This window comes from Xenopus tropicalis, chromosome 2 (genome assembly GCF_000004195.4).
Source record: "Xenopus tropicalis strain Nigerian chromosome 2, UCB_Xtro_10.0, whole genome shotgun sequence".
Lineage (NCBI taxonomy): Eukaryota > Metazoa > Chordata > Amphibia > Anura > Pipidae > Xenopus > Xenopus tropicalis.
This window is the reverse complement of record NC_030678.2, coordinates 35,356,736-35,615,621: the sequence shown is the minus strand read 5'-3', so window position 1 is coordinate 35,615,621 and position 258,886 is coordinate 35,356,736. Positions and strand designations below refer to the sequence as shown.

Sequence of the window (258,886 nt, the reverse complement as noted above, 5' to 3'; positions counted from 1 at the left end):
AGGTCACAAACATATGAAACATTGCTTTATTGGCTTTCTACCCAAATCTGTCCCTCACTTGCCTTTGGGCTGAGCTCCTACCCAAGACACTGGGCTACTGCAGGTAGGCAAAATTCTCAGTTTTTCAGCTACTGCTTTACTGGATTCACACAACTTATTCGGCCATATGCCTGTATAGATCCAGCTTTGTGAACAATCTAAAAAATTGAACTAAAACCACAAGCATGGAGCCGCTAACTAACCATCTAGTAATAGAAATAAAGAGGCTTACTTTGCTGCCATTAAATCTCTGAAAGACTATTCTAATGTGCATTATTGATGTGAAGCTCCCACCATAAATGATCCTCAGGGCTTTTTATCACCCACTTGCTGTGGGGCTTCTGGGAATCATAAACATTTCACCCCACCCCCACCTAGTCAACTGTAAGTCAAATAAGTACCTGCTTGGTGCATCGATTCACAGTCCTAAAATCACACATCTTCCATTCTATATTGCAGACCGTGTAGGTACGGCGTGGGACTGGAAGTTGTGTTCGCCTAGTTATGATCTTGTTATTATGGATTGGCAACATCCAGTTAAGTGAATTCAACTGGTTAAGAGAAAATCAAATAAGTTCAATAAAGGGAGATGGAGGATAATCCATATCTGAAAACCAATTTGTGAGACCCTATAAGTCCATTCAGGCCACTGTATAAATCGTTTTACATTGGACAATGATATAAAGGGACCTAAAGTGCAATGGGTGTACGAATAGTAGGAGTGACCCTTGAAATTTTAATGCGAAAGGGCAGGATGTGCCTCTATAGAATTCAATTTTCACAGTGGATGACTGTAATCAAGAAGCATTTTTTGGCAGCACTTGCCTTCGTGATACCCAGCATTACTTAAAGCCCCTATATATACAGCGATTTTGGGCGACAGTACAGTAAATATGAATGTAACCCTTTCTTGGCAGTAATACCTTATCCCAGCTGCTCTCCAGGCAGATGTTCTTTCTAAGTTGCATAACTCACAACTCTTATGAGTATATGTGCTAGGACAGAAATTGCAATCCTTGTGTTGCCCAGCATCTCTAATCTAATCTGTGCTGATTTATTTAGGGCAAATACACACTGGGCTACTGGTAGCAGCTACTTTTTAACAGCTATTAGGGCTCTGGCACACGGGGAGATTAGTCGCCCGAAACAAATCTCCCTGTTCGCGGGCGACTAATCTCCCCGGATTGCCATCCCACCGGCGAAAATGTCAATTGCCGGTGGGATGGCATTTGCGGCGGCGCGATTTCAGTGAAATCGCGGAAGTTTCCTCTCAGGGCAACGTATGCCCTAAATGCCCAAAAATGTAAATCGCCGGTGGGATGGCAATCCGGGGAGATTAGTCACCCGCGAACAGGGAGACTTGAAGCAGGCGACTAATCTCCCCGTGTGCCAGAGCCCTTAAACTCCAGAAAATACTCTGCCATAGAAAATACTGAGAACTGCCTCTGCTAAAACACACATAAATACTATTATCAGTAAATGATCCAAAATGTCTATTTTAATAGCCACAACAAGTAGCTGCTACTAATAGCTCCCTGTGTCTTCACCCTTAGGGTCAATGCTTGATACTGGTACCTTACACTACAGGCATCCAGCATATCCTCCTCTGGTACTATAGGAAGACCAAAGAGTTATGTGCTCCCTCCTATTATATAACCAATGGACAGGAACTAGGCACAAGATTCCTAGGCAAAATGGGGACATTTCCATCCCACAGAACATAGTAACATGGGCAGGAGGGCACATTAAGTTCTAAGGTTCCCTACATTATTATCTAATGTATATAAAGAAAGTCACTCATGTGACTGTAGGAGATGCCACTACTCATACCACAGAGAAGGAGAATGCAGACCTCCTGGGTGTGGGGGGGCCAAAAGCCTAGAGCCCAGATCCCAGAACCAATGCTGCTTTTATTTAGCTGTAAAATAATCCCCCCTCCCCGGCTGCTCTTCTACCTGAGAGTGAGCAATCAAGTGGGCAGGGGGGCTCAGCGGTAGGGGTTAAAGTGCACGCCAGACCAAAGTGGGGCTCAGTGCAATATACGTACACCACTGCCTCTGAGTGTACAAGGCACTCTGTTGGTTGCCATAAAAAGAGGCAAGAGTCGCACATGTGAGCTAACTGTGTGTCTTTGCCTTTACATTATATATCCAATGCAACTGGAGTATAGCCCTTATTAGACCACTAAACTCCAGTAGTGTAATAAATGTATATATTTTTTTAATTGTAATTGCTTAACGATATAAAACATTATTTGTAAGTTCAATCTAGCATGTTATCTGGCTACAAACAACCCACGTATGCTGCAAATCACTGACAGCATAGCTAAGTTGCTTAGGTTGAGACAGCACTTTAACAAACCGTGTATATCTCAAAAACTATAAGAAGAAAATTCATCAAATCTGCTTGTGAAAAAGAATTAATCATTTGCGTCATTTTGGATGCCTTTTTAGTGGAGTATTAGCTAAGTGCCAGGGGCTGGAAATCCCTGAGGGATTTATTTTAAAAAAAAAAGTCCAGTTATATCTTTGCCCTACCCTAAAACCCACCTTTCAGATGATGCATTGTCCCATTGTTTCAATAGGAAACCAGGATAAAAGCACATTGTGTGTTCACAGAGACCTGTCAGTGATGTGATAATACATGAGCTACAGGCATCCTCCAAAATATGTATTATTCCTGCAAGTTCCAAGGAGAAATGTACAAAACACCACTGGCCTCTTGCTGCCAAAGACTTAGCAGAGGATTGCTTTCTTAATCCATCCGTAGGATAGAGGCCTGCACATTTCCCTTTCTCTAATCTTAATCCACTATTTCTAAGGATTAACAGAGTGGAGACACTTAGTGGCACATACACATTACATAGGATTTGACATTAGGGAAGTACTTCTATGTGCTTGAAAAAATACTAATATAAATAAGCTCACACGAGCAGAGTTTTTGACTCGCTGTAACCACCCAAATAAGGCTACATCTCCCAGAATGCCTAGCTCTGTTTAGGGGCTTAGAGCTACACCACCCCTTGCACATATGTTTTGCCTAATAAACTGCATCAGTAGAAAAATATCATGTAGTAGGTTATCACATCATCCACAGTTACCTCTGAGGCACCCATGTCTACATTATAATAGTCACTGTACCCTTTATATTTCAATACTCCAGTTAGAGTTTATCACTGTACAGTAGCTCATTCTTGCCAATCTCTTGCCCTCCATATTTTGCTAAATTACAATAGATTTATGCTGATAGCCATAGTTTGTTAGGGAGGGGAGCTAAAGGAGGCAGCCCTTCCACATCTGGAGCCAAGCAGGTTGCCTCTCCCTTTGCAGCTTTGGCCTCCGTAGTAAATACATTGAGGTCTTTTACCATATTCCTTGGCAGACAAAAGACCGAGCAAGTGATGAGCAAGTGGGCCAGTCCAGCATCTTAAAGGAACAGTAACACCAAAAAATGAAAGAGCTTTAAAGTAATAAAAATATAATACACTGTTGCCCTGCACTGGTAAAACTGGTGTGTTTGCTACAGTAACCCTACTATAATTTATATAATAAGCTTCTGTGTAGCCACGGGGGCAGCCATTCAAGCTGGAAAAAAAGGAGAAAAGGCACAGGTTCATAGCAGATAACAGATTCTGTAGAATACAATAGTGTTTTATCTGTTATCTGCTATGTGCCTGTGCCTTTTCTCCTTTGAATGGCTGCCTCCATGGCTACATAGCAGCTTATTTATATAAATTATAGTAGACTTTCTAAAGTAAACCCACAACTTTTACCAGTGCAGGGCAGCAGCACATTATATTTTAGTTACTTTTATACACTTTCATTTTTTGGTGTTACGGTTCCTTTAACCCATGACCCTAAGTATCATGGGATATAGTTAGAAATAAATCACCCCTGTATGGAATTACCTGCTTTCAATATATGTTGGCTCACTCATTTAGCCCTCTTACTTACCATGATGCCATTGAGCTCCTGGACCAGTTCTAATTATTAAACACCATATTCTGCATCCTGAATTGAGTGCCACAGGTTTAGCTCAGCATTAGCACCAGTGGGCCTATCATCATGGCAAATCCCTTGACTGATTTTGCCTCTGCTCATGGGAACAATTCCTTAAGGTTAACTATGGCTGTTGGCTCCATAGACAATGATTTATTAGTGAGCAAAGGAATCTCCCCTAACACCACCCCCATTAATTGTTTTTGCTTTGAAAAGTAGAAGTTGTTACGACATTGCATTTTTTCACGCTTAGAGGTTACAAGCATTATTTATAATATCTTTTTTATCATGCAGTTATAGGGTTTACCTTACTGTATACACAGAATATTTCCTTTATACATTTCTTTTTAAAACTCCTGCTCTCCCTGCAGTCAGTCAGCACTACATTCACCTCTTACCCAGCAAGCCACAGGGCAAAAGCATTCTGAATCCAGGATCCCATACTAGTGTATGTATATGAGAGTGGCCATAATGCTTGCCTCAGCAAAGACATTCTGCCCCCTACCCCACCCCGGTGGCTATAAATTGACTGAATTGTTTAGAAAAATTTGACCCCAAAAACAAGCAATATGGCATCTCTCGTTTATATACTGTTTTTATACTTTCCCTTTCATGCAATACAGCAACAACACAGCGTTTTTCAGAAATCCAGATTCATTAGAACATTAGAAACAATGTAGCAATGCAGTTTGCAACAGCTGTGCTGCATTAAAGTGCTGGTATAGCCACTTTACAATGTAATGATCACCTCTAGGGCACGGGAGATGAAGCGGACTATCATTTTACAGAGTCTTTTTATGGTCTGACATTCCTGGACTTACACACCATTAGGAATGAGATTAAAACGTGCTGTAGCATCCTTTATATATATATATATATATATAAATATCTTGTGATGTACAACATTTTTTCTCTGAATAAATAGATGTCACACAAGCCCTTGCCCCCTGGAGGTGCTGAGTGGAATGGCGTTTGCATGGGGCTGGAGCCTCCCAATTCACCTTGTGTGTTTGTGCTGCAACATGGGCGAGCGCACATCCACTAACTTGCTCTATCCTCATTCCTGCCAAGGCCCTCTGGTCCTGCCGCCTGTGTGAGCGATCTGTTCTCTGATAAGCAAGCCCACAGTATGTGATGCCATTTATCACTGTTTTTGCCAAAGTGACCTCGTTAGAATGGTTAGGACATGAGATGCAGGGCCCTGTCTGGGAGGCTGGATGCTTGCCATGCTTGTTACTAATTGCTGGCAGTGAGAGCACTTCTTGCAGTCAGGGCTTGTGTTAAAGGCAAGGATGTTGCTTTCTCACAGCTCCTGTTAGTGTAACAGGTCCAGGGAGAAGGGGCTTCAGGTAAACAGTAGCTGAGGCATATGTCTATCAAATTCCATCTCCTGCTTGGATAACTGATTTTTGATTAATCTGCCCCTTGATGTATTTATGATTATAATCATGTGACCGAAACCCTCTGTGTTTCCAATATGTGTCTCCTCAGGCTCAGTGCACAAACAAGTACAAGAAAGATGATATTTTGCCCTATCAGTGTCTATGTACGTTGTACATTAGTGCAACCACCTTAGACAAACAAGTGTAAATGTTCTAAAGAAGAGCTAATGCTTAACAAAGAAGTAAGGTGAAAGTGCTGCACATTATGTTCTGTTCCAGTCCAAGGCAACCCAGACCTTTATTTAAATCTCCAAAGATGCCCCCAGTAGTACCCCATCTCATTTTCTACTGAACACATGCTGCCAGTTTATTTAAGTTTAGGAAGCAACTCACAATATACTATATTTATAGAATATAAATGTTATGATACAATGCTTAGTAATTCATTTAGATTTTCATTACATGACACCTCCAAAACCAGTACATTTAGCATCAGAATTGTATAATCAGTCCTGTAGCACAAACCTCATTTTCTGCTTGATGATTTCTGACTACCCCTAAGCTTCACAATAACTACCCTGAGCACACTGAGCATGTGCAGTGCCACTGACACTCCTAACAAAATCCAAGATGGCGAGTTCCTGTGGCAACTGTAAAGACATGGAGCATTATTGTAATAGAGTTGTTGAACTTTTAGGTTGTTGCAGTAGGTTCAGTATTTAAAATATGAAATTTCTAGCCATATTCTTTTTTTAGGTTTAAGTTCTCATCTAAGTGTATAAACTAGCCTTTTATTTGTATATTTGCCTAAATTCTCCTAGTTTCCAATCTAAGTGACCCACTTTCTTACCATGGCCCAGGTCTTGTGTTTTGTAACAGCATTGAGTGCTTTGGTGTGCAAGTTCCCCTGCTCCCTACAGAATGGTGCAACAAGGAGGGCTCAGTCTGTAGAATGGGGCTTAAGGTAAGGGGTCCTGTAACATGGCAGTGGCCTTGGCGTTTTATGCTCACAAAAAGATATTAAAGCCTTGATGATAAAAGTACATACAGTATTTACAGAAAACATGTTTTTAATGGCTATTGGAAAAAGGGTGCAGGCATGTACCCTGACAAAATATTTGTATTTATTTGCAACAAATAATCGTAGCATTACTATAGCATTTTTGCACTTCTCAGCTCCCATGCTTAAAATAAAGATTACCCTGTATATGTCCTGTTTATATACAGTGACTGCCAAGTAGCAGAGGAAAAGGGTTGCTCTGTGGGGGTAGGACGAGCACTGGGGTCTATGTGAGAACTAAACAAGTCACCCAAGTGATCTTGGAAGCTTTCAAGTTAATCCAATTTGGCAGCCAAGAAAGGCATCACCTTCGCTCTAGTCTTCTATAGATTTCAGTTAATCTTTGCGTTTTCTTATGATGATTTGCTTAAACCCAAGCAGAAAAGCCACAGGGTATGGCTGTCCCTAGCTTGACTGATTTTTAATGGGTCAGGCTTCTTATTAATCTTTCACACGTTCAAGCTGCTGGGCTGGCTAATTGCTGGGTAAGTCATCTTATCGGGCACCCAAGCATGTTACCCTCACTGAGACCTAACAGGTCAGGTGTCACTCACTCACGCCTCTGCCATTAATGAATGTGATATGTGTGAGTTTGTTGCTCTAGTGATGCTGCTGGTGTCACTTCGGCGCTTGTTAGCAACTAATAGGAACCACTGCTATGTTAAAGGGAAAATAAGTCCTTATAACAAGCAAGGTTTGTTTTGTTCGGCAGAAATGTTATACATATGTTTAGGGCTTCTGTACCAGCCCAAGGCAACCACAGCCCTTTAGCAGGGAAGATCTGTGCCCCCAAAGATGCCCCAGTAGCTCCCCATCTTCTTTTCTGCCGATTCCCAGTACATTCTCTGTGCTGCTGTCGCTTACTGAGCTTAGGGACCCACTCACAATATACTGTATAAATAGAATATAATGTAAATGTCACAATATAAGGCTTATTAGTAATTAATACAAATAATTACTACAAGGCAGTTAAGAATGTAATAATCAGCCCTTTAACATCAGTTTATATGACAGGCCAGCCTCACTTTCTAGTTTATAATTTGCAGTGATGCCTAAGCTTAGCTTCTTAATAGCTGTCTAGAGCGCACTGAGCATGTGTGTGTCACTGACACTTCTATCACAATCCAATATGGGGAGCTCCTGTGACAACTGTAATGATCTGAATTATTGCAGCTATTGAGATGCTGAAACTTTAGGCTGGTGCATTAAATTCAGTATATAAAATATGGCATTTTTAGCCATATTTGTTTTTAAGGTTTAGTTCTCTAAACTGACAATAAATAATAAGTACATGGCTAAATTCTTGAAAACACTACAATGATTATGAGGGTTGCATATTGATTGTCATAAAAAATGCAGGCTTTTGTTCATCCAATAACCAATACTGCAGCACCATGAGAGAAACTGCATTGTGCATGGGCAATAAGCAAGACATTCACACTTTGCAGGGTAATGAAAAAAAAACACAAAATTTTGCTTATAAATAGAATAAATTGTCCTTGTAAGAGATGCTTGTCAGTAGTAGGCCAAGCCCAGCATGGGATCTATTGTGATAGCTGGAAGCACTGCAGTAAATCTGAACATGCTGTGCTAATGCAATTAGTAGAATATCAGAAGTAAGGAATAGGGAGAAAGAGTGGCTCTGGAAGCAGCCCCCAGAAACACAGGGATACAAGCACTAAAATACCTATGTATGGGATGAATGTGCACTTTACCCCAATAGTACCTGACCCCTGGTATACTAGTGGGTACCTTCCCAGTTCTTCCCGTAACTCCCTACACCCTACACATAGTCAATCATCTCTACTCCTACACCTGTCACTTTCGCTACAACATCATTCTAGTAGAAGCATTGACCTAGAAGGAGCCATTGATCTGTGTACATTAAGACCTTCCATTGTCTGAATAACAAACGGCTCTAGAGGGATTGCCAAACATGCCAAGTCTGAATCTGGTGGTGTATTTGTAGACTCTTGCAAAGGTAGTATTCTTTAAAGAGACTCAAAACATTTCACTGTGACAGCTATGGCTTTTTCAGTGTACACGGTGCAACTTACTATGACATTTGCAACGATGAGGTATAATAGCCCTGGGCCATTTAAGATCATATGGATTATTTAAAGCAACAATAAACAGAAATGTCGTTTTAATGAGTTGCAGGGATGGGCATGTTTACTAAACTGTGGCATTGTGTTCCACTGACTTCAGAGCTATGCCTTTACTCATTTATCCTGGTCATTCTCCTCCAGTTAAAGTTACAGAGTTTCTACCGTTGCCTGGTACTTTGGGTTCAGTGAGGTTTCTGACAGATCATACAGATTACACTCCTACACTAATACATGGAAATGTCTCCAATAATGGCATGAGTGTTTATTGAAGGAAAAGCACGCTCTGTTTCCTCTGTATGCAGCTATGGTGCATATATTTATCTATGGCATTCACTGGTTAGGTACCCAAATTGCATGACAGACGGCTGTATAAATGAAAAGGGATAAATTGATCTCTAATCTCATTTGCACTGCCATCTGACATTTCCTGGGGGACAGGGACTGCAGGTATTAAGAAAAGGCTGCTTTAAGCCAGTTTATAAATGTGCCCAACTGTTGCCCAACACCAGCTGCCCTCTGTTCTTGCAGCAGTTATAGTTTTCATGGTACATCAGACTGTTTGGTCTTCCCATGGAGACAGGCAGATTAAATGGAGAGGGGGGGGGGAGAAGTTGCACATGCCCAGGGCATTCTCTTCCTCTTCCCTGCTTTGTAACCCTGGAGCACTGAGGTTCTATAGACCCTGTTCTTTTAACCCAACATGACAACCCAGAATGGTTGAACATGCTGAAAGAATAAAACGGATTCAGCAGGCCTGGGGAACTAAGACCTTATGCTTCATAGCAAGCTTAATAGTCTGTCCACACAGCTTCTAATCCGAAAATGTTTGCATTTTGCCACACAATTTATTGCAGCTTTCCTTTGAGGAGCACCTATGATAATGCTTCTGGTTAATGAAGTGAGATCCCACCTGCAAATAAAAAACTGAGCAGAATCAGAGGCTCCAGATAAAGCACTCAGAAGGTCTGCTTAATATTTCAAAGGCTTTTATAGGGCCTTGAGCCTTGACCAACTAAACATTTAAAATATCAATATTAACCACATACCCCATAAGCCGTCCGCAATTCTTACTGTATGGATGGCACATTAATAAGACTGAACCTAAAACATGAGATGTTGTTAACGTGTGACTCTAAGAGCAACTATCAGAGAGGCCATATCCCAAAGCCCAATGGCAAGACAAACCTTAGGTTCTCCTTATATACCAAAGTCACATCTACTCTCATCTCTTAGAGCAGTGTTTTTCAACCACTGCGAGATGTTGCCTGGTGTGCCGTAGGCAGGGCCGCAATTTTTACTTTAAAAAAAAAATCCGGGCCCTGTCATTGGTTGCGCCCCGTGTGTATGGGTGACGTCAGTACGCACGGGGCGCAACGTTATAAAAGGGCCTGTGTGCAGTCGCGTGTAGGCAGAAGTGCAGAGGCGGCGCGCGTGAGGGGAAGATGCTGCTGAAGCCGCCGAAGAGTAAAATGCTGCTGGGCACCAATGTATTTGGGGGGCCACGGGGCACACTGACTTATGGGGGCTCTGCTGCTGGGCACCAATGTACTAGGGGGGCTGGCTCTTGGCACCAATGTACTGGGGGGCCCTGCTGCTGGGCACCAATGTACTAGGGGGGCACTGCTGCTGGGCACCAATGTACTAGGGGGGCACTGCTCTTGGCACCAATGTACTAGGGGGCACTGCTGCTGGGCACCAATGTACTAGGGGGCACTGCTCTTGGCACCAATGTACTAGGGGGGCACTGCTGCTGGGCACCAGTGTACTAGGGGGCACTGCTCTTGGCACCAATGTACTAGGGGGCACTGCTGCTGGGCACCAATGTACTAGGGGGGCACTGCTCTTGGCACCAATGTACTGGGGGCACTGCTGCTGGGCACCAGTGTACTAGGGGGGCACTGCTCTTGGCACCAATGTACTAGGGGGGCACTGCATTTGGCACCAATGTACTAGGGGGGCACTGCTCTTGGCACCAATGTACTAGGGGGGCACTGCTGCTGGGCACCAATGTACTAGGGGGGCACTGCTCTTGGCACCAATGTACTAGGGGGGCACTGCTGCTGGGCACCAGTGTACTAGGGGGCACTGCTCTTGGCACCAATGTACTAGGGGGGCACTGCTGCTGGGCACCAATGTACTAGGGGGCACTGCTCTTGGCACCAATGTACTAGGGGGCACTGCTGCTGGCACCAGTGTACTAGGGGGGCACTGCTGCTGGGCACCAGTGTACTAGGGGGGCACTGCTCTTGGCACCAATGTACTAGGGGGGCACTGCTGCTGGGCACCAATGTACTAGGGGGCACTGCTGCTGGGCACCAATGTACTAGGGGGGCACTGCTCTTGGCACCAATGTACTAGGGGCACTGCTGCTGGGCACCAATGTACTAGGGGGCACTGCTCTTGGCACCAATGTACTAGGGGGCACTGCTGCTGGGCACCAGTGTACTAGGGGGGCACTGCTCTTGGCACCAATGTACTAGGGGGGCACTGCTGCTGGGCACCAATGTACTAGGGGGGCACTGCTCTTGGCACCAATGTACTGGGGGGCACTGCTGCTGGGCACCAGTGTACTAGGGGGGCACTGCTCTTGGCACCAATGTACTAGGGGGGCACTGCTCTTGGCACCAATGTACTAGGGGGCACTGCTCTTGGCACCAATGTACTAGGGGGGCACTGCTGCTGGGCACCAATGTACTAGGGGGGCACTGCTCTTGGCACCAATGTACTAGGGGGGCACTGCTGCTGGGCACCAGTGTACTAGGGGGCACTGCTCTTGGCACCAATGTACTAGGGGGGCACTGCTGCTGGGCACCAATGTACTAGGGGGGCACTGCTCTTGGCACCAATGTACTAGGGGGGCACTGCTGCTGGGCACCAGTGTACTAGGGGGGCACTGCTGCTGGGCACCAGTGTACTAGGGGGGCACTGCTCTTGGCACCAATGTACTAGGGGGGCACTGCTGCTGGGCACCAATGTACTAGGGGGGCACTGCTGCTGGGCACCAATGTACTAGGGGGGCACTGCTGCTGGGCACCAGTGTACTAGGGGGGCACTGCTCTTGGCACCAATGTACTAGGGGGGCACTGCTGCTGGGCACCAATGTACTAGGGGGGCTGGCTCTTGGCACCAATGTACTAGGGGGGCACTGCTGCTTTGCACCAATGTACTATGGGGGCACTGCTCTTGGCACCAATGTACTAGGGGGGCACTGCTGCTGGGCACCAGTGTACTAGGGGGGCACTGCTGCTGGGCACAGAGTTAAATTTTTTAACATTTTCTAATGGTGGTGTGCCTCGTGATTTTTTTCATGAAACAAGTGTGCCTTTGCCCAAAAAAGGTTGAAAAACACTGTCTTAGAGGCAATGGGCCATATTACCCCTATTGCAGTGGCTGCTGACACATTAAAATCAGCTATTCCTGAGTGTATCTTTTCTTTTGTTGCTCAGAACTAATGTTCATGATCAATGATTTTACTAGTACTGCCTTTGCATGGAGACTGTGGTTATTCTTTTACCTGTCCATTCATCATAGATTTAGCAGTATAAAATAGTATCTAACGGGGGGTTGACCTACTTTGTTTTGTGTCTAAATATCAGCTCTGAAAATAATATACCTGTAGATATGAGGAATATAATCAATCTAGTATAGTCTCAGTATTCGGGAACCACATTCAGTTTGGACTTAGTGCCTGGTAATCACTAGGAATAAAAGAGGGCCAGTCGCAGTGCATGTATATGTAATACAAGCCTCCAGGCACTCAAGACATATAACAAACAGATTCTTTAGTTGATGTTTGGAAGCATCATGGTCTCTTTTTCTCCAAGCACAAGTGCCTTACTGCAGTAAGGAGCAAGCAGCAGGGTATTTTTATAGCAATCACACAGTTTGGGATTGACTGGAGACAAATTAAATGGGTTGTTCACCTCTGAATTAACTTTAAGTATGATGTAGAGAGTAATATTCTGAGACAATTTACAATTTGCATTTTTTTTTTATTTCAATTTTTTGTTCTACAACTCTCCAGTTTGGAATTTCAGCACTTACCTGTTTGCTAGGGTTCAGAATACCTTAGCAACCGAGGAGTGGTTTAAGTGTGAGACTGATATATTTATAGGAGAGAACTGGAATAGAAAAATAAGTAATAAATAGTAACAATAACTATAAAATTGTATCCTCACAGAGCAATCGTTTTTTGGCTGCTGTGGTCATTGACCCCCATTTGAAAATTGGAAAGATTCAGAAGAAAAAGGCAAATAATCCAAAAATAATAATAAAGACCAGTTGAAAAGTTGCTTTGAATTAGGCATTCTATAACATATTAAAAGTTTACTTAAAGGTGAACCACCTACTGTATTTAATGGGACAAATATCACTGACATTCATTGTAGGCTCAAGGCAATAGGCTGCATGTAAAATACTCAGGTACCATTGCTCAGCCTGGTCATTCCCCAGTGCTGTTCTATGGCCAGCTATGGGAATAAGCAACTCGGGGTTTCCCCAGCAACATGTGGTTTCTGTGGGTTACTGGACTGGGCAAGCTCATAACTTTATTATTACATAACCCCCAATACAGGTATGGGACCCATTATCCAGAATACTCGGGACCTGGGGTTTTCCAGATAAGGGATCTTTCCGTGATTTGGATCTCCATACCCTAAGGGGCACATTTACTAATCCACGAATCCGAATCATGAATGGGAAAAAATCGTATTGGAAACGAAAATTTCGGAAGATCGCAAATATCACGAAAATGCTTACGAAAAAATCGTATTAGTCACGATAATATCGTATTGGCGATCCGAAAGTCACAAAATTTTCGTACCGAACAATAGTAATCAGCGGTAAAACATTTCCGATTTTTTCGTGCAAACGTCCGAAAAAGTCGTGCGCCGTACGAAAAAAACGGGCAAAAATACGCTCGGAGCGTTCGCATGAACGCTCGAACGTTCGTGCTTTTGTAAATGTGCCCCTAAGTCTGCTAAAAATCATTTAAATAATGAATAAACCCAATAGGGTTGTTTTGCCTCCAATAAGGATTAATTATATCTTAGCTGGGATCAAGTACAAGGTACTGTTTTATTATTAGAGAGAAAAAGGAAATCATTTTTAAAATTGTAAATTATTTGTTTATAATAGATTCTATGGGAGATGGTCTTTCTGTTATTCTGAACTTTCTGGATAATGTAACCTGTATTAACATTAGAACATAGGAATCAGTGCTTGGCCCCAATTCTCTCTCTCATTCTCATACAATGCTTAATCATGTTTCCTGGGAATAGACACTCCTGGGAATGCAGTAGGTATGCCCAGGAAGGTAAGGGCCATCATAAAATGAGCCCATAGCACAAGGTGCAGAAAAGTAAAATAAATAATCAATAAATGTAAGATAAATGAGCAATATGCACTATTTATAAAGTTTAGCTTTACTACCTTCCCCACAGTCATTCAGTAAATTGTAAAAGCACAGCTAATTCAGTATGTAAATCCTTATATACCTATATATTTCTGCTGAATGTGTCTGTCTGTGGGTGCTGCTATACTGGTTACCCAGGAGACAAACAACAAAATCCAATTTATAAAGGGCAAATGAAACCCTGGTCTCCATTGGCCAAAATGTAATGAAAACATTATGGAAGGCTCTCCTATCAATACCAGATATTCAGTCAGCAAGAAAAACTACGCAAATCATTCATCATTTTTCAAAATATACCTACATCCCGTTAAGGAAGTAAAAAATCATTAAGTAGGTATGTTGTTTTTTTTAGATTTTGCTGTCTCTTTAAGGATGGAGTTCAGCGCGGCAGGGACATGCAACGCATGGAAATATGACTGAATATTTCAGCTATATTGTGATCTATCCACCAGGCCATACAAATACATGGGTTCTGCATAAATGCAATATGTTGTGACATGGAATTCTCCTTAAATGAAATGTACATCTGTCAGTCAAGGATCTGGAGGGCTCATGTGTATTGTCATGAGCTCCCTGCCATGCTTGCAGCTTTTCCATTAGCAGGCTGTGTTATTAAACTGTGTGTCATGTCGCAGATGCTGTTTTCTGGCTCCGGGTTTGGAGCATGCTGCCATTTTGTTTGCTTCATTATACACAAGACGATCATGGAAAGTGTGGAATCCCTTTATGCCATGTAATAAGCAAATAAAATGTATTCACTGTGCCTTTCTATTGTCCCCATTGACACAATGACTCTGCTATTCTGTTTGCTTCTTGGCTGATTTCACAGGACCTTTTCTTTTGGCACGTTGCTTTTGATCTGCGAGGCTTTAATAAACAAGCAAATGTGGAAATAAAATAAATATATATGTATGGGAAAACTAGGCAGCAGAAAGCCTTATAATTGCCTTGCTTGCAGAGAGGATAGAGAGTCAGCGGATCAATCATTTCCATGTATAAACCTTGGCTGAAGCATGTAAAGTCCTGACTTGCCTGAGGGCATCTGGGATGCTCTGCATTATGCATCAAATGTATATATCTTCCCCTTTCCTCTCCACTGACACTGAAAGCTGGGTCTCTAATCTTGAGTTGGACTACAGTTCCCATTAACCTTTGCAATCCCTTTAATCAACCGTTCATCTAAAGCAGGCCTAAGGGTCGCGGGTTACACAAATCGACTTTGGGTTTTCCGCATCAATAACACATTTTATCCCTCAACGAAGTCATTAGGCATGGCATTAAACGGATGCTAATATGCATTTCTGTTTCATTTTATTGATATTTTCCATATTTTATTTGGTACTGCATCCTATCCTTTTGGTAACCTGGTCCACTTAAAGGAACAGTAACAGCAAAAAATGAAAGTGTATAAAAGTAATTACTATATAATGTAATGCTGCCCTGCACTGGTACAACTGGTGTGTTTGCCTCAGAAACACTAGGAGAAAAGGCACAGGTTACTTAGCAGATAACAGATAAAACCCCATTATATTCTACAGAGCTTATCTGTTATCTGCTATGTAACCTGTGCCTTTTCTCCTTGTTTCCAGCTTGAATGGCTGCCCCCATGGCTATACAGCAGCTTATTTATATAATCTAACGTAGCATTTCTGTAGCAAACACAGTTTTACCAGTGTAGGGCAACATTACATAACATTTTAATTACTTTAAAACATTTTCAGTTTTTGGTGTTACTGTTCCTTTAAAGGGGATGTTTACGTTTATTTTAGCTTTCAGTATGATGTAGAAAGTAATTATCTGAGACAAGTTGGAATTTTTGTAACTTGTGGTTTTTTAGTTATTTCATTTTTTGTTCAACTGCACGTCAGATTGGAGTTTCAGCAGCTATCTGGTTGCTAGGGTCCAAATTAACCAGGGAGTGGTTTGAATAAGAGACTGGTATATAAATAGGAATAAATAATGAAGGCAAGCTGAACAGTTGCTTAGAATAAATAAAAACATAAAAGTTAACTTAAAGGTGAAGTCTCCCTTTAAAACTTTTTCCCAGTGCACATATCCTCAGATTAAGGGACATTCAATTGCCTTTGAAGCGTTTAGCCAAGTGGTACGGTGTGCATATTTTTTAAAGCTGAATTTTCTGTCTTCATGTGGAATTGGGTTGTTTCCAGGATGTGATGTAATCACTGGACCTGAACCATAATGGAATGCACGCAATACATAATTTATATACATAATAAGGAACCTAGAAATGGCTATAGATGGCAACTGATGTAAATACAATATTGGAAAGCAGGAGTTTTGTGGGATCTGTTTGTACACTAGTGAAATTCAACCTGACTAGGACTTACAGTAAAGATCTTTAAACCTGGAGTAAGATGATTTGTTTTACAGAAATATCCTATAACTAAGGGAACCCCCATTTGCTGCCCCCCCCCCCCCCCCAGCAGTCATTATGTCTACTGTCTTCATTATGAGGCCCCAGGTTCAGCACACACTCTACAGCTGCCATGTAGCTCAAATTGCAATGTATTTATTCTTCCTTTCTTTATAGTGTTTACTCATACATTTTGCATGGCGATGTAGAGAACAAAGACAGGTGACATAAGGGGGAAAGATACTGGGTCAGTCCGTACAGCATTACGCTGACACAACACATTTGTTCTATGTACTCTGTACATCATAATAATATTCTATTTTCCCAATCCTCACAACATACCAACAGTCAAAGCTTTACGTATGGGGGTTTCTGTAAATCCCCCTAATATAGCCAAACAAACTATAAGTAGCCTGTGGGCTTGTAAGCACTTAGATGTAGCATGCCCACATAAATAAAAGATTTCCTTCTGGCCAAGGAACCCATGGGTGCAGGGAGTTGCAATGCACAAAGTTTTTATTCCAAACTTCATACACAAAGCCAGGGACATACAGATCACTATATTCCACACATTCACCATTTGTATCTACAGCTTTCACCACACTGGTCAGTAAACCACCCAAAATACATTTAGCCCCAAGTCATCACACACACGCTGTCCTTCTTTCTGTTCTTTCAGCCCTTTCCATCTTCAGCCTCCTGTACCTTTCCTTAGGGAGACTCAAACACTCCCTTTCACAGGGCTTAGCCCAATGGTACCAGCTTTGCCAGGTGCTTTCTTCTGGGTCTCTCTGAAAAACCAGTCGGGCATTGACTTTAAGTATACCGGGGTCCTCGTTATACCGTAAACCAGGGTCCCCAACCTTTTTTACCCATGAGCCACATTCAAATGTGAAAAGATTTGGAGAGCAACACAAGCATGCAAAATGTACCAAGAGGTACAGAAAAAGGGCTGTTATTGGCTATTTGGTAACACCTGGTTTTTATGCAACCAAAACTTGCCTCCAAGCCAAAAATTCAAAAACAACTTCTTTGAGACAACTGGGAGCAACATCCAAGGGGGTTGATGAGCAACACATTCCTCCCGAGCCACTGGTTGGGGACCATTGCCCTAGACTCTGCACTTGGGCCTTGACTTGTGGGGCAGCTGCTGAGATACTAACCCCTTCTTGGGTGGGGCACAGGCTGCCCTTACTAGCTGTTCCTCTGTGCCTCACATCCTAGGATGAGCTATTACAAAAGCTACGCCTGTCGTTGTGTGTTTTAAAGTGATGTGACTATAGGGATTCAGATTTGGTTGATTTGAACATTACAAACTCAGGAACCATATACTGGATTCAGTGCATCCTTACTTTGTTTGAGGGTAGATTATAATGAAATATGAAGAATGATTAGACCCCAGGATTAGAATTCTAGGGTCCATGAAAACAACTTGGTCCACAAGGTGACTTCCATGACCTACATAATTCCATATCCATTTCCTTTTTTTTAGCATCCCCTTCATTCATGGACTTCCTAAAGTCTGCAAAGTGCTTCTCGGCAACATGCTTGCTATTTGTTCTGTCATTGAAAGAACCCACTCACACCAATTGGCCTTCTCGCTAATTGGCCTTCTCACTAATTGCCCCATGACTTTTTAATGTATTAACAAATGCGTATTTGCAAATCTTTTTCCTCTTTCCCTTTAGAGCCCTAATAAATATGCACCTTTTCAGCAATGCACTTTAGCTGACCCTGTGCAGGAGCACTTATGCAATGTTTCACTTATGGAATGGTCGGTCTCCTAGCTAGTGCAGCATTGCTATGATCAGTATCAGAGAAATACAAGCCAGTAGTGGGCAGCATGCAAGATTTTTGTTACCTTGTATCTGGTCTCTGACTACTCAAAAGGTCCACATATTACACATTTGTGTATCTGTGCAGTACAAAGCCTTTTGACACAGGAACATATACTTCAGTTTACACCCTTTATTCCTGTATTCTCCTTTATTATCTTTTGTGCTGTCACAGTTATACAGTGCTGTCTGTGTACATTTTTTTCCCTGTGGGTGATGTATGAAGGGTATGGTGGATTTCCAGGAAGCTACTGCAGTGATCCCCAACCTTTTATACCCATGAGTCACATTTACATGGAAAACGTGTTGGGGAGCAATACAAGCGTGAAAATGGTTCCTGGGGGTGTCAATAAGAGCTATAATTGGCTACTTAATAGTCCCTATATGGACTAGCAGCCTACAAGAGGCTCTGTTTGGCATTATACTTGGTTTTTATGCAACCAAAACTTGCCTCCTTACCAGGAATTCAAAAATAACTACCTGCTTTGAGGCCACTGGGAGCAACATCCAAGGGGTTGGGGAGCAACATGTTACTCTTGAGCCACTGGTTGGGAACACTAAGCTACTGAATAAGGCATCATACTTACTTGCAAACAATATCACATTACTGTATTGAATTATGTTATTTGCATGCCTACACAGTTTTAGTAAAGACAACAGACCTAAGCAGTTGCTTAAATGGTTGCAAAGCACCATGTTTTTTGTACTTTGTGTATTGCTTCAGCTATTTGTGCCCCAAGAATAGAACACAAGCCCCCACATGTTATAAAAGGTAATAAGTTTCCCCAGGAGCAGTAACCCATAGCAACCAATACGATATTTGCTTTTAAACAGGTGACCAGTAAATGCTATCTGTTGATTGGTTATGGCTATTATCTGCTATCGGTTACAACACCTGGGCAAACTTAGTGCCTTTTATTACATAGCCCCCTATGTTTTTTGTCTAAATACTTTACCACCTTTAATTGGCAATGTAGTGTCCATTGGGGTAGGTGGGGGTTGACATGTCCCCTTCGATCAGGCTATGAAGATCCAGGGGCAGCAAGGCAGTGGAAAGCCCTTCATAGGGCAATACACATCTACCTCCAACCCAACAGTGCTGAGGTCTACATCTTGAGTTACATTCTGGTATAAGACTAGGAAGATTTTCATTCATCCAGGTCATGGTATATCTAGTATAAGCAAATCTAGAGCAACTGGACTTGTTAAGTAATCATTGAAGAGGTTTCACTACTCAGTCTTCTCAACTGAAGAAGCTGCTCAGATGAGTAGTGAAACGTCTCCAATAATTACCCAGCAAGTCCAATTGCTCTAGATTTACTTATAATAGATATGCTGATATAAGGTGCAGAGTGTAGCTATTGCCTTAAAGGCAAGTGATTTGTGCATGCGAACCAAGGGGTACACATTAGTGTTCTTGCACTTGTATCTATGGTAATAGTAAATAAGCCTAATGGGCTTCCTAATGGGTCTCCAAACATGAGAGCCAGAGCCTGCCGCTGAGCATAGACAGGTTGGGAATCTCTTCTGTGAGCTCTTTAGAGTGTAATTTATTTCATATTTATTTTTAAAACAAAGATAATTGATTATTGGTGGTTACATTTCTAAACTTGGCAAAAGTTTGCTTATGTTTGTACATAATAATCCTTTGAAATTAAATTCCCAGCATACGTTTCTCAAAGCTGCCAAATACTGAAGGAATATGCCACGAGTCCTGCTCTTTGTATTTGTTCAGCAGAATCACTGGGCAATGCTGCTACCCAGCAACAAAATGAAAGGCGCTACCTAGCAATTAAATTAAATGGCTGACATTCAGAATCAACCTATTTCTCAATGCATGTCAAAAAAGTTGTAATAAACAGAGCAGTCAATACTTCAGTTACTTTGACACTGTACAGGATTGAAAGCCATTAAACTGGAGGAGAAAAGTCTCTCTGACTGTCACCCACTGACCCACATAGTAGAATCTACTCCACTTCTGGAGGGGTGAGTATATTAAGTTAATGGAATATCAGTGTCTCAGTTCTGCTCTTTTACCTCTTAATCAGGGAAATAGAGATGAATAGCAAAGTTGGTTCTTCCTTTCACCCCACTCATGGTCCTATTGCTTTGATAAAGAGATAACCTTGTTGTCTCCATAAATATTCTGGCTTGATGGTTTATTATTGAGAAAATGATGCCAGGGCTTGCAACTCACAGGCAGTCCATATTAAGTTTGCAATGTATCAAAGACCTTATGAACTCAATGAAAACATAGAAACTGTTGCAAATCAATGGGGTTTAAGTGAGAAATAATGAGTTAAGCTACAAATCAAGAAAAATGTAAGAACCGATGATTAAATGTCACATGAAATTACAGGTATCCATTATGCAAAAAGCTCAGAATTACTGGAAGGCCATCTCTCATAGACTCCATTTTAATCAAATAATTAACATTTTTAATGTAATTACATTTTTCTATGTAATAATAAAATAGTGCCTTGTACTTTATCCCAACTAAGAAATAATTAATCCTTATTGGAGGCAAAACAACTCTTCTGGGTTTAATTAATGTTTAAATGATTTTGTAGTAGACTTAAAGGAAAACTATACCCCCAGAATGCATACTTACCTAACAGATAGTTTATATTATGTTAAGTGGCCTATCTTGAAATCAGTAAATATTGCCCTTCCACATCCTTTCCCTTCATCCACCATTTAATGATGGGCTGGTTGCTCCCTCAGATCACATGACCAGAAATAATGCAGCTCTAACTGTAACAGGAAGAGCAAAAGGAAGAACTCTGTCCATTAATTGGCTGATGGGGCCTAGCAGGTATGTGTGCCTTGGCTTGTTTGTATGCACTGTGAATCCTATGATCCCAGGAGGCGGCCCTTAATTCTTAAAATGACAGTTTTCTATTTAGGATTTCCCAATAGCACATACAGGTATAGGACCTGTTATCCAGAATGCTCAGGACCAAGGGTATTCCGGATAAGGGGTCTTTCCTTAATTTTGATCTTCATCCCTTATGTCTACTAAGAAATCAATAAAACATTAATTAAACCCAATAGGATTATTTTACATCCAATAAGGATTAATTATCTCTTAGTTGGGATAAAGTACAAGGTACTGTTTTATTTTTACAGAGAAAAAGGAAATCCGTTTTCAAAATCTGAATTATTTGATTAAAATGAAGTCTATGGGAGACAGGCTTTCCATAATTCGGAGCTTTCTGGATATCGGGTTTCCGGATAAGGGATCCCATACCTGTACTACTAAAAAGTATATTTTTATGAAAATGGTTTATTTAGATGAAGTGGAGTTTTACATACAAGTTTGTATTTATAGAGACCTACATTGTTAGGGGGTATAGTTTTCCTTTAAGGTATGGAGATCTAAAAGAAAGATACCAGAAAGACTCCTTGTTCAGAAAACCCCAGGTTCTAAGCATTCTGGATTAAGGTCCTATCACTGTAGGTGATAGCGAGGTCTCCAAAATGCTACTTTCACCCTTAAGACTTTCAGAGCTATCATTCGAAAAACAACAAGCTGGTCTGAGAGCAGACTAAAGTTGGTTTGAATGCAATGAGCAGTGATCCCACTGACTGGTCCTTACCATGTCCTAATAGGTGTCACCAGTCTAGTTGGTTCTTATTGCAAATATTTTAGAAGAGTTGGTGAGTGGTTCCATCTGCAAACCTAGAGCAGTCCTGAGCTCTTTGAGCTGAGGGCTGGCAGTCATGTACGGCCATATACACATATCCTTACCCTGCTAGTCAGTGGTGTAATTACAGAGGAAGCAGACCCTGTGGTTGCAGGAGGGCTCAGGGAGGCAGAGGGCCCAGTAAGACCCAAATTAATGAGCAATTTAAAAATATCTTAGCAGAACATGTCTACAAACCAATGTTTTGGGGCCCTAAATCGAATTTGCTATGGGCCCAGTAAACTCCAGCTACACCACTGCTGCTAAATGTCTCCTTTTACCTTAAAGTGATATTATGCATCTATGTTCTGCCACATTCATAGAGCTGCCCTGCTCTGCCCCATTCCCTGGGCCTGTGTAAGTTTAAAAGAGACAGGCCTTGAGAAGTGAATAATTTTATACATCACCTCTAACTGAAATATCTAAATAAATATGAGTCAATGCTAACTTCCTACATTCTCACAAAAATAGTACCCCATGTGTGCATCACAACATATGCACAGGCATCATACATTTTCTGCATCCTGAAAATAGCACAGACCCTACATCCCTGAAACAAAGAAATCCGAAAACTGTGTGAAGGTAGCGAGTGAGATCTTTGTCATATTGTGTGACGGTCCTACATTGTGCGTGGTTCTCATTCCCAAACACACTGGGAACCCATCCAAGACATGCTACAGCCTGCATGTGGTTTAATGTCTCAGCATCCCCCCGCAGGGTGTAGAAGAAAGGGAGGGGGGTTACGTCAGAGAAACAGAGAGAGATGCTAAATACTGGGAACAGGTCCCACACATGGACCTAGTGGGTTCTGGGGTGACGATTTCTCAAGGGATGAGTAAGTTGTGCCAAGGAAACAGATTTTGTGGGGTGCGCTGAGCATCTGTGTGTGGGGGATACAGTGACGCTCCTTTAATTAGCTGGCGATAAAATGTCACCGGAGAAAGGTCTGAATGCAAAGTGTGAGTGATAAAGATTAGAAATTCTAACACGCTTAATTCTGCTTTTTACAAACACGTGACTTAACTTTGGCTTCATTTAATTTGTCGTTTTCTGAGCTCAGGGGGAGAATCCAGAACATTTCTGCATGTGATTAAACATAGCAAGCAATGAAAATATACATGTTAATGGTTCCATAGCTTCAGCAAGTATAGAATATATTTTGATTCAAATATGGCTTTGCTAGGCTCTGGCACAAACACTATGTAAATATTTAGTCAGGAACTAGCCAATAGCTTAGAGCAAAAGCTTTCAAAGCTGTTTGGGTCGGGGCCACCCTTATCCCATTTGTGGCCTCCACTTATATGAAGAAACTTTATCGGCCATGTTAATATAGATCCTACAGTAACTCCTGACGTTAACCTTTAGCTGGGGCTTCCACTTTTGGCACTATCATCAGTCCTTGCCTCACACCTTCCCCAACTTCTCCTCCATAGCGCCCTCTACCTTTCCCTCACACAAACATGGTGATTGTGGTCAAAGAGTTCAATTCCTACCTCATCAGCCCCACAGCGCCAAACGGTCTCTGGCATGTCTAGATGCAGTTTTGCGTGCCTCGGATATTGCTGTTTGTGATGAGGTTGCAGGTAAGACTTCTGATTATTCTTTCATGCAGATCATGTGCAAGTAACACTGCAACATGGAATTATGCAACACCAACTGTGCAACACCACTGCTTTGCCTTCCTGGCCAGCATATAAGCAGTTCTGTCTGAAAGTTTTTGGTATTCCAACTCTTGCCTTGTCTTTCACAGTTCCCCTTAACTGTCTGTGAAAATTGCTAGCTGGAAGTGTTTTGCAATCTTTTTATAGCCTCCAACCTGCTTTGTAGGCATCAGTTCACTTTATTTGCAGATCAAGACTCAGTTTCTTAGAGAAGCCTATAATTGTCAAGTGACAGCCAAATATTTAGGGTATCAAAGATATTAGGAATTATTTACAATGCCACAATCAGCCATTAAGGGGACATTGTGCAAATGGTGACAGGCCTCTGTGTAGAGACCTACGGGCTGTAGTTTGAATCATATGTGGCCTGCATTAGGCAGTGCTCCATTAAAATTAGGTGAGCAGGTTGAGCTTTGTAGTCTCCCTACCATCCCAAGGCTGTTTCTCGCTAGGCATTGGACCGCTGCTGCGCCTCTTGGTGGAAGTAACGTCATTGTACAACATGCTGAGCGTGACATTGCATCACTTCCATGTGCATGATGTCACATCCATCTGCAGTGCCACAAGGTACCTACTGCCCACCTCTGCCACCAGATTTCATAAGAAAGGATCCAGTGGCAGTGGAAAGGAGGGCCAACCTTACTAATGCTGATGCCCTAGGCACAGGCCCTCGAGTGCCTATATTGTAAATACGGCCCTGCCAATCCTGCCCCCTAAATGTCCCTGCCATGTATGTCATTCTAAAGTGCAATGTAGGAGTGCAAGACCATATTGGGCTAGCTGTGTGTCAGACTGCAGTTATTGTCAGAGTGCCTTCCCAAATGAGCACTAAAGGATGCACTCTTGTGCCCATTAGTGTCAGGAACCTTGCAAATATAGTGTAAAGAATTTACCGGTGCGGCGGGGACGCCCGCCGCGCTGCCATCGGCGGGGCCGCCCGCCGCACCGCCCGTCTTGCCGGCCTGCTGCTAGTGCGCGCGCCGCGCGCCTTCTTTCTATTTAAAGGCGCAGGCGCGCTGACGCATGACGTCATGACGCATGACGTCAGCGCGCAATGGCGCCAAATTTGAATTATTTAAGGGCCTTTCTTTTGCTACTCATTGCCCGTGATAGGTTTTTACTCCTGGTGCCTGTTTTGTGCTTTATGCGTCCTGTTGCTCCTGTTTTGACCCTGCCTGGCTTTGACGACTCTGATTTCTGTATCCTGATCCGTGCCTGTCCCTGACTACTGTTTCTGCCTCATCCCTCTGTTTGATTATCCGGTTTGACCCATTGCCTGCCTGACGATCCTAGTTATCTGCCCGCCTCGACCCAGCCTGTCTGACCACGTATTTGCCTACTCCTATCTGTACCGTGACCATTGGCCTTTAGACTTTCTACCGTCGTGCCCCATTGCTAGCCAGAACTCCTGCTCTGCACCTCTCGTATAAGTCCAGGTGGCATCCGAGTAGCTGAGGGCTCCTCCCAAAGCCAAAGGCGGTCACGCTACTGGTGAAGCACGAGCCGAGACCAGGGTGTTTGGCACTTGTTCTGGTATTGGGTGCCGACCGTGACATATAGGGTTTATTACTGGACAAGTGGAAGGGTGGCCAACATTTGCACATGCTGAAATTACTATTTTCTTTCATCCTACATTTAGAGTTTATGAAAAAATTTAACCATGCATTAACATTGGTAAAAACATTGACTTTAACCCTACTTGCAGTAGTTGTTTTTTACTTTTAATTTAAAAAATTAACTAAATATGTAACTTTGGCATCCATATAAGATCTCATTCTCCATTGACTTTTCGCTGAAAATCTGTTTTTACTTTGCCTCTCTAGCACTATCCCTGACTCCTTATCCCATATATGTACCCATTTACAAGCTCCGTACTTCTTCCCTCCCCCTTCTGTACCATTGAAGTTCCTGCGCTTCCAACATTATTTCCCCCTCTGCTTTGCTCTTTTCCCTTTCTGCTCTCTTTCCTTTCTCCCTTTTTCCCTTCTCTCCAAGTCTCCCGTTCCCCCTCCCTAGCTCCACTTACTTTACATTACCAAATCCATACAATTTATACATTTTACTACAAAACATTGTACTGTTAGTCATTTTGCTATAGTTCCAAGAATATCCAGGACAGCAAATAAATGTTCACTCCAAATTACACCCTAATTGGCCTTTAAGTACAACTTCCAGGAATTTCTATTACAGCAAATAGAAATTCATCTATTCGCCAAATTAGGCTTCTGGCTTCTGGCTGCCCCCACCCCCTTTACTATGCTGAGTCCCCTTGGGGGGCAAACCACAGAGTTTGGGAATTTACACCTCATTTCCTTCCCTTGCCTCTTTTCTTGGTCTCGGCCTATTCCCTTTGTCTGTCCACCCCTGTTTCCTATACAAATTTTACAAAGTGTGGAATATAATAAGAATTTAGTGACAAATCAAAGCATATACAGGTCAAATGGAAAATTGTCTCTAATCTTTTCCTCTACATGAGGTAGCTTCTTCAAGAAGATCAGGATTATACTGCCTGCAGGCATTAAATTTCAAACTATGTACATTATCAAACCAGGAGACCACTTACTAAGACGGCATTGCTAAATACATGCTAACATTTTCTGTATGCTAATGCTAATAATGCACTTGCCCCTTTACATGCTGTAATCTGTCGGCCGCAGAAGTACAAAGACACACAATATACATGACACCAGCCTTTGCCTGGGTGGTAATTACAATGCTGCAGTATTCATTCAAGATGAAACAGAGCCAGAAGCTCACCCCCACTGATGTTTAGTAAATCCACAGGCAGAGGAGAAATATGTATGGCACATTACTTAGAGTTACTCCATTCCTCTGAATCACTTGGCATTTGGTATATACTGTATGTATAGTTTTATTTATATGCCACTATTTATGCATGCAGTTCTGTACAGGAGAACAATATATTAACAGAACATCCAGGGGTCAATACAATAATAAATAAATACATACACACATACAAAACACAGCTTTATTAAAGAATAAGTGATAAGTGTTAAAGACACAAGAGGAAAGAGCTCCCTGCCTTATAGAGCTTAAAAACTAAATAGATGGGTAACTTACAGACACAAATAGGAGGATAATAAATGTGGCATTTTACAGTGGTTGTCACTTTATCATACGTGTCTGTCAGAAGTTATGCAAGTGCTCCAATAGGTCTTTGAGTTTATTCGTTGAGACTGAGGTAAGATTTTCTCCAAGGAGCAGCAAGATAGAAAGGTTTCTGATAGGAAACAGCAGTGGATTAAGGTGATGTGACCAGATGGTGCAGGAGCGGAGAAGTTGGCCAATAGAGACACAAGAGAAAATGTACTGAGGTGCAGACTGCAATTTGAAATTGTTATGTGTGGATTGACCCAAAACATGCAGAACTGCGGGTCAGACAGGTTTGGGTTGAAATTTGGGAAACCTTTGTGGTTTAGGGTTGGGATATTGTGAGACTGGGGAAATTCACTCCTCCACTTATCCCCAGGATTCCCTGTCTGGGAGCCAGAGGCACGGACATAAGTAATGTACAGAGCGGGAAGACATGGGTATGGGTTGGGTATGGGTCCTAAAATGGCAACATTTGCAGGTTAGGGTTGGGTGTGGCTTGATGTTCTGTGGGTTAGGTGCAGGTTTCTCCTTACCCACACATAACTTATTTGAAAGCCATGCGAAAGAGTTTATAAATTAGTCTTTATTTCACTGGGAGCCATGATAAAGATTTTATTAGTGGAGAGGCACACTCACCTTAAATGAGAGAAGGAGGAGTCTAGCTGCAGAATTTAAATTTAGTGGGGAGGACTGTGATTTACAAAGGCCAGTTAGTAGCAAATTGCACCGGTCCAGGCAGGAAAAAGATGAGGCCATGGATTCAGCTGGCCATGCACGTGTAGATTTTTCAAAGATTTTTTGTTGTCCTACAACCAAGCTGAAAACAATCATTTAACAGTACAATTTGTACATCAACGAAAACGACCCTTTCAAACAATATCATCTAGTTGAAGTTAGGAAAACTGTGGGTAGCTGTCAGCTGGGTCCTGCAAACAATCGACAAATTTCATTGTTAACAACGAAAATTCTTAAACCTGGCCGTTATTGCGCTTTTAACTTGTATGAGGGAAAAATTGAAAAATTACAATTTGCGTAATTATGCAAAGTGTTTCCGCCAGCAACGTTTGGCACATTAACCTCACAAGTCCCATTTCAGACTTTAACTGAATAAATACAGAATGCCAAATTACAGCTGGCCAGTTGACATTGGCAGCGTTAGTCTAGGAGAAAAACTACACTTTAGTAAATATGCCCCATAGACAATATTTAGGGACACATTTACTAAAATGCGTTTTTTTCTCGGCTTGAAACTCAATATGGTATAAATTGAAATAACCACAATAATTTCTGTAGTTCTAAAATGTCTCGACAGTGCTTTTATCGTTCCTCTAAATTTCTCCATCACCCAATGGAACCCTCCCACAATTATTTACACAGGAATATGTCATGAGCAACAGATAGGCAAAGTAATTTATATTCTTTGTAATTTTACTGCAGGACTGTTGCATATGAAAACTATAGAACTGTGAAAATCGCAATGCATTAAAATCCTCCGTAGTGCCAGCAGCATGGTGCATTTTCCAACCCACAGAATGCCAACCACATAGGATTTGCACTGCAGTTTGATGCATACCAGCAGCTCAAAGGTGTGTTTAACAAGAACTGCCCCTTAATAATGTTTCCTTTTCTGCTCTGTGACTTTTTGACTGGTCACATTTCAGTATAGAATGAAGAACAATCGTACTAGCATATTTTGAGCAAGGCACACAAATGTTAACTCGCAGATGTCTATAAATATAAATAAGCATTGGACTGCACAGGGCAGACATTAACCTGAAACCTGCAGGGTCGCCAGTTCAATAAACTGAGCCCCAGACATGGATCTGGGCCGGTCAAGCTTCAAGCAGAGTCCATCCTTTAGTGCACCTTCATGTTAACTTTTGGAATGTTACAGAATTACCTATTCTTATTAACTTATTAACTGGTCTTCATTTTTTAATTATTTGCCTTCCTCTTCTGACTCTTTCCAGCTTTCAAATGGGGGTCACTGACCCCGGCAGCCAATAAACTATTGCTCTGTGAGGCAACAATTTTATTGTTACTTTTTATTACTTATTTTGCTGTTTAGGACCACCTCTATATATTCCCTGCCTGGTTGCTAAGTTAAACTGGACCCTAGAATAGCTGCCAAAATGCCAAACTTGAGAGCCACTAAACAAAAAGCTAAATCATTCAAAAAATACAAAATAAGGACCAATTGCAAACTGTTTCAGAATTGCACTCTTTACATCATAAAAGTTAATTTAATTGAAATAGACGTTTATTGATTTTTCAAAATAAAAGCATTGTAACAGCAATGCACACAAAAAATAAAACATCTTTTTTTCAATAACAAGTAATACAATAGGGGATGGGGGGGATGTAAGTATCATTTGAAATGTACTGAGTGAAAGGGGTCTAGTCAGGTTTGGGTAATCGTCTGAAAAGTTCGATGAACTGGGCTCTACGCCAAGCCATGCATAATGAGTTATTCTACTAAGGCTCATGCCGTACCATGCATATGGCGTATATTTTTGGCAAGACGAAAAATGCTTGCTGAAAATATGCGCCATACGCACCATACGCTCCTACCTGTGCCTGCACCCTAATGAATGGAATACGCTCAGGTGCAGGCACATGTAACCGAAATCCACATAAAAATGCAAGAGAATGTAAAGTCTGGCGTTTTTATGCGTATTTCAGCTACATGCGCCTGCACCCAAGCATATACCATTCATTCAGGTGCTGGCAGAGGTAGGAATGTATGGTGCATATTTTCGACAAATGTTTTTTGGCTTTTTCGTTTTTTTTCAAAAATATACGCCATACGCTAAGGGGCAGATTTATCAAAACACGAGTTCGAATCCCGAATGGCAAAAAATTTGGATTGGAAATGAAAATTTCTGATCGCAAATATCCCAAAAATGCTTACGAAAAATCGTATTAGTCATGATAATATCGTATTGGTGATCCAAAAGTCACTAAATTTTTGTACCGAACGATTGTAAACAGCAGCAAAACCGAATTTTTTCGCGCTAAAAATACAAAAAAATATGATTGAACCAATCGAACGAACGCTCGGAGCGTTCGTGGAAAAGTAAATGTGCCCCTAAGTGTCCGCCCATCTATCTATGATGCATCAGAGAGGATTTGGACCAGGTGCAGGGTATAAAACATAGCACTTAGGGTCAACTTGGGTGCTGATTAGTGATGTAGCGAACATCGCCGAAAATGTTCGCGAACCCGTTCGCGGACTTTCGCCAAAACTCGCGAATATTCGCGAACTTTGCGAACCCCATAGACTTCAATGGGAAGGCGAACTTTAAAACCTAGAAAAGCCACTTCTGGCCAGAAAACTGATTTTAAAGTTGTTTAAAGGGTGCCACGACCTGGACAGTGGCATGCAGGAGGGGGATCAAGGGCAAAAACTTCTCTGAGAAATACTTTGTAAAAAAAATGCCAAAAAAAAAGCGCAAGCTATTCCTATGTATATGCATAGGCGATAAAACGAAGCGAAAAAACGCGGCGGGAAAACCAAGGCGAAAAATCGCGGTGCCAAAAAAAACCGCGGCGAACCCAAAGTGGGGAACATCGCGCGGATTAGTTCGCCGGCGAACAGTTCGCTACATCTCTAGTGCTGATTAGGGTGCAGCAGGTTAGGCACTGTGGTGGGTTGAAAAATGTGTGATCTGCTCATCGCAAGTTCACAGTAATATTGTGCTTTCCTTCTCCTTTAAGGGAAAATAAAAGCACAAGGAACCATACTCATGAATAAAGCAGAATAATGGGCGAAACTGCTGGGAGGGCAAGGGGTGCAGCTGTATTAGGATCCACTCCCCCCCCCCATGGGACACTATCAGCACAGATGCAGTGCTGCAAGGAGACCTGCCAGTCAATCAGGGGAGGGAGGGGCAAGGTGGCACCTTGGGATGTGTAAGTTACTCCCATTTAACACAGCATATAGACTAGCTGTCACTGCTGTAGTAGGCAGAACAATGCTAATGGCTGATTAGTTACTGAGCTGCAAATAATTTGCACCATGTTAATATATAAGCCAATATATGCTGATTTGTATCAGTGCAATGGTAATAGAAGACACACACATACATATATATATATATATATATACTGTATATTTCTGAGTGCTGGAAATGAATTCTCGTGCATTTAAGGACCTGCATCAATAGAGCCTGTTATGATTTATTTATTGTCCCCCTTTTAAGGCCGTTGTCATGGTACGGCCCGGTGTCCAAGCTAACAAGAAGTTACACGGCTACGGAATGTGCAGTAAAAGAAAAAAACAGGCACTCGATTGTGTTTAATTTTGCAGAAGGGATACATGATTCTTGGCCAGAAAAGAAGGGTTTATTTCTGATGCCTGTGCTCAGAGCGCTGACGCTCACTCTTCCGTAACTATCTTTCAGCCTCTCCTCTAGAATCCGTGACCTAGTTTCCCGCTCAGAAGGTGCAGGCTCGGGATGCTGAGTTCACCTGGCACATCTGCTCTGTGCGTTTCCTTGAAGCTGCGCAGGGAGTGAGTGGATCAGAGCATCTCACATTATCACTCTCTCGGCCGCCCTGCCCCCTTCGCCGGGCCTTTGCCGTTTTATAGAGCGCCGAATCCTGGAAGTTTCCAATTAGAATGCAAAGAACAGGAGAAGAGGCAAATCACACCGGGTCTGAAACAGGGTCACACTGTGAAATATCCATGCAAGGTTCTGACAGCACATAAATCAGCACTCAAACATAATTTGAGACTAGGGATTATACTGACAATATCTGAGCGGTCACACAAAGCAAGGCATTTGTCATGATGTTCAGGGGACACCTTTGTCGCAGACACCTTGTGGCACAGTGTCACGGTGCGAGTGATAGGGCTAAAGCCAAGTAATAATTATCATTAGGTATTTATAAAGAACCATCATGTTCCTCAGAACTGTGCAAACATGGGGGGATATATAATATACCATCTAATGAGCATCTAACTTACAGGCATGCTGGATCAATGTCAACATCTTGTACAAAATAGGTCACCCTGACTCTAAAGGACCCTCAGCTATTTCAGGTTATGCAGAGTTAACCCATGAAGGATGTGAAAATCTTTAAAAATTCTATGGTGGTGCTCAGGCCACTGGGGAGCTCTGGGGAATACCCATTAAGTGTATGAAAGAGTTAGTTAGTGGCAGCAGTGTTGGACTGAGATGGCAGGGGCCCACCAGAAAACCCTCAACCATGGGCTCACTCTCAAAACTTTAATTCCTCCTCTCCTCCCTCAAACTATTATCCTAGTCTCTTTTCTCTACATACTATACTATGTTCTTCTATCTATCAAGCTTCCTTTTCCCATACAGAAATAGGGAATGACCATGAAATAGGCTAAATAGTTAGAAGCAAGAGGACACCTGGGCCCACTGGGAGTTTTCCTGGTATCCTGGTGGGCCAGACCAACACTGGGTAGCATGCAAGTGTCACCACTTGTAAAAAGGGAGGGGATCTCATACAGTAGTTATAACCAGAGTAGCTGCACTTTTGTTCTATTTTTTACTCCTGATGAACATTCCTTATTTGTTAAATGCATTTTGTATACTTATTTGCCATATTTGTGAGCATTAATACTATCTGAAAGTGCCATTTCTCTGGTTCTTTTTGTGAAAATGGAGTTGCTTTATGGGTCAGTGTCTTTGAATTAGCACCTCACACTTTTCATTTTTCTTTTTTTGTTTTCGGGTGAGCACTTTCTTCCATAAAATTATCTTTGGCTTCCAAATGAAGAAAGGTGGATGGTGTCTGGGAGGAGAGCTCATAAGAGGAAAAGGCTGGACCCTGAGGTATGGAGAACTCCTTGTTGAAAGTCAGGGAGAAGTAACCCATAAATGAGGACTTTTCGTTAATGAGAATTTAACATTACTAAAGCACACTCCAGGAGACAGGGTAGTTACTGACAGAAGTTCTCTCCCCCCCTGAGAAGAGGTAGTTTTCCCTGGAGACACCCCCAGACTGTAGAGACACAAGTGGTTAGGCAGGAGTGAATGCCTTTGAGCCAAGTCATTGTATGGTAGGGGCTGTGTGCCTGTGGAATGAGTTGCACCCAAGGCTGACTGAATGATGTGAAATAATGTCGATACAGGAAGTGAAGTTCCTTATCGGCTTTAAATACTTTGCTCCTGATTATGAACCACTGGCACAGAAAACATTGTTAAATGTAGTTGACACCCCTTTTTTTAAATTTTCCTATTAGAATCTAACTTAATGTTCTCTAAGATAATTACTAATCTAACATAATTTCTAATATGCAAACCATATGCAGAGGTACAAAAGAGTTACACCATCTCAATTACAGATATGGTTCTAATAAAAACACAAAGACTTGATTAAAGAGAGCCTAGGATAATGAAGATCACACATGCGCAGATTGTGGCTGGGGAGCTAACCCCATATATTATGCCAGTGAACCTACATAAGCTCAACATTTTCAGGGGCATTTCCTGCCTTTGTCAGGGAGTACCCTCCTGAAATGTTGAGATTATGTGGTTTATTGACAAAAAATGGGGAAAGCTCCCGAGTCATAATCTGTTTGTGTATAATCTCCATTTTCTATTCTATACTTTTTTTGAATGTGGCCATACGTCTAGGGCATCAAGCACCACAATATCATATACATGGGACTGCGCAGTTGAATACTTTGTTTGTAATTTTTGAAAGAAACAGAGGACATTCCCATTTTAAAAATGATCTGCTAAATCTTGAAAAATATATATGTAGGTGGAAGAGAAGTGTAGCTTCTACTCCTTTCCCCCCCCCCACTCTACTCACAGCAACACAGTGGGGTTGTGCCCATAGTTGGCACGGTGCTGAAGCACATGATAGTGTTTGCCAACGCTCACCCAAGATTTTATGGCTGCCCATCCCCATATACAAATCATTCAACTCAATAAGAGATGGATGACAATTCTCATAACTCCTCATTAGAAATCCTCCAGCTCTGTTTCTGTAAAGTTGGATGAAGGTCAAAAAAAGTCCCATATCAACTGAACTAGGTTTAGTTCATTTCCAACCACAAATACAGAGGGCAACTTGTACTTTGTACAATGGACACTTTTCTCCACAGCAATTTGCAAGTAAAACCACTCTCATAAAAGGCACTTATGTCAAAATGTGCTCTTCCATTCTGAATTGGCCGCTGCTGGGGAGCTACTGCCTGGTCTGGATTTGGCAGTAGCTCCCTGATTCCCACAGTTTAGTGTGTCAATTGCCAAAAGAATTAGGCACCAATGTCACCAATTGTACCAGGTGCAGCCCTATTGCATCGGATTTAAGGCCCTTTGCATCCGTAATGGTGCTGAAATTCTGAGAAAGAAAACACTGCATTGTGGGAAAATACCCATGGGGATTGCACTGGGAATTGCGCTTGAAATTGCAATTTGCTGACTGCACTTCTGCATCTAAATCAGCCCGAATAAGTTTCTTAATGAAGAAGCAAAATTGCAAAATAAAATAAAAAGAGTGCAAAATAAGCCTAAATTCATTGTTTCAGGTAAGGTTGTAGTTTGCCTTGGGGATAAGGTCAATATTACATCCTCACACAGGGTCGGACTGGGGGGTGCAGGGCCCACCGGGGCTCCCGCCCCAGAGGCCCTGCAGGTGCCCCAGCCAGCCATGTCCCCTACCCCCCCAGGGCCCCCCCTAACCCCCCACAGGGCCCCCACTCGACATCCTCCCCGAGCGTGTATAAATTGAACACGTCAGGGGAGGAACAGTCAGTAGGGGGAGTGCCGGCAAAGGTCGGACTGGGCCGCTGGGGCCCACCGGGATTTTTCCCGGTGTCCCGGCAGCCCAGTCCGACCCTGTCCTCACAGACAAAATCATTTTAGGGCCACCTAAAACTTTTTTAGGTCATCTGATTTTCACATTAAATTCTACATTAAATGCGTTTGCCAGTGGTGGCCCCACTGGGTCCTTTATGTCTGCTCCATATATAGAAGATGATCAATTAAATATGTATTCACTGTATGAGATGTATATAGGATAAGATGAATTCCTGTGAATAACACCATGAGTTTATGTGATTGCCCAACCTTTTAGTAATCCTTCATACCCCATATGGGAGATGGGCAGCACTTTTATTGTATAAGTCCCATCTTTACAACATTACAGAGGGAAAAGGGTATACAGGGAAGCCTTTAGCCTTATGTCCTGCACATGATATTGAGGTTCAGGGTTCCACCTACAAAAAGTACTATTTTACTGGTGTGACTTACGTTGATGGGTCAGAAAATGTTTTTTACGTGACGAAGCATCTAAAATATGTTTTACTAGATTCTCTGTTTATTATATTCATGTGATTCAAAGCTGTTCTCCTCCATTTACAGTTAATAATCTCAGAGCTTCATATTCAATACTTATGTATGGATTTTTTATATATATTATGCTACTTGTGTATGCAGTGCTGTATATTTTTTTCTAACACACTAATACAGGCAGAGGGAACAACAGCACAATGAATAAATAAAATATATTCCAATTCATAAAAGATTAAATGCAGAGTGCTGAGACACAGGAGGAAGGATATCCCTGCCCCATAGATCAATCTAACAATCTAAACTGTTGCTTCCAGAGGTAGGATTACATTTTAGCTTAAAAGAGTTGGGAAAAAGACCCATATGGGGAATTTTAGGGGTGGAAGAGAGAATGGTTTAAAGGCATATCTCTATATACTTGTATGCCCAGTTGTTATAGCACATGCCCCATATGTCTTGCCAAACTCACTTGTATGATTAAGAAGTTGGGTTGACGCCCTCATTCCTCTATGCAAGTACAGGTATGGGACCCGTTATCTAGAATGCTTGGGATCCGGGGTTTTCCAGATAAGTCTAATAAGTAATCTTTCCGTAATTCGGATATCCTACCTTAAGTCTACTAAAAAATTATTTAAACATTAATTAAACCCAATAGGATTGTTTTGGCTCCAATAAGGATTCATTATATCTTAGTTAGGGTCAAATACAAGGTACTGTTTTATTATTACAGAGAAAAAGGAAACTATTTAAAAAAAATGTGAATTATTTGATTACAATGGAGTCTATGGGAGATGGCCTTTCCGTTGCTTGGAACTTTCTGGATAATGGGTTTCCGGATAAGGGGTCCAATACCTGTACAACTTAGTGACTCTGGCCAAGATGGGGTGTCTGTACCACTAAGAATCAGGCATATTGAAAACAATGTCTTGTCCCATTGAAAATAGGGTCCTGAAGATGAATGAAATAGAAATGCTTTTGAAAAGTGTCAGTATGGAAGCAGCAGTGCAGGTAGTTGGTGTGAAAAGGTGGTGTCTCTCAAAGTTAAGAGATGAAGAGTTAAAAGAGATATTTCAGAAGTATTGCCCACTAATGGCTTTCCAAAATGAATTTACTGTGCATTTGCAAAAAGGTGGACAACATAAACATGCCTAGAGAATGTTGTTCTTCAACCCAAAAAACTGAAGTGTCTCCCTAGGCTCCTCTGCACTGTTTTAAAAGAAACCAATTAAAAGCCATTGTGTGCCACATGATACAGTATAACACACGTGTTACGCCCTCCATTTTGAGGCTTTTCATTTTCTTTTTCCCCAGAAATATCAATCCAGAGCTAGTGGCAATCCCTATGAAACCCCCAATCCCCCAGTTTGATGAATATGTGTTTATTTCTGTATTAACCTTCCTAAAATTGATGGTGGCCATCTTGTTTCAATGCGTAGTAAATACATTTTAGAAAGCCATTAGAGAAAATTGATCGGATCATTTGCCTTAGTGGGCAATTAGAGGTGGTACCTTATTTGCCCCACAGCATAGATTTCTCTCTAGTTCCACTATTAGTCAAAGCCATTTGATAATTTCAATGTTTACAGGTTAGTCCTTTTCACGTTGTCCTCTTTTTCTCATGAATTCTAACTGCAGGATACTATAAGGGGCCCATTTATTAATGTAGGATTGGTTACGAATAGAAAAAAATTGTATTTTTTCTAAAGTTTAGAACTGTGCGTATTTTTCGCAACTTTTTTGTTAATTTCCGCAACTTTTTCGTACTTTACAACAATTTGAGCAACAATTTTTTCTAACTTTTAGAACTGTGCGTATTTTTCGCAATTTTTTTGTTAATTTCCGCAACTTTTTCGTACTTTGCGCCAATTTGCGCAACAATTTGTGCGACAAAATCGTAATTACAAAAGTAATCGGAAATGATCAGATTTCATAAATCATATTAGTACCTTAGAGAATCGGCCCCTAAGTGTTCATATCAAAACGTACAGCCTTCACCCTATGTGATTCAATATTAGATACAGGTATGGGACCTGTTATCCATAAAGTTTACGACCTGTGGTTTTTTGGATAAGGGGTCTTTCCATAATTTGAATCTTCATACTTTTGTCTACTAAAAATCATTTAAACATTAATTAAACCCAATAGGATTGTTTTGCCTTCAAAAGGTATCCATTATATCTTAGGATCAAGTACAAGACACCATTCTATTATTACAGAGAAAAAGCAAATATGTCTTATGTATTTTTAATTTCTTTGATTAAAATGGAATCTATGGGAGATGACCTTCCTTTAATTTTTAGCTTTCTAGTTACCGGGTTTCCGGATAACAGATCCCATATCTGTACAAGATGCTCTAGCATTCACTTAGCTGACCGCTGAGTTTTCTCAATTGGTTAAAATGAATGACTGTCCAAGGCTTGTGTTCACTCCCAGCAAATAACAATATCAATTTAGCTAGGAGGTCCAAAGGATATTAGAATGAACAGCCTTGTGGATAGGTGGCCCCAGTCAACCTCCTCATACAGAGAAAGTGGCTCCCATTTCAGTAATGGCAGCAAATACTTTTAGAGGAACAGACACTTAATATCTTTCCCCACTCTATGTTAGCTGAATTACAATACATTCCATATGTTGTAACAACTTGGAGATAAGAGCATCTCAAATGCTTCTTGATTACAGGATACAAAGAAAAGCAAAATGCACAATGAAAACAGTTAGCACTGAAATATGCAACTGGTTCTTTGCAATATCTTTCCCTTAGGTGTTGCAGCTGTTCTAAAACCAAGCAAAGCAAATCGGGTTCTGACAGTAACTCAGTTGATGTTATGGAGAACATGTCTAAAGATGAACAGTTTAAAGGAGAGCTAAACCTATACTGGAACCCCTGTTTAGACTGGCCATCAAAAAGTTAAAATATTAGCCCTATCCCTAAGTGCAAATGCTTGTTCTCCTCCCTCCTTGGCACAACAGTGAGTTTTCCCAAAGACATGGACATTATAATTGTGAGCCTCCTATCGAACTATATAATTGTGTGTTCCCTTCATTGCAGTGGTTTCACTTGCTCATGCATACTGTGTATCCTACCAGTAAATGCCCACTTGAACTGTTTTGGGTGTAAGTGATGTCACCAAAGATGACCAGTCCAGGGCAAACATTCAGCAGTATGTATGTATATCTTTGTTTATTAAGTGCTACTTATGTACGCAGAGCTGTACAGTAGAATACATTAATACAAACGGGGTTATTAAGATAATAATAGTAAATACAAAGTATAACAATAAATACAAATAAATAAAATAAATAGTTGCAATAAGATAAGAGTCAAAGACACAAGAGCATGGAGGTCCCTGCCCCGTAGAGCTTACAATCTATATGGGAGGGTAAATTACAGAAACAAGTAGGCAAATATAAGGACTGTAGGTCACAGTGGGTGACACTACAATGTAAGTGCCAGTTCCCAGATCAGGTGCTGGGCGAGTGCTCCAAAAGGTAGTCTTTAAGCAGTAGATCTAAAAAGCCAGGCTTAGTTGGCATCAAGGGTTACTTGTTAGTTATGTCCCAAATGTAACTAGAATTGTCTTTTTTAGGTGGGAATTTTGCAGTATTTAAAGTGGCACAGTACACCTTTCTAATTAGTATGGGAAACCATTCTTGGTCCCTACCCACAGACTGTGTTATACCTCATGTTTTAGTTGTGGGCAGTTAGATTTGCACCACACATATTGCTTTTACGTAACATAACTTTATCCCAATGAAATTTCTACTTTTATCTCAAATGACCTAAAAACTTTTTCCAAAATGCAGAAGTGGGAAGATGAGATGAAGGTAGAACTTTTCTTTTTGGCCAAATATATGTATTTGCAACAATCTCGCCAATCCTCAAAAACTCAATAACTTATATTGGTGGTAGGTGTCAGTCTACTAACCTGTTCACCTCTCATTGGAACAATTATCCCAACACTTGGGAAAAGTGGCTCAATTCCCGATCTCAATCCAACTGAAATTCACATTACTATTTAAAAATACGGTACTTGTGTGTCAGCCAAAAACTTATAGGATAAAGGATTTTTTGCAATTTGTATATCACTATACCTTAAGTCTTTATGGTAAAAAAGGGACTAAATTGGCCAAGGAGCAATAACCCATAGTAACCAATCAGCAGGTAGAATTTATTGGTCACCTGTCTAAAAGCCATTATTACTGGTTGCTGTGGGTTACTGCTCCTGGGCAAACTTAGTGCCTTTTATTACATGTTTGATGGAATCGGTTTGATTGAAGCGAAAGGTCAAGCTGAATGAGGCTTTCAGGGATTTGATATCTCAGATACTCTCTTCCAAATTAGTTCTGAAATAGTGATGACTGTCCCAGCAATCTGGAAAAATAAAACACAGGGAAACAGAGATCACAGGTACAGGGGTGGGTGTCAGGAAATGCTGAGTGGTGATACATATCAGACCCATTCCATTAGATTAAGGCCAGTGACAAGGGACTAGTTCACTTACCAAAGCATATGTAACATGGGCAGCTTTCATTAGGAGTTACTTAAAGACTTGTGTTGAAATGATTAAATAATGTCAGTGCTGCTCAGTTCTATTGTGGTCATGGCTGAGTCATTAACCAGAGAATAAGAACTTCCCCAGTCTCCTTCCTTGCTACAGTACATGCCAGCGCAGTGACATTCAGGGTAGCCTATAGGGACAGCAAAGGGGACGACTTGCCAGTGGTTCTGCAGTTCTGACTTTTGTCAATATGGCTACCCACTAAATTAATGAGGGGTTTGTTTCTTTTCTATAAACTACTGTTCTGTACTGGCACACAAGAGAGGTCTGTGTTTTATTATTATTATTATATATATACAGAATAAAGTACAAGAGAAACAAAAAAAAACAGCTCTTAGCTTCATAGGAAGATAAGAAAGCTGCTGTTAATCTTCTAAATATCACTTCCCAAAATAGGATTTGTACCAAGCCTAGAGTACATACCATAATGTCATTCTATTTACTATCTACTTGTTTACATTCCCATATCAGACCTCTAGGGAAAATTTCGTAGCAAGGTGTAATTGTTCAACAGTGCACCAACTGTAACCAGTTAGACATTTGCTTTTTATTTGTCTCACCGCTCTAGAACAATCAAAACTGCTGGTTTCTATGGATCATTTTACCATGGCAAAACTTTGCTTGTTTTTTTAATTTACCTTAGGGCTCTGGCACACACAAATCTCCCTGTTCGCGTTCCTCTCAAGGCAACTTCTGCAATTTCACTAAAATCGCGCCGCGCGTATGCCATCCCACCGGCGATTTACATTTTCGCCGGTGGGATGGCATATCGGGGAGATTAGTCGCCCGCGAACAGGGAGATTTGTCGCGGGCGACTAATCTCCCCGTGTGCCAGAGCCCTTAGGGCTGTGACACATGGGGAGATTAGTCGCCGCACGACAAATTCCTACTTGTCGCGGGCGACTAATCTCCCCGAAATGCCATCCCACCGGCTAGAATGTAAATCACCGGTGGGATGGCATACGCGGCACCAAGATTTGCCGAAGTCGCGGAAGTTGCCTTTAGAGGAAACTTCCGCAACTTCGGCAAATCGCAGCACCGCATATGCGGTGAGATGAGATATGGATAATATTAATATGTTTGGACATTTCGCCAATATTTACTAAATGTACAGGTCTGTTCTTTTTGTATGTAACCAAAATAATTTGTTTTTCACGTTTATTTTTCACATTATTTTGGAGGCACCACTAAAAATAAATCAGTAAAATCTGTAAATAGGGTCAGACTGGGCCGCTGGGACACCAGGAAAAAACCCAGTGGGCTCCTGCGGTTCATACCCTACCCTTGCTGGTGGGCCACTGCGGGAGGGGGGGTTAGGGGGTGTGGGAGACGTGGCTGGCGGGGGCACCTGCAGGGCCCCTGGGGCTGCAAACCTGGTGAGCCCTGCACTCCCCAGTCAGACCCTGTCTGTAAAACATAAATTAGTATTAAAGATGGAGCTGTCTGGCAAGTCAAGTGATCTGTCTGTAGAGCTTAAATCCCCAGGTTCTGCCTTACAGTACTCTCCTACCATGCTTAGTGCTTATTAATAGTTGGGGGCAGATCTATTCATAACAAGGGTTGGCAAATTTAGAGGCCTAATTAATAACTTGTGCTTTTGTCTATATTCCATGGTTGTGTCATGGGGAGATAAGCAGATAAGGGTGGGGCATAATCTAGAATGACCTGCACCCCAGAATGTGCCCCTGATTTCCAGCAGCAGATACAATGCACATCATTTACTAACACTGCACTTCTCCCTTCCCTGAGCCCCCAAGTAAAAGTCTAAAATAGAATCTGCAGGATATAAATACCACACTGTCCCATTCAGTTGGCTTATCTCTGAGTATAAATCCATGTCATCACAGGGGAAAAACATAAATGCCAATGACATACATAAACATGGTAGTGTTCGGTATAAATAACACAGATTCAGAGGGATGCCTTGGTTATGCTACCTTTGCTTGAGAGGAGTGCAAGCAGTCTGTTGGGGGATGCTGGGAATTCAATTGGGGGGTATTTTGGCCGATAACAACCCTGCCTGTCACTGTTTATTTTAACCCTTTCCCTCCCACACAGTGCAAGGTGACAGCAGTACATGTTTTTGAGGCCTGGCTGTCAGTGATCATTAGAGCGAATATGTGAACACGGCAAGGAGGAGAGTAACAAGCATTAGAGTTTACAAGCAGCACGGCTGTGCATGTCTCCCTTCCATCTCAGCCGGTGTCTCCATGGCGTGAGATGCTGCCCTACTTTGCCTGTGACTGGAGGGGTGGTGTTACTGGTGACTGTAATTGGTGCTGGCACCTGTCTTATGTCTTGCTTTCTACATGGTGGCGCTCTGGTGGCAACACGCAATGATTAGGGCACGAGAGCAAAGGCATTTCTGCTCCACTCCTGTGTTAACCCCCCCTACACCTACCACTAACATCTCATTCAACCAGCTGATGTTATGGAACCACAGCTAAATATGTTAGGAAAATAGTGTTGTGGCATTATACAGGTATGGGACCTGTTATCCAGAATGCTGGGGACCTGAGGTTTTCCTAATAAAGGGCCTTTCCATAGTTTGGATCATTATACCTTAAGGCTACTAAAAAATCATTTAAACATTAATCAAACCCAACAGGATTGTTTTGCCTCCAATAAGGATTAATTATAACTTTGTTGGAATCAAGTACAAGGTACTGTTTTATTATTACAGAGAAAAAGGAAATCATTTCTAAAAATTGGAATTATTTGCTTATAATAGAGTCTATGGGAGATGGCCCATCACTTGGAACTTTCTGGATAACAGGTTCCAGATAATGGATCCCATACCTGTAATCAGAGACTCTGAAACTATGTTCCCTAATGATTCATGTGTAGCTTGCCTGAAACATTTCTGTTTTACATTAGTGTTTACTGGCTAAGGATAGATACGTGAATAAAGAAGTTGAGGAAAAACTAGTTTGGGGAGTTGGCCTAAGCTCTAAGTCATAGGAATCCTAGGTCCTACAAATCAACAGAGTAATTGATGCCCCCAAGAAAACATTGTCCTGCCATCCTGCAGCATCTGCTCTGTTATTGTGTCTGTTCTGTTGCAGCCACAATCCATTACCCCAGGCTGCTACCAGATGTGGCCCTCAGAGGACCCATCTCAGAAGCCATTAAAGCCACCTCTCTTTCCCTGTTTTGACAGAGGAATTCAGTTGGATGAAAGCTGGCTCCACATTTGTATCTGACATGCAGAAACCACCATCCTTTTTCCTTTAGCAGAAAGAAAATAACATGAACATTGTTTAGAAAAGATTATTCTGACTACATACTGCAAATAGGAGTATTTGATAAAAGTTGAAAGGGAAAGCTACAGAGGTCACTGGGAATCGTTTTTTATGTGCAAACAGCGGGCGACGAGACCCAGGCTAATCCCTTGTGTCGGCTTGCTGTGTTAAAGCCATTTGCAGACCAACATGGCAGAAATGCGATGTCTGCTCCAGTGCACACGGAAGTGTGAAGTTGTAAGGCAGAGGAATATGCATTCCATTAGCACGGAGCTGCACTGTGGCCACAAATTAATAGGAAGGGAAAGACTGCAGAAAAATGGTTTTCATCTTAGTCTGCTTAGTCTGGATATAAACTGAAGGCAAGAGCTCACTCATACAGCACCATGTGTGAATATACCAATGAAATAACTCTACTGCTTAGAATCCAATAGACCCAAGTGTTGGAACATACTGTATGTGTCTTGCTCACTAGATGGCAGAGAGGAGTTACCTTAGCAGTGAGGGCAAGTAAACAGGGTTTGGGGAAACAGGGGAGTGGCAATAGAGTTCTGCAACTTGTAACTGAAGGTGCAATAGAGAAAAATAATGTTCAACAATAATGAGTTGTGTGTTCTGTTGGGGGTAGTGTGGATTCAACTGGGGAAAGTTATCACTTAGGGATAATAGGCGTTATTATAAGGGATAAAAGAATTAGGGTCCAACATCGTATTTGTTTTAACGGCAACAGCTTTGTACATAATGCCTAACCCAATGATTTCAATAGAGAAGGATGTAAGACCAGCCATGGACTACATTCCAATGCATACTTAGTAGGCTTTACCCTGCACTTGGTATGCACTCATCAACAACTCCTGATACTGACCGAGTACTAAACCACTAGGAGTAGGAGAATACCCCCTGTATGCTCCAACAGCTAGCAGTAGCCTAGAGGGCCAAGGAGTCAAGTACAAGAAGGCAAACAGTCTGATATTTACAAAACAGCATTGATAGCAATTACTTACAGTACCAATCCTCGCCAATGTTTACGCTTATTCCTTTTCGGCTATGTGCGCAAAACAATTATTTTCAGGGGGCCCTTAACTAACAGTTGGATTTTATTTTTTCTTCTGATTTGAATTTTTTAGCGCTAAAAGTCAAGGAAAGAAAAGCCGCAGCTTTGAGGTTTACTATGCAAAAAAACAGCTAAAACTTGCTGAAATCCTGTAGAAGTCAATGGCAGATGTCCCTTCCCTTTCTTTGGAAGATCTTTCTTTGCTTCAAAACTTTAGAGGATTTCGGATTTTAAACACTAGTTTTTGTGCGACAATTGGAAAAAGTCTCAGTTTTCATTTGGCAAGTTAAAAAATTTGCGACTTTTACCGCATGTTTTTCATTTTTCATTTCAGATTTTTGGATACATTTCAAACATTTGTGAACATGAGTTTATTTGAATTTTTATAAATTGAAAAAATGAGAAAAGTTCAAATTTTAGTAAATCTGCCCCAAATTGTTTTCGTACAAAATTCTTTGTGTGCACCACAATTTGCGCTGGCCTCAAAATTTGTGCATGCACGTGCAAGCCCACAGCTTAGAAGGAACATTGCTCCTCCCCAGTTTTACAATATACAATATAATACAACAGTGGCACAGACTATGATTTATGCAGCATTATTTGTGTAAGGAGCCCCGGGTAACTGGCCCCTACCTGTATACGCACCGGTCCCCGGGCTCCTGCAGTTAGGTGCGCTCTTGCACTCCTAACTTCAAGCTTAAAAGGCGCTACTCTATTCATTTCAAGTTGCCCAGGCTAGTTCAGGCAATTACTTACAGTACCAATCCTCGCCAATGTTTACGCTTATTCCTTTTCGGCTATGTGCACAAAACAATTATTTTCAGGGGGCCCTTAACTAACAGTTGGATTTTATTTTTTCTTCTGATTTGAATTTTTTAGCGCTAAAAGTCAAGGAAAGAAAAGCCGCAGCTTTGAGGTTTACTATGCAAAAAAACAGCTAAAACTTGCTGAAATCCTGTAGAAGTCAATGGCAGATGTCCCTTCCCTTTCTTTGGAAGATCTTTCTTTGCTTCAAAACTTTAGAGGATTTCGGATTTTAAACACTAGTTTTTGTGCGACAATTGGAAAAAGTCTCCGTTTTCATTTGGCAAGTTAAAAAATTTGCGACTTTTACCGCATGTTCTTTTTCATTTCAGATTTTTGGATACATTTCAAACATTTGTGAACATGAGTTTATTTGAATTTTTATAAATTGAAAAAATGAGAAAAGTTCAAATTTTAGTAAATCTGCCCCAAATTGTTTTCGTACAAAATTCTTTGTGTGCACCACAATTTGCGCTGGCCTCAAAATTTGTGCATGCACGTGCAAGCCCACAGCTTAGAAGGAACATTGCTCCTCACCAGTTTTACAATATACAATATAATACAACAGTGGCACAGACTATGATTTATGCAGCATTATTTGTGTAAGGAGCCCCGGGTAACTGGCCCCTACCTGTATACGCACCGGTCCCCGGGCTCCTGCAGTTAGGCGTGCTCTTGCACTCCTAACTTCAAGCTTAAAAGGCGCTACTCTATTCATTTCAAGTTGCCCAGGCTAGTTCTGTGTTCCTAGATCCTCACTAAGCTTTGTATTTGATTACCTGGTTTTGACTCCTTGCCTGACTTTTTGACTATGATTCTTCGCTGCCTGCCACTGACCTTTGCCTGACTCTGACCTTGCTTCTGCCTGATCCCTTCTGTACCGCGCTTCTGGAATTAACCTTGGCCGTGAGTAGGATCCCTGTCAGTCCTCATAAAGAAAAATCTTCAGCACACCACTTACATACATGTTCTCAAAGGGTGCTTAACTTCCACAGCCGCTCCCAAGCCTTTTTTCCATGTATCTTTGCAAAGGGGAAGAAGCACTCCAGTGTGTAGGCAATGCCTTTAAATCATTTATTTGCAGAAATGAACAAACAGCACAAGCTTTCGGGGGTGACCCCTTCTTCAGGTGCAATGTCAGTCCTGCCACAGAAAGTCTGAGGCCCCAAAAGGGTGTGGGTGAATACCGGGGTTGGCAGAGCTCTCCTGTCTCACCAAAGAGGTTACTCCTGGCAGTTACGGGCTCCTATACACTACAGTCTGTAAAAATTCTGCAGTCAAAACTGCCAAAGTCTACAATGGCATGTCTTTCAAATAACAAAGCTCCTACCAATATCAGAGACCCCACCGAATTGAGCTGAAAGAGATTTAACCACAAATACAGTAATAAAAAAGAGACCTGTTCCACCTGCTCTCCCTGTATGCTTCCTCTCCTCTGGTTCATAAATGCTTTCTCCAGCCAATACACCTAAAGCTACTTTGCTCTGTACACTTCTCTCTCCTTTTTCCCTTTTATAAGGGATATTTAAAAAAAAGGCCAGAAGGTTTGCACCAGGTTTAGCAACCCGACCTATAACCAGGTAACTAAAATAGCTGAAAATTCTATAGTCTAATTTAGAAGAAAGTTAATATTTTCTGTAAAGCACAAGAGCAAAAAGGTATTCTGCACAGAAGGCTTTGGGTTAGTAGAATAATGCTACAAATCTACACAAAAGAGTGTAGCTTATTGTAAAAATAAACTATTTTCTTTAGATGGAAAAATAACTGTGTGAGGGGGTCAAATCCCTATTGTAGGAACATAAAGGACAGAGAGATGGGAGAAACAAATTGTGGTTATAGGCATTTGGGAGGGGCCTTATAACAAATTTTCTGTTTTCAACCCTGTATGTATCATTGCCATATGCATCAAAGGAATGGTTTGTCACACAATAAAACTGGCTATACATGATTCTACAGAAGAAGCTAAAGGACCAAAGGTTGAAGGGTCCAAGCAGGTCCTGCATTGTCTGCTTGCTCATGGCACCTCCACTGAGAATTTTTAAGTCTTTCATTTATTTGTTTGTATTTTTGAATTTCAGTTACACGTTAGATCTCAGCCAGCATCTCCCACTGTTCCATGTAGTTCTCCTGCGGTGGTCACGAACATCATGCCTGAAGGCACCTGCAGTGTTATTGTTTCAGATGTAATATTCATGATAGGGGGTACTGAAGAGGTGAAAGGCTTAATCCTTGGTAATAAGAAGCACCTCTCTCCAAACCATATGTGGATTGCATTTCATTTGCTCTGATATTGCCTTGTCATGTCAACACAATGTACAGGCCAATTTTTAGTTCACATTTAGCCTTTAGATATTAATAACCTGACATGATATCATTGTGGTAAGGCACATGACTTAATAAAACATTGTCCATCTAACATCTAACTAGTTTCCTGTGTTTGTCTGGGTTGATCTGCCCTCTTTTATTTGTTGGCTACATTGTGACATGGAGAAGAACAGAGCTTTTTATTCTATTCTGCTTCGTTAAATTTGTAGTTTTTTGGAAATTGAAAATACATGTTACATGAAAATATTATTATTATTTTCCTGTGCATTTATTCTTCTCCACACTGATACACTGAATTGAAGGGTAGTATGTTGCTTGATGCAACAAAGCCATTCCTCATATATAGGGATATCCTTAGTGGTGGCTGGGCATGGGGCACATTACCCTGTGTAGGGCTACATTAATAATGAAATCTGCAGCTCTCCAGCTGTTACTGAACTGTATTTTGGGAGCTATATATATTATGTATGATATAATGGTAACTGACACCATATACACACTCTCCTGCTCTCCTTCATGTGAAACCTCCTCCTTGAATGAAAGAAATAAATATATAAGGTGCAATGGAGTATCTTACTTTCCCAGTGCATAAAAACTGCTGCCCAGCAACTTGTACCCCACTGAAGATAGTTCTGCTCATAGAACTATCTGCCCCGTTGGCCATAACTATATGGACTGTTCCATGGTTGCTCATAAGCAAGTTCTAGCAGCTTTCAGCCTGTTAAAATCAGGATTAAATTCCTTGATGATCTGAATACATGAATGCATTAATGTGAATGGTGACATTTCTGTGGACTCAATTTTTGTACACTTCCCTTTAGATTTGCACTGAGTAGCAAATTCATTCAACATCTAGTTGTTCTGTATGTGTATGTTCATTCACTCTTTATGCAGAAATCAGAGTCAGATTTTGATTAACAGTCAGGCCTTGTACATTTTTGGTGGGCTTTAATTTTAGGGGGGCAGATGTATTAGAGCTAGATTAAAAAACCAACGCCAACTCAAACAATAAGCTAAGAAAATAACTGACTCCGGCACAAATCCTGCAGGTAAAGAGACAGTACTGTTGGTTATTTATCACCTACAAGCCCATAGGCAGTATCCAATGGGAACCAATCAAATTGTTGCTTTCATTGTTCTACCTGCAGCTGGCTAAAAAAGACTGCTAGTATAAACCTAGACCCCGGTCTTCCCAACGCCTTTTGGGGTCCCAAAACTTTCTGCTGTGAGGCACTATTTAACTTTAAATTTGGTGAGTATCTGCTAACATCACAGCATGGAGCAGAGCAGTGCCAACATTGATACGTATGTGTGTCCCAAAGGATACGAATCTGGGAGACTGGTGCGTCTGAAGGTAAGAGCGCGCCGGTCTCCCAGTGCTCGTAAAATACTGATTGTTTGCTACGGGTTACTTCCTATGGGCTAATTTGCTCAGTGTTGATGAATGAGCCCCATTATTTCTGTCACAGTCCATTATTTTAAAAGAGTGAGCTCTAGTACAGCTTCTAGGAAAATAGCACACCCGCCCATGTATGAGAATTTTAAATTGATTATTTTTAAAAGATTCTTATTACAGTGAGATGAAACTTATAAAAGGTTTAAATTTTCACAATAGTTTCCTTTTAAGAGGCAGGATAAGCAAGTCACAACCTTTACGGACTGGAAACGTGTATGCATGCTCAGTTAACTTCTATGTTTAACATGTGGGAGGTTCTAGGAGTTTACAACATTTCAGTTGGAGGGGGTGGCATGATCACATTTGCCAATTGGGCATCATACATCTGTCACAAGTGAAAATTCAGCATAAAGTACCCACATAGCAGCTTTGAAGTGGAAGGAGGAAAGGTCTGTACCCACATTTCCATAACAAAGTTAATCACAAATATTATTAGACAAGGTATATATTACTGCCACCCATCTTTGTCTTTTTATGTCTCTACCTTAAAATTCCCATCTCTCGTTATACGCTGGTGACCTTTCAGTGTTTATAAATAACGCACGCGGCATTCGATTCCACCAATTACGGAACCTGTCTCTCAATTCCAGTCCTGTGCAGGACATAAAATAAATTGGAGATGACGGAAATATATATTTTTTTTGGCTCTTAAAGCTGAGCTATAAATTTGGACACAGTAATGTCTTTGAAATTCTCACTGAGAGAGGTTTTATTTTTAGAAAGGAATATTCCTAGAAACAAGTGTATAATGTAGAAGACTAAATGGCTCATTTATTTAAACATTTCTACCCTCACAATGCAACTTGCTGCCCTATATTTTTATGTACCTTTATCAAGCACACATGTGCCACATTCTGAGGACACAAAGATGTGGACACAATAAACATGCAGAAGACATGTAAGGAAGAGCATGTTTTTTTTACATGCGTGTCCTTTTCTGGTGCCACATGGAGCATCTGTGTATGCAAGTAATGTCAGAAGCCCTGTCCTAACAATTGTCTCAAGGCATTCCAGATGCTGCAGTCCATATGCAGTGGTGTAACTACTCTGGGCTGGGCCCCCCACAATTAAGTTTTTGGAGAGGCCTGACGCAGAGTAGATAACCCTACTTTGCCGACATCCCCCTACCCACTTGCATATAAATCCACACTCCCTGTCGCTCTCATACATGAAGCAGACCCCTGCACTCCAGACCCCCCTGTCTCCCAGTCCTTCCCCAGCAACCACAGGGTCTGCTTTCTCTATTGTTACTTCACTGCCCATAACTCATGTTAAAAAAAAACCTTAGAACGGTGCATGCTTTACTTTAATTGTGCTGCAATTACAATCTGCATGTACTTGTCTAACCCTTTGATTAAATATACACTGTAGTAAGCTCTCTCTCTTTGTGCTGTAATTAAACTCCTGATCTGCTGAAGATTTTCCAGCTCCTGTGCTTTAAATAAATAATCATAGCAGATGAATACTAATGTTAGAATAAAACTTGGACACTGGTACAAAGCATGCCCTTTGCATTTGCAGTCTGCCAGGCGGATGTAAAAGCACAAAAATACAGTGGGGTTTGGGTGTGCCCCCTAAGCCTAATTAAAGTGTAATTAAACTGCTACTGCTATGTCCAGTTGACCAATGGACATTCCCTGGCCCTGTGTTTCATTAGTAATTCATTCTGTGCAAGTGCATACATTGTCAGAATGCCCATGTTAAGCTAACCTCATATAGAGACCCATACTTTTTACCTTGAGTCATATATTTATAGGTTGGCACCTACCTGCCTGATTGCATTACTTGCAAAATAAAATTGTCTCCTGACCAAAGCATTGGTCTCACAGGCTGATTCTCCACATTGTAGTGATTTATATGGGAGACGTCTCCAAGAACAGCACTTACTTTCAAAGACATAAGACCACTGTTAGTGGGATGGGTTGGGGGGTGCTGCAAACTGGCCAGGCTTTCTGCAGAACAATTCTGAAACTAAACTATTAAAATATAAGGGGGTTATGGAAGTACTTCTAGGCTAATTACAGATAGGGTTGTCACCCCCCCCTTTATACCGGCTACATTCTAAATCCTCACTATTGTATAGGCGCTCCTAGCGTCGTCACCCGGGCAGCAGCCGCTGGCCCCGGGAGGGGGTGCTGAGTCAGTCCTTCACTGCAGCCGCAGAGTAGGGAGGCACTGGAAAGCTGGTAGCGCAAGATGAAATTATTAAGGTGTTGGCAGCCGCTCAACACACACACATTTGGCTTAGAGTTCCCGGAGGTGCAGCACACGCGTCGCAACCCAAGATGGCCGCTGTGATGTCACTATATCGGGGAAAATGGCCGCCAAATCTCACAAACAACCCGCCTCTCGTGGGATTTCGTAGAAAAGAGCGCCAAACTGCAGGGGCGGGGATTGACAACTCCGCCGGCCAATGGGATTACACGGGGAGAATCCTCAAGCCCGAACCCACGGCCAATTAGTACTCTGCATTTACGATCAGGACTGCAGGCGCCTTTTGCCTATCGCGTCCGGCAGTGCCTGTCAGCAAAATTTAAAGTGACACACACACTTTTACTCAGCCCCTCAGGTAATGGCTCCGAAAATTTCAAAATGGATTTAACCCTTCGTGCCCCACGTTGGGCGCCAAATGTAACACCTATTTGGCCTAGTTAAGGACAAATCCAGGCTAGTAGTATAATGGAGAGCATGGGTTACATGCGACACTTAATACAAAGGAGTGAGCCTCCGCTATATGGGAGAATTAGGATGGAGCGAGGGTGTAGCAGAACTACAAATATCTGAGGTGTGTAGTGCAAATAGAGAATAATGGACGCCAGAGGATTCTTATTCTTACTATAGTACAAGTTTATTGGACAAGGCACAAGTTAAATAGTGCAGCAGGGATTATACTCACAGACACAGCAGTATAGGAATTGGTCACAATGGATATAGCAGATGTGACACTCAAGGAACAGAATACCCCACTTGGAGGATGCACAGAGGATTAGCTAATACCCGAGGTGAAGACCTTTCAGAAGGGAGTGTTCCGGCCGACTGTGGTCCAGGGGAGAGCTCCTAACACTGGTACCTGGCGACTAATAAACCGGTCCCTAAAGAACGACAACAGAGCCGGGGTAGGCTAAACCCTTTTACAACTCCTGGTTGGGGCTATTAACTGCCCTTGCTAAATAAGCTGACTATGCTCACCACTTCTAGAGGGTGCTATTAATAAAACTGACTGTGCTGGCTTGTTCTCATTCACGGGGCCCTGTCCCCGACTTATCACTAGGATATGAGCTCCCCTAGGGTACAAATGGCTTCTGGGCCTATGTTCTGGTCCAGGCTCAGTTGGGATCTGTCCAGAACACAGCATGCAGCCAAAAGAGGAAGACACTTCCTTGTGCAAGACACTATATAGTCTGCCAAAGGGAGTGGTCAACCTGGCTAAACATTTGGCAGCCATGCAGCATGCATGCACTGATTTGCTAATTAGCCATGGAGGATGTGGTTTCATTAAGTGGTCAGTATTAAATGGTGAGGTAGCAGCGCTAATTACAGGGTAACACAAGGGCTGGCGCATGAACGCAGCTGAAATTGTGGTTGCAGAATTGATGTCATTACTTCTATGTAAACATGCAGGATATAGAAACACAGTTCATATATAAGTAGGCTACAAGCACCTGTATCTGGGATATAGGCAACCAGTTGGATCAATAGTGATTACATGTAACAAGCAAATGTGCCTAAGGCCTTACTATGTAATGCATCACAACACCGTGTTACACATGCATTGTAGCACATAGAGTATTGTAAATGTTATAATTATTGCAAGATTATTAGCTTATTACATTGCACTATGTGGAGCTACTTAAAAAGGTAGTGTTTAAAGGATGCAAAACAGCCCTGCGTTCCAACATATTATAAGGGTTTTTACACACTGGCGTTTTTTCAATGCATTTGACGCAGGTTTGAGGAACAGGTTTGAGTCCACCTAAACGCATCCGCTAAATGATTCCATTATATTCTGCCTGGTTGTACAGAACTGCATACAAAAGAAGTGACAAATAACCTTCAGGTTATGCTGCCCTGCTTATCTCAACTCTTGTTTCTTGTTGCATCGAATATCAGGGATCTTATGACTTGGAACTGGAGGCCAGTTTAATGGGATTAATATAGTTTTGCTTTGGTATTGCTATCGTACAAATATTAAATCTGATATAATGGCAGCTCTATAAAAATCTATTACCAAGAGAAACTAAACAGTAAAATAAACCCTAAAGACGACTATTTGCTCTCTGCAATATATTTGCCATTCTGCAATGGCTGTCCCTGGTGAAGCCAGGGTTGCAACCTCCAGGGGCTCCCACACTCCCCCAGGGGCCCTTTAGGGAGGTGGAAAGCCTGCCCAAACCCCTCCCCCTGCACATACATTATATTTATCTTGGCCACGATTCTGGGAAATCAGCAGGGGAGCCCCAAGGGGGATCCGGTCTGGGTCCCCAGCCCAGTCTGACCCTGGCCATGTCACCCCTTTAATACTGGCCAAATATTGAATCCATATCCTGTGTGGTTAATTAGCAATTAATTAAAATGCATGCTGCAGACTGAACTGATTTATGTGCAGCCATGCAGTATGCATTTAAATTAATTGCTAACTAGTCATGCAGGATGTGGATTCAATATAGGGCCACTATTAAATGGGTGAGGTGACAACCCTAGATGTAGCTTAATATTGTCATCTTGGGCAGAGCTCCTCTCATCTTTATATGGAGCTACATTAGGCTTTTTTAGGTAATTTTTAGTGCAGAAATTTTAGAAGAAATAAAAAAAAAATGGCTGATCTAAATATATTTTTCAAACGTTTACAGTAATGATTCAGCCTCATTAGGACCTTTATCCTTGATAAAGGGTGTGCTGGTCCTGTGATCACTGAATGGATGTAGACCACATTTTGACCGTGCACCCCACCAAGTTATAAGGGTGCAGGCACTTATGAAGTCTCTCTCTCACTTTAGATATATAAACAACTATAGGAATTGTCATCTAAAATGCTCAGGGCCATGGGTCTTTCTGTAATTTGGATCTTCATACCTCAAGTCTATTGTTTTGCCTCCAATATGGGATCAAGTACAAGATAACAGATCCCATACCTGTGTGTGTGTGTGTGTATATATATATATATATATATATATATATATATAATTTATGTCTATTATACATTATATATATTATTGTGTAGCTAACGTATTGGCCCTTGGTTGTTCCCTTGTTTACCTTGTTCCCGCACGTCTGGTATCCTCTGATAATAAGCCAGGAGTTAATTACAGCTCATGTGTTGGTGCTCCCTTAAGTGGCATCAGGTGCACAAGTGAACAGTGAATAATAGGGAAAAGCACACATAGGATGCTATGGGATCCTGGGAGCAAATCAGAGCTAGTCCAGAGGCAAAGGTTACCCTTTGCACTGGGTTAATATGCAAGGCTACAAGATTACATGGAATCACCAATCATACAATGGCATGTTTTGAACTTGGGATAAAAGTGCAAGAAAATACATGCACTTGTTTATAATTTATTGAATAGTGGGAAACATGCCATATGGGCCCAGTGTTGCCCATGTTAATTGGTTTCTCTGCAAAATGTACATAAGCCATGCCCACTTTTGTAGCCACACTTACTCATTATATGTGTTGTACATGCTCTGTCAACTGTACAGCATAAAATGATACAGTAAGGAACAACAAATAGTACTGAGCCCCCACAAAATAAAGTGTCACCAATATAGAATAATAACCAGGTTAATCTCAGCAAATTTACAGGGCAGTGTGCTTGTTATTTATGATAAGAGGTAGCCAAATGAAATTGGTTAAACTGCCTGCAAAGGGTCCATCTGAACAAAAGGGCTTGAAGATCTTCATCTTACCCACTGTTAATACAACCCTGGTGTGAATCTCTATTCGCTGTTTCCAACAATTCCCATTCACTTTCCCAGAGGAAAAAGGTGTCAGGTAAAAGTGCAGCACGTGCCACTGCCAAAGGCACACTGTAATCACATCATTCATTTTTATACATACGTTTATAATCAAGCCTTCCTTTCCCTTTCTCTCTCTGTGTTAAGGTGGCCATACACGAGCAGATCCGCTCGCTTGGCGATGTCGCCAAGCGAGCGGATCTTCCCCCGATATCCCCACCTACGGGTGGGCGATATCGGGGACCATTTAGGTAAAAAAAATAATAATCCGATCGTTTGGCCCTGGGGCCAGACGATCGGATTATGTGGGCGGCAATGGGGCAGTCGGATCGGGGACCGCATCAACGAGCTGATGCGGTCCCCGATCCGACCAGATTTTCTAACCTGGCCGATCGAGATCTGGCCAATTTCAGGCCAGATATCGGTCGGCCAGGCCGCTCTGCTCTCCCCATACACGGGCCGATTAGCTGCCGAATCGGTCCAAGGGACCGATATCGGCAGCTATAGTCGGCCCGTGTATGGCCACCTTTACACTAGGAACAGAGTTTTCAATCCTGAGAGTAAATATATAGGGGCAATGCCATGTGCAAAATGCTATTCTGGGCGCAATGTGTAATGTTTTTTTCCCACAACTCCACTGTCATTGTAGCCAAATGGTGACTTACAACTAATTGTATCCAATTCATTGCAACAACCATAATTGCAAGTACGTGTCTTGACTTTTCAGACACAATTGTGTTCAAAGTTTGTCAAAGTGGGGATTGCAACATTTCTGCCTTGGTGACATGTGCACATGATTTACGAAGCACAAGCTGCTGCACAGACTGACACAGCCTGCATAGGAAACATTGAAATTATTGTTAGCCTGAAGGTGGCAGTAGCTCCTGGGTTCCCCTGCATCAATTGTGCACAATTTAAAAGAGGAGGCAACTTTGCTTGACTGCATTAATGAGCCCTATAGTGACCCTGCCAGGCCTAGACTGGGATTCATTATAGACCCTGGCATTTCAAGTACACAGAGGCCCAAACAGCACCCCACCAGCCCAATAAACAGTGACTGTCTGTGGCATCTTACAGCAGCCCCTCTGGCATTTTCCAGAATCCACAGATTGCCAGTCTGGACCTGGTCCCTTCCAAACAGCAAGAGTGGACTTTTGTTGTTGGCCACAAAGGAAAAAGAAATAGTCATGTGTATACCAGGAAATACATTGCTCCACTCAAGCACAAAAAGTACTTGCAACATTGGATGTTAAACTTACTCTGCAGTGTGCAGCTGTTGACGGCATAGAGTGTGAAGTTATCACAATAACTTGGTCTCAATATAGGCAGATTTTAACATCATGGGAATCATTATGATGAGGAAAATGTTTTTTGTTTTCCCCAAATGTCCTTGATTCTTTATGTCATTTAAAAATATGGTCATTATTTTATAACACAGTAATAGATACAGAGTCTTGGAAAAGTATTCTGACAATTGCCCTTTTGCCATTTTACTGAATACCAAACCCTAAACTAACATTTTGTTTTTATATTTACACACAAAAGAGATAATTCACTGTAGTTGCAGTCCCTGCAATTTCCCTGCAGTCAGTTTTATAAAAATCACTTTAATGAAAGGAAATTGTGTCAAAATGTACTCCTTGCACAGTCCTTCCTGCCTTCCTTTCTGAATTGAGCGCTGCTGCGCCTATTGACACAGGGGAACCTTTGAGCTGCCACCACATCCTGACCAGGTGGTGGCGCCAGGGTTCCCTTTGCACCCAGTGTCACTCAGTGCATGACACTTGTGCCATGAAAACTGTGCAAGTACAAGTCACTTGTATGACAAACACCAACAGACGGATATCCGCATAATTGCGTCCAATTTTTGCCAAAATGCGTGCACAGTTACAGTGATTTTGGCAAATTGTATGCTATTGCGGTAGGCGCAGCACCCTCGTCCCCTTGCCACTGCAATAGCACTGGAATTCTGGGAAAATGCTGCATTGTTTAAAAAAAAATCTGAACATGTAAACTATGTGAATAGCATGGGTGGTACTGATTTTCAGCATTGTGCCATCATAGCATGCCACCTACGCAAAAAGTCAGTTTGTTAGATTTCTGCCCTGCTAGAGCTGGCACGGTCAACTGTAAGTTAGGTGATTGTGCAGTGGAAATGTCTAGGAGTAACAAAAGCTCAGTCATAAAGTAGCAGGCCACCCAAACTCACACAGAATTAGTGCTGATGTATGTACAGTGTGAAAAGAACATGCTAATGCCAAGTCCCAAACTGGTTTTCAAAGCATCATTGTCACAAGGACTATTTATTAGCAGCCTAAGGATGATGTCCCACGGAACGGGACTGATGGCTCCGACAGAGTAGTTCTGTCGCCCGAGATAGATCTCTGCTATCACGGGCGACTAACCACTCCAAAATGCCTTTCCACCAGCAAAAATATGACTCTCTGGTGGAAAGCCCTTTGCATTGCTTCGGTATTCTGTAAGTCGCATAAACTTTCCTCCTGCAGGCAACTTTGCTTGACTTCAGAAAACTAAACCGATGCGAAGGGCTTTCCACTGGTGGAAAGGCATTTTGGAGCAGTTAGTCACCCACGATAGCAGAGATCTATTGCGGGCGACTGAACCACTCCGTCGGACATCAGCCTAACAAGTTTAGGTTTGAATGCTGCCTGCATGTCACCATGTAAAATGGGAGATCCATACATAATGGATTTGCTAATATAGGTGTGGAAGGAAATGACTGACCTGCATAGGGCCCTAACAGTAAGCCAGCTGAATAACTATGCGATGAACTGGAACCCTATGGAACATAAGTGCACAACCTCACTAATGCTTTTGGGGCTGAATGGAAGCAAATTCTACCTGCAATCTAGAGAAAAGACCAAAGCATGTTATTGCATGGATATTAATACCCCTTAGAATGAAATGTTAAACAGAAAGGTGCCCTGATACTTTTAGGGTACATGACCCATTCCTTCTTCTCACCCTCTTAGGTTTTTGATAAAGGCATTAGCACAGATTTGTGGCCTTTATTAATGAAAGGAACCTGGAGGATTTTAAACTTTCATTCTACTGGAAATTAATTAGAAAACAAACACGTTCTGTACAACAGCTGTTAATTATACATCAGATGTTCAATGTGACATTGGTATAAGAAAACTGTGGAGGAGGCTTTGCACCTGTATTAAAGCGATACGGACAACCAGGAAAATATAATCAGAACCCAGGATAAAGATATTTACCTTGCTTAATGGGCAACAATCTGCTATTTAGCCACAAGTGCTTTTGTTACAGTGATTTAACAAATTAAACAAAACACTATGAAAAGCCACTCAACAACCATTATGCAGGAAGATATTTTAAAAAGCCAATAAGTGGTTATAGTGAATTCTACCTCCTCCTAACTGCTTGGCTGCATTTTTACTCTTGTTGAGCAACAGCATCTTCATTTTCTAAATTGAATTCCTTTTAGAAAATAACTATTTGGTTCTACAACATTTATACACAGAGGGTAATGAAGGTTTATCTGAAAAAAATATGAACAGTGATTTCTGGCCACAACCCTATGATGTCCAGGCCACACCCTGTTCTGTCCAAACCATACCTGCTACTCTGCCCCTGCCATATAAATACAGAGTTGGGTTAAGAGAGAGAAACAGAGGAAGATGACTGGTCCAGATAGTTGTTTAAAGGGGGTCAAAAGGGGGTCACTGATCACGGCAGCCAAAAATTACTGCTCTGTGGGGCTACAATTTTATTGTTACTTTTATTACTTATTTTGCTATTTAATTTCCTACCTTTTTATATACAAGTTTCTCATTCAAATCACTCCCTGGTTGCTAAGGTAATTTGAACCCTAGCAACCAGATAATTGCAGACACTCCAAACTGGAGAGTTGCTGAACAAAAAGTGAAATTATTAAAAAAAATACAAATAAAAAATGAAGACCAACTGCAAACTGTCTTAGAATATTACTCTCTACATCATACTAAAAGTTAACTCAAAGAAGAACAACCATTCTAATAAGATAGCAACAACACATCTTAGCCTGCCCCAAATACCCCTGTATACTTAGTTTTAAAAAAAAAAAAAACATTTCTAGCCTATCTCAGCAGTGGCTGCAGTGGCCGTTAATGAGCAGACTTTAGGTACATAAGATATCCAACAAAACAAAATACACCCTTGGATCATGCAGGGGTTAATGCAGATCTGAGATACAGTTTAGTAGCATACTTCATGGGGTGCCCCTTAGTCAGCTGGAAATTAATTAAAAGACAGACACTCTCTGTGCAACAGCAGATAAAGGGCACATCACACGCTCAATGTGACATTGGTGCAAGATAGGAGAATCAGCCCCGCACGTGTACTAAAACATATCTAAATCCAAACCTGCTAGCATGGGCTGTGTAAGAGGCAAAAATAATGGAAACACTGCACTGTTGCCTATATGTTTGTTGTTAGTTTTTATTTAACATTGTTGGTGTCCATTCCTGCCGCAATTCTCTGTGGTTTTAGCTATGTTGTAGCCTTACTGAGGGTAATTTAAGAAAAGGAATTCTGGGCAATATTGTTTTAAATCTAGATTTACCTTGGGTAGGAAAGGCCTGCAGAAAGACGGAAGTTGCTTTTTTCTATTATTATTCATATTTATCTTACAGTAAGGTTACCAGATCATTTGAGTAATCAGTGATACTGATTATTGATATGCATTTTGATCTCATAGCCTTATTTTAGAATTTGAACTTCTATCCAATGGTCCTTATTAAGGCAGGGCAGGCCCAAACTGGTGATGCCCAAAGGGATGGGGTTTAGCAGCAAGTGGGCTGGGTTTTGAGATAAAGGGCATGGCTGAGTTAATAGGAAGGGGCGTGGCCTCTACTGTCCCAACTTTTGCACGTTGAGTGGTATGTTACCTGTGGGCTGGTTCAGCAGAAAGATTAATGATATTATTAGTAAAGTTACACCACATCAGGGAAAACAGGTGATGTGAATTTTGCCTGGGTCTTCATTTATATCAATATACACTTATACAATGTATTCCTTACATAGCAGCCTGCTATTATTATTGCACAATGAATATTTAAAACCAGATTAATATACAATCCAAATGTTGCATGGCTACGTAGAAAAGGATTTAGATGTGCACCTCAGACTGTACTGGTTTTTATGCAGCAGTGCAGTATATATCCAATAAATAACTGGCTTCTCCTCCTTTAATTACATCTGTTTATCAAATTTAACTAATACAAGCCAAGCTTTAAAAATTACAAGGTGCTGTTTTATTGTTACAGAGAAAATAAAAATTGGAATTATGGGACATGACCCCTACTGTAATTCAGAGCTTTCTGGAGAATGGGTTTCTGCATAAGAGATCCCATACCGGTATATCTATAAATGAGTCTTTCAACCAATCATTTTTCTCCTACTGAAAATAACTCACTCATTCTGTACGTCACTGACAGATTTCACCAGCTCTGATTCCAGCATGAGTTATCAGTTTACAATGTATTTTGGTCAAGAAGCATGACTGAATTGTTGGCAGTATAAGAAAAAAACATAGGTTGAGAAATCACATAAACAAGCCATTTGTATCCCAAAAACTACAATCTCTCTAGCCCCTAATTCTTTTATAACATATAGATGAGAACATCTGTACAAGTTCCTTTACCCTGGGTAATGGTGACTTCACAATTAGGGCCCGATTCACTAAAGTGCGAAATAACGTGCGCTAAAAATTTTAACGCTTCTTAATTTTGGCGACTTTTCGCACGATTCACTATTAGTACACTTGCGCTATTTTACACGCGGTATTTCATGCATTATTCTTGTCGCGATAAATAGCGTGCGCGGTATTTTCCGCATGCACGCTATTTATGGCATGCGCTAATTGTTGCGACATTACGCACGTGACAATCGGCAGCATAAAAATGGCGACATTTTGCCCTGGGAGAGCACAGAGTGCTAGAGAGTTGCTGTATAAATGTTTATTTGCAAAAAAAACCCCCCAAAAAACAATAAAAATATAAGTAAGAAAAAAAAAGAAGTGCTAGAGATAATAAAATAGGAGGGGGGGGCATTTAAGAATATTTAGCCAAATACTTAGGGGTCTGTTTGCTAAAGTGGCTTAAATTAAGTGGGAGATTTTAGACACAGAATAAATGGCAAATATGTTATGGGCACTTTATTAAACGGGGACAAATATAATATTGCAATTATTCTGGCAACAAAACATTGGATTGGCAGTACTAATTAACGCAAGTTTTACTATTCAGCAAAATGGGCTAAAGACAAAATTGTTGCCAGAATATTTGCAAACATTTAACCCATATAGCATATTGATGCTGTTACTGATAAATGTAAGAGTGTAGGGGAAACTACATGAAAGTATAGAATACCATATCAATGAAGTATAAATAATGACACATTACTCAGTTCAAAAGTAGAAAACTAAAAACTTTTACTTAATAAAAACTTTTACTTAAAATAAAAAAGGGGGGGGGGGAAACGTAGGGCTTGCTGCCCTTGAGTTCGGTGACATCCCTCCTCAGTTCAGCAACTTCCCCCCGGAGCTGGGCCAGCTCGGCCTTCATATTGTCCAGGTCCTCCTGCATGGACCGACGTGATCTTCCCTCGTCGGCAGGAGAACCTGGTGGCTGGCATCCGGGGGGCTGGGAGGGGAACTCAAGGGCCGGGGAAACTGGGGGCAAACTGGGGGAGGAGTAAAGGGGGGGGTCTGGGGCCTCCATGGCCTCCTCCGCCTCTGGGGCCTGGCTGGGTCCTGGGGCCGGTGGTGGGGCCGCTGGGGCCGCAGGTGGTCGGGCCGCTGGGGCTGGTAGTCGGGCCTGCTGGGCCAGTAGAGCCTGGAGGGCCTGGGGAGGAGGCGCCAGCTGAAGTTCTGTGAAATAGTATTGCAAGATGTTATTTTGTGTAATATATTATATATATATATATATACATTCATACACCATCATAAATAACGGGGCCCCTCACAACAACATTTTTTGGGCCTCCCACGCCCCCAATGGCCCCTCCCCCTGTGAACCCTCACATCAATACAAAGGACACACAGACATTGTTAGCCAGGGCCCCCTAAAACATTTGTGGCCCTTCCCCAAATGACTCACACTATGGGCCGCTCCCCCCCTGCTTTAAACTTATTTATGCATATGTATTTGAAAATAGATGTGTATATATATATATATATATATATATATATATATATATATATACAATACGAAGTGCTGGGAAGCTGCACACCATAAGGAACAATAACACCTGTGTGCCTGTGACAAAACAAAATCTAGACAGGCATGGGGTGACAGCACACACAGGATTTTGACAAGGAGTCACAAAGATGTGAAATGATATTCAGAGGTTTATTGTGACCAACGTTTCAGTTCCTCACTGGCATTATGGTTGAATGTGATGGACGTATGTCTTTTTTTCAAAGTATAATAATTACCTTCCGCAATTTCAGCAACCAGTTCTGGGCTCCTGCGCTTCAGGTCAGACCACAGCTGCTGGAGCTGGCGGGGGTCCACATCAATTCGGAAGCCCCCGCGCAACCCGGCTTGGAGATCGCGCAGGATGGCTCTCTTCCTTTCGTGGACCCCTAAGTCCCCCAGGGGTGGCTGGTCATATCCTGCACGCAGGAGCACGCTGATAATGTAGCGCCTCTCCCCTGGTAGCAAGTCAGAAACCCCAGGCTTGTCCTCTCAGTTTGGTGGCTGCAGGCCCCAAGTCCCACATGTCACGAGATTACAAAATCGCCACAAAATGTCCGCAAGTCGCGAGATTACAAAATCGCGATAAAAAAAAAATCGCCAAAATATACATAGTAATATATTTTGCGTGACAAAATATTCACCGCTACAGTACTGTACATTATCACGACAAAATATTCACCGCTATAGTACTGTATATTTTGGCGACAACATATTCACCGCTATAGTACTGTATATTAGTAGCGAAATTCCATACATGCCAAGACTTTAGTAAAATTGAGTAAAAACACACATACTTGAATAAATAACACTGTAAGTCCATATTTTATTGCCAAAAACTCATTTACTGTACTTTTCTATAATTTTTCGCCTGCCTGTAGTAGGAGTTAATTTTCGCATAGCCGAATGCGATATTTAGCACGCAAAAGTTATAGTGAAAATGGCGACTTATGGCATGCGGTAATGCTGTAGTGAATCGCGCGCTAATTTTCGCGCCTTATTTAACGCAAAAAACCGTGCAATAAATCTTATCGCACTTTAGTGAATCGGGCCCTTAGTGCCTTATTATAGATTCCATCTCTTAGCACAGCCACGCTCCTTCATTTAAATTGTCAAGTTCAACAGTTCACAGTAAGCCCTATGTATTATAAGGAATAACATATCCCCTATTGTACATTAAAAGGATATTAGAAGTCCCCTCTGAGTTCCATGTGCCATATATATATATATATATATATATATATATACAGATTTGTAGCAAAGTCTGTCTGACAGGTAAAAGGGAATTTGTAGAAATATGGGTCATTTCAAATCATATTCCATATTTCACTTATTACCTATTTTCCTCACATTCTCCCACTAGACAATGCTGCAGTCGCACAAGCACAATAAGATGTGTGCACATTCTTATACACATTAACTTTAATCAGTGTGAATGGGATTTGGTGGAAACACGGGTCGAGCTGAAGTACCCATGAACTGTTTGTGCCAGCCCCGAACTGACAATTCCAAGGAAACAGCTGTCACTGTGATGGCTCAGCGGAGCAACAGACTTAGGAAGGGTATAAGAATAAACTACATTCAGAATTAGTATTTTTCTATGAAATACATTTGGAGCCCTGTTTAACTGAATATTTAGATGCTATGTTATAGAGGCACACTGTATGCCTATTAACTCACTGTCTTCTCCCCACCAAAAAATATAGATTGTGTAGGATGGCATTTGCCTTTGCACTTTAAGCGGTATTGTTGCTTGCAAGTAAATGCTTTTGTAATATTACATAGACTCTATAACTGCACTACCAGAGACATAACAAGATTGGGCAGGGCCCCATGGCAGGAAATATCCAGGCCCCAAAATATGATCCATTTGGCCTCTAAAAAGGGTCCCAGTGCACCTGCACTTGTTGCACTTGTGCCTGTCCTTGTCCTCCATAACCTGCACTGGCCATAGCGTCCCCTTGGTGACCAGTAGGTTATTCTCAGGCAATGTTGCCTTCATTTTAGACTTCTAATGGTAGAAGGATTTATTGTATTTCAACCTTGCAGCCATGTTTTGAATGAATAAATCAAAGTCTGAATCCCCAGAGATCTGTAATTCTTTTCTCAAGGCATTATTTCTCAAGCCCCCTGACGAGTGGGGTCACGGGGAATCTGAGGAAGTCACAAATTTCTTGGCTAGCAAATAACAATATTCAGTATTTTTTTGCATCAGTGATTTGTGTCATTACTCCCTACAGCTACAAATATGAATGCATGTGCAGTGTGTATTTCCCATCCATATTTATTAAAATAAACAACTTTTTATTCCTTTCTGCATGGCTGATTCTTGCCAACCTGGTTCAGCTGCTTTTGCATCCCATATCTGTCAATATTCTCTAGGGAGTCACAGCTTAAAAGGACCAGTAACACTAAAGTGTTACTAAAGAAGTACTTTATATATATTTAAACATAAGGTATTCTTACACTATAATCTATTCTTACACTACCGAAGATGGAGATGCCAAACAGGGATCAATTCAGATCTCCAAAGCCAGCATCCCCTTGCAATCCTTGCTTTAGGCAGAACTTGTGCCAGTCCTTGCTCTGGCTGTGAAATCAGGTGTAGAAAGGTGTTTTGACCAGCGCAGCACTCCCTGACACCACTAGGCAGCAACACTGGGTCCTGTCGGGCTCTAGGGCCCCCTTTCCAGGACAGATAATGATGGGTTGAGCACTGATAAAGATTTTTATATCTAAAATACTCTAAAATACTAATTTTTATATCTAAAAATCCATAAATAAATATTTAATTTTCTGGTAATTTAAAATATTCCTTGCAATGCAATTTAACCATTTTAGTTACCCTCTGTATTTATGTAATGCTATATGAAGAATATATATTTTGGCATTTCTGTTGCTGGCCCTTCCTTTGCTTCTACCCTTTATTTCCTCTTTCCTTCATCATTACCATTTCTCCCCTAACCTTTTTTTCTGTTGTGCCCCCCAAGTTTAACTTTTTTTTACTTTCTCCTTTCTCATGTTCCTATCGTGTGTCTACTTAAATTCCCTTGTTCATTTATTTTTCCTTTTTCTACCCAGTATCCTCTCTTATGTCTCCTCCCATGCCTTTCTCCAGTTCTTCTTTATTATCTCCCAACCTTGGTCACACAGCCCCCCAGAAGTACAGTACGAGGGGTCAAAAGACGACCCAGGACGGGGTCTTGCTGCACTTAGCACCTCACACACAGACAGTGCTACATACCCAACCCCCAGCCATCCCTTTTGAGTAAAGCGCCACTGAACAGCGCCAGCATAGGGGAAGTTCAGGTCCTTCTGCTCCAAATGCGCAATAGCATTGCAGGTTTCAAAGTGTGAATACAGTGAGGTATGTGGCTATTTTTCTGCATGTTGCACCCTGCCTGCCCCCTTTCAGTTAATGACCCATCTTTTGCATAAATATTTTTGAAACGGGGCAGGAATTAGGCAGGTGAAGGGTGGCTGGTTTAACCAAATGGTTCATTTTTGCATGAGCCCAGTAGACATTCTCCTAATCTGAGGTTCACACCTAGAGACCTTTCACTAATGGTTTAATAAATATATTTCACAGATTTGCACTCTATTCTGCAGCATACTTTCTCTCTAACAAGAAAGATTTAACACAGACACATCTACAAATAATGACTCATATTACCATTAGTTGCTGTGTATAGTTGTTCAGGCTACCACTTAAGCATTATAAGATATAATGTACCCCCTGCTGAAAATTATAAGGATATTATAAGTCACAGAAGCACTCTGTGACTTGTATAAAGGCAATCAGTCAGGGGTATCTTGATTTTTATATGGTCATAGAGACCTTCTCTGAGACTCCTATTATCCTTCTAGTTTAAAGTGCAAAAGCTAGAAAGACAAAAGGAAAGAAATTCACACAGAGTTCACCACCATCTAACTTCATATGACTCCGCTCTCACTACATAGTTGTTTGCAGCACAAAAGAATTAACATAATGTCACTTGAAAGAACACTGATAGGGCTACACTGATACGGTGAAGAAATCTTTTCTTTACAGGGAGGAGATAACATTGACTGCATATTAATACTGTCTATTGGAACAGATGCATTTATCCTTAAAGAAGAAGGAAAGGCTAAGTCACTTGGGGGTGCCAAAATGTTAGGCACCCCCAAGTGACTAAGATCGCTTACCTTCTACCCCGGGCTGGTGCCCCTGTTCGGAGAGAACAGCACCAGCCCGGGGTAGCAGCGATCGCTTCCTCCTTCCTCTCTCGCTGCGCGCGCATGCGCAGTAGAGTGAAAAGCCGAACTTTAACAGAGAAGTCGGCTTTTTCACTCTATTGTGCATGCGCCGGACTCGGAGTCTAGGGGAAAGGAAGGCAGAAGGAGGAAGCGCATCGCCCCAGGCTGGTGCGGTTTTCTCCTAATAGGGGCACCAGCCCGGGGTACGAGGTAAGCGATTCAAGTCACTTGGGGGTGCTTAACATTTTAGCACCCCCAAGTGACTTAGCCTTTCCTTCAAAAAATACTTTAAGCTATACTTGTGCATTCAAACCATTTATTAGTTGGTGTTTTCTAAGGGCTCTATTACAGCAATGCTGTTGAAGGTTAGGCCCCATCAAGTCAGTCATATCCAGACTACAGTTGGGGTAAAGATAACTAGCAGGTTAGATTTCATCCAGGTTTGTTTTCAATGAGAACTAAAGCTGGCCATACACGCACCGATAATATCGTACAAAACCTCGTTTCATACGATATTCGGTGCGTGTATGGCAAGTCGGCGAGCCGACCGGTATCGCAGGAGGCTGCTGATATTGGTCGACTAGTCGATCGGCCAGGTCAAAAGATTTTGATCGGGCACCATAGAAGGCGCCTGACCAAAATCTGCCTTCAGCGCTGAATCAGCAGAAGGAGGTAGAAATCCTATTGTTTCTACCTCCTTATCTGCCGTTTCAGCCCTGAAGGTTAGTGGCGGGTCTGACGATCTTTCCGTTCCTCTAATCTAAAGGGGGGGCCTCTGGTGCGTTGATCGCTTTTATGGGAAAACTCAACAGCCCCTATCTGCCTATAATCCCCTCTAATGTACTTGTACAGAGTAATCATGTCCCCTTGTAAGCGCCTCTTTTCCAGAGAAAACAACCCCAACCTTGACAGTCTAACCTCAGACAACTTGTTATCTACAAAAACCCCTAGATCCTTCTCCATCAAGGATACCCCCAACAAACTACCATTTAGTAGATAGTTTGCGTTTATATTATTTCTACCAAAGTACATTACTTTGCACTTGTCCACATTGAACCTCATTTTCCAATTAGCTGCCCAGTTTTCCAATTTTGTCAAATCGCTCTGTAAAGTGGCAGCATCCTGCATGGAACTTATAGTTTTGCACAATTTAGTGCCGTCAGCAAAAATACAAACAGTACTGTCTATGCCCACCTCCAGGTCATTAATAAACAAGTTAAAAAGCAAAGGACCAAGTACTGACCCCTGCGGTACGCCACTAACCACACTGGTCCAATTAGAAAATGTTCCATTTACCACCACTCTTTGTAATCTATCCTTCAGCCAGTTCTCTATCCAATTACAAATATTATGTTCTAGGCCAATATTCCTCAATTTGATCATTAACCTTCTGTGAGGTACTGTATCATGTGTTATTCATTCAGCCTCAGCTCTGTCTGTCTGGGAGATTATTCATAAGCATACCAGTATACAGTGTGTCCAACAAGAATATAATATCAAATTAGGGATGCACCAAATGCAGGATTCGGTTTGGGATTTGGCAAGATTCTGCCTTTTACAGCATGATTCGGTCGAATCCATGGTCCTGGCCAAACCAAATCTGAATCCTTATAATCATGTGACTTTTCATAACAGAAACAAGGTAGTTGAAAATTTTTTGCCAGCACGTGGTTCTTTTTGACCCTTTGGTAGCTTGATTTGCATATGGTATTTGCCCAAATCTTTCAGTGCATCCCTACATGAAATAAATGATTAGATATTTCCATTTGTTTAGCAATTACATACACAGAGGTGCCAAATGAGGGGCTTCCTAATTCAGGGGATGTATACCCTTGCTTTCTTCTAGCTGTTGTTGGGCTTCAATTCCCAAAATCCAAGCTGTAAGTTGTAGTTCTGAAACATATTGAGGGAGACAATGGTATTTGTCACGCAAAATTGTTTAGGGAAAAAAACAGCAGGTTTTAAGTATGCATTACCATTTCCTATGCTTTTAAAATATAAGAATATTGAGGAAAATAATAGAAATTAAGAGAATTTTCTAAACAAAAACTATGGTTAGTGAGTCAGTATAGCATCCTGTAGGGCAAACTGAGATTATTCCCTATTACATTACATATTTATATATATTTATGCTCAATTCGAAAAGATTGTTAACAGGCATTTTGCAAGGTGTGGTGCAAGAAGGTGTAAATAATTTACACTGTACTCATAATGAATTATTCACTTTGCACCACATAAAATAATGGAAGTGCCAATGTTTACTATTTTTTTCAACAAGAATTAAATAATTCTGTAAATTAATGCAGGAAAATATGCAGGCAGATAGATATAGACACACTGATAATAGATAGATAAATAGATAGATTCAGCACCAGGAACAGCTCTCAAAGACGCAGTTGTATGCTGTCAATGCAATAGCTACTGAAGGTAGTCCATGGATTATGTTATGGTTTCCACTCCAGAATGGTTTAAAGGAGAATGGAAGTTAAAATCACTGAGGGGGTGGGCCAATTTGTTAAGTATCCCTTGCACCAATTGAAGCAGGTACGCATTACTACTACTATATCTTTGCCCTATGCATGGCAGCGGAAGTGATACAAGGGAGCAGTCAGACAAACTGGCACTATCTCAAGTGATTTTTGCACTTTTCCCTTTAAGCATTCCCCATAACAAAAATAGTCCCTAAAGAAAACCTGAAAGCCTAACACTACAAGCATGAAACCAGAATATTCACTCACCTTCCTCATTTGGAGAATGTGGCAGTTCCAAGAGGAATTCCAAATAACAGAAAAATGACAATTTTAGGCAAAGTGCCTGATGTCACTCTGTATAAATGATCTGCAATATGTGTCTCGTAGCCTTTAGCTCCATAATTTATCACTAGCCAGGAATAAATACTTAAACTTGCCATTGTGGTCTAGCCAATGGTTTTTACATAGAATTCTTTTCTAAAGCCCTTGAACAAAACCCCCATTTTATACAAACAATTTTAGCTATAATTACTTTTTCTGTAAGTATGGCTGGGGACAAGGTGCATGACCTTACATTTATAAATTATCATGAACCACTCGAACCACTTACAAAGTTTTGAGTTATAAGCCAGCATGAACACTCTAAATACTACAGTATCTAAACCATCATTCCATAATGGCCCACGGTTGTATTAATCAAAAGACAGAAAAGGACCAAAGCAAAGAATAATGACTGTGGGACATCAATTATAGTGGCCCCACTGGACTATTCTCCATTTAAAAAGCACTAATGTGAAAAATCTAAACATAACATCATATCAAAAGCATCTCATCCATTTCCTACATAGGTTCTCTTATCTCAGAACATTTACACATATCACTTTAAAAAACATTTTGTATTTTTGGAAACATTGCACATAATTCAAAGAATTGTTTAACTAGAGAATATGGATTTATTTAAAGCTTAGTAGCCCCATCAAGGCAAATACCTTTGGTAAGACTTCAGCAACTTGAGACTTTAGTTCTAGTAAGAAGTGGCAAAAAATGGTACAAACAAAACTTACTTCTTCACAAACAGTGGTGTAAGTTGCCTACAGAAGACCCTAGGAGGGGAGTCCAGACCTGCCTTTAAACAACCCTGCTTCTACACCCCATCTGCACTTGTGCAGTCTGGCCGTATCATCACCCCATGCCCCAGTGTAGTATAATGTATAAAAGAGGGGCTGGTGATGGCAGCAGGATAACATACCATGGAGATGGGGCCACCAATTTGTTTTAGTGAGGTCTCAGCTAGTTATACTCTGCATCTCTACAGGCCATCAAGTGAAGGATATCTGTGGAGCGTGAGGTTAGAGTGAACTTGCTTTTAGACTCTTTTAATCCCCTCAAACAAGCATCCCAAGCAGCAGCCTATCCCATCCCTGCCACACTTTCTCTAATTAGTAGATCTGTTATCTCATATTGTAATTTTGTAATCTAGCGGGGCTTCAGGTCTACCTTGAATTCACTATATACATTGTAACAAAAAGTCCAAATGCCCGGTCTAGTTGCTGGCCATAGTAGCTCAAATCATTACCAACTAATTTAATAGATGAGAATTATAGAGCTTCCTGGGGTTTAATACACTTTGTTTTTTCCCAGTTGTTTATTCTGCCCTAGAACAATGATTACTGGTGACTCTAAAGTCTAGTACCGTGTTAATGATACCTCTCCACTCTGTAATTTTACCGGATGTTTAATGACACTAACCAGATAAGGTCTACAGCTGTTTAATGATACTGAGTGGCTGTAATATATTGTACCAATGTATTCCCCATAATTGTACCACTGCAAACTATACTAATAAGGACCCAGAGCTCTGTAAAATTGGGTTGTTTATATAAAATTGCAATGATGTACAATGAGCAGTACAAAAAGTTACCAGAATAGAATAGTCCCTTGCTATTCTATGCACTCACTGTTTTGACTGTTGAAACCACGTAGAAAAAGTCAAGTTTCCTCCAGCTAAGACTGCAGTTAACACAATGCCTTACATACTGCTTCACCGGTCTGTTTATCAGATGGCTTCTGTTACCTTGTTTTAATAGTAAGAACCAGGATTACAGGAAATAGAATGGGAGAGACTGATACTGCTCTCAATAGTAGTTACTTTTACGACTAACTTCATTAAAAGACAGCAATAAATGTATATTGGAATGTTGTTGTTTGGTTCGTTAGACAAAATGTTATTTTTTTGGTTAACAATCACAGCATGTGCTATAACATGCAGTTTTGAATAGAAGTTCCAAAAAACTTACAGACTAAGGACAATTTGTAGATATCAAAATGATTGCCATATGGCTGTAAACTACTACAGCCAGCAACAAAGCACAACCTGCACTGAGAGGCCACAAGTGGCATTATATATGCATACACCCTATATACAAACCAGAAACACTGAAAAACCCTACAAAAGAAATGATTGGTTGATACTAAAAAAAAAATACAGTGATGTTGTTGCTGTGAGTTTGTCGGATGAAGCAGCTAAGGACATCTTAGCCAAATAGGTTGTAATAGATGTAGGGGATCCACAGAGTTAATACTACAGATGCCTTGTTAAATGTTGCAGGGTAAACTCAGTTTGGCTCCCCAGTGTGCCCAAATGTGCTGATGTGATTGATGGCCAAGGAGACAATACTCATATTATACTGTGGACCCACAGAGAACCATTGGGTGAGGATAACATCAACACTCTAGTCCTGGACAGATGGTATTTTAAAACCAACAAAAATCGGTATTTATAGAATCTTTAGCTAGGTATCAGTCAGTACTGAGGGCCTCAAACAACAAGGTGCTGACAAAGTCTGGAGAGGCTGGGTCAGCATTTTTTTCTTGGCCTATGTATTCCCAGCTTAAATTTGAACCACTGTGATAATGAAAATGTTATATAAGCTTCATTTTCAACTAAATATAATCATTTTACAATTCTGTAGTGTCTGGAATAATTCATTTACTATCCCCCTTTAAGCAATCTGTCTCCCTACATCAGTGTTCCCCAACCAGTGGCTTGTTAGCTCCCCACTCCCTTTGGTGTTGCTCCCAGTGGCCTCAAAGTAGGTGCCCATTTTTAAATTTCTGACTTGGAGACACGTTTTGAAAGCACAGAGACACAGTTTTACTCCAAGCAGAGCCTCCTGCAGGTCAGTCCACATGTGGCTACCAAATAGCCAATCCCAGTCCTTATTTGGCATCCTCATAAAAACTTTTTCCATGCTTGTGTTGCTCACCAACACTTTTTACATCTGAATGTGGCTCATGAGTAAAAGAGGTTGGGGATCCCTGCTCTACATGCATGAGTCGGACTCAGATTTTGCTAGACATCATTGGTGTGTGTTCTCTTTGCCAAGACAATGTATAAGAGCTAACTATCTTTCTTTTGTAACTTCATTTTTTATTAAACAGATATTTCAATGGTTTACATAAAAAGGAAAGCAAGGAGAGCTAACTATCTTTCTAGACAACTGATCTGACACCAAGCAGCATTTAGAGAGACAGATGGCTGAGAGTGGGATAGTGAAGTGTAACAATACATCATTCTTAACTGATTGTATATAAAAAGTATTTTTTCCATGAGATGAAGCGTATATTACATTTTCATTTTCACAATAGCTCCTCTCCTACAAAGAATAGATATATCCTGTTAGTGAAAAATGTTTGTTAAACAACAACAGTCATTGTTAAATTTGAAACAGTGTCCTGTAGTTTGGCCAAAACATGAAATTTCACACTGGATTCCTGTTGGTTTCATTGGAATGAACTACAAGTTTCAACATGGTTTCTGCTTGAGCCTCACTAAAGACAAAACCACATGACAAGGTTCAGCTGCCAGCTGGAGTTCGTTAATAGCTAGGGAGCCAATAGCTGGATATCTGTGTTTTGTGGAACTAAACATATTGCTGAGGTCTTCTATAGAGGTGGTAAGCTAAGGAGAAGCAGTACTTTTTCATATATATTTTTTAATAGTTGCCTATTGGTCATTCTGCTGGATTCAAGAACTTTGGCCATGTAAAAACAGACGCGTTCACTTCAATGAATACCCTCGTTTGTTAACCTGTGCTGGCTGCAAAAATAATTATAAAATGCAGATTTTTCCCAGAATGCCAGTGTTATTGTGCCCATCCTTTTTTCTAAATGGGTGTTAAATTTTAATCTAAATAGCACTCATTTAAAAACCTGTGCTACCTGCAAGAACATTTTTACTAGAATGCCAGTGCCCATTCTCAAATGAGCATTTCATTTGGACAGTAAATAGCACACAATTCATGCCCCTAAATTACATGATTTAATATGAAAAAGGAACCCTGTTAGTTTGGAACTGCAAATAAACACGATAAATGCATTTTTACATGCTCAGCATATCTGTTTAAAAGGGCAAAAAAAAAATAGCTGTATGTAAGAGCCCTTGGGGAGAAATTCACAAAAATTGAGTAAACTGATATTGGTGTAAGAAATATTACTGCAGAAAGTCTAATACACAACAGCCTTTATCCATTTTGTGAATACAGCATGTAAGTACAATTTAGAGTTAAACCAGGCCCGGACTGGCAATCAGTGGGTTCTGCCAAATGCCAGAGGGGCTGCTGTAACATGCCATAGACAGTCTATATTTGTTGGGTTGGGGCTGTTTGGGCCTTTGTGTACTTGAAATGCAAGGACCTATTTTGAATCTCACTCCAGGCCTGAGTTACACTGTTGTTTCAAAATGCCACTTTAGTAAATCTGGAGTGTCACAGTCCCACATACATATCTACAGTACAACTGAGGCCTGAAGTTGACATGAGTAACTTATTTAGTGTTATTAAAAACCTTCTTATTGGTGTTAATAATGTCAAATTCAGAAACATAGAGTAAAACTGGTGAAATTGCTCTACTCCAATTTTTTGAAGGGAGCAAAAACATTGTTGTGTAGTGCGTGAATTTATCTTTTGATGATTTTCTGGCGTAAAATAGCCCTCTGATCAGTAGCGTGCCCAAGGCAAACACACCCACACTGGAGGTGCTCTAAAATGGATACAATGGAGAGTGCATACAGACAGTGTTGGACTGGGACCCCAGGGGCCCACCAGAAAACCTTATACCATAGGCCCTCTCTCCAAACTATTTTTCCTCCTTTTCTCGCTCAACCTCTTTATTCTCCTAGTCTTTTTTATTTACTGTACATGCTAGCATCTATTCTTCCATCTATTTCTCCTCTTCATTTCCATTTAGAAATAGGTAATGACCATATAGCAGGCCATTTGGTAAAGGGCAGGAGGGCCCACTGACACCTGGGCCCACCGGGAGATTTCCTGGTATCCTGGTGGGCCAGTCTGGCACTGAGTAGGTCAGTAGAGGAGCATAACAAGCGGGTCGCTTGGTATCTAGAGATAAGTTCAGAGATGTAGGGTGGGGCAGAGTTATGAACTGCTTTGAATGTAAGAGTCATGAGTTTGAATTTTATCCTGGATGGTAGGGGAAGCTAGGGGAGAGCTTAGTCTCTAATTGCATCTATTGAATAGAGATGTATACTCCTGTACTGCTGCATTGCTTTTTGAATCTGTTTCTAAGTTCTGGCTTCAGAAAAGAAAATATGGATCCTAATACAGTGGCTTGCAAAAGTATTTGGCCCCCTTGAACTTTTCCACATTTTGTCACATTACAGCCACAAACATGAATCAATTTTATTGGAATTCCACGTGAAAGACCAATACAAAGTGGTGTACACGTGAGAAGTGGAACGAAAACCATACACGATTCCAAACATTTTTTTACAAATAAATAACTGCAAAGTGGGGTGTGCGTAATTATTCAGCCCCCTGAGTCAATACTTTGTAGAACCACCTTTTGCTGCAATTACAGCTGCCAGGCTTTTAGGGTATGTCTCTACCAGCTTTGCACATCTAGAGACTGAAATCCTTGCCCATTCTTCTTTGCAAAACAGCTCCAGCTCAGTCAGATTAGATGGACAGCGTTTGTGAACAGCAGTTTTCAGATCTTGCCACAGATTCTCGATTGGATTTAGATCTGGACTGTGACTGGGCCATTCTAACACGTGGATATGTTTTGTTTTAAACCATTCCATTGTTGCCCTGGCTTTATGTTTAGGGTCGTTGTCCTGCTGGAAGGTGAACCTCCGCCCCAGTCTCAAGTCTTTTGCAGACTCCAAGAGGTTTTCTTCCAAGATTGCCCTGTATTTGGCTCCATCCATCTTCCCATCAACTCTGACCAGCTTCCCTGTCCCTGCTGAAGAGAAGCACCCCCAGAGCATGATGCTGCCACCACCATATTTGACAGTGGGGATGGTGTGTTCAGAGTGATGTGCAGTGTTAGTTTTCCGCCACACATAGTGTTTTGCATTTTGGCCAAAAAGTTCCATTTTGGTCTCATCTGACCAGAGCACCTTCTTCCACATGTTTGCTGTGTCCCCCACATGGCTTGTGGCAAACTGCAAACGGGACTTCTTATGGTTTTCTGTTAACAATGGCTTTCTTCTTGCCACTCTTCCATAAATAGTTGTCCTATGGACAGATTCCGCCACCTGAGCTGTAGATCTCTGCAGCTCGTCCAGAGTCACCATGGGCCTCTTGGCTGCATTTCTGATCAGCGCTCTCCTTGTTTGGCCTGTGAGTTTAGGTGGACGGCCTTGTCTTGGTAGGGTTACAGTTGTGCCATACTCCTTCCATTTCTGAATGATCGGTGGAACAGTGCTCCGTGGGATGTTCAAGGCTTTGGAAATCTTTTTGTAGCCTAAGCCTGCTTTAAATTTCTCAATAACTTTATCCCTGACCTGTCTGGTGTGTTCTTTGGACTTCATGGTGTTGTTGCTCCCAATATTCTATTAGGCCGTCACAGAGCAGCTGTATTTGTACTGACATTAGATTACACACAGGTGCACTCTATTTAGTCATTAGCACTCATCAGGCAATGTCTATGGGCAACTGACTGTACTCAGACCAAAGGGGGCTGAATAATTATACATACCCCACTTTGCAGTTATTTATTTGTAAAAAATGTTTGGAATCATGTATGATTTTCGTTCCACTTCTCACGTGTACACCACTTTGTATTGGTCTTTCACGTGGAATTCCAATAAAATTGATTCATGTTTGTGGCTGTAATGTGACAAAATGTGGAAAAGTTCAAGGGGGCTGAATACTTTTGCAAGCCACTGTATCTCTCTTTCTCTCCCCAGTTTGATGGCCATGCTTTATGAATATCAACTGGCAAAGTCCACAAAAGTGTTTATCTGGTTACACACTAACCCACTGGCCAGTTCAACATGCTTAATATGCGTTTCAAAAAGCATCAGTTAATAGAGCTTCTCCTGCAGAATCCTGCATTGAAATTTGTGTGTTTTCCCATGCAAGATTCCTTTCTTATTAAATCCTCTACAATAAATCAACTAAGAACTTGCTATGCCACAAAGATTAGTAGTGTTTGCAAGGCAATGTTTCAGAGCAAATGCACCATGCAGCATGGATTAGAAGCTGAAGATGATTTTGATTTAGAGCATTAATAGACAGAACATTGGGGGCTATGTAAAAAAAAAAAAGTGACTATGTTTCCCCAGGAGCAATCACCCATAGCAACCAATCAGCATTTAGAATTGCTGGTCACCTATTTAAAAGCACATCTTAGTGGTTGCTATGGGTTACTGCTACTGGGCAAACAGTGATTTTTTTACATATGTGGCATCCTTCCATTTATTTTATATTGTACACAGATGTCCAGGGTATGATAAGTATTTAACATACATTGACCAGCCAATGAATAGATGGGCCAATGACTTCAAGAAGAAAAGTAAAAGTCATTTGCCAGATCTGTAGGGGGTAGAAAAGTGGTCAAAAAAAGTGCAAGAGTGCAGATAAGCGCAGAATGAAATATTTGCTTGTCGCAGGAAACACATCTGCTGGTTGTGGACAAATAAAAAAAAAAAAAAAACAAACTCCTCTTATTTAGTTTAATCGTAACTACAGCCCATCAGTTTGCCCAGATGCAGCCCCTTTCCACCTGCTCATGTGAACAGAACATATGTTGCCCATCTTAACTCGGCACAAGGTGACAATTAAAGAGATTTCATTCTTCCCTCCACCTTCATATCACTGGCAAACAGTCTCAGTGTTTTTAGTTATTATAGAGATCTGGGAATGGCTGAAACCCCTCTAACCTCAGTCTGACCCCCCAGGGATATTTGATCAAATAACTTTCACATTATAATAGCCTTTGATGAGACCCATCATGTCTGGCACTATCAGGTCTTAGGGGGCATCTTGCAAAGGACAAGACGCATTGGGACAGGAATCGTCATGTTTTTCCCCCCCATTGTATAATATAAGGTTGAAGGGAGTTGTTGCTGGCAGGAGGAGGGCCGTACCATAGTATCCAACAGCTAGTGCTTTAATGGAGACTGTTACACAGTAGAAGCTGCGTGGAAATAAAAGTGCTGGGAATGAGACAACTGCTGATATTGGGGCACAGTATAACCTTACAGTTTGGGGCAGCGCCACTAAACACACACTTGGGCTGCTGCTACTGCACAGTTCTGTTTGTCACTTACAGTTATGGCTGTTTCTTGTGGGAGAGGGAAAGGACTTGCCCAGCCCTCATTAAAACAGTAAAACACATTGTAAACCAATTGTATATTTGACATTATATAGTTAAAGGAAGGGGGAATATGATACTAGGAGAAAAGGCTGCATTTTGGGATAACCCCAGTGTTGCTCCATAGAACAAGTAGCCCTATCTGAAAGCTGCACTGATGACATCATGAGCTGTAAAAGACAAGATTACTATATGGGCAGTCAGTTAACTGGGCAGCACGGTGGCGCAGTGGGTAGCACTGTCGCCTTACAGATGCACTGGTTGCGAGTTCAATCCTGGCCAGGGCACTGTAAGGAGTTTAAGTGTATGTTCTCCCCGTGTCTGCGTGGGTTTCCTCCGGGTTCTCCGGTTTCCTCCCACACTCCAAAAACATACAGATAGGATCCCCCTACCCTTAGTGTGTGAATGTGTGAGTGAGTGATAAGCCAGTATGAATAATCTCCATGGTCGTGGAGGACTATACTGGCTTGAGTGAATGGGAGCCAGTATGAATAATCTCCATGGTCGTGGAGGACTATACTGGCTCGAGTGAATGTTTTGCAAAACATTTGTCAATGGGCCCTTTTTATCATATGGGTTGTTTTGCAATATGAAATTTCAACATGCAACAAAATTTACCTAATTTATCTATATTTTTGGAGTTCATATAATACATTTTCTGAAAAATTTACATTCATATTTTCATAAAGGACATGTCAACCCCAAAAATATTTTTTTGCCTCATAAAAGAAAACATAATTCAAAGCAACTTTCCAATATCAATTAGTTAAACATTATTAGAGCTTTAATAGTTATTGTGTTGGGCTGAAACCCCACAGACTGTTCTTCCACTTTGGCTTATTCTTCCGTTTCTTCTTCTTCTTAGCGCCCCCCATTTTCTAAACGCTACTCCTCCTACAGTTTTAGGGGTACAGTACCCAAACAGCCCACACATCTTCGCCCTATAGCGGAGCAGGTTGCTTGTGCTTTTCTAAGCGATCCCGCCCCCCCGTCTTTTTGTGGCGCCGCTCCGAACCCCCCAATTTTCCCATTGACTTTGACAGGGGAAGATTTTCAAACTGCTGCCACACTTACAGCTTTGAAGCTACAGCCCCCAAACTTGAATAACATAATCATGGGGTCACCCCGAATGAAGCAGCAACATTTGTTGGATGACCCAAAGTGGGAGGGGCCAACAACAGCCAATCAAATTTTAATCATTGACTTTAATGGGAAAATTGAAACTGCTGCCAATCTTACAGCTTTAAGGCTTCACTCCCCAAACTTGAATCGCACAGTCATGGGGACAGCCTGAATGAAAATAGGATGATTATTTGATGCCCAAAAGTGGGCGGAGCTGTGAACCGCCAATAAGATTTTACCTATTGATTTGAAGGAAATTCAACCTGCTGCCATTCTCACAGTAATAACACCGGGGTCCCCAAACTTTTTACACTTGGTCACTAGGGGACTGCAGTTTAAGTTTTGAAAAGTGGGCGGAGCCACAAACAGCCAATCAAATTTCACCTATTGATTTTTATTGGTTTGATGCCAGATTTTCCAAACTTTGCACAGTCAGTCATTGGGTGACTACACATTCAGGTTTTTAAAAAAAAAAACACAAAGTGGGAGGGGCCAACAGCAGCCAATCATATTGTACCCATTGACTTTTATGGGGAAATTGAAACTGCTGCCAAACTTACAGTTTTGAGGCTACACTCCCCAAACTTGAATCACACAGTCATGAATGAAAATATGATGATTGTTGGATGCCCAAAAGTGGCCTATTGACTTGGCAGAAATCCAACCTGCTGCCAGTCTCACAGTAATAACACCGGGGTCCCCAAACTTTGCAGTTAGGCACCAGGTAACTGTGTTTCAAGGTAAGAAAAAGTGGGCGGAGCCACCAACAGCCAATCAGAGTTTACCTATTGACTTTCAATGGGGAAATTCAACCTGCTGCCTTTCTCACAGTACTAACACCAGGGTCCCCAAACTTTTAACAGTTGGTCACTAGGGGACTGCAATTTTAGTTTTGAAAAGTGGGCGGAGCCACCAACAGCCAATCAGAGTTTACCTATTGACTTTCAATGGGGATATTCAACCTGCTGCCATTCTCACAGTACTAACACCAGGGTCCCCAAACTTTTAACAGTTGGTCACTAGGGGACTGCAGTTTTAGTTTTGAAAAGTGGGTGGGGCCACCAACAACCAATCAGATTTCACCTATTGATTTTTATTGGTTTGTTGCCAGGCTTCCCAAACTTTGCATAGTCAGACACTGGGTGACTACGCATTTAAGATTTTTTTTTTAAGTGGGTGGAGCCACCAACAGCCAATCAGATTTTACCTATTGACTCTAAATGGGGAAATTCAACCTGCTGCCATTCTGACAGTATTAACACCAGGGTCCCCAAACTTTTCACCGTTGGTCACTAGAGGACTACAGTTTTAGTTTTGAAAAAGTGGGCGGGGCCACCAACAGCCAATCAGATTTCACCTACTGAATTTTATTGGTTTGATGCCAGAGTTCGCAAACTTTGCACAGTCAGTCACTGGGTGACTATGCATTCAAGGTAAGAAAAAGTGGGCGGAGCCACCAACAGCCAATCGGAGTTTACCTATTGACTTTCAATGGGGAAATTCAATCTGCTGCCATTCTCACAGAATTAACACCAGGGTCCCCAAACTTTTCACAGTTGGTCACTAGGGGACTGCAATTTTAGTTTTAAAAAGTGGGCAGAGCCACCAACAGCCAATCAGATTTCACCTATTGAATTTTATTAGTTTGATGCCAGGGTTCGCAAACTTTGCACAGTCAGTCACTGCGTGACTTTGTACCCAAGGTTAGAAAAAGTGGGCAGGGCCGCTAAAAGCCAATCACATTTCTTTAATTGTTTTCAGTGGGAAAATTTTAACTGCTGCCATTCTCACATGTTTAATGCCAGGGTCCCCAAACTTTGCACAGTTTGTCACTAGGTGACTATGTTCCAAGTTTAGAAAAGTGGGTGGAGCCAACAACAACCAATTAGATTTCACCTATAGACTTCATATGTTTAAATTTAAACTGCGGCCATTTTTTAAATATTAATACTAAGGTCTCCAAACTTTGCAGAGCTAGTCACCTGGTAACTGCAGTTCAGAGTTAGAAAAAGTGGGTGGAGCCAACAACAGCCAATCAAATTTACCTATTGATTTTCAATGGGAAATTCAACCTGCTGCTATTCTCACAGTATTAACACCAGGGCCACTAGGCGACTGCATTTTTAGGTTTTAAAAAGTGGATGGAGCCACCAACAGCCAATCAGACTTCACCTATTGAATATTTTTTGTTTAAATTTAAAATGCTGCTTTTCTCACACTATTTATGCACAGTCAGTCACTGGATGACTACATATACAGGGTTAGAACAAGTGGGCGGAGCCACCAACAGCCAATCCATTTCCACCCATTAGATTTCATTGGTTTATATTTAAACTGATGCCATTATTTGAATATTAATTCCAGGGTTGTTACACTTTCCAGAGTTAGTCACTGGGTATTTGTCATTCAAAGTTAGAAAAAAAGTGGGCGGAGCCACCAACAGGCAATCACATTTCACCTATTTACTTTCAATGGTGAAGTGTAAAATGCTGTCAGTCTCACAATTTTTATGCCCGAGTCCCCAAAATTTGCAAAGTTGGTCACTGGGGGACTGCAGTTCAAAAATAGGAAAAGTGGGTTGGGCCACTAACAGCCAATCAGATTTCATCCATTGAATTTTATTGGTTTAAATTTAAAATTCTGTCATTCTCACGCTATTTAAGCCAGAGTGCCCACTGTTTGTCACTGGGTGACTTCGACTCAAGGTTAAAAAAAGGGGGCGGGGTCACAACCACCAATCACAATTCACCTATTGACTTTTATTGGTTTAAATTTTAACTGCTGCCGTTCTTTAACTATTAATCCTAGGGTCACTAAACTTTGCAGAGTTAGTCACTGGGTAACTGCAGTTCCAGGTTAGAAAAAGGGGGTGGAGCCACCAACCGCCAATCAGATGTAACTCGTTGGCTTTCAGTGGGGAAATTTAAATTGCTGCCATTCAGACACTATTAAAACCAGGGTCCCCAAACTTTGCACAGTGGTTTTTACTATATAACTGTGGCCCAAGGTTAGAGAAAGTGGGCAGAGCCCATTCAGTGACTTCATGTTTTTCAACCCAACATGAAGTTTGTTCTCAAACTTACTTTTCTAGTTTGTATATGTAATTGCTATTGAAAGCAGCATTTGCTGAACTCCTGGTTGTTACTTTTTAAAAAATGTTGCAAGTGCCAGGCTCCTCCAGCAAGTCAGGTCTGTCAGTCTGCTGCTTGTGTTACACTGTTTCAAACACCAGGACCCCCAGGGCAGAGTGATACTAATATTTACAGTTAGTATTAGTGGTTGTATATATGGTTTATGTATGTGAGTGGATAGATAGGTCAGTATGGGTCTGTATGTGAGTGGATAGATAGGTCAGTATGGGTCTGTATGTGAGTGGATAGATAGGTCAGTATGGGTCTGTATGTGAGTGGATAGATAGGTCAGTGTGGGTCTGTATGTGAGTGGATAGATAGGTCAGTGTGGGTCTGTATGTGAGTGGATAGATAGGTCAGTATGGGTCTGTATGTGAGTGTATAGATAGGTCAGTATGGGTCTGTATGTGAGTGGATAGATAGGTCAGTATGGGTCTGTATGTGAGTGGATAGATAGGTCAGTATGGGTCTGTATGTGAGTGGATAGATAGGTCAGTATGGGTCTGTATGTGAGTGGATAGATAGGTCAGTATGGGTCTGTATGTGAGTGGATAGATAGATCAGTATGGGTCTGTATGTGAGTGTATAGATAGGTCAGTATGGGTCTGTATGTGAGTGGATAGATAGGTCAGTATGGGTCTGTATGTGAGTGGATAGATAGATCAGTATGGGTCTGTATGTGAGTGTATAGATAGGTCAGTATGGGTCTATATGTGAGTGTATAGATAGGTCAGTATGGGTCTGTATGTGAGTGGATAGATAGATCAGTATGGGTCTGTATGTGAGTGTATAGATAGGTCAGTATGGGTCTGTATGTGAGTGTATAGATAGGTCAGTATGGGTCTGTATGTGAGTGTATAGATAGGTCAGTATGGGTCTGTATGTGAGTGGATAGATAGGTCAGTATGGGTCTGTATGTGAGTGGATAGATAGGTCAGTATGGGTCTGTATGTGAGTGGATAGATAGGTCAGTATGGGTCTGTATGTGAGTGGATAGATAGGTCAGTATGGGTCTGTATGTGAGTGGATAGATAGGTCAGTATGGGTCTGTATGTGAGTGGATAGATAGGTCAGTGTGGGTCTGTATGCGAGTGGATAGATAGGTCAGTATGGGTTTGTGTGTGCTGGGTTTACTTGGAAAGGTTGAACTTGATGGACTCTTTTTCCAACCCTATGTAACTATGGGTCAAGAGATTTCATTTCTTTTGGACTAACAGATACCCTAATTTAATTGAAAGTACATGAACCTTAATGTCTAATTCATAGGCAGAAATTTCCAGCTTTATCAGGATATATAGCAGGCTCATGTACATAATGTAGGCTTAATGGTAAATACAGTTATGTTTCGTTGAAACATTGACTTTGCAAACCACTTCTGATTTTCCCATTGCATTAATTAATGATAGCCAATGTATACTTGTCTTAACTTACTGTGATTTCCCCACTGGCTTAGGCTGCAGTTTTTAGTCTTGCCAAAACATTCATTATTGACAGGCTTGCCTCAGCCTTTCTTATCCCCCTATAAAGTGCTTTTGGGGTGTTGCACAAAGCAAGCATGGGAGTATGGCCTAAACTCTAAAATGTCATTGAAGCCACGGAGAGCCAAGTAAGGGTTGGAAAATTGTATTATCTGCAACACTGAAGGTGTATTGGATTAGTGGAGTAGCCTAGAGGTACATATGTATAATACTGTAACAGGCGGGCAAATGAGGACTGTGCAAATGTCACCGCCAGCCTGCAGATGGGCAGCCTTAGACAATCTGGAAACAGTAAGGCTGATACCATGTGACTTTGCAAGGGGAGATGGGAAAGAGGAAGGCAAGGCAATAAGGCAAGGAGAGAGCAGGCACAGATCTGGCAGCAGGGAGAGAGAGAGACTCCCTGGGATGCATGGTTGGAAAAAGTGCAGGAAAGGTTCCCCTTAGTGTGCCAGTAAGTGTCAGTCAGGGAAGGATTTTACTCTCCTTGCACCTTAGCAGCGTTGGACTGGGACCCCAGGGGCCCACCAGAAAACCTTATACCATAGGCCCCCTCTCCAAGCTATTTTTCCTCCTTTCCTCGCCCAACCTCTTTATTCTCCTAGTCTCTTTTATTTACTGTACATGCTAGCATCTATTCTTCCATCTATTTCTCCTCTTCATTTCCATTTAGAAATAGGTAATGACCATATAGCAGGCCATTTGGTAAAGGGCAGGAGGGCCCACTGACACCTGGGCCCACCGGGAGATTTCCTGGTATCCTGGTGGGCCAGTCCGGCACTGCATACAGATGAGTTCCTATGCAACCAATGCTGCATTATTGCACCTACTGATGCCAGGGTTCCCATAGTAAGTCTTGCACCTACTAAATTAGATGCAAACGCCACTTTGATGCTGTGCTGTAGAAGTAACACAACTGCCACTCTAAAATGCCACCTGCAACTTCTACCCGATTTGCATCAGAATGCAAGACGTGCAATTGCGACAGATGCATCTTTAAACATGCCCACCATTATGTTGGAATAACGGGGAAATACGGAATTATGGCTAAAAGACATTTTGTTCATAAATTGCACTAAACACACTTGCATTTGTAAAAATCCTTGTAAAGACAAAGGCTCCCTTGATCCTCTGCATTCTGTATCTTGGAAAGAGACTTGTTCACATTAGGGCTGCTATTGGTGCATTTGGCATTAAGTTAACAGTTCTAGACGCGTCAAAGTAGCGTTTTGATGCCTGGACAGTTATCGCATCTTGCGCTTAAATTGCGTTATAGTAAATGATCCCTAACGCCAGTTTACAAAACACAGGTGAATTGCTCTTTATATAAACTGTTTTCTTAGCAGCTACGAAGTTTCTCACCACCGCACAGCGTGAGCCGATCGATGTCTCTAGCGGTGATTGCTCAGCAGGAAGTGTTGGCAGGCTCAGGGATCGATTGGTGCTGCCTTTTTGTGACACACGTGGGTAAATATGTCAGAGATGGCGGAAGAGCCGGTTGGGTTGGAGACTGCGACTGGGACGGATCCTCAGCTGGGAATGATGGCTCCGGCGAGAAGCCAGTCAGTAGCACTGACACCTGCGGCTCCCAGTAATGCAGGTTAGCTCACAAACGTGTTCATATATCTCTTATTTCTGTCCAGAAGCTGTACCACACGTGTGCCCCTAGCAGATTCGCTATGCTGGGTATGGCTGGGTATGGCAGTGCTGGCATCCCTGTGTCTATCTAGGGGGTAAAACAAACCCTTCTTACCTGCTTGTTTGTTCATATGGTACAGTGTGTGTATTTATGCTCATTATGTACAGTACATTTGTGTAAGAAATACACAATCCTCTAGTCTTTCATTGAATTCACTGCTAGATGGTACTGGGACCCTCACCAAATTAATTTTAGGATCCCCATAATGTTGACCTGTTTTGCCAAGATATATTGTATTGTTTATTAGTTAGGGCCTCATAGGGCCCCTTATACCTCTTGGACCCCCCTCCTGCTTCCTCTGTAGTTTTGCCCCTGGCTTGGTTGGTTGGTTGGTTGTTGCTCTCTGTTGTTAGGGAGAGCCCAAATACAATGATAAGTAATAAGGTAACAACATTTGTACAATTGCATTTTCCCCAGAGCAGTAATATTATGGCAGCCATGGTCAGTATTTATTTTTGTCTAGCCATTTAATTACCAGCCAAGGCAGGCATATGAAATTTATAGGCTGTGTAATTTGTAATCCCTGGTCATTCCCTCTGATCCTCACCCCAGTTCTGTAACCCTGCCTGTTAACACAGTGCCCTTATATGCCCCTTTATATCACAACCCTTCCCCTTTATATGTCACATCTCTGCCCCTCCTGGCCCCTGCTACCTCCCTTACATCATCGCCCAGTCCTTTTTTCCTGCCAGCCAGAATTGCCTCCAGACAAAAAATGGCAACCCTAGATGTGACCCCCATTAAAGCCGCAAAGAAGCAAAAGAAGAAGGCATACAATTTAAGAGCTATAACAAATAATTATCAATTAAAGGTTGCTTAAAATAAGTAATCAAGTAACATACTAAAAGGTAACTTGGAGGCAAACAATCCCTTTAAAGTTACTATGGCAATGGCAGCAACTGTGTGATTGTTCATTTGAGTGGTTTAAGTGTTGTTCCTTGTATCAACATACTTTTATTTTTAAGTTTATAAGTTATAGGGCTAGTCTAATGTCAGCTGTCTTGTGTAATAGGTGGGCCACATCTTGTGCCCTGGGTTCAGCTAAATGTATATAGCTTGCCATTTTTTTACTACAGTACAGGTATGGGACCTGTTATCCAGAATGTTTGGGACCTGTGGTTTTCCGGATTAGGGGCCTTTCCATAATTTGGATCTCCTCCTACCTTAAGTCTGCTAATAAAATTATTTAAACATTAAACCCAATAGTATTGTTTTGGCTCTAGCAAGGATTCATTATATCTTAGTTAGGATCAAGTACAAGGTACTGTTTTATTATTAGAGAGAAAAAGGAAATCATTATTAAAAATCTGAGTAATTTGATTAAAATGGAGTCTATGGAAGATGGCCTTTCCATAATTCAGAACTTTCTGGATAATGGGTTTCAAGAAGGGGTTGGATGGATTTTTAGCAAGTGTGGAAATACAGGGTTATGGGCGATAGCGATAGCTCTTAGTAAAAGAGCTATCGCTATTGCCATCATAGGGTCTGGAAGGATTTTTTTCCCTCTCTATGGCAAATTAGAGAGGCTTTAGAAGGGTTTTTTCCTTCCTCTGGATAAACTAGCAGTTAGGCAGGGTATATATAGGCATTAAGGGTAAACTTGATGGACATATGCCTTTTTTCAACCTAAATTACTATATCACTCAATATACCTTTAACCCATTTTACAGTCGAAAGCATTTATATATATATATATATTATGAATGCTTTGGACTGTAAGGTGGTGATATTGGGAGAAGATCCGCTCCTCTGGCGACGTCGCCAAGCAACAGATCTTGCCGTGTATGGCCACCTTAAATCCTGATGGTACAGTGTGAATGTGATGGGGAAAATGTGTAAATATGAAGTTTCAGGGTGACAGTAAACAGACAAGAACTTTCAGTTATTAATTTCACATTAGAACAAATCCACACCATTTAACCTTACAATTTTCACCTCTTTCACCTCTTTCTCAAACTTCACAGTACAACATCACACAATATTTATTTCTTGCAAATGTAAATTATAAATTGCTGCACCCAGCCCAAGTATCAGTATACACACACTCTAATGTACTGCTACCACCAATATTGCTGTAACAGTACGCAGTCCATGGATTTACGTTATTAATGTAAAACCCTTCTCACTCTGTACAGGAGAAAACTCTTTTAACTAATATTGTTTAGCCTAAGGTATGGGCCCCGTGGGGTTTTATGAAGGAGTCAGAGGAAAGTCTCAAATTAAATGTCTGTCAATCAATATTGTCTAAGTAGTCACTAGATCACAACATTTCCTGCAAAAAGCAACTACAAAGAACCATGCTTTAGCCCCTCTCCACTAAGCCTTCATCTTCCGTCAGTCCTTATGGGGAATGCCATGTGTGTTGAATTGCCTGCCGTTAGTGCTTCTTGGTTTTCCCTTGAGACAAAACATAGAGAATTGTCATGGATCCCTTCTCAGAGTACTGCATGAAAATCAAGGACTCCAGCCTTCACTCTCTGTAATAAACAAATTTATTCTTAATCTTGAACATCAAACAGCCCCTTGTGTTTAGATATGAGAATGGTGGGCAAATCATAATAGTTTGATATTGTATGATTTACCGTGCACTGTATTTTAGTAGGGAATCTTAGAATAAAGAAAGGGAGAGGCTGTAAATCTAAAAATAGCATAATAACTTGTTGAGTAGCAAAATTATTCTTGTAACATTGTTTAATATCCAGAATTGTATTGTCCATGTTAAGGCAGGCAGGTGAATACCTGCTCTGATGTGTTCAAGAAATAATCCTGAATTGTGGAACCAAATGGCCAAGGGCTCTGTCATGGCTGATTGTTATTGTGTCCTTTATGGATTAGGGATGGTTTAAAGTGGAAATCATATGCTTGAGCACGCCTTAAAGGTCTGAAGCGTGGTGTACCTGTTTTGAGTGGTGAGCTTCTACTTGGCTTTAAGTACTGTTTTTTTTTTTTTTTTTTAAACTTTAGAATTGACCTAAAATGTAATTTGTGTTACACAGTTCTCAATAGATATAACGGAGGAAGGAAATATGTAGCTTTCCAGATATTGATCTACAACTCCTAGTACCCCTAAGTGGATGCTGGGATTCATAGCTCAAGATCATTTGGGGGCGATGCAGTTGTCCGTGTTTTAGAGGATAGCGTAAGGATACAAAAGAGAGAATGGAAGAGGGCTAAATAGAGGCAGACTGACAGAGGAGAACATTAAGCTGTACTTTCTAAAAAAAAAAAAAAAATTGTAGCTATAGGCCAATAATAAACGGTCATCTAGGAATCAATGACTTTATGATATAACTGGGATAAAGTATATCAGTAAATTATTCTGGAGAAAAGCTGCCATTGAGAACTTGCTATGTATGGTTTAGACAGCTGTCAGTGCAGTGCCGACTGAGGGATATTTCCAATAAAACCTTTTGGGTGCATTCGGCAATTTGCTATTTTAGCTCTCGGAGAAAGTAAGATGTGGTGAACTGTTGCGTCAGATGTGCCCATAGTTGGTGGTGAGTTCAATTGTAGTTACAATTTCAAGTATCAAATATGAACCAAATTCACTTAATGGTTTGCCATACGTGAACTGCAGTATAGCACAAAGGGGGTCGCACTGGTGACCTTGTTTGTGTGTGATATAAAGAGGCAATGCCAAGATCCACGTGAAAAGGTTTCTATATAGTGTATTTTGCCATTTTAATACATAACTTGTTTTACTGGTATTTTATCATTTGTGGGAACAATTTAAAAACATTAGTGAGCCCTTTTTTAAGTTCTTTATCTAAGTCTTGCCAAGTTAATAGGAGAACAGAGCCATTACAGCAGAGCACTTGAGTTCCATTATTGACAGAATGGCATGGCTACCTAGTTTATTAAAGATATTAATTGTGTACAGCTACCAAAAGATGCCCTTCCCTCTAAATAAAACAGGCATGGTTTGTCAATATATTGCAGTTTATTTAAGCTGGCCAACTACTTCATCCTTGGCCTGGCCATGCCTACAATCACTTTTATCTGGTGCATTAAGACCAACTTTCATTTAGGCATTTCTCTGTGGACTATGTTGTACCTGCAGATTGCTTTCTAAGATTAAAATTATTTTTTTTCACTGGACCCCAAAGGGATCACCTGACATAAGTTGGAATGATGGGAGCTACAACATGGACCTGATTGATTTAATTTAAAATTATTACTACCCATATCAATATATTAAGTACTTTAAGACATCTTGTGCTGATGTAGTTGACCAGCTTGACTACATTACAATATACTGAAAAACTAGCCCTGTTTTTTTTAATGGGGGGGGGACAATTTTTAGGAGCTTAATGCATGCAAATGTCTAAATGTCCTAAAATTATTGATGTGACTAAGGGCAGAGAATCTCTGTATATATACATAATATTATATGCCAGCAGTAAATTAAAGAGAATGAGGAACTAGTGTTTGTTAAAACCTTCTAGTGCCAATTCATCTCCTGTACTTCCCCTCTTCATCTAAAGTATTAGAACCTTTGGCAGACTAAATTACTAAGTGCTCTCAAGCCCTCGCTGATAATTAGTTAATAGGCTTTAGTTCTGAACTGTATGGTCTCAGAGATTTCTTTGCAATTTAGAGGAAAATGAAGCATGGTTTGGGTGCTTACCTTTGTTCCCATGCCGACCACAGCTGTAAAAGCCCTAAGGGAGGTGGCACTTCGGTGACTTTATTACAGTGTGAACACCCCTGCCACAAAGCAGGGCTGTGGAGTCGGAGTCGAGGAGTCTGAGTCGGAGGCAATTTTGGGTACCTGGAGTCGGAGTCGGCAAAAAATGAACCGACTCTGACTCCTACTAAATTTAAATGGGAATGAAAAAAAAAAAATAAAGCAAGTTTAAATGTCCCAATTCACAAACATATGTTTCTTCTCTGCTATAAGAATAAAGCCCAATGCACGCAGTGCATAAACGAACACGTTGAGTGACCATGAAGCATGCTTTTCATTGACTGTATGAATGTATAAAATACATTAGCATATTAAAAACAGAGGAGTCGAAGTCAGACGTATCAGAAACTGAGGAGTCGGAGAATTTATCTACCGACTCCACAGCCCTGCCACAAAGTGCTGTTTCTGCTGGTAGAGGTAATAACCATGATGCAATCGGAGGAAAGTTGCTGGAAAGTGTATATTGTAAATCTTCCTTACAGGTTCATAGTCTTATAGCAGCTGCAAGAAGGGCATGGAAATTATCACTGGAAGAGCATTCTGCTGTACAGCTTAATTATAGAATATCTTTACAGCAGTCTACTTATGTGGCAATGTACATGTGTCTTTAAATATGTATGACCCATGGCCACCTAATTCAGGCAGAAATGTCCAAATTGGATCACGTGTATCTTGCTTGGGATACCCTCCTACTTTACATTTTAAAAAGATGCATAAGGTGCATTTATCTCTTGCAGATTTGGAGATATAGGCTTGTTTTCACTTGTGAAAGGTGCATCTAAGATTAAAATACAGGGTTTGCATAATGGGAATCTGCCTTCCATTCTGGAATAATAAAACTAGGAGAAGGGCACAGGGGAATTACTTTGGATGTATTTACTAGGATCTGAATGAGCAGGAGAATTGTAAATCACATGCCACTTTGGCTGTTTTATCACCCAAAAATAAATTACTTAGATTTATGTGTGATAAAGCTGGAGTAATACACATGTCTAGTAGGATGTGTATATCCAATCCTTTATCATTAGTCAGAGATTAGCTTTATCAAAGGCCAATTTTAGAAGCTTCTGTTACGATTGCCACTGGAACATTTGCAGAAAGAATATCAGGGCAGTTATTTAAGGCAGTACATTAAGGGGCAGATTTATCAAAGTGTGAGATTAGAGCTCACCACAGAAAAATTCACCCTCTTCCAATTCATTCCTGTGGGATTTTTAGAAGCATATACTGTATATGAAATGGTAAACTCTAGCTTTCATCCATTTATGAATCTGAATGAATTGGAAGTTTGCGATTTTTTCTGTGGTGAGCTCTAATCTCACATTTTGATATATCTACCCCTTTGTTTGTGTCATTGCCTGTGTCTTTCTGATAGTTGTGGGTTGGAATATATTTTAGTAGTGTAAAACATGGTTGCAGAAAAATTTCAAGTACCCAGCTTCACCTCTTGAGCAAAAATTGTGTGCCAATTAAATAGCCATTAACATACAGATGGAGCGCTGGCTGTCCCAAATGATTTCTTGAGATATCCCGGATTAGACTTTCTAAGCAGGATTCCTGGCAGATAATTTGATTTTGATGGCTCTTATCCCAAAAGAGATCAACACATTTTGAGCTATTTAATCTGATTAACCCCTAGCAATTCAACTTAGAACATCTAAATGTCTGGGCTATCTCAAAAAATTAGTTGTCATTGCCAGGGCTGTATCTGTAAGTACAAGGTCATCCAAAACTTTGTGCAAATATAAGGTGATATTCGTTATTAAATACACACTTAGATCTGTTGAGATTTACACAGTTAATTTAGCAGAAAATTCTTGCAGGATAACGGCAACAGGTATTTCATTGGCTGCAGTAAGTTTTGGCTGCGTTTTAAGAAATGATTGCTGAGATAGATTTGCAAAAGCGAATGGTGTGATTTAAGATGCTTTTCCTGATTCCAGGGGTGCCCAACTGGTGTCTGCCCCAAGCTGTGGATAAATGTAAAATTTCGAAAATCTTTTAGATCAGTGGTCCCCAACCAGTGGTTCGTGAGTAACATGTTGCTCCCCAACCCCTTGGATGTTGCTCCCAGTGGCCTCAAAGCAGGTGCTTATTTTTGAATTCCAGGCTTTTGGGCAAGTTTTGGCTGCATAAAAACCAGATATACTGCCAAACAGAACATCCTGTAGGTTTCCAGTCCATATAGGGGCTAGCAAATAGCCAATAACAGTCCTTATTTGGCACCCACAACAACATGTATTGTGCCTGTGTTGCTCCCCAAGTCTTTTTACATTTGAATGTGGCTCACGGGTAAAAAAGGTTGGGGATCCCTGCTTTAGATTTATCAGTGGGGTGCTGAGAATTCTGATTCAGCAACAGGTGGTGGGATGCAGGTTGTACATTATAGTTCTGCTCTTTGGTAGATAGGGATTATATCACAATTCCATTCATCACTTCATAAGTTGCCATTGGTGTCAATAATGAATTTTTTAGTCGAGTCCTGGTTCCATTCAGATGTCACAATCATTGCTCCCTTTATAGCTTATTTGGCATAAGGGTATAATTTATTTGGAAATCCCAGGGGTAATTGTTTCAGACATATTGGTTGCCTTTCAGCATATTCAGTGTGTACAGTGCATTAAAAGGAAGCACACCATAGGTGTATTATGTAGCCTGTATGAGGCATGGGCATGACTATTTTACCATTGTATTCTCGTAGAGATATCTGGTCACAGCATAGAAAACAAGGAGCTGCTCTTTGCCAAACAGGTGGTTCTGTCTTCAAGGCCATGGTAGATGTAACCAAGGCTAGCTTGAGAACAGAATCCATCCTAGTCGGGGGTTTCTGTGTTTATTGCTGTGCTGTGGAGATGTACTCAGGAATGCACACTGATCAGTAAAGGGGTGCATGAATCTGCAGGTTAACCCTTGTTGTACTGATTCACCCATAACACTTACCTAGAATAATAGAAACACTGCAAGTGTGTATGGGTTGACAATAGCAAATACTTTAAATTTATTTTAAAGGATATGGTTCATCTTTAAAGGACAATGAAAGGTTAATATAAATTAAAAGTAAGTCTAAAGGCATTCTTTTTAAGTACTTAATGCATATCTAAATTCCCAGATCCCTGCTTGCTTCTCTGAGATATGGTGCTGGCAGCCTACAGCAGTGTGAAGACTACAGTGACATCACTGAAATCTCTCTCCCCTTCCTGTAGGTGCCAGCGGCAGCCTTCCTATTCTCTGAGCATGTGTGTAACTTGATCCTGTCTCCTGTTCTGAGCTACACATGCCCACCAGCCAATCAGAAGCGGATCTGGCAGAGGGGAGGGGGGGAGGGAATGAAACACATGTGCAGTATGAAGCAAGGAGGGAAAGGAAGGGAGAATACCTTTTTAGAGATGGCTGCCTGTTCTAGAAAATGTGAAGTAAGTGTGACTGAGTAGATATTTGATTAGGTGAGCCAAAAGTGTGGCGTTTTTACTAAACAATAGGAGGACTATTGGGCACTATGCTTTTTAAATTTTGACTTCAATTCTCCTTTAAGTCAACTCTAAGGGGCTGATTTACTAATCCACGAATCTGAATCCGAATGGGAAAAATTCGGATTGGAAACAAACATTTTGCGACTTTTTCGCATTATTTGCGATTTTTTCGTCGCCATTACGACTCATTTGTAAATTGTCGCAACTTTTTCGTAGCTGTTACGACTTGCGCGAAAAGTTGCGACTTTTTCGTAGGCGTTACGATTTGCTCGTATATTGTCGTAACTTGTTGTATATCGTAACTTTTTCGTATTGAGCGCTCGTAAACGGCAGGCAAACCTTTCAGACTTTGCATGATTTTGGAAGTCTCCCATAGGACTCAATGGCACTCTGCAGCTCCAACCCGGCCCAAGGAAAGTCTCCCATAGGACTCAATGGCACTCTGCAGCTCCAACCTGGCCCAAGGAAAGTCTCCCATAGGGCTCAATGGCACTCTGCAGCTCCAACCTGGCCCAAGGAAAGTCACAATACTGATGCTTGAATGAATCCGAAACTTTCGTACTCGGCGCGACGGCTACGAAAAAGTCGCGACAATTCGCGCAAGTCGTAATGCTACGAAAAAGTCGCAACAATTTAAGAAAAAATCGCAAAATACCAATCATTACGAAAAAAACGCATTCGGACGCTTTTCGGACGTTCGTGGATTAGTAAATGTGCCCCTAAGTATGTTTAAGAATGTCCTGTTCCTAGAAACTATGCAATTGGTCTTCATTTTTTTTTTTTTTAATTACTTTGTACATCTTTCCAGATTTCAAATGGGGGTCACTGACCCCAGCAGCCAAAAAGACTACTGCTCTGTGAGGCAACAATGTAATTGTTACTTTTTATAACTTATCGTTAAGCTATTAAAGCCCTCACCTATTCATATTTCAGTCTCACTCACTGCTTGGTTGCTAAGATAAACAAGACTGTAGCAACCAGATATCTGCTGAATTTTCAAACTGGAGAGCTGCTGAACAAAAAGCTAAATAACAAAAAAAACATTACAAATTAAAACCAGTTGCAAATTGTGTCAGAATATCATACTTACGTTTAAAGGTGAACTCTGCTTTAATAGCAGGATTTCATATTTGTGTGCTATTGTACTAATTACAGTAGTAGCACCATAATATGAGGAGCTGATGCCCTGATGTAGTATCAGGTGTAAGCTGGGAACCCTAGGCTCCAGACCTAATTACACTCCTTCCTCCTGTGCTGGATTTGCCCTGGAAGCATCTGGTGGTGGCTGGGGAAGGTTTTTATTTAAAAGAGATAAATAATTAATTATATGGGCAATATATACAGTGGTGTGAAAAACTATTTGCCCCCTTCCTGATTTCTTATTCTTTTGCATGTTTGTCACACTTAAATGTTTCTGCTCATCAAAAACCGTTAACTATTAGTCAAAGATAACATAATTGAACACAAAATGCAGTTTTTAAATGAAGGTTTACGTTATTAAGGGAGAAAAAAAACTCCAAATCTACATGGCCCTGTGTGAAAAAGTGATTGCCCCCCTTGTTAAAAAATAACTTAACTGTGGTTTATCAATTTCAATTTTCAATTTCAATATCAATTTCTGTAGTCACCCCCAGGCCTGATTGAAACTACACCTGTTTCAATCAAGAAATCACTTAAATAGGAGCTACCTGACACAGAGAAGTAGACCAAAAGCACCTCAAAAGCTAGACATCATGCCAAGATCCAAAGAAATTCAGGAACAAATGAGAACAAAAGTAATTGAGATCTATCAGTCTGGTAAAGGTTATAAAGCCATTTCTAAAGCTTTGGGACTCCAGCGAACCACAGTGAGAGCCATTATCCACAAATGGCAAAAACATGGAACAGCGGTGAACCTTCCCAGGAGTGGCCGGCCGACCAAAATTACCCCAAGAGCGCAGAGACAACTCATCCGAGAGGCCACAAAAGACCCCAGGACAACATCTAAAGAACTGCAGGCCTCACTTGCCTCAATTAAGGTCAGTGTTCACGACTCCACCATAAGAGAGAGACTGGGCAAAAACGGCCTGCATGGCAGATTTCCAAGGCGCAAACCACTTTTAAGCAAAAAGAACATTATGGCTCGTCTCAATTTTGCTAAAAAACATCTCAATGATTGCCAAGACTTTTGGGAAAATATCTTGTGGACCGACGAGACAAAAGTTGAACTTTTTGGAAGGTGCGTGTCCCGTTACATCTGGCGTAAAAGTAACACAGCATTTCAGAAAAAGAACATCATACCAACAGTAAAATATGGTGGTGGTAGTGTGATGGTCTGGGGTTGTTTTGCTGCTTCAGGAACTGGAAGGCTTGCTGTGATAGATGGAACCATGAATTCTACTGTCTACCAAAAAATCCTGAAGGAGAATGTCCGGCCATCTGTTCGTCAACTCAAGCTGAAGCGATCTTGGGTGCTGCAGCAGGACAATGACCCAAAACACACCAGCAAATCCACCTCTGAATGGCTGAAGAAAAACAAAATGAAGACTTTGGAGTGGCCTAGTTAAAGTCCTGACCTGAATCCTATTGAGATGTTGTGGCATGACCTTAAAAAGGCGGTTCATGCTAGAAAACCCTTAAATAAAGCTGAATTACAACAATTCTGCAAAGATGAGTGGGCCAAAATTCCTCCAGAGCGCTGTAAAAGACTCGTTGCAAGTTATCGCAAACGCTTGATTGCAGTTATTGCTGCTAAGGGTGGCCCAACCAGTTATTAGGTTCAGGGGGCAATTACTTTTTCACACAGGGCCATGTAGGTTTGGATTTTTTTCCTCCCTAAATAATAAAAACCCTCATTTAAAAACTGCATTTTGTGTTTACTTGTGTTATCTTTGACTAATAGTTAAATGTGTTTGATGATCAGAAACATTTTGTGTGACAAACATGTAAAAGAATAAGAAATCAGGAAGGGGGCAAATAGTTTTTCACACCACTGTATATATATATATATATATATATATATATATATATATATATATATATATATATATATATATATACAACCCTGCTTATAATTTTTAATGACTTTAAAGTATGAATGTCATTGTAATTGAAAGCAGAATCTTTTTATCGCTTTATGTTCTATTTGTATGATTCTTAAAACAGGATTCAGTTCTGCTCTAAGTCTGTTAATCAGCTAGCTTGCTACATTGCTTCAGGAGTCAGTAGCAGGGGTACAGGGAGTGTAAACAGCCAGACAGATACTGGTTTTAATAGTAGTTATATTTTCAAAGTATACATGAATAAATGCATACATGTAAAAAAACTAATTTTTGGGTGGAGGTCACTATTAAACGGGACCCACACCCACACATCACCTTTACATTCCCCATCCCCCGCATGGAGTCTTTAATTGTGTAGGCAGTGTATGGGCATGACGGCTTGCCATAAGAAGTGTCCACAAAATGGGACCTTCCAAAATTTATTGTGTAAGTAAAGTTTATTTTGCTCAACTAACATGAAAGAAAAGATCTAAAAATTATTTCTTAGGGTGACCGGTCCCCTTTCAGCTATTATGCGAATCATATTTAATAAATTGTGCAATCTCTCTCTTACCAATACGCACAAAAACATGTTCTAAGAAACCTCTTTGCATGCTCTCTACTAAGAGCTTCAGGGTGCGGGTCAGGTAGACTCGTAACAGAGGGCTTTGCTCAGTAAAACAGATAATGGTGAGAAGTAGCCCATTCATTATTTAAAGGCTGCTCCACAGGTAGCTATCTCTTATAAGTAATGCCATGGGATTATCATTATTGCTATTCTAACTGCAGCACAAAAGGCTTTGCTGATTTGTTCCCCTCCTATAGTTTTGTACCCATTAACATTTTCACTTTACGTTAACTTCCTGGGTTTCATCTTCCACTGGACATAATTTTACTTTTTTTGTTGTTTCCTTCCTGTTTGTACCAGAATATAACATTTGATACAATATAATTCAAAATCCTACATCTAAAAGCAGTACAAGCAAACGGTAGAAAACATTACAACATAGTTGCTTGTGGTCTCTGTACCAAGGAAGCACAAATCCCTGTTTCGTAATGGCATTTTGAGCAATTAATATCTCAATTTCCATACTGACGTAAACCCTGTATGTGTGTGTGTATGTTTTTGTTCAATAGACTGTTTCTGGGAGCAGCACCCACCCTTACCTGGACAATTAAAGGGTAACACCACCCAACACACAACTTGAGCTTTTTATAAAGTATACATGATTTCAAGGAACTTTGCAATATACATCAATTAAAAATGATGCAGCCTTTTCATGATTTTTAATATTATAATATGGTTTGGAACAGTTACCTAAACCTGGCCCCCTGTTCCCCTGCTGATCTGGCTGACTACTTTGAGATTTGGATAAAATGTAACAGTAGTCGGCTGTCCTCAGCCTGCCTTCAGCCTGTGTCATCTAAATCCCACAATTCCCTGCACACAAGACGTCAGTAAGGCTCCTGCCTTGGAGTGCAAAGCATTGTGGGTTATGTAGTTCCTGCATGCTGTCTGCAAGCTGTGGAGAAGTTGTTAGTATTTGTAACATCAATGATTTTGTCCCTCCTCCCCTGCCAGGATTTCAAATGATGCAGAAAGAGAAGAACTGTTTTGCAGCTGGATTTTAGCATATAAAATGATATTTAATTGTACTTTTTGAAGGAGCATGTAAGTGTGATAGGTATATTAGGGGTTTCGGTGTGGGGCTCTTTACCAAATTTTGGTTTTGAAGCTAAAGCACCACTTTAAGATTTACTTACATTCTGACGCTCCCCGACCTAATACCTAACTTGTGGGTATTGGGTTGACTTGCTGATCACTGAGAAGTGATGTTGTTGTCCTTGGATGTGATGCTTTGGGCTTCTTGTCCTTTCTTATGAAATAAAGTAGAATGAATCCCTTTAGTTATCCCTGAAAGGCCTGTGCTGCTTGTTTGTTTTTCTTTCTAGTAGAAGAGTGATTGCTTGAGCTCAGAGAAATAATAGATCATAAAAGATACTGAACACAGTGAAATAGGCAATCCAGCAATCCAGATCCCCAATCTAACAAAGCTAAAATATCAAACAGAATCATGTATTTGTTTGACCAGCAGGTAAACATGGCTTAGTATATTCAGTCCCAGTGGGAATACCCACACATTAAGCACACAGATCGCTTGCAATTAATAATTATAACAAAAACTGAGCCCAGCTCAACTGGACAACCAGCTTACTAGAGCAATATGTTCTGAATGTTTGCGTTGGTGCAGGGGCGAGGTGGCCGACGGGGTTGCCTAGGGCGCCCAGTCGGCTCGGCCCGCCCCTGGCTGTTAGAGCATGACCAATTGGCACGAAAAATGGCTGCTGGTCTTGGGGAGTATAATTAAGTGGCCAGAATTTGGTTGCAGGTTGAACCTGCAGGTAGATGCTGCTTGTTTTTATTTTGTGCTGCAACTCCGGTAACCCCCCTTTAGCCTTAGGCCTCTACGCCCCATAGTCACCAGACATGTCTTTTAAATTCAATGCAATGCATGGATGCCAGCAAGTTCCCAGGATGCCTATTTTTATATGCCCTGAGAAATGAAATGTTCAGTTGCTTTGTGTACATCTAGCTTGACACATGAACAAAACTTCTAATTGGTCCAGTAACCCATAGCAAATAAAAGGTTTGACGTAATCCTTTTAGGGCAGTTATAATGTTAAAAGCAAATGCCTGCTAGGTTCCTATGGGTTTCTGGGTTAGGGCATAATTTTGTATATCTGAGCCACTGGAAGCTGAAATGGCTCCAATACCTGTGACAGGGTCTCGGTTCTGAGGCAACAGGTTGCAAACTGTTCCTCGGGGAGAAGCTCTCCTTTAAATATTTGCTGCGCATCTTTCTCCCAGACAGCTGTTGCTCTCCCTAATGAAGCTGTCAGCCCTACACATAAGGCTGTGTACACAGTGAGAGCTCTAGTCAGTTAAAATCTTCAAGTACTGCCTAATTCCCATGCAGACTGAAATCATTTTGCAGTAAAAACTTTTCCCCTCATCATTCACAGTTCCTGTGTCCACTCACAGAATAAATATGTTTGATCTTGCACATACTGGGAATATGCACATTTTGCTAGTGTCTATTCTTTATTTAACTTTGGGAAAATTACAGTGTTGCCATAGATATAATTGGGGGCAGTTTGACAATACAGCATTTATTCCCAGCAACCATGTCCCCCCCTATCCTATGTTCTACCCACCAGAGACATGTGCAGGGGGTGGAGCAGTGCCCTGTAAATTAGCACTAAATGTTACAATTTTGCACCCCTTAGTTTTCTTTTACAGGTATGGGACCTGTTATCCAGAATGCTTGGGAGCAGGGGTTATCCAGATAAGGGATCTTTCTGTAATTATAAGTCTAATAAAATATAATTTAAAAATTAATTAGACCCAATTGGATTGTTTTGGTTCTACTAAGAATGAATTATATCTTAGTTGGGATCAAGTGCAAGGTACTGTTATAAAAAAACGTAATTGTTTAATTAAAATGGAGATATAGGATATGACCTTCCCATAATTCAGAGCTTTCTGAATAATGGGTTTCCAGATAACAGATGCCATACCTGTACTTGGTCTGGGGCATAAGGAAATTACCTCTATGGTGTTGTCTTGGGAAGGCAAAATGCTGTTACTTGCCCAAATCTCTTCTTATGTACTTACATGACTAGTGCTGTGAGTTGCATGTCACTTACTACTAGATGGAGTGCCCTAGGGGCAAGTAGCGCCAGTCTAAATGCTGTTTGTGCCATAACCCTGACATAATTTAGAGTTCATATAGTTGGACATATATTTACTCTGTTTGAACTATGGTTTCATAGCTCGTTAGGGGTCATTTAAAACTGCGCCCACAAATGTGGATGCTCTGAAATGTATGCAATGGAGAGAGCATAGTGATGCAATTCATTAAGGTACTTGCATACAAACATGCTTCTGCACACTTCCCTATGCTTGCCAGTGCATCCATCCTGCCTCATTTAATGCCGGGAAACCATGGAACTACTGCCACCCAGGACTGGTTTTAGCTCCAGGTTTTTCACAGTAGGTTACATCAGTAGGTTCATCAGACCTGTATGTGATACATAGCCATTTTAAGCTCACCCTCCATAAGTGACGCAATCTCCACTCTGAAAATTAACAACTTGCAGTATCTGGTGCAGTTATGGTGTTCTCAACTCAGAGTATGGCGACTATTGAGGTGGCCATACACGGTCCAGTAAAAGCTGACGATGGTCTTAACTGGCAGCTTATCCACTTATATGGGACTAATCTCAAATATCATCACCCTAAGGGGGGCATTTACTAACGTTTTCCCATGATTCATATTTTTGTTGCACCATAATATGATTTATTTTTAATATAATTTATTATGTGACAAATCCGCAACAAGTTCGAAAGCAAAAATCTAAAACCTGTCGAGATCAAGTAGAGGACAATGTCAGGTGTCTCTTTTACAACTGGAAGATCTTTCTTTGCTTCATGGTGTTTAGAGGTTTTTGGGTTATTTTTAACCAGTTTGTGTGTTTTTTTTCAATTCGAATCTTTTGATAGATGACTAATGGGCAGATTTAAAAAATGTTTTTCTAAGTAATTTACTATTATTTATAGTGTTTTTGACTGTGAAACTAGTGAATATATTTTATTTCAAAATTGAAAGTTTCTCCCAGCGAAAAAATTAATATTGGCAAGTTTTTTGATACCATGTTGAAAAATTGTCTCCTTTTTTTGCAATAGAATATAATGGTTTATATCACCTTAGACAAGGTGGTATGCCAACAAATGCTGTAATAATTAGCTATAAAAAAAAAAAACCCCAAGCATTTTCACATAAATAGAATTAATATTTGAACTTAGGAAAAATATAATTGTTTCTTCTCAGATATTAGTAAATCTGTCCTAAGAGCCCTAGCCTCTATTTATTGCTATTCAGGACAGGTAAGCGGCACCGTGGATTGCAAATAGATTTATTAGCAGAATATATCTGACATTTAGAAACTGCTTTCAGGGTGATACTTGCCCATTAATTACGTGATTTCAGCAGTAGTGCTTAGCATCCTCCTGATGTCCAAACTTGTGTGACCCGTGATACAAATCTTCCTTTTATAGCCAGTTAACTAATCTTGGAACTTGTCAAGGTGGCAAACAGGAAATTAGAAATAATGAAGTCTTTTCAAACAAGATGCGCGCAACAGAATCTTTAATAACATTGTGATGCAGAGTTATTGTGTGCCCTGGTTTTAAATTGAGTGTTGAATCTTGGGGCGAGAGTTCAGCTCAGAGGCTGTCACATTCATGCAGACTCCACTTTTTTTTTTAAAAGCAGGTTAAAGGGACCATATTCTGACCAATAAAGGCTTTTGAAATCTGTAAATGAAAAGCAATGTAAAAGCACAAATGTTTTTTTCAGACTATGCAGACTAAAAAGGCATAAGTTACTTAATATATGTTTAAAGGGATATTATACTGACCAGCTGTGGATTTAGAAAAATATCACCACCAGAGGGCACTGTTTGACGAGTGTCATTTGATGAAATTTAAAGCAGCCGTGAGTGTTCCTTCTCTAATAAATAAATATATTTGCCAAATACCCTGTTATTATGCTGACTGAGCTAGTGGGGTGAATATGAACTGCATTACAGGGTTTCATTCCTGTTAAGAGATGTTTTCATTTCATAGGCCTTATCATTAAAATCAAAAGGTTTATTTTGGAGGGCTGTACAATGTATAAATTATTTGATTATTGATCTTGATTTAAAATGAAGCCTACATAACATATTTTAATTTCCAGGTGTTCATAGTCATTTAAAGAATAAGTAAACCTTTTTTTCTATCTCTAAAATTACTCTGTACATCCCGATTTATTTTGCTTCTCTATTGCAGCTAGTTTAGCTACAGCTCTTTTACTGACTTCCTTGTCTAGTGTGAAGCTCCGCCCCCTTGCTTTCTGAGCACTCCTCTCTCTCTCCAACTGTGATGACCGGAAAGAGGTGCCTACTGTGCATGCGTGATTGATTTTAGTTAGGTTTAGTTAGGTTTTAAAATAAAAGGCTTACTTATACTATAAAGGTTAAGAAAAGTTTAATTACTATCAGGGTCCAAAGATTATGCACCCTCTCCCCCAGTGATTATGGTCATTTACCTAATACAGTGGCAGGTGCTTTTGTTAGTAGAAAACTGGGTTACTTCTGAGTGATCACCATGAAGCAGTGGTCTTCTTTCATTCCTTTGTGCCAGGTGCCCATGCGCGGTAGACTCACAAACTGAACTTCAAGCAGTTCTATTGCGCATGCGATGGGGCCTGGGGCCATTAAATAACATCTAAAAGAAATTAGATATGTGTAAAGCAAATAAACTAGTTTAGCTATTAAACAGCTGCATAATACTAGGTGGGTATATATAGGTCCGTACCGGATTAATAAGGAGACCCAGGTTTGTACACCCCAGGTCTAACGCTATGTAGCAGGAGTCTGGAATCCCACAGCAATCAAAGGTAACTTCGGTCAAAAAACCACTCAGCGTGTTCAGAAAGTGGTCTGGGTGCATGAAGCCCTGAACCTGTAGCTGGGGGGAGAAGAACCAAACGAAATCAAGGAAAAGACTTCAAACACGCCGGACAGCAGGATATCCTTTTAGAAAACAGCTTTATTTATCCATTAAAAACATCACGCCTGATGTTTTTAATGGATTAATAAAGCTGTTTTCTATAGGGATATCCTGCTGTCCGGCGTGTTTGAAGTCTTTTCCTTGATTTCGCTGGGGCCATTAAACAACAAAAAAAGTTAAAGAATAAGAATGCTCCGTGGTGCTCACTGAGAAGTACCCCTGGGCGGTGCGGGTATCAGGTAATCTCTGGGGGGTGCCTAACATTTGGTGATTTAACTTTCCCTTTTAAAAGATCATTGCTGTACTTATGGACATGCAGAATTGGACTTTTATTACTCTGACTCTTCTTTGCTATCTCACACCTACTGCAAATATTCAGCAATATAAGCCAGAGTCAGTTTGCCGTAAAGGGCCCCTATCACCCTAAATTTGCTTCCCCCTTCCTACTTGTGGGCAAATAAAGCCTGCATTCCGGTTGGGGGAAACTATATTACAATAATCTTTTTTTTTTTTTTTTTTTTTTTTAAATAGGCCTTTACAGTGCTAAGTTGTCTGCACCAGGAGGGGGCTCATGGGCAACCATGTTGTAGGGGGCCTAGCGCCAACGGGGGCTGCTGCTTTCCCCAACTGAAGTACAGGCTCTATTAGCCTCACCTCTGGTGGGAGAATACATTTTAGCATAATAGGTGTCCTTTTAAAAATTATATACACAGAGCTGTTATGTATTGCTTGTCTTTCTCATAAAAAACGCGGGTTCCCAGTCTTAACATGACAGCATGGATCCATTCCGAGAGGTCAGTGAGTACACAATAGCCGTGTAAATAGAGTAGGCTTACACGTGTTTACCAACGCACTGGTAATTATTAAAGCATTTGTTTGGCTGGCGTCCCTTCAGGGAAGCATCTGTAGAGTATTTGGCTAACAGCTATGTATGCTGAGAGAGTACATGGGCTGTGATATAATGCTGGCAAAGTATGCAGGGATATATTCATTAAATCCCATTACAGAAGTTCCCGGGGACATAACATAAGAATTACGAGGTAATGTTTATACAGCAGATTCAATGAGGAAAGTCTCTGCTCAGCACAGCCCAGCAACTCATTACTGCTGGATTTGGTGTGGGGAAGGCGCCATATATTAATGGTGCTAAGAGGATTACCCATATTTTTTTTGAGGGTAAGTACATAAATGGTTGTTTGCAGGGCGGACAAAAAAATTAAACCGTTGTAAATTAAGTTTAAGAGCAGCTTCTGAAGGGAAAATGGTCTAGTTTAGTGAAGGACACAGGCGTAGTGCTTCAGATCTGTAGGAACTATAACTTTGCCGTGTCTTATTTGTGAATTTTATATATTCATTCAATCCGAAGTGAAGAGGTTAATTAATTAGGATTGTGAGCTTTCATTCAGGGCTTTGCAAGTCCCATATGACAGCCTCCTGCACCCCTCCCCAACTAAATTCATTTGTTTAAATTCATTTTGTACAATAGTGAAATTAATTATGCAGATTTTCTTTGGGAGCTAATGTTGTTTTGCATCTTCGATATTAGTTTGCAGCAATTGTGCTCTGGGGTCTGCGCATATTGTCTGCGATATTATCAAGCATCGGGCCGTGCTCATTTCGCGTTATTGACAGTTTCTGAGACGAGATGAACATAATTATTAGGCAATTGATCCGCGGGGGGGGGGAGGCAAGAGAGGGGCCGTGAACAAAATGAAACATTAAATGAGCCCCCTTCTACCTCCTGCTTCCATATCGAAGGTTCCCATGTGACTACTTACCCTTTATTTGGTTTCTCTTCATTAGTCATTTGTTTGGTATGGAGAATTTAGGGCTTTGCATTGTGCCAGGAATACTCAGCTGGCTGCTCTTTAGCACTCAGTATGCTGGGAGTTAACCACTGAGCCAATGGGCAGTTCTAAGTGCTGTTGCCTTGCTGCCCTGGGGTTAGGAGTTTGTTGCTAACCTGGACCCTGCAAGGCGTTTGTTGCTAACCTGGGCCCTTCTGGGAGTTTGTTGCTAACCTGGACCCTGCAAGGAGTTTGTATGATCCCTCTTTCTCTGTGGGTTTCTTTAGTTTATGGTATTCCAGTTCCCCCCAAACGCCAAAAACATAAAGACAGACCAACAGAATACTGATGAAATTTACCCTTGTTTGTTTGCATTGTTTTTTCGGGGACTTTAGGGTTCATTTATAGCCACAAATGCCGTTGCGGCCCCTGCGTAAAACCACTTTCGTTAAATGTACTAATTGTGCTCCTTGCACTTCCATATATTTGAACTTAGTGCTGCTCAGTCTTTCCTGCCTTCAATTTCAAAGAACGCAGAGGAACCCCGGAGCTACCACCACCTCTTGACCGGCGGTAGTGCCAGGGTTCCCTTCACGGCCAGCATCATTAGGCTTAGAACACTCATGCCAGAAGAATCGGGCGCAGATGTCACTCACACGTCGAACACCTGAAATTACTCCAGATGGACTTTCTAGCAACTGTGCTAGGCGCCATCCATTTGCACATAGCGCATCACCCCAATAAGACTGCAATGTTGATGGAATTCTAGGGAAAAAAAAATGTCAGTTGCACTCAGAACTGCACTTGCAGATGTAAATGAGCCATTTATATCCTAAGCTCCACTGAGGCAATGTCTGATATGAATGATGAACAATCTCAGTGCTGTTAGTGCTATATTAGTGTATGATAATAAGAACAGCTGGAGGGTTTCTCACTAAATATTACTGGGTTTTCTGCACATATATTTATCTATGGCCCTCCAGGTATTACTATTACTAGATGTTGTGGGGATCAGGCTATCATTGTAGAAATCTGCAGTTAAGAGAGCAAGACTTAACAGTGATGTTAACAGGAATAAATACAACCCACCATGGGGTATGTACAGTTTCTGTTCTCCGTGTGTAAGGGCCAACACACATTGGGGTGTTTTGGGTACTTTGGAGGCCTATTTTTACATAGGCCAAAAAACTGCCTATTGCCACCTCATGACCAGTTGTTAGCTCCAGGGTAGTCATAAGGAAAATTTTTTCATCACAAATAAATGTCCATACAATGGGTGAAAAAAAATGTTGTGCGAAGAACGCCCATTGACTTTAATGAATTTCATAGTAATGTTTTGAATCTTCAGCTCCTGCGTCTGTCTCTTAATCAGGGGCAGGTGCGCGTCTGTTCAATGGCCACAATCCATCCAAAACACCGTGTAGAAAAATAGCAAACAGCCCCTTCTTGTCTCCATTAAAAAAGCCTTTATTTAATACACATGGCTTTTGGATACAGCTTTATCAAAAGCCATGTGTATTAAATAAAGGCTTATTTAATGTATTTCATAAACTTTTGCAATTTCGCAAATTTTTTGGTGAAGAGAAACGGGACAGATTTGGTCATCACTGCTTCAGGTTTCCCATCTTGCCCGACGTTAATAGCCACAGCTCACTTGCTCCTAAAGAATTGGGCACAGGTGTCACTTGCACACCAAACACTAGAATGAAGTCAGGCAGACTTACAACATAATGGGGCCGATTCACGTTTATCGCATAGTTTTTTGCGTTAAAAAGTGTGCGATAATTAAGTACCGATTCATCAAAGTCATTTCGCATGCGTTAACACTCATATCGCATATGTAAAAAAGTTATTTATTTAGTTAAATTGTTGCAATGCGGTATTTACATCGCATTGCGGTAATTATCGAATAGAAATAATACTAACGCATAATTCACAAATACATATGAAGCGTTAAAAGCATAAAATGTGGCGATAATTACTGTGAAACTTAACGCCTCCCAGGAGTAGGCGTTACTAAACAAAATTGCAGCTGGTGATTGTCTGTGGTGACGAGATGGACTTTGCAGTTGGATTTTTTCAAGTACGTGATTGCCCTAGAGTGATGCATCCTCCAGTTTGCAGGGAAATGGTAATTTTCAGAACAGTAGTTTTCAGAAATTAACTGCTACGTGCGCAATAGCGTGCGCTAATATTGCGTGCTACGAAATAATGCATAAAAACATTGCATGGTTTAAAATAACGCTTAACCCTTTAAGTGCCAAGGGACGTAGATTCTACGTCCCAGGTACCAAGGGACCAAAGTGCCATGGGACGTAGAATCTACGTCCAATGGCACTGTCGGGTTTACAAGCGCTGCGCTCGCTTTTAAAGCAGCGCAGCGCTTGTAAACCCCTCAGATCCCCCTAGGCAACGAGCAATGAAGAACATACTCACCGATCCGGGTCCCCCAGCCGCACCGATCGCGTCGCCAGCCAATGACAGCAGTGGACACGCGTTGATGACGTGTCCACTGCTGTCCCTTTAAATAGCGCCGCCTACTGTCGGCTCCCTCACTCCTGCTGCGCACTTCCGACGAGATGGAGCTCCCCTGCTGCCTTCCTGCTGGATTGATCGCCCCTGATCGCCCCTGATCGTCTGCCTGCCTTGGGTAAGCTGAACTACAACTCTCTACCACTGTTTATTTTGCTTATTTCTATCTCAACTGTCTAAAAAATTTTTTTTTTTTTTTTTTTGCATTTTTCTTCTATCTTTGTCATTATTACACTTTTGTACACATACACACTTATTTACAACTTTCCCAAGCACACACAGACACTTACACACACACTTACACTTACACTTTTTTTTTTTTTTTTTTTTTTTTTTTCTTTCTTTCTTTTCTTTTCTTTCTTTCTGTCTTTGCTTTCTTTGGCAGTCTTTTTTTTTACTAAAACTTTATTTCTGATCTTGCTCTATAATTATCTGATTTATTTGGTTGCATTTTAGTGTTTTTTTGGCATTTTCATAATTGATTTCTGTTTTTGAATTATTCTATTGCACTGTAACTTTTTTTATTGCTATTTGGTGCTGAATTTGCAGTGACGTTGGTGGATCCAGGGCTCTGACCACCGATTTCATTGCAATTATTGTTCTTCTGTTGGTTTAGGTGGTTTTATTGGATTTTACGGTGTTTTATCTTTGCATTGTTCTTTATTGTGTGTTTAGTGCCCCCAAAAAGGTTGCTTTTGCAGTGACATTGGTGGATCCAGGGCTCTTACCGATTTCATTGCAACTATTGTTCTTTGATTGCTTTTAGTGGTTTTATTCCATTTGATTTCAGTTGTTCTAGAAAGGTCCAGAGGTGCTAAGATTGTTCTGGTAGTTTCTATTGCCAAGGGTTAGGCTGATGCCACACGAGGCGTAGGGCTGATTTTTTCAGCAAGTGGAAAAACGCTTGCCGAAAATTCAGCCCTACGCCTGCTACTTGTTCCTGCACCCGAATGAATGGGATACGCTCGGGTGCAGGCACGTGTAGCCGATATACGCATGAAAACGCGAGACTTTGCATTCTCACGCGTTTTCATGCGTATATCGGCTACATGTGCCTGCACCCGAGCGTATCCCATTCATTCGGGTGCAGGCAAAAAAAAAGGGGTGCATAGAGTGCAGCCCCAATATTATGCATTTTCAGGTTTGGCGGCCATGTACTTATGTGCAACCAGACATAGGTATCGTTTTATTCAGGGGAACTTGCAGATTGATGGTTAGTAAGTTTTTGGTAGTTGCCATGGAGATTTTGGGGAGAAATCTAGGTTTTTTATCTGGTTTTTCCTTGGTTTCTGACCAAAATCTAGGTTTGTATCTGGTTTTTCCTTGATTTCTGACCAAAGCGCTGACTTCTGCAAGGGACTACGGCCGCAATTTTCCATGTAGAAAGAGAAGAGTGGCGTCTCTGAATAGCTGAAGGTGTGCACTTTTCGTAAATATATAGATTGTGGGGGTTATCTCACAGGTAGGGGGGGTTAACACTGAAAAACTGCAGGTAGTGCACATAGAGCGCAGCCCCCAAAATTTCAACTGAAATTGCCCTTATGCATTGCCCCTGTTTGGGGGCATTTGGTGGCCACGTCTTTATGTGCACCCATACATATGGGGTATCGTTTTATTCAGGGGAACTTGCAGATTGATGGTTAGTAAGTTTTTGGTAGTTGCCATGGAGATTTTGGGGAGAAATCTAGGTTTGTATCTGGTTTTTCCTTGATTTCTGACCAAAGCGCTAACTTCTGCAAGGGACTGCGGCCACAATTTTCCATGTAGAAAGAGGAGAGTGGCGTCTCTGAATAGCTGAAGGTGTGCACTTTTCAGAAATATATAGTTTGCGGGGGTTATTTCACAGGTATGGGGGTGTTTAGACTAAATAACTGCAGATAGAGCACAGCCCCCCCTTATGCATTGCCCCTGTTTGGGGGCATTTGGTGGCCACGTCTTTATGTGCACCCATACATATGGGGTATCGTTTTATTCAGGGGAACTTGCAAATTGAGGTTTAGTAAGTTTTTGGTAGTTGCCATGGAGATTTTGTGGAGAAATCTAGGTTTTTATCTGGTTTTTCCTTGATTTCTGACCAAAATCTAGGGTTGTATCTGGTTTTTCCTTGATTTCTGACCAAAGCGCTGACTTCTGCAAGGGACTACGGCCGCAATTTTCCATGTAGAAAGAGAAGAGTGGCGTCTCTGAATAGCTGAAGGTGTGCACTTTTCGTAAATATATAGATTGTGGGGGTTATCTCACAGGTAGGGGGGTTAACACTGAAAAACTGCAGGTAGTGCACATAGAGCGCAGCCCCCAAAATTTCAACTGAAATTGCCCTTATGCATTGCCCCTGTTTGGGGGCATTTGGTGGCCACGTCTTTATGTGCACCCATACATATGGGGTATCGTTTTATTCAGGGGAACTTGCAGATTGATGGTTAGTAAGTTTTTGGTAGTTGCCATGGAGATTTTGGGGAGAAATCTAGGTTTGTATCTGGTTTTTCCTTGATTTCTGACCAAAGCGCTAACTTCTGCAAGGGACTGCGGCCACAATTTTCCATGTAGAAAGAGGAGAGTGGCGTCTCTGAATAGCTGAAGGTGTGCACTTTTCAGAAATATATAGTTTGCGGGGGTTATTTCACAGGTATGGGGGTGTTTAGACTAAATAACTGCAGATAGAGCACAGCCCCCCCTTATGCATTGCCCCTGTTTGGGGGCATTTGGTGGCCACGTCTTTATGTGCACCCATACATATGGGGTATCGTTTTATTCAGGGGAACTTGCAAATTGAGGTTTAGTAAGTTTTTGGTAGTTGCCATGGAGATTTTGTGGAGAAATCTAGGTTTTTATCTGGTTTTTCCTTGATTTCTGACCAAAATCTAGGGTTGTATCTGGTTTTTCCTTGATTTCTGACCAAAGCGCTGACTTCTGCAAGGGACTGCGGCCACAATTTTCCATGTAGAAAGAGAAGAGTGGTGTCTCTGAATAGCTGAAGGTGTGCACTTTTCGTAAATATATAGATTGTGGGGGTATCTCACAGGTAGGGGGGGTTATCACTGAAAAACTGCAGCTAGTGCACATAGAGCGCAGCCCCCAAAATTTCAACTGAAATTCCCCTTATGCATTGCCCCTGTTTTGGGGCATTTGGTGGCCACGTCTTTATGTGCACCCATACATATGGGGTATCGTTTTATTCAGGGGAACTTGCAGATTGATGGTTAGTAAGTTTTTGGTAGTTGCCATGGAGATTTTGGGGAGAAATCTAGGTTTGTATCTGGTTTTTCCTTGATTTCTGACCAAAGCGCTAACTTCTGCAAGGGACTGCGGCCACAATTTTCCATGTAGAAAGAGGAGAGTGGCGTCTCTGAATAGCTGAAGGTGTGCACTTTTCAGAAATATATAGTTTGCGGGGGTTATTTCACAGGTATGGGGGTGTTTAGACTAAATAACTGCAGATAGAGCACAGCCCCCCCTTATGCATTGCCCCTGTTTGGGGGCATTTGGTGGCCACGTCTTTATGTGCACCCATACATATGGGGTATCGTTTTATTCAGGGGAACTTGCAAATTGAGGTTTAGTAAGTTTTTGGTAGTTGCCATGGAGATTTTGGGGAGAAATCTAGGTTTTTATCTGGTTTTTCCTTGATTTCTGACCAAAATCTAGGGTTGTATCTGGTTTTTCCTTGATTTCTGACCAAAGCGCTGACTTCTGCAAGGGACTGCGGCCACAATTTTCCATGTAGAAAGAGAAGAGTGGTGTCTCTGAATAGCTGAAGGTGTGCACTTTTCGTAAATATATAGATTGTGGGGGTATCTCACAGGTAGGGGGGGTTATCACTGAAAAACTGCAGCTAGTGCACATAGAGCGCAGCCCCCAAAATTTCAACTGAAATTCCCCTTATGCATTGCCCCTGTTTTGGGGCATTTGGTGGCCACGTCTTTATGTGCACCCATACATATGGGGTATCGTTTTATTCAGAGGAACTTCCAGATTGATGGTTAGTAAGTTTTTGGTAGTTGCCATGGAGATTTTGGGGAGAAATCTAGGTTTGTATCTAGTTTTTCCTTGATTTCTGACCAAAGCGCTAACTTCTGCAAGGGACTGCGGCCACAATTTTCCATGTAGAAAGAGAAGAGTGGCGTCTCTGAATAGCTGAAGGTGTGCACTTTTCGTAAATATATAGATTGTGGGGGTTATCTCACAGGTAGGGGGGGTTAACACTGAAAAACTGCAGGTAGTGCACATAGAGCGCAGCCCCCAAAATTTCAACTGAAATTGCCCTTATGCATTGCCCCTGTTTTGGGGCATTTGGTGGCCACGTCTTTATGTGCACCCATACATATGGGGTATCGTTTTATTCAGGGGAACTTGCAGATTGATGGTTAGTAAGTTTTTGGTAGTTGCCATGGAGATTTTGGGGAGAAATCTAGGTTTGTATCTAGTTTTTCCTTGATTTCTGACCAAAGCGCTAACTTCTGCAAGGGACTGCGGCCACAATTTTCCATGTAGAAAGAGAAGAGTGGTGTCTCTGAATAGCTGAAGGTGTGCACTTTTCGTAAATATATAGATTGTGGGGGTTATCTCACAGGTAGGGGGGTTAACACTGAAAAACTGCAGGTAGTGCACATAGAGCGCAGCCCCCAAAATTTCAACTGAAATTGCCCTTATGCATTGCCCCTGTTTTGGGGCATTTGGTGGCCACGTCTTTATGTGCACCCATACATATGGGGTATCGTTTTATTCAGGGGAACTTGCAGATTGATGGTTAGTAAGTTTTTGGTAGTTGCCATGGAGATTTTGGGGAGAAATCTAGGGTTGTATCTGGTTTTTCCTTGATTTCTGACCAAAGCGCTGACTTCTGCAAGGGACTGCGGCCACAATTTTCCATGTAGAAAGAGAAGAGTGGTGTCTCTGAATAGCTGAAGGTGTGCACTTTTCAGAAATATATAGTTTGTGGGGGTTATTTCACAGGTAGGGGGGGTTAACACTGAAAAACTGCAGGAAGTGCACATAGAGCGCAGCCCCCACATTTTTAGCTGTAATTGCCCTTGTGCATTGCCCCTGCTTTGGAGTGTTTGGTGCCCATGTCTTTATGTGCACCCATACATATGGGGCATCATTTTATTCAGGAGAAGTTTGTCTTTCAAATATGCCTTTGTTAGAAAATTTTTATGAGATTTTTTTTGTCAAATCCACATTTGATCATGCGTCCAAGTTTACGTTTTAGAAAAAAAAAAAAAATGTCATAAAAAGTTCCAAATTTCACAATGCACTGACAAAAGGTATTTGGCTTTTGAGTGAAAACTACATTGCACCTAGAAACCTGAAGGTCTGTAGTTTCTAAAGATACCAAACATGAGGGGATATTTTAGATTTACATATAAGTTATGCTGCATTAACTGTTACAAGCGCTTTTCTGCTTTGTTCTGGTGTGATATTGTACTAAGTATTGCCTTAGTTTGGGGGTTACTTCTGGACAGGAACTGTGGGGTACCACCACATATTTGGTATCGTTGGAATTGGGAGTATCAGGGCTTTTACAAACAATAAAAAAAAGTGAGTAAAATTAACTTTTCTATGGAAAAAAACCTCAAAATATACAGAAATTTTTCATAATTTTATTTTTTTTTTACATATTTCACCCAAAATACACATCATATCTCCAGAAAAGTTATAAAATTTGGTATGTATGTCGAAGCCCAATTAGTGACGAAAAAAACGATATATAATTTCCCTAGTTTCGTGGAGGTTTTCCTACCAAAAAACATTGTTAAAGTGAATGAGTACAAAATGCTTAAAAAACGTCTGGCACTGGGGGGAACCGAAATGACGAATTCGGCTGGCACTTAAAGGGTTAAAGATATGTCATCGCCAGATAAATAACGACAATAACATCGCTTCTTAATTGAATCAATTGTTAATTCGCAAAAAATAAGAAGTGATAATATTTTTAATGCATGCTATATCACTCGTTTTTCGGACTAGTGAATCGGCCCAAATGTGTGTACAGTTGCATTAAATTTTGGTGAATCAGATGCAGTTGCAGCAGGTGCAGTGCAGTTACGCCAACACATCGCCCCCTTGTAAACGCAATGATGTTGAAATGCTGGTGAGAAAAACTGCATTGTGGGTAAAACATGGGAGTTGCACTTTGGTCACTGCACTTGCAGACAAATTAGCCCAATCCATATTCATGATAAAACTATCCTATTGTTTTTTTTTTATATTACATAGTTGCTAGAAGGCGTGGTGCTTTAAATTGCGGAAGGGCCCTCATCCGAAAAAATTTCAGGCACCCAGCATTTATATATGAATAGCTATCATATCGGGCACCTATTCATTTGTTCTCATTGATCTGCCAGGCTTACAGCAGAAATGATTGTGGACGCCACATGCATTGTTTGAATTATTCTCTCTGTTCTGCATTTGAAATTTACAAAAAAAAAATATCTTTCATATGGTTTAAACAATAGGGAGAACACATTTCAGCCTGAACAAGGGAGTCGATTTCTACTTTAATTATTCATATAACAATAGGTAGACTGTTCACCCAGTTAAATTAACATTTCACAGTAACCTTTCTGGCATTCGCTGTTCATTTGATGTGATTTGGCCAGAAAATGCCGCACTAATCATCACAGTGTTGTTAGAAGCAATATCATTGCCTCAGCAATTGACTGTGTGTGGTGTGCCATAATAGTTGGACGTCAGCGCGCTGAAGGCAACCACTGATCAAGTTATAGTGGGGGAACTGGACATGCTTTAGATAGTATCAGCTTATACTGGGAGGGACTGGACATGTTTCACATAGTTAGAATCAAAGAACAACCTCTTTGTGTAATGTTGACTTTACATTAATTATCCTTTATGCATTCTTTCTCTTTTTCCTGCTGCTAGTTACATACCACGTGCCTTTTCACAAATATTGTCTGAAAATTGGATAAGGTTGTATAAGGTACTTGTATAAGGTATAAAAGTCCCAGATGTTCATATATTTCCAGTACCACATGTACATTTTCAATAGAGGTTTAAAACTGCTGTGGGAATTTTTCATTTTTTAAAGGGTTTCCTGAGCAAATGTTTTCCATAGACTTTTTATGAGAACTCTATGGAATGGGTAACTTAACATCACAGGCAGGAAAGCAGTTTTCCTCCAAAAAAAATAAAAGATAAAATATAAATGTGGGGAAATGTTCTATAACCACCCCCATCACATCGAACAAGGGTTAGGCTACTGCCACATGGGGCAGTTTTTGGGCCTGTGTATAAGCAGCCCCTCTGCTCTCTGGTGCATCTGCACCCAGAGACACTGAATAAGCCTGGGTGGAGACACACAGCACATTTCAGCCCCAAATCTTGTGAGTGCGCGTTTTCGTGCAAAATTCACTCCACAGGCCGACACAGTGTCTCTGGGTGCAGACACACCAGAAAACAGAACAGTAATAACAGTAATAGATTGCCTTATTCCTAGCAGTTTTGCAATTAATCTTCATTTTTTCTACTTTTTATAGTTTTATAAATTATTAATCTTCCTCTTGTACAAACTTTCCCAGCTTTCAAATAGGGGTCACTGACTCTGGCAGCTAAAAACCTGTGCTCTGCAAACCTACAAACCACCACCTGGTTGCTAAGGTAAACAAGACCCTGTCAGATAGCTGAAATTCCAAACTGGAGAACCGCTGAACAAAAAAAAACAAAAAAAAATAATAAATGAAAACCAGTTGCAAATGTCAGTGTCTATGTCATACTAAAAGTTAACTTAAAGGTGAACGACCCCTTTAAGCTCAGGCTGAGAAACTGCCCTGTGTGGCAGTAGCCTAAATATAAGCACCACAGGAATGGGATCCATGTATTATCTTTCTGAATCCATTACATAAAAAGAACCATGAAAATAGCAACCCATCTACAATGTAGGAAAGCTTTTGTGACCAAGAGGTTTTGGCCACAATTCCAAGAATTAGGGTGAAGACACGCAGATCTACTTAGTATCAGCTACTTGTCACGGCTACTAGACACCAGAAAATCCCCTGCCATATACAATACTGAGAATTGCTAAAACACACGTAGAGGCAGTTATAAGTAAATGATCCGCATTGTCTATTTCTGTAGCTATGACAAGTAGCTGCTACTAGTAGCTCTGTGTGCCTTCACCCTAAGGTGCAGTGCAAACAAACAATGCTGCTTTCCATCAGTAGGGTCTGGGCATCTTGTTATTACAGAACTAAAAATGGATGGTGCAAAAACAGTGACCGTTTTTAGTTTCCTAAAATACTAAATCTTGGGATAAAATTCATTTTGTAACCAGAAAATGATCCCAAGCACAAGCAGATAGGAGTGGCCCAATAACAAAAAGGTGAATATCCTACAAATGCCTCATCACAGTGTGACCTCAATCTCCAATCTGTTCCACTGTTTGAAAATTGATCTGCACAAGAATTTTCAAGCCTGAACAACCTGGTTCAAATCTCCCTGGCAGAATGGCCAAATGAGATATTATAAGCTTTGTTCACCCAAAGCAATAGAATCACACAGCCTTAGGTTTAGAATTTTTTTGAACTTCTATGTCATTTTTAAATTATTTATTTACTTTTCTTCTGTTCTTTGGCTGCCTAGTTTGAAACATAGGCTGCTTCTTGGTTGCTACTTTCACTATTCTTAGTAACCAGGCATTTGCTTGGATGTCATAATGAAGAACAGAAGAGGGCTTGATTAGAAAGATTGGTATTAGATAAAAGCAATGCAAATTAGTCTGCTTTCTGGTGACTTACAACCAGATACCATTTTAAAATTCACTTAGTGAGAGGTGAAATTAAAAGGCAATTATAAAAAATGCATGTTAGTTCTGGATGTCCCTACTGGGTACAGTTTGGGTACAGTTTGGGTACAGTTTGGGCAGTTTGGGCATTCCATTTACTTCACTGTATTTGAATTAGGGAGGTGCAACCTGCTAACTTTGCAACCTGTATCATTCCCTATAACAAGCCTGCAGCTTCCTTTAGCACTTTGCAAAAGATTGGCATTTAATTTATATTCAGACTGACGTTTACAGCAGTAAAATTCAGCCAATTAATTATGCAAATAAGCTGCCACATTTTATTTTACAGCATTTACACATTTTTAGAGCAAGAGACTTTTCTGAGGCGCATCGTCATACCTATGATAAAGCACTGGAAGAGGAAGATAAATTGTAATTTTTAAATACTGTATGTATGAGGTATGGACCTGAGTTACTAATGACTGCAGTTTATTTCAGGACCTTTCACTCTTTATTTAAAAGGGAATATTACTAGATCTGTATCATTTGCTTAAAGTTGATCATGAAATTGGTGTAAAATACTATATGAAATATATTGCACTAATCTAATTTAATTACATTTCCTTATGTATGTCTACAACGATGCAGGCCGTGCACCCATCCGTCGCGTGGCTAACCAGATCCCTGATGAAATCTCCCACAATCCTCTTCTGCTGGAAGCCATGAAAGTGCTGCCCGAAAACTACAATTTTGAAATACCCAAGACAATATGGAGAATTCAGCAAGCCTCAGCCAAAAGAGGTTAGTATGTGATGCAGAGAAGCTATTGTTGCCTAAAGCCACAGTGCTCCTGCATCTTGTAATGTGTTCTGCAAATCGGCCTACCCACCATGTCATTGCTGATATATGCAAACTATATGGGCCTGTGAATCTGCCCCGCTAGGATAATGACACCCTTCTATCTTGAGTAATGTGTGTGTCACCAGTAACTGCCCAGATCCTGCCTGTTGGTCACATGGACCAATGGTGTATGTATGTCACATGTACCCTAATAATGTAGGTATATACTGTATGTAGGAGGCCGATAACAGGGGTGATGGCTGAAAACATTCCTGTCTCCTTTTTTTCTGCATCTCCCACCAATGTGTGGTAAAGTTGCTGCCATGTGGTGCGGCTATGCATTGGGCACTCACTAATATGAGCTCATGTGATTGATCGGTATTCTTTTCTATAAAAAAATAAATCATTTTACGTGTGTGAGCTGCAAGTGGCAAAGATAATTATGTCTGTAAAATGAGCAGCTTTGCTAATGGAAGTTAAACCCATCTTATCTCTGGCCTCGTGTTCCCTTTCATGTCTGTCCAGAAAATGTTGCTCTCCCTTTATTCATACGTAATAGTTTCCACCCCTCGAATCTGTGAGCGAAAGCTCATATCATAGGCATATTTTGTGTATTGTGTCTGACGCTGCGTCAGGCATCTGTGAGAATTCTGTACTACGGGCACCTGGAGCGGCACAATAATGAAATACCTGCGCATTGTAGGCTGTAGAATTCTAATAGGAACATTGCTTTTCCACGCTTTATCCTTCATCTTGATCTCAATGCTCGTGTCTGATCTGTTGCTTTGATTACATCTAATCCCGTTCGGCCTGACTGTGTCTCAGTGCCCTGAAAATGCTTCCTCTTCCTCTCTAATCATTTCCTCTCCTGCCTGGCCTCTCTGCTGGCTTCAAATGCAATTCTATATTGGTCTGTACAATATATTTCTCCCTGTCTGCACTTAATAACCACCCATCTCTCTATTCAGTCATTCTTTTTTTATGCTATTTGTATGTCTTAAATAACTTGTCTGCTTGCGTGTTGATGTCATTCTGTTGATTTTTCTTCAGTCATGTTGCCTCTCCCACGTCAGACATATAGTTTATTCAGTGACTTTCTGTTGTGCGTCCTCAGGCTCTCAGCATATCACAATTGCTTATAAAAGCTTTTTAGATCTTTATTTGTCTGAAATTTTACCTGATATATTAAATATTAGGGTTACATATTAGATCTCCATGGATTTCTTTGAACACGTAGAGTTGCCTTTTGTTAAAGTTATCTATAGACAAAATTCAAATACTGCACCGTAAAATTCTTGGCAAACTACAATAGAAAAGAATCAGATGCCAGATGTCTGTATGCATGTGTGAGGAAGAAGATGAAGAAAAGAGAAAATGCATGTATATGGAGGGAGAGAGAGAGAGGGCGGTGCAAAAGGTTATTGAGAGAGAAATAAATGTTTTGTGGCTCAGGTTAAAATTCTTGCCTGAATGTTATGTGTAAATTTGTCGGTGGCCAAGAGGCTAAAAATACAGTATCTCTCTCTTTATAACCTCCTTTTTATAATAATATAACCTCTAATATTTTGGTATTTGATTTCACATTATCTATATCAGTGATCTCCAACCAGTGGCTCTCTAGCAACATGTTGCTCACCAGCCTCAAAAGCAGGTGTTCATTTATGAATTTTTGACTTGGAAGCAAGTTTTCGAGGCATAAAAACCATGTGTACTGCCAAACAGAATGTCCTGTAGTCTGCCAGTCTACATTGGGCTACCAAAAAAAAACAATCACAGCCCTTATTGATCAAACCCTAGGAAAGTTTTTCATGCTTAAGTTGCTCCCCAATATTTTTTATATTGAAATGTTGCTCACGGGTTAAAAAAAAGGTTGGGGACACCTGTCCTAAATTAAAGAAATTATTATTCACCAGTGATGATTTTTAATGCTCATGAGAATATGTAACCTACTGATCTTCCTCACCCCTCTGTTATTTATAGTTGCTTTGCAGATGCCAGAAGGGCTTCTCATGTTTGCCTGTACTATTGCTGATATCATAGAAAGGTAAGCATACTGAATAACTGGGGTGTTGTTTCTTTTTTTAGGGATCTTTTTTAGCCATCTTGCAGTAATACAACAGCATATATACAATTTAGAATGGCGATGTACAATCTATAGCCCTGATTATTTTCTTCCAGCCTTTGGTGGGGTGGCTGAGAGTTTTAGCCTAGCAACTGCAAAAAGCAAAATGTTAGTCATTTAGTTAGAGAATAATTATTGTAAATAGAGCTGTATTGTAGGTTGGGCTGCTCAATTGGATGTGTTAAATAGATCATCAGGTCTAGATGGACAAAATATTCCCACACTGTATCCAAGCTGCCTTGACTTCGCTATAGAATCGGATGAGAAATTATCTTTGTTACAATAATTGTTTATGGACTTTGTTTCTAGAAAGTGAGGGAACCATAGCTGACCTATCTCAGCTTTCCTTAAATCAAAAAACTGATTTTTGCATCTAAAATAAATCTGTATTAACATACTGCCCCACTGGTAAGATCAAGAATGGCCTGCTGCACCCTAAAACAGAAAACAAACTGCTGTAAGCCAAGCATGACCTAGGTTCTAAAGGAAAATCATATTGCAGGGTAACTAGGAGAAACATGTTCATAATCCACATAGATTTGAGTTATTCTCAACAGAACACCAAAGAAAAGCAAACGGATCACTCCCATCAAACAACATATTGTACGCCATGCACAAGGGCCACATCCATTCTCACCCTGCAAAATCTATAAATATGGCTTATATTGGTGAGGCCCAGCAAGCACTAAAATGCTGGCAGTCAGTGGGGCCTAATCCACTCTATGACCAGTTCAATAAAGGGAAGGTCAGAAGATTAATGGAGTACAAGCGTTAGCCATATTAAACTAAAATAAATTATTAGAGTTTTCTTTAGTTTGAAAACCCTATTTGTCAGTCACAATATATTCGTGAAGTTGTAAGTTCTAACTTCTGCTCTTGATAAGTGGAAGTAATTTTGCATGTATACTGTATGTAGTATCCCTTTCCTAGTAATACCTGGATAGAACTTTGTGCATAGGACATAAAGACATTACAGATCTAGCTGGAGGAAGATTAGATCCTGAAAGGGCTGGGGTTTAAAGGATTCAAAAAAGTCTGTTGGTCTCTGCCAACAGTAGCCCAGAATTAAAACAAAACTACATTGTCTGTTGCCATAAGTAACTCGGGTCTCAAGTTATTGGCCTTTCCTGGTCATTGTTTTCAGCAACAGGGCATCATTTGCTCATGGGAAACAGTTAGAGACCCTTTATCTTCAGGACTTTCCTTGGTAGCTATTAATCTAAAAATGCACTCCACTTTAATGAAAAATTGCTCCTGTTTCTCTGATAATTGCCATAACATCCATTTTAGTCTTTGCTGTTATCACCAGCTGTTACTGTTGTTCTGGCTGTCACAGTGGTTGTAGTCTTTCAGCTCTGGGAAGATTACAAAAAATGCAAAGGAGAGCACAGTGTTTTGACAGCCAGAATGGCGTTGGTGGTCAGTAAAGGAGAAAATAGAAGACCACTGTAGTAATGCCAGTAATCCTTTATTTAGAAATTTACATATCTGATCTGGAAAAAATCAGTGTTTAAAATATTCATTGGAATGGATAGTACTCCCTTAGGTCTGCATTATGAGGAAATTTAAATCCGTTATGTGACCCATACAAATTCAGCAGACCTATAATCTAGAGTACTGAGCTGGAGAAAGTGCAGAGACGTGCAACTAAACTGGTAAAGGGGATATAAGATTTAAACTATGAGGTGAGACTGTCGAGGTTGGGGTTGTTTTCTCTGGAAAAGAGGCGCTTGAGAGGGGACATGATTACTCTGTACAAGTACATTAGAGGGGATTATAGGCAGTTGGGGGATGTTCTTTTTTCCCATAAAAACAATCAACGCACCAGAGGTCACCCCTTTAGATTAGAGGAAAGGAGCTTCCATTTGAAGCAGCGTAGGTGGTTTTTCACGGTGAGGGCAGTGAGGTTGTGGAATGCCCTTCCTAGTGATGTGGTAATGGCAGATTCTGTTAATGCCTTTAAGAGGGGCCTGGATGAGTTCTTGATCAATCAGAATATCAAAGGCTATTGTGATACTAATATCTACAGTTAGTACTAGTGGTTGTATTTATAGTTTATGTATGTGAGTGTATAGATTGGTAGGTGTGGGTTAGGTGTGCTGGGTTTACTTGGATGGGTTGAACTTGATGGACACTGGTCTTTTTTCAACCCTATGTAACTATGTACTGTAGTAGATTGGGTACTTATGGGAGACCTTCCGTCTGGGTTGTTTTAGGAAAATTGTGGGAAATGGGATATAAATGTGAATAAAGTAGCTGTCTCCTATATAGGATTGTTAACCATGCATGTAAACATTTAGTAATAATGGGAGTTTCTGTCCAGTAGTTGGATGTTGCTGTCAACTCGATACAGCACTTTAACACCACATTTCATCTGTATCCTCAATAGTGGTTTCCTTTTTAGAGAATTGCAAACTGAACTATTATTATATGGCTACTGTAGGCTTTGTGCATTACTGTGTGGTTTTTACATTCTCCATAAAGTCTAAGTGTCCTAAACACTAATAGGATATAGATTTCTGATCTGCATATGTTGGCATATTCTCAAGCCAGACTCGTATTATCTTACTACAATTGGTTGGTGCTCTGAATCCCTGTCAGCTAATTAACTCATCTGGGGTAAGGAATAACCATATGTGTTGATGGTAGATCTTCGCATCAGCAGTCTAATCTTCCCTCAATGCCCCTTTTGATGTGTGGTCCCCTAAGATATGAGCTTAAATGAGACAATCATTTATCCCATTTTCTGTCCTTGTTGTTGTTTTTGGCTTCCTCCTTGATACTTTTTGTTTTGCTTCTGATCTAGAGTCTACATTGAAAGTCTGATGACTACACAAATGACACTTCGGAAAGCAAAGTGGCGCTTATGCCATCCCACCAGCGATTCACTTTATTGCTGGTGGGAAGGCATTTTGGGGAGATTAACAAAAAATATATATTAAAAACAGTGCTCTGTGGTCTAACTTCAGATCCCATAAATGGTTTTCTCACACTAATATTTACTTCACCACCAGCCTAAAAATTCTACCTACAGTGTCATCTCAGTCTTGATTGTTGTTCTTTCGTGTTCCCACCTCAGGCTATGGCCTACTCACACTGCTTTGTAGTCCCACCGACTGTGCCATTGCCGCCGTTAGGATTCGATCGTTTGACCCCAGGGCCAAATGATCGAATTAGCCTACATTTTCCCAAAATCGCCCACCCGTAGGTGGAGATATCGGGACAAGATCCGCTTGCTTGGTGACCTCGCCAAGTGAGCTGATCTTAATGTGTATGGGCACCTTAAGTGGAGTGATAGAAAGCTTTCCATTGAACCAAACAATTGGTGTGAGTGAGATCTTAATCAATTTTCAACTTTGATATGTCAAACCTAAAATAAATTTACCACTTTCTGATCCCACTACTAAAGGAGGTCATGCAGGGGCAGATTTAGGCTGTCAATTTGGCCCCTTCAGACAGAGCTGGCATTTTATTTGCCTCAGATGGGCCTTCCCAACTGATTCCTGGCCAAAATCAAGCAGATATGGACTAGGCAAGTTTAAAAATCCTGTTGGGGCAAGGACCATGTTGATGTATTAATCATTTGGCTCTCAGATTAACCCAATATTGTCCACGTCAAGGTGGGCATAGTAGAGAAAGATCTGCTTGTTTAGGATCCTTGGCAACTGAGCAGATATTTCAATGTATGGCTACCTTAACACAGACACTGATAAAAACTGCAATTCTCTCTTATTTGTGATAAATACATGTCAGGACAAATACAGAGAAGCTTCAGCTTTGTTCTTTATGGTGGCTGAATCACAGCAATTTCATATTTAAAATCTCCTGTACCGCAGACAGAGAAATAACATTCCAATATGCATTTCCTGTATGTCACACCAAATCGGCTGCCTCCGCAATTTCTTCTCTCTTATGTGCATCACATTTTAATGTCTCTAGCCCGCCAAGTATCAGAGGGGAAGGTTATGTACTGTGCTGGGAAACAAATTGGCCCTGTACCCTGTAAAATGCTTAAAGGTGCAGTTCCACGGCCATTTATTTTTTGCGGTATTGCTCTCTTTTTTTTTCCACAAACAGTGCGTAACAATGTGTAACAAAAGGCTTGCTATAGCAATGTTCTTATCTTTACACCTCCAGCAGGCTGTTGTCAGAATGACTCTAGCCTATTTTCTCTGGATATGAAAACATACATAACTAGCCCCCGATGAAAAGCAAGCTATGTGCAGTAATTTTAGCTAATGTTCTCCTGCTCTAGGAGGGCTTTATTAAATGTATGCTGTATTATTCCTTAAAGAGTCGGTATGCGGAACTATTGCACATTATCTGCCTTACAAAGAAAACATACCCTGTTTAGAAGCAATGTTTAATGGACATTCATTTTCTTTTAAACAGCCAGTAAAGTGTGATGGTACAGGTTATTGTGCAGGTTTGTTTGTGGGAGGAGATACAAAGGGTACAAAAGAAACTGAACACCCCCACCTAAGATCCCATGTCCTCAGATGGAACCCTTATTGTTCTAAACTGTCTCTGAAAGCATGGTTGGCATAGTTTAGTAGCAACACAGCCTTTGTTGGCTGCCTGAAGTGTTGTAAAAATCTCAGACTTTGGTCCCTAGAGCAGTGGTTCTCTGCATTGAAAAATTTTACCATCCAACTGAGGGTACTATTCACTTGCAATCTTTAGACTACCATGGGCAAGTCTGAATACACTGTATAATCTATTCTATATTCTAGATTGTAAGCTTTTGGGCAGGGCTCTCTTCACCTCTTGTATCGGTTATTGATCGCTTTGTTACTCTGTATGTCCAATGTATTCCACTGCGGAATATGTTGGCGCTTTATAAATGTTAATAATAATAATATAACCTTATTTATAAGGTCAAAACGTCATAGGGTAATCACAGTCTAAAGGTGGCCATACACGCACCGATATTATCGTACGAAACCTCGTTTCGTACGATAATCGGTGCATGTATGGCATGTCGGCGAGTCGACCGATATTGCAGGAAGCTGCCGATATCGGACGACTCGCCGATCGGACAAGTTTGAAAATTTTGATCGGGCGCCATAGAAGGCGCCTGACCAAAATTCTCCCTTCAGAGCTGAATCGGCAGAAGGAGGTAGAAATCCTATTGTTTCTACCTCCTTACCTGCCGATTCAGCCCTGAATGGTGTGTGGCGGATCTTACGATGTTTCGTGCGACCGATGGTCGTACGAAACATCGTCAGATCGCCACGTGTATGGCCACCTTTAGCCAAACAGAGTGCAAATCTTACCCATAGTAAAGGTGAGTCCGGGCGCTCATGCCCATGCTTCAGCTTAGGGAGCCATCATGGAGACAATCACATGTAAGAATGTGTAGGCAGGCACTCTGAATTCCCAGAATGGTACAGCAAAAAGCAGCCAAAAAAGTAGTTTAAAAGGCTAAAAGTTTATTTAATCCATATAAACAAAAAGCTTTACACGTTTCATACCAATAGGTTATTTAATCATAGGCCTGTGATTAAGTACCCTATTGGTACGAAATGCGTAAGGCTTTTTGTTTATATGCATTAAATAAACTTTTAGCCTTTTAAACTACTTTTTGGCTGCTTTTATCTCTGCCATTCTGGGAATTCGGAGTGCCTGCCTACACGTCCTTACTTATTTATAAGGTACCTTAGTCACCATGTGAACTGGTCTGCTTGAACACCTAGGGTCTCCTCAGACCTCCTTAACTTGTGCGAATAAAAAAAGTCAAAAGTTGTGCTTTACTGTCTGATAGTCGAGATGAACAAATCTGGGTTCAGCAGATGACAATAGATCACTGTCTTCCTGAATGTGTAAGACAGAAAAGTTTGCTGGTGGAGAAACAGTGGTCTTAGGGGGTTATGGTTTGGGATGGGGCTCCTGGTTCCTTTTAAAGCAAATCTTATTATTACAGTGAAGAGTGACCATTTAGTTGCTAATTTGTAGCAGCAGTTTTGGGAATAGACCCATAACGCCCCCCTCCATAAACCAAGGTCAATTTTTTTGTTTGCTAAGATGGGATTGGTGGCCTTCAGAGAACCCCAGAAGGCATTGGCATTGAATAGAATGGAGCACCAAGGAGTATATTGCTAGGTTAAAAAATCACACTATATCCTTTTAAAAGAATAAACATTTATGAACAATTCTCATATGACAGAACATGATGCGTTTCATAGGCATCGGCTAACACAACTAAGCACCTTTTAAAAGAACTGAAACATTGATTATGAGCCTGACCTTACTGGGCGAAATCGGTGCCTAACTTCACTAATGCTTTTGTGTATAGATGGGAAGAAATCCTACCAACACTCTTCCAACACCTACTAGAAAGCCTTCCAATATTCAACAGGCAGGTGTCTGTACACTTTTTACCCTTGTAATGTATATTGGCATCAGCTAAGGCACTGACATTGTTTATATGACCTATAATCACAACATGTGATAAGATCTTATTCTACTGTACTTAAAGTATAATGCATATTATGGACTATTAAACTATTGGAACTATATGTGGCAGCATAAGTCTACCTGTTGTCTTCTGGCTTATCTTTAAATAAGGTATACTGCGTCCAGCCTCTCCAGGGCTTTCCTGGGATGTCGACTGGTCTTTGTTGAAACTGATTTAGCATTAGTATGATTCCACAAAATGTAGGCAATAGTGCGCAAGTACTTAGTGTGCCTGAGGCCTATAATGCCAAACCAATGTCTATGAAATGAAATGGATATTCTATATCCAACAATACCCAGCCTACAATGTACAGAATTTATTGTTGTCTGGAGGGCACATTTTGTCTACTAATAGTTATGAATACATGTATCTTATATTCATATTTTGTAATTTGCCTTGACCAGTATTTGTAGCCATGACTGCCTTTAAGGGCTCCTTCTGAGATTCTTGGAGCAAGTCGCACAAGACCTTTAATGAGAAGTCTGATTTCAGTACTAGCGAATGCACTGACAATTTTAACTGCTGGCCCGGGGCATTTTTCTATTTATCATCATGTACAGTTTTATTACTTGTCGAAATATTGGAAACAATACGCTTGACATGTTGATCTTGATTTGCATGTCTGCTTGCGCAAAACTTTAAGCAAGTGGGATCTTATGGACAGCAGAATGCATTAGTTATCAAGGCAAATATTAGGAGAAGATATTCTCCTGACATCCCAGCAGATCCTGGTCCTGTGGCTCAGCTGGATGTCATAAAATGAAGGCAGCTTCCCAGCATACATAGGCAGTAGTGTTGTGCAAGTGTGGGAAGGGTGGTATAAGGATTCTTGCACAACAACAAACCTTAACTATAATGTGTCCAGACTTTGAAGCCTCCACTCATAAGCATGGTATTATTCCTGTCCTTGTATTTTTGCAATCGTTCCACTATTTTTGTGCATTTCAGTCTGGAAAGGAAGAGGTTAATAATGTAGCATTACATCAAAACTGCAGCTGTAAGACAGTGGGTCTGCCTATTTTTTTAGCTTTTGTTGCGTGCTGGGAGTGCATTTATTTTACATGAAACCTTGGCATGCTAAGAGGAAACAAGCGGATGGAGGGGTCAGACAGCAGGCCTATTCTGTTCCTTAGACCCGTGGCTGAACCCACTCTAGCCTGATTACCTCTCTATATATTCCTCAGCCAGCAGGACACAAGATGTTTTGTGCTATTCTTATCCGTTGCCCAAATAGCCTCTAAGTATAGTGCTGAATATTTATTACATAAGAAAACGTAGGCATGAATATGTGAAAATTTCACATATCAGTTCAGCTGCAGTGCTTTAAACCAGACATGCCAGATTCAGCAAACACATTTTGGGACTACAGAGTTATTACCATACAAGCAGTTCAAGTCTGCTGGAAGCGCAGTATTTCAGGGCCAAGTTGGCTGATAGCAGGTCACTGGACTTCTATGAGCAGCTACAGACCCAAATCATCAATGTAAGAAATAGGTCATGTTACTCTCAATCCATTTCCATGGCATTTGTAAGGTTTCAAAGCTACTGCTGTGTCAGTTCATATACGCATAAATATTGTATTAATATTGCTTATTATGGTACTATAACAAAGCCACTCTTACATTTGCAGTGCTGCAAGCCCTCTGTGTTTACTGGTTGCAGCTATTGATCATTGGCCCACTGGCTGATTGAACATATTGAACAGCAGTGATCCATATATTAATATTCTAAAAGTCTCGCCCTAGTGATGCTACGAATCCTTCTTTAAATTGTAGTGAAAAAAATAATACATTACAATGTCCCCTTTCACAGATAATAATTAAGCACTTCTCTACAGTAAGAAGAAAACCTAATGATTAGTTGTTTCACTGGAGTGAAGTCCAGCTGAGCTTATTATAACCTTATTGTTTTAATTTTTTTGTCCATTGTTTAAATGTTAGGTTTAAGGAATGTTTGTTGATTCTTTCATAAATAACATAAAAACCCACAATGACATAGTTATAGATTTTTGACCCAAACTTGAACAGTATGTTGGCAGTGGCAGGCTTGGATGGCCAATAGGATAGTGCGGCAGTTTCCTTGCCAGTAGTTCTTTGCTTTGTTCCCAAAAGCACACCATCTATATAACTTTAAAATTGCTGAGCTTTGGCAGTGATGAAATGCCTTGCATGTTGTGTTCTTTCAATCAACATAGAAAACACATTAGTATATTAAAAACAGACGAGTCAGAGTTGGAGGTACCAAAAATGAGTCGAAGGATTTATGTATCAACTCCACAGCCCTAGTATTCAGTACTGCCTTCACCCCTCCACCCATGCACAGGGCTGCCATCAGGGGGAGAGGGGGTACAATAATGTCGGGCCCTTGAAATCTTCCTTTAGGGAGCCTGGTTGCGTTACATAAATTTACTTGCACATCAAGCAAGAGACAATGCAGAGAAGCTTTGCAGGGACAAACTCCACTGACTACCAATACATTAAAAACTTAAGGTAAATTTCACTGCCCCCAATGAACTGGGGGCAACTAGTCAGTAGTAGCTCATAAAAATAGTAAAAAAAAATAAATGTGCTAATAAGTCAGTACTTATTAGCACATTTATTTTTTTTAGTATTTTTATGACCTACTACTGACTAGTTATTGGGCCCCACAGCAACATAACGGGGCCCCTACATTTACGCAACTTATGGAAAAACTTTACTTTCAAAGAAACCTACGTATAAACTCTACTGACCCCCCAATTAATATTCTGACTTATTAGCCCATTCATTATTTTTACTATTTTTATGAACTACTACTGACTAGTTATTGGTTCTCACAGCAGTATCATTGGGCCTCTAAATTTACTCAATATACAAAACTTATGCAAATCGTTATGTAAATTCCATATCAAGCAATGACAGCACAGAGCTGGGGCAGGTAGGTGGGGAAGGGTTAAACTTAGAGCCACTGACCCCCTATAAACTGAATGACTTATTAGCACATCAATAAATGGACCTCTTATATGAACTGCTTATTATAGAGTAACCGCAGCTGTTTATATTGCACACAATAAGGAGCATGGCCAAAATGTTGGTACTGTGCCCTTGTGTTTATGGGGGGGCCCATATAAATAACTTGTGTGGGGCCCCAAAGTTTCTGATGACATCCCTGCCCATGCAGCTTGTGAAGCCCCTATTCCAGTCCTGCAATCTGCATTGTTGCAATATGAGGTTGTCCTTACCTTGCTACCTTCCCTTGCATCTGTTCCTGGTCCCTCAGGATCCCCCAGGAGAGAATGCTGAGAGTAGAGATGCCTGTTAAACAGAGGAGGCCCTTTGCAGTTAAGCAACAGTAATAGTCTTGGATTTTTTCCTGTTGATGAAAAAAGGGAATTTGTTAAACAACTCTCAGTGCCAGTTTTAGGGCAGGGCGGAGAGGGCATTTGCTTTGGCCACTTGCACAGAGGGCCTCTGCAGGTACTTACTTAATACATAAGCAAACATATTGCAAAGTCTCATACTTTGATATGTTTGTGGAACTACTTCTAATATGTTTAATAATAGATGGTACATTATTCCCTTTATGTTGTGTAATAAAACATATTGGAATTCACAGAGAAGTTCCACAACCAAATCAAAGCGTTAGGCCATGCAATATGTTTTCTTATGTATTAGGTAAATAGGTCCCCTCTGCAGTTTTCCCCAGGAGGTACTTTTATGCCAAAGGGGCCAAAGCAAATGCCCTCTCTTCCCTGCACTAAAACTGGCCCTGAGAGGGGTTCCCTATATCTCTTCTATAATTAGCCCATAAATACACATATCAAATTTTGCCATCTTCAAATACAGCCAAAGGAAAGTAACATGTATACGAGGTGGGAACCTGCTACACTATTAACTAAGGGTAGTCAAGCCAAGCCCAGAAACCAGGTACCTGTACTATTAGCAACATTTTAAAGGATCCCTATGTAGATGAAAGCTTTTGTTATTTAGAGCTGACGCTTAGTACACACAAGCTTTTAGGCAATTTGCGTGTATGATTTTTAGGCTCTCTATTTTTCAGTTGCTACAGATTTAGATGTGACACAGAGCTGCGCTTGCCTAGCAACAGGCACTTTGTTTCCAAACGGCAAATTACAGATTATAGAATACACAATTCATGCTGATTTAGTGCGGCGGCAGTTTGAAGAGTTTGTTCTTAGAACAGCGTATGCCCCGTCGCCCAGAATGATGTTAAGTGCATCTTATGATAATACATACTGTATTTATGATGATTCCCACAGATGACGGAGAGAGATGATAAAGCCTTTCCGTTCTAATTGCACAGAGGATGTGAGAATGTTGATTCTATGCAATTTCTCAATCACCATTTTCTCACAGAGTGAGAGGAAAACACGGGAATGCTGTGCTGGACCCTGTCAGGTTGCATCCCAAGATGTGGGATTTTAGTGTTATTCTGTATCATCAGGTTCCCTCATATAGAGAAAGGGGAATACCTTTCTGAGAAGGTATATGCAGTGTTCCACTGCTCTGGGCAGGACTGCAAATAGGGGTAGGCAGAAAAGGCATGTGCCTAGGGTGCTGCGATGGGTGGGTGCTGGGACAGCAGGGGGCTTGCCATGGGTACCCTTACTTGGCACTGGCTCCGGGCGCTGCAATTTCAAGACTTCAAAGAACAACTGTTGCTTTACCATCATGCAGTCTAGATGTTTTATGCATAGAGAATGAAGAGCAGTAATATCTGCATATTTTTTAGTTGCTTTAGCTGAAAGCCATGGAAGTCCAAAGCAGTTGTCCTGGACCTTGAAGGGGATGGATACCCTTTTGCAATTTGCATTAATTTTGCTATTTTTAGTGGTTTCTGAGATATTCACAGTTATAGACTACCGATACTAGACTGTTATCTTAACAGCTTGCTTGGAAGGTCAGAGTGTCAGCAACCATAAAGGTGGCCATACACGGGCCTGCCCCACCGATATATGCCCTGAAATTGGCCAGATATTGATCGGGCAGGTTAAAAGATTTCGTCGGATCGGGGACCACATCGGTTCGTTGATGCGGTCCCCGAACCGACTGCGCCCATTGCCGTCGTTATAATTCGATCGTTTGGCCCCAGGACCCGTAGGTGGGGATATCGGGAAAAGATCACCAAGTGAGCAGATTTTAACGTGTATGGCCACCTTAACTTCCTGCACTATGTACTATGTATTGTCAGTTAATCCTAGGATTGCTGACTTTCAGAGAGCACTATTAAACCAAAAGCCTGGTTCTAATAACCAGGAAATTGTAAGCAACTTTTTAACCGACTTTAAGTACATATGATCAATGGTTGTAACGTTATTTGTACATTTTACTTGTATATGGCTGTCCCTATCTATTCTCTTTTCAGAAGCCAGATGGTTTAGAAGAAAAATAATTTTCTTGGGTAAAAGCTTGGTGCATGCTTAGAATTATCTCACAGATACTGCTCTAGGTTTCTTAGTTTGAGTTGGCTCCCAGGCTTGACAGCATGTTCGCCCATCTTGTTCCATAACAACGGCCGGAGAAGATTGCTCTCTGATGGATACATTTTCCCTCTTACCGTATGTATGGCAGTCTGACCCTTTTTTTTTCCAGTGCAGCTGTTCTGTGGCCAGTGCAAACAGATTTCAGATGTCTGACAGTACCTATAGCACCCTACATAGCTGCAAACAGGGCTATAATAGAAATGAGCAATTATGAGGGAAGCGTTATGCATGTCTCTTATCGTTAATGATCCACATGCTACATATTCTGTTATTGATATCCTGGCTGGATGAATCCAGGGAACCTGACTGCCATCTAGATGTTCTTGATTATTGCAAATGCCGACCAACCCCTGATTGCAGGTCCGTCTAAATGTAAATTCAAACAGACCCCTCTCACATTGTAGGTTACCTCTGTGGTGCTACAAACTGCATTCAGCTTGGTTTCTATTCAAAGCCACTTGATTTTTGATGTGATTTTGTTTTTTAAAATTAGATGCAGACAGTGTCATGGTACAGGTATTGGTACAGGTTTTCTGGATTAGCGATCTTTCTGTACTTGGATCTCAATACCTGAAATCTGCTCAAAACATTCAAACATGAGATAAACCTAATGGGATTGTTTTGTCACCAATAAGTATTAACTATATATTAGTTTGGACCAGGTCAGGGTTGCTCCTGCCTTGAGGAAAGGTGAGAACCTTGCCTTAGGCTGCAGTGAGAGGCCCAATACCAGGGGCGGCAAAAAGCCTTCTTTGGTAACTTTGAGATGAATTTTCATTTTTTAAAATGAAAATTTGGCTCTGCTAGTGCATAGAGTACATTAGCGCTTTCTGTGCTAGTGATGCGGACCCCTCGGGACCTGCTCCGATGCTGCAGCCTGGAGAGGGAGAAAGGGGGGCGGCATAGGGGCTGCTGCTGCCTAAATCCCCACTGGATCAGGTACAAGATTCTGTTTTATTATAACAGGAAAAAAGGAAACCGCTAAAAAAAATTCAAATTTGAAGTAACTTGATTAAAATGGACTCCATGGGAGATGGCTTCCTGTAATTCTGAGTTTTCTGGATAATGAGTTTCCAGATAACAGAGCCTGTACCTGCACATAGATATTCTCTATTTTCATAGAGATATATGGGGATGAGATTCCTTGGCTAATGTTTGGATCAGACTAGAGTTTCTCTATGCTGCAACCCTATGATCTACATGGTGTCCTTAAAGGAGAAGGAAAGATATAAAAACGAAGTCAGCTTTATCAGAAAGGTCTATGTAAATACAGCCATAAGCACTTACAAAAATCCTGCATTGAATCCCCATCAAAAGAAACACATGATTTCTTTTCTTCCTTTGTGTACACATGCCCTTCTGTGTCAGACCTGCTCTGAGAAAAATTCTTCAGGGCACAGGCACGAGTCTGCTCAATTTTCTCAGAATTTGCTGCCCCCTCCCAACTCTGTGTAATCTGAGCTTCCAACAGCCAGATCTGCAGCATGGAAGCTGCTGAGACCAAGTTAAATGGCAGCTGCTTGCTTATACAAACAGAGGGAGTTCTAGGGCTATTTTCTCAGGTATGATAAATCTTTTTGCAGAGTATATATATATAACATTCTAGGTGTCACTATTGTGGCTAATCTATTTACAGTAAAATACCAAAATGCCTTTCCTTCTTTAAGGACCTGCAAAAAAATACAAAAGCAGGAAGGGGGAGGGGGACTAGTCAGGGTGACTGATAGCATTGGACGCAGCTGGATAAAAATTCTGCCAGTGGGTTGATTGACTACTAGTGAGACCCTACAGCAGAGGTTCCCAAACTGTCCTTTAGGGCTAGGGCAAGCACAGACTGACTATACGCCCATATGCTTAAAAAAATATCTTTTTTGTTGTGCATGCATCCGGAAGCATTGAATCTGCCCAGGTGCAGGCATGTGCAGCTGTTAAACATCAACGAATGCTATGTCTTGCATTAGTTGGAAGATATCGGATGTGCATGCCTAGACCTGGGCGGATTCAGTGCTTCCGGGTGCAGTCATAACAAGAAGATTTTTTAAGAGTAAGGCCGTATTGTCAGCCTGCACAAACTTGAGATCTAGGTGGTTTAGGAACAATGCCTATTTTCCCTCCTGAGGTGTTCCTGAGAGCCCAGGGGCTCTGACCAAAGTTTAGACCTGCAAGGTGGGTCTGACAACCCTAAAGCAGGCCATAGGCAGTGAAATGTGCTTGTTTGTCTGATCTGATAATTTGGCCCCCGCGAGGGAAACACATGAACAAAAAGTTTCAGTCTCCACCTGAATTTATAAATTTGTTTCATGTTTGGGCAGATATCTATCAGATAGGAAGTCATGGAGGGCCCATGCACAAGCAGATAGGCTGGCAACTTGGCTTAAATCTGCCTATGAATGTCCAGCTTAAAGTGTCACTTGTCTGGTGAAGACTAATTGTTGTAGGCTGAGCACAATCTATTTTTTATGCAACCTATCCTTCTATCTCTTCAGTCCATGGTGCTAGACTATGGTTAGCAGTTTGGTTTACCCATTGGCTACCTTATGTTTAATAGGAAGTTTCTCACTATAGACTGGAATAGTCTGTAGATTGTGAGTAATAAAGCCTTTTATGACCATCTCTAATAGTTAAACCTATGACAAAATGAATGAATCTGTGCATTGCAATGCCGGGGTGCATGCATCAAAAGTTTACAGGGGTATATATAAAAATACTTATTCCAATAAACAGGGCTTGCATGATTTGTTACAAAGGCCTGAAATTGATTACACTGTATGCATGCTCCTCTCAGGTCTGATGTTGGCACGGTATTGGAGCAGGATGTGTGCTTCTGGGAAACGCCGGAGGACACACTTTCTCTGTGCACGGAAGGGAGTTGCGCATGACGGAGCCAGATCTCTGCATTGGCTCTTACGTCGCAGCCTCGAGGGCCAAATTACAAAGCAGTCCTAAGGAAATGTAGAACGGCAGCCATAATTAACGAGCCCTGCAAATATTATTTTACATCCATTTTTCTCCTAAATAGATAACTACTGAAGGATTTCATAATGAAGTATGTGATCAGAATGTTGAAAGGCAAACTGAGTGTAATTCGGAACCTCCATAGTTTGCTTTTATGAAACAAGAGCAAGGGGATGGGATGACTTTGTTTTTGGATAGACTGTTTTGAGCAGTACTCAAAACAGCAGGGATCACTGTGGGTCTCTTCCAAGTGACACCTAGTAATATATAAGTAGTGATGAGCAAATCTGTCCTGTTTTGCGTTGCCGAATAATTGGCAAAACTGTAGGAAAATTTGAAATTTTGCAGCAGCAACTTTTTCAGTGCAAAATACATTGCACAGGACTATAGGGCATTTTTTGCAGCAATTTTTCCTGCAGTGACTTTTTCCTATGTGGCTTTCTCTGCGCAAAGGTTTTGTGGAAAAATTTGCAGATGGTGAAATGTGGAATTTTTTGTGAATCCATACCTGGTGAAATATTTTGCTTATCACTATTCATAAATAGCCCCTGACCTGCAAATACTTGAACCTAAGGCCTTAAACCTACCTCACTTACATCATATGCAAGTGGCAACCAGTAATCCCAACCTGAAGGGCTTGTACTTGGAATGATAACTGAGTGTGGTCAAGAGAGGCAACAATCAGGCTAATTTAGCTGTCACCTAGCCACTAAAACATGGCTACCAATCAATGATTAGATTAGTTCAAAGGGCTAAAGGAAGAATAATGAGTTAAAACGTTTGATTGGTTACCACTCTGCACTAGTACAGATCTGCCCACTGCTAGCAAATTAGCCCCGCTAGAGTGTTATTATGGCAATAAATTCACCTCTATCCCACTGCCAGCAGGAAGGACCTGTTGTAATAGGAAACGCTTGTGCAATGCCCTCACAGCAAATTGCTGAAGTGGAAAAGAAAATCAGCGCATTTGGCTGATAATTTCTGCCGCCAAGGCTGATTGGGTTCTTCAGCTCTAGTCCCTCTATGGGCTTTAGAAAGGTCAGAGCCTTCAATTGCAATTGCTGCACCCAGCGTGTAGGTCCAGCCGGCTAACAGGCTCACTGACAGCACACAGCCGTCATTTGGGAGCATGCTAAGATGGACAGGAGAAATGCACAGCAAATCGCTCCACGTCCACTGGTGATGGAGGGTGGGGGACGTAAAAGTAAACGAGGCCAGGGTATAAAGCTGATTATTAGACCCCTGCCTGTGCCTTTAAGGAGCATGAGAGTATTCCTTTCCTATGGATGATCGCTAACTGCTTTCATGTCTCCAACTTCAAAGGCAGCAGATTAGGGCTCCTTTTATCTGAATGGAACTGTCAGCCAGAGCTGGTGACAGAATGGGAATGTCAGCTACCTGGCCTTAGGTCTCTTTTCCTTCCCACCGCCTGCCTGCCTCCCTCCCTTCTTCCCACTTCTTTGCAAACAGCACTTCGCAGTTTAACTGGTGGATTGTGTGAGCGTGAAGGGTGGAGTGTTTCTGCTATTTTCTTTAAAGAGGAAAACCTCACGTTCTTTAGTTGTAGGAATTAGCTGGGGATAACCGAAAGGGAGTGGAAACAAATTAACAAATACAGAAAGGCATTCCGTGCATACTGTACAGGCACAATGCAATAGAAATAATGCAGTAACATGCACAATGTGACAACAGTTAAATGTTGTATGCTCTTAATAAATCACAATATCCCATACATGTGCCCTGGTGTATAAATTAACTTGATACTCCATTTATATAACAGATTTGTACATCACACAGGGCACCCTTTGTATGTATTTTCATGAATTATTTCTCCATATGAAATATTGGTATTGAATGATTGGTGGGGGGTGGGTTTGATAAATTGCACCTTTAGGATAGGTCTATATACTTGAGAAAGGGACATACCCTGAAACATTGTATCATGATGCAATAATTGCACAAGGGCGATCCCCCCTCTTGTACTTTCTTAACTGTTCTGGTTTTCCTTTTTCACACAAGCTACCTACCCTAGTCGGATTCAGAGAGTATGTGCTAGTGGCGCTGTACTGTATATAAGGTAGACTGCAGTGTAGAAACGGGGTAGGTTAAAAGCTCAACAGCTGGATTTCAAGTGGGATGCAGGTTCCCAAACTCTGTGTTGGGTTATGGGTTGATAAATGACAAAGTATGGTGGCATTTCTTGCATTCCTCTGTACTTGCACCGTATGCCAAAATGCCGGCTGTGCAGAATATGATGCAAGCCCTAACTGCTACCCAGCCCTGCACATGCAGTAAATGGGAGGCAAAAACATTCATGCTGTGTGCTCACTGCTTCAAATTGCACCTGATTTACCAAATGGACACACTAAATTTTTAGTAACTACATAGTAACAGCAAGTAATACAGGTCACCACAGGTCCATGATATTACACATTTACATGTTTCCCAGCATATGGAGTCCAGTCTGTTGCTAGCAACCTGAAGTACTTGATGCCTTATTTTATTCTAGCCATGCATACACATTTTATGATGATACATCCTTTGTTATTTAATGGAGTAAAAATGACTATATGACTATGACTGCTGTCTGCTGCCTCCCTACTGCTCAGTTACATTCTTCCTTTTTTTATATATAATCACTGGGGGTTTTCTGTTATAATAAGCCTATGACTAAGGGTGGCTGCTCCCAAAATGCATAAGGGTTAGGGCAGTGGCACACAGAGAGATTGTGTCGCCTGAAGTTTCCTTGTGAGGCAATTTCGGGAAACCAAAGTGAAGTGTAATGTCATCACACCGGCAATTTACATTCTTGGTGGTGGGAATGCATGTCAGGGAGATTAGTTGCCCGCAATAGCGACGATTTATCATGGGCGGCTTATCTCCCCATGTGCCACTGCCCTTATGGTACACAGGGAGATCTGTCGACAGTGGTTAAATCTGGGCTAATATAGGCATACAAATCTCCCCAAAATGCTTTCCCACAGGCAATAAAGTAAATCACCGGTATGAATGCATAAGCGGCACTTCGTTTTCCAAGGAAACTTCAGGCTACTATGCTGTACTGTGTATATTTCCTGACCGGCAATGTGCATTTTAGCCAGTTGAAAGGAAACAAGAAAAGTTTTGCAGACAAGGTAGCCAGGATTTATTGCGGGTGCAAAAACGTCCTGTGTGTCATTGCCCTAATGAAGCTCACAGTTGTTGCCCAATTAGTGTTGGACCAGGGGATGTGGGGCCCACTAGCGCTTCATCGCTTCACTACAAAGCCTGCTGGTGTGCTCGGGCCGGTCGGGCCCAACAGGACCGGGACAATGGGGTTTTCTCCAGGTACACCAGTGGACCAGTTCAACCCTGTGACCAATAGTATTTCCTGTATTGTTGATCTGCGTTTGAGGACGCCAATGTACGTGCACCTGTTCTCCAAGTGTGCACGAGAATGTGTAATTGAGCTGGGAGTGGCTTTGTCTTCTATCATGGTTACTTTGTCTTATCAGTTGGGTGGATAGATTAACACAGGGTGATGTGCATTAGACATTTAACCTTTCACCAGATTTCACCTGAAATGCCACGTTAGTATTGAGCGTGGTAAAACTGGCAAAGCAATAGAAGCAGAGAATTTTTTCCCTTCCTTTCTCTATCTCTCTATATTCTGCTTCCACTGCTGGTAAATCTTCTGGGACTGGATTAAATTGCATTAGGTGAGGGGGTTAGACAGACAGCAGAGTGTTCCTGGCCTCGTTAGTGGCTGCCTGGATCCGCCATTAATATTTATAGCCTTGTGTTAATATGAAATCTTAGTTTGCCTGCGTCTCGCGTGGCCTTTTTCACCCAGCTGAATCTCCGAACGTGATAAGAATCCCCCCCAGATGCTACATGTAAGGGGAGCCTCATATCCCCAATGCATGGGCTTTCCCTCTGTATAGAATTAAAGATGGATCTTTATCAATCACTGCAGTTTTCCTCTGGATATTTAAATATAAGTATTATTAGAGGGATGATCTAGTAAAGCCAAGCCATTGACATAACTTGCCATAAGCCATTCATGAGCAGTGGCAACTGGCAAGCACTGTTCTATTTATTGCTCACTGTTACAGAAAGTGGCTATTTATTTATGTGTAAGCAACAAAAGATAGGGCAGAGGGCTGAAAAATTAGCTCTGTATGTCCCAGACTTTCTCGATTTTCTCTTTTTTTTTTTTTTTAATTCAGTCAAGTATACGATTTTAATATGTATGATGCGTTGCTAGATTGCAAATGAGGTCAGTACACTAGAGCACAAGGCTGAGCAGTGTCGATCCTTGAAGGCCGCAGAGGTCGCTGACTACCATGCAGTTAACTTAGATGTAAAAATAACCAGGACTGGCCACAGTTTTTTGTACTATCTCATGGCACGGCAGGGTTAGACAGTATTGTCTACAATCCAGATTTGAACTGGTGATATGACACAACGCTTGCTGGAAACTGTTGGTTAAACAAAACTATACCACAGAATAAATAATCAACAGATTATATCATATTAAGGGGCCTGGTAAAAGTTGCCTCGCAAGGCATTTTCGGCGATTTGCCGAAATCGCCTGCGCAGTGTGTGCCATCCCACCGGCGACTTACATTTTCGCCGGTGGGATGGCAGTTCGGGGAGATTAGTCGCCTGTGACAAGGGAGATTTGTCGCAAACGACTAATCTCCCCGTGTGCCAGAGCCCTAACAGGAAGAAGTGTGTCTATTAGTTTGTCTATTAGTTTGTCTATTAGTTGGCTGATGTGACCTAGCATGTGTATGTGCCTTTGGATTGTCTGTGTGCACCATGAATGAATCCCAGGGGGCGACCCTTAGAACTTAAAATGGCAGTTTTCTATTTAGTATTTAGTATTACCAAAAAGTATATTTTTATAAAAAAAAAAAAAGGTTTATTTAGATAAAGCAGAGTTTTACATAAGCTGTTTTATACAATATATTTTTATAGAGACCTACATTCTTCGGTGGTTATAGTTTCCCTTTAAGCAGCAGAAAAGGGCCACAGGTCAGTAACTATAATAACTGAGGCAGGGAAAACAAGCATTTGTTTTACCATCAAGCATTTCTTTTTTGAACATCAGCCAACTAGTGGCCAAGCAGCCAAGTTGTTTAGTCCAAGGGGCTGGTTAAAAAGATTCCAATGCATTTGGCAGTTTATCTTGAACCACACCCACCCAGCACCCTAAATCAGTTTTGGACTCGGCACACGGACAATTTAAACACAGGCAGGATTTTGTACCTTGCAGTAACTCCTGAGAAAGATCTGAATGAGAACTAAGAGATTGCAGCTGTCAGGTTCCATTTACCATATAAACCCTCACTATGACACATGCTGTAAAAAGGCCCATTTTGCAAGATGAATTTGTCATTGATAACATTTTCTTACTTTTGTTTGGTCAGACTTGAATAGAATTTGGTCAGAATGGAGCAAACATCTTGACAACAATCTGGTAATGTAAGGCAGAATATATTTATGGAAATGACTTATGTGGGAGAGTGGTATGTAGTTTCTTAAATTCTTGTAATGTTGTTCAGGTATTGGCTGAATGACATCCCTAAGATTAATGACGCACACAATACCAGACAGCCCCAATACTGGAGCATTTCAGCTTAAAAAAATGTTTATGCTGAAAGTGATTGGTACTGTCTGGCGTTTCCAAGGCCCAGTCTGGCGGTCTGTGGGGTCTGGCAAATCCCAGAGGGGCTGCCGTAGGATGCCATAGACAGTCGTTATTTATTGGGCTGGTGGGTTGCTCACTGAGCCTATGTGCACTGGAAATGCCAGGGCCTGTTTTAAATCTAAGTCCATACCTGGTGTTTTCCGCTTAGCCTAGGGTTGGCACTTGTCTGGTTTTGATCTGGACAGCCTCGTTTTCAGTAGGTTTTTCGCCCACGTCAAAACTGCCTGTCCGATTTTCCCAATTTGGCAAACCCTGCAGGATTCTCGAAGATTGGCGCTGTGATTGACCAATTGATGAATCATAGCCTCGCCCCATGACAACCCTACACTCGGCTCTGTGAAAGGCAGCAAGCAGAAATAAAATTAAATGTGCATCTACACTTGCTGTTTCAGGAGTGTCTGTCCAGGTTTCAGAGTTCTGAAACTCAGACGAAAAATGTTAATGCCCCCCCCTGCTGTCTCACCTGATATCCCTGATGACTTCACTGACCCTTTAGGTCACCATCTGATTTTAAAAAAATCTGGCAATCCTAGGGCACAATTAGCTCCATGTCAGCTAATCCATAGCAACCTTTTTGTGCTTACTATTTTTAATGTAAGCACACTAGGCCAGAAAATGCTGTAGGCTGGTCGTTATGGGTTACAGAGCAAACTGTGTACCTGTTTATACATTACCCTTACATACCTTTTTGTAAATCCTCCTCCTCAAGACGAGACTGGCAAATCTGTGAATAAGATGCTATTTGCAGTCGCTATTTTTTGGCGTGGGGGTAAGGGTGAGATGTCTGGGCCTCTGTGTATCTGAAATGCCCACTTTAAATCCGTCATGAGGTATATAGCCACCATTCAGTGAATCCATAACACATATTTACCTATTTTATGTTCAAGTACCCACTGTACATTAAAGCAAGAGAGAAATGTAAATAATAGCCTGCTGTTATAAACATGGAATGAGTTGGTTAAATGAAAACTAGTTTGAGTGGAGTGTGGCTATTTGATTGCCTTATGTAGCCACTGTGTGCTCAAGGGTTAATGGCGAAAATCTGCTGCCTGCTTGTTGGCTGTGATGGCCTCCCAGTGCTTGTAATGGTAGCTTACTCCACTCCTTCAGACTCCTGATTACAATTCAGCGATGCGCTCCTGGAAGAGAGCCGATTCCCTAAGCCCTTGCTTCTCATTCCGCTCTCTCGCTTCTCCTTTTCTCTCCATCGCTTTCTCCCGTAATCACCCCTCCCCTGTCTCGTTCCTTGTTGTTGTTTAATATTTATTCTAGTTACGGTTATGAATTTCTATAAAATATTCACTGGTGCCCCCCCTTCTCCCTTGGAAAAAAAGAGGGAAATGAGACAGACAGACTCACACACAAAAAAGAAAGCACCCACCCACACTGATTTCATTATTAGAAAGAAGCTTGGAGACCTGTAAGGTGGTACAACAGATTCCCTGAGGCTTTTTTGCTGCGAGTCTTTGTCTGTCAGACAAATTCCTGGTCCTGTTGTGTAGGCCTCGGCGCTCTTGTAGTGGCAAGTACAGTCGGGTTTGTGTTTCGCTGTGGGCCCAAGGCGCAGAGCGCTGGTGAAAACACAAAGATGTCTATCTTTTATTTATTTTTCCAAGGTGAATAATAAAGTGGAGTGTTCTCCAAAGTTTCATAACAGTAATAATAACGAAGTGTGCAATTAATTATGTGTTTGCACTTTTGGAGCTGTTGCTGGCACATTGCTGTAGGTCATTTTAGTTGTTATCCCAAAAATAGTAGTTATATCATTTTGTTGTATTTTTTTTAAAGGCAGGGTCACCACCATTGAATTTGTACAGATCAATATACAGGTATAGGACTCATTATCCAGAAAGTTTGCGACCAAGGACATAAGGGATAAGGGGTCTTTCCGAAATTTTGATCTTCATACCTTAAGTCTACTATAAAAAATCAATACAACATTAATTAAACCCAATAGGATTGGGTGAGGATTGGATGAGAGCGTCTCCTGCCAAAATAATATTTATCTGCATATGTTTTTTAACAGATTGTTTTTCAAAATGCTATTTAGAATTCATTTTATTAATTCATATATTTTTAACCCAACCCATTATTTAGGAGTATTCATGTTTGTTTAACAGATCTTGCCGAGAAGTCTCCCTGCTGAAATCATGGGCAAATGGCATTGCTGCAAAGGCTCCAGATATCATTGAAACAGACCCCTCAGCTTTTTTAGTATTGCCTTCTACATAAGCAATAATGTCTTGGAGCAAATTGGCTCCACACAGCATCATCAGAAGGAAGCTGTGGCAGTAGAATAAAAAACCTCACGATTGTGCTTATGTGCAGCTAGGTTACTGCCAAGACAGGTCCACCTCTATTCAAGCAAAATTAGCCACTTAACAGTGTTTAAAGGGGCAGTAAACACCTATAGATAGCTTTATTAAAAAATATATATCTTTTCTTACAGGTGAGCATTGTTTCATGTGTATACATTAAACATACAAGTATACATACATAAATAACCAATACAAGAGGGAAAGAGGGCCCATTGTAACAACCTCCTTGTTTACAAGATTTCAGTTTTCTGTTTAGCTCAAGAAATGAATGCTCAAGAATTATTAATGAAAACAAAAGGCAGAAAATATGTTGGGCACTGTTGATTGAACTTAATGGCAGGGGAATACTGCTGCTTTAATATTTGTATACTTTTTGGATGTTTCAAGTGCAGAGCGCATAATGAGTACATAGCTAAAAAAAAAAAATGTTTGTGGTTGGTGGGGTGCATAGTGGACCCTCACTGTAGAGAAGGACATTTAGCTTTGCTGTTGGTCTGTGTGATAGGAATCAAAATCAGTTGTGGTTCCCACTTGCAGAACTAGATTCCGATGGGCTGATTAAACTTGTACGGCTGCAGTCATCAAAGCTGAAGCAGACTGAATTCTCCAGTTCCTGTTATTGTGCAGGATGTTCCCAGCCGCTAGATTGCTAACTTACCTATAAATTAGGAAGAAACAACTCCCAAGTTCCTTCTCTGCTGCTGTCAGCACAATGCCTTTAGACCTATAAATTGCCTTTGTAATTTAAATGTGTTGTTCTACATGTTGTGGCATTAAAATTAAGATCCCACATTATATTACACTCTAGTAATATTTAATTTCTTAAATCCTTTTCCATTTGGCTTGCTCTCTATGGAACATCAGCCCTGTTAAACGTCTTTTTATTATCTGCAGTTAGATATAATTTCCTGTGAAGTACAAAAGCAATATGACTAATGAATATATTAATCACCAGATGTACCCCCCACAGCCTTCTGGTGTGCCCCACTTATAGCCATTACCCTCATCTAAGGGTGCTCCATTGGTTAGAACACCCTGATGTCTTTCAATGCATTATCCACTCCATTCTGTTAATGCACGGTCTTTAACAACCCTTGTCTGTCTATAATAAATACACAGCATGCTCTGTAGAAACTGGTCTATTTACTGTGCAGACAGACAAGGGTCCTGCATTCAACATGCAGATAATAGGTAAGAAACAACAGAAGGGTGTCTACTGGAATATATTCTTAGGCATATCTTAGCAACTTATCTAACTGGATAGAACTAAGTGGATAGAACTTTGCATCAGTAAAGTAGTGTCCTTTAAAAATCAGATCTGGGCAAGCTGCATAGAGTATTGAATTTGTCATCACTTGAGAATCTGATGCATTTTCTATGCCAATTGTAGGACAGTTGGAAACAAATATGAAGCTGACTGTACATGTAAAGTTCTGCTTGGAACAAGCAGATATCTAGACAACTTTGCCTGGCCAATTTTCATACAGATATTAGTTGGGCTGGTTTGAAAATTTAGTTGGAACGGACAATGTAAAATGTATTGATGCAGTCCTTACCTAACAAGCCTTGTATTCTCAGTGGGTGATGCATGCGTGTTCACCTTGCCAAACAAGCAGATCTGACCATTCATGGCTACCTTAAGTTGGGCCAAACTCGGCTCAAGTGAATGTTCAGTTTAGGCTAATGCCAGACGAGTTGCAGGGCGGATATTTTCGGCAAGCAGAAAAGCGCTTGCTGAAAATTCTGCCCTACGCCTCCTACATGTGCCTGCACCCAAATGAATGGAATACGCTCGGGTGCAGGCACCTGTAACCAAAATACGCATAAAAACACAAGACTTTCAAACTCTTGCATTTTTATGCGTATTTCCGCTACATGTGCCTGCACCCGATCGTATCTTATTGACTCAGGTGCAGGCACAAGTAGGAGGCGTAGGGCGGAATTTCCCCAAGCGCTTTTCCGCTTGCCGAAAATATCCGCCCTACGCCTTGTCTGGCATTAGCCTAAACCTAAGGACCGCCATTTTCCATTGACTATGCATAAACCAGTGCTGTCCTTAGGTAATGCCATTTTGGAATGGCATCACCAGTCTTGCTACCCGCCAATTATTCTGCTGATCGGCTGCTGGGGGGGAAAAGGCATGGGGATGATATTGCTCCACCTTGCAGCGTAGTAGTAAAGTGTGACTCAAGTTTATCAGAGCACAAGTCTCACGGCTGTAGCACCCTGGGAAATGAAGAACATAGCTAGCCCCATATGAAATTTTAAAATTAAATCTAAAAAAAAAAAAAATGTGTTTGCACTTTTAAAAAATAGATTTCTGGATAAGAGCCAGTGGTAGCAATTTTTTAACATTGTGTATTTGTGCATATATTTCATAGGAACAAAATATTTTAGCTCCACCTGGCTTGAAGGGGCTGTGTGTTCAGAGGATATGAAAGGGGGGAGACCTGCTCAGTCAAGTCTTCCAGCTTATAGTCTGTTCAGTGCATTGTGCTGTTGCCCTGCATGATGTTAAATAAAAATAGATGCCTACTTTGTTTTTAAAGTCAAGGGGGACTTTTCAGGAAAAAAAACATATCCCCCTGAGGTTGTTTATTCCTATTAAAACACATACATTCCTATCAGCTGTCATAGAAATTTGTTGGTATCACTCTCTGCTCCCTTATTTGCTCTGAAACCACTGATATTCAATGTTTTGTTCAACACATTATAATAAAACTATAGTTTTTAAAAACTTGTAGAATGCGTTGCCAACCCAAACCCCTTTATCACTGGTGTTATGCCAAATTGCAAAGGAGATATTGGTCTGTTTGCTATGCATTTTATTATTCTGGCCATGCAAGTCAGGGGGTGGAGATCCTACAAGGGTTACATATGTCCTGCATTGCACACGGCCTCAGTTTGGATTGTACATCAGAATCACTTCCAACAATTTCCTCTGGCAACAGTTTCCTCTGGCAGCAAGCACGTGGCCATTCATTCTGAGACCTATTTCTGGTCATGCATATAAAACACCCATCTCTCAGTGGTGTAACTACTAACTAGGCCTCACAATTAAATATTTTAGGCCCACTGGGCCTTTGACATTTTAGGGACCCCAGTAGGTTATAAATTAGAACTATTTGCTTAGAAATGACTGTATAGGGGAAAAAGGCCATCCTGTAATTCAGGTATTTCTGGATAACTGGTTTCCAGATAAGGGATCCTGTACCTGTACTAGGGTTGTAATTTAGAAAATGGTAAATTAAAGATTAAATACTTACTCCCTTGGCTTCTTCAAGGCATTGGTGGGCCCTGCAGCTTTTTACCCACAACTAATTTGTGGCAGTAATGTCCCCACCATAATTAACATACACACATTTGTAATGCCATTGTTGCAGCAGGCTAGATATATGGCAGCTGCCTGCTAAAATCTGCTGGGGTCCCAGCAATGTCAGCAAGGTCCTAGCAAGGCTCAGTGGGGTCTGACATGAATATCAGACCATCTTCTCAATGGTATGGGGCAGGATAAAAAGATTTAATTGTGGTGCCCATTTAGTAGTTACACCCCTGAGAGCTGGTAGCTGGTATAGGTTGCACCTGTTTGTATTCTGCCCTGCAGGTTTTAGTGACCCTTTTCAACACAGCGAGAATAAACACCTTTGCCCTGGTAACGCCTGAGAAGGGTGTTCAGTGGACATGCATGCATACTCACACTTACAGTATAGGTCCATAACAAAGTCTATAAGGTATGTGTAGCGAAGCATGTATCCAGATTGTGCAGAAATAGACGTGGCAGTCGCCGGGCGTGCTGGGTGTGCTTTGCTCCCTGCAGACACAGACATTGTACATCCCTGGAGGAGAAGCAGGACAGAGACGGATGAGCCGTGTTCCTCTGGTTTGTGATTAATGGCTCAGGAGACGCTGCCTTGACGGGACCTCTGGGGAATGACAATGAGTATGTACGTAGGGCAGTGTTGGCACAGTGACCCTCTCTGTGCCAAGCAGTGTTTTGATGTCATCTCTCAGTGCCAAACTTTTCTGTCTCAATTACTTATTGTGTTAAACTGAACTGCACACTGCTGGCACAGCTACTGGGCCAGCTTCTGGATTTGACAGAACATTATAGAAGACACATAGTGGTAACATTCTGCTTCTCTGTGTAAGGTCCTGACTGCATCCCGCATTCTGCTCTGCAACAACATGCACTTGGCAAGGCAATGGTGCTTCTATGTGAATGCAGTATAGCATTTTACCTGCATTTATAAAGCTCTGTTTGTACTATTGTGGGCCCTGTGGATCAGTAGCAACAATTGGAACAACTACACTCCACTAATATACTTGTTTCATGGTATAGATCTGCAGCTGTTAAAAAGGATATATAGTAAAGGCAAAATAGCATCAGCTAAAGGGGCTGCAACTATAGAATGTGCTGTATTGGTAAGCAAGGTGGTGTAAGCGGTTCTATAAGGATATGGAATAATGTATATAGCGAGGCAAGGTGGTATCAATGGAGGATGCTATAACTGTGGAGCAGGTGAGAAAGTATTATTGGGAGCCTTCAACTTTAGGATAGTGTTTATAGTTATGAAATGGAGCAGTGATCTCCAACCTGTGGCTCACTAGGAACATGTTGTTCACCACCCCCTGATGTTGCTCCCAGTGGCCTCAAAGTAGGTGCCCATTTTTAATTTTTTTGCTTGTAGACAAATTTTGGAAGCACAGAGACACATTTTTACTCCAAGCAAAGCTGTCTGCAGGCCAACAGTGCTCATGGGGCTACCAAATAGCCAATCATAGTCCCCAAGAACTTTTGTCATGCTTCTGTGGCTCACCAACACTTTTGATGCTCCGGCACCAGGGTGTGTGTTTATTTTCCTATGTGTGTTTATTTTTTCTTTGTTATCATTTTCATTGTTCCTCACATGTATGTATACTCGAGTAAAAGCCTAGTTTTTCAGCACCAAAAATGTGCTGAAAAAGTCACCCTCGGCTTATACTCGAGTCGGGTGCCATGGGTCCCTCTAGACTAGCACCCTCTCTCCTTTGTGTGCAAATTAGGCCACCTGCAACCAGACCCTCCAGTGCCCTGGCCTAGGCTCCCACTAGCAATACTTATTTCCCCTTACATCCCTCCGGGACTGGGTCTGCTGCCAGTTTGCCAATGTGCAATGAGCGTGGGGTAGTACTCGTATTGTTTTTGTTGACCCTCTTCTCTGCTTACAGAGCTAGTTTACTGTTTTTCTTTGAAATAAATATTGAAAAACATATACCCCACTGATGCCTCAATTAATGTAATTTTATTGGTATTTCTTTTGATTGTTAAAACTTAGCAGTAGCTGCTGCATTTCCCACCCTAGGCTTATACTCAAGTCAATAAGTTTTTCCAGTTTTCTTAGGTAAAATTAGGTACCTTGGCTTATATTCGGATCGGCTTATACTCGAGTATATACGGTAGTTTAGAAAGTTTGGCCCACATGCCGATAGCACTTGCTCCACCTATTTTGTTTATTGCCTTTTGGCACTATTTATTTTATTTGCCCTCAGTATTTTTTAGTGTTTGCACATATTGTATTAAGGATAATCGAACAACCTCAACAGGAAAGCTAATGTCCATCTGTACAAATAAGCAATGAAGATCATGTAAGGGGAAAGCTGAACCTTCAGTAGCCCCAATTCATTCTATCCATTTCCATGTTTCCTAAGCATGTAATTAATGTAATTAAGTTATTAGTTGTTCTTTCTTGGTTAAGTTGCCCTTGCACTCTGTACCATTCCCATAACCTACTTGTACAGTTTGGTGTTCAGGAAACTATAATAACAGTCATTAAAGAGGAGAGCTATCATTAGCAGGAAGCTGGATTTTAATTAGAGCTACTCAAAACATAGGGCTAAGGATGACATGGGAGTCGCCCTCCAGCAACTGCTGAGAGATGAGACACTGCAGTGAATAGACCTATAAATAGTAAAAGAGAGGAGAGGTTTAGTTATGTGTTTGTGTATATATAGATATTCTTGTATTGTGACTGCGGAAAAGGCATTGTGCTTAGCACATTATTATGTATTTTTGTTTTGCCTTCTTTAGAGGTAATATAGGCAAAGGAGAACAGGTTGGGCCTCATTATTTATATAATGTAGGATTTTCCAATTTAAGAACCTACAGCTGTTTTTATTATATAGCTCCCTTCTGTTTGCCTTTGAATTTTGTTAGGTGGCCCAGGATATACTTTAACAATTACTGTGGAGCAACATTTAGGGCTCTGGCACACGGGGGAGATTAGTCGCCCCCCCGGCAAAACTCCCTGTTCGCGGGCGACTAATCTCCCCGAGTTGCCTACCCCTGCCATCCCACCGGCGATTTCCTGAAGACTCGCAAGTCTTTTTCGGCGATTTCCTGAAATCGCCCCGCCGCGTGTGCCATCCCGCCGGCGACTTACATGGTCACCGGCGGGATGGCGGGTCATGGCAACTCGGGGAGATTAGTCGCCCGCGAACAGGGAGTTTTGTCGCGGGCGACTAATCTCCCCCGTGTGCCAGAGCCCTTCGGCTACTATTCTCACTGCTACTACAGGCACTATCTCTCCCTACTATACCTGCTATCCCACAGCCACAGTCCCTTCCCAGAGGCTATTATCCCACTGCTACTATAGGCACCATCTCTCCCTACTATATCTGCTATCCCACAGCCACAGTCCCTTCCCAGAGGCTATTATCCCACTGCTACTATAGGCACCATCTCTCCCTACTATACCTGCTATCCCACAGCCCCAGTCCCTTCCCAGAGGCTATTATCCCCACTACTACTATAGGCACCATCTCTCCTTACTATACCTGCTATCCCACAACCACAGTCCCTTCCCAGAGAATATTATCCCCCACTGCTACTATAGGCACCATCTCTCCCTACTATACCTGCTATCCCACAGCCACAGTCCCTTCCCAGAGGCTATTATCCCAATGTACTATAGGCACCATCTCTCCCTACTATACCTGCTATCCCACAGCCACAGTCCCTTCCCAGAGGCTATTATCCCACTGCTACTATAGGCACCATCTCTCCCTACTATACCTGCTATCCCACAGCCACAGTCCCTTTCCAGAGGCTATTATCCCACTGCTACTATAGGCATCATCTCTCCCTACTATACCTGCTATCCCACAGCCACAGTCCCTTCCCAGAGGCTATTATCCCCCCACTGCTACTATAGGTGCCATCTCTCCCTACTATACCTGCTATCCTACAGGCACAGTCAAGCAGTGCATTTTGTGCATCTTGACACAACTAACGCAGTTGCCTCCAATTTCCCAAAATGGACACAACTGCGTGTGCGCTTCCATGCAAATCGGAATAGTTGTGACAAATATAAATTTCCAGTGTTCGTGTGCGAATGACATGTGAAACCTTTTCTTTTAGTGCAAGTGTGCTAAGTCTATTGAAGCACTGGGGGAACCCTGGAGCTACAGCCAACACCTGACCAGGCGATAAGTCCAGGGTTTCCCTGCATCACTAGTTGCAGAAGCGCCTGATTCAGAATGGAAGGCAAGATCTGAACAGTGCTGAATGCAACTATATGTGCCAAAAGTGCATTTTGAAGCAAGTATCTTTAATGAAAGTGGTCTTATGTACACTCACTGCAGGAAAAACATTTCCCCCTGCACTTGCGAATTTAAATGAGCCCTAATATTCAGTATAGTAAGCAGAATACTTTTAACCAGATATGATGACATTGTTAAAGGTTTATTCACCTTTAAGAAGTAAAATGCATAATTTGTAGGTAATGTATAATAACCCTATTTTGCCCCAGACTGATTTTGAAATTTACTGGTCGGGGTCTATTAACTGCCAGCATCACAGAACCTATGTTGCTGGCAAAAAACTTAGGGCACCTAACATTTAGGTGCCAATACAGAGCGCTGAAATGGACTAGCAGGTAAAGAGTTATCATTAAAAGTGATTTATAATTTCTGATCATGTTCAGGCTAATATACCAATAGTGCAAATTGGTTGCTATAGGCAACTGCACTTGTGCCATGTAGCATCTATGTAGATTGGTGCCTTGATCTTCGATATTCCACCTATCATTTACTACATGATCAGTGCCAGGGTGAGGCTCAACCATGCCCTTCAATCCCCCGAAGGAATATTATTTCATAGAGACTCATGAGCTGTTGGAGGGTACCTAGGGCCAAGGTATAATGTATCATGCATGGTAAGTGGTGTCTACGGCCAATGTTGCTATCACAGCAGTTCTTACACTAAATCTGTTGTATGTGTTTATTTTATGATTAGCCTTATAAATTCTATAGCGTTTCTTTTAAAAAAAGGAACGTTATATCTTTGGGAGACAGAAAAAAAAATCACAGAGATTTATGTCCTTTTTGCGCAGCGCCTCTGATTTCTAAACTCTGGACTCTTTTGTGTGATAGACATAATAGAGTTGCTTGTGTTACAGAAGCCAGATGTTGAAGGCATAAACTCGTACAGTAGTGTCAGCATGTGCCTTAATGGCAGGGTGCTGTTCAGCATGCAAGTGCGTAGTATATTTAAATGGCTGTAATTGCTCAAAACAAGAAGCTGTTGTAAAATTGCAATGTGTTCCACTTACTTTGTTTCCATGAATATTTAGAAATATTTAAGTACATACAGTTTCTAACATACAAAGGTCAAAATAGAACTTGGGACAGACCTATAGAGGTTATATACAGATTAAAAAAATGTTAATAATGTTATCATTTTTATGTTGTATTTGTACCTTTAAAAATGCAGTCCTAGTGCAACACTAAGGGGCTGATTTACTAATCCACGTGAATTGTCGCGACTTTTCCATAGCCATTACGACTTTCGCGAATTGTCGCAACTTTTTCGTATTGAGCGCTCGAAAAAGTCGCAAAATACCGATCATTACGAAAAAAACGCATTTGGACGCTTTTCGGACGTTCGTGGATTAGTAAATGTGCCCCTAGGTATGATGAATCTTTTTTTTTTTCCTTTGTTTTTCCTTTGTTCTGGGCTGGCTTTAAAGAAGAAGGAAAGGTAAAAATCACTGGTGTTTTGGAATGAGTGCATTGGTCATTAATGGTGCTTTGGTTAAGCCTTTCTATGCCCAGCAGCTACATCAACATGGATTTATGATGTTAAACTAGAATAATTTTTTGATCCTAAAAGCTTTTAAATAGAAGAATCATGGTTCCTTTAGAACCTTGAGTACCATGTATTAAGTTGTATTTATTTAAACTGGATTTTGTTATGTTTCAGGTTAAATTGTGCTGTTTTCTTTATACTTGACAGAAAGAATATTTTTGTTGGACTTAAAAGGTAGCACATGGACCTTGATTGCCTCTGTGAACACTTGCTTTGAATTAGGACCTCTCTCTATATAGTCCTTAGTAGCATACTTAGTTTGAACTTGAACTTATATACTTACATTCAAGGCCAAAGTTACAAGGGGTGCTCGGTGTAATGCAGAAAGTCTGGGTTCCCCAGTTTCAATAAAAAAATTATTACTTATTTTAAAAGGAATCCAATCCCCAAAAATAAATTGATCTAAACTTACTCAGGGTGATACTCTGAGCAGTTTAAAATAAATGGAGCAGTCTAAAGCTGGTTCTGGTTTAAAAAGGTTTTGCTGCTGATGCGTGTAGCGGATTCTGTGGTATTTGCATTTTTAGACAGTTCATAGCAGACATTTGGCTCATCTGAGAGTCAGTATTCCAGGGGTTAACTCAGTACAGGAAGTGCATAGACAGGGTTGCTGTTACTCTGGGCCAACCAAAAGAAATGTAAAACTATATTTAAAACCCCAGTAACTGCTTAAGATAGAAAATTATGTCCTAAATGATAACATAGGCAGTGATTGGCATCAGGCTGTCTCCTGTCGGGTGCCCCAAACAGTTACTATCAGGAATAAATAGTGTCATCGTGACCTGTCAAAATAGATTGTCTGGCTGAGTGACCAAATATGACATAGTTGGACAGTTAGTCTACTGCTTTCTCAGTCTTTGTACGGAGAAGGGGCAGGCAATAAGATACGCACAAGTACTGAGCAAGGCTATACTGTTTCTCATAACCTGGCTCGCTCAGCCAAACAAGCTCTGAATCCCCTTCTTAACTGTACGCTCTTATGAGCAGGGCCCTCTGATTCCATGTTTACTAAGTAACCCTTGTTTATTATTGTTTATGTATGGAGATAAGAAGATTAGAGCCTTCAAGTACCCCTCCTAGGTGCTCAAGGGAAAATATATAATTCATATGCTGGCTTAAATTAGCTGTGAACAAATGGGCAGAGCCATTTTAAGGTACCAATGGTTGTCCCAGGGCAAAGATCATGGTGGCAGACGCTTTGTGGCCACCCAAATACAAGCAAATAATATAGAATACAGTGTGGCAGGCAATGTAGAAATTATGTTAGCCAGAGTTGAAGTGGGGCGCAGGTGCTCGATCTTGGATCAGCAGCCATGGCAGTGGACTGTACAGTAAGTGGGAAAACGAAAAGTAAAATATTCAGTCAAATAACTTAATAAATGTTGTGGACCTTTTTTTGGTTGGTTGTAGGCAAATGCCCCTTTTGCTAATTTATTAGAACGGTCCTTTATATGGCTTTATCTGTACATGTCAGTCTGTTAAAAATATATTTGGTGACCTGATAATGACTGGCCTTATTATATCAATCCAAGCAGCAATGCTAATGTCCTGGAAAATGTCTGCTTTCGCGTTTTGAGGCCGACATCCATTCTGCTCTGCTCTGTGTGTCGGCATGTGCAGGTACATGGAGGAACATAGGCAAAAAAATGCAGGGCTCTGAGAAGCGGATATACAATATATATAGAAATATTAAAGGCGGGAGTAGGACAAGGCTTAGGCGGAAAGATCATTTGTTCAGTTTTTGTTAGGTTCAGTTTGATTAGTCACCTACAGTAGCGAAGATTTATTGTGGGCGACTAATCTCCCTTTATGCCACCAGACATTAGCACAGCTTTTATTTGGCAAAGTAATCACCCTGTTACATAATTCAGTTTTTTTCCCCCTTTTGTTTTAAGAGTTTGCAGTAAAAAAAAACATTATTTTAATTATGTTCGGTCGCCCTGTGCTAATGAAGTTTGCAGCTTGCTAATGTGGGTTTCTGCCTCACTCCTCTGTTAATTAAACTGGCTCTGTTTTTTTGAAAAGTGGAGGCCCCAGCCAGCTGCGTAACTGCCTGGAGCCTGCACTTGGAGTCTATGTAAATAGCAGGGAGCGTTAACCCCCTGTGTGCTAAGGGCATCTTTAGTATAATCCTTTTGTCTTGAGCATCAGGGATCTAAGATGGCATTTTGCCTGTCCTAGGCATATATAAGTACTGACCTTTGCACCACTGGAAATAGTTGGGAGGTATGTACAAGGCTAAAGTAGATAGGTGGAAACCTTAACGGTACAATAATGTGTCTCTATAAATAAACCATGCTGTAAATAGATTTTTATTAAAATGTAAAGTACTGAAAAATCACTAAAAGGCTTGTTTCCAATTGTGTGGGTACGTGCTTTCACTGGGGCATCAGTGATTGACATAGGGCCATTTCACATCTCCTTATTGGTACAGTAGGGGGTCGCAGTCTTAATTCTAATGCTGGCCTTGCTCCCTCCATTGAGAGAGAGGTGGGAACAGGTCAACCTGACACATTCTCCTTCTTGTGCCCACTTTACAAATATTGTACAAGGCACTTAGCGCAGTATAAACACTAGCCAAGGGTATCTTTCCTTCTACAAACCACAGTCCTGTCATTACAAAAAGTGCTTTGGCATACCATTTATGCTAAGAGACCAAAGCTCAAGTGGTTAAAAACAAGTGAAATGACATATCTGCATAAGTAGAACGTGCTGGCACTCTGTGTGCTGAAAGAACAAAGTACCTGCTTGTACCTTCAAACTTTCACAGCTGGTAGTAATGGCAGAACATGGCATTTCTTATTATATGTCCATCAGCAGCACAAGCAGAATTCCCACTCCTGAGAGGACATTTATTAGCCATTAGAGTTCTAAAGGAGAGAAACTGCTTTACTCTCATTGTGGAAATTTAACTGTTCATTGAAATAGTCTGATTTTAAATGAGATTTAGTGGTGTCATACTTTTTCTCAGATCATCTGCCCCAAGCTGTTCTGATCTGTTGTCCCTTATATCTCATCTAGCCTTTTTATCAAGGCAAAGCATGATTTATTTTATAATCTGCATATGAACCAGGGGCATCTGACCATCAGAACATCTAATGAAACTACTGCGATTAGAACAAGTTGGCAATACAGGTATGGGATCCGTTATGCTGAAACCCATTATCCAGAAAGATCCGAATTACGGAAAGGTCATCTCCCATAGACACCATTATAAGCAAATAATTCTAATTTTTTAAATGGTTTCCTTTTTCTCTATAATAATAAAACAGTACTTTGTACTTGATCCCAACTAAGATATAATTAATCCTTATTGGGGGCAAAACAATCCTGTTGGGTTTATTCAATTCTTAAATGATTTTTAACAGACTTAAGTTATGGAGATCCAAATTACGGAAAGATCCCTTATCCGAGCATTCTGGATAACAGGTCCCATACCTGTATTTATAAAATAGCAAAATGTAAGATTTTTCAAATTGATTGTGCTGATCCAGATCAGTAAGGATATTCTCTTGGGGGAAAAAATGCCCTATAAACTCTGCACTTCCTGATTTGCAGCCAGAATGTTTCTTCCTTGCCCTATATCCTCTGCAGAAAAGAAAGATGCTTCCTTGCCATGTATATACTCTACCCTTCCAGTTGCAGAACAGAAAGCTACTCACATGCAGTATGACTATATACTCTGCACATTCTGTTCTGCAGAGCAGAAAGTTTCTTCCTTGCCATATACTGTATACTCTACACTACTTGTTCTGCAGAACAGAACATTGCTCCCTTGCTGTATATACTCTGCAGTTCCTGTTCTACAGAACAGAAAGTTGCTCCCTTGCTGTATATGGCAAAACTTTACTCCGAGGAGTAGGAGAGAAGGAAAAAGACTGTTCTTAAATCTTAGCCACACATGTGCTAACTTTGTCATTTCTGACCAATGTAGCACATGTGACAGCCTGGGTGAAATGTTGCTTTTTTAATTGTAAGGCAAAATAGGCACCCAATAGCTGCATGCCAGAGGTCTGTATATATACATATATAGAGGTCTGTATATATGCCTATATATACATGTATGCATAAACCTATTTCCTTATAGAATGTTAACAGAATTTAGCAAAATGCCCTGATACCACCTGCCTACCTCTACACAACACCATGGAAGATGTGGGAAATGAAGCTGACATTAAATTACCATATATCTCTGCATAAAATTAGGCATACATACATAGTAACAAGCTGAGGTTATTTGCATAGCCCCCTACAAGCAGCAATAGCAACACATGTAATAGGACAGTTGAACTCAGAGTATCGGTCTTTCTGTCTTGTAATAGAGTAATAAAGCCCTGTTTTCTTGTAGCATACAGAGGTGCAAAGGAGCCCTGTACTTTATGCCTCCCATTGATACAATTTGCTCCATCTAATGTAAGGCAATCTAATCTAATCTGTCTTTCTGTCTGTCTGTGGTTTGCCTATGTTAAAGCAACCATCAGTCTTCTTGTTATTGTTTTCTAGATTTGGCGCAAATTTTTTTTTACTGCCACTGGGAGATCTGTCATTTAGTCTTGTGGATTTAGAAATGTACTCTAAAGGTCCCCATACACGGGCCGATAGTAGCTGCCGATATCGGTCCCTTGGACCGATTCGGCAGCTAATCGGCCTGTGTATGGGCACTTCCGATGGCCCTGCCCGACCGATATCTGGCCTGAAGTTGACCAGATCTCAATCGGGCAAGTTAGAAAATCTAGTCGCATCAGGGCTGATGCGGTCCCCGGATCGACTTTACCTATACCTGTCATTATAATTCGATCGATTGGCTGCAGGGCCAAATGATCAAATTACCCTGGATTCTCCCTATATCGCCCACCCGTTGGTTGGGGATATCTGGAGAAGATCCACTCGCTTGGCGACATTGCCAAGCAAGCGGATCTTATGGTGTATGGGGACCTTTACTCCACCTACACATGGAGCACCCTTTATGTAGTCTTTGACTTTTAGCACACAATACCACACCCCTTTTTTCCAAATGAGATCAACTCAAGATGCCATGCTAGCAAGTTAATGAAAACATTTTGTATATATCTGGGCTGCCTAGCTTTCAACTGTTCAAGCAGTGTTTATGGACTTGAGCCTGCCCAGGGTCTCCATCGAGTATTCTAACACCTCTGTAACACACAAAAGTGGTATATATATGTACAACTCACTAATATTGATCTGTAGTATCCTAACATTTAATATTGCAGTACCCTAACATTTCACATTGTAGCTACAACACTGTGACCTCCATCCTGTTTGTTTTAATACATATTCATGCTTTAAACTTGGACAGCTACCCATGCTCCCAAACACCGAGCACAATCTATTAGACAGAACCCTAAAATAGAGATATAACAACCTCATCATCATTCTGTTGAGCTGCTTATCATTACTTAGATGAGCTGGCTAAGGGGGAAAGTGGATATAGTAGTAGTTTCACATGAACTGGCATGACAAATTATATAGTCAAATCAAAGACTACCTCTTGGGGCACTCGTGCAGTGACTGATCTGGGAACTAGCACTTATATTGCAATGTCACCCACTGTAACCTGCAGCACTAATCCTCCTATTTGTGTTTGTACGTTACCCTCCCATTTAGATTGTGTAAGCTCTATGGGGCAGGGACCTCCATCCTCTATATATCCTCATATATATATATATATATATATATATATATAATGTACAATACAATACAATACTATATGTATGTGTGTAAAAACAACTATAGAATTAGTCATTTAAAGAAAAACTTTTTACAGGTGGAAATTCAGTTCTTTTAGCCTAAAAAGTTTAATTCCACTAGCTATTGGAACTGCTGCAGTGCTGAATCTTCATCTTTGAACTTTTATTGTTTTCTGGACTCTAGCAGAGACTGCTAGAGTTGTAACCCCTCTACCTACCCCGATGGCTTCCCCAGTCTTATTCAATGCTTATTAAATACTGGGGTGCCACCGGACCTTCACAATAGCGCACACTTGCCGCTTTATTTCTTCATAGCTTTCTTTGTCTGTCCGTCTATTTGTTTTTTCTGTCTGGGCGACTCTTCTTTCTTTTCCTGCCCTTCACTCTCATCTGGGACTTCATGTACCCACTGCATGTGCCTTACACTGCATTGTCAAAATAAATATATACAGAGCATAAAAATAAGTTCTATCTGTTGTGTCGAATACATCATAATTTATATACTGAGTCTTAGATAAACTACATGGCAGAACCTAATAATGAACAGCAAAGAACAGTACTCTGCCAGTTAACTTTAAAGCCATTTATCAAGAGCAAAGTAAACAGCTAGTCAACCAAGTTCAAACGAGGGGAGGCAGGATCAGGAAAGTTGGAAAAGCTTGAATTCATTAAACTAATTTACATTTGCATTACCTTTGAATAAAAATATTTCACCTGACAAATCTTAAAAATGTAAGATAGGGAATTCAATCTGTGCAAGCCACCATATATGTAGGTCAAAACAAACAAACAATGGACACACAACCTCCAGCAAACATGATATTTATCAGGAGACTACACTGCATTAGAACTACTAAATAAATCCATTCTTGCAATGTAAAATATCTATGGGCACATAAATATATCTCCAACCTAAGATTATGAGATTGAAGCAAAACAGGAATTTCATAAAGGGCCAAAGAGAAGCCAGTGCACTCAAAAAGCTTAGTTCTTTGGGCTGAAGATTGTTGTGTAAATGTATGCTACATTTATACTGGCTGTTAACTAAGAACAAATATTATAGAACATAAAACATTTGTAGGAAAATTTTAGAACTAGGGGATAAAGATCATTCGTTTGCTAGGGTGATATAGTCCTTATCCAAACCTGGTAACAAGACTGTTATCTCCTGTCACTAGTATTGGTAGTTTTAAGATGGCCATACACACAACGTTATCGCACGATACAAGGTTTCATGATATTCAGTGTGTGTATCTTGGAAACAAGGCAACCAATTATCAGGCCCCTTTGAAGGCACTAAAACATCAGCATAACATTAGAGCTGAATCGTTAGATAGAGGTAGAACTCTTGTTTCTACCGGCGTATCTGTGAGATAACAATATTTTAAGCAAACTTACATGGTATATGAAGGACCCGAGTCTTCTGTAACCTGCGTGAAGCTTGCAGGAGGAGGTTCAGAATTGATTTCCTCTTCTCCAATATCTTCGGTCCATTCATAAAATTCAAATCTAAAAAAATATTTACAAATAGAATATTTGGTCCATGTGCAAATATACATATTTCTATCACTATCCGCTTTTAAAATGTTTTAAGAATTGCGTTAATAAAGGAATATGGCGCTGCGCATCACCATACTAACCTCCTATGTACGGGACAAACTGATGGACTCCTCTCCTTCAGGAATTGTGCCAATAATGGAAGGATAGAGTCTATATCCGACTCTTCCTTTTCCCCTAAAGGCAGTCTTTTTATTTTGATACTATGCCTATACAGGGGGAAAAACAGATATAAGGAAAGTGTTATTTGTGATTCACAAGTGTACACTGCTTTCAGTAGATAAGGAAACATAATAGCTGAAAAGTAGGAAACTCACTCTGTCTCTTTTAAAGCTGAATCCTGATCTTCATCTTTATTCACAACCACTGAGGGAGCTGTTTCTTCCTCAGGGGTTTTAATCTCTGTTTGTTTCTTACGCCTAAAAAAATAGAAAGGATACTAATATTAAAAACTACTTTCTGGGATTGCGTGGCCTGAAATTTAAGAAAAGCGCCATTAAATATTTGATTTATTTTTTTGTAATATTGGAACGCAAGAATACTAATTTTAAGTTCAAAAACTTACTTTATCTTTTTTGCAGGTGGACGAGGAGTTTCCTCTTTGCCCACCATCTCATTTTGTATTTCTTCTTTGGCCAATGATTCCTCCATAGAGGGCGTTTTCTTTTTCTGTTTTTTACTCCTAGGTAAAACAAAGGTATCATTCAGATGAAACCTCAAATAACTCTGTAAGCTGCAGACTGTTTTATTGTTTATTTATATGATTCATTTTATGTTAAAACAACATATAATATTGGTAAATGATATCTATTCAAAATTTGACATTGTTTGTAATTAAGAGAAGTAATAAAAAATAGTTTAAGTTCAGGAACTCACTTTGATTTTGTTTGTTTTTCTTCTTTTTTCGCCTTATCCTGTGTTTCATCTATGACTTTCACAGAGGGCTTTGTCTTTATCACTTTTTTAGTCCTGGATAAACAAAGGCAGTATTCAAATGAAAAAAAAAAAAAAAAAATATATATATATATATATATGTATAAACTCTATAAGTTGCATAGTGACATAACATAATGCACACTTTCTAAATTAAATCTCCCTTTTAAAACGAAATTACATTTAAACACTAAAGTTAAGCCATCTGGCACTTTGTATATAAAAGAGAGATACAATATTATATATTCATTAAATATCTTATTTAAGTTTATTTTTAAAGAAAGAAAAAAGTGTACATACTCTGTGGGAGTTTGGGGACATGTAGGTTTTCCCTTTTCCATGTCAAAGTTCCAGTTTGCCTCCTTCTGTTTTACAAAGAGATACCTGCAAAACCAACAAAACAAATGTACAATTTCTGCAAATATTCTTGGGCTTAAGTCTGTCAACATTGTTATGATAAATGACTTACCAACCGAGACCTCCCATTAGTACAATTGGGATCAGAACTCCCATTGCAATGAGATATTTTAAATATCCAGAACTTGATTCATTGTCATTGCTCTCTTCAATGGCCATCGGTGTTTTCTTCATCACATCTGATTGTCCTTTCCGGAGTCCTAGTGTTAAAACAAAAATCAGTTAATATGTTAAAGAACTGCATGGTGGTTTGTTGGCAAAGAAAGTATTATTTACTATATCAATTAACCATACTTCAAAAAAAGTAGAAGCTTGGGTTTTATTTTTGTAGCCTGGTCAACTTGATTACATAAGTAATGGACAAAGGTACAAAGGTAGAATGACAGTTACCGCTGAGACCAAAACCATGTGGCAGATTTGTTTAAAATAAAGTATGATTTTTTTTGACAGTTTAACCAAATTGATTAAAATTGATATTTAATATTGTCCATGGCTTCAAGGCATTGGATAACTGAGATCCACAAAATAATGATTAATCTAAGACGTGTAGACACGTTTATAGGCAATATTATAACAATTTTTAAAGATGGAAATGCTTAATGAAAAGTTTATAATTCTCTGCTGATGCATACTAAGAAAGAGACTAAATTATAAATTCAGTCTTAGCCGCATCTGCCAGAAAAATAATGTTTTGCCACATAAATAAAAATAATATTTTATGAACATTTCCATATTTACCTGATACGGGATCGATGCAGAGAATGTACAATCCGCTGATAAACCACATAAGATATGTGAATCGCATCTTCCTTATACTGATTCTGCTTGTATGGTGAAAATGTTGCTATACAAAATTATAAGCAAACAGAATGGATGTTAAAGTACAATTTTTTTTCCATATTATACAGAGCATGAGATGTTTTTAAGATGTAAATTAAGATATATATATATATATATATATATATATATATACATTAGATAGCTAAAATAAATGTAAAATCACATCACTAGGCATTTAACAGGTTATGCTCACAAAAACAAATAACTACAAATAACTAATAAATAAATAAATAACTCACAAATAACTAGTACCGTATGGGACAACTTTTTAATTTGTTTATCTACCCAGTTTATTCTATAAATACAACAAATAAAATACAAGTCTATAAAGAATCCTATAAAAAGACTAGCAGCATAGAATACATACTTACCATATTTGTTAATCTAATTAAAAGTTGATATATTATGTTCTATTTGCTAGGTTCAGGGTGACAGATGTCGCCTAACCCTAGCAAACAACTCAAATGAACAATCGAAAGAAGTGTAGGCAGTATGTGCCAGTAACCTGTGATGTCATAATGGTCACGTTATTCACATGATACAAGCCAGTTTCTGTGATGTCATAATGTTCACCAGCTGCTAATCCAAATGCTAAATGATCCACATTACCCCAATAGCTTTTATAAACATCAGAGATTTAGTATTGATAAGTCTCTCATCAAACCATGATGCATACTGCGGTTGATATTTCAATCAAATATCATTCTCAAATAAACAGTCTTAAATGTTATACCTTTAAGCTTGATATCAGCAATATATGTGTCTCTGTTACTGTTATTCTACTAAAGTTTTTTCCTTTGATTGCTTAAGTTTGTTAGAAGCTATTTGAAGCCAGTACCACAGCTCAAACAAAGAAATAGCAGTTTGTGTGTGACAGTTACCTGTGATGTCACCAGTTAGTGACTTTATACCATCTGTTTATCCAAAAGCTGCACCAAGGAAGCAAGCACTGTGTGTTTATCTATTATATAATAATAAACCTGAACAAGCAATATAAGTGCTGACAAAATGTGCCAGTGAAATTCAATGTTAAAATGATCCACTGGAGGTCACATGATAAAATCTATTGAATTAAAAGCTGCACCAAGGAAGCAAGCGCTGAATGTATATCTTTTAGCCTTACCTGAAACAATCTATGCTTGGCCTTATTTCATATAATCTATGCTTGGCCTTCTTTATCACTTTACATTTCTATGCAAATATGTTATAATGCTGTAACACCACAGTGCTGTCCAACTTCTGTGGTGCCGAGAGTCGGGATTTCTCTAGCATACATAGTGGATGGCCGCTAATGGAAGCCATTTTTTACCACTCCCCCCCCTTCCTTTTTTTAAAAAAAAAAAAAATGTATTTGCATTTTTTAATTTTTTTTTATTGAGCTTTTACATTTAAATTAGTTCACATGTTAAGTTTTCTTTTCCTGTATAGTTTACAGAAACACCCCCTTTTTTTTAAACCGTACCCACTTCAAACCACACCCATGTTATCACAAGAGCTTTTAAGACCATGCCCACACTAATGGTGGCAGCACAGCAATAACCCAAATGCTTGGTGCTCGCTACGGGGATATCAGCCTTCGTTCATATTATGTCATATTTATCCTTAAATCCATATGCCTCCTCCTCCCCTGTTGATAGCACAGCAACCTACAGCACATAATTACACACCTTAGGGACCATCTAATGGCTATCTCCTACTGCTAACAATCTCCAAGAACAAACCCCTGCCAGGTTCACCTCCCCAGGCAGTATAGGGCAGAGTATGGCACACACAGGCAGCATAGGGCAGGCAGAGTATAGCACACACAAGCAGCATTGGACAAGCAGAGTATGGCACACGCAGGCAGTACTCAGCCTGCCCTATGCTGCCTGTGTGTGCTATACTCTGCCTGCCCAATGCTGCCTGTGTTTGCCATACTCTGCCTGCCCTATGCTGCCTGTGTGCCATACTCTGCCTGCCCTATGCTACCTGTGTGTGCCATATTCTGCCTGCCCTATGCTGCCTGTGTGTGCCATATACACAGGCAGTACATACAGTGACACAATGCTGGCACTGTTCCTACAGTCTGCCTAAGCCATGAACATTTTAACAAAGTGAGTGATTACAGTCTGAGCCTGAGGTGTGAACAATGCAGAGATTTAAAGGTGTGAACAGTACAGGGGATTACATGTTTAAACAATACAATACAATTACAATACAGGTGTGAACCATGCAGGGAGCCAGTTAATCTCAGTACTGACACCCATCAAAGCAGTGAGACAGGTGGGGGGCCACACAGAGGGGGGGGGGGGGTCACAGGCCGCATGCAGCCGGCTAGCTGCCAGTTGGACAGCTAATAATAATTGTCCTAAGCTAATAATAATTGAGTCCTTTGGGATTTTGACCAAAATCTCAGTTTTTACGAAATCCTTGGAACCATGAGTTATATGTTCCTTTTACATTGATTGACCATTCTAGGGTCAGTAGGGGGTGTGCAGTGTTCCTGAAAAAACACAGGAGAAGGATGTGACGGTTCGTTTAAGGGATTTATAGATTATTGGCAGACTAGTGTCCATTAAGGGTTAATAATTTTTGGGTTCCTTGGATGAAAAGTTCTGTAGCATGCTTATATATCCGATAAGGTCAACCCCAGTATATGCTGTATGGAATAGCCTTATTTATATTAATTCTGCAGCTAATGAGGGCCTTATTTTAATTAACTATTGAAATTAGTCTCCATAATGATGACCTCTGTGTAGTGCTCAGATTTGTTTCTAGGAATGGATCCCAATATCCTACAACTCAGGAAAACTAAACTGCCTTAACTGACCTTAAAACAACATTTCTGCATGTGTTTCTGAAACCATTCTACTATACTATACTTTACTATATGCTAAGCAATATAGAACCAGGCCATTTTCCCATTCAAGAGTTCTTTTAGAAGATTCTTTGGTTGCGTAAGAGCCCAAGGGCAAAAACTATAAAAACAAATCTGTTGATAAATTTAAAAAAAAGCACTACAAAAAACCCCCAAAGCTGAATACAATTATTAAAGCCTGTATTAGTTTCGATCAGGACGCAGAGGCTTAATATTGGACATTAATCACTGCTGGCTGAGAGGAGCCGGCCCTGAGTTAAGGCCCAGCTCTCCTCCTCGCCAGTGTCATAAAGAGACTTTCTAATGCTTCATTTAAAAGCTCTCCTCTCCAATTCATCAAAGGCCTGCAGATTGGCTTGGGAGACAGCAGGCAAATTACTTCTACTTCAGTTCCGCTAACCTTGGCCACGCCAAAAGGGCCATTGCTGGTCTGAACCTGCATTAGCTGTGAAGGTTACATCCATCATAAGTAATGTGTGTGTATGTATACAAATGTATACTTTGTGTCCCTAACTGGAGGAGTTTATGCAATTACTGTATCATTTTATGGTAAGGTTAATCTTTCCTTTTTTTTTAACCCTGCAGAAACCAATATTGTAATATTTACTTCAGTTTAATGCATATCTAACAATTTGTTTTTGGGGCAGAATATGTATGAAGTTTAAACTAAAAGTGTTGAGGCATAAAAGCTTCTTCTCGCATTTTTTTTTTTTTTTTAATCAGGGTGACATGCATTTGGATTGCACAGGAGGGCTTGCATGCAGATCTGATAATAAAGTGTGCACTTGTTTCTGCATTGCCTTAAAGCTATGGTTTTTATTTAAATAATTCTACACGCGTGCATTGGACATGTGTATGCTCTATGTTAACAGGGTAATGTAAGAAGATGTACAGATTACCTAGTAACCCACAGCAGCCAACAGATATTCAGTATTATACTATATATTATACTGAATGATTTTATGTAAGCTGTCAGCTTTTCATACTTCTACTTAGGTCTGTTAACTGACAGTGTAGGTGTCTATTAAAACCCATTGCATTAAACAGCTCATATGTGAAACCCTGTTTAATTTAGATAAATCATTTTTATAAAAATATACTTTTTTAGTAGTATGTGCTGTTGGGTAATCCTAATAGAAAATAGCCATTTAAGTGCTAAGGGCCCGCCTCTGGGATCTTAAGATTCACAGGGCACACATACATAATAGGCCACATCAGCCAATTAATGGACAAATTTATGTCTTTTACTCCCACACTTTTTCCTGTTACAGTTAGAGCTGCATCTATTGGTTAAAGGTGTTCCGTCATGGTTTTAATGGTGTCGTTTTTATTTCTAAATTATATTGCTTGCATAGCAAATAATTTACTCTACCATTTAAAATGTTATTCTTCAATCAACAAACATATTTTTTTTAGTTGTAATATTGGTGTGTAGGTGCCATCTCAGTGCATTGTGCCTGAGTCTGAGCTTTCAGAAGGAGCCAGTGCTACACATTAGAACTGCTTTCAGATAACCTATTGTTTCTCCTACTCCCATGTAACTGGAGGAGTCCCAAGCTGCACTTGGATTTCTTACAATTGAGAGCTATTCTGATATCTACTGGGAGCTGCTATCTTGCTCCCTTCCCATTGTTCTGCTGATCGGCTGCTGGGAGGGGGTTGATATCACCCCAAATTGCAGCGCAGCAGTAAAGTGTGACTGAAGTTTATCAAAGCACGGCTGTAGCACCCTGGGAAATGAAAAACATAGCTAGCCCCATGTGAAATTTCAAAATTAGATAATAAAAAAAAAATCTGTTTGCGAATTTTAAAAACAAATTGCAATGCAGGATTTTGCTGGAGACGCTATTAACTGATGCGTTTTGAAAAAAAGCATGTTTTCCTATGACAGTATTGCTTTAAGTATTCATTCTGGAGGTAAAGTTTTTATTAAATCAGGGGACTTCTGGACCGACAGTGCAGACTATAGACACATAGGGGCTGATGTATCAAAGTATGATTCAGTCCGAATGGGAAAAATTCGTGTTTTTTCTACGTTTTAGAACTGTGCATATTTGTCGCAACGAATATGAAACTTTCATTATTCATTCAAGCTTCGGTATCATGAATTTCCTTGGGCCAGGTTGGAGTTACAGAGTGCCATTGAGTCCTGTGGAAGGCTTCCAAAATCATGCACTGAGTCAGAAGGCAGAAAGTTTTTTGTGCCGTTTGGATACGAAAATTTTGGAACTTTGGATGGCACCACGATATTTTCTTAAATGTCTGAAATTCGAACTATGATAAATGGGTGCCCTATTGTATTTAGTAGCAGCTATTTGACAAATAAATTTAAAAAAATTGTAATGGGAAAATTGTTTAAAATTATAATTTATTTTCATTTGGAAAAATTTTCATTGACTTTACATCCTCTTTAATAGTGACCAAAAATTAAAACAAGGACTCCCTGAAGTTTAGTTTCTTACTACTGAGCAATTCTTTCTCTCAGCGAGTTGGTTCCCCAAGGAATGCGAAGCTATGGGCACGTGGGCATTTGTGCTTGCAAATAACCAATGTACTATTATAGCAAAGCTCCCACATTTTCTACAGCAGTGCAACTCGAGGGAAAGCCCTATATTTAATATTGATAACAACAATGTAACACTGAATAATGACTGCTGGAGCTATCTCATGGTACATCTTCTTTTTGGTTTGTTGCTCTGCTTTATTAAGAGAGCTCTGTGCCAGCTTCACATTTAAGCAATCGGGGAATGCAACAAGATATATGTAAAAATCTAAGATGGAGGTATAGGGAGCTTTACCTTGTTCTGTAGCTTGCTAAATGGCAGAGGTACATCCAGTGCTTTTTAAAAATTAACTATACTGCATATGTATTAGTATTAAATAATGGGATCCATTATCCAGGAACCAGTTTTGCAGAACGTTCCAAATTCCTAGATGGCCTTCTCACATAGTGTCCATTTTAAGCAAATAATTCCATTATCTGGGAAAACCCCAGGTCCTGGATTACAGATTCCATACCTGTATAGGATGTTGAGACACATCTACTGTATGACTGATTACACATATGATATGTAATAATTTAATTTCTCAGCAGCTTCTGTCAGGCCATTAATCTCCCCATACAATGACCCACATTTGGGGGAGGGGAAGTATATAAATTAATTTTAAGGGGGCATATATATGAAAATGTGAGTTTAGAGCTCAATACATAACAACTCACCCATGTTCTATTCATTCCTATTTTTGTGTATTAAGCTCTAAACTCACATCATGATAAATCTGCCCCTAAGTGTAAATCTGAAGTCATGTGACACTACTTTCTCTTTTTTATGCTTTGAATAGAATATTCTCATGTGATTTTTGTCATTTTCTGTGTAAATAAGGATTTATTTGTGTGAATTATCACATGTAAATTACTTCTAATTAAAAATAGATCTTCTCAATATATGCACAAGTGTGTCTAAATATATATAATCCTTTTAATTTAAGATGCTATTAATATTTAGGTACAATGTAAGTGTTTTCTCACCTTTACCCTTATTCTGTGTCAGCTGTAAAATGCTACAATTCTTCCTCTGGGGTTCTCTTTAGTGAAATATTCTGTCAAACATTTTGACGCCATGTGTGGAGAAACAGAATATGTTTTAGAGGGATAGAAATCTGTTGTTTTCAGGGAATGTTTTTTGAAGACATTCCCATTTTTTTTTTTTTTAAATGCTTTTATTTTTTCTTTTATGAAACAGTTGTAGTTCAACCAATCACACATCTAAATCATATAAAAGGTTAAGATTAGAAGAAAATATGTAGAGAAGAGAAGTGAAAGGGGAAAGGGAGGAGTTACAGTTCAATACACATTAAACAATCTGCAAACTACTAGTAGTTTACAGAATATGAGGACTATCAGGTCACATAGTAATCAGTTGTCTGTACATTCTCGAGTCATATGCTCCTATTAGGGCCACTCCTGCCATAAGTGAAGCTGAGAACCTTGTTTCAGGCGGCAGTAAGCGGCCAGTTACCAGAGGCGGCAAAAAGCCACATATGGCAACTTCAAGAGCCCAATTTCCATTTTCCCAAAAGGAAATTCAGATCTGCTAGTGCACGTTCTTCTAGTAAGGGCCACTCTACAGAGTCAACCGCTTTTTTGGCACCCAACGCCGCTACCACTCTATATCCACTGTTGCCATGAGTAATTTGTAAATAAGTAAAAAGGCGCTGAATATTCACATCTGTAGGTCTAGGTATAAATTCCATTTGATCTGCATGTACTAACACTGACATGAGTGGCTTAAGGCAATTAGCTAACTTTTTTGCCATGATTTTGGCATCACAGCTAATTAGCGAAATTTGCATCACAGTTAATTAGTGAAATGTGCCCTTTTTTGTGAATAGTTGCAATATAAGCATTAGACATCCATTCTGTGATAGTTCCAGTATTTTTGCCTGCCATGCTTTTCACTCAGCATCCCATCACCAGCAGGAACAGGGAAGGCAGAGACAAGTACATAAACCAACGGCATATTCGTTCTGCCTCTTTCCACCAACCACTAAAGATGAGCTTTGCTGTCCCGAGCTTGTCCAACTCAGAGGTTTTTGGCCGCCCACATTTCACTAAAGTTCACACTTTATTAGTTCCAGCACAGCTTGCTTGTGATTTACCCCTGCTATACCCCCAAGCAATATAGGTTTTGTAGGAAATTTAGTGCTAAATGCACACATACAGTACATGTTAGGTCACATCAGCCAATTAATAGACATAATAGTTCTGTCTTTTACTCCCATACTTCTTCCTGTTACGGTTAGAGCTGAATTATTTCCTGTCAGGTGATCTCTGAGGGAGCACACAGCTGGTTACAAAATGGTGGCTCAAGGGAAAAGATGTAAAAGGGCAATATTTATATTTATTCCATAAATATTTATTCCAGTTTGGTAAGATTCTTTAATGGACCACTTGATATGATATAAAGTATCTGTCGGTTAAGTAATCATCCTGCGTGTATAGTTTCCTTTAATTGGTCTCCAGGTCTTAGGACTGCTTTTAAAAGTTTAACTTGCAGCAGGGAATAATAATATGTGCCATTACTGCATATGGAGTATTTTAAACCTCTGGCACCACATCAAGATCCCTGTATATTAGGGCATGGTGATTCTTCCTATGAGTAAACGTTGCTTAAGGCATTGCAAGTTCATCAGATGCTGTAGCACTGCTAAATGTTTCTTTGAGGTCACAATTATCACCTTCCGATTATATGAAAATATTTGCAACCTCGGCGTGTGGAGGGGGTGTATTTCATGAACTGCCAGAAACCACACATTCTCACCTCATATAGGCACCTTCAATTTTATTTTTAAGCCTCCTGGTAAATGTAGCTACTGAGTCAGCCAGGTGGGTATTTGTTCCTTTCATTCTGGTACTTTATTACACAGGCAGTTCGCCAAAGGACAATCTGTGGAGAAAAACATTTGTGTGTGTGTGTGTGTGTGTGTGTGTGTATATATATATATATATATATATATATATATCCAAAAAAGACCAGCAACACCGAGTTATGTTCCAAAAACAATCAATTGTGTATTAAAAACGCATGAACAGCCAACGTTACGTTTCGGTCCCCATCGGGACCTTTCTCAAGGTAACGTTGGCTGTTCATGCGTTTTTAATACACAATTGATTGTTTTTGGAACATAACTCGGTGTTGCTGGTCTTTTTTGGATATTTAAGTCATTTACCTTGCACCCGAGCTAAGAGCTGAAGCAGAGTGCCACCCTGGGTTCGCTGCTATATATATATATATATATATATATATATATTTTATATATATATATATATATATATATATATATATATATATAGCAAGAAAAAAGAGCTGCACTCACCAGGACTTGGCAAAAATATAGTAAGTTTATTTAAGCAAAGAGATCCAACGTTTCGAGCACACAATATATATATATATATATATATATGTTATGCAAAAACTGGGGAATGAGTATGAGTGCATCTGTGTGTTTGTATAGTGGAAATTAATTTATAGAGACAAGCAGTGTATTATTAGATCATTAATAGAGAACATAATTTATTAGGAGAAGTCAGGGACAGCAGGTCATTCTGCAGCATTATCTGACCTTCCTGCCCCAATGAGGCTGCACAAATGGATTATAGATGGACCAGCAGCATAACCTTTCAAGACTTTTTCATGTGCTTATATTTATTTTTCACCTGTATTGATCTTACCCTGATAGCCAACATATTCTTCAAAGGTTGCGCAACTCTTCTATGAGACCTGTCTTTGATTATTTGAAGTTCATGAATAGAACTGCTCTCTGCTTGTTAACTAGTAATACTTAAAGAAAAAGGGATTCATGTATTGTGCCGTATGGGATCCATTATGCATAATTTTATGGAACCGGGGGTTTATTGTATAAAGGGTCTTTTTGTAATTTGGAGCACCATATCTTTTTCCCGACCTGAGGTGGAGGTTAACATATCCCGCGTTCCAGATTAGGGGAACAACGGACAGAACTAGACTCCCACTGCCTGCTAATACAGATAACCAATTTTAAAGGAGAAAGAAATCAAAATCACTGGGGAATTTAGTTATTTATCCTCCAGACATTTGAATAAAGCTGGCCAATGCCATCTTGTCAATGGTTCCCAGGTATTACTGTATTTGTACAAGTTCATGTTTGGAAAGGTTCTGTAATATGTGTTAAACAGGTCTGAAGTCATGCAGGAGATACCTGGAAAGCAGGAGAAAGATGGCAGTGGCCTGCACTAGATGAATGTAATGGTGCACTTTTTAAGGAAGAGGTACACCAGCAAAATTGGCTCCCTCAGTAATGAAATAAAGGTTATGATGTACTGTTCTTTTATTGGATTTAAATGATGGGTAATTTGCCATTTCTTGGTAATGTATCATACAGTAATTATAGCAAATGAATGATGGTAGGACGCCCAGTCCTAATGCCCTTTTTGTACATTTGTATTGGGCCCTTCTTCTCTTTCCTAAAGGAGTTCTGTGGTGCGCCAGTAGTTAATTGTATGTTATGTGAACGCATGAAGCAACGTAAGTTACCTTAGTAATAGGCAGTAGCTAATAGGTTAGTTACATGTAGGGAATAGGAGAAAACCAGCATTTTTGCAGGATGCAGATTCAACTGAATCTTAAATGTTTTGCCATGTAATAACACAGTCATGCAACAGCCTTGGTCATCTAAACACATTCAACTTTTTTTTCTAAAATTGAAATATGCCAGGGATAAGAAGGCCTTTGTGTCCCACAAAACCAATGGTTTCCGAACTGAAGGGCCGGAGTAGTGGTAGGGAGAGATCAGCCTGAAGGATTATTTGGGTGAGGTTTGGGGAGAAAGCCTATACACCTGAAAGCCCAGCTTGAAGGCCAGTTAGAGATTATTTTGGATAAATATTTATTTGCTGTACTTGTCCTTGACTTTATGAATTAATATGGTCCTCAACAAAGGTTAAACCTCATAATGAACTGAAAAAGTCAGACAAACACTGCACTAGACATTACTAAAAAAAAGTTGACTATCAGCAGTTAATGCACGTGCCTGGCACTTTGTCCATATTACACTCTGCCTACCTTCATTCTCCTAATTTGTTTTTTGTCCTTATATTTGCTGGCACATGTGTGTTGTCCAGGACTACAGAGTTTGCCTGCATGCAGTTTTGTGCTGTTTTCTAGTAAATCTGGGGTTTCTAAGTGGAGCTCTGCCTATAACTTCTCAGTGTACTTTATACATGACATTTTCACAAGATTAGGGTCCGTACTGAAGGGATAGGGACATTTTGATGACTAATGTCTTTCAGTGGTCAACAAGTTCTAAATGCCCAGTGTGCCATAGGCCTTATTGCTTGCTATAAAATACTATGACATCTGCCTGGCATATCAGGTTTATGTATCGCTTTACCCCAGTTATATTCCATGGCTTAGCATGGAAATTGAGCAAACTTGGCAGTTAAGTTCCACAGTTCTCGCATTTATGTTTACTAAATGAAGCCCAAGAGGTTTAAAAACTACTATAAGGTATCTCCAACAGTTTCTCATTCTGACTAAGCCAGCAGTGGAAATGACAACGGTGTTCTATAATCGCTCTAGTAGTACAGACCTTAGATGTTTACTGAACAAGACCTAACAGGTCTATTAACTGTATGTTTTAAAGCTATCCTGAACATCAGTCAGTTATTTTTGAAGAGCCAGCCTGGAAACGACAAGGCGTCCTATAATCCCTGGCTGTTTTGCAGTTTAATGAGGGCTTCATGACCCATAGATTTTCCTAAGATAACGTTACCATGCCTCCTCATTATTGCAAACCATTAAAGAATTCTTGTTTTGAAGAGCTGCAAAGTCTGCATTTCAGTGTTGCAGTATGCATAATTTCTGTCCTGCTTTATTGAGAAGGGTTAAGCTTTATAGTGATAGACCAGCTAGGTCTTCAAGGCCTGCTATCTGTCAGTAAACTCAGTAAAACACAGTAAGGAGAATAATTAATTATCTTTGCCCACCAGTATTTCAATTTCTGTTCTTTCTAACTTTTACTAGTTATTGATATCATTATCCACCATCATTTCAGTAGAGCATTGATTCTTTACATTACTCCTAAGTATTCTAAATATAATTTAGCAGATGTGAGTTAAGTCTTCCTTGTCTCATGGTTTTGCTTTGGTGCATGCCAGGTGCTCTGTGGTGTGACAGTGGCATAACTATAGTTTGGGGGCCCCCCCATACGAGGAGCTTTTTCTCTGTAGTAATAAAACAGATCCATATACATGATTGGAGGCAAAACAGTCCTATTGGGTTTATTTAATGTTTAAATTATTTTTTAGTAGGTTGAAAGTATGGTGATCCAAATTATAGAAAGACCCATTTTTCAAACCCCAGGTCCCTAGCATTCTGGATAACTTTCAGGGCCGTCTTTGGCCAGAGCATGCTTGCCCTTGGACTCACTAGCCTGCCAAACCCTGTGCCCAGGGTTTTAAGACCAGTTTTCAAGTTTTGATCTTTATAACCCAAGTAGATCTGGAAGCATCATTCCCAATGGGGCGTAGATTTGTTGTGTAGAAACAAGATCACTGATTGTTTGGTTCCTTGTTGTTGTTCCTCTATATATAAACAGTATACCAGCTTCGATAATAGAAACATCATATGAATCATGTAAATCTTTTAACGGCTGGCTGTTCTCTCTCATATTTGTGGGCAGTATTTTATACTTCATGGGTGGCTATAATCCTTGCTTTCCCTTCCAGTCATTCTCCCTGTTCTGCAGGAATCGTGAAATAGCCAATTGCATTGCAGCAGATGACTGGACTTATGGGGTTACAGCTGACTCTGGACTTCATATTGGTAGCTTGTGACTCTCTACTGATCCGTATAATCCATGAAATCCTATATTTTTAGAGAGTCGATGGCAGTATTATTGCGTAGTAGAACTGAAATTTTTCTTCTAAGACTTTACTGTCATGAATTCTCCCCCATATTTTTTCTTTAACACTGTTTTATGAATGTTGGTTTCATTTGAGTTTACCTAGGTTTGTGTCATTGGCGATAATGGCCATATCTAGTGTACAGGAGTTCATGTCTCATTAAATTCCTTGATGGGCATAAGTTGTGTCATGGCTAAGTGCCCTCACTTTACTATAACTCGTACATATGTTTCTTAGTGCGTCTCTCTACCCTTTCACATGAATGACCTGTGCCGTTGTTGCTCCCTCCCTCTCTCTTTTTACACACACGCGCACACACACACCGCAGGTCTCTGGAAACCTTTTAGCAAAATTGTTGCCTTAAAACTTGTAATAAAACTTAATGGTCTGTCCTTAGTGCGAAATGAGGAAAAGGGGAATGGCAATTCCTTCTGTGAACTGCTAGAGCAGGAACAGGCAGCTGAGACTCAGCATACTGAGGGACTTATGGAGAAAGAAAAATCGTTTCCTCCTTGGAGGCATTAACCTACTCGCTGCTGATGGTGCACACAAGAATGTTACCTATTACCACTAGTCTGCGAGTCTCCTTCTCTGGCTCAGTTGGTTATGGCTCCGTAGCCATACATTTCTTTTTTTCTGACCATTATTGTCTTCTGAAGGCTGAAATGTATTACTTAGCTGCTCCTCTGCTTGCCACCAACTTCATGAGCTTGACGTAGCTTTGATTAGCACAGCAATGATTTAATAGAACCCGTAGAAAAACGACAGTGTGGATACCAGGGAGAGAAAATCTCTGTCGTGCTTGCTTCCAGCATAACGGAGAATGCTTTGAGTTGTAATTAGCAATTGGAGCTCTGATTATGGCCTCCACGGATTTGTATTAAAAAAAATGGGGGCAGATGTATAATGACCAATATATTAAAGCCATGCACACCTATGATGGGTGACTGTGGGGTCGATTCACTAAAGGTCGATAATGCTTATCGCAGGCTTTTTTGCATTAAAAAGCATGCAATAATTAAGTCCCAATTCATCAAAGTAATTTTGCATGCGTTAAGACGCATATCACATGCGCAAAAAAATGCACATTATCACAATGCGTTAATTCTCACTTAGAAATAATACTAACGCATGATTCACAAACACATATGAAGCACTAAACGCGCTAAATATCGCATTAGTCTGAGCGAATATTAACACCTATTTGGGGCAGGCGGTACAGGTATCGGACCCCTTATCCGGAAACCCGTTATCCAGAAAGCTCCGAATTACGGGATGTCCGTCTCCCATAGACTCCATTTTAATCAAATAATTCAAAATTTTAAAACTGATTTCCTTTTTCTCTGTAGAAATAAAACAGAACCTTTTAATTGATCCCAACTAAGATATAATTAATCCTTATTGGATGCAAAACAATCCTATTAGGTTTAATTAATGTTTTATTGATTTTTTAGTAGACTTAAGGTACGGAGATCCAAATTACGGAAAGACCCCTTATCTGGAATACCCTTGGTCCCGAGCATTCTGGATAATGGGTCCCATACCTGTACTTAAAGAAAATTGTGGTTCGTGAGCGTTTGGCAACACGACATGGACTTTGCAGTGAGATTTTTTCAAGTATGTGATCGTCCTAGAGTCATGCAGCCTCCAGTTTTCAGGGAAATGATAATTTTCAGAACAGTAGTTTTCTGAAAGTATTGGTTACATGTGTAAAATCGTGCGCTAATACAGCAAGCTGTGAAATATATCCGGCGCGGTGGGAATTAACGCAAGAAAAACGCTCATTGCGAGTTAAATAACGCAAAGAACATTGTGTCTTAATTATGACGCCTGTCCTTTAGTGAATCGAGCATTAAGTCTCAAAAAATAAGAAGCTATAAAATTGCATTCTATAAATATCGCTTGTTTTATTGCCCTTTAGTGAATCGGCCCCTGTGGGTTAAAGGGGTTCACTTTTAGTATGTTATAGAGAGTGCTATTCTAAGACAATTTGCAATTTTTTGTCATTTTTTATTATTTGTGGTTCTTGAATTATTTAGCTTTTGATTCAGCAGCTCTCTTATTTGGAATTTCAGCAACTATCTGTTTGCTAGAGTCCAAATTACCTTAGCAACCAGGGAGTGGTTTAAATGAGAGACTGATATATGAATAGGAGAGGACCAGAATAGAAAAATAAGTAATAAGTAGCAATAGCAATAAAACTGTAGCCTCACAGAGCAATAGTTTTTTGGCTCTAGGGTCAGTGATCCTATTTGAAAGCTGCAAACAGTAAGAAGAAGAAGGCAAATCATTTAAAAACCATAAAAAAAAATAATGAAGACCAATTGAAAAGGTGCTTAGAATGGGCTATTCTATAACACCTTTTGAGGGGTGTTCCAGCCAAATAATTAAAATATTAAATTACGCATAATGAAGGAATATGTCTTTCTAAACAACTATCTAATATGCATTCAAAAAAGAATTCACTTGGTTATGAAGTTGTTTGTGAATCTAATTGCAGTTGAAACCAGTATTTGTTTCACACTGTGTTTCTACACTGTTGTTTCTGACTCTTAAAAACAATATCAGCCAAGACTCCATTTCTCACTTTGCATGCATCTTTGTAGCTCCGTTATGGTGACCATACACTGGCAGATTTAAGCTGCCAATTTCACCACTTCAAAATTATTCATAAGTTTACCTGCCCGCGTATGAGTCCCTCTGGCTACGAGTATCTAGCCAAATAGCAGCCAGATGTTGATCAGGCAGGTTTGATTTTCCTGTCATGGGCCAAGCAATCCAGTGGGCCTGATATATCTGGAAAGATCTGCTCATTTGCTGACCTCGCCAAACAAGTGGATGTTCAAATGTATGGCCAGCTCTAATCTGCTGGTTTCTGATAAATTGTTTCAAGAGTATGAAGTAGCAATGCAAGGATTCAGACAGATAAAACTTAAAGGAGAAGGAAAGGCTAGTAAAGAGTTAATCTCAAGCTGCAGGCATAACTTCAGTTCTCTCAATACTGCCCTTATGTCTCCCCATATTTCTCCTGTTCAGATGATCAGAAAAAGGAAACGCTGAGCTCTGTAAAGAAAATTCCCATAATGCCTCGCTCCTGCACAAAGACCAAGACCAAGACCCCTGTACAGTTTGTAAGACTATGAGGAAGCTTCCTGCTGATTGGCTCAGAGCAGACATTCCTAAGGAGGGGGGGAGTTCTTTCTTATAGGAGGGGAGAAAGTAGAGAGCTGCGCAGACTCTGGCATAGGAATTAAGAACAACATGTTTACAAATAGGAGAATCCTGTGTTTCTTTTAATATATTTACATAGACCTTTCTGGTAAAGCTTAATTAGTTTTTATAGATCACTATGAAGATTTTCATTCATCTAGGTCATGGTATATCTAGAATAAATAAATCTAAAGCAAATGGACTTGTTAAGTCCAGTTGCTTTAGATTTATTTATACTAGATATATTGATATATATTATTTAAATCAGCAGACCTGTACAGCTATGGTGTATGCAGGGTGTCATTGGCCACAGATATGCAACTGGATTAAATAAGATTCACTATTATGCATGTATTACACCTAGCAGGGTATATAATAATACTTCAGTGTAAAAAGTAACCCTATTGGCCATAGGAATAAAGTCTTATTATTTTCTTGGGGATTACTAAGCCAATGTGTTGTCTTAGCATTTGCAGGAAAGATTTTGAGAACACCATTGATGTGGTTTTGTTGTAAGGCTTTAAACAACAAAACAGTATTGTGTTTGCAGTTTGTCAAACGTACAATGTTTAACTTGGATTGTTTGACATAAAGGATTATAACCGCTCAGCCCTGGGAGCTCATGTTGACAGATTTATAAGAGGAAAATGATATTGAAATAATTTGTAGTGCAATGTTCTAGCAGCTCAGTGTAGCAGTCTGAAGGTTTCAAGTAATATGTGATACCTGCCGGGAATGGCCATTGGATGTCTTTCCTTATGGATAAAAAAGGGAAAGTGTTTCTGGTGTTTGCTGGTTTTACATTATATTAAGCTAAATTGCTGATGTCTGTGCTGTTGGATATCAGTCAAGGAGAGGACTGGTTCCAAATGTGGATGTTTTACAGTATTATTCTTAATCATTTTATAAAGCTTTATAAATATGCCCTTTCATGTCCCTATTGTATGGTTTTTAGTGTAAATAGACATTTTGCAGAACATTTTGCAGTTTATGGTCGGGTGTGGGTTAAGGTTTTGCAGGCTTGGGCTGGTGTGTTACGGTTGTGTGGGTTTTGAGGGTTTGGGTTGGGGGCAGGTTGAATTTTTCGTGACCCACACATCACTAGTTGCACACACCTCACTTTTGTTGCTCAGAAATTCTGGCGTGGCAGGGTGGGGTGGATGACATCAGGGGTGGCTGCCGTTTGTGGGTGTGGTTATGATGTGCTGATCGGTGATTGTCCTGCAGGGATTTCCTATTTGGAAATCCTGACAGGCTGTTTTCACCTGGACAGCAATTCTGAAACCTGGGCTGTTCTGGTGAAAACTGGTCAGGTAGCAACCCTAACCTTAGTTATGCTCCCCCTTATTGCTAATTACCTTATGATACAGGCTGCAGAATATAAGTCTAGGGATAGTCAGGTTTTCTCCTTCTCTGTTGCCAGTGGAATAAAAGGTTTTACTAAAATAAAAATGTGCATGCAGCTTTAGGATTTAGGACAGTGTATGGCTGCTTTGCATACAGATGGAGCAGGTAGATGATGGTTAGAATGGCAGTAGTATTTATACGTACAGTTTACTGAATATGCCCTCTGTTTTGCAGTGGGATATTTGCCCACTTATATATCCCCAACCATAAGAAACGTTTGCAGAAATTGTGCCACTGCCTTTCTATTTAAAATGTGAATAATGTTCCGTCTTTGGCCAAAGGAACATTGCTGCTAAGGAGGCTTGTCTGCTCACGTATATATGGCATAAGGGGCAGAGCACTGCTTATGTCACTTAACGGAATTGTTAATCTGACCCAGAACACCAAGTCAGCTTATTTGTTAAATAAAGCAGCAAACCTCATTGTTATTCAAGTCAAAATGAAGGGAGCTTATTCTAAATATGCAGCAGTGCCCCTTATTAGTTACTGCATGACTATCTCCTGCCAGCATTCACCTTAGATCTGTAGTTTAAACCCAAAGATCTTGGTGGTTCTTTTCTGAAGCCCATTGTCTTCCCTGTTTTCTTTACTACTTTAAAGAGCTTGTATCTCAGGTCCTTGGATCTGTGGCTTGTTTTGATCTCCATGGGCCAAGTGCTGACACTACAAAGCGGCTTTCTGAATGTACACTATATATAATCACTTTCAAAGTGACCTGCATTGGCTTTAGTCCCATGTATTGCAGCCAATTAACAGCTTGTTTCTGTGACTATGTTTGCATATCAGGGTTTACAGACATTGCATTTAGAGTAGCATAGAAGAGAATCATAGAAGCAAGGGACCTTTGGTTATCAAAGAATGGTGGCAGCTGCAGTTTAGCCACACAGCTCTTGGCTATATTGATAGTAGCCATGATCATCAGAGGAAATATTGCTACAGAGGCAGCTGGGCATTCTGAGTTTATTGCCAATGAATGATAACTTTGGCTTGGTTGATGACCTCCACCAGAACATGTAAGTGCTCATCGGCCAACCAGAAATGTATCCACTTTCACACTTTCTGTACAGTCTGATTGGCAAATTTAGACAAATTTCTCATTTGAATTTCCCAACTGAATTTTTGGAAATTTAGGGAAATTTGGATTCCATGAATGAATAAACTATATAGGCAGAACCCTAATCTTGATTGCGTTATTAATCCAAATTGATGAAAGATATAATTATGTTTGATGGAGAACTACACCCTGAAAACAAGTATGGCTACAAATAGTGTATTTTATATACTAAGCTAACTGCACCAGTCATGAGTTTCAGCAACTTTATAACAGTAATGATCCAGACCTTCAAAGTGGTCCCCTAGATTTTGTCAGTGACATTGCACATGCTCAGCAGCTGTTGTTAGAAGCTAAGCATAGGAGTCATCACACATTATCAAGCAGAAAATGAGGCTTGTCGTATATACTGATTATTTTATTCTGATGCTAATTGCACTGGTTTCTGATCTGCCACATAATGAGAATCTAAATTATTTACTAATCAGCCTTATATTGATACATTTATATTCTGTATATATTGTGAGTCTGCCCCTAAGCTCAGTAAGTTACAGGAGCACAGAGCATGCACAGTGAATCAGCAGAAAAGAAGATGGGGGGCTACTGGGGGCACAGATCTTCAATGCTAAGGGGCTGCAGTTGCCTTGGGCTGGTACAGAACATTTCTGCCCTACTTCTTAGGAAAGCTTTAGTTCTCCTAAGTACGAGTAATCACAAAGTACAAGAAGAACAAATTGAGCTGTTTCAGCAGGTTTATCCACAGATCCACAGTTTATGTTCTATTCATTGCACTCTAATATTCAAAAGTCAGTTTTCTATTTTCCTTCTGTCCATAGGTTCACATCAGCAGAGACAGTAGTGATGGGCGATGTGACGTATGGAGCATGCTGTGTGGATGATTACACTGCACAAGCGCTAGGAGCTGACTTTATGGTACATTATGGACACAGCTGCCTCAGTAAGTTGCACTGTTTCTTTTTAAATGTCAGTTATGATCCTGTATTTGCATATTGATCATATAAGATGATATATTTTTCCTTAAGAATGTTAATGCATAAAATGATCCCTGTCAATAATGTTACAAAAAATACATTTAGGAGCCTAAATACTTCTAGGTAACGGTCAACCCAGAATTATATAGGGACTGATGTAAGCTACACCTAATTGTTTGCAAAGCACTATTTATATAGTGAAAACGTACCTTCTTTGTTATTATTTGTTATAATACACAAGTCTCAGTGAGTCATGTGACAGAAATTACATCATTAACATGATACCACTAAACATTGTTTGTAATGATATAATTTATAGCATATTAACGGCTCTTGTGTATTATATTGAAGTATTACACAAGTCATAAATATAACTATAGTAAATAGTAAATGATATCCTCTTATAATCATTGCTGAGAGACATCAGTATAAAATGCAAGCTTTCACAACTGCTTAGGTCTCACTGTACATGTTCCTGTTCTGATCAATGGTCAGCATGGTACAACAATCTTTTATTTATTGATGTCATTGGTGCTTAGTGATGTAGTTTGTGCCACATGACCCACTGAAACTTGTGTATTATAAAACATTGTATCCACTGTTTTAAAATGTGAAGGGAATTATTTATTATGTATCATATTATTCATAGCTCTATTATAAAGGGATATGTATTAGATTTTTGGCATACTATGTCAGTACTTAATACCCTGCTGGTCCCGACGTGGTTTTTTATGAATTTGAACTGTCACTTATGACGCAGGTAGACAAGCGGCCAATATCGTCTTGGAAGCATATTTCATGTTGGCAGTGTGGCTGCTCTCCGATTCCTTGTTGGTCTGAGTACAAATGGCACCTTTGTCTGCATCTCGCCACCTTTGTATTTGTGCAACTAGCCACAGTCGCAATTTCCAACTCTGAATATGAATAACAGACTCATCTCCATAGAATTGCAAGAGTAAATCTATATCCCTACAGAGTCAAATACATAAAACAGTTTCATGAGAAAACTGTCTTTTTGAGAATATATTCTCTGACCAGAAATTGATTGTGACATGCATGAGATTTTTGGGTATATATGTCTGCATGTGAATACGCTAGAACATTAACAAAGACTTATGCATTTCAAAAGCTGTACATGAATAGAAATGAGCTCCATTCCTTTCTGGTTACCAAGGTATCACCTAGTCCCTTCGAAGGGCTCATTAGTGCAGTGTGTGTATAGGAACTATAGACTCAAGCATCTGTAATCAGAAACCTTTACGTGCTTCAGAATAAACATATAGTCAAATTAGGATAAATATGTATTTCTAGAAACTTAGTCTCAGGACATGGTTAAGTTATTATTCATACAATGTTGATAGATACATCTTAAAGCACAACTAAGGCTTAAACTTCATTTTGTTGAGCCATTTGGCCATTGTTATAGAAATGCTTTATGGGCATTGAGGTACAGCATCTAATTACATCGTATTACATAAAGAAATACACTCCTTTGGTGTGTTGATTATTCATACATGCATTGTATCATTAATCTGGTGGCCATACAATAACCTCTGTAAGCATGGAGCTACAACTGTTTCTGAAGTTTCTTTTTTAAGATACTGACAGCCGCTCAAAACCAAGTTACCAGTTTATTGACCCTTGAGTTTGGCCTGCCCTGACAATATATTGGCAGTTAGGAAATCCTCTTGGGTGAGGACTGCATTGGGGTGTAGTGGCCCAATAATATCTGATATTTTGGCACTTGAAATGAATCGATCACAGTTCAATTTAGGCCATCACATGGGCGGCCAAATCAGCAAAGATCTGCTCATTTTTTATGGAATTAAAAAGACAGAGGTACAGTGGAGGGGTGGGGAGATCTCTTTTGTAATAGCACTGGTAAACCTGTATTGGTTTGATCCAAACACATTCAGTATATGGCTCTAGTAGCTATTTATAATATTCACCTGCTTTGGGCAAACATGTTAAATAGCATTTTGAGATGTCCCTTGATGTTAAATGCCTTTGGATAATTCTACTGAGTAGCAGCTATTGTCAGTGGCACTTAGAATTTGGACTGTACATGTTTGTTTTTTCAGTGCCACGGGATGGTCCGTAGTCAGAGAATTTATTCGTTTGCTGTGCAGAGTCCCTGACAAAGCAGGAAAAGGAACTAAGTTTTTACTTGATGAAGGAATAAACTGAGCAGCCCATAGTAAATTAGAATATTTTTATTATAGACTGTTAACATTAAAAGCCACCTTCCTGCTCAGCTTTATATAACTGTAATAACTCAAAATCTGGAAGCCTTTTTGAAATTCATAAAGCATTTACATCTATCCACTCTTAACCATGTCTGATTTTAAGTTATACATTTATATATATATATATATATATATATATATATATATATATATATATATATATATATATATATATATATATATATATATATATATATATATATATATATATACACAGTGGTGTGAAAAACTATTTGCACCCTTCCTGATTTCTTATTCTTTTGCATGTTTGTCACACAAAATGTTTCTGATCATCAAACACATTTAACTATTAGTCAAAGATAACACAAGTAAACACAAAATGCAGTTTTTAAATGAGGGTTTTTATTATTTAGGGAGAAAAAAAATCCAAACCTATATGGCCCTGTGTGAAAAAGTAATTGCCCCCTGAACCTAATAACTGGTTGGGCCACCCTTAGCAGCAATAACTGCAATCAAGCATTTGCGATAACTTGCAACGAGTCTTTTACAGCGCTCTGGAGGAATTTTGGCCCACTCATCTTTGCAGTATTGTTGTAATTCAGCTTTATTTGAGGGTTTTCTAGCATGAACCGCCTTTTTAAGGTCATGCCACAACATCTCAATAGGATTCAGGTCAGGACTTTGACTAGGCCACTCCAAAGTCTTCATTTTGTTTTTCTTCAGCCATTCAGAGGTGGATTTGCTGGTGTGTTTTGGGTCATTGTCCTGCTGCAGCACCCAAGATCGCTTCAGCTTGAGTTGACGAACAGATGGCCGGACATTCTCCTTCAGGATTTTTTGGTAGACAGTAGAATTCATGGTTCCATCTATCACAGCAAGCCTTCCAGGTCCTGAAGCAGCAAAACAACCCCAGACCATCACACTACCACCACCATATTTTACTGTTGGTATGATGTTCTTTTTCTGAAATGCTGTGTTACTTTTACGCCAGATGTAACGGGACACGCACCTTCCAAAAAGTTCAACTTTTGTCTCGTCGGTCCACAAGGTATTTTCTCAAAAGTCTTGGCAATCATTGAGATGTTTTTTAGCAAAATTGAGACGAGCCATAATGTTCTTTTTGCTTAAAAGTGGTTTGCGCCTTTTTTGCCCAGTGTCTTTCTTATGGTGGAGTCGTGAACACTGACCTTAATTGAGGCAAGTGAGGCCTGCAGTTCTTTAGATGTTGTCCTGGGGTTTTTTGTGGCCTCTCGGATGAGTTGTCTTTGCGCTCTTGGGGGAATTTTGGTCGGCCGGCCACTCCTGGGAAGGTTCACCACTGTTCCATGTTTTTGCCATTTGTGGATAACGGCTCTCACTGTGGTTCGCTGGAGTCCCAAAGCTTTAGAAATGGCTTTATAACCTTTACCAGACTGATAGATCTCAATTACTTTTGTTCTCATTTGTTCCTGAATTTCTTTGGATCTTGGCATGATGTCTAGCTTTTGAGGTGCTTTTGGTCTACTTCTCTGTGTCAGGTAGCTCCTATTTAAGTGATTTCTTGATTGAAACAGGTGTGGCAGTAATCAGGCCTGGGGGTGACTACAGAAATTGATATTGAAATTGAAATTGATATTGATAAACCACAGTTAAGTTATTTTTTAACAAGGGGGGCAATCACTTTTTCACACAGGGCCATGTAGATTTGGAGTTTTTTTTCTCCCTTAATAACGTAAACCTTCATTTAAAAACTGCATTTTGTGTTCAATTATGTTATCTTTGACTAATAGTTAATGGTTTTTGATGAGCAGAAACATTTAAGTGTGACAAACATGCAAAAGAATAAGAAATCAGGAAGGGGGCAAATAGTTTTTCACACCACTGTATATATATATATATATATATATATATATATATATATATATATATATATATATAATATATATATATATATATAGTGGCCAAATGGTGTTACTAAATACACCACATGATGCTGCAATTATTATTTTTTGTTCCTAGGTTTAAATTGTATAAAAGAAAATGTAACTATGTTTTAAGCACACTGATTTTTGCAGTAGTTATATACTACTGTTAACTGGCCCCTTTTGGGACATTGGGCATGACAGCTTACACAGGCCCAAACAACACCCCCACAAAATAATGACTGTGTATGTCATCTTACAGCAGTATCTCTGGCATTTGCCTAAATTCCAAGATTGCCAGCCTGGGCCTGCTATTGAGTCTTTTGCAGCAGCTCTCAAAGTGGTCTGCTACAGTACGAAGTAGTGAACAGCGAAATTTTTTGCCATGTTTTGCCACAAAAAAACACCCATAGCCTCCAATGGCTGCAGAAAAAAAAAAGTTGCCCAAAAAAACAAAACACCCACGTTTTGTGAATTTTCACCATGCCAAATTTTTCAGCAGAGCAAAGCAAGACAGATTCGCTCCTCAATAGGTAATATGAATAGGAAGTAGCATGGCTGTTTCCTCTATATAAAAGGGCAATTTCTAAGAGAAGAGATGTTCTCTGCCCAAATATAGGGCAAACAATCCATCTATACAAATGGGTTTTTTGTTGTGCAGGCTATATCAGCAACTGAAATATTAATATTCCAGTATTTAGTGAAAACACCTTTGCTGTAATTTGTCCTAAAGCCCTTCCTTCTTCAGTATGGTCATTTCTGCCCTACTGGGACATCTATGTTTGTGGCAAAATTCTATAGCATTCATCAATCCTATGGGAAAAAAGATTCAATGTGCGAGGAGCTTCAAGATCATTGTATGTCATGACTGATACTCCAGTGCCTCTGCCCCGTGCAAAGAAAGTCAGGCAGAAGCTTCAGATCACCAGGCTCTTAAACTTTTACGAACCAAATGATCACGCCATAAACAAGTTTCCACTGTAAGGCCAGCATTCTGTCACTGAGAAAAAGGGGCTTAAATCACTTCTCTCCCTCCATACAGCCACAAGCTGCATGGGAATCCTTTCTCATTGCATCTTTTTACAGGGCTACAGCTGCAATAGAACTGAACTAACTATTGGTTTAAACAGAAGCTTTATAGGGCTGCCTGCTTGCTCCAAACCACATTGTGGAGGCAGTGCCATAAGTTAGTGTTACTGGTCCCCATAGCAAAATCATTTTAGTGCGCCTACTAAACTTTGGGTTTATTAATAAATATATATTAAACATGTATATATGCTAGGGTTGCTAACTGACCCAGACAGCCCTCTGGGTCAAAACCTTCTGGGCAGTTTAAAAAAATTTTTTTTTGGTGGAAGCAATAACCCCACCCCTGACGTCATCACCTGATGATGTCAGCGGCTTGTGTGAAGACATTGGCAGCACGTTGCCCCGATGTCATAATGCATGTCCCTTTGTCTGGGTTGACCCTGCAAGGGTGGCAGCTCTACTAAATGCCCTCCTGGCAGGGCTGAATTCATAATGTAAAAAGGGAAATTGTCCAGGGCCCACCAGGACTGGAAGTCCACCATTAATCTTTCAATTGTTATAACTTTTGATTGAAGCATCCCCTTGAAATGTGAGACCCCTTATTTTAAGTAACCGAGAGATCAACATAACTTAAATCTTCTTTTAGGAACAAACGTTTCTTAGGGATTTTTTTTTTTTAATAAAATGCTGATGTGTGTACAGTGCTAGGTGGGATTGCAATGTGCTTGTCATGAAACCCTTGGGGGGCATCATCACACTGAGCTTGTTATAAAACTCTGAGGGGCACATTGTGTCTGTTATGAAGCACTGGGGGGGAGCCACACTGTTGTGAAGCTATGGGGGGCTCACACTTTGCCTGTTGTTAAATGCTTAGGGCTTACAGTGCCTGTTGTGAAATACTGGTGGACTCCACTGTGCAAGTTTTGAAACTGTTTGTTGTGAAACCCTGGGGGACACACATTGCTGGGGTGCCACACAGTGCATGCTAAGGTGGCACACTTTTCTCTCTTATTGTCCAAACTAAAAATTTTGTCCAAAATCCTTAACAACGGGAACTGCAAATGCTAGTTACATATAATACAATTATGAAGAATATGGAAGGTTCTGCATATAACGATGCAGTCTTTGTCTATATGTACTTTACTGACTAGGTACTGGGAATATAAACAGACTGAAATGCCTTCTTCAAAACAGAGTATGTTTTTCTTATGTTGCCAACTGCTTTCCCACCCACATGCAGCGCTTCCTAGGGAGCCAATCCTACAAAGAATAAAAAATCAGACACTTCACAGATTTAGAGGCATCAGTCAAATGTGAAATTTTAAGCTCTTTATGTGGTGTAATTGCACTTTTATTTATTGTACCAATTGGTTTGTCTGAGAGCTTTGCTTTATATGAAGGATCCTTACATGAGGTCTCAATAAGCTACTTTAGTGTATTCCCCTACAATGGAAACTCTCCTGTGTTTGTCCCTGGAATATTCTCCTCATTTGATATGCTCAGTGGAACCTCAGTACCCAGCCTTACCAGCAGGCTAAATACTTCCAGGAGACCAGCACCACTGATCTGTCATTATATGCTTTATGGCTGTGGATCTTAAGAGAAAAAGAGGCTCATTACTGAGTCTTATGACTTATGCTTCTTTTGGGTGTCCTCTGAACTACTTCTTTATTCTCACTCAATTGATTTACACAGCAGACAAAGATTCCAAGCCGTGTGAACACAGCCTCGGATCCTTTTATATCAGTGTGTTTAAAATTAATTTTATTTTTTGTACGCATTATCCCTCGTCTTGCAGGAACGCAGCAGAATACGTTGGTTTTCCATTATAAACTTTTTTGTAATAATCGGAAAAGAAATTACTTTATCGATTGGGAGACTTTTGATTTAACTAGCTTGTAGATTGCACCAATGCAATTTGGTCTATCCGGTGATAATAACAGGTCACTTGATACAAAGAATGGGTAGAAAATTTTAAAAAAGGAAGATGATCTTTTAGTTACATTTTCCTGCTTTTTTTGATGCATCCAGAAATTAAACAAGAGTTATGTGAAGGACAGGCTTCAGTCAGGAAAAGACTATAATTTACCTACTTATTTGAAAAACACAGCCAATTATTTGCCACACGTGGGCTGTGCATGTAGTAATATTGTTTACTTAAAACACCATATAGTGCTAGAACTAGCGCCTACATCCTTCTCACTGGAACTTGCATTCTGCCCTGATCTCTACAAGTTCTAATCAGAAAGCTTAGATCAATGTAGAGTTTTCTGTTCACCTCTACTTGAGCCAAGGCCTCCGTTACACTCCTACCTGCAGAGAATATACATAACTGGTTTCCATTTTTTTAGCCATAACTGGTTTCCATTTTTTGGCCAAGCCATATCCATAATTGGTTTCCATTTTTTTAGCCATAACTGGTTTCCATTTTTTGGCCAAGCCAAATCCATAATTGGTTTCCATTTTTTGGCCATGCCATATCCATAACTGGTTTAAATTTTTTTGGCTATGCCATATGCATTATTGGTTTACATATTTAGGCTTGCTATATCCATAACTGGTTTCCATTATTTGACCATGCCATACTGTAAAGTCTTTCCCATTCTAGGGATAGACCTGAGTGGCTTGTGGCCATTTAAGTTTATATTAACTCAGGAGTGATCTGCCTTGTAAATAAGGTTTGGTACAGCAGGTAGAACTGAAAGATGCAGACATTTAGGAAGGAATTCGGCATTAATTGTTTTGGACACAAGTTGATCTTGTGGGCTTCTTGAAGTTAGCCAGATGCAGATACACCTACTCAAGTAGGTTATTTTAAAAAGATAATAGGTAACCAAAATCTAGTTGGAAATGGCATGGCTGGGCAAAAATACAACAGAATCAGTTTATTGCCGTTATGTTATTTTCTTAATAAACATTCCTGCTGTTACATTATACCATTTTTTTTCTGCAAAATTAGATTAATATACATGTTTTTTCACACTTCACCAACATTTGCTGTGTTGTTCTGTATATAGCCATGGCATTACTTTTGTTTACTTGAATAAGTGCCAGATTGTGTTTCTGAATCACATGCTGAGCCGAGTGCCAGCGTGGGGGAAAACAAATACCAACTCTACCCTAAGCCAATAAACTCTTATGGTTCTGACCAGTATATATTTTCCTTAATCATTTTAGATTTGTGTTCGTACACAAATAGCACCTAAAACCCGTTGTGGTGTCTCTCTGTAAAGGAATTGGGCAAACAATAGGGGGTTGATCCTGCATCCTTCATGTGACAGTCTGTTTATCAAAACTGGAATTTGTGAATTTTTTTCATTTGTTTTAATCAGAATAAACTCTAAGGGGCAGATTTATCAAGATGTTCAGAGCTTAATACATAATAACTCACCCACATTCTATTCATTTCTATGGGGTTTTAAGAAATGTATTTATCAATGGGTGAAAGTTAAAAACCCCATAGGAACGAATAGAACAGTGGGTGAGTTTTTATGTATTAAGCTCTGAACTCACATCTTGATAAATCTGCCCCTTAGAGTTACCAAACTCAGATGTGTGTGTATTTATTAAAAAAAAAAAAAAAAAGTAAAAAAAAAAAACTTGCAGCAGCAAATTGGCATAATTTTCAATAGGTCTAAAAACAATTTGACCATTTTTATGATGAATTAGCCCCCAAGTCTTTTTTCATTTTTGCTGACTTCCTGCCAGCAATTTCCACAATGGCTTTAGACCATACCCCAAATGAAATTGCAGCATGTTTAGATAGGCACCATCACCACACTCAAACAATATGGCAGCTTGTCCAACATTCAGTGTTAGCCATGTTGGTATGTAGCTTTTGATGGTAAAGGTGATTATATAGATCAGTGCTGTCCAACTTTTGTGGTACCGAGGGCTGGAATTTTTCTGGCCTACTTGCTGGAGACCCCACTCATGTACCACCCATGTTATGACAAGAGCTTTTAAGACCATACCCACATTAATGGTGGTAGCGCAGCAAAAATCCAAATGGTTGGTGTAGGGATATCACCCTTCATTCATATGTGAAAGAATTATATTATGTCATATTAAGACATACCCTTAAATCCATACTCTGCCTGCTCTATGCTGCCTGTGTGTGCCATACTTTGCCTGCCCTATGCTACCTGTGTTTGTCATACTCTGCCTGCCCTACCCTGCCTGTGTATGTGCCATACTCTGCTTGCCCTACCCTGCCTGTGTGTGCCATACTCTGCTTGCCCTACCCTGCCTGTGTGTGCCATACTCTGCTTGCCCTACCCTGCCTGTGTGTGCCATGCTCTGCTTGCCCTACCCTGCCTGTGTGTGCCATACTCTGCTTGCCCTACGCTGCCTGTGTATGTGCCATACTCTGCTTGCCCTACCCTGCCTGTGTGTGCCATACTCTGCTTGCCCTACCCTCCCTGTGTGTGCCATACTCTGCCTGCCCTACCTGCCTGTGTGTGCCATACTCTGCCTGCCCTATGCTGCCTGTGTGTGCCATACTCTGCCTGCCCTACCTGCCTGTGTGTGCCATACTCTGCCTGCCCTATGCTGCCTGTGTGTGCCATACTCTGCCTGCCCTACCTGCCTGTGTGTGCCATACTCTGCCTGCCATACTCTTCCTGTGTGTGCCATACTCTGCCTGTCTTACGTGCCTGTGTGTGCCATACTCTGCCTGCCCTATGCTGCCTGTGTATGCCATACTCTGCCTGCCCTATGCTGGCTGTGTGTGCCATACTCTGCCTGCCCTATGCTGCCTGTGTGTGCCATACTCTGCCTGCCATACTCTTCCTGTGTGTGCTCTTCAGTCCAAGGATTGAAAAGCTGAATCCACGCTCCTGCCTGATCTGAATGCTTAAAATCACATAATTTTTGTTACATAAAAACAGAAGTTGAAAACTTTTCGCTCTTTAACCCTTCTGTATCTCACCCTTCATTATCGCTCTTTAACCCTTCCTTCACGCTCTTTCACCCTTCTGTATCCTAATTTATATATGCAAATTAGGATTCGGATTCGGTTCGGTATTTGGCCGAATCTTTTATGAAGGATTTGGGTTGGATTCAGGCATCCCTACTTCCCTTAGGCTCACAATGTAATGCAACCCCTCACTTATATTGTTCCATTGTGAAGTGATAGATTCTGGGACTTAAAGTCCATCTGCTTTCCCAAGATCCTGTGCACCACCCACTATGGAAGGCAGAGGGACATCAGGTATCAGATTCCATTACTTACCAAATTGTAAAGGAAATGAGAATCTGCATAACACTGTAAGCCTAAGGGATGTTGGGAAATGGTCTGTAGCAATTTCATGAGTCCTTTCATTCTGTGGAAACAGGTATGTGTCAAAAAAAATAAAGACCATTTTTATTATTATATTATTTATCAGATAGTGTTTATACACCTTTTCTTCATAAGGTCACCTGAATGTGCTCTTGTCAGAAAGGGTGTTTTCCCTTTAAATAAAGGGTGTTTTCCCTTTGAATAAGGATATACAGCATAGGGTCCAATTCAATTTTTAGAGCTACGACCCCTAAGCATTACACTTAGGCATGAAGGGGACCTGCACAGTTCTGCAATGTGTTTAGTGTGTCACACTAGATAGTTTAATGCTCAATAGCGCCCTCTCTTGTTTTTTTGTTAGTATTTCATGAGTGGCTTTTGTCCTGGGACAGAGAGAGCATCTCTGGATCAATAGGTTTGATTCAGTAGGTTTATCAATATGTCAGATGCAGGAATGAAGCTTCAGTTCTCTGACTATTCCTCTTCATTACCTGCCCCCTTGGGTGAGATCCATCACAAGCACGCTGCCTGTGTGCCGTGCACAGGAATAAACTTGGCTGCAGCCCAGCAGTTGTGTCCTTTCTTTTCACCCGTCAAGTGACACATCTTCTCTCCGATCCTCATCTCTTGATTTCTCCGGTTGTCTGAACGACTTCCCCTTTGTCACTTTGCCCAGATGGTGTGGGGGGGCTAATGTCGTTTTCTCAGCTGTGTATATATTTGTACTGGATCAGTTAGTGTGTGTCTATCAGCCACTCTATAGTCTGGGAGGCTGAGCTGTCAGTCATCTTGTAGTTCTCTCTCTGCTCTCTTGTCCATTACTGCTCTTTGCCTAGCTGCACTGTCCTCTCTTGCTCCTTTATTGCCCTCACTCTCTCTGTCTCCCTTGTTTACCCTGTCTCTCCTCCTCATTTACACTCTGTCTCTTGCTCCCTTTTTCAGCTGTAACCATCTCTTTGCACTGCCTCGTTTCTCTTCTAGCAACCTTACTCTCGGTCATTCTTTCCTCCTTTTGAGCACTCACCCACTTTCCTTTCTCATTCTCTCTTCCAGTTTTTCTACTTTACATTCTGGATTGACTCTGCATTGGATTAGATTCTCCTCGCCATGCAAAAACTGTCAAATATTTTGTACCCATATGCCCATCTTGCCGTCTGTAATATCCTGTCTGCAGTTTTGCCTTCCTTTCAGCTCTAACCAGGTCTGGACTGGGAGTCAAAATAGGCCCAGGCATTCCAAGTACAAAGAGGCCCCCCCACCAGTTCAATAAATAGTGACTATCTATGGCATCTTACAGCAGCCCCTCTGGCATTTGCCAGAACCCACAGATTGCCAGTCCGGGCCTGGCTCTAGCCCCCTTTTTACTCTCTCTTTCTATACCCCCCCTTCTTTTTCAGTAGTCTTCTCACCACCCAGTCTAAATTTAACTAAGATGACAAACTGAGCACAAGAGGAAGAAGAGTCTTATCCTCACACATGTATATTGAAATTTAGAAGCCCAGTTAGCCCCTCTATAACCCTGCCAGAAAGTGAGATGCCTCTGTCTATCTATGTAATTCAGTAATAACCAGAGAGAACAACCTGCATTTATAAATTACAGTGCAGGCTGATTCTTTTACCCAGTAGGACATGAGTAGTTTCATGGCCTGTCTGAGCCCCACTCAACTCTCTAGGCGTTCCTTTGCTCACTAGACTGTTGCCATGGAAACTGCCAGCATGTCCCAGATGTGGCGAACTTTGAAGTCCAAAATGATGGAATCAGCCCAAAAATAACCAAAAGGGGAAAAGGAGGGGTTAAAAAGAGGTAGAATGAGACATTATGTCCGGGTGTCTTAAGGTGGAGCTGCCAGCTTCAGTTGAATGCAGGCCAATCTTCATACATAAAGCACATAAGATATATAAGGATTGAAGCTCTCGTGTTATTAAGGAAGCTGTCGTTGTTCTGTATAATGTATGTACATGCCCAAGATTTGTAATACTAGATATCAATATTCCTGTACAAATAATAAGATGCTAATAGCCGTGGGTCAACCAGAACAATTCTGCAAAGCTGTAGGTTTGCTTTGGAGTGAGAATGGTTTCTCCTGATGAAAGCATTCATTGGACTAGCATTAATCTGATTTATTCATGTACAAGTCACCATCGTAAGCTTATGCTAACATTGCAGTATAATATAACGGCTACACAAGTTGCTACACAGATACTTCAGCAATGGAACAAAGATATGCTGAAAAAGCTTTTTGCCTGGTTTAAGTCATAAAGGGCCAAACTGGGACCCCAGAGCCAAATATAACCCACTGACTGATCAATTGCAGTTCATTTGCTAAAGATACATTTTTATTAGCATAATGTATTAATAAGGCACTTACATATTCTGCAGCGCTGTGCATTAGAATGGTAACATTCTAACAAACCAAATTGGCTTATTGGTTAATATTATTGGTTATAGGGACCTTCCACCAGTCTGCCATTCTGATGGCAGAACATTGGGCTGATATCCATCTGGCTTGGGTTGACATGTTGTTGTGGTTCTTACCAGACAGGTCTCTGTAGGTTGCAGACTTGATCCAATTTATGTGTGGGTAGCCAAACAGGCAGATCTTTAAATGTAAGGCCAGCTTTACAGCATTACACTGCCCATAGCCATAGGTAGTCTTTATCATATTTCAGTTGCTTTTCCTTATAAGTTCCTAAAAATGGATGTCATTAATATTAGTGACCTTCCCGTTAATTCTGGCCATCACAAACATAATTGCTAGTGCAGGGCACATGCACTTTGTGGGACTTTGTTAGCAAATGCTCCAGAGAGAGACTGGGGAGAGAAGCCAATTAAATAGGGTAATGATGCAAGGGATGTGAAAGGGACCTCAGTCTTTTTATTATTTGTCCTTGCCTGTTAAAGGGATACCCTTCAGTCCTGTCACTTTTTTTTTATTGCAAATATGATTTGTACTTAAATCTACAATTAACATGGAGAAATCCATTCGCTCTGTACCATCAATCTGCAGGGAGAAACAGACATCATCACAATAAAATGGAGGAACCCCGCATACCTCTACTTCAACTCCATGCTACCCTCGTTTAAGCGTAGCAGTATATCTACCACTTTGAACTCGAGTTTCTTTTCTGCTTGTATATACCTTTTTTAGGTAAAAAAGGTATTGTAAATCAAAAGTAAATCAGAGTAAATTAAAATATGCACCTATAATCGAGAATTTTGCCTTAGCCTGTTGACTTGAATGGGTTACGTCAGCCCCGAGGTTGTGTAATATAATGGTGTACATTGGAAAAGTAAATATCACCTTAACGGATTCTGCCTGCTGATTTCATAAATAGTGATGGACAGTCTTAAATAATGGGTAAGGGAATTATATTGCTTGATTAACAGCACTTTTCTATTTCAACACTTCCCAGTCACTGCTGCTTGAACCTTATGTCCTGTAGTCCTTTAGCAGTTTGGGTACCAACGGGAAAGCTACAGAGCAACAGGGATTTTTAGAAGGTGATTATGAATGCATACCTCCCAACAAATGCAAAGAGAGACAAAGAGAAATGCTATGTGCATCCCTTAAATACCACTCCCATTTGACTAAATTTGGCAGGTTGTGTAAAGTTTGAACATGATTCTGGGGGTTTCTTGGTTGTATCTGTTACTACAGTTTTGCTAATGAAGGTGAAATTGCTCTTTAAAGTTAAAGTCTCAGTGTCTCCAAGAGACCTGTTTAGCTTTTTAGTTACAACTGTATCTAAGTGCAGGTGTTGAGTATTCTGGGCTCTCTGCTAAAAGCCTACTTATCTAATTAAGTTTGAGAAACTTTGTATCTTTTCTGGACTTCAGTCCCTTCAGTGAAGGGAAATGAAGCACATTTCAAGCTGAGCTGTTAAAATTGGGACTGTCCCACGAATATCAGGACATTTGGGAGGTATGCCAGTGTGTCTGGCAGGGCAGAAGCCCTTTTTCATTTCAACAAGGGCACCTCCCTCACACCCCAGATGACAATGTTTCCTTGTTTCAAGTGGGAAAACAAGTTGTCAGTATACAAGCAGGCAAATCTGCTGCTTTAGATGCTGGTAGAGGGTCTTCAGTGATCCCCAACCAGTGGCTCAGGGGAAACATGTTGCTCACCAACATAATTAATGTTGCTTCCAGTGGCCTCAAAAGCAGGTGCTTATTTTTTAATTCCTGGTTTAATGGCAAGTTTTACATACATAAAAACCATGTATACTGCCAAACAGAGCCTCCTGTAGGCTGCCAGTCCACATGGATCCACAGTCCAAATTGGGCACCCCATGAATTTTTTGCATGCTTGTGTTGCTCTCCAACTTTTTTTTATATTTAACTGTGGCTCATGGGTAAAATAGTTTGGGAATCCCTGCTTTACTTAATTATTAAGCCCTAAACAGGCATCTACAAGGGTTTAACAGGTTTCCTTAAGCTGTCAGTTAGGGCCCAAAAATAAGTTCCCCGTCTGTTTAAGATGTGCCAAGATCACTCTAGTTAAAGCTACAATTCTGCTAGAAAAGAAAATAATAATTAAAGTAAGGTACATAACTGGTACTAAAATGATGTATGCAACACAGAACTGGTTCCCAATCTTAAACTGGGCCCCTTCAAAAATAAGCTTAGTAAATTCTTAGGCCTGTAGCACATTTTGGGCATTTTGAGTTTACTTTACAATACCTCAATTGTCCCTCAGAAACATGCATTTTCATTCAGTTGTTTTCATTCAAGACCTTTCAAAGATTTTCCTATTGAGGAGGGCTCTAATGTTATTCCTGGAACTTTGGCCCAATTCAGTAATAACTCTAAATGCAATAAAAGGTCAATATGCAAAGCCATCTTGTATCATTCATTAATACGTAAGTAAAGTTTCCCAACCTGGACAGAACCCAGGCTATTTCCCATTCGCCGTGTGGTTGTGGTGAAACATTTAGTTCCTTTTTCAAGCACCCTTTTGCTCTCTTGTCTTCCTGTTATGCCCTTCTATAGACATACAGGTAGAAATGTATGCAAGCAACTGCTTCCCCAGCCTTTCAGATGTTAGTTTCTAATAAGCACCTTCATCCCCTATATATGTGTCAGTGTTATTGCCTGTTTTATGTAAAGCTATTTTGCAGTTGAGGTTTGGCGGCCCTTTAAAATAATTGTTCCCCTTGGACAATTTGCAGCCCATCTCCAATATCTCAAATGGTTTTGCCTGGTTTTTGTGCTGTGTTGTTGTTGAGCATATTTGAAAGCGAAGGAGTTTGGGCATTTCTTATCTCAAATGAAATTCTCTCCTTGTTTCCATGCCTTTTAGTTTGTTAAGCTGCTGGTTTTACAATAAATGTCATTTGCGCGTATATGTTTTATGTGGATACGGTGTAAAAAAAAATAATAAAATCTGTATCTCTAATGCGCCTTACAGTTCTGTCTCTGACCCTGCTTAGTAGATTCTGTTAAATTCAGGGAAAGACGTTCCATATTTCAGCAGATTGGCAGAGAGAATAGGAGATAAGATCACTCATACTTCCTCTGTCTATATAATAAACAGCTTGACTGGCTCTCCATTATATGTGTGACAGGGTTTCCAGAGCAGCCTCGCGGCAGACATAGAACACTGGGTTTCAGGCTAAAGTGATCCAAGGACAATATCACACTTAACACTTTCAAAGCTCAAGCATTCTGTAACGTTTCACTGTAATCAGTGGTGGATAGAACGAGGAAGAGTACAACAGATTGGGAATCAGATTCTGGTATATATCATCACTTTGGGCAAAACAAATCTGGATGTTAAATGGTACTTTGGGGCATGTCAAGTTGATTCTTAATCTGTTGCTAAGAGTCACATTTCATTAAAGTTAGAAACGTAAAGGTACAAGTTGTGACCTTCAAGCTTGAGTTTGGCCACCCCTAATTATGGTTGCCACCTATTCTGTCCAAAAACTCTGGGCAGGGGGAGGGGCATATTGGTGGGACATTCACATCACATGAAATTATGTCAGGGGGGCAGGATTATGACTGAGTGATCGGCAGGCAGGTTTGACCCAGACAGCCCTTCTGAAAACTGGACAGGTGGCAACCCTACCCTTAATGGTTCTAAATAACTCTAGAGGGGAATTATAGTGATCATGCTTGTGAAAGCAGACCTAGCCATCTGCCTGATACTAATGTGTGTCCCCCAAGCAACTGAGCCAGAAAGTAAATCCTGCTGTAGGACTGACTTACCTATGAGTCACTGATGCATCAGTAGACTAAATAGAACTTTAATTACTGCTATGAAAAGTGATCCATATCCGCCTTTATGGGGAACTTCCTACATTACAGTCGGAGTGGTTGTTTTCAGTCCCTTTAGGAGTTTGTTTAAGGTAAACTTGACAATGTCTTGCTTTAAAGAGCATTGCTGCAAATGTTTGCACCACACAGTTTGACTGCAGCAAGTACAAACACTTGCAAATACTGAGAGTTTCTACATTTCCTTCCTATAAACATAATTACAGATGAAAATAATACTTTTAGGCTTGCAGACTCCAAACATCTAGAGAGGTGCTGTCCAATTGGCGGCCTCTGGCCCCCCGTCAAAGTCTGGCTGCTGTGCTATCCAAAGGGGATTTAATGGGTATGTACGTCTTAATATGGCAAAGTTCTTGTGATGACATGGGTGTGGTTTAAAGTAGGTATCAGATAGTTGGGGAGGGGGCTTTCATATTAATTTTTTTTTTTACCAGAAAAAAAAAAGGCAGTTACAAAAGGTGCCTAGACGTAATATAATAGCCTTATTTTCGGCATTAGGTTCACTGGGCACTCCTATGCATGTTCTTACTATTCATTGTTTGTAGTTGCCAAGTCCTTGCCAAGCAAAAATATTTGTTTCTGTGGGCATCTGCAATTGCCATTCTTTGAGTTTGAGTTGTATTGTTGCCTCTAATTGTCCATGGAGATCTGATGAATAAATGGTATTCTACATTTCTCTTTTGCCTCTCAGTCCCGATTGATGCCACGCATGGGGTGCGTATGTTATATGTTTTTGTCGACATAAAGATTGACACGTCTCATTTTGTGGACACCATTCGCTTCAACTTTCAACCGGGAGCATCACTAGCGCTTGTCAGCACGGTGCAGTTTGTGTCAGCACTTCAGGTAAATGCACCAGCATCTGTTTATCTGTTTTAATATAGTTATCAACATTTTCACCACCTTGTCATTGCGGTACATCAAAAATAGCATTTTATTAGCTTATATCTAAGGCACATATTAAGCATATAGAAGCCTATGACTCTGCACTATGTACGTTAGTGAATTCCCCCCTTAGTGTGGTAGCGATGAGAAACAAAACATAGTGGGGAAGGTAATTAACACAACCAGCAGTCCCATCCGGCAGTGTACTGGTTAATGGGTTTTGTGTATTTGAGTATTCGTGATTGTATATATATATATAAAGTCCTTCACATCCCAGCCTGCCATGAAGGAAGCCTTTAGTGATTAATGTGTTCGTCAGACATATTTGCTCAAACCTTTTTTGAGGCAACTCAAAACTGTATAAAGGAACCATTGAAAGACACGGACAAATGAGACCACTGGGACCGTGTTTAACCAACTGCATTATAGAGCAAACCAGCCCCGAAAGGCACAATAACACAAACACCTTTAAAAGGTATCACATGCCGTGCTCAGATGTCTAATGCCGGCAGCGCTGTTTAGTAAATAAGGCCCTTGATCTTTGGTATAAAACCTAATTTATCAAATCAAACATTTGTAGGGATGCAGCCGTCTTCATCAAGCGAGGCGTCCACTTCAATATATCACCGAACAAATCAAATGGTCACATGCTCTGTCATAATACAAAGGTCAAAAATATTCTCCTTTTATTATAGATCAAGGGAAATAATCAGTTTCATCCAGGCCCTTTGTCACTGAAACCAATGCAAGAAAAATTGGCTGTAGGATTTTGACCTTTCCAAATACTGTCAAATTATCAAGAACCTGTTGGGGAAAAAAAAAAGAAGCAACATTTTTTTTTGTTGTTATGTATTCAATGAAAGATCAGTTTGGAACAGTGAAAGCAAAGTGTGTTATACATATTATTCCTGCCAGCTTAACTAATGGTGGGATTCACAGGATGCAATAGAGCATCACTGGTCACTAGGGTTGCCACCTTTACAACTAAATTTTACCAGCAGCTGGGGATGGGCACAAAAGAGGTGGGGCGATGACTTTAAATGGGTGTGATAATGAAGCAAAATGGGTGGTGTTATGCCATGGCAACATCCAGAGGGAGAGCTGCGGAGCACATCCAGGAAGGAATACAGTAATTTCTTGGCAGATTGGGGCAGATCGGGGATCTTAAAAATTTAGTGGCAACTGTTGGTTAAGCTGCCCCATAGAGTTTACTAACTTAATGGAACTAAAGAAGTTTTGTTATCCACAGTAGTGCAATTTTACCACCAGCGACAAAATGTCCTTTGTGCCATTGCCCTTAAAAGTAGTTATGTATGTTGTGTGGCTTTTACCCATTTAAACCTTCAGTGGTGTATGCCTGCAGTTCCAATGCAAAAACCTGGACTTTTAATCAGCAGGTAGTTTTTGTGGTTGCAAGGGTCAGTGACCCCTATATGAAAGATGGAGAGAGGCAGAACAGTCAAGCAAACAATTCATAAACTATAACATTAAAATAAAGGCTAAGTGAACGAATAGGTTTCTTCTCTCTTAAAAACAAAATAGTTAAGGGACCCCTAAACTATGAGAATTTGACATTTTGCTAAGCATCTATTTCGGGTCTCCTCTGCTTCCTCCAACTCGGTGTCACTTGAAGATTGAACCAAATTGGTGTGTTCTATTTTTCTCCATGAAACAAGTCTTTTAACAGATAAGACCCCTGGACCTTTCTGAAGCCCAGGGCAACCTTTATACTGATATATGTTGCTCCACTACTGATTTGTGCTGCAGAAGACTGGAGATAAAAGGGCAATACTGGTTCAGAAGACGTTTTGTGAGCAGTAATATCTGTTTTCTTGACAATGGAAAGAACAAAGTAACCTGCGGGTTATTATGTGTTATTAAAGTCCCAGCAAATGTTCTCATGAGGATTTCTTGGCAACCCTCATATCTATGTACATTTTTAGAAGGGATCCCTGGGGTGTGACCTTATCTCAATCCTATTCACCTTCTTTCAAACTATATACATTTTTAAAGGGGCTGTACACATTAAAATTAACTGCAAATAGCGGCATATAAGACAATTTGCAATTGCTTTCCATTTTTATGCTTTGTAGTTTACTTGCTAGAGGTTTATAACCATAGAAACCAGGTAGCCATGAATAGGGCATGAAAAAAAAAATTAGAATTTTGAATATAAAGGAAGCTGCACAGACAGTGTGTATTTGTTGCTAGGGTCAGTGACCCTATGAACCAGAGGTAATAAATGCCATCCTTAACAAACAAATAACTACCTACAAATGGCAATTCAAAGAATATAGTTGGTGGGCTTTATTTGTGGAAAGTAGAGAACTTGGACTTGGGATGTTTTTGTTCTTTATGATGCTTTTGTGCGACCAGTTTTTAAATTGGATGTTGACAAATTTGATCCAGTGAAGTGTGATCGTGGCTGCATCTCTGCATTACTCCATCTTTCATACAGCTTACAAAAGGGGAAAAAAGTAAAAGTAGTACAGGTATAGGACCCATTATCCAGAATGCTCGGGACCAAGGGTATTCCGGATAAGGGGTCTTTCCGTAATTTGGATCTCAATACCTTAAGTCTACTAAAAAATCAATAAAACATTAATTAAACCCAATAGAATTGTTTTGCATCCAATAAGGATTAATTATATCTTAGTTGGAATCAATTACAAGGTTCTGTCTTATTTCTACATAGAAAAAGGAAATCAGTTTTAAAATTCTGAATTATTTGATTAAAATGGAGTCTATGGGAGACGGGCATTCCGTAATTCGGAGCTTTCTGGATAATGGGTTTCCGGATAAGGGGTCCGATACCTGTACTCAGAAAGCAAAAAATATATCACTTAGTGGTGCTAGGGCAGCAAATTACCTAACATGATAATGTAATATGATCTTATTCTCATGGATATAAGGAATTTAAGGAATACGTAACCAACAGATTATATCATATTAAGTGGTCTATCAATGTATCTTATCAAACCAGAATATGTATATCAGTAAATATTGCCCTTTTACATTTTTTTCCTTGTGCCTTCATTTTGCGATGGGCTGTGTGCTCCCTCAGGGATCACCTGACGCGAAATAATGCAGCTCTAACTGTAACAGGAAGAAGTGTGGGAGTAAAATACAGAACTTTGCCCATTAATTGGCTGATGTGACCTTACATGTACGTGTGCCCTTGGTTTGTTTGCATGCACCGTGAATTGTATGATCCCAGGAGGCGGCCCTTAATACTTAAAATTGCTATTTTCTATGCAATATATTTTTATAGAGACCTCCATTGTTTTATGCAATCTTTTTTTATAGAGACCTCCATTGTTTGGGGGTATAGATTTTCTTTAATACAGATATGGGACCTGTTATCAAAATGCTCAGTTACTGGGGTTTTCAAGATAAGGGGTCTTTCTGTAATTTGGATCTCCATACCTTATAATTACTAAAAAATAATAACATTAAATAATAATTTAAGTAATTTATTATTACAGAGAAAAGGGTAATCATTTTAAAAATTAGAATTATTTAATTAAAGTGGGTCTATTGGAGATGGCCTTCTGTAATTTGGAGCTTCCTGTATAATGGTTTTCCGCATAATGGATTCCATACCTGTAACCGGTGCCCTCAATTTCTTTATAAATTGAATTGTTAATGTCTACAATCTCTACCATCCAAGTCGTGAGGTTGTTGGAATTTTTTTTAATTTTTTTTTTATATTTGATTTTGTTTTAACCTGCCCTGCTCTGGCTGTTTAACATACAAAATCCTCCAATCAGGATCATACTCAGAAGAGTCCAGCAAGCAAGAAAAATGGTTTCTGCCTTTCTTCTCATTTTTAAAGGAGAATGCAAGTCAAAATTTAAAAAGCATACCATTAGTCCTCCTATGTGTTAGTAAAAACGCCACACTTTTGGCTCACCTAATCAAATATTTACTCAGTCACACTTACTTCACATTTTCTAGAACAGACAGCCATCTCTAAAAAGGTATTCTCCCTTCCTTTCCCTCCTTGCTGCATACTGCGCATGTGTTTCATTCCCTACCCCCCCCCTCCCCTCTGCCAGATCCGCTTCTGATTGGCTGTCTGTGGGCATGTGTAGCTCAGAACAGGAGACAGGATCAAGTTACACACATGCTCAGAGAATAGGAAGGCTGCCGCTGGCACCTAGAGGAAGGGGAGAGAGATTTCAGTGATGTCACTGTAGGCTTCACACTGCTGTAGGCTGCCAGCACCATATCTCAGAGAAGCAAGCAGGGATCTGGGAATTTAGATATGCAGTAAGTACTTAAAAAGTATGCCTTAAAATGCCTTTAGACTTACTTTTAATTTATATTAACCTTTCCTTGTCCTTTAATGGAAATATCATTCTTTCTGTTCTGCTGGTTTCTCCCGCTATTTGTGAATGAGACTGCTAATTGCATACGCAGGGGCGGGCCCAGCCAACCAGTCACCCACCTCGCCCCTGCACCCTCCACCGGATGAAAAGCTGCGGGGGCAATGACAAGGAAGCACAGACAAGGGGTAGGCAGGAGATGTTCCTGCCTGGCGCCCCCCAATTGTTGCGCCCTAGACAGGTGCCTCTTCTGCATACTCCTAGTTCCGGCCCTGTGCATACACCTGAGAAGGGTAAATATTAATTGATAAGAATTATATCTTCATATAAAGCCAGCAGAAGGAGAGAGAAAGGCTTTGTTTCTTTTCCTGTCACAACATCAGAAATGTCTGCTTATATTTTAGCTACTTTTTACATTTAAGGAAGCCATGAATAAGATTCCCAGACAGTTCTTGTATCTTCCATTTCTATCCATCACAGATAATATTATATCCACTATTTATTTTGTTCTAGTTCATATTTTTTGTCCCTAATGTGTTTGTGTGTGTGTGTGTGTATATATAAATACACACACGCAGTAACATTGTGGCCGCTGGTACTGTGGGTTAGGAACTCTTCATCAAAGTGCCCTGGCTACTAAGACATTATACATTTTACTTATGTGAGCGCCTCCATTATTATCTTTTGATTTTGTCCTCTGAAACCAAAGAATGGGTTTTGTTATCTTTTTGAACAGCAATTGCAGACCCATCACAACAAGTTGATGGATGTTGCTCGAATCCGCAGGCCTACCGGGAGCAGCAGTGATCAGGAAAAAATATGTCTGAGTTTAGGGTCAGAGTTAAATTTAGAAATATGGTGGTGCGAGGCAGTTTGCTTTTTCTTTTTCCTCGGGGAGATAGTTTTCCTGAATTTCAGTAGAATCATTCAGTAACGAGAGAACAAGAAAGATCAGGAAATGAAATATATAAGTTAGTGTTATTTTCTTATCTGGCTTGTATTTATAAAAGAATGTTACTTGTGCAACTACCTGGGAAATGCCTTGCTGTGCATGTTGATTATCTGGAAAAGGGGTTTACATACTATTAGTATCTCTGTCATTGTTTCCAGGAGAAATGAAAGGAGGCTTTCCAGATGACAGAAGTATTATGTTAGACTATAAGATGTGGCCAACACTGATCTCCCCAAAGAAGGTCACTAACAAATGGTTGCTTAATGGATAAGGAAATTCTGTTCTAGAATTCTGACTAGCCAATGGACAGGCTTTAAGGAATCACTCATGGCAATCACATAAAAATGCTTGTGGAAGTGCATGTCGGGTCCAGGGCCGGAACTAGGGGTAGGCAGAAGAGGCAGCTGCCTAGGGCGCAACGATTGGTGGGCGCCAGACAGGAACCTCTCCTGCCTACCCCTAGTACGCGATCAGTTTTGCGTTACGTCCCTTTGCATCGCACACCGTGCCGGGGGGTGGGGTTGGTGCATGTAGCTGACCGGGTTGCCTAGGGCGCCATCATTGAATAATGGGGGGGAGTTGATTTTGGGCTGACATACTAAAATTTGCCTTTAAATGTACATGTATGAGACCTGTTATGCAGAATGCCCGGGATCTGGGGGGTTTTCCGGATAAGGGATATTTCCATAACTTGAAAATAATTTATACATGAAATAAACCTTATAGGACTGTTTTGACTCCAATAAGAGTTAATTATCTTAGTTGGGATCAAGTACAAGATATGAAATATGAACTAGAACAAAATAAATAGTGGATATAATATTGTCTGTGATGGATAGAAATAGAAGATTCAAGATCTGTCTCACAAGACTCCTTCAAGGAACCTCAACTATCTGAAGAGGGATTAATAGACTGGGCTTAATTTGCTTGAGAAATGTTTTCTATAATAATCCAGTTCAGTTACTGTTACTCTTATTGCAGTTTCTACCAAAATAAATTCTTCACCAGTGTCATTAATCCCAATGGATTTTCATTTTGTACATTCATAAATCATTGTGGATCAGTTCATTTTTCACATTATGCCAGGTTAACTTGTATATTGTACAGCAGGTTTCTTACCTTTCTTAGGGGTCTGACAAACTTGTTTTTGTGTCCTTAATAATTACTATTGACTGCTTTACAAATACATTTCACCCTACAAAATGGGGTCATGGAGACCCATTATAAACCCAACCAATAGGTTTAGAATCATTGTTGTACAGTGAAGATACAGTATTCTGTTTTTGTTTTGTAGGCTTTATAGAAAGTTTTTTAATGAGAACCTAGCAACTGATGTAGCCATATGTTTTATTGACCTTGATTAACATTATTTTTGCTCCAGTAATGTCACCTTGCCTCCAAACTCAACAGTTTAAAATGACATTGTACTGATAAATTGGGAATTTTAACAGAAGATACATACATTTTCTAGCAAAATTATACTGATCAAATTGCACCATGCTCTGCCACTGATCTTTGTATTGTCACATGATTAAAATGCACCTGTAACTGAAACTTGTGGTTACTTAAACTAGTTTTCGGAGTTAAACTATTTTAGACCAAAGCACTGATTTCTTTATGTATGCCTTTATTTTTATGCTTTTGAGTTTATACCAGGTATTTGTGCGAAGTACACAGTAGAGTCTGAGTGGCCGTACATGTTGAATGTATAAAAATGCATTGCTGCATTTATATGTTTTTGTGCATGGGATCTATCCGTGAACCAATTACCAGAAAGCTTCTAATTACGGGAGGTCATCTATCATACATTCCATTTTAATCAAATCAGAATTTTACATTTTTTATCTGTAATAATAAAACAGTACCTTGTACTTGATCCAACTAAGATATAATACATTCTTATTTAAGGAAAAAGTATCTTGTTGGGTTTATTTTGTTTACATTTATAAAATGTAAAATGATTTTTAGTAGGAGATCCAGATTACGGAAAGACCCTGTATCTGGATAACCCCAGGTCCTAAGCGTTATGGAGAGCAGGTCCCATATCTCTATTTGTTTCTAAATGCACATGCATTTTTATTGTTTTGGGATTCTACATTCATTTTTATATCCATTTTGAGTATTTTGTAAATCCATTCTGAGTATTTGAATTCTGTATGTAGTTCTTGATATCAATGCATCTCAACACCATGAAAAACCAAGGCAGCAAAATGCAGTTGCAGGTGTTTGAATCATAGCCATTTATTATGATTTCAGAGGAATAAAAATATCATGTTGCATTTGGAAAAAGACAATAAAATGTGACACAGCTTAACCACAGATCAAATGAGATCAATTAGCTCATGCACTTAGAGGTGTTCTAAGTTTCATCTCAACCACACATTAAGTGCATAAAAAGGTTTGTAAATAGAAGCGCTTATTGTGACTCACAGAGCAGTAACATTGGGAATCCAGTTGAAATTGAATTCATGGTACCAACCCAACCCCAGAAAACACTTTGCTCTCTGTGTTTCAGGATTGTTGGATGAAACTTGTGCGTCTCAATATTCAAATATATATGTTTTTAATTGGATTAAGATCAGGGCTTTCCACAGTGTCATTGGGCAGCTTAGTAGATGTGCCCATACCCAGCATTGGCTACAAAAACATACAGGCTAATGGACCACAAAGCCATAAACATAGAGCTCTAGGCATATGTTTTTAGGCACATGTGCTGCTATGTAGTTCTCTTCCTTTGAAAATCTCTAGGTACATGTTTTGTCCTTTTTGGCACAGTGCGCTACTGAGTAGTTCTTTAATACTATGACACAACCTTGTTGGTCAAATGAGTGTGGGTAAAACTTATGGCAGACTGAAGGTTAGCACTACTGAAGTAGGGGCTCCATATACATTGACATACACATGAGGTTTTTTTTCCTTCCATTTTGAGTGCAGCCATCCAACAGGAGTTCTTGAGTTTGTGACTTCTGTATGGGTGGGAAAACCAACCACAAAGGGGTTAGTCTTGCTGCAATACTTTGACATCTTATAGGAGTGAGGTGCTGTGAATATTTTAATCTTATAAAACATCTTCCTCCCATTAAACCCCAGAAATTAGGCCTTATGGGCCTCCATATCGTAAACTATGGCCTGACCGTGGTATTTGAAGGTATGCACATAGCGATCCTATTCCATATTGTTTTTTTTTTTTATATATAAATAGAGGTGCCTTATTGGGTGGCTCAGCACGTCTGCCTTGCAGCACTGGGGTCCTGAGTTCAATCCCAGCAGGACACTATCTGCTAGGTGTTTGTATGTTCTCCCCGTTTCCGTGTGGCTTCTCCCAGCACTCCAAAAATATACAGGCAAGTAATTGGTTTCTGACTAAAATTGACCACTTAAGAAACAGCACTGTGTTATTACTCTGTATCATTACTCTGTATATAGGTAACATATATTATTATTTAGTGCTAACATACCCTGTATTTCACTGTGCTGTACAACACAAGTAGGGCTTAAACATCAAATCATATATAATAGAAATACACATTTTACTAACAGCAGCATGTTAACCCTTTTATGTCTCCACGTCAGGCAGCTCACCAAGCCTTACGTATGGACTACAAAGTGACTGTTCCACAGTGCAAGCCGCTGTCACCTGGAGAAATCTTAGGTTGCACCTCTCCAAAGCTGGACAAGTCTGTGGATGCCGTAGTGTAAGTAACAGTCATTTTAATCCCACAAGATGGTAACTTGTATTGGTCCTACACCAATAATCATGTTAATGATCCAACCCAGACAATTTATCATGGTATTTTATAAAATTAAATGCCGTAAATGTATGCAAATGATGCCAGAGTTCACTTCACTGATGGGAATATAATACTGTGTAAAAATAGCATTGTACTGCACTGTTATTAAGTAAGCATTCTGCTCACTTTCCATTCAATACATATCTTTATTAACATAATGTACAATAAATGCAATTTTTAATGCATTGGAAATGGGGTTTTTTGTTAACATTGGGCTATTGTGTTTTTAGGCTTTTTTTAATCTAAATTTATTGTAAGGCTGAATATAATTATAATTTGAAGGTTTCCAGCGCATTTCACAGCAAAGTACAATGGGGTCTGAAGACAATAACAAATAATTACAGACCCATATTACAGGAACACAGTTTATAATGAGCACCCTGCTCTAAGGATCCTATAATTCAGCCTTCTGAATTATAGGATTCTTCTGAGGTGCCATGTAAGGACTAAGTTGGCGGCTTTTGAAAACTACTAAGGCACGTAGACAATGGAAAATAAGTTGATGTTGTATGAATGAGTACATTTGGGCAGTGGAAGAAAAATTTTCAACAGGGGTTTAATTAGCTAATATAGGGAGGAATGAATATGTGTATTATTGTATTTAGCCACATCATCATTATATGTTAAGTTAGGTTGATTAAAGATGTAAGTTCAGCATTTGACCACCAAGATGCTGTGAGCTGCTAATTATGCTCTACGGGGTGGGGAAAACTTTACTAAAACCAAAATGGCACTAAGAAAGTTGCTTGGTTAATCCTATCTAAATTACTAATAACTGATGGTACCCTTTTCATTACCTAGGAATGCACCGAATCCACTTTTTTGGATTTGGCCGAATACCGAACTGAATCCGAATCCTAATTAGCATATGCGAATTGGGTTACGGAATGGTTACATTTTCAATCTCTGTGTTTATTCGACAAAAAGTCACGTTATTTTTAGGATTCGATTCGGCTGAATCCGATTCCTGCCGTAAAAGACAGAATCTTGGCCGAATCTTGGATTCGGTGCATGGATTAATGGGCAGTATTCCCCCTTGTTCATCATGAGTGAAATAAATAGGGCTAAACATATTTTTTGCTTGTTGTTTTAATCACAAAAAAGCAATGTTTTTTGTTATTTCTTGTGCTAACCAGGGCAAATGGAGAAATGAAGGCTACTCCATGTTTGGTCCTTGCAAGGTAGATTAAATTACCATTGCACAGATAATCACCCTGCATAATGCACAATGCAGAGTCACAACAAAGTGTGAAGGGAAGGGGCTGTTAAATGGTAGTTATCTTCCTCGCAAGAACTAAACATGGAGTAACTTTAAATCCCATCTTTGTCCTACTAAGCAAAAAGGGATTTTGCTAAAAAGTATGTTCAGCACAAGCCCTATTCATTGACTTTATGTTGAACAACGGAGGTATACTGCCCCTTTAAAAATAACACCACTCTTGGTAGGGAATCCATAACTGTGTTGCTTTTACAATAAAGTAATTTTTCCCTAGCTGTTGGTGAAACCTCCTTTCTCAACGGAGCAGATATCTGCCTGTCTATGACCAAATACAAGGATGGAGGTGCCAGCAGCCCTGGTCTCACAGCTTTGTTATGATCCAAAATTAAAGTTGCCTCTTCCAAGAGCTTTCAAGTGCGTTTGCCTAATAGTACAGTTCATTTTACACAGTGCAACAAGTGTCTTAAGCCGGCAGCACAGAATCTTGCACAATATGTATTGAGTAGACATTTATCAGCATCCTCTCAAAATTCAAAAGCTCAAATATTAGCTCTGACATATTGTAGCCACAATGTGTGATGTATTATGAGGCCCTAGTAAGGGTGGGAGAGTGAGCTTGTCAGGGAATAGCGTATGCTTGGTGCCAGCTTAATTACACAAATTATTACATAGAGCTTGAATATTTGCAATTGTGGAACAAAGGGCATTTTTGCATCCATACATGCTTCCTAGCTATTTGCAGTGAGTTCCAGTGTGTTCTTTCGGCCTTTTTATTAAATTGTATGCTGTTGTGCATACATGTGGCTAGATTTTGCAGTTTGGATATTGCTTTGTGTTTGTAAATAAATCCTTTACAACAGTTTCCAGTCCTGATCTCTATCCCCTTCCCTGAACCTTTTCCAATTATATAATTTTTATATAGATAAATGCAAAAAATATTGCCCTCCGTTCACATTGTGCTCTAAACTGGGATTATGAAAACTCTGATCCCTTGAGCAAAACCCCTTCTTATTGCTTGATTTAGATTTAGCATTTCCAGCTGCTGCCTTGCTCTGAGTGCTTCTACTGTGCGCTTAAGCTTGTACTTTTCCCTTTTTTTTTCCGACAATTTGCAGACCTAGGTTTTGCTTAAGGAGGCCTAGTTGTTGCTATTAGACTGGAATGCAGATGTGTACTGGGAGCATCTCTGTGCTATGTAATTAATAGTGTTGTGTTTATGACCAGATACTTTTTTTTTAACCTCATGGTCCCTGGAGGAGTTGTAGTGCTTCCATTAAAGGCCCACACTCCAATCCTCTGTATGAGTGAGCTCTGTCACAGAAACCCAATTGCAGCCCCAGTGGTCAGGTGAGGGTAGCACAGTAAAATCCATGTCGTTTCTAGGTTAGATCTTCTTTGAAGCTCAGCAGTCCTGTCTGTTTAAAGGAAAACTATACCCCCAAACAATGTAGGTCTCATAAACAAGCTGTATATGTAAATCCCTGCTTCATCTAAATTAACCATTTTCATAAAAATATACTTTTTTAGTATTATTATTATTATTAACATTTATTTAAAAAACACCAACATATTCCACAGCGCTGTACAATAAGTGGGTTTCATACATTGGTGAAGAGAGCCCTGCCCAAAAGAGCTTACAATCTGCGTATGTGCTATTGGGTAATCCTAAATAGAAAACTGCCATTTTAAGAATTAAGGGCCACCTCCTTGGATCATAGGATTCACAGTGCACACATACATGCTAATTAGCCAATCAATGGACAGAGTTCTGCCTTTTGCTTTCTAATGTCCTATATATATTGATAATGGGTGAGTACAGAGGATCTCTTGTTGCTGTCTATATGAATGTGGTCACAGCCTCATTGCACCCCCACCTAATGGTTTAAAAGGTAGTGGTTGAGCACAACTTTCTCTTTCTTGCTATAGTTTATACAGGAGCAGTGGCTGGCTCCATGTTGTAGCTCTCACCATTCCCAGCTACAGTCAGGTGATCCCAGTGGAGCCAATAAAAGGGAAATCATTTCGTGGTTTTAACCTTGAAAGCAAGTAAGTTGTAGGTAAAACTCAGTCCCTGTTTAAAATGTATATTGAAGCATTAGAATGCTTAATGAATCAGATTAAAATTAGTGTAGGACTGGCCAAACTGGGGATGACTGACATAGTTGGCCAGCTTGAAGTATATTGCAATATACGGACAAACAATCCCTCTTTTGCTTAAAGGGGAGGGTATTTCTTTATAGCTTAATGCACAGAATGTCTTAATACCCTATATAAACTGACAATGGGTGAGTGCAGAGGATCTCTTGTTGTGTTTGCCGTTTAAAAAGTATCTGAACATTAGGGGCCAATAAGTCAGTAAGTGGTCTTTTTCTGGTTAGCATATAGAAGAAAAAGGCTACAAGCTTTCAATAACTTTGATTATGAACTTTAAGTTTTTGATTTCTTTCCCTCCACCATTATATATAGAGTCATTCTTCATATTCTGCTAATAGAAAATGCTGTGTGCTGCTTTGCCAGTATTTAATTTATATGTACATAAACTGCTCTGGTTCGGAGACTGCTCTAGCATGAAAGCCTCTGTCTCCCAATATCATATTATTATTTTATTATTTTCATTAATATTTATCAGCATCGATTGCTGTGCGGTGGGTGAGGAGATCCTGCACCTCACCTTTTAATGCACTGCGGGGAAAGCAAAAGCTCCTCATGCAGCGCCGTTCAAAACAAAATAATCGCACAGACGTTTCTTTGATTTAATAAGAATGGGGAAAAGAGAACTAAAATACATAGCTGACTTTGGTAACAATCAAGTATGAGTGGCCCCAACCGCTGGGCATGATGGGAAACTCCTGTGTCATAGAAAATGGGATTCCTTCATTTCACATTAGCCTAGGCAAGCCCCAGTCCCATAAGCTTTTTTAAGCCTGGATTTCAGTTCATTAGTGATTCGCCCTTTTCTTTAACAACTCATCTGTCTCTTGGGTTAATGAAAAGATTTCTTGCACTGGAAAGTTCTCACAGGAACAGAACCAACGGTATTAACTCATGGACTGCTTAAAATTACGTTACTTAAATTGCCTTTGCCCTAATGTCGCAAAAGCTAACTCCCCAGATACTTTTTGACTGCACATTCAGGGGTTATTGCAAGTGGGTCCCTGTCAGAACTATAGCACAACTAAGAATTAGGTTAAAAATGCTACACTGCTATATTATGGGCATCTGTGCCAACCCAAAGCCACCACAGCTATTAAGCATTGAAGCTCTGTGCCTCCGGAGATGCCCCCATTATCTCACCATCTTCCTTCTGCTGATTCACTGCACATTCTCTAAGTATCTGTCCATTACCAGAGCTTAGAGTCAGTCTGGGGCAGAATGCAGAGGTGCTCAAGACATAAATGCAATGGGGCAGCATTGTCCTGGATGCAAATGCTATTTAGCTGCATTATGCTATGAGTACTAAAGGCCATGCTTTTGCCCCCACCATGTGGTCTTGCAATTGTGTCCTGGTGTAATAAATGAGGCCTCATACGTCCACAATATCTTATACCAAACAGTAATCATTCCAAATCCTTTTCTATCATGTTAGCTGAGCAAATTAAAGTTTACTTACACTATATAAACTATTTACATTGTGTTTCCTTTCATTTTGGAATTCACAGTCATGGCAAACAGGCAGGTGCCTTTTGGGGACACTGTTATTACTGTTTTTGTTTCACCCCAAAATCTTGTTCAAGTGCCAGAATGGGAGACCTTATGACCATGCACAGGCTGTAAGGAGTGCAGTGACATCTAGAAGTGCTAAATGGAAAGTGAAAGTAATTTACTGCCCCACCTCTGTGCCTCAGATGGGGCAGGCAATATATGACTGACAGCTGAGATTTCATTTTATTATACAGCATAGGGCTTTTAAATATTTTATATAACATAAAAATCTTTGGGTGACAGGTCCCCTTAAATATAGGTATCATTACTTGGGGTTTAATGATATTGTTCATATTAGGGTTCTTGTACAAACACAAGTGCAGTGTGCAAAGAGCCATTTCGAGCACAATTGCAGTGTTTTTCCCCCTAGAATTCCGTCATTGCGATTGCAAGGGAACAATGCACTTGCCAAAATTTTGCTGGGCCTATAGCAGTACCCTAGGTCACCAAAATTACTGCAACTGCAAGCGCATATAATCGCATATCAGATGTAATTGCCCAGAAGTCTGTCTGGCTCCATTTCTGGTGTTTGGAGTGACACTTGTGCCCATTTCTTCAGGTGTAGGAGTTCTGCACCTATCGACATTGGGCACAAAGGTTGAAACCTTGAAGCTACCGCCTGGTCAGGAGGTGGCAGTAGCTCCAGGGTTTCCCTGCATCAATAGGCACAGCAGTGGAAATCAGGAAGGACTGAGCAGTGCAGAGTGCAGCTATACAGAATTTCATGTTGACGCAAGTAACTTTAATGGAAAGTGGTTTTACACAAATAGCACAAAAACACCGACACAACAGGACTTGTTTAAGCGGGATAAACCCTGCTGATTTTTAATAGTAGCAAACCATGTAACGTTTCGGGGGCACGCACCTTCGTCAGACATCAAGTGGTTTTACACACTACGGATGCAGGTAAATTGCGGGGACCCTAACTGCATTTTTTTGCCTACATGAGCCATGAATCAGTATTTTGCTTAGGCTCCGCAGCTCACTGGTTCAGCTGTATCTGGGATATTAATTTGGGGTGCTAACAGCTTTTCTTGTCATATGTCAGTGTGCAGTGCAGATTGAGGATGAACCTGTATGATCACAACTTTAATTCTTTTAGCAACCCTTAGTAGTTTAAATATGTTGCCATTTTAGTACATTGGCCCACTAGGGATTTAGAGAGCTAAATATTTAAAAACCTTTTTGGAAGGTAACTTACCATCACTATTAAGCATCATTTTTACTGTATAGTAATGTTATCTAAATTGGCTGATTCCTGCCAGTTGGCATGTGTACTGTTTAGCTGTGCATTTATGGCTGTATTATTTGAAGTGACGCCATAGCTCTTCTTCCATTTTTACTAGCGAGAAAGGATGTATCCATTCTAGAAATGTTGTCATGTATTATGATAAAGGTTACAATTTCCCAGTGGTGCTGACACTAGAACAGTTGAAACTGTCCCCTGTGCCAGGTCTCACAGTAGGAACCATCTGCAGCATTTTCCTTTCATTATAGCAGTGTCCCTTGATAATGGTTGGATCTGACAAGGATTGGGTACCTTGAAGGCAGGGGTGACAATGTATGGAGCTGCATTTTTATATTTCCATGCACCATGGCTCTCTCTGATTATAGGAGCATTTTTTTCCTCAGAAATCTTCAGTAGCCACCCTGGGTATCTGCTATTATTATCATTATTAAAACTTCATTAAGCTATGCAAAGCCGGTTGTTTATTGGTTGCCCTGGGTTAATTTACACATCTGCCTATTAATAAATCATTTACAAGTCTGTGGCAATACTGAATGGGTTATATACTCCAAGTCCTGTTAAAGTTCATTCAACACCTTGCTTTGTCCATGGGGGCTTATTTTGCCAAATGAGTAAAATCGAAAAACAGTTTTCACAAAAAAAGAAAGCACAGAATTATCCATATTGTCATTGTACGCTGTAGCTATAAGATTTGTTTTCATTGGAACTAGGAGCTCTATCTGAAACCATTTTATTTCCTTCAACAGACACCAAGTCCTATTTTATTGCACGTATCAGTTCAGAATTAATATAGGAAGCAGAAAATGGCAACTGATGTAAAAATGGTAATATTGGTTATAATGCTGATCTTTTGCTGATTTTTCTATTTTCTTTATTGCCCAAACTTCCTTTGTCCATGACAAGCCGGTGTGTACTTGTTACTCCCAGTACAACTGGCACAAGGGTCAACTTGCTTTCTGCCTTTCTCCTATAACTGAACTGATGTAGCATCTAAACGCTTGGGGGCGCATTCATCAAAGTATGAGTACAAATCCCGAAATGGGAAAAATTCAGATTAGATACGATAATTTCTGATGATCGAAAATATCACGAAAATGCTTACGAAAAAATCAGAATAGTCACGATAATATCGTACTGGCGATCTGAAAGTCACAATTTTTGTATAGAAAGATTGTAAATGGCGGGAAAACCTTTCCAACTTGATCCTTCTGTGCATGATTTTGGAAGCCTCCCATAGGACTCAATGGCACACTGCAGCTCCAACCTGGCCCAAGGAAAGTCTCCCATAGGGCTCAATGGCACTCTGCAGCTCCAACCTGGCCCAAGGAAAGTCTCCCATAGGGCTCAATGGCACTCTGCAGCTCCAACCCGGCCCAAGGAAAGTCTCCCATAGGGCTCAATGGCACTCTGCAGCTCCAACCCGGCCCAAGGAAAGTCTCCCATAGGGCTCAATGGCACTCTGCAGCTCCAACCCGGCCCAAGGAAAGTCTCCCATAGGGCTCAATGGCACTCTGCAGCTCCAACCTGGCCCAAGGAAAGTCACGATACAGAAGCTTGAATGAATCCGAAACTTTCGTACTCAACGTGGCAATATGAGTTTTTTGTGTAATTTTTGACGCACAGTACGAAAAAGTTGCGCAAATTAGACAGTTGTAGTCTAATACGGCACATATTAGACTAATATGAACACATTAATGTGCCATAACTGAGGTGATTCCAGTGACTTCAGTCGAAATTAATGGGTAAATATGCCAAGCATTTTCTTGTATCTATTTTTTTTTTTAGAATATTTTCGTTATTGGTCATCATTCCATTTATAATCATATCCTTATTTATTTTTTCCTTTTCTGCGTCGTAGTCCTTGTTATCCAAAATACTGTTTTCCTGCAGTATGTGACTATACACCTGCAGGGCTGTTTCATAACAGGAGGGGTTTTTTTTTTTTCCTTCACATGAAAGGTGAGAAAATAACCTAGTGTGGATATAAATACTTGTTTAGTGCTGATATTAGTTATAGGCGGGGAGCTAAATACATACAGATTTTTGCCACTGACCCCAGGGAGCTGTAAATAACTCGAGTGGAGAGTGGGGGACTGTTTCCGGCTATAATTGAGCCTTTTAGACATTCTTACAATTTTAATGTGTGGTTAGTCTGATTTAGAGGAAGAGTCTGACATGATAATGGGAGGAGTGGTTGGGGGAGAGACAATCGCTGTTAATCGTACTGTTCTAGCAAGTCGGGGAGGGGGGGTCAGTGTGGAAAGTTTAAAAGGATGTTGTCCGATCCAAGCACATTAAGTGTGACCACTGGCGTCAGGGGGAAATACAGAGAGAACTAATAGAGAAGAAGGACCTGAGATTGCTCATACAAGGTCTTTGCTTCTTTCCCCTTCTTTGCTTTAGGTTTGGCAAATTCATATTGAGTTCTGTGCCATCAGGATACATTATTATAATTATTTATTTATGTAGCACCAACATATCCCACAGCACTTTACAGAGATTATACATCATTCCCATCAGTCCCTACCCCAGTGGAGCTTACAGTCTAAGGTCCCTATGATATCAGACACAGTGTGGGCAGTGATTTGGTGCCCCATTGTTGTCATTGTAATAATAGTAATATTGCAAGGTAGCGGCAGTGGGACAAGGTAAAACTAAAGCTCAAGAAATAAGTAGGCTAGAAATGCTGAACACTAAGCTTTATGATTCTGTACCAGCCCAAGGCAACCACAGCCCTTTAGCAGGGCAGATCTGTGCCCCCAAAGATGCCTCAGTAGCCCGCCAGCTTCTTTTCTGCCAATTCCCAGTACATGCCCTGTGCTGCTGTCACTTACTGAGCTTAGGGACCGGCTCACTTATACTGTATACAGGTATGGTACCAGTTATCCAGAATGCTCAGGACCTGGGGTTTTCTAGTTAAGGTCTTTCTGCAATTTTGATCTCCATATTTTCAACATTAAATAAACCCAATAGGATAGTTTTGCCCATAGTATGGATTCATTATATGTTAGCTAGGATCAAGTACAATTTTATATAAACAGAGAAAAAGCAAATATGTTTTTAAAATGGAGTCTAGAGGAGACGGTCTTGCTGTAATTCTGTATATACAACATAAAAGTCACAATACACAATACACAATAGTAATTAATTGTGTTGTGTTGAAAACCCCAACATACTGTTCTTCCACTTTGGCTTATTCTTCTGCTTCTTCTTATTCTTAGCGCCCCCCATTTTCTAAACGCTCCACACTTCTTCGTCCTATAGCGGAGCAGGTTGCTTGTGCTTTTCTAAGCAATCCGGCCCCCCGTCTTTTTGTGGCGCCGCTCTTAACCCCCCAATTTTCCCATTGACTTTGACAGGGAAGATTTTCAAACTGCTGCCACTCTTGCAGCTTTGAAGCTACACCCCCCAAACTTGAATAACATAATAATAGGGTCACCCCGAATGAAACACCGACATTTGTTGGATGACCCCAAAGTGAGAGGGGCCAACCACAGCCAATCAAATTTCACCTATTGACTTTAATAAGGAATTGAAACTGCTGCCAATCTTACAGCTTTGAGGCGACACTCCCCAAACTTGAATCACACAGTCATGGGCTCAGACTGAATGAAAATATGATGATTGCTGGATGCCCAAAAGTGGGCGGAGCTGTGAACAGCCAATCAGATTTTACCTATTGACTTGGTGGAAATCCAACCTGCTGCCATTCTCACAGTAATAACACCGGGGTCCCCAAACTTTGCAGGGTTAGGCACCAGGTAACTGTGGTTCAAGGTAAGAAAATGTGGGGGGAGCCACCAACAGCCAATCAGTGTTTACCTATTGACTTTCAATGGGGAAATTCAACCTGCTGCCATTCTCACAGTATTAACACCAGGGTTCCCAAACTTTTCACAGTTTTTCACCTATTGAATTTTATTGGTTTGTTACCAGGGTTCCCAAACTTTGCATAGTCAGTCACTGGATCACTACGCATTTAAGGTTTTTTGTATTTTTTGTAAGTGGGGGAGCCACCAACAGCCAATCAGATTTTACCTATTGACTCTAAATGGGGAAATTCAACCTGCTGCCATTCTCACAGTATTAACACCAGGGTCCCCAAACTTTTCACAGTTGGTCACTAGAGGACTGCTTTAGTTTTGAAAAAGTGGGCGGTGCCACCAACAGCCAATCAGATTTTACCTGTTACATTTTTTTGGTTTGATGCCAGGGTTCGCAAACTTCGCAGAGTCAGTCACTGGGTGACTTCGTACTCAAGGTTAGAAATTCAACCTGCTGCCATTTTCACAGTATTAACACCGGGGTCACTAGGGGACTGCATTTTTAGGTTTTAAAAAGTGGGTGGAGCCACCAACAGCCAATCAGTCTTCACCTATTGAATTTTTTTGGTTTAAATTTAAAATGCTGCCTTTCTCACACTATTTATATCAGGGATTTCAAACTTTGCACAGTCAGTCACTGGTATTCAGGGTTAGAACAAATGGGCGGAGCCACCAACAACCAATCCATTTCCACCCATTAAATTTCATTGGTTTATATTAAAACTGATGCCATTATTTAAGTATTAATTACAGGGTTGTTACACTTTGCAAAGTTAGTCACTGGGTATTTGCAGTTCAAAGTTAGAAAAAGTGTAACTTGCTGTCAGTCTCACAATTTTTTGCCCGAGTCCCCAAACTTTGCAAAGTTGGTCACTGGGGGACTGCAGTTCCAAAATAGGAAACAGCCAATCAGATTTCATCCATTGAATTTTATTGATTTAAATTTAAAATGCTCTCATTCTCACACTATTTATGCCAGGGTGCCCACTGTTTGTCACTGGGTGACTTCGACTCAAGGTTAGAAATAGTGGGCACACCCACCAACCACCAATCACAATTTACCTATTGAGTTTTATTGGTTTAAATGTAAACTGCTGTCGTTCTTTAACTATTAATCCTAGGGCCCCTAAACTTTGCAGAGTTAGTCACTGGGTAACTGCAGTGGGGAAATTTAAATTGCTGCCATTCAGACACTATTAAAACCAGGGTCCCCAAACTTTGCACAGTGGTTTTTACTATATAACTGTGGATCCAAGATTAGAAAAAGTGGGCGGAGCCAACAACAGCCAATCAGATTCCATTTCGTGACTTCACGTTTTTCAACCCAACATGAAGTTTGTTCTCAAACTTCCCTTTCTAGTTCAGATTGTTACATAACAGCTTCGTAGCATCAGCGTCTGTGATAGTTTAACCTTGTTTAGGCTGGTGCAATAAGTTCAGTATACAAAATACGGCAGTTTTGGCCATATTTATTTTTAGGGTATAGATTTCCTTTAACATTTTTTATGCCTGCAACCCAGTGTATGGAAGCAACAGCTAAAGTACTATAGTTATGGAACTAATTTGTCCTGGTCCCCATAACTAGCAGCACAATCTAAATGAGGAGCTGTGTTCCACATAATTTCCTTTATATAGCCATAAAATAACAGCTCATATGTGCTGAAATCCCATTTCCTATAGGAGGATAAGGAACTCTTCTTTGGCAAAGGGAGGGAAAAAGATGTCGCTATTTTACCAAGCAGCAAACAACCTGGTCAGATTCATTGACATGCAGCTGAAATAATGAAATAATGTCGACCTTTACTTTGCTGACATTTCTACCACTATTTCGACAACTGCTTTGACATCACTCTGACTTTGACAGAAAATGTTGGAGCTTTATGAATACCTATTAATGATGATGGAAAGTAGTGATGTGCAGCTTTATACACAGGGCAGGTTTCATGATACCCACGCATAGTAACACTGCTGAATTATGTAAGCTATAGCATTTAGTGACTCAAGTACCATATATAATAAAAGTATTTTTGACTGGACAGTTCCTACCCCAATACAATGGCCCACTTCCCTAACCAAGTATGGGCATGCTTTGTCAGTACTTCTCCAAGAACAAGAAATATTGACCAAGCACCTCCATACTCCAGAATATTGGTCCTTGGTGTTTGTTTATCCTGGCATGATGCTTGAGAGCCTTCCTTGAATCGATGAATCAATATATTTCCTTGTCTATGTGGAACATTGATAGGTTCACTGACATGGTTTAGTCTCACAGATCAGTGTGTGCAGATATAATGGTTCCTTGCTTGTCAGATGGCAGAACCAGATATAAAAAGTGCTTGTGCTAAGTAGGGATGCACTGGATCCACTATTTTGGGATTCGGACAAACCGCAAATCCATAGTGAAAGAATTAGCCGAATACCAAACCGAATGGGTTAAAGAGAACCCGGTGCTGTGCATGCAGCAACAAAAATTCAACTTCAGTGTTTATGTGACAGGGTCACGTGATTTTAAAGATTCGGATTCAGTTCAGCCAGCGGCATGGATTTGGGTGAATCCGAATCCTACTGAAAGAGGTTGAATCCTGGATTCGGTGCATCCCTAGGGGCACATTTACTAACCCACGAACGGGCCGAATGCGTCCGATTGCGTTTTTTTCGTAATGATCGGTATTTGTCGATTTTTCGGAAAATTGTCGCGACTTTTTCGTAGCCATTCCGAAAGTTGCGCAAAATGTTGCGATTTTTTCGTAGCGTTAAGACTTTTTCGCAGCTTTCGCGCCGAGTACGAAAGATTCGGATTCATTCAAGCTTCAATATGGTGACTTTTCTTAGGCCAGGTTGGAGCTGCAGGGCGCCATTGAGTCCTATGGGAGGCTTCCAAAATCATGCTAAGTCTGAAAGTTTCGGCCGCCGCTTACGAGCGCTCAGTACGAAAAAGTCGCGACAAGATACGAGTGAATCGTAATGGCTACGAAAAACTTGCGTTTTTTCGCGCAAGTTGTAATGGTTACGAAAAAGTCGCGACAATTTCCGAAAAGTCGTAAAGGCGACGAAAAAATCGCAAAAAATACGAAAAAGTCGCAAAATGTTCGTTTTCCAATCTGAATTTTTCCAATTCGGATTCGTGGGTTAGTAAATGTGCCCCCTAGTGTTAAGTCAGAACAGGGTGAAGGGAGTAAGAACTGGGGCCCACTAAGTATTCTCTCCAGAATCAGTTCATTTAATAGAATTGAGTAGAAGAGGAAGAGAATGTATATTTACTCATACAAACCAAACAAGCCCTCTGTACTTTATAAACATATAGCTGCTATAGATATTCTTTAAAGGGGTAGTTTGCCTTCAGATTTCGGAGTATGTTATTTCTATAACATAGCCAGTTCTCAGCAGCTTTTCACTTGGTCTTTGCTCTTTATTTTTTTTTTTTATAGTTTTTGAATTACTTGCCTTCTTCTTCTGACTCTTTCCAGCTTTTAAATGGAGGTCACTGACCCTGGCAGCCCATAAACAATTGCTATGTGAGGCTGCAGTTTTATTGTTATTGTCATTTTTTTATTACTTGTCTTTTTATTCAGCTCTAACCTAATTATATTTTCATCTCTCTAATTCAAACCACTGCCTAGTTGCTAGAGTAATTTGGACCCTAGCAACCAGATAGCTGAAATTCCAAACTGGAGAGTGCCGAACTGTGCAAACTGTCTCCGAATACATCATACAGGTATGGGACCTGTTATCCAGAAAGCTTGGGACCTGGGGTTTTCTGGATAAGGGATCTTTTCATAATTTGGATCTCCATAACCCAAGTCTGCTAAAAATCATTTAAATATTGAATAAACCTATTGGCTTGCTTTGCCTCCAATAAGGATTAATTATATCTCAGTTGGGATCAAGTACAAGGTACTGATTTATTATTACAGAGAAAAAGGAAATCATTTATTAAAATTAGAATTATTTGCTTAAAATGGAGTCTATGGGAGATGGCCTGGATAAGGGATCCCATACCTGTACTAAAAGTTAACTCAAAGTTAAACAACCCCTTTAAGCTTTGGTTAAAGAAGATATGGTTAGTTGGCCCCTTTTAATATCAAAGCTTCTTTTCAACAACAAGCTCCTGTTAGCAGCAACACATTTAACATTTAACAAACTTCTCCTTGCTTTTATTTGCCATCGCTTTTAGGCTAACATCTAATTATAAAGATTAAGGTGGTTAAAAAGTCTTTACCAGCCAAATGCAGAATACTGGTGAGCAAAACATGATTGGCATTGTGAAACGAGGAAGAATATGCATAATTGATGCACCGACTACTTGAGCGAGCGCAGCGCTGTCTGACTGTAAGTGCACTGCTGCTGCAGCGTATTACTGACATTTAAAAATAGCACCGTTAAGTAGCTCTCGGCTAGGGGAAAAAAAGCCTGAGAATGGGAGAAGGTTGCTTAGCAAAACCTGCACAGTTTTGGCCTTGCTTTGCAGGGAAGAGGTAGGAGATGTTCATTCCTACTATAAGGCCTTTGTCCCTTTGACTTTTGTTCTAATACAGATCTCTCTACAGTCTATGGCTGAGTCTGGGTGTTGTAGGTCACCGGCAGCTGAATGGGTGCAGGTTGGATAATAATACATGCTATATCTGATGTTTCTTCTCTTCAGATTCCTGGCTGGCTCTCTGCTGAGACACTTTGTTTCTTGGATTCCTGACATTATTTATTAGAGCCCTGTCTTATTTCTTTCTCTTTCTGTTGCTCTCTTTCACTCTACTTCTACAGATATTTATTTATTTTGATTGTAATTCAGAGAATTCACACCACATTAAGCATTTTCATTACCTAAAATAATTAGGTGATGGGAGAGGAGCGTGTTCTAATTTGCTGTCCTTAAATAAAATTAATGCTCCTGTGATGCAGGCTTTGGACATTTTTCTTCCCCAATTACATTCTGGCCTCCCATCTATTATCTGTCCTGATATACGACTCAATTACCGGCGGCAAACTGCGGGCCGAGACAGTTACGGCGGAACGCTGAGAGGGAGGCATGGGGTGATGGACAGGGAATTGAGACAAGGGACAAAGGGGAGAGAATGAGAATCATGAGGACCCAAAGATGCTGACACATACAAATAATTTATATTCACTGGGTGCCAGGGACTGTGTGTGTAATGATGTACAGTGTATGTGTATGCACACAAGTGTATGACAGTGGGTTTCCCTCTGCTAGTATAAAATCTTGGGCCAGAAACCTTTGCAGTAGTAGCAGAAGAGAATATAGGGAACATTGGTTCCATTCATGCTTCAAATTATTATTTTTTACACATATTTATGAAGTGCAAACATATTAAAAGAAAAAAAAAAACCCAAATCCAACCATCATGGATATCACCATGAAGAAGAGGAGCCTGTCAGAAAGGCTAGGGGGCATGGCTAAGGTGCCAGGTCCATACAAACTGGTATCTGGATCCATTATGCAAGCAAATAGACTTGAGGAGCATTGATTGGGCCGAAAAAAGCCACAAAAGGTGGCTGTCAGTACAGTTATATGGAGCTGCTGATGAGAATGGATCCACTTCTCTATTCCTGCATTATGTATGTCAGGTATGAGTTTGCCCTTACCAGTGCAGGGCAGCATTACAATATTTATCAATTACTTTAAAACACTTTCATTTTTTGTTGTTAGTGTTTCTTTAAGGGTAGAACTTTCTCTTCTTCTCCTGCTGTAACAAGGAGGGACATTGTGGGCAGCCCTCTGGTAACTGGCCACATACATTTGATAACTATCTATCATCTCTTAGGTCCTGTGATCTCAAGTGGGGTAAGGCAGGAAACTAAAAATCAGTTGAGCTTTAACTTGCCTATGAAAATCATTTTCTAGTGTTTTGCCATAGTTTTTGTAGTATGTACAAATTGAATCCGATATAGATACCTCAGATTTGGCATTTATGGCAGTGATTTCTTTCCTGTTCTGAATAAGAGCCATGAGCCATTTGGAATATGTAAGGTACATGTTAGTAACAATCCCCCTACATTGATATGGAAAACGTTGCACTTGTATCCGAATCACGTGAGTGCTTAGGATTGTGGCACACAGGCAATTTAGACTGCTGTGGTGCTCTAGCTGAGAACAGAAGGGTTAGAATGCCTAAAACTGCCTGTCAGCGCTTCCTGAGAGGTGTCCATCTGTCACCGCCTGTGTCTACTATCGACAGTACATTTCCGTGCTTTGCTAAGAAGAATAGTCACAAGCAATTTTGGGTGGTGTGACTGCAGTGGTATTCCACTAGAAACTGCAACAAAATTCTCCCTGCACCTTAAGTCTTAGCTTTACCCAGGGTAGCACTTGACTTTAACCTAAGAAGATCTAATTACATTGTTAGAAACAAGTAGTGTGACAGCTCCCACTCATTTACCATGGATGTAGTTACAGAATGAAAATAAAACAAAGGTCAACAACCCAAAAGGTCAATATGTGTGTCTGTGTGTGCACTAATCCCTGCAAAGAAAACCTTTGGTGTGATGTCAAATTAAATTCCTGAGACTGTCTGTGTCTTTGCTTGGATAGAAGGCTGAGCACACACTGAAGATAATCAATTGCTCCTGCCTGGGATACTGATGGCACATGGGATTTTGCCCAATTTGCTTTTTACAGTGGGATCAGCCATTGCTGTCGGATAATAAGGGAGCCAAGCTCTCCCATATCTTTCTTTTGGATCAACAAAGCGTCTTTGTCATCACAGCTTCATTGGAAATTATAAAGTCTGGTGGGAAAAAGGAATAAATAATAAAGAGACCGAGTGTTCTGCAGGCTGCACGTTACTGTAAGAGCTTGTGGGATTAAAACAATCATATATGCTGCCCGCGACACATTTCTCCTGCACAACTTTAATTGCCTACAAACGAGAGGAAAAATTGACAGCCTTTCATTAAAAAGTAAATGGGTCATATCTGCTTCTGTTTCATTCTTCAACCTGAGAGTTTATCATCAGTCACTAGCTCAAAGAAAGTCCAGCTCCAAGCACAAGGACAAGGAGAATAATCCCAAAATAGAGGAAATATTCTTTGCTGATAAAATTCTAATGTAGTAAAAGACACAAGAGCACATGTAGGTCTCCAAGTGCAGGGAGCAAAGTGCAGTTTCAAGCAGAGTCACCAGGTTTGTTTCCCACAATGCAGTGTTTTTTTCCCAGATTTCCAGCAGAAATGTGCCAAGCACATTGCCTACCTCAATTGTGGCTGATTCAGCAAAATTACCACAACTGCATGTGCAATTCACTGCAAATTGAACATTATTGTGTGGACGTCCATCCTGTCATTTCCAGGTTCCAAAGGTGCAAGTGTTCTGCGCCTATTGACACCGGGCACAAAGGGAACCCTGGAGCTACTGCTTGGTCAGGGGGTGGCAGTAGCTCTAGGAAGGGCTGAATGGCACAGAGCACAACCATACAAATGTTTAAGGATTGCATTTTGACACAAGTGCCTTTAATGAAACTGGTTTTATGTTCAACTAACTGCAGGGAAATTGTGGGACCGCAGCTGCACTTGCAGGTGTAAATGAGCCCTACAGAGTTTGGCAGGGTCTAGTAACTTGCTGGCTGTGTGAAGCCTCAGTGGCATAAGGCCACAAGCCCTTTTTGCACGGTCTCGATTTTGACTAAATATAATAATAGAGCAGCTTTAGAAGTAACAATGATTACTTACAGGAGGCTGAAACTGTGAAATAATTATATATTCACCTTTAAATTGTTCCATTAGATAAATACAAAGTTGAATAAAAAATATTGAAACAGAGAATGTAACCACTTCGTCAATTTTACAGGCAGTTTTTACTGTTATTTAGTAACTTATCTGCAGGATTTTTTGACCATGCTCAATGCCACTTGGCCTGAAGAATTGTCAGCTCAATCTGCTCCCTGTGTTTCCTTGCTTATAATATTAAAGTCTCGGGTCCTGCCACCCTAGGAACAGCCAGGCTATTCCTACCAGCACAGCAAGCTATTCACAACTGTGGCATGCTGTATAAGCTGTGACCTAAGATTGTGGCACAAAAACAAAAGGTCATGGTGCCCTCTGTATAAGTTTACAGCCTATGAATATTACGGGAGATTAAACTATTTATGAAAAGGGTTAATGAGTCTGTATACACAGCATTATTAGAGGCAAGCCAAGCCTAAAGCTTTAAGTTTCTGTGAGTGCTTATGGCTATATTTACATAGACCTTTCTGATAAAGCTTACTTAGTCTTTATCTTTCCTTCTCCTTAGGGCTCTGGCACACAGGGAGATTAGTCGCCCACGACAAATCTCCCAGTTCGCGGGCAACTAATCTCCCCGAAATGCCATCCCACCAGCGAAAATGTAAGTCGCCCGCGAACAGTGATATTTGTCGCGGGCGACTAATCTCCCTGTGTGCCAGAGCTCTTAAACTCCTGGTTATGACTTTTTCAACAATGTTGCAAAAGCCAGTCTCCTCCAGCAATACAAGCCTATTAGTCTGCTGCCTTGTGTTACATAGTTTCCAAAGCCAGAGCTACTAGGGCAGAGAATAGAAGACGGAAAACACTGCCGTTAATAGCAAAAATATAGTAAGTAACTTAGAAACCAATACAAATATGTAATGAATATATATTGCAAAGTTGCTTTTTTTTTTTTTTCTTTTATTTGGCAAAATAATAATTTTTGGGTTGACCTAAGAACTGTAGCAAACTGGCATTTGGCTGGCCAGGGTGGGTAGATTTGTATGTTGGTAGACAGCACCTTAGTAAAAATGAATTCTGTAACATTGTGTTATAGCATTGCAACTGAAGAACTAGAACAGCATCTAGGAACATACAGTATGTACTGGTAAACTAAGAAACCTGGCATATCCCATATAATGGTATCTAAGATGGGAGTTGCTGGTCAGCATGGCTAATCAGATTTTAGACAATGTGCAATATGAATGCTGGGATGAGCCAGGGCTTCTGACTGGCACTACACAAGCCATAAGGCCCATTGCTATGGCAGGAAGAATTTTAGTCAGGAGGAAACCTCATTATTTTTTACATTGTCTATCCAGGGATCCTTAGCGGAAGAAAGATTGGCATCTGATCCCCAATCCCATATTAAACATGTCTACCTCAATTTCACACTTATTACAGCTCCATGATCTTCTCTGCAGGCACAAATAGGGCAGCGAGATTAACAATAGCAGCCCTCTTCTTAAATTATCGCTTAGCGTGCTTCTTACCCTTTAAAGAAAATTCATAAGGTGCTGCTGGGTGTTATTGCTACCAAATACTGCTTGTTCATTTTAATGTTCTAACCCCAGGCGCCAGCTCTCTGAGTGTGCCACGGCAGTGAATAACTAGCACATCAATGTGCATTGCCCAGCAGCCGGTGTGGGGACAAGGAAAATGGATGACAGATAGGTGTATAAACCATTGCAGTCTCTAAGTTTGTTATTTCATCGAATTTCTCCTTACATCATCAGACAGTGACTTCCAAGTGTTTATTGGGCTACGGCACCCAATGAAAGCTGTGGCTATGGGTGCTTTAGTCTGATAATCACTAGGGAGCCTCTGTTGGAAAGTGACATCACAAAATTGCCTTTCTTTACTTAAAATAGTTCAACTGCTAACTTGTTCGTTTAACCCTTTCTCTTCTGCAGGTATCTGGGAGATGGACGCTTTCACCTGGAGTCTGTTATGATTTCCAACCCTGATACAAAAGCTTACAGGTAAATAAAACCATGGAAAGTTGTTTGTTTAGACTAGCTTTCTTTCCCTTTATTTACTTTTATTTGGAAGTTAAAGTTTCCTGTTTCTTTAGCTACCTAAGCTGTGTTTGGTGTTTGTTCCATTTTCCAACCTCGTGCCTGAGAGAGTATGTAGCATATGTTGTTCTTCCCTTGGTACTATTAGTAGTGTTTAGGTACTGGAGCTGAAAGACCCTGATGCAGATAAAATGTACAATATGGCATATGTTTCCATCTTGGGGCCTGTTTGCTTTATGATGGGTTCTGTTGGTACCTGTGGTAAAAGGGCAATATGTTCCTCTCACCATTAGAAGTCCAGATATTGTGCTTTTCCTAAAACTGTGTTTTTTTGTTTGTGTTTGGGAGTTCTCTTGTAAAGAAATGAAATGCTTTTGGCGCAATAATTTTTTTAAGGGTAATGATTTCTTCTTGCATTAACTCAGTTCCCCCTGCCTCAGTAAAGCCTTCTGGGGCAACAGTGGGATTAAAGCATCCTGGCATTATAACACAAATCCCTTTGTATTTATATAAAGGGGAGCACAGGCAGCACAGAGGGTGGAAATATGACTTCATTATACAGATTTAACACCCCTGACCCTTGCATGAAAGCGCCAGTAGCTGAAGAGAAATCCCATCTCCAGCCATTAGGTTGCCCTGACAAAGATGGTATTTAGTATGAAAGGTGCAGTGTTGTATAATGATAAATATTATGTACACATAATTGGAATCGAACAGTAAAAAAAAAAACCTTACCTGGGGTGTATATTCCCTTGTAATATAAACCTGAAGCAAATGTTTATAACCCTTGTTAGCAATGGTATAAAACACTGTAGGATATTGTTTTAGTCTCTTTGGGCTTTTTAAAACTTACATTGGCATCCTATTTATGAAATTGGAGCCACTGTTGTCCTGTGATGTGGACCCAGACAATATAGGACAGTTAACCTAAAGCCTCTCAAGACACAACCACCATCTGGACTCTCAATCCACTTGGCACACTCACATAGCAAATGAATCAAATCAAATAGGTTTGAATCTGCTTCTCCTGATACTTAGATTGGAGATTGATTTGCTGAGATTCATTGGCTTCAATATGAGGTTGATCTTGCCCCTGTTGGACCACATGTATTGTCCTTGCCTGTCTCCAGATATAAACATTTTGGCTATTACAGATATCCCCGATCAGGCAACTGCTAAAAAGATCACATACTACTAGCAATGGATATGGGTTTCAGCACCTTTACAATGTGACAATTTTCCACATTTGATTTTTTGGTACCATCTTGAATTTTGAGAAGAAATTAAAGCTTGCTTTTACCAATCAAAATCGACATAAATGTGCAATTATAGTCAAAGTTTGGGGGATGTTTATGTTGTTATTTGTGAAGGGTACAACAAACTCTGTCATCAGTATTTAGTCTGTGATTGTGTTTCTGTAAGTGAATTTGCTTGTTGTTGTTAGAACGTCATTGCTTGTTGCACAAGTTATACTGGCAATCAGTTTAGCTCTTAAAGGAGAACTAAAGCCTAACTAAAGAAGTGGGCTAGAAATGTTGTACATTATGTTTTTGGCTTCTGTACCAGCCCAAGGCACCCACAGCACTTTAGCAGGGAAGATCTGTGCCCCAAACATGCCCCAGTAGCTCCCCATCTCCTTTTCTGCTGATTCACTGCACATGCTCAGTGCTGCTGTCACTTGCTGAGCTTAGGGACCGGCTCACAATATACTGTATACAGAGAGTATAAATGTTGTGATATAAAGTTGATTAGTCATTAATACAGGTCACTACTACATGGCAGCTGTGTAACCAGTGGAATTGGCATCACAAATGAATAATCAGCCCTGTAGCATCACCCTATATAACAGACAAACCTTATTTTTTGCTTGATGGTTTGTGAGGACCCCTAAGCTTAGCTTCTCAACAGTTGCTCAGAGCACACTGAGCGTGTGCAGTGTCACTGACACTTATGATAAAAATTATGATATGAAGTTCAAATATGGCATTTCTAGCCAAATGCTCCTTTAAAAGGGTCTGGGACTAACAGAGCAAATTTCTGTCTAAGTGAACCATTTGGTTCTGTTTTAAAGGAATATCAGACTTGACTTCTTATGCTCCTGACCATTTTTTCCCACATGTTCTGGCCATGGATTCAGGAGATGTTGTAGATCTGTGTAAATAAGAAGGTGTGCATTAGTCACATCAGTCATGCTGTCCAGGAATAAGCTATTTATCTTGTTTTGTCTCACACACACTCTGTTCCTATTCTTTCTGCAGGTATGATCCATACAGCAAGGTATTCTCTCGGGAATATTATGACCACAGTGCCATGCTTAAACACAGAGGGGAGGCCATCTCAGCTGCTGCCGGTGCAAAAACATGGGGGCTTATCCTGGGTACTCTGGGTCGTCAGGGATCTCCCAAAATCCTGGAGGTAAGGACAATATGGAGAATGAGATCTTTGTTCCTATAGGAGACAATAGTAAAATAATGTGCTTTATCAAGACTCGATACAACAAAAAATCTTTGAGATTGTGTCTGCTTTTCAGATAGCCCATCTGAGGAGGTATGGTTTTGAACAGGAACAATAACTAAATGCTCTATTCTATTTTACAGTAATAGACTATTTAATAATGAGGCTGTGACACAGTACCAGTTCTTAATTTTTTTTAAATGCTGTAATGGCATTTTGGGCAAATTTGTTATAGGTTACATAAAAAAGCATTAACAACTGGTGTCTCTCAAGGTCCTCTCCTTCAATTTCACCCCTTGTAGAAACCACTTCACTTGCCCTGGATGTACAGAGGGAATCATTTTTGAGATATCTGGAAAATATAGATTATTTTTTAATATAATATCCAGATTAAGAGCGGATGCTGAAGTTTTTAGTGCACTTGCAGGAATCCAGTTACATGGATCACAAAATGTATAGTTAAAAAAAATATATCTGTCTGGCCTGCTGAGCTAATGAAGAAGCCAAAGCCTTTGGCAATTTAAGGTTTAATACCCTTGGTGAAAAATATTTCCGTCTCTGTCTCCCATTAATTGAAGAGGGCTGAGTGATGTGACCGAGTGTGATTAAAATGGAAAGGAGCACACTACTTGCTAAAGAGGGTACATTTCTTTGTTGTGACGTTGGTTAAAGTGTCTCATAAGACTGCAGTTCATAGCAGGCGCCGCTACCAGACAGATTAAGGAATGCCTGATGGATTGTGTTCAGTCTTTCCTACCCCCCCTTCCTCCCTATATCTGATCCCTGATCTCTACATGAAAATAATTATATCCCCCCTCCTCCAGGCACATATGTTTGGCCCTTTATCTAGGTAAGAGATGTTCCTTCGTAAATAAGGCACCAGTGGGGTCATTGTCACATACCTCCTTGTCTTGCAGTAGTTCTGACAGCATTTCATTAATATGGGCATGTGTCCAACGTAATTAACCCTTGAATGGCATATATGGGAATCTGCAAGTAAAGCTTGTCTGTATAGTACTGTGTGCATAGCCCAAGGTCTTAGTGTAATATGCCACCAGCAGCCTGTGAGACTGCATGACAACCATTGGTAGCCAATAACATCTTGAAAAAAAAAGTCTTACTGTTGCCATAGATTTTCATTCATATTTAGGTCTGGGCTTTGATGTGTCTTTTATTTTGGTTAATTGTTTTAAGTGAAGCTTTGGCTGCATGTTTAGAATCATAATCCCGCTGGAAAGTGAACTAATGCCCTAATCTCAGGTTCGAGGCTCATACTACCCTCAGTTATGCCCAGCTTCCCAGTCCCTGTCAAATTAAATGTATTCCTACAGTGTGATTCTACAGCCTCCATGCTTGACTGTGGTGATGGTGTTCCTGGGGTAATGGGCAGAGTTGGCTTTTTGCACACATTGAGTTTTGTGCTTAGGTTGAAAGGTACAGTTTTGATATTATTTCATGTTTGCTGTGACTCTCACATGCCTTTTGGTAAAATCCAAACTGCTCTTATATGGTTTCTTTTCCTCGAATTACTTTCTTTGCGCCTCAATTAAAGTCCATAAAGTTCTTGTATGTAAGGTATGGGTGTACCTCCCAATTGTCCAGATTTTAACAGCTCAACCCACAGTCGCAAATTTTTATTAAGTCCCTCATTTCCTGTTGATCTCCTGCACTGACCGCCAAAAAAAGATACAAAGTTTCTCAAATTTAATTAGATAAGTGGTCTTTTGGCAAAGAACCCAGAATACTCAACACCTGTACTTGGTTACAATCGTAGCTAATAAGACAAGACCCCAACACCCACAGAAATGAGTTCAAACTTTACAAAACCTGCTAAATTTTGTAAAATGGGATTGGTATTTAGGGGTGTGGTCACAAAAATAGGCGTAGTCAAATTATTTTCACTGTGCTACATTGTTACACTACATGTTTGGAACAGTGCTCTTTTTTACTTGAAAACAGTGCACTGGTGACTAATAATGTAACTTCTGAAGGCAGTTGGTTGAACCAGAGCCTAGGGAGATCACATCTGCAATTAAGATGTTTTTTAAACAATTTGGGGGAAAAAAAATATTGTGGCCTTTCTACTTTTTTATGTATATCAAAGAAATAAAATTCCAATTAAACTCATTTTAATTCCAAGCTGTAACACAAAGAATGTGGAAAAGCCAAGGGGATGAATGCTTATGCAATGCACTGTGAATAGAACCCTGCAGGCCTGAACGGCAACTGTCACAGCAGCAAAGGAGCCAATGTCTGTAAAAGGCATCAGTGCTCTGAAGAATAACACAAAATCTGTGCAACTGCAGCAAGTCATGCTTTATAAATACAGATACACTTTCTCTTGATGCTACTTAGACCTCTCCCTTTGTGCTGTGCTGCCCCCAGTGGTGGATGTGAGTATCCCGTTTGCAGGCCCCCAGGTGACATTGGTGCCATGCAGCAGCAGAAAGGTTAAGACTGTGCTCATATAAAGAGATCTGTGTCAGGTTGTTTGCTAAGATTTCTCTCAAGATGCCGTGTTTTTGTTTGACATTTGCAAAGGTTACTGTGTATTATCCGGGTATTTGCTCTGTCTGTATTTTAGTGGATTGCTGTGTGTCTGTGGAATTGATGTGCTTGCGTGTCGAGCGCGCTTTATGTGTCTGTATAAATGTGCATGAGAGAATATGGTGGGATTAGGTAAAGGCCAGGCTGCGGAGCTGTTAGTGCCGCCTGCATAGCTCTTTGTTAAAGCTGTACTCGGCTGCTAAGAACCACGCTGTGCTGCAAATAAGTGCCAATTGGGGCATTTTATGAAAGACTTTTTCTTGGCCAGTTATTTCTCTGGCTTATTAGATAAACTTGGGCTCGAGTGGGAAACAACCTTCCTTCTAAAGGTGTTTTATTCAGAAATAAAATCTAGGTCGTAAAGGACCACCCTGTGTAGTCAGGAGGCGGAGGGGCGGAGGATGTAGACACATCTGAGTAGTGGATTGGCTCTGTGCCTAATCAAGTTTGTAATATAATTAGAGGCAGGTAGGTAATTGCTGGGGCACATTCATTACTGCACATGTGTAAGTGCTTAGTCTTTGTTTTAATTGTGGCATACGTGTAAAATGTAATTACTGTGTCTTTGTGGCACATTTGCAGTTGTCTGTGTGTGGGTATTGTGTAATTATTGTGCTTGTGAGACCTCTGTGATCTCTGATTGCTTTTGTCTGTGTGGCACGTATGTAACTGCTGTGTCTTTGCACTGTGTGCCTGTGTTATATCTGTAAATGCTGTGTCTGTGTAACATATCTGTGACCTCTGTACGTATGTAGTAGTGATGTGGGCATCAGGAAAAACTCAACCTGCACCCAACCCTAACCCGTAAATCCTTAACCAGTATCCAGTCTGCAAAATGTTGCCATTGTAGGCCCCACACCCAACCTGTACCCGCTTCTTTCTGCTCTGAACACTACTTCTACATGGGCCCTAGGTTCCAAGACAGAGAACCTTCAAATATTGCATTGCATTTTATTATTGTAAATACTTGTACCTTTATTGCACACTTCTATTATATTTAATATTTGTATTTTTTTTTGTTTTTTGTTTTATTTGTCTATGTAAAGTTGGGAGGAACACGGGTCAAAAAATTTTCATTACAGTAATGATGCTTCATTGTTATTTGTATATGACAATAAACTTGAAACTTGAAACTTGAACTGCCCCAACCCAAAGCCACAATGGCCGCTCAAATTTCAACTCTTAACTTGCATGACATGGGTTGACCCACACATCACTAGTATGTAGCACATGTTCCCTTAGTGGTCTGTACCTTTGTGACTTGCTGTGTTTGTCTGTCCTGGATGCATACCTCCCAACATTTAAAAAAAACATTTTTAACCATGCCCACTTTTGTGGCCACGCCCCAATTACCAAACCGTATTTTTTTTTTAAAAACTACTGCTTTTATATAGTTGAAATGGTGGGATCAGACACAAATGTGCTATACCCTCATACTGTACTACCTAAGAAAAACAATATAGCAACTCCTACATATAAAATAAAAATATAGAGAGAAGGCAGTCAGTTATAAGTGAGTTATAACTATGTACCAGTCTTGCTCCCCCATACACAGTGCCCCCAATGGCCCAATAGACAGTGCCCCCATAGACAGTACCCCCCATACACAGTGCCCCCAATTGACCCCATAGACAGTAGCCCCCATACACAGAGCTTCCAATAGCCCGTACCCCCATACACAGTGCCCCCATAGACAGTACCCCCCCATACACAGTAGCCCCCATATGCATTCCGGCTTCTTCTGCGACTCTGCTCCTTAAAGGAACAGTAACACCAAAAAATGAAAGAGTTTAAAAGTAAATTAAATATAATGTACTGTTGCCCTGCACTGGTAAAAGTTGTGTGCTTGCTACAGTAACTCTACTATAGTTTATATATAATAAGCTGCTGTGTAGCCACGGGGGCAGCCATTCGAGCTGGAAAAAAGGAGAAAAGGCACAGGTTACATAGCAGATAACTGATAAGCTCTGTAGAATACAATAGTGTTTTATCTGTTATCTGCTAAGTGCCTGTGCCTTTTCTCCTTTGAATGGCTGCCCCCAAGGCTACATAGCTGCATTCTTTATATAAACTATAGTAGTGTTTCTGAGGCAAAACACCAGTTGTACCAGTGCAGGGCAGCAGTACATTAAATTGGAATTTCTTTCATACACTTGAATTTTTTTGGTTTTACTGTTCCTTTAAGCGGCAGCGACAGGCCCTTTTATAGGGTTGCGCCCCATGTGTACTGACGTCACATATACACACGGGGTGCAACCTCATGAAAGGGCCTGGCGCCACCGCTTAAGGAGCAGAGTTACAGAAGAAGCTGGAGCGCCCGGATACAGCCAGCGCATCCTGCTTTGCTGGATAGTTCAATGAATGTCCCGCATTTCCGTAATCTATTATGGAAATGCGGGACATTCATTGAACTATCCGGGACAGCGGGATGCGCTATAAAAACTGGGACTGTCCTGCGGAAAGCGGGACAGTTGGGGGGTATGTGGATGCTGTGCCGTTGCTGAGAGTGGGGTTTCTAAAAAATCTGCAACTTACATATATCGGGGTGACAGCATGTGTGCTAGTGGGGACATTCCATACCCAGGGAGAGGGCTCCATGCATGGCTATTGCCCTGTATAACACATAATACATATATAATAATGTGCTCTGTATATTAGAGACATTGCTTTGCTGATGGAATGGTGCCTGGGGTAGCTGTGTCTGTGGGCTTAGGGTTGCATTGGGCCTGTAATATGTGCTGCTCAATAACATTGTGCCTCTGCGCGGAGCTTGCTGTGCACGTTTTGCCGGCTGGGGGAGGATTACTCTGCATGTGCAAGAGAAACGTGATTAGGTCCCTGTGTTTTGAGGGGGTCTTTTATTTTGCTCCCTCCAGCACCCTGCCGTGTTTCTGCTAATGAGTATCCCTCTGTCTATCCTGTGTAACGAGGACAGGCCTCATTAATCTATTGGCTGCAATTACAAAACCGCAATTATTATTTGCACTTCTCATTAAATGAACTTGGAATGGTTATTGTTGGTTATTTATCTCTCCACTCCCATTCCATGTGGGAAACAGAGCTGCCTAATTAACTTCCAGCCTGGGAATGCAGGCACAGACTGAGGCAGAACGGAGGCCCGTCTGAGTGGGGCACTGGTGTATTGCCTCCTTCTGCTCAAAACATTTATTTATCATCATTGCCTCTTGGAAGGCCTGTTCAGCCCATTGGAAAATGACAATGTGAACACATTACTGCAGCATTTATAATACCATTCATTTCTTGTATAGAAACGCTTTTGTAGAGTTGTGTGATTTTCTGCCAGATAATGGATCTGCTGTTCATGTGTTTATGCATGGTTTTGTTTGCTCTGCTATTAAACAGTTTAGTGTCCTAAAGTGACTCATACAGGGGCCAATCCTTTCTTACCAATCTAGATGATCATTGGTCTGCGCGTGGTCTCCCATTGGCTGATCAAACTTGGGCAGTGGCAGCCAAATCAGTCAAAATCCAGGGGCCCACATTAGTACATTCATGTCACTGGCAAACCTATAGGGGCATATTTTGTCATCTACAGGGCCCACAGCCCTCAGAACATGGAGATGATGACCTTTTCAGGTATGGGATCCATTATCTGGAAACCCATTATTCAGAAAGTTTAGAATTTTGTAATAATAAAACAGAACCTTGTACTTGATGGTAACTAAGCTGCATCAATCCAAATTGGAGGAAAAACAATCCTATTGAGTTTATTTAATGCTTAAATATGTTTTAAGTTATTTAAGACTTGGTATGGTGATCCAAATTATGGAAACATCCCTTATCCAGAAAACCCCACACAATCTAAGCATTCTGAATAACAGGTCACATAGCTGTATAGGATCTATTACCTGGTTGCTATATTGGTTGCTATAGGTTACTTGTTCTGAGCTAACTTTGTGCCTTTTATTACATAACCCCAAATGAGAAATAGCCTTGCTGTAATTCAGAGCTTTCTTGATAATGGGTTTCTGGATAAGGGATCCAAAACATGTAGTTAAAATTGCAGGCTTCTAAGCACCCCACTGGGTCATCTACCCTGTCACTAAAGTTCTATCCCAGTGTATTCAGCAGTTCGTACCCTTGTGTAGAGGTTCGGCCGGCCACATTTCATGCCCCTCTCTCTAACCCAATCAGTGCGGGTGTCATGGGAATCCTTGTCTGTGCTCGAGCAAACATTTGTAAATAATTTCATTTTATTAGGTAGAAATAGCCTAAAAACTAGTTTTGTCTGGCGTCTGTGGTAGGGAGGGCTGTTTCAGCAAATTTACAATTATACTTGTGATTAGCCAAAATCCATAAACCGCTTGGCAGCCAAAGGCCAGCTCTTAGATCCTGATATCTCCCATGGGCCATTAGCCGGACGCCTGTGAATTTTAAGGGGTATTTGAGGATTCCGGCTGAAGCAAATTCTGTCATTTCCAATACTGGTTTAGAGTCTTTTCAGTCGCAAGGCATAAAGGATTTTATGAACAATGAAAAGGAGATGTTTGTGAGCTCCCTAGAGCTGCTACACCTGAGGTTCCATACAAGTGCTCTGAGGCGCCCATTGTTTTTGTTCCTCCCAAGATCCTTCTAAAACCTGGCTCTTCAGCTAAATAGAGCGCTGGGGGGGGGGGGGGGGGGATGAGTAAGGCACAGCATAACTTTAGGACATGGATCCAATTCACACACGGCCAAGCTGACATTTTTATATATCATGAGAAAAACTGGATCCACATTTAACAACTGGATTTCTGCCCTGATCTCCGATAACTTCTTCTCTTCCCAGCCTGCATGGTCTTTGTACAGTAACTCCTACGTTATTGTAATTCCCAGATGCACCCCAATACACAGACCCCCCTGTACATTAATTGTTCTCTAAACGGCAGTGTATCTGTGTATGTAGACAGTGATACTCTCAGGGGTGCTTCAGGGCTACCTTAGCAGATCTGATGCCGCCCTCACCCCATTTCACACACCCCCCTCACCCAGACTGGGGTCAGGTACACACGTGTAGATAAATAAAACCTTTTGCCACCCTTGGTAGTCCAGTCAACTTCCAGAATTTAAACTCTGCATGGGGGTAGAGTTTGAGATGTGGTTGGGGCAGAACTGGGTCATTGTCATTATCAGGGCATTTAAGGATGTGACCAAAAACCTCCTAAAAATCACCCTAATAGAGTCAATATATCTGCCCTGGTAAAGTGCCACCAGAGGAAAAGTTGACTCCTGCCAGAAATAGCACTTGACTTTCCTAATGTGGGCCAGCCTCACAGTTTAGAACCCATGGCATTATGTATTGCTAGCTCATGTTGGGTAGCTTTGGGAACACATTGCTGAACTGGCCTGTAGCTTCTTTATAAGGGTCAAAGCTTTATAGGCTCTCCTACAAGCCATACAGGGCATCTTAGGATAACCTGCTGCCAGATTGTGAACTAGGGAACCCTAGGATAACCTGCTGCCAGATTGTGAACTAGGGAACCCTAGGATAACCTGCTGCCAGATTGTGAACTAGGGAACCCTAGGATAACCTGCTGCCAGATTGTGAACTAGGGAACCCTAGGATAACCTGCTGCCAGATTGTGAACTAGGGAACCCTAGGATAACCTGCTGCCAGATTGTGAACTAGGGAACCCTAGGATAACCTGCTGCCAGATTGTGAACTAGGGAACCCTAGGATAACCTGCTGCCTGATTGTGAACTAGGGAATCCTAGGATAACCTGCTGCCAGATTGTGAACTAGGGAATCCTAGGATAACCTGCTGCCAGATTGTGAGCTGCTCTTCGTCTGACATGTTAATGTGTTCTTTGAAGAAATCACATTGAGTAACTGTTTATGCTATATTAAAGTCCACAAGTTTCCTTGAGTGCTAGGACATCAGTAAGCACTTTTTATAACTGATGACATCTGTAAGTACTGTTCATAAGGATATATCTTATAGGTTATTTGTGGATTTTGTGTAAGACAGGTTAAAGAGAGAAAGAGAGAAATATAGATATATTCCCGTTACTTTGTTAGTAGCCAGCTTAATTAACTTACACGGTTATTCACTGTGGGATAAGGTTTGGATGACTGCCTACCCCAATTGCCGTCCTTGCTTTGTCTAATGCACTGTCTCTTCCTTTCCTGCTCAGCACCTGGAGTCACGTCTGCAGGCACTCGGCTGTCGTTACGTGCGGCTGCTGCTGTCGGAAATCTTCCCTAATAAACTCAAGCTGTTCCCAGAGGTGGAAGTGTGAGTACTGAAAGCTGAACTGTAAACTCAACCCACTCTGTGTGTAGCCTAAGCATGTGTGGAGAGCTTGTGGGGACCGGCAGGTAGCTTGGCACTGCCACTTCACAGCTGGCACTGGGTGTTGGCCCTGAAATAATGCTTCGCTGTCAGTGAGCGTGTGTTCTGCTCAGGCTCAGACTGTGCCGGCTGCTTACAGCAACATAGATAGTAACAGGAGTATGCAGTTAAAGATTGAAAGATAGAAAAGCAGTTGAGATGCAAATACAATATATTTTCATTTTTTTAATTTTAATTTTTTATTTAAAAAAGGTGAAAATATCCCAACTGAACTAAGGCACAGTAGAAGTTTGTTCTTTCTTTGCCATATGTGCTAATTTGCATTATGGCTTTGGGAACAGCTGAAGAAGTGCATTCTGGAACTGGGATCCCTGTAATGCTGATCAGGGATAAATCCAGTTTCCCAGAATTACACTTCTAAGAATTCCCTACATGAGTTGTGTTAGTAGAGACAAGATGGGGGCAGGAAGCCTGCTGTGAGTAGGTTCTGAGCAGGTCCGGACACATTTCAAACGGGCTGCTGCTGCCATAGGACCTGCACTGTTTATTGAGCCAATGGGATGCTGTTTGGGCCTTGAAATGCCAGAACAGATTTTAGATCACTGTGAGTATTGCTAATCACTGCCAGGGGCCTCGCAATTAAAACCAGGCATATGCCCACACATTACCTGATTCCCCATCTTTCCACCAAAGCTTATGACCGTAGGTGATAAGAGTTCATTGGCTAAAGGGACAGAATATTTTATTTCAATATAAATCCATAAAAATAGCTTAGTTTCCCCCTTAATTATGTGTGTCCTAATTATTTATTTCGTACAGTATTTTATTGCTGTATGAATCCAATATACCAGTGTCCAAAAAGAGAAATGGTTTGAAGCCACCTTCTGTTCCTATTACACCTTATTTTTTAATGGACTCACTGCATTATCTCTTGCAAAAGCTTTTAGGAGCCGGCAGTTAAATTATTAGTGCAAAGGGGAGAGAGAGGGAGAGAAGCAGAGGGAATTATTCCTTAACTGTTTACATTTATGAGTGCAACGGTAATGTTAAGAGCATAAATGAGATGCCTATTATTTGTGCCCTGACAAAAAGAGGAGGTTACCTGCCAAACACTTGTTAGCACAAAGTGCACTCTATTAAAAGGGGATGCAAACCACAAAATGTGCTGAAGTAGTTCTATAGGCTGGACTCGGTTGGATGATACGATGAGTTATATATCTGGCTCTACACAGTGCCGGATTTTAAATCCGGGCGCCCCTAGGCCACCCCCTATTCCCCCTGCGCATGTGCGAACAAACCACCTCCCCCCACGCCAACGCAAGAGCGCATGCGCAGACATTTAAACTCCCATAAGGAGCACTGGGGAGAAGTCCCAGCAAAATGTTAGATTTTTTGTGCGGCGGGGCGGCATGCCGCCCTAGGCCCAGGCCTTTTGGCCTCGCCACAAATCCGGGCCTGGCTCTACATATGTCCATTGTGCTTGCATTATTGGCTACTCTCGGCCCATTTGGTAGCTCATTGGTCAAAACAATAACTTCCTCAGACCACCTGCTCCTCTGGCGGTGGAGGCATGTATGTAACATAACTCGCTAGCATCTTCCAAACAATTCACTCGTAACTTGCGAATGATAAGATTGACTTTACAAGCTATTTGTGATGTAAGAATGTTATTCCAAGCAGCCCTATAGTCTCTTCCTGACTCCACGGGTTTACTGCTGACTCTAAGAGCTTTTATAGTTACTGTTAAAGGGATACTAAATACTGGTAAAGAAATGCATAAAATGCTCCCCTGAGCACAATTGAAATTTAATATTTTTAAATGAACTGTTTTTGAGAAATGAGCCTTTAAAAACCTCTTTTTCTGTGCCTGCTTCTCCAGTTGAGAATGGCTACAGAGCCCACAGCCAGTGAGGAGGAACTGTTCCATGTGTTGGCCCAGATGATCATTCAGATTTATTTTGCTTTCCATAAAGAATGTCTCAAATGAGGCAGGCAACCAATATGGCAGCTTTTGCTCATTTGTAGATATGCAGAAGTGCAATGTTCTGAACTGCTGTCTTACAGAAATAAAGGAACAAGGCCCCTTCTTATATCTGATTAACATTAACTGATCATTTACACTCTGCTCCCCACACCCTAACAGGTGATATTATGCTTTGTTTTGCAGGTGGGTGCAGGTTGCCTGCCCAAGACTATCCATTGATTGGGGGACAGCATTCTCCAGGCCTTTGCTTACTCCATATGAGGTGTGCCCATGGGTTATATTGATGGATATCTGCTCATGTGCTGCTGTAGCTTATTTCTACCCTTTCATGTATATTTCTGGCATTTTCTCCCCCCCCCCCCTCTCTCTGTGAGAATTCTTAAAAACCAAACGTTATGTTATGTCACAGCCTTGGGTAGAGGGCCCCTGCTTTAGCTAGAGTGGAGATGGGTACATACAGACGTATGGGCTAATTGGATTGTAGAACCTGATGGTCATAAGCATAACTCAAACACTAGTTGCCAGTTATTCAATAAAGGCCCTGATCTACTCATTCAGCAGTTGCCCAAACATTCACTAGCTGAGTATGCTAATAATAATTGCATTTTTCCAAGCAGAATGCAGGGATGTTCCTAGTTCCTAGTTCACCATGTTACACAGTTAAGTTGGTTTAAAAAAAGACAGAAGTCCATCAAGTTCATCCTTCCCAATCAAACCCCAGTGCACACACACAGACCCATACTGACCTATCTATACATTCACATACAGACCCATACTGACCTATCTATACACTCACATACAGACCCACACTGACCTATCTATCCACTCACATACAGACCCACACTGACCTATCTATCCACTCACATACAGACCCATACTGGCCTATCTATCCACTCACATACAGACCCATACTGACCTATCTATACATTCACATACAGACCCATACTGACCTATCTATCCACTCACATACAGACCCATACTGACCTATCTATCCACTCACATACAGACCCATACTGACCTATCTATCCACTCACATACAGACCCATACTGACCTATCTATCCACTCACATACAGACCCACACTGACCTATCTATCCACTCACATACAGACCCATACTGACCTATCTATCCACTCACATACAGACCCATACTGACCTATCTATCCACTCACATACAGACCCATACTGACCTATCTATCCACTCACATACAGACCCATACTGACCTATCTATCCACTCACATACAGACCCATACTGACCTATCTATACACTCACATACAGACCCATACTGACCTATCTATCCACTCACATACAGACCCATACTGACCTATCTATCCACTCACATACAGATCTATACTGACTTATCTATCCACTCACATACAGACCCATACTGACCTATCTATCCACTCACATACAGACCTATACTGACCTATCTATCCACTCACATACAGATCTATACTGACCTATCTATCCACTCACATACAGACCCATACTGACCTATCTATCCACTCACATACAGATCTATACTGACCTATCTATCCACTCACATACAGATCTATACTGACTTATCTATCCACTCACATACAGACCCATACTGACCTATCTATCCACTCACATACAGACCCATACTGACCTATCTATCCACTCACATACAGATCTATACTGACCTATCTATCCACTCACATACAGACCCATACTGACCTATCTATCCACTCACATACAGACCCATACTGACCTATCTATACACTCACATACAGACCCACACTGACCTATCTATACACTCACATACATAAACCCTATATACCAACATCAATACTGTAGATATTAGTATCACAATAGCCTTGGATACTATCTCAACTCATCCAAGCCCCTCTTAAAGGCATTAACAGATGTGTAGTTGAACCTTTCCCTAGATCTCCAGAACACAACCTCCTAGGTGTGGGGTTCTGTGCTGGGGTGCAGGCCTCAGGCAGTGACATGAGGAACGCATAGTTTTCCTAGTGTTAGCCTGAGAAAAAAAAGGACATGAAACCAGTATTTAGTTGGTTGGTTCGGATAAAGCACTCACTATAGATCACAAAAGCCCTATTTGTAATCGTTGTTTTAACTGTGGTCTATGGAGAATGCCACAGTCAAGGTAAGCAATATGGTAGTTTGTAATCATTTGACTATATGAAGATACTGAGCTGTACACAAAATGCTTTGCCCTCACTCAGTGTATTTAAATAGTATTGTGTCCCTTTTTCTTCATTTTCAGCTCAACTGCCATCCTCAGAAAGTCATAAAAATACATCTCATATAACATTGCTGCAGCTACTGGCTAAGGTTGATGGGTACTGTAGTTCTGCTGGGGGCCAAGGGCTGGACAACATTGCACACACTAGAACTACTGCTGTGTCTCTGTATCATTGCTTTGGGGTGATCTGTAATCCTTCACTGTTTTGCAGGCCTCAGTGGCTCTGAAAGAAGCAGAATGGCAGCATACTTATCCAATGGATTTCTACGCCAATGAGTCCCTTGGTCCGTGGACCGTGAACCATGAATCCCACCGCCCCACCCGTGCAACAGTCCAGCGCACACAGGTGACTTTTGTTCTTGGTGGCGTCCCACCAGACTGTAGCACATCATTTCCCTGTGTGTGTGCAGCATCTGCTCTGTATGTGCATCAGCTTGTACATTATTTCCCCTGTGCTCAAGTCTCGCCTGCCTTCTACTGGCCTCACGTCTGCTGTCATCCTTCTAATAGTCTTCTTTTTATATATTTTTTTCTTTGCTTGCTCTATATCCTCTTATCTACTTTTTGCTTTTTTTATTTTTTTGGTTTTTTTTTGCTATGTCTGTTCTGGTCCCAAGGAAGATGTGGGTTTTGCTTTTAAAGTCTCTCACATCCTTATTAATTCTGTGCACCAACTGTGCCACCTTGTGGCCATGAAAAATACTCTTCCTTTAACCTGTTAGCTAACTCCGTGTTTGATAACCAGACTTCCTTCCCAAATAACAGAAAAACCTGCAGCATTACTTATCATGTGCAATGCCCACGGTCAGTTCTATAAAGGGGAATAGAAGTCGTACATATATGGAATACTGAAGCAAATAAAATGCTGCCCATTTTGGGTAGCAAATGAGAATTTTTTATTTGCCAATAAATAGTAGGGGATTGAAGCATTCCATTCAGACTCACATGATGCCAATATTTTATGGAGATGACGGGTACAGTATGTCCTGAAGTCTAAATTATGAAACTGCTTGTCTATTTTTCAGATACCATCCAAACATGCCTGCAATCTGCTCAGGCTGCTGTCATTGTACAGAACTGGACATGTTACTGGGGAAGATACAACTTAGAAATACCCTTTTTAACTACCTGTTTATTTCCCCTTTAGGTCAATGTGTTTGTAGAGAAAACAACAAAAAACTAAAACAAAGAATATATATATATATAATTTTATCACCAGAGTTAATGACATATTTCCAGCCACTTAAAGCAGAGATTAATCAGAGATCATCCTTATTTGGGTGCATAGTACTTGCTTGAATTTCCAGACTGCTATTGCCCAGCAAGTGTTTCAGGTGATTCATTTGGTTTATATATTCATTTGGTGGCTACGTTTGGAGGACCTTTGCCCCCCAAAAGGCAATTCTTTCTGTGAACTTTTCCTCTCTCCCCTTCATTGCTGTTTTCTAAATGGCAGTTTAGAGTTTGCCTTGAATCCTGTACCTCATTCATTATGCAAAAAAGCCAGCTTTCACTGCCTGGAGAGTGGATTTGTTCAAAGGTCAAAGCAGCTGCCTTTTTTCTTCTTCAAAATCCACCGCTTGCTTTTACTCTTTCATTGCCAGAACAGTAGGATTCAGATTAAGAGTTTCTTCGTTCATTTATCTAAACCTATTGGATTATTATACAGCAGCCCCCTAATGCTGTAGATACTGTGTCCCATAATTCCCCTCAGTACCTCCTTGTTCTGCCATTTTAACTGGTTAACTGGTTTTAACTTTGGTATCACTGGGTACTTGCACATGTTAATAGTGGGTGGGTAGTGTTCTGAAACTTGCATAACATGAATGTGATGAGTCTTACAACAGGTATGTATGTGACCTTTGGCAGGGTAATATGTTAATCCAGGTATATACAACCCTGGAAAAAACTGCCAAAAGTTTTAGCTGTTCTTTAAAAACAGCCCTGTCCATACAGTGCTAAATCTGGTCTTCCTTTCAAACAGCTGAATGCTCTTAGCTCCATGGCAAATCCTTGCTCAGACCATCTAGGCAGCTTGATCATATGTATATTATTCACTGCAGGAAAATCTGTTGCATCATGGGATGGTTGTGTGCTTTATGCTTCATAAAGGGGAGCATTGACTTTTTGATTCTTTGTTATTCCATTAGAAATCAGAGCAGAGAAAGCTTCGGAGCACAGACATAAGTGCAAAGGTTGAAGAATGCCCCTGTCAGGATAAAGGAGAGACCAAGACTGAGTGACCATGATTCAAGATTTGTGCAAAGATCTTACGGCTTGGGTGGCAACAGAACAGCGGAATCACGTGCCACCTCTACCAAGCAGCTGTGAAGGCAGGAAATAGACAGCCCATCTCCTCAATAGACTGGAGTATCACTCCATCGCTCCATCACACCAAGAAACTTATATGCAAGCAGTGAATCTCCGTTTAATCGTTCTAGACTCTTAGAACATTGCTTTAGTCAACCATTGCATTTAGCATGCTGTACATCTTGCGCCACATTCGTGGGTGTAGAGAACACACCCAACTTATCTCTGCTCTCATCTTGGGGCTTCCTGAATCATGCCGTGCCAGCTAATTAAAAGCTAGGTTTAATGAGGGCTTGCTTGTTTGCTACGCTCTCCCTTCTTCCGTTGCCTGGGTGATGAGGGATTGAGCCCAAGAACGGTTGGCACTGAGTGCATCATCCCCTCCTGTGAGAACCAATCACCTCCTGCATGGAGACCCACAGCAAGTAGCTCTGTAATATCTCTCTGATGGGATCACAGGCTTTAATGTTCCTTGGAAAAGGCCCAGCAATCGCTGTGCCTACAGCTCGTATCCAGCGGAAGAGCTGAACTTCAGGGGTGTTGCAGTGACTGAAGCAGAAACAAAGAATAAACAACAAACAGCAGCTTCATGTTAATGCTCAGAATGGGTCACCAACTAAATCATTTCCATTCAAGTTACTACTTTCCTATCGTACAAAAAATGCAAAACTCAATTTTATTTTGCCGGCTGTAACTTCTCAACGGACTTGAGTACATCAGACTCTGCTGACAGTTCTACTACAGAGAGAAGTAGCTTTGAAATATATATCCCATCACTGTGGCAGAGAAGGATTTCAGCACAGAATCCCCCAGGCAATTAAATCATTATGACAGGGAAAGTTATGGCGTTGGCCACTGTCTGTAAAACTTGTCTGCACAATAAAGCTGCTGGGGTTTTCTTCCTAGCAGTTAGGGGAAAAGCTGCCTTCTAGGGTCTAAATTGGATTGCAGGCACAGAAAAAATAAAAGGAATTCTGGCTGGATCCGAATGGCTTATGTCTGCTTTTTCCTAGCAGATATATATGTTATATACACCAGTGTATCTATGCATTAATACGTTATTGTTTTGCTAGCAACCCTTTATAGCCTCAGGTCTCTGTTTTCTCTCTGTCGTTATTAGTTGCCAGTTCTAAGTGGGTTAAAAGCCATAAGGGGGTATGTTGTATCAGAGATACCAGAGAGCTCATAACTTGCAAAGAGTACACCCCTAGCTCTCCCCTCTATATGTACAGTGAAACCTTATTTATACCCTGATTTTAAGTTTTATCACATTTTACATTATTTTTTTGTGATTCCACCAATACTTAACACATAATACATCATTTCCCTGATTTTACATTTTCCTGCTACAGTAGGGGTTCTACTGTACTGGACTGACTCAATAACAGTAAGTATAGGAAAATATCATCCATGCTGCTTGGCTGCAGGTTCCTGAAAAATCCAGTTAGTCCCAGCATTGACTGGAATGACGCTAAAGAGATGTATTTACAAGGGAAGAGGTCTAAACGATTGTGATGTGCAAGACTCCCAAACCATTAATGGAAGCAAAGTATTTAATGGGAGGCCTAGGTCATTCTAGGACCTACTATATACAATTTTAAACACATATCGGTGCCTTGTAGTCCTGGATTGCAGGAAGTTTACTTGAACACTTCCCTGTGTCATTAAGGGATATGTCAATGTCTTCCTATCATGAAAGCAAAAACTCCAAGGTTTCACTGTCGGTACTATTTTCAGCTGTTTATACTGAGCTTTGAACCCCCTGCTGACTACCTGATGCCCTTGGGCTCGGCCAACCTTACCTCTCTAAAATAAATTAGTCATATCACTACATATTTCCTCTGGAGTCCAGCATTAGGGGCTTTCTGTTTGTTTACCTCCAATTATGTTTTACCAATAAAGTAATTATTTTAGACTGCATTGTCCTAACTAGTAAGTTAATGGAACCATAATGTGCAATCATTTGCTTGAATGGAATATGCTCACTAACCAAGGGGTTTGAAAGACCCACCAGAACTAGTGTTTTGTAAGACATAGAAGTACTGAGATATGATATATAATCTGCAGGCAGGTTTCTAGAGAACCATTTATTTTCTGCCTTGGCAGCTTTTGTTGTTTCTTCACATAAATGCAAATGAATGACACAGACATCAAGTAAATATCTAAATAAAAATATGATGCTGGGTCTCCAGAAAAACAGTAGCTTGAAATTGCCATGTTATGAATCCCAGGCTCATTTTCTCACCTCTTATGAGAATATATCACGGCCTTTCTCTAAGAATGATTTTAGAACTGTGTTTGCAGTACAATCTATAATTTAATAACGGTGCACAAGAGAGGCCGGATTTGATGTTAGAGACTCATAACTCAGCATGTCCAAACTTTTATCATGTTTATAAAGGATTTGTATCATCTCTTTACATTAGGATTTTTTTTTTAGTGCATCGTAAGACTGTTGAGCCATGCCAAATAAGCGCACAGGCTGGGAATGCAATAGTCATTTTCATAGAAGAACTCAGGGCTGGGATAAAGTTGCCAAGAGAAATCCTTCACCCTGGTCAATCAATATGTGATATATGTAGAGTCTATGAGAGTACTGTTTGGTATTTATGCAGCTAAATTATCCAGTACTGTGTGGAATTTACACTGTTATGCACAGGGAATTAATACAAAATGAGGCATTGCACATAGCACAATCCAACAGGGCAGCGAGGGGTATCAGACAGTATCTCAGAGCTGCCCAACCTGTAGCCATTCACTAAAACATGATCAGAAAAGGTGAGAAAAGTATGCAACCATTGGTTATATCCTTTGTTTCTTTTCATGCAGTTTTATTATTAACTGGACCACTCATTTTTGAGTGCCTCCTACCATGCATTTAACCCTTTCGATTCATTATCTATTATTTATTGCTCTGTGAGGCTACACTTTTATTGATATTGTAAACATTTTTGGCTTGTTTTTCTATTCAGTCCATCTCCTAATCATATATGAGTCTCTCATTTAAACCACTTCCTGGTTGCTAAGGTAATATAAACCCTAGCAACCACATAACTGCTGAAATTCCAAACTGGAGAGTTGCTGAACAAAACGTGAAATATTAAAAAAAAAAGCTCATGCAAATAAAAAATGAAGACCAATTGCAAGTTTCTTTAATAATATTAATATGAATATTCCTTTCTGCATCCTACTAAATGTTAACTCAAAGGCAGATTTATCAATGTGCTGTACAGCTGTCGGCATTCTAGGTAGGTGCCAATCGCTCAGTATCCACCTTAAAGGGTTGATTCACCTTTAAGTTAACTTTTAGTATATAATAGAATGGCCAGTTCTTAGCAACATTTTAATTGCCCATTTTATTATTTAATTTTTATAGTATTAGAATTATTTGCCTTTTTCTTCTGACCCTATAAAGCTTTGAAATGGGGGCACTGTTTGCTGGGTTATGTGAGTATGTAAATTGTATTGTTATTGTCATTTTTTACTACTTATCTTTCAGGTGCTCTCCCGTACATAGTCTAGTCTTTCATTAAAGTCACTGCCTGGTTGCTAGGGTAATTAGGGCCCTAGCAACCAGATAGCTGCTGAAATTCCAAACAGGAGAGCTGCTGAACCAAAAAAAATGACAATAAAAAATAAAGACCAATTGCAAATCATATCAGAATATCCTTCTCTACAACATACTAAAAGTTAATTCAAAGGTGAACAATCCCTTTAGGGGCATAGACCCAGTGTTTAAAGCCTTGGAATTAGGTTTATCAATAAGTAATGATCATTGTTACTGTCGCACCAACACAATTTATGGAACCAGCAGTCTCCGAGAGCCCTGCAAGCAGAGCTGTTTGCACAAAGGCATAAACTAAACTGCAACCTTTTTTTTTTACATTTAATTCAGCTCATTTCCTTTGAGTGCAGCAGTTGGTCTGATTGAACTGGGCATGTAGGTTGCAAATTAACTTGGTAACAGCGCTTGTAATTAAAAAGACTTCAGTATTGCCCCACAAGGACAGATTAGCGTGAAACCGTAATATATCTGAGATGTGGTGCGGAAAGGCCTTTTGAAGCCTAAACTCAGGTACATGGCTTTTCCAGTCGAACTCCATCCAGTCCCTGGGGGATATGTTACAGCAGAACACATACCTAATCTGTACATAATCTTGTACAAAGGAAAGGGTGCGACAAGTACAGTCATTTACTTGATTGCTGATTTAAAATAGCACAGGAGGAAGGCTGGGCTCCCATATAGGTGGGAGAATACATACTGTACATCCTGTAGCTGCAAAATCTGATAGAAAATATACAGTTATAAAATTTGTTATTCAGAATGCTCAGGACCTGGGATTTTCTGGATATGGGATCTTTTTGTAATTTGGATCTCCATACTGTAAGTCTGCTATAAGCCATTTAGACACTAAATAAGTCCAAAAGAGTGGTTTTGCCACCAATATGGATTCAGTCATCTTAGTTACCAACAAGTACAAAGTACTATTTTATTATTATCTTTTTAAAAATGAGGATTATTTGGTTAAAATGGACTCTATAGGATTGCCGTTATTCAGAACTATCTGGATTATGGGTTTCTGTATAAGCGATCCAATAACTCAGTGCTTTCCGACTTCTGTGGTGCCGAGGGCTGGAATTTCTCTAGCATATATATTGGAGGGCCGCTAATGGAAGCAAGTTTTGACCTCTCCCTTTTTTTTTTTTAAACTGAACCCACTTCAAACCACACCCATGTTATCACAAGACTGTGCCCACATTAATGGTGGTAGCGCAGCAAAAACCCAAATGGTTGGTGCTCACTGCAATATCAACCATCATTCACATGTTAAAGAATTATATTATGTCAAATTTAGACACACCCTTAAATTCATATGCCTCCTCCTCCCCTGTGGTAGGCACATAATTACACACCTTAGGGACCGTTTAATGGCTATTCCCAACTACTAACAAACTCCCATAACAAACCTCTGCTAGGTTCACCTCCTACAGGCACCATAGGGCAGACAGAGCATGGCACATAGGCAGCTAAGGGCAGGAAGTGTATGGCACATACAGGCAGCATAGTGCAGGCAGAGCATGGCACACACAGGCAGCATAGGGCAGGCAGAGTATGGCACATACAGGCAGCATAGGGCAGGCAGAGTATGGCACGTACAGGCAGCATAGGGCAGGCAGAGTATGGCATGTACAGGCAGCATAGGGCAGGCAGAGTTTGGCACACACAGGCAGGGTAGGGCAGGCAGAGTATGGCACACACAGGCAGGGTAGGGCAGGCAGAGTATGGCACACACAGGCAGTACTTTGCCTGCCTTATGCTGCCTGTGTGTGCCATCCTCTGCCTGCCCTATGCTGCCTGTGTGTGCCATACTTTGCCTGCCCTATGCTGCCTGTGTGTGCCATACACAGTACATACAGTGACACAAGGTGTGAAGAAGTGAACAATGTGGGTGAATACAGCCTGAGCCTGAGGTGTGAACACTGCAGTGGGTGAACAATGCAGGGATTGAAAAGTGTGAACAGTACAGGGGATTACATGTTTAAACAATACAGGGGAATTACAGCCTGAATCTGATGTGTGAACCATGCAGGGGGCCCAGTTAAGCTCAGTACTGATACCATTTAAACCTTACACAAAGGTAAGCCATCAAAGCAGCCAGACAGGTGGGGGGCCACACAGAGGGGGGTCGCGGGCCGACAGTTGGACAGGACTGCAATACCTGTATGTCTTTTTTTTACATTTATCTACTTTTTTTCCCCCAGGAGGCCTCTCTGATGCTGACAGTGACAGTGAATAAAAAGCCAGTCTTGATTATAATTATGCACTAATAAAGCTTAGCTACTTGGACTTATTTTCTGTATTAAATCACTACTGTTCTACTATTTTCATGGCAATATGAATCATGTATAAATACCCCCTATATTCTTATTCTGATGACCTCCATGACCCAGTTCTGCCCTGGTAGTAAGGGACCTCTACCCACTGCAGTGCTAACTATGGAGTTATTTACTGGCTCCTTTCATTATTCTGCTGCTGTGTTTAGGTCTCTGCAAGTCCCAGCTGTTCAGGACAAAGCAGGACATTTGGCTATGTGATTTATATTCCTTAGCACATCCGAACCTGATTTATTTACTAGTGCAACATTCCTAGCTTCAAGTGCGGTCTGTTCTCTCTTTAATTTTGGGCAAAAAATGTAAGCAACTGAGCTACCACTGTTACAGCAGTGCAGTTTATATTAACCATTATTACTCTTTATTCTGCAATATGGTTTAAATGCAAGATAAATGCCTTAAAGCTATTCTGAATGGCTGATACTATATCATATATATTATCATTGCTTATCTCTCTTTTTATGTTTAAACCCTTATATTTAGGCTCACAGGAGTGGTTGTTTTCTTTCCAAAACTATAAAATGATTATATTACATGCTTCTGTGGCACACTAGGCTACTTTTGGGTGCTTTCTTTGTTAACTGAGGTAGTGACAAAGCACCCAAAACAGCCTTCCACCCATACACTTTAATGTGCAACACCTAACCAAGTGCTCATATCAGGATGAACATAAACACTTATCAGGTATTTTGCAGTGCTTAAAAATGCAGTGCTTAAAGCAGCGTTTTTCAACCACTGTTCCGCGGCACACTAGTGTGCCGCGAGATGTTGCCTGGTGTGCCGTAGGCAGGGCACCAATGTACTAGGGGGGCACTGCTCTTGGCACCAATGTACTAGGGGGGCACTGCTGCTGGGCACCAATGTACTAGGGGGGCACTGCTCTTGGCACCAATGTACTAGGGGGCACTGCTGCTGGGCACCAATGTACTAGGGGGGCACTGCTGCTGGGCACCAATGTACTAGGGGGGCACTGCTCTTGGCACCAATGTACTAGGGGGGCACTGCTGCTGGGCACCAATGTACTAGGGGGGCACTGCTGCTGGGCACCAATGTACTAGGGGGGCACTGCTCTTGGCACCAATGTACTAGGGGGGCACTGCTGCTGGGCACCAATGTACTAGGGGGGCACTGCTCTTGGCACCAATGTACTAGGGGGGCACTGCTGCTGGGCACCAATGTACTAGGGGGGCACTGCTGCTGGGCACAGAGTTAAATTTTTTAACATTTTCTAATGGTGGTGTGCCTCGTGATTTTTTTCATGAAACAAGTGTGCCTTTGCCCAAAAAAGGTTGAAAAACACTGGCTTAAAGCACCCAAAGTAGCCCCATGCTCCATTGCCCTTAATGCCCTCTTGGTTATGCTTCTGCAGTCAAGCCTTGGTCTTAAAGCTCCCCAATGTTCTAATGTTGGAAAGAAAGAAGCATAAGGCACAGAAATCTGTCTATATCTGAATAACAGAAGCTTGGTACTTTGTCCCTTTCTATAGATCAGAACAGTTGCACTTGCTTCACCTAGAGCTGTACTGTTTGCTGCATAGAAATGACAGGGGGGGTGATACTATATTGCCAGACTCGGCACCCCCTCCTAAGAAGCCAGTGGGTCTGAGCATGCCCATTAGTGCTGCCTAAAGCTTTGCATGGATTCATTCCTAAACACAGGTGCTGCTGGATATATACAGCCTGCAAGTTAAAATGGTACATCCAGGCTTTGTCATTTTGGAAGCAGATCGGCCACTAAATTGGTTTGTGGAAACAGTTGCCCACTCCTCAGTGTCCCCAGCCACAAAGACAGTATTGCCAAAAAGAAAAAAAACAATGCTGTACCCCAATAAAAACAAGATTTATTGACTCTATGTACAAAGCATCAAAGCACATCATTCGTGTTTTGTACATTTAAATGCAGAATGTACTAAAGCATATTGCAGAAATACCAACCAAGTCCGCATTACTTTGGCCACTTATAGCCAAGTTACCAGTTAAGATCAGGTGAACCGGTCAGCCCAGTATCAGTATAATTTGGCATCACAAGTCCCTGTCATAATGCATTTGATTGGACAGAACAACTTACAGTAAGTGGCTGGATCATAGGATGAAAGTAGATGCTACTCAAGTTCTGGATGGACCAATAAAGGATATACAGGTCCTTTTCAAAAAATTTGCATATTGTGATAAAGTTCATTATTTTCTGTAATGTACTGATAAACATTAGACTTTCATATATTTTAGATTCATTACACACAACTGAAGTAGTTCAAGCCTTTTCTTGTTTTAATATTGATGATTGTGGCATACAGCTCATGAAAACCCAAAATTCCTATCTCAAAAAATTAGCATATCATGAAAAGGTTCTCTAAACGAGCTATTAACCTAATCATCTGAATCAACAAATTAACTCTAAAAACCTGCAAAAGATTCCTGAGGCTTTTAAAAACTCCCAGCCTGGTTCATTACTCAAAACCGCAATCATGGGTAAGACTGCCAACCTGACTGCTGTCCAGAAGGCCATCATTGACATCCTCAAGCAAGAGGGTAAGACACAAAAAGAAATTTCTGAACAAATAGGCTGTTCCCAGAGTGCTGTATCAAGGCACCTCAGTGGGAAGTCTGTGGGAAGGAAAAAGTGTGGCAGAAAACGCTGCACAACGAGAAGAGGTGACCGGGCCCTGAGGAAGATTGTGGAGAAGGACCGATTCCTGACCTTGGGGGACCTGCGGAAGCAGTGGACTGAGTCTGGAGTAGAAACATCCAGAGCCACCGTGTACAGGCGCGTGCAGGAAATGGGCTACAGGTGCTGCATTCCCCAGGTCAAGCCACTTTTGAACCAGAAACAGCGGCAGAAGCGCCTGACCTGGGCTACAGAGAAGCAGCACTGGACTGTTGCTCAGTGGTCCAAAGTATGTCATTCGGAAATCAAGGTGCCAGAGTCTGGAGGAAGACTGGGGAGAGGGAAATGCCAAAATGCCTGAAGTCCAGTGTCAAGTACCCACAGTCAGTGATGGTCTGGGGTGCCATGTCAGCTGCTGGTGTTGGTCCACTGTGTTTTATCAAGGGCAGGGTCAATGCAGCTAGCTATCAGGAGATTTTGGAGCACTTCATGCTTCCATCTGCTGAAAAGCTTTATGGAGATGAAGATTTCATTTTTCAGCATGACCTGGCACCTGCTCACAGTGCCAAAACCACTGGTAAATGGTTTACTGACCATGGTATTACTGTGCTCAATTGGCCTGCCAACTCTCCTGACCTGAACCCCATAGAGAATCTGTGGGATATTGTGAAGAGAAAGTTGAGAGACACAAGACCCAACACTCTGGATGAGCTTAAGGCCGCTATTGAAGCATCCTGGGCCTCCATAACACCTGAGCAGTGCCACAGGCTGATTGCCTCCATGCCACGCCACATTGAAGCAGTCATTTCTGCAAAAGGATTCCCGACCAAGTATTGAGTGCATAACTGAACATAATTATTTGAAGGTTGACTTTTTTTGTATTAAAAACACTTTTCTTTTATTGGGCGGATGAAATATGCTAATTTTTTGAGATAGGAATTTTGGGTTTTCATGAGCTGTATGCCACAATCATCAATATTAAAACAAGAAAAGGCTTGAACTACTTCAGTTGTGTGTAATGAATCTAAAATATATGAAAGTCTAATGTTTATCAGTACATTACAGAAAATAATGAACTTTATCACAATATGCTAATTTTTTGAAAAGGACCTGTAAATGAATGCACTTGTGTCTGACAGACCTCATCAGTACTTCTGGGGTGCCAAACACAGATTCAGAGATTTCAACCAGCCCTATATCATTAGGGGGTTAATGGTCTACTATGGCCATTATTGAGATTATGAATTAAGGCTGGATTATTATCTCCCTAAAGTTAGCTAGTGTCTCAAGCAGAAAAAAATTGAAGATTACGGCACTCCCCCAAACTTTGTATTTTTAATTATTGACACAATAAACATGAGGGACTATTTCCTTTTTGCATAGCCTTGAGTGACAATATTGTCAATTTTTTTCTGCTTGTACAGCTTAGCGGGGAGTGCTATCTGCCCAGAAGTCTGTGCACTAGGCTTATTTATCTATGCAAAGACCAGCGTGTGCCCGTGTATTTTGTTAGGCGCTGTCTCACCATTTTATCATATAGATAGTTAGAAAATTGAAATGTATGAAGAACCTGTGTGTAATGGATCGGCTTTAGAACAAAGAACTTAAACTGTTTAGCAGGCTGAGCATTGTAATGCTGGGCAATTTCAAATCTTCAGTCCCAATTTGGACACTGGGTTTATTGAGACAAACTTTGCTAAGAACCATGATGTATTAAAACTCCTAGAAATAAAAGTGATTGAAAGCTAATATATTTCTTCACCGGCAGCTTTTATTTGTAGTTGTAAAACCATGTCATTTTCTCCACAAGCCCCTAAAAAGGCATCTCTCTCTGCATTGTTTTTAATGGACATTAATACCATGTGTTTACCTGATAATAATATTCTAGGCACCCTTTCTCTGGCATTTGTCTAATTCAGAGTATATTTAGTGTCCTGCTTTTAGCAGAAGAGGAGGTAGCAGAGCTTTTACATCATTTGGGCTTGAAAGATGAATAATGGTGGCTGTAGGTCTCAGGGATCTTTTTATACACAGAATGGCTTACTTGGAATTTTAAAAAAACGTAAAGAGATAGCAGCAAATGTATTAACCTAGGTGCCTAACTGCACCTATGCGCTTACACATGGCAATATTATATTTGGTTGTGTATTTATTGAAAAAAAAATATTTAAAAACATATCTGCGTCTGGCAATTATACTCTCAGTATTTGGTGTGACCCCCTTGTGCAGAAATAACTGCAACTAAATGTCTGTAGTAACTGATTATCAGTCCTGCACATCGACTCGGAGGAATATTAACCCATTCCCACATACAGAACAGCTTCAGCTCTTGGATGTGTGTTTAGGATCGTTGTCTTCCTGCATGACCCGCTGTCTCTTGAGATTCAGTTCACGGACAGATGTCCTTTAGAATTCTCTGGTATAGTTCAGAATTCATTGCTCCATCAATGATGGCAAGCCATCTAGGCCCAGATACAGCAAATCAGGCACCACCATGTTTCACAGATGGGATAAGGTTCTTATGCTGGAATGCAGTGTATTTCTTTCTCCAAATGTAACACTCCTCATTTATTTTCACTTAATCCATCCACAAAACATTCTTCCGGTATCGTTCTGGTTTGTCCACATGATCTTTAGCAAACTGCCATACATACCATTGCTGCTCAGTGTTCTCCTGATGGTAGACCCATGAACATCAGCATTAGCTAATGTGTCAGGCTTGCAGTTGCTTAGAATTACCCTGGGTTCCTTTGTAACCTCTCTGACTATTAGATGCCTTGCAGTTGGAGTTATCTTTGATGGCCGAGCACATCTGGGCAGCCTTTGTCAGCCTTGCTTAGCTGCCCTCTTAGCAGATCCACCCTAGGGTGCCTGCCCCAAAGCCCAGTTCTTAATCTGTCACACCAATACCTTTGCTGAAGACACACACAAAACAACACCTGCTCATTTCAACAAGCTGATAGGCCAGTATTCCAGAACTCTTCCAAGAGTGCACACAGGGATCCTCTCACTGACATTTACAGACAGTGGTGCCAGTGGGGTATTTGTACTAGTGGCTAATTAGTCCCTCTGTATCTTCTTAAAGAGAGACAGGCTGACAAAAACATTGACTAAATTAGAAATATATTTATGTATAACTATATTCATTAAAGGGGGCTTGTCACCCTAAGAAATAACTCCAAATGATTTTCTATATTGTTAGTTGAGCAAAATAAACTTTACTTACTCTATATAAATAATATAAATCTTGTTTCCTTCCATCTTGGAATTACTCAGTCAAAGCAAGCAGGTAGGCACCATTTGTGGACACTGTTATGAAGGCAAGCTTTGTATCATGCCAAAATCTTGTTTATGTGCCAGAATGGGGGACCAGATGCCCATACCCATGCACTGGCTATACAGTTAGATGATGAGGAGGGAGGGGAAAGTGAGATGTGCCGTGACATCTAGGTAGTGCTGAACGGAAAGCTAAAGTTATTGTCTGCCCCACCTCTTTATAATAGGGTTGGATGTGTTAATATAAAAATGAATTTGGGTTTCTTGTTTAATTTGAAAAGGACTTTTGTTATACAGCTTTTTATATCTGGGTGACAGGTCCACTTTAAGAAATGAGTATATCTCATTCAAAGTACATTAATTCTTTAATATGCTTTGAATAAGATGTATGAATAAATAGCGAGTGGTTACTCCCCTAAACGGAACATTCCAAGTGGTGAGTCTAATGGAGAGATATGGGATAATCTTTGTATAATTAGTCCCTCTGTCAAAGGCCTCTCTCTCTAGCTGAGATCAACATAGGCTTCTTTGCTAGTTCACTGGTCTCTCTAAAACTGGCTGCTAGCGACTCTTGTGCCTTGCTCTGTCTGGCCACCAAGTCGGGGCTTATCTCCCTCTTCTCCCAGCATCCCCTGGGCTTAGGGTTGCCACCCGGCAAGTATATTATCGGCTTGGACGGTAACATTTATGCTTGATGGCAATGTTAATAGGGTTGAAAGATAAAGTGGCAAAACTACCCGTGCCTCATGCCATCCTTCCAAGCTGATTATTCCTTGGCAGGCGGTGAAAAGGACATTACTGCCAGCTGGGAGAGATTGGGCAGCCAAATATCGCCATGGGCATTTATTCTCTCTCTATGGTATATTGCTGGCTGTGTTTGATTCTGATTTATTAATTTATTATAGTAGGGTCTAGTTGATATGCTTAGTAAATACAGGCAATACTATTGGCAGCTGGATAATAGGTCCCATAATGCAGCCCAATGGCGGCTGGGTGCATATACCCATCTGCTCAGAGGCTTCATGTCAGTATTTTACCCTAGTCCAGCCCCCAGCATGCTGCAAGAGAATGAGCCCATTACATGTGATATGTTTTACAGCACTGCACACTGTACCGCGTAGAAATACATGTTGGAACTAGAGGCCTGACTTTATGAGGTATATTTATGCCCCTATAGGTTGCCAACTCATTGTACAGCAAACTCTAAGCTGCTCCTGCTGTTCTATTACTGTACTGACACCGGTCAGCCAATCAGCATCAGCTGGCTTCCACTTCCTGGTTTCCGGGTGTACTAATATGGCGGCAACAGAGACGCCGGGGGCAGCCCAGAAACGTGTCCTACGGGTGTTGGCTCTGCATGGGTACCGGCAAAACGAACGGAGCTTTAGGGAGAGAACAGGAGCGCTGCGCAAAAGGCTGCGGGGCCGGGCAGATCTCATAACTTTTAGCGCCCCCTTATTGGTACCCGATCCTGGTACGGCTCCTGTCCCTGTGTGTGTGTCCCCCTACATGTCCCACACTCACCTGTTATATCTATCAATATTCTGTAAAACTGAGGGCAGACTTGATTCTTCCTCTTCTGTAGCTTCATATTTGAGTGATACAATTATTTTATTAATACAGTTTATTGATAGTTGATGTATGTATGTATAACTTTATTTATAAAGTGCCACAAGGGTACACAGCGCTGTACAATCTTACAGAATACAAAATTACACACAGGGAGGACAAGTGATAAATAAATACAATATATATATATATAAGTGCCATGTGGTTTGAGACACAGTAGGAAGGAGGTCCCTGCCTCGTAGAGCTTACAGTCTAAGTATCACTGGTGTCCTGAGCAAAGCTGCCAAAAAGCAGAGATTGATAGCAGAACTGTAGTTTCTGGTCTAAACTGCTGCTAAGAAATGCTCATGGCACAAGAATTAACGCAGAAATCAGCCCAATAAGTAACACCTCCTGGTGCCCGGAAGCACCCTATTGGCTGAGCACAGAGCGCCTTTATGTTAATCGCATATACCTTGTCTGTGCTTCCCATTGGGGCCACTACTGGAGTCATAGGCTACTGTGTGATGCAAATGTTTTTCCATTACCATTAATGCTGGTGGAAATTTGGATATTTAGTTAAATGCACTGGGGCTAAAAAAAAGTCATGTGTGCCGTAACTCTTAATTGAACCCTGCGGCTGGTCTCCCTGTGCCCCCTGCCAGGGGTTAGTGACATAGTGTGCCCCCCCAGCTGTCAGCTCTGACTTTAGCATAGAGGGATATATAACAATTTGGGCCCAAGTTGGGGTGGGGGTTAGGGTGAATGCAGGATGGGTTAGCAAATTCCCAACCCATGCATCATTATTGACTACATCTGTTCTTCAGTAGAGTTCAGCAGCAGCCAAAACGCTCCATGTTCATTTAACCTAAGGCTAATGTCTGACCAGGAATACCGCCATATGCCTCCTACCTGGGCCTGAACAAGTGTTTTTCAGCTTGCCGAAAATATACGCCATACGCCTGGTCTGACATTAGCCTAAGATTATAGAGGCCCTTTCATGCTTTACCAAGCTGTTTGCAGAGAAATTAATACAATTTCTTCAATAGAATAACTGTATTTCCTCTTTAGATGCTGAGCCCGGTGCTGGAGTCCCAGACTCTTTACAGGATGAATCCAGAGGCTGGTGGTTCTCCAATCCAGAACAAAATAGCTTTGATGCCATGGAAGAAAGCAACACTTGCTCCGGGCTAGAGGCGTCTCTGGATACTGTGGCTAAGGCATTTTCTGAACTTGGGCCCTTTGATGGCATTTTGGGATTCAGCCAAGGAGCCGCACTGGTAGCCATCATTTGCGCTTTAAAGCAACAAGGAGATCCCCGATTCCATTTTGACTTTGCTATTTTGGTGGCGGGCTTTAAAAGCCTATCAACTGACCACACAAAGCATTATCAGCAGCCAATCACGGTTCCCTCATTGCATGTCATTGGTGAGACCGACCGTGTCATATCTGCTGCCATGAGCCAGGAACTGGTTTCCCATTTTGAGAATCCTGTTATATTGATGCATTCTGGAGGCCATTATGTTCCAGCTTGTGCCCCACAAAAAAAAGTGTATTGGGAGTTTTTGGACAAGTTCCTTACTTAGTATGTTATCATATGACTGGCTCATTCACTTTCTAATAAAAAATAATAGGGAAACCATATGATTTCTTAATAATTGTTCATGGGGGGGTAATAGAACCACATTAAGGAATTGGGCATGGGTATACATGAATTATGTGCTACTAGTAGATAGTGACATTAGCAGTGTAGAACTGCTAATATGAAATAAATAATATATATTACAAAACTGCTCAGAAGATCACTAAGCAATTTTACATTGTTGTATGGTTGTTATTTATTCCCTTAACTATTTATAAGCACATTTTCCTAGGACTAGGCCTTGCAAAGAGTTAAGAAATAAAGTGAGGTTCTTTGGATCAGCAGGGTATCTTTATCTCTAGATATTTCATTTGTTTCATGGTACACAGAGAGCATTGCCCCAGGAGTCCCAGCGACCAGTGATGGCCACACTTCCAATATTATCATATTCGTCACAGGCACTGCCTTACCAGTAAATGGAATGCCACCTTGCATTTCTCCCTTCTAAAAGCGTATTTAAAGGTTCATTACACTATGGCAATTAGCAAACAGAATGTTAAATGTCAGCTGTGTACAAGCCACTGAAGTGAGCAAAAGGAGGCACTTTTATTATGGGCTGCTGCTTTAACCCACTCAGTGCTGACACCTCTGCAGTCACTTATGTGTGTGGCTCTTGGCATGGCTTTTACTGGTTCTTATCAATGTAATTTCTACATTCATTATGTGGCATAACATCAACACCATGCAAGGTATTGTGATTGGAGCCTGAAAATGGGCTGTAGAATTCCTCCCTGGTATCCAGTAACAATGCTTGAGAAAAAATGAAGAGGGAAAATTTTCAGAGAGATTGGGACCAGAATAATACATCATTTCAGTTACTTTCAGCAACTGTGATCATGTTACCTGCTCTTCTAACCTACAGCTTTAGTTCTGTGTCAGCCTCTATGTGGATCCCATAAAGCAGAGGTTTTAAACTTCAGGTTCCCTTTTTCTTATCCAACATTTGAACCCCCCATTGTTCCAAACTCATGCAAGAAAGCAAGACTGTAACAGTCGCTCTGCCATAGTTCAAGACAGTAAATGACAACTGACATGACTTTGTGATATTCACCCCTGTCTTCTGCATTGGGCCCCCTTAGGAGGGACCCGCCCTTCAGCTCTGACTACAATTTGACCATAAACTGAGATTTTAAAGAGGCATACCCACCCTTAATTAA

At 40.6% G+C, this 258,886-nt stretch overlaps 3 protein-coding genes across 4 annotated transcripts; 2 read left to right on the top strand and 1 right to left on the bottom strand.

The window, feature by feature from the left end:
• The first annotated feature begins 83,974 nt into the window (after window positions 1–83,974).
• dph1 (diphthamide biosynthesis 1) lies at window positions 83,975–244,687 on the top strand. 2 transcript variants are annotated; one of them, NM_001142155.1, is given in 13 exon segments: window positions 115,349–115,625; window positions 115,815–115,967; window positions 117,987–118,050; window positions 178,418–178,539; window positions 195,957–196,111; window positions 205,004–205,125; window positions 224,842–224,910; window positions 227,205–227,361; window positions 236,083–236,183; window positions 238,408–238,486; window positions 240,669–240,803; window positions 242,608–242,698; window positions 242,701–243,748. In NM_001142155.1, coding segments are annotated over 11 exon segments (1,174 nt in total). In that variant the 5' UTR covers window positions 115,349–115,625; window positions 115,815–115,888; the 3' UTR covers window positions 242,701–243,748.
• Window positions 155,890–159,613, bottom strand: LOC116408797. The gene is made up of 9 exons (XM_031896678.1): window positions 159,513–159,613; window positions 158,827–158,974; window positions 158,658–158,741; window positions 158,301–158,393; window positions 157,990–158,106; window positions 157,742–157,843; window positions 157,508–157,633; window positions 157,266–157,376; window positions 155,890–156,292 (listed from the first exon to the last, which is right to left on the bottom strand). Exons 1-9 carry the CDS (start codon window positions 159,577–159,579, stop codon window positions 156,169–156,171), a joined length of 972 nt encoding a protein of 323 aa, XP_031752538.1. The 5' UTR covers window positions 159,580–159,613; the 3' UTR covers window positions 155,890–156,168.
• An 11,136-nt stretch (window positions 244,688–255,823) lies between the features above and the next one.
• On the top strand, window positions 255,824–257,729 carry ovca2 (OVCA2, serine hydrolase domain containing). Its single transcript, NM_001114239.1, is given in 2 exon segments — window positions 255,824–256,013; window positions 257,159–257,729. Coding segments are annotated over 2 exon segments (693 nt in total). The 5' UTR covers window positions 255,824–255,835; the 3' UTR covers window positions 257,674–257,729.
• Window positions 257,730–258,886: the final 1,157 nt, after the last annotated feature.

What these genes read in the sequence shown, in the direction of transcription:
- dph1 (XM_012956575.3), top strand. Translation starts at nt 84,092, where the DNA reads ATGTCAGAGATGGCGGAAGAGCCGGTTGGGTTGGAGACTGCGACTGGG. An exon ending in AAGTCTGTGGATGCCGTAGT is followed by an intron (nt 205,126 to 224,841) that starts GTAAGTAACAGT and finishes TCTCTTCTGCAG; the next exon opens with GTATCTGGGAGATGGACGCT. An exon ending in GATCTCCCAAAATCCTGGAG is followed by an intron (nt 227,362 to 236,082) that starts GTAAGGACAATA and finishes TTTCCTGCTCAG; the next exon opens with CACCTGGAGTCACGTCTGCA.
- LOC116408797 (XM_031896678.1), bottom strand. Translation starts at nt 159,579, where the DNA reads ATGCGATTCACATATCTTATGTGGTTTATCAGCGGATTGTACATTCTC. An exon ending in GAAAAACAAACAAAATCAAA is followed by an intron (nt 158,107 to 158,300) that starts GTGAGTTCCTGA and finishes TGTTTTACCTAG; the next exon opens with GAGTAAAAAACAGAAAAAGA. An exon ending in GTTTGTCCCGTACATAGGAG is followed by an intron (nt 157,377 to 157,507) that starts GTTAGTATGGTG and finishes ATATTTTTTTAG; the next exon opens with ATTTGAATTTTATGAATGGA.